General features: G+C 33.4%; 12 protein-coding genes across 19 annotated transcripts in view; 6 read left to right on the top strand and 6 right to left on the bottom strand.

Moving 5' to 3' along the window:
* Positions 1–2,468: 2,468 nt before the first annotated feature.
* Positions 2,469–5,662, bottom strand: Nup107 (nuclear pore complex protein Nup107). Its single transcript, XM_088274724.1, has one exon. It carries the CDS (start codon positions 5,567–5,569, stop codon positions 3,032–3,034), a length of 2,538 nt encoding a protein of 845 aa, XP_088130850.1. The 5' UTR covers positions 5,570–5,662; the 3' UTR covers positions 2,469–3,031.
* A 3,726-nt stretch (positions 5,663–9,388) lies between these two features.
* Positions 9,389–36,647, top strand: Isha (Insulator su(Hw) mRNA adaptor). Of its 3 annotated transcripts, none has more exons than XM_088274720.1 (21): positions 9,389–9,577; positions 9,659–9,949; positions 11,742–11,874; positions 12,984–13,057; positions 13,687–13,900; positions 14,687–14,837; positions 16,287–16,368; positions 16,514–16,591; positions 18,429–18,547; positions 20,964–21,211; positions 22,638–22,846; positions 23,965–24,153; positions 25,702–25,823; positions 26,667–26,782; positions 27,391–27,533; positions 29,363–29,733; positions 30,034–30,261; positions 31,970–32,133; positions 32,522–32,653; positions 34,002–34,055; positions 34,452–36,647. In XM_088274720.1, exons 1-21 carry the CDS (start codon positions 9,542–9,544, stop codon positions 36,350–36,352), a joined length of 5,055 nt encoding a protein of 1,684 aa, XP_088130846.1. In that variant the 5' UTR covers positions 9,389–9,541; the 3' UTR covers positions 36,353–36,647. The 3 variants fall into 3 exon arrangements, with proteins under 3 accessions (XP_088130846.1, XP_088130847.1, XP_088130848.1); XM_088274721.1 differs by having other exon boundaries at positions 9,391–9,577; positions 27,412–27,533; XM_088274722.1 differs by lacking the exon at positions 34,002–34,055 and having other exon boundaries at positions 9,391–9,577.
* A 6,724-nt stretch (positions 36,648–43,371) lies between these two features.
* Positions 43,372–47,911, top strand: Tbcb (tubulin-binding cofactor B). Its single transcript, XM_088274719.1, has 4 exons — positions 43,372–43,590; positions 44,841–45,184; positions 46,194–46,349; positions 46,994–47,911. The coding sequence occupies exons 1-4, from the start codon at positions 43,468–43,470 to the stop codon at positions 47,106–47,108; spliced, it is 738 nt and encodes a 245-aa protein (XP_088130845.1). The 5' UTR covers positions 43,372–43,467; the 3' UTR covers positions 47,109–47,911.
* Positions 47,912–49,323: 1,412 nt separating this feature from the next.
* Tango4 (transport and golgi organization 4) lies at positions 49,324–57,612 on the bottom strand. The gene is made up of 7 exons (XM_088274715.1): positions 57,390–57,612; positions 57,172–57,308; positions 55,695–55,922; positions 54,839–54,925; positions 52,605–52,885; positions 51,223–51,543; positions 49,324–49,609 (listed from the first exon to the last, which is right to left on the bottom strand). Exons 1-7 carry the CDS (start codon positions 57,503–57,505, stop codon positions 49,418–49,420), a joined length of 1,362 nt encoding a protein of 453 aa, XP_088130841.1. The 5' UTR covers positions 57,506–57,612; the 3' UTR covers positions 49,324–49,417.
* A 1,604-nt stretch (positions 57,613–59,216) lies between these two features.
* LOC148300465 (uncharacterized) lies at positions 59,217–64,966 on the bottom strand. 4 transcript variants are annotated; one of them, XM_088274726.1, is made up of 4 exons: positions 64,825–64,966; positions 62,397–62,616; positions 60,905–61,031; positions 59,217–60,624 (listed from the first exon to the last, which is right to left on the bottom strand). In XM_088274726.1, exons 2-4 carry the CDS (start codon positions 62,611–62,613, stop codon positions 59,946–59,948), a joined length of 1,023 nt encoding a protein of 340 aa, XP_088130852.1. In that variant the 5' UTR covers positions 62,614–62,616; positions 64,825–64,966; the 3' UTR covers positions 59,217–59,945. The 4 variants fall into 4 exon arrangements, with proteins under 4 accessions (XP_088130852.1, XP_088130854.1, XP_088130853.1 ...); XM_088274728.1 differs by having other exon boundaries at positions 59,217–60,603; XM_088274727.1 differs by having other exon boundaries at positions 60,926–61,031.
* A 14,241-nt stretch (positions 64,967–79,207) lies between these two features.
* On the top strand, positions 79,208–186,383 carry LOC148300463 (potassium channel subfamily K member 6-like). 2 transcript variants are annotated; one of them, XM_088274738.1, is made up of 6 exons: positions 79,208–79,352; positions 119,569–119,755; positions 171,251–171,391; positions 177,369–177,578; positions 181,049–181,237; positions 181,716–186,383. In XM_088274738.1, exons 2-6 carry the CDS (start codon positions 119,569–119,571, stop codon positions 182,039–182,041), a joined length of 1,053 nt encoding a protein of 350 aa, XP_088130864.1. In that variant the 5' UTR covers positions 79,208–79,352; the 3' UTR covers positions 182,042–186,383. The 2 variants fall into 2 exon arrangements, with proteins under 2 accessions (XP_088130864.1, XP_088130863.1); XM_088274737.1 differs by lacking the exons at positions 79,208–79,352; positions 119,569–119,755 and adding an exon at positions 133,183–134,262.
* On the bottom strand, positions 110,328–114,280 carry LOC148300464 (uncharacterized). Its single transcript, XM_088274739.1, has 4 exons — positions 114,041–114,280; positions 112,795–112,946; positions 111,719–111,922; positions 110,328–110,611 (listed from the first exon to the last, which is right to left on the bottom strand). The coding sequence occupies exons 1-4, from the start codon at positions 114,152–114,154 to the stop codon at positions 110,482–110,484; spliced, it is 600 nt and encodes a 199-aa protein (XP_088130865.1). The 5' UTR covers positions 114,155–114,280; the 3' UTR covers positions 110,328–110,481.
* A 1,840-nt stretch (positions 186,384–188,223) lies between the features above and the next one.
* On the bottom strand, positions 188,224–219,593 carry LOC148300461 (uncharacterized). Of its 2 annotated transcripts, none has more exons than XM_088274735.1 (8): positions 219,457–219,593; positions 217,805–219,089; positions 209,648–209,763; positions 207,456–207,622; positions 205,805–205,975; positions 202,899–203,257; positions 192,061–192,190; positions 188,224–190,741 (listed from the first exon to the last, which is right to left on the bottom strand). In XM_088274735.1, exons 2-8 carry the CDS (start codon positions 219,035–219,037, stop codon positions 190,647–190,649), a joined length of 2,271 nt encoding a protein of 756 aa, XP_088130861.1. In that variant the 5' UTR covers positions 219,038–219,089; positions 219,457–219,593; the 3' UTR covers positions 188,224–190,646. The 2 variants fall into 2 exon arrangements, with proteins under 2 accessions (XP_088130861.1, XP_088130862.1); XM_088274736.1 differs by having other exon boundaries at positions 202,929–203,257.
* LOC148300462 (uncharacterized) lies at positions 215,172–216,852 on the top strand. The gene is made up of 2 exons (XM_088274731.1): positions 215,172–216,563; positions 216,841–216,852. The coding sequence occupies exons 1-2, from the start codon at positions 215,349–215,351 to the stop codon at positions 216,850–216,852; spliced, it is 1,227 nt and encodes a 408-aa protein (XP_088130857.1). The 5' UTR covers positions 215,172–215,348.
* A 1,783-nt stretch (positions 219,594–221,376) lies between the features above and the next one.
* Positions 221,377–224,769, top strand: LOC148300460 (protein PBDC1). The gene is made up of 3 exons (XM_088274740.1): positions 221,377–221,537; positions 221,621–221,725; positions 223,922–224,769. Exons 1-3 carry the CDS (start codon positions 221,535–221,537, stop codon positions 224,306–224,308), a joined length of 495 nt encoding a protein of 164 aa, XP_088130866.1. The 5' UTR covers positions 221,377–221,534; the 3' UTR covers positions 224,309–224,769.
* Positions 224,770–226,625: 1,856 nt separating this feature from the next.
* RpL26 (ribosomal protein L26) lies at positions 226,626–235,235 on the bottom strand. Its single transcript, XM_088274714.1, has 4 exons — positions 235,202–235,235; positions 234,741–234,925; positions 231,713–231,853; positions 226,626–226,837 (listed from the first exon to the last, which is right to left on the bottom strand). The coding sequence occupies exons 2-4, from the start codon at positions 234,906–234,908 to the stop codon at positions 226,688–226,690; spliced, it is 459 nt and encodes a 152-aa protein (XP_088130840.1). The 5' UTR covers positions 234,909–234,925; positions 235,202–235,235; the 3' UTR covers positions 226,626–226,687.
* Positions 235,236–241,654: 6,419 nt separating this feature from the next.
* The window catches only part of mAChR-A (muscarinic Acetylcholine Receptor, A-type), a 102,365-nt gene continuing 97,114 nt past the window's right edge, over positions 241,655–246,905 (top strand). The window contains exon 1 of the mRNA XM_088274718.1: positions 241,655–242,228. The gene's annotated coding sequence lies outside the window, so the exon portion shown is untranslated. The remainder of the gene's footprint in view (positions 242,229–246,905) is intronic.

Genomic DNA, 246,905 nt, shown 5'->3' with positions numbered 1-246,905 from the left:
ATTTAAATAATTAGGCTAACCAGCAATGACAAGCTTGTGCAAGAGGCCCATACCAAGGAGACCACCAGAAAATTTTTGTTCAGCTACACAATCCCAAAGAATGTTCTGAAAATGAATTGAACGAGAGACATCACGTCGCTCTGCGCCAGTGCATCATAGGATATTCTATTCTGGACCTTTTAAGTATTGCATTATGCGTCTACGATATATGGAAGACACAGTAGAATAATAAAATGTGAATGCTTAGATAGTCAGCGGGAGTCTCCCTTAGAGACAGAATAAAGAGTTCACGCATTTGTGGAAGCCTGGGTGTAATAGACATAAATAGGAAGGTAGTGGAAAGACAATTGAGATAGTATGGGCATATAGGACGCAGATGTCGTAAGCCAGGCAATAGAAATGGATATTCCTCGAAAGATATCTATAGGAAGACCAAAGAATTTGTGGATGCTGCAGAAAGATAACATGAATCGAAGGTATAGCCTAGGTGACATCCATGACAGAAGGACCTACAACCTGAGGACGAGGAGAGCTGACCCCAGCAGTCCGCAAGGATGATAAGTTAGGATGTAGCCAGGAAGAAGACAGTAGAATAATAAAATCTCCAACCCCCATCTGCATCCAATGGCGCATAGGACACGCATCAAATCAATGCAAATCTTGATCGTTAACCATGTGAAGGCATGGTGATGAGGCTTCCGCCTCAACACCAGGCCAGGGTGCAACCCATAAAGTTAGACTGATTATATGTTTGGAGTTTTATTATTCTATTATAAAAAGCAGCTTCACAAAGAAATGTTGGTAGATAATCTAAATCTATACGAAAGAGAGTCAGTTCAGTTTCTGAAGTATGGGATACATTGATCCATCTAGCAGTCCATAGGATTCAAAACATTTGTCTCCAAAACTTCATCTCAAAAGCATCAATATATTATTTTTTCAGTGAAATAAACAATTAAATTAAATGAACAATTCTTATGATATTTTCACATGTAGCATTGGGTATCAATACCTCAGAAGCATAAAAATGCATTTGAATTATTGTAGTATAAACCTGATCTCAACAACTACTCTTTTATTTTTATTTACCAGTTTTTATTATTATTATAATACTCACTTAACCTGTAGCATTGGGTATTAAGGCTTCAGAAGCAAAAAAAAAATTGAATTATTGTTTTATAAACCTGATCTCAACAACCATTCATTTATTTTCATTTACCAGTTTTTATTCTTACCTTATCATGAGTTAATGGCGTTTTGTTGGGTGCATGGTAAAATAGTGGCTTTTATAAAAAAAAAACAAATACATCAGATTTTAAAAATGTAACTACTCCAATAAAATATTTTTTTTAAATCTTTTACATAATATATCCCCTCAATCGGTACATAGAACATATTTCTGTACATTTTATGGTAGAGCTGCATTTTATTTAATAAAGTATCCATGGTTTTTGTTCACATTTATTTTATTTACGAGTGACCAGGTTTTGTCATTACCGTCATCAGACTGGCGAAATGTTGATACAGACGTGTCTGTACTGTGTTTTATTATATGTACTTTGTATGCTTGTCGATATTCAGCTTTTGGACTCAAGATATAGGTGCTTAAAATCTTTGATAGCTTGTGATGCAACATTACCAATAATTCTTTTAACCCTTATTCGCACCCAATGGTGCATAGGGCACTGCATCATAGTGACGCAGTGTTATATTGATCATTAATTGCATGTAGGCAAGGTGATCCAGGGTGATATAAAATAAATATGACAGTGAAAAACACCCATATCTATTTTGACCCCCCTGGGAATCAAAACCGGGACCTCCAGCTCTGTAGCCAAAGGCGCTGACAACTGCACTACGGAGGTGGACTAACATTTTTTAAATGCAAAGCTTTGCAAATTTAGATTTTCAATTTAAGAATTTCACAAAAATAATGCTTAATAAACATACATTTATATATTATTTTTTGACATCTCATCAAAGATGAAGAATATGGAAGTCTGGGCATTTACGGGGCTTACGACCGTCATAGGCTGGTTTGAGTGATCACTTTACACACGTGTAACATTCACCAATTCTACCCATTATTGACAACCACACTACTCAAATTCTTGAAAGTTCTATATATATGAACCAATTTAGAAACCTTGTTCATGAATCACTAGAATCTCTAGTGATTCTTTACACGTGTGTAAAGTGATCACTCAAACCAGCCTATGACGGTCGTAAGCCCCGTAAATGCCCAGACTTCCATATTCTTCATCTTTGATGAGATGTCAAAAAATAATATGAAAATAACTCCTGTAATTGGAGATAATCCAGATTTTGTGAACAAGTATTTGGACACACTCAAAATGTTGTAAATACATTTATAATCCACTATATCATGAACTCCATGTCTTTCAAGGATTTAGGCCTAGTGAACAGTTTTAAAAATAACCATTAAAAAATTGGGAGTAAATAAAAGATTTTTTATTTTTTATTTAATTTTATTATAAAAGTAAATTAATTGAAGATTTTTTTAAACATGAACACATGTACAATCTTTATTTAACCTTCACTTAGTGGCTTTACACAATGCTAGCTGGTGATACCACGTTGGTGTCCCGGGAAAACTATTGGGCAAATGCTTGTGCAAAACTATTAAGATGCCAAAGTGACATTATTCAATATGATATGACAATATCCTCAAAACTTCGTGAAAAACAGAGAGACAGGATTGAGAATTATCCTTATTAATATTATTGATATTACAATAATTAAATGACAGTGAGATAATTTAAATTTGAGGATTTATGATGACCTGAAAACCTGGAAAAACCACTGGCGACAAGCGAAGTAAACGAGTCCTACTGGCGCCAAACAAAAGGATTCTGATCAAACATGTGAACGACAACGTGTTAATATTGAAATAGAAAGTTTTGAATCACCCACCTAAGTGTAGGTTTAACACATACAATCATAAGTAGTTTAAGTGATAAGAATCCTTAATTTTATTCGTTGATATATTTTCACAGAGTACAATGGTTTGTTATTCATTGGTTTCAAATGCCCAAGGGTCTCTATTATTCTCTAGCATAAACAAGGAAGAATCACTAAGTTTGTGTAACACCTCACGGAGATTGTGTTTGGAAAATAATTTGTACAGTTGATAGGTCTCGGATGCTATAATTTCGGATAATCTCACAGCTTCCACGTGTCCGTCAATATTTCCGCATTGCAGAATTTTCAATAAGAGTAATACTATTTCAGGAACGCAAAGTTTTCTCAAAGCTAAAAGTTCCTTGTCTCTTTCGGCTTGTTCGCCTTCCTCGTAAATGGTAGGCGGTTCTTCCGAAACAATGTCATCTACCATCCAGCCTCGGGGGAACAAGAGTACATTGTACAAGAGTTGCTTGGTGTGTCGAGCTTGATGGAGACCGGCCGTCATCCATCTCTCCTGCTGCAGGGTGGCCTGCGCTTGCAGTTGCTCGTGATGCACTCGGTCCGTAAAGGAGCACTCCGCGGGCAGCGGACGAGGGCTTCGCGGGCGCCCCCCGACGTGCTGTCTGTACCAACTTGCATATCCATTTATCGCCTCCAAGTAAGCCTTCAAGCACATGTGTTCTCTGAGTGAGTTCGAAGTCGAAGTTAAATTTTGCGAAATAGCGCTAGAGGGAGAAAACTGCAGGAGTCTACTGAGAACCGCCGTCGCGGAATCGACATCTCCTTTGAATATCAGCGTTCGAATAATGGAATTGCTCATCTGTACGGCACTCGCGATCTGAGTGGGATAAAAAGAAAACCACTCAAGACACCCGGCCACACGCTGCACCAGGCGCCGATTGTTTTCCTCCGTTCCTCCGAGTATGGCGGCATCATCGTCGGATATTCCGATGTCTTGATCTTTTAAAACTTTGACCGCATATCGTACGGTCTCCCTGGCCGATGCTTCCACATCGATTCCGGCCCGCTTCCCCGATTCCATTACGCGACGTCGGTCTTCTTCCGCTTCCACAATCCACATGAGTTCGGCGTACTTCTCCACCTGAAACTTCACAGGAAGAGTCGAAGCGTAGTACGCTATCAGCTCGGGAGATACGGAGGTCCCTTCGACTCGCTCGATCAATTTATCCACATAAACCTTGAGAATGTCGTCGCCGATTTCTCCGATACTCTGTTTACCTATGCGACGTAGCGCAAGGATAAGATGTGCCAAGAATCTGATAAACTCGAACCGTGCGTTTCCTGTCCACTCCGCTGTTCTACGTAACATGGAGTCCGTTTGTTCTAATATAATGTGTCTCTGTATTTCTTGGTAGCGCGATTCCAGCTTATCCTTGCAGAGAGAGTTGACGCAGCTCAATATCTGTTGAAGGGACATCTCGGCGGGCTGCTCCAGTTGCTGGAGCAGGTCCTGGTCGTCGGCCGCCAGTGCCGTCGTGGAGTGGTGCTCTCGCAAGTACAGGTCCACCCGCAACTCGAGTTGCGCACGCAAGTGCGCCCAGAGCAGGTCCTCGCGGGAGGAGGAGCAGACGGCCAGCAGCGGCGGCAGGTGGCCGCACAGCACGGCCAGCGCGGCGCGGAAGTAGGCGTTGTCGTCGACCTCCAGCAGCGCCAGGCAGCTCCACTTCCAGAGGTCGCGGCGCGCGTTGCCGGTGGCCGGGAAGGTGCCGTCGGGGCGCGGGGGCTCCGGGTAGTCCAGGAGCACGTGGCCGCGCAGGATGATAGCCCTCCACATCTGTCCGGCGTCTATACAGAGGGATACGGCTTCCTCGAATCTGCCGCATCGCAATTCCTTGAAGATGCTGCGGCACAAGGTTTTGTCATCTTCTTGGTCCAACGGATGGAGACTTCTCTTTTGCCTTCGCGGCGCATCCGGATCCAACTCGGTGACGAAAGTCGAGCCGCCCTCGGAATCGAATAGACTCGTTCCATTTTCCAGGTGATGGAGAGTGTTCTCCCAGTGCATGGTCCCGCCGAGGCGGCGCACGGAGGGGATGGCGGAGTCCTGGTACGCGGCGCAATTCTCCAACCAGTCGACGATGAGCTGCATGGAACGCAGCTCTCTGTCCGTTTGAAAGAGCGCGCCGACGAGTTTTTTCGGCGACAGCAACTCGTACTCTTTCAACTCCGGAGCCTTTCTGCTCTGGATAGAGTCCAAGTACAGACAGTACAGCAATCGCCACGTATCTGTTTCTTCAGTTAGCCACGAGTTTTTAGGGGTAAAACGTTCCCAAGGATTTATTTTTTCTAACGAGTCGCAACAAGTCTGCGCAAATCGACCGATCATTTCCAAAACATCGGCGGAATCGGATGTTTGCATTACTTCGTAGAATTCTTCGCTCAAATCGTCCACTTCTTTCGAAGGTTTAAGTTCGAGACCCGCTAAAGTCGTAACGTTCAATGTGTTTCTAAACATAGTTGTGTCGTTTATAGTTCTAGATTGATTCATTGCAGAAATATCATTCGGTGACATTGTAATTGACATATCGAAGTCGCGGCCAGAATTTTTTGTAAAAATATTCATCCTCGGAGATGCAGGAACACCTTCCACCTGCTTACGCTTCAAAGATGTATTGAAATCCATGATCACTGTCTTCTTTTAATTCTAAATTTGCCCGCGACTTCAAAACTCCATAACCAAATTCAAAACACGCAGACCGGGGTCCGGTAGCATAGAAAAACGGAATTTTTTGACACGACCATAGATACATAGAAACAAACAGGTTAAATCCTACTCCAACTTCGGTTCCAAAGACTACACTACATTAAATCCTACGCGACTTTTTTTTAAATATAGGGGAACCCAAGGCGGATTGGGGTAATAATAATAATAATAATAATCTTGGATGGTTTATATGGTGCCATTTTCATAAAACACCACCTCAGGGGCGCTTATATAGATATGGATATAATTTGAAAATGATAATGAAAAATGTAGAAAATATCAATGAAAAACGTCGTCAATCAGCTGAGTCTGAAGGGGGGAAAGTGGATTCGCCGTATAATTGCCCCTTTTTCTCAGTCTTCTTGGGCTGGAACGTGGCCAAGATGTTGGGCAGGACCCCTTTCTGTGGTAATGCCGGAAGGTAATGCCGGAGAGCAGCTTGTTGTGGTTCCGTCATTGTGGATAGACAACTGCAGATGGCGAGGGTTAATGCTGGTCTTCTTGTTGTCACTGGCGGTATTTCTGGGCATTTCCAAAACCTTGGCAGCCAGGTACTTCCTGACGGTGGCGAGGTATACGGGCGCACAAGCCTCAATATTATTAACGTAGTAGATACGAGCTGGCGTAATTTGGGTATTTAAAATTGTCCCAGTATTCCACAAAATTTAATAATTTTGAGTTTTTTATTGCATTGAGAAGGTCGTAGGGATGCATTTAACACGTGTTTTTTCGAGAGCAACTGCTCTCGAAAACGGTCCATTTCTCGGAAATGGACTGAATGCAACAAGCTAACTTGAGTTGCATTACTGTTTTGCATTATTGGTGCATTTTTCTCAAATATCAGCTAAACTTAAAAATCTTTTTCACTTTTAACTTTTTCCATTTATCACCAATCACAGTATTTCTGTATATGCAAAAAATGCGGACTTTAGATGCAAATATCTGGATATTTAAATCTATGTAGCAGCTTCGGCCGGCGGCTGTACAGCGTCAAGCCAGATGACTAACCGGGGCGGAACGGGAAAAAGCTATCATCTGTTGTGGAGTGGTGGGGTATGAAAGACGATCAGACGACAGTAGCAGGCCACAACTCATTTCATACAGTTGGTGTCAGTGCTGCACTGCACCACGACGCGATATTCCAAACGTACTAAAATTTACACCTTCCGAGGTATATCGTCTCATTTTTATCTTCTATTGTAATGATATTTAGTCATGTATTTCGTCGTGAAGTCTTTCATATAATACAATACCTAACGTGTTACATCATTTACTAAAATCGTTTTATTTGACATCAAATTCAAACATTCATTTTGGGAGAGAACGGGGTGGGGCGTAATAGAAGCACCTCATTGTGCCCCAGAAATTTATTTATTTTTTATCAAGATATATATATGAAACTTTATTACAATTTATTCTGTTTATATTGTTAAAAGATATGATGCGACATTAGGTCAGAAAAACTGACGGATAAAAACGCTCGTCAAAAAATATGGAATAAGCTGTGGAAACTGTTATTACTGGACAAATGGATTATAAAAGGGCATTTGATAATTTTTTTATTGATTTTCTGCCCCCACTGACTACTAATATCGAGTTAGACACTACACTCACTACGTCAACTAAAATCTTGTTCCAAGCACAGCTGATTCTCAATTTTCGCCTGAGAGAAATAACAATCCTACTTCATTTGATAATGTAAAACCGAGTATAACCTTAGTAGAAGTTCACAAAACTCCTGAAAAACACGATGACCAGAATCTAGAACCCATCCAAAATCCCCAAGATTTTACAGTTTCCCAGACTCTTCAAAACGTGACAAATATGGACACTGATGTTGAACCCCTTGGTTGTCTGACACCCTCACATGTCTGACACCATCACAGGCTCTAGACAATCTAAAACTCTTTTCGAATGTGCTGCACCTTAAGATTTGAAACCTTTACCTAAAGATAACACAGTACAGAAAAGATCCGTGGCAAAAAGAGGGAAAGCAGCAATTTTGACAACATCTCCTTACAAGGCTGAATTACAAGAAGCAGAAGAAAAGAGAAAGGGCAAGAAAAAAACTATTTGGAAAATTAAAAAAAAGTTAAATAAAAAGAAAACAACAAAAAGCTAAGAACAATAAAAATTACGACGACAATAGTTCGCAAAATGAAGATGCCAGTTGTCTTTATTGCAATGAACTACATATCGCTCACTCCTTTCAAGAACGTCATAAATCAAAAATCGTCAATTTACAGTTGAGCATGTTTTTGGAATGCCCAGAAAATGTACTATATCCCAGCAAAAGAGGCACATTTTAAACTTAATATTTACCCGCTACAGGGCAGAAAGTGTTGTTTTTGCATTTAGAAGAAAAGGTATTGTTTAATAAATTTTTAAAAATATACTTAATATTTTTCAAATGGAGAAAAAACCTTCAGGTTTTACCTAAAAAGATCTGTTGTACAGTAAAAAGTTCAATAAGTGGCTTGATAATTATTTTTAATACATTGTATTTTATTTTTAAACTTTAAAAACGTTCTCCTGAAAAATCGAGTTTTTTGATTTATGACGTTCTTGAAAGGAGTGAGCGATATGTTCTAAGTCGAATGAAAGCTAGTATTCTTGTTCTTGATTTATGAATTGTTACAGATGGACTCATTTACTATGTGCTGACCTAGACAGTGACAATGATGATTTTGCACCTCATGAATAACTAATTTATAATACGTGTACCCCATTCTACCCCGTACCTGGGGCAGAATGGGAAAATTATACTCATCATTTTTGTTTACTGTTTTAAGTTGCATGTTATAGTTTTTGAAATATTTTTCTTACATAATATTGTCCAAAAATAACTAAATAATGAGAATATAAACAAAATCCAAGTTTTTTTTCAAATTCATTGTTTCACATCAAACATTAGGTACGCTGTTCCGCTCCGGTTTCCCCTACTAGTGTCCATTCGGAGTACAGTATTTTCAAATAGGAGAAATGTTTATATTTTGAATGTATTTTGGCACATTTTATAAAAAAATAAAAATCAATAAAAAAAACTAAAACTTTTGAAAAACCAATTTTATTTTTGTTATTTTCTCCAACCATACCGAGTTATCTTCAGGGATGGAAAACAACAACTTTATGGCTTTTTCTACTTTTCTTTGACAGGTTACATTGTTTTGTCGGTATCTGAAGATGATTAAGTAATGGAACGAGTGCGTTTATAAATGAGACCTTATTGCGAATGAACTTTTATAAATCGAACCTATCAAAACCTTAATCGGAATGTACGATATTTTAAATAAACCTTTTCAGAAATAGTTTTTGCGTGGGTATTTTTTTAAAATATATTTGCGTACAAACATTTCAAAAATCTTAACAAGCATATTAAATGATATTTCAAACGAGAAAGCGAGTGTTTTATGTACAATTTTTAATTATGAATTGCACGAAATTATAGAAATATCAAATACATGGAGCAAACCCACTTTCAAAGAAGGATTGATAACAAAACTTACAATATTGAAAAATGATTATTAAGAAAATGATAAGCCTTGGAGAAATATGAATATGAACATGAACAAAATATGGAAAAACTCATTCTCTCCTCATTTGAGGGAAATTTCGAATGTAACTGCAGTTGTCCGCTGTTGACAACCCTGGAAACAGTGTTCATGCAAAGGAGATTTTATTTGATTGTTTATGATATTGGATATTTTTTGTTTATGGTTTATACATATCTGCACTTCTATGGATTGTCGCCATTTGCAATGCAATTAGCGGGCATGTCGTGTTTCGTGAGATGATTGCAGATGATTGCCAAAGTTAAAACTCTCGTAAAGTGCGTCATGTAGACAAAAGTTATCAAAATTCCATATTTTCTGATAAATTAAATCCTTCACCATGGATATACCGGAGGTTAAAGCGTTCAACTCAGAGGTACGACTTTACGCCGACTTGCAATGTCCACTATTCTGTCGAGTCGTTTGATAATGATTGAGTATATATTTTCTTTTTCAGCTTTCTGGGTTGTACGAGAATAAACCCCCTATATCTAAGGCTAAAATGAGTGCCATCACCAGGGGGGCAGTGAAGGCAATTAAATTCTACAAGCACGTAGTTCACAGTGTCGAGAAGTTCATATTGAAGTGTAAACCCGAGTATAAAATTCCTGGTCTTTACGTTATCGACTCTATAGTTCGCCAGTCTCGACATCAGTTTGGTGCGGAAAAGGACGTATTCGCACCCCGATTCGCTAAGAATATGCAACAGACCTTTATTAATTTGCTGAGATGTCCTCCGGAAGATAAGGTGATAATGTTTTCTTAACCTCAAACTTTGACGGTATCCGATAAAGTTATGTCCCGGCTTTTAGTTTTGTTTCTACTTTTTAAACATAAATTTAATGACACGAGTTACATTTTGAATGATTATTATTGTGCTGCATCGATATACATTATAATGTTTTATATTATTTTCTGACATCTCATCAAAGATGATGAAGAATAAGGAAGTCTGGGCATTTACGGGGCTGACGACCGTCATAGGCTGGTTTAAATGATCACTTTACACACGTGTAACGTTCACCAATTCTACCCATAATTGACAACCATACTACTCAATTTCTTTTGAATTACCTAACGTCCAAGCGACTCTGAAATCTAGCTACGGCTTATGCAACACCGTTTATCATGTCCCTACTCAGGCTTCAACTTTATAAGTTTCATAGCCTATGCCTACTTGTGAGTAGGATTGGATTTACTCTTTTATGTTTAAAGTTACGATAATTTCATGTAATTCATGAGTGAAAATTCTAGGCAAAAACACTCGCAATATACTACTCAAATTCTTGGAAGTTAAATATAAATCCACCAATTTCGAAACGTTGTTCTTGAATCATTAGAACCTCACTAGAGACATCTATTGGTGAGATAAAAAGAAGCTTATTTATTGAGCAGAAACTCTATTATTAGTATGAGAGATCCGAATCCTGGATTATGATCACATACATGAGAAACGCCAGAAAATATCATTTTTATTATTTAAGTATTTATATCTATTTATTTTTATAATTATAGTAATAAAAATACCCATGTTTTATTTTAAACTGTTAAAATCTTACTTTTCTAATTTGTCGCCTTCAATAGTGCGTATTATAAACCAAATTTTAAGAATTTAGAAAATAAATAAAACATTTACCAAGATACTTGATTCGATCCCCTTCCAGTAATTGTTATCAGGATTTTAGCCACAATGGTGAATGTTACAAAGTGATCACTTAAACCAACCAGTTTGTGAACCCTGTAAATGCCCAGGCCTCATATTCCAGTCTCAAAATACTTTTACGTCTCTGTTTAGATAGCTATAAAATAAATGTTAATGACAATAAATTGCTTTGAGTACTGAAGTTTTATGCAGTCGATAACCTCTTCCCCATCACAGTTATAGAACAAATATGCTTTTAATATCTTAACACTTTCATATTATTTTTTGACATCTCATCAAAGATGAAGAAGAATATGGAAGTCTGGGCATTTACGGGGCTTACGACCGTCATAGGCTGGTTTAAGTGATCACTTTACACACGTGTAACATTCACCAATTCTACCCATTATTGACAACCACACTACTCAAATTCTTGGAAGTTCTATATATATATGAACCAATTTAGAAACTTTGTTCTTGAATCACTAGAACTTCACTAGAGACATCTATTGGTGAGATGTAAAGAAGCTTTTTTATTAAGCAGAAACTCTTATATTAGTATGTGAGATCCGAATCCTGGATTATAATCACACACATGAGAAATGCCAGAAAATACCATTTTCATTTTTATTATTAAGCTTATAATTTGACCAGATAATTTATTTACAACATTTTGAGTGTGTCCAAATACTTGTTCACAAAATCTGGATTATCTCCATTTACAGGAGTAATTTTCATATTATTTTATTAATATTTACACTTTCATTGATATTTCTTGTTATAACTCTTATTTACACCCAATAGTGCATAGGACACTGCACCATACTGATGCAGAGTTATCTTGATCATTAATTGCATAAAGCCCCCAGTCCCGTGCTTATCGCCGTTTTCATTCTAGCGCAACATTATCCGGGTGCTAAACCTGTGGCAGAAGAACTATGTATTCAGTCCGGAGGTCATCCAACCATTATTCGACATGGCGAACCCTAACCATCCCATACACCAAGAACTTATGGCTCAGCAGGCTAATGGTGAATATAATATTCTACTTTTTCTGCTTGGTGTACATTGTGGCCTGTTTTCAAGAGGGATGAGGTTCCTGTGATGTCGATTTCCGGCGGTCAATCCATCTCTTTGGTGGTCTGCCCGGGAGTCTTCTACCTAGGGGTTGGAGTCTGGATGGTTCCATTCTCCTCACATACCATTGTCTCCTTCGTTGCCTTCTCCACCTCATGACATCTATCAATGAATATAATATTATTTTTATAAATTAAATGGCTTGTTCTGCCGCCTTCTGTAGTCATAATGTGAAAGCTTTATTTTGGTCATAATAATAATAATTTGGATAATTTGTATAGCGCCATTTTTGTAAAATACTACCTCAAGGGTGCTTATAAAGACATGGATAATAATAATAATAATAGGATGATGATGATGATAATGATATACAAAAAATAAATGGATTAAAACGTCGTCAATCGGTCTCAGGAGCGGGGAAAACATGAGCCGACAAATTAAAACGCCCTTCTCTTGATCCCATGGGCTGGAGAATGGCCAAGGTGTTGGGTAGGACGCCTTCCTGAGCGATGGTCGTCACGCTGGAGGGCAGCTTGTTGAGCTCCTCGTCATTGTGGATGGCCAACATTCCACTTCCAGACTAGCACAGTTCAAACGGGACTTCACTTTTATCCTCTTTTGCCGCCCTTCCGTGGTCCGACATGATGGTTTGCTTTTACATGAATGGAGCACATTCATTGGTCACCAACATACGGCGGGCAACGCCTGGCAAAGATTTTCATCTGGCCCTCAAAACATTACCAATTTCACCAGTTCATTAATAGGTCGCTATATCGTTGCAACATTTGAGACCTATTTCACTAGCTGTAAAAGCAAGTAGAGAAAGAGCACCAACTTCAACGTCATTTTGGAAGAGCTATAGGGTTTCAATAGACAGTCTTGAACATAGCCATAGCACAGTTCTCTATGGAATACTAATCTAGACAATAATTCATTTTTTTCCATCAAAACTTCATACTAGATCTCTTCCCCATTCCACCATAAATGGATATTAGGAAAAATGATGTGTTTTTTATGGTAAATTTAATTGAATCTGTAAAAATATGAGTTAATGTATTTTCAGGTTCCATGAATGCAGATTCTAAGAATTCTCCAGCTGCCCAGCAACACACACCCGACACCTCTCATCAAGACCAGGTAAACATAGATGTCATCTTTTTATTTGCGGTGGCCTTGGCTGGTCACAAGTAGCGTGCTTTGTAAGTATACGCACATGTCGTAACGTGTGTGTGTTTACTCCGCCAGCCGCCAGTAGTGCGCAGATCGTCTTACACGGCGGTCGTGTCGCTATGCTAGCTATTACGGCTATTTGCGATGCTTTTTTCCCCCCTTTTTTTTTTAGATAATTACCAGAGGTAACACTACAAAATTGTTACCGTAGAACGGGGCTACTTGAACTTTGATGTGTTACTTGAGCCCAGTACAAAAAAAATTAAATCTGTATTTGGTCTACAATAATGAACGTATCGACATGATTCATTGTTTCCCAGACAGGTGACACTTATTGTCACGATACTTCGATCGATATCACGATCTAAATTTTTTTTTTGCACTGAGCTCAAGTAACACATCAAAGTTCAAGTAGCTCCGTTCTACGGTACATTTCAGCCTTAACTATGCTCAATAAAAGCAACATTTAGGAATATTTAAATTTTTCCCGTTTTTAAACCACATATGGTGTACAAAAAACATATCACCGGTGCACGCGGAAGTTTTTAGCATCGTAAGGGAAGGGTTTAAGGAGTAAACGAGGTGTTGTTTTGCAGGGCGGCAAGTCGGATGCTGCGATCCTGGCGCAGCTGCGGCAGATGCAGCACATGCTGAGGGACGGGTCGGCCGCGCCGCCCGCGGACAAGGGCTCGGTGAACTTCAACCGGCGCCTGCTCAACATGGACTTCGAGTACGAGAGCGAGGACGAGGGCTGCGGCGGTGCCCAGCTCATGAACATCAGCATGTCGTCCGGCGGGGGCCAACTCCAGGGTGATTATATAGTGGTTTTCAATAGCAATGATGCCATTTTAAACAGTTAACCTAGCCGGCTTGAACAGGGAGATCGAAATCCCCCTAATATGAATTTTAATTCCATAACTTTAGTATTATTCGCTGATAGATTTTTTTTAAGAAGCAGAGGAAGACCGAGGAAAACCTGCCACAATCAGGTATGTCAAATACGTGAAAGCGGTCGGGTCAGAAGTCGTAATAATCTTCTCCGCAGGGGTAGGCAGAGAGAATCAAACGCCACACCACTCTGTCTTTGCAAACATTCTTTGCCTCTTATACATTCATGCATCTCCTCATACATACCCGATGATTATTACGACTCCTTACCCGGCCGCTTTCAAGTATTTGACGTACCTGATTGCGCCAAGTTTTCCTCGGTCTTCCTCTGCTTCTTTTTCCAACTACATTTGCCTCATAAATTTGTTTAACCGTTCTTTCTTCACCCAAATGTTCCACATGTCCAAACCATCTCAACAATTAATTAAAAGTAATTTTTTATTGAATACAAATTTTACGTTTTAGCGTTTTATAAATGCAAAATGTTTGATTCTTAATTTTTTTCTCTTTTGTGTGTATATTAGGTTAAAATCGTTAAAAACAATAAAATTTGTATTAAAAAAGAACTCCACCGACAAGACACCGAAGGTGGCTTGGTGGGTCTCTGCAATAAAAAAAATAAAAATAGTTCTAAATATGTATAAATTATGATTTGAATAAATGTATAGAAATAAAAAAAAATTAAAAAAAACCCGATGTTTTGTTTAGGCGGTGGAGACAGCCCTGGCCCCGTCCAGCAGAGCCTCCCCCCCTCTCAGCCGCCCCTCCCCCTGCCCGCGCAGCTCCCGCAGCCGCCGGCCCAACAGAGCTACCTCATGAACCCCCTGCAGAATGTCAACCCCAACGATGCCCTCGGCAGGTAATTATTGCTCATGTCATTTCCAAAGCTTCAATTGGTATTTAACCAGTTGTTGGGTAATATATCCAAAATAAAACACGGTTTTTGTCGGATTGAATTCTACATTTATTTATGTATATTTTAATATGTGACGCGTTTCGTCTTCTTAGGACATTATCAAACACGTTGAGTGTTTGATAATGTCCTAAGAAGACGAAACGCGTCACATATTAATAATAAAACCCTTATCCGCACCCCAATGGTGCATAGGGCACTGCGTCATATAAACGCAGTGTTATCTTGATAGTTTACACATGAAGAAAAGGTGATCAGCCTTCTGCTTCAGGTACCAGTCCAGGGTAATATTGAATAAATATTACAGTGAAAAAATCACTAATATTTATTCTACCCCCCTTGGGAATCGAACCCGGGACCTCCAGAACGGTAGCCGAGTGTGCTGACCATTACACTACGAAGGCGGACAAAAATATGTATTAAAATATACATAAATAAATGTAGCATTCAATCCAACAAAAACCGTGTTTTATTTTGGATATATTACCCAACAATTCAATATGGAATTCTACCAACTGTCTGCAGTTACAATAAATAATTTAACCAGTTCCCAGTTTGGCCCGAGTGTGATTAGGGCAAGCAGTTTGCATCGTAATGATGAGTCCAAGAAAAATCGTACTCCGACTTCTCGGTTTCGATTTGCTGAGCCGAATACAGTGGAACCTCTCAACGAATAATTTTTTGAGAGGTTCAAGTTACAGAGAAAGTCCCTTTTACATGACATTCACTTATAAGCCGGGACTTCCGTGTCAGTCAAAACATTTTTTTTTCGCTTAGCGAGAGATTGACGTAAGCTTTACAACCTTGTTTTAGCCACTTTTTATTGCTACACTTTATCCAACCGGTTTCGACAAGAACCTTGTCATCATCAGAGTTTATGTACCAAATTCTAAAACATTAAAATACTCATAGTTAATAACCCTTCCTTACCAAAAACTTCCAAGCACTCCATACGCCATACGAAAATATGATTTATAAAATGATTAAAAAAACTCTAAATGTTGTTTTTACATTGTACAGATTGGAATTGAGTTTGCGGTTACTTGTGATGAGTATACCCAAATTAGTACCGTAGAACGGGGCTACTTGAACTTTGATGTGTTACTTGAGCCCAGTACAAAAAAAAATTTTTTCTGTATTTGGTCTACAATAATAAATGTATGGTGACAATAAGTGTCACCTGCAAGGGAAACAATGAATCGTGTCGACATATTCATTATTGTAGACCAAATACAGATCTAAATATTTTTTTTGTACTGGGCTCAAGTAACACATCAAAGTTCAAGTAGCCCCCTTCTATGGTGTTTAATTAGGTTCGAGGTTGATTAAAGAACTGCCTGACAACAATGTGTTAATAGGTCCCGTTGTATGTTAATGTTCCTTTTTTTTTTCCAGTATATTGACAAATCCGGAAATTCTCAGACAACTGCAAAGCTTGCAAGCACAAATGATGGTGGCGAATTTTCCTCAATTGCAGGTAAATATAAATTTCTCCTTTTAAAATTTGTTTAAAAAACATTAATTTTTTATTTTATTTTTTAACCTTTCATTAGGTATATGCATTTTTTTTATTTTCTCAGAGCTGTATTTTTATTTTATTGTTTCATTCTCGCTTTTTTTAGGGTTTGAATAATATTAACATTCAACAAGAAATGAGTTATATAGATATGTCCCAACCACCTCCAACTATGCACAATAAGGTAAATTATTCTTTTTATACTTTTTACTTCTTTAGAAATTGCTTTATTGGGATTGAATTTTTTTTAAACGACTCGGAAAACAAGATGGTTTGCATAGAGAAAATGATGACAACAATATGAAATAATTATGCAGTGGAATTTCGATACGACGAATCTCAAGGGGTTTTGTAATAATTTAGTATATTGAGGTTTTAATGGCTAAAAATTTGTTACTTCGAGTTTCACTCTCTTTTTATTTGTTGACCTCTCTGTAATGAATTCTATGTAATTCAACCTCGTTATAACGATTAATATGCATCGTATGAGAAATAATACAGTAAACACATCGTAATTAAAATATGTATATTCTATTTACTAGTTTTTTTTATTTTTTTAAAACCTTTATCCGCATTCAATGGTGCATAGGGCACTGCGTCATATAAACGCAGTGTTATCTTGATCGTTTACACATGAAGGAAAGGTGATCAGCCCTCCACTTCAGGTACCAGTCCAGGGTAATACTGAATAAATATTACAGTGAAAAAATCACTTTTATTTATTTTACCCCCCTTGGGAATCGAACCCGGGACCTCCAGAACGGTAGCCGAGCGTGCTGACCATTACACTACGGAGGTGGACAATCTCACTAGTTTATACACAGTTTATTTTACATATTGCTACTGTATACATTAGTTACGTACTGAAATCACATATCGCCCACTCCTTTCAAGAACGTCATAAATCAAAAAACTTGATTTTTCAGGAGAACGTTTTTAAAGTTCAATAATATCATACAATGTATTAAAAATAAATATCAACCCACTTATTGAACTTTTTATAGTATAACAGATCTTTTTAGGTAAAACCTGAAGGTTTTTTCTCTATTTGAAAAATATGTAGTATATTTAAAAATATAATTAAACAATACCTTTTCTTAAAAATGCAAAAACAACACTTTCTGCCCTGAAGCGGGAAAATATTAAGTTAAAAATATGTCTCTTTTGCTGGGATATAGTATATTTTCTGAGCATTCCGAAAACATGCACAACTGAAAATTGACGAATTTTGATTTATGACGTTCTTGAAAGGAGTGAGCGATATGCATAAAAATATTTACATATAAGCATTCTTGTTTTGGTTACATGGATGTATGTTAACATGCTCTACTTGTGGAGGTCCTCACCAAAACTTTACATTTCCGTTAAAAATGAATACAGTAAACGGAACAGATTTGCATTTAAAAGATTTTTGTGCAATATTAGGAACGTAACTTTTTGGTGAGGATCTCCACATTTATTTTATTTATTTATTTTTTTTAAACCCTTATCCACACCTAATGGTGCATAGGGCACTGCATCGAATTGACGCAGTGTTATCTTGGTCATTACTTACATGAAGGCAAGGTGATCACTCTTGCGCTTCAGGAACCAGTCCAGGGTAATATTAAATAAATATTGCAGTGTTAAATCGCTAATATTTATTTTCACCTCCCCCCCTGGGAATCGAACCCGGGACCTCCAGCACGGTAGCTAAACACGCTGACCATTACACCACGGAGGCGGACAAATTATGTCATTTAGGACATTTATTATGTAGAGGTATACATTTTTTTATTGAATTCTACGGCTACTTCAAGGAGATGTCAAAAAATTATTATATCGATTAATTCGTTATATTGAGGACCGTTATATCGAGGTTCCACTGTATCTCAGAAAAAAAAGACTGGAACTTGAATCAAACGAATTGACTTTACATTTTGAATGTGAATGAATGTGTAACTTGTGATGCGTGTGTATTGGATAACATCTCCCGTTCTGAAATACTTTTGTTTTTATAATGTTTATTTTTTCAATTGCAGCAGGAAGAAGGCGGTAAACCCTCGAGTCCCCTCATGGACGAGATGAACAATGAATCGGATATAGAATTTGTGGACGATGCGGGTCCGCAGGTCATAGAGATTGATGGAAACGACTCCAGGTGTGTATCGTAAAATAATATCAAATTATCACTGGTCAGTCTACATAAAATTGTTGGGTAATATATCCAATATAAAACACGGTTTTTGTTGGATTGAATTCTACATTTATTTATGTATATGTTAATACGTGACGCGTTTCGTCTTCTTAGGACATTATCAAACACTGACTAAAAATATTTACAAAATGTCCTTGTAACCGGCGTGGGTTACGTGCGATGACTCTCAAAAATGTACACGCCTGGCCTTCACTCGGAATCTACCAACTTGCCACCTTTGAAAGGGGTGACGTTCCAGACGGCCCCGCCGTACAGAGTTGTAAGCTGGATACGGACGGAGGTGACTGGATGTATGAGCCGGGAAGAGCGGGCGCTGGACCGACAAGTCATCCTCAATAGCCCTGATAAGGGCTTTCCGAAACTGGTCCGTGAATCGGTACAATGAGGCGAAACGGTCCAGGCTGGCGGCGCGGCGAGTCGTCCAAGGAGCGGGAGCGGAGAAATGAAACACAGGTTTCAACAGTCACACCAGAACTGATTTATTTCCAAAAAATGCGCCCTCTATATACCCGGCCGTGATCGCGTACCGCCCGACAGTGGGAAAGTACAGCCAATCAGCAGCCGAGGTAGAGAGACAGCCATATCTCTGTCTCTCTCTAAGGGGCACCGGACGGGCTACACTTTTATACCGTACCGGTGCCTTTACAACAGTACAACAATTCGTTATTACATTCAAGACATATTTATTCTATACAATATCCGTAATTATCATATTTATTTTATACAGTATCCGTAATATCTAAGCGCATTTAACATATTTCCTTATCTCTAATACATTTCTTTATACAAGTGGTGCCGAAGCCATAAAAATCTATACAAATTTCTAGAGGCCCTTCTTCGGGCCGCGGCCCGACGGGCGACCGTCTCGCCCGCCGCCGGACGCCTAGAATTCCTTTTCAGGGCCGCCGCACGGGGTGTGCGATCTGTCCGTAACAGTCCTTATATACTAACAACTATATAAGGACATTTTGTAAATATTTTTGGTCAGTGTTTGATAATGTCCTAAGAAGACGAAACGCGTCACGTATTAAAATATACATAAATAAATGTAGAATTCAATCCAACCAAAACCGTGTTTTATTTTGGATATATTACCCAAGAATTCAATATGGAATTCCACCAACTGTCTGCAGTTATAATAAATAAGTCTACATAAATACCTCCCAACTAGCGCTTAGTGAATGCTATTTGAGAGGGTAATAAAATTGCTCTTTTAATTTTGCTAACCCATCCGCATATCAGTTTCCTTTCAAAACATGTATACAAAGACACTAATTGAATGGATCCCCGCAAGTAAGAAAGTTGCCCCGCACGGAGGGGAGGTGATATGGTTTGTCAAACAACGAGGCGCTAATATTTTGCACCTGATAAAACGAGAACAAACATAGAAATAATCTTTAAATGCAGAAAAAGGTACCACGCACTACAGATTGATTTTTGCAGTACAAATCAGTCCGACCAATCATAACGTTCGCGTGTTTGAAGCGTGAAAGGCGTTCAAATTCAACCGAGTTATAAAAATTGACTATCTCATAAAATTATTACTTACACAGAAGGTAAAAAAATACCCTTGCTGTCCTTAACCCATAGCACCACTAATAAAGGTGATATAATTTGTTCATACAACACTATTGAATTTTGACACATTTTTTTTATTACTATTAAATTAACACTAAATTACGCACAAAATAAAAATGGTAAAACATAAAAGCATAATTTTTTTGTTTGTTCGTAAGCTAGATCATTATGACTCATCACCAGGTAGTTTTGAAAGAGTGTGTTCAGTTCAGAGTTGTGAAAGTTATTGTCACTCAGATTTAATGTAAAAAACATCACTTCAAAGACAAACTGGCGAATAGCCCGTGACAAATTGATCTTGGCCGATGACTCGCAGGCTTTGTGTTGCAATGGGTTAAGCGTCAATTGACCGAACGGATAGAAATACCCTTCCCGTTCAGAGTGTGTTAATACTGTGAAGATTGTAAAATAGCTTTTAAAAAACATTTTTTTGGGTTATTATGTCCGCCTCCATAGTGTTATGTCCGCCTCCATAGTGTTATGTCCGCCTCCATAGTGTAATGGTCAGCACGCGAGGTCCCGGGTTCGATTCCCAAGGGGGGGGGGTTCAAATAAATTTAAGTGATTTTTTCACTAATATTTATTCAATATTACCCAGGACTGGTACCTGAAGCGGAGGGCTGATCACCTTTCCTTCATGTGTTAATGATCAAGATAACACTGCGTTTATATGATACAGTGCCCTATGCACCATTGAGGTGCAGATAAGGGGGTGAATGAATGAATATTATGTTAAACTTTTACAAATAAATAGAATTAAAAAAATAATAACAAATTCCAGGAGCCCGTCTCCCAAGAGCTCCCGCCGGCGCCGCTCGCGGTCGCGCGGGCGCCGCAGCAGGTCCCGGTCGCGGCGCGGGTCACGCTCGCGCTCGCGGTCCCGGCGCGCGGGCCGGCGCGCGTCTCGGGAGCGGCCGCGGGAGCGCGAGCGGGACAAGGAGCGGGACAAGGAGCGCGAGAAGGACCGCGAGAAGGACCGCGAGCGCAAGAAGAAGGGCCTGCCGCCCGTCAAGAAGGACAACATCAGCGGTGAGATTGCGTCTCGGATGTACTGAATATACATATCGTAGTCATACAAACAAAACATGCAAACAAAAAAAAACAAAAAACATAAAATCAATGTAAAATTTTCTCTGAACTATCAAACGCAGATTTCTATGTAACCGAAAAGGTCGGATAACACGGAAAATGATTAAATCAACATTTAAAATGTGTTAATTTTATTTGCACATATCGTAGTCATACAGGAGAAAGTGACCAAGTGCATTTTTTACAAAAACGTGATCATTGACTATTTGATATCTTACTAGCTAAATATTGCCCTGAAAAAATCCCAAAGGATTTTAAACTTGGAAGTATAATATATTGACTTGTTAAAAATGACTAACTGCATTGATGTTTATTTTCTTGCCAAGCAAAACTGACTTGAATGGCCCTCCTGAACATTTTACGTTTTATCAGTTGGTCACTTTCTCCTGTACGACTACGATATTAGGACTGAATGCGAGATCTCGTTGTGGCAATCAAATTGTTCTTTTTCAGGGTAGGATAATTTAATTTCACTAATTGATTTGGCAGTCATTTGTGGTAAAATCTATCCGTTTTTAATGAAAGTTTTACTAAGAAAATATTATTACTTATTTACTATTTCTTAAAGTCTATTGTGATACAAATTTCGACGGAATCCCATTACCTTTTAACACTTGGTCCATACCCTTAACTATTGTTTTCTCCCATAATTATTACTGCAGATATTATACCTGATAAGACTAACTATTATTTATTACTTAAATAATTAGAATTGTACATATAGCTTTATAATGACCCTCAGTCCGATTAATCTTCACAGTAGTTTGAGCCATAACAAGATAAATTGTCAATAAAGTTTGTGACAAAAAATTGTCACAAACTTTATTTGTATATCGCTCACTCCTTTCAAGAACGTCATAAATCAAAATACTTGATTTTTCAGGAGAGAGTTTTTAATGTTAAATATTATAATACAATGTATGAAAAATAAATATGAAGCCACTTTTTGAAATTTTTACGGTGCAACAGATCTTTTTAGGTAAAAGCTGAAGGTTTTTTCTCCATTTGAAAAATATTTAGTATATTTGAAAAAACAATTAAATGATACCTTTTCTTCAAAATGCAAAAGCAACACTTTCTGCCCTGTAGCGGGTAAATATAAGTTAAAAATATGCCACTTTTGCTGGGATATAGTACATTTTCTGGGCATTCCGAAAACATGTACAACTGAAAATTGACAATTTTTGATTTATGACGTTCTTGAAAGGAGTGAGCGATATGTTTTCAATAATAAAATACAATTTCGTAGACTCTAAAAATCAGTGTTCGATTGTAATATTTAATGGGTGGAATTTAATATAAAATGGAGTTCTACAAATGAAACGCCAAATTTATAACTAACATTAATATGGCTCTTTCCCTTTAGTCTGCAGCACCACACTGTGGGTGGGGCACCTCTCCAAGCTGGTGCAGGCCGAGGAGCTGTCGGACACCTTCGGCGCCATCGGGGACGTGGTCAGCATCGACCTCGTGCCGCCGCGCGGCTGCGCCTTCATCGTCATGAACCGGCGCCGCGACGCCTCCCGCGCCATCGCCAAGCTCAACAAGCACAAGATGCACAGCAAGGCCATTACCGTATGTAAACTTATTTTTATTCTGTTCGTGTCATGTCAGGTCCCCCTGACGTCGACTATCATTTGATACTGATTGTCCTTGTCTTTTTTTTTTTCGAGTTCAAGGGAACTTGCATCCCTTATGTCACCGCGACCATATTAGGTCTATTACCTCTTTCTGTATTACAGCTCACTGCCAAGACCTACGTGAGTCATGTAACTCACGACCTGTCTTGGTGGTAGGAGTTTCACCTTCTCGGAGTCCAGTAGAGGTCCTCCAGGGATGTGACTTCATTTGCGAGCGAGTGCGTCACAATTGTAGAGAATGTGGATTGTCCTTGTCTTGGGCAGCTCTTAACAGAGTTCTGGTCCCCGTCCAATCTCGTATATTCCGGAGCTAGGAGATCTGTCTTCTACCCACACCTCGTCGACCCTCTATTTTGCCTTTTATGATTATTAAACCCTTTAGACAATATATTATTATAAAACCCTTATCCCCACCTGATGGTGGATAGGGTTCTGCATCATATAAACGCAGTGTTATCTTGATAGCTAACGTTCAATGATAATGACATGAAATACAGGTGATTAGCCCTCCGCTTCAGTCACCAGTACAGGAATCATCATCAGAAGACACCACAGAAAGCTAATCCTTTTTAAAATCAGGCCACAAGGCCTACATCAGGAAGAAGAAGAAGATGAATAATACAAAAGGATATTTATTTCAGGATTATTTTCACAGATGTCAGTACTAAGAAGAATAAGCTTTGTTTCAAGCCAAAATCATTACAATTTCATGTCTGAAGAAGGGTACCGCGCTGTCACAAAGTGTGTACGCACTTTTGGCATTATGGTTAACCCTTCACTGCATAGTGTATCAAATTTGTTACATACCCAAAAGTTAGTGTTAAAACGTCCTTTAAAAATATAGGCAACCATTCTTTGTTGTTACTGATTAGATACATTCATAACTCACGTTTATAGTTCATAATTTAGCCAAAAGACGCGCTATGAATGCCAAAATAATAACTTCACTTGACTCTCGAAGGCGAACTGTCAGTGCAGTCATGCAGTCATGCAAAAAAAAGTCATGCAGTGAAGCGTTAAGTGGTGTTACATGTGGATCCTTCATTTGTTCAGGTTGCCTGGGCGCCCGGGAAAGGCGTCAAGGGGCGCGAGTGGAAGGACTTCTGGGAGGCGGAGGCGGGCGCGTGCTACGTGCCGTGGGCGCGGGTGCCCGGCGGCGCGCAGGGCCAGGCCGTGCTGGACTCCCTTGAGGAGGGCGGCATGCTGGACGAGGAGACGCTGCCCTCGTGGCTGCAGCGGAAGGTAATGCGCGCCAGCGACACTAACAGTTCTTCTTCTGTGGCCTCAATATTGTGCTTGATTTAATCATAATCAATGTTTAACAATTTGAATATACTATAATTCAGCATTAGACTATCGAACTGATGACCTTTGGGATAGAATTAATGTCTCCCACATTCGAGTTTTTAGTAGTCTACATATGTATCTATAGTACAGGCACTCAATCTTGTGGATTGGTCTGCAGCAACAAATAAAACCTTCGCCATTCCGTTATATTATGCGAAACCCTCTTCAGCTCCTCATACGTTGTACAGCCAATGTCCTCGTATAAGTCGCAAAGATATTTGCGGCGTGGGCTTCCTCTGGCATTTTTTCCCTCTATTAGCAGGTGCAGGAAACCCTCCTGTCTCAACATGTGACCGATCCATTTGACGCATCTCTTAGAGTTCTCTAAGAGTTGATTCATTATTGATTAATTGATTCATTATTGATGGTATTATTTTTTGATATTTCATCAAAGATGAAGAAGAATATGGAAGTCTGGGCATTTACGGGGCTGACCACCGTCATAGGCTGGTTTAAGTGATCACTTTACACACGTGTAACATTCACCAATTCTACCCATTATTGACAACCATCAAATTCTTGGAAGTTCTATATATATGAACCAATTTTGAAACACTGTTCTTGAATCACTAGAACTTCACTAGAGATATCTATTGGTGAGATGAAAAGAAGCTTTTTATTGAGCAGAAACTCTTTTACTATAAGCCACGATTCAGACCTCACATACCTCCATATTCTTCATCATCTTTGATGAGATGTCAAAAAATAATATGAAAATAACTCCTATAATTTTAGATAATCTAGATTTTGTGAACAAGTATTTGGACACACTCAAAATGTTGTAAACATTATTGATGAGTTTATGTATTAATTTTAAATCAAACACAGATTTTTTGAGTCTACTAAGTTGTATTTTATTAACAAAAACACATAAAAAATTATACTGTGACAATTGTTTCGCCTTGTTAGGGCATTACCCTAACAAGGCGAAACAATTGTCACAATATAATTTTTTATGTGTTTTTGTTAATAAAATACAACTTAGTAGACTCAAAAAATCTGTGTTTGATTTAAAATTAATACATAAATTAAAATGGAGTTCTACAAATTAAATGCCAAATTAATAAATAATTATTGATGAGACCAAATTTCGAATTTACCCTCGGTCTACCACAAACAAAAACTACAGATAACTACCGTTCTGGGTTCAACGGACCCTTATGTAAAGTATGGTACTTGCTTTACTTGCAATCCTCGTGGTGAGTTATATATTTTATGAAATAGTGGTGTAAAACTTAAATTAAAAATTGAAAAATCTTTAATAAAATATAAGTTTTTACTTCATTGGTTGTAAAACAAGGCCCTTTTCAAATAGACGTTTTTTTCTAATCGACATCCTCATGAAATATTTTTTTCATCTTAGTCCCTTTAACAATAATTACACATGGAGTAACATTACAACCTTTTGTCATGGCTAATGTTGACTGTCCCATACTGTTCTAGCCCGGCGCACTGGATTCCAAGCCCAAACTGCCAACCGAACTCTCCGCCATACCTCCCTCCGTGCTCGCTGCTTCCAATCCTGCCGGAATGATGGTGGTGTCTCCGTTACCACCGCCCCAAAAGTAAGACGACTGTTGAACGTGCAAATAAAGTTGACTGTTGAACGTGCAAATAAAGTTGACTGTTGAACGTGCAAATATCTATTGATGTGATATCGCCCTGGCTTATTTTAACATTATTACCGGATAATATTCAATCAATACTCATAATTCAACTATAGTTAAGCCTAGATTTAACATTTAATTTGTGGATTCGGCGGTCACTTTGTGGTTAAAATCTATCCACTTCTGATTTAAGTTTTACTTGGTTAAAACCACTATCTCTTCAAATCTGATGTGACACAATTTCGATACATTCCGCATCATTTTCGAACATCGTATATTCGAAAATGATATGGAGTGCATCGAAACACGTGTCACAATATATTAAAGAAAAAAGTGGTGTTTACCAAGTAAAACCTAAATTTAAACAAACTAACTAACTAATCATCACGCCGCTTTTCCGTAGGGGCAGGCAGAGAGAATAGAACGCCACACCACTCTGTCTTTGTAAAAATTCTTCGCCTCTTCCACGTTCATGCATCTCCTCATACATACCCGTCAATTGTTTCGACTCCTAACCTGACCGCTTTCAAGTATTTGGCATACCTGATTGTGCCAAGTTTTTCTCGGTCTTCCTCTGCTCCTCTTTCCAATTACATTCGCCTCATAAATTTGTTTTACCGTTCTTTCCTCACTCATTCGTTCTACATGTCCAAACCATCTCAACACACCTTTCTTAATTTTATCGATAATGCTTGTCTCAGCTTTAAAAAATATTACCTAAATTAAAAATTTACATTTAAAATTTAAATAAAAACTAAATAGCCCGCTGTTAATAAAATTAACCATGTATTTTTTTTTCAGTATGGGGGTAGATCCCACCTGTCTCCCTCCAACCCTCGGTCCGCTGGGATTCCCCGCCCACCCCGCCCTGCCTCTGCCGCTGCCCCTCCTGGGATTCAAACCCGCGCCACAAACTGGTAATGCCAAATTTCGCTTTTCACTTTTTCCGCTTGATGTAGGCCTTGTGGCCCGTTTTTAAGAGGGATTAGCCTCCTGCGATGTTGATTCCCAATATATTTATTGATTTGGCGATTAATTTGTAGAATTCTTTTTTAATTTATGCATTAATTTTAAATCAAACACAGATTTTTTGAGTCTGCTAAGTTGTATTTTATTGTTAAACAACACATAAAAATTAATATTGTGACAATTGTTTCGCCTAGTTATGGCATAATCAAACGAATGTCATTCGTTTGATAAGTAACCAAGTGCATTGTTTTACAAAAACGTGATCATTGACTATTTGATATCTTTAATAGCTTAATATTGCCCTGAAAAAATCCCAAAGGATTTTAAACTTGGAAGTATGATATATTGACTTGTTAAAAATTACTAACTGCATTGGTGTTTATTTTCTTGCCAAGCAAAAGTGACTTAAATGGCCCTCCTGAGCATTTTACGTTTTGGTAGTTGGTCATTTTCTCCTGTAAAAACTATTGACTAACAAAAAATGTGTTACTGCCTCTTTGCAATTGAAATGACCATGGACATAATTAATTAATGGATTTATGATGTTTGTACTTAGTGAACGTGTTGAATAACGCAGGTCTCCAGCAAGCCCTGCACTTGCAGGCCGTCCTCGCTCACCACCAGCAGCAGCAGCAGCACATGGCCGCGCAGCTGCTCCTGGCGCCCCCGCCGCGCCTCGGCCCGCCACTCACCATACAGGTAACCGGCTGCATACACACACAGCTTTCCGGCAACATCAACCCATCGCTTGTGGGAATCCCTCAAAAGGGTGTTTTAACCCCTATAGTGCTGAGCTTATTTTCACATATTTTGCATAAATTGCTTAAGGATTTTTGAAAGAAAGTACCTTTTTAATCAACACACTATCTGCGGGAAGGGTAATTTTACCGTTTCACTTGACTGGTGGTGTTGGGCGGGAAGGGTAATTTTACTTTTTCACTCGACTCATCGTAAATTGCGTGTAAGTTGTTATGCATGACTTTTGTGTCATCTTTTGATCTCATATCGATGTATACAGTATGGTTAAATATTATCACCTCTTTACAGAGATGTTTATCTCTATTATGAGCGTGAATCCGCCCGCCCGCAGATAGTATGTTGTGTGCACAGAATCTTAATTATTTTCCTCAACTGTAGATGAATTTTCGTAATTCTTTCTTTTATGTGTAAGGGACATATCAAACTACTCAAATGAAACATATTTTTTACTATAACTGTATTTATTTAATTAATAAAAAAGAAAACAAACGAGAATATTTTAAAAAAAATCATCGACAAAAATGTTTCCCCACACTAACCCCATGGACCTACTTTTTACAGCGCACACAAACTAGCGAAGATCGAGTCACTCAAATAAAAAACTTTTACTTTAAAAAAATACAAAAATCAATGTTTAATTCACAGCAAAATAATTTTAACAGTCATGGTTATTTATAAATGTTATTAACTTATTAAAAACGTTATACATGCGCGCGCTAAGACACGTCCGTACAGGTCGATACCTAAATCAAACTGCGCAATAGTCGGTATCCCGACGCTCCGCACTTTATACACATTAATAGCAGCATTAAATAAAATATATATTGTCCCAGCCGTTAAAACAAGTTTTGCGCAAAAAAAATTAATTTACTGCCCGAAACCATTAAGATTTCCAGGAGTGATCAGGTCTTTAAGAACAGTGTCCGTCGATGGTTGCTTCGCATTGGAAGGGACAAGGTAGAAAGTGAATTAATTAAAGTCCAGGTGTAATTATCTTATTGAAAAACCTTTATACTCTAAATTATTATTGTATCTCCTGTATGTTATGTATATAATCTATTAATAATAAAAAAACAAATATTATTAAAAAATAAAAAATAAATGTAAAAATTGTATTAACATGTTAGTATTCGGCTCAACACGGGCCATGCCTAAAGAGCCTTAATACATATAGTAAATGTATATATGAAATAAATATGTATATTTGAATGTATCTATGTATTATGAAATAAATTTAAAAAAATAATAATAATAATAAATAAATTAATAGAGAGTCCATCCATCGACGGTTCGCACTCTAAGGGTTAATACTGTTGTTAGAGAGCGGGAGACGCTCCTAAGCGTTTTATTTATTTATTTAAACTTCATGTACAGAAAAGAAATAAGTACATTGGCGGGCTTATTGCTAAAAAGCAATATCTTCCAACCAACCAAACACAGACTAGTGATATTGATCAAAACGTTTGATACCATGTATGTATAGCTGTTTGCAATCAAAGGGTAGATAGTACTTGAACATTTAAAGAAACATAAATTACAAATTGACAAAATTGATGATAATAAGGAGGGCAAAGGAAAAAGGGAGTTTAGGGAAGGAGGTAGAGGAAAAAACTAAGGGAGGAGGTTTGATGGACAGTTAGGATTCTAACGATATATAGTAATGTCTCAGACAAATAAATGAACACATTTTGTATGTATGGTTACATAGAAATCTGCATTTGATAGTTCTGAGAAAATTTTACATTGCTTTTATGTTTTTTTTGTTGCAGCAACCGATGCCTATAGTCGAAATCCGCCCCGACGATCCCATGGAGATTGAGAACAACGAAGACCCCCCTCCGTCGCAGATGGAGAACCCCTCCAAATCGGGCACTCCTCTGTCGCGCGAGGACCTGCAGTCGGCCGAGAAGTACAAGAGCATGGTGTCGCTGCCGCCGCCCCCGTTCAGCGTGCCCCCGCCGTGCATGCTGGGCAAGCCGCCGCCGCCGCTCAACACCAAGGTGCCCCCACCCGGCACCTCGCAGCCCCCGCCCGCGCTGGACGCGGCCGCGCAGGACCGGGAGCGAGACCGCCGCGACCGGGACGGCCGCAGGGACCGGGACCGGCGCGATCGGGACCGGGACGGCGGCCGGAGAGAGAGGTAAACCGATGTGAAGGATGCTTTATTCACAATTAAAAGTAGTTTTTTTTTAAGTATACATAGTATACTTCTTCTTATTAAATAAATATTATGGCGGAGACTGACCGGAGCGTTTCGTCGTAACGTAACACGTTACAATGCGAGCATTCAGGCAGTCAGTACACCGAACGAAGCGCTCCATCCATAGTTTCGGATGTTCGCTGATGCTGGCCGCGAGCGATGTTACGACGAAATGCTCCGGTCAGTCTCCACCTTAATGCAATCTTATTTTGTAATGAATTAATTTTGTTTTTTTTACAGTCGGCACGAGCGAGACAGGGACCGTGATAGGGAGCGGATCGACCGACCGGAGCGCAACGACCGGGTCGACCGGGACAGGGAACGGGACAGGGACCGAGACGGGGTCAGGGACGGAGTCCGGGACGGGGTCCGGGACGGGGTCCGGGACGGGGTCCGTGACGGGGTCCGTGACGGAGGCCGGGACAGAGGCCGCGACAGGCCCAACCGGTGGGGCGGGAGAGACCACGGGTAAGCGTACAATATCTCTTTAGTCTCTTCATGAAGGTCTCGGCTAGTGAAAACAACCATAGATGATGTCGAGGAACTAGCACGTAGAAGAAGGTTCAATCGAAGCATTAATGTACTTTGAAATTTGACAAGTGTGGAAGTCCTCGCCAAAATGTTACATTTCCATTATAAATGATTTTATCAAACAATCAATCAATCAAACCCTTATCCGCACCCCAATGGTGCATAGGGCAATGCATTATATAAAGGCAGTGTTATTTTGATCGTTAACACACGAAGGATGAAAGGTGATCAGCCCTCCGCTTCAGGTATCAGTCCAGGGTGACATTGAATAAATATTAAAGTGAAAAAATCACTTATATTTATTTGACCCCCCCCTGTGAATCGAACCTGGGACCTTCAGAACGGTAGCCGAGCGTGCTGACCATTACACTACGGAGGCGGACGATGATTTTAAGTAATCAGGAATTCTAGCTTGTGAAATTGTTACATTTTGGTACGATTTAATCATTTTATATTTGTTTCACACAGGATCAGTCATGTTTTGTCGCAACTTTAATTAAGATTTTGATAGAATATAGTAAACAGAACAGATTTGCATTTAAAGGATTTTTGTGCATTATTGGAAACGTAACTTTTTGGTGAGGACCTCCACAAGTGTATTTGTCAATAATAGGTAGAATGGTGTATAAAGTGATCACCTAAACCTGCCAATGATAGATTGTAAGCCCTGTAAATACCCAGAATTCCATATTCCAGTATGTTCCCGATAGTTACCTAAGACAGCGTCGGCATAGATTGTTTCACATTCCTATAAACAGGACCAACCGGCCGATGGTTATGCCTGTAGGAAGAGCTACCGCTATGTTGAACAATATCACATTGGTTATTGATCCATGCGTCTGAAGGAGTTTTCAGAAGCGGGATTCTTCTACATCTTTAATAAGAGTCTTCTTGCTTTTTTTTTATGTATACGCCTTAAATATTTTGTTTGGAATGTACAGGGTCATTCATTTTTCAATTTCGAAAAAAAATCTAAATAAAACACACAGCGATACATTTTTTATGAAAATTTTATTTCTCTATGAAGTTAGGACTTTGCCATTTAGTGTGAAAAACAATATCATTTAAATGGCACCTCGAAAAGATTCGATGCATGCGATTCTTTTGAAGTAATTTTTAACCACTTTTTTTTGACGTTTCGGCCGGTTTCTCGGCCATAACTTGAGTAATGTTCTAATCTTGGTGGCCAATTGACGTCGCCAAAACGTGGAATTACGCAACCAGGAAACCTTTCATGCAATAAAGCCATAACTGGTTGTGTTGTGTGGCTTGTTAGAACCACACATCGTCCAAGTCATGATCTTCAATTACCGGCCAAAAAAAACGGTTATCATTTGACCATACCGTTCCGAATTGACTGTAACCGTCTGCCCATTGGCATTTTCGAAAAAATACGGGCTTATTCGTTTGTTGTTCGTTGTTCGTTTGTTGAACGATGCATTATCGTAAATGGTAAGCGTTTGACTAATATTATGACACTTCAGATGACAGATGAGTTCGACCGGCGTCAAATGCCAGCATTTTCATCTTAAAACTACAAAATGAATAACCCTGTATATATGAATTTTTAAATAAATTGAAATTGAATTATTTTTCGTCTGTGTTGAGATGTCAAAAATGCAATAAGAATGTGATGATTTGCCAGCGGCGGCAGTCGGGAGCGCTCGGAGGGCCCCGGCGGCGTGCAGGCGGCCGCGGCCTCGGAGCGCAGCCTGCAGGACCGGCTCTGGGAGATGGCCAACGGGCCGGGCCAGCGCCCCCACCGCCCCGAATCGCCCCCCGCCAAGCACCCGCGTAACCACAAGGACGGTGAGTCGTCACCTTCCTCTTCCCCCCGACGTTAGGGATCACTCCAGCAAAAGAACGACTCCCCCATCCCTCTTCTCACAGCCTAGTCGCAAATATATATATATGAAATTAATTCGGGATAGAAGAAATAAACGACACATTTTTATATTAGATACTGTATAAATGTATTATGTTAAAGGCATTACCCGTTCAATAAATAAATACGCAAGAAGTAGGCTGAAGAAAAAAAGGTTAAATGACAGGTCGTAAGCCCTGTAAATACCCATCTTCTCCTTCTAGGTTGAGATTATCAATAGAGAAAGCTGATATTCTGAAGGCGATGTATAGGAATCACACTCAATGAGTTCAGCTACATTCCGGTCTTGATTAATTTGTCCATGTGTCGTAGGCCCAATGCAAGACGGCCTCCTGGGTGAGGCTCCGCCCCCCGGCGCCATGCGCCCCCTCTCCCCCCCTCCGCCGCACGTCGGCCGCTCCAACCTGCTGCCCGCCATGGCGCCTTTCAGGATACAACGTGATGGTAATTTCAAACATTGCAATTTGCCTAGTTTGGGATATAAATATGTACTTGAATGTATTTTGGGGATAATCTGATTTTAGAATGATGTTAACATGTCGCTCACTCCTTTCAAGAACGTCATAAATCAAAATACTTTATTTTTCAGGAGAATGTTTTTAAAGTTTAAATATATAATACAATGTATTAAAAATAAATATCAAGCAACTTACTAAACTTTTTACTTTGCAACAGATCTTTTTAGGTAAAACCTGAAGGTTTTTTCTCCATTTGAAAAATATTTAGCGCATATAAAAAAATTATTAAACAATACCTTTTCTTCAAAATGCAAAAACAACACTTTCTGCCCTGTAGCGGGTAAATATTAAGTTAAAAATATGCCGATTTTGCTGAGATAAAGTACATTTTCTGCGCATTCCTAAAACATGCACAACTGAAAATTGACGATTTTTTATTCATGACGTTCTTGAAAGGAGTGAGCGATGTATACACTGTCCGTCTCCGTAGTGCAATGGTCAGCACGCTCGGCTTCCGTTCTGGAGGTCCCGGGTTCGATTCCCAGGGGGGGGCAAATAAATATAAGTGTTTTTTTTCACACTGATATTTATTCAATATTACCCTGGACTGGTACCTGGAGCAGAGGGCCAGATCACCTTTCTTTCATGTGTTAACGATCAAGATAACACTGTTTATATAATGCAGTGGCCTATGCACCGTTGGTGTGCGTATAAGGGGTTTGAAGAAGAAGAAGTATGCTTAAATCAATCTGGGAAAACATTCGAGTCCAAAAGCATTGAGGAGCATATTACGCCAACATTCAAGCTGAAATCCCACTCAAACCATGGTAATGGAACTTATCTTTGTATAGAGCTTCCATCTCGATGCTACATCGCCTAAGGTCTGGGCATTGCTCACTGCCTGTGCATCTCTTTATGATAAAAAGCGTCACATCGTCATATTGCGAATGTGGACAAGATATAAGACATGCAAACCGTATGTTCTTTCAGTGTCTGCTCACAAAAGAGAAGAACTTTCTAAATAGCTTAACACAGGCAGGAAATCAACTCTCCACCCAAGTATCCACCCTTCTTTCTGAATCTAATTCTAGAATTGAGGTCATAATTTCTGAAATTTCATTTGAACTATTAATTTTTTATATTTTTTATTATTATTATTTTGTTTGTAAATAAAAATAAGACTTGACACTGGCAGAAACATCCTCTCACTGGGTGACTGCCAAATAAATAAATTTAAAAAAAAATTCTAGTAACTTCAATATTTCTTTTGGTGTTGTTCCTTTTGCATATGAGATGGTCCAAACGGGAGCTTAATGACCATTCTGTATTTCCAGAAATGCGAATGAGAGACATGGGACACGATGGACCCGTTGGCCCTATGAGACCCGGTATGAACACATGTTAAAATCTTTTATTTTCTTCTGAAAACGCTGTTTTTTTATTAGCAATTCAAATTACCTTATAAAAGAAGGGTTTCGAATATGCTAGCGATATTTCAATATGATATATATTAAAATTAAATTTTAAAATCTTTAATTTTCTTCTGAAAACGCTGTTTTTTATTAGCATTTTAAATTACCTTGTAAAAGAAGCGTATCTAATATGCTAGCGATATTTCAAATGGTTTTTATTCAAATAAAAATTTAATTTTAAAATCTTTAATTTTATTCTGAAAATGCTGTTTTTTTATTAGCAATTTAAATTACCTTATAAAAGAAGCGTATCTAATATGCTATCCATATTTCAATTTCATAAATATTCAAATAAAAGTTTCAACTTTTCAGGCATATGGATGGACGGCCACGCTCCGCCCTTTGGGCCTCGTTTCGGCGGCGGCGGCCCCGGATTCAATCGGCCCCGGTTCGACGGACCCCCATTCGACGGCCCGCCGTTTGACGGACCCCCGTTCGAGGGGCCCGGGCCTCGATACGAGAGGCCGCCTTTCGAAAGGGAGTTCGACCGTCCCTTCGATAGGCCTTTCGATCGACCGCACTTCGAGGGCCCGGGACGCCCACCGTTCGACAGGCCGGGATTCGACGGCCCTCCGCACTTTGACAGGCCGCCGTTTGATGGCCCGCCTGACGCCTTCTTCGAGAGGGGAGGCCCGAGGGGCCCGCCTCGCAACTCTAGGGGTCCGGAGGGGAGGGGAGGCCCCGAGGCCAGGGGACCTGAAGCCAGGGGCCACGAGGGCAGGGGCCCAGAAAGCAGGAGGTCTCGCGATTCCGAGAGGGCGCCCAGAAGCTCCCGCTGGGCTGGCCGCGAAAGTCCCGAAAAAATACCAGAAGAAATCGAGCAGAGGGAAGCTCAAGCTAACAACTTCGTCGAGAGCAACGAAGGATCTAATAATTTTCCCGATGTACCGCCGGTTGTTGAACCGCTGTGGATAGTTCCGGAAGACAAACGCGAAGGTGGAACGATAGAAAGACATGGAGATGTAGCGGACATACCGGTAGTAATGGCACCAGTAGAGAGACAGTATATCCCGCCTGAAAGTAATCAGCCGGTTGATGTCTTAGCCAGACCGAGTGAGCCCGCAGTTGGTGACTCTCTAAATTGCAATAATTATGTCCAAGAAAGTGAGGTTTTGCTCCCGCCTCGTGTAGAATACTCTGTTGAAACCCCAACTGCGGCGCAGCCGGAGCCCAGTCCAGGCAATGTAGAGTTCCCTCCGGAACCTAGAAATGAAATAGTTTTGCCTCCAAATCATTTTGATACGGAAATTATGCACCAAAATCGTTTCAATACGGAAATTTTGGACCAAAATTGTTTTAATGCGGAAGTTTTGGATCAAAATCGTTTTAACCCGGAAGTTTTGGACCAAAATCGTTTCAATGCGGAAGTTTTGGACCAAAACCGTTTTAATGCGGAAGTTTTGGACCAAAATCGTTTCAATGCAGAAGTTTTGGACCAAAATCATTTAAATGCGGAAGTTTTGGATCAAAGCCGTTTCAATTCGGAAGTTTTGGACCAAAACCGTTTTAATGCGGAAGTTTTGGATCAAAACCGTTACAATGCGGAAGTTTTGGATCAAAATCATTATAATGCTGATGTTTTGGACCAAAATCGTCTTAACACCGAAGTTTTGGACCAAAATCGTTTTAACACTGAAGTTTTGGACCAAAGTCGTATTAATGCGGAAGTTTTGGAACAAAGTCATTTTAATGCGGAAGTTTTGGACCAAAATCATTTTAATGTGGACCCCAGTCGTTTTAATGCGGAAGTTTTGGACCAAAATCGTTTTAATGCAGAAGCTTTGGACCAAAATCATTGCAATGCGGAAGTTTTGGACCAAAATCGTTTTAATCCAGAAGTTTTGGACCAGAATCGATTTGATGCTGAAGTTTTGCGTCAAAACGATTTTGTATCGGAACCTAGGAATGAAATTGAGGCCACGGTATTAGAACCCGCAACAGAAATGATCCAATGGGCAGCGCCACCTAGAGCGGAAGTGGAAGACCATATACCCAGGAGAGAAGAGCTCAACTTTGCGCCCGAAGCCAGAATAGAAGAATGCGTTCCTCAGGCCCCGGGAGCTATAGAAGCGCCGGCCATAGACAAGCCGTTTGATATGTTCGGGTCAGACCCGACGGAGTCCGGGTGCCTGGAGGAGGGCCGCAACACCCCGTGCCGCGACGAGCCGCTGCCCGGGGAGCAGGCGCCCCCGCCGCCGGAAGACGCCCCCTGACCCTTGCCCCCCCCCTCTGCACTGCGCTCCTGCCACCGCTAGTGCTAGGTGTAAACGAATGAATAAACAGACTTTGAGCGCCGCGCCGTGCTAGTGTTGAACACAGGATAATCAAATTCCCAGACGCTCTAGTACAATTTTTTACGCCGACTGGAACATTTTTGAACGTAAACGATTATGAAATTCGTACTTAACACCAAAGATATTAATTGTTAATTTTTTATACATATAATATATATTTTTAGTCAATGAATTCAGTGCCTTGTTGGTAAAAATTATTACATATACAATTGTTGAAAAATAGCTTCTTTTCTTTAATCACTTCTTTATTCAAAAAAATATCGGACTTACTCTTTTCTCTGAGATTTGATAGACATACGCTTACCACCGATCGGTGTTGTCAACGTTTCTCCGATAATAATATTCAAAATGCGCTCTGAACCATCTGTCACTCGACACAATAAATATCAGTTTTCATTCCTAAACACCGAATGGGCCGGAGTCGACGTTGGCAACACCGCAGCCCGGTAAAGCGAGCACCCGTTCATAAAAGGTTAAAGATTTTTCATAAAAGGTACAAAGTATTGGATACGCAAGGTAGGTGAATTGGCGTCCTGTGTTCAACCGCGACTACTTGGTGCATCCGGAGGAACCCCCCCGGGCGCTCAAGTGGAGTGACCCGGGCAAGGTACTGTCCATTTTATATTCGCATCTTAAAACCAATCCCAATTGCGCTGTTTATTCATTCTGTTTCCGGTAGAAGTGTGCAAACTTCACGCTGACTAGGTACGCTCCTACGGTATCCAAGCACCGATCCATCGCCCCGTATCAAGAACGGAACGCAGCCCGTGCGATACTCCCGCACGTCTAAACTCCATGATGATATAATGTAATATTGTAATATAACCTCCGCATTCATGTTAATTGTAACCCATATGAATTTACTGAAATCTCATGTATTGGATTGAGTCATAAAAATAAACGATTTGCCGGTTGAGCCGAATATATTAAAAAGTGCTCTGTTTTAAGTATGTTTTTTTTTAAATACCAACTTTAGCACCATTATAACAAAACCAGATTTCTCACAAAAACCACAAGGTGCCAATGTGTATTTCAATATAATATTCGTAGCGCACTTTATTCCGATATACAAATACAGACACTGTTCGTCTCGAGCTTTCTTCAAAGCAACAACTTTACGTAATCGACACTTTCTTATGTTGTTTAACAATAAGTGACTTACTCTATTGACTGGAAACATCCCTGTTTACCATAGCCGATACTTTTAAATTCTGATCAATATATGTGGAAGTGTATTGTATCGAATCATTCTTTTGACTTTTGGAATGCATTGCATTCCATGAATTATTCAAAATCTCGGTTTAATGACGCATGCAAATAATATACACGCGTGTTATGTACTTTCAACCTCTCCATTTCACCGATACAACACGCAGCATCTTTATTCTAAAAAATATATGAAAATTGTGACTCAACCTAATAATGATCGCCTTAAATACTTACTCTTCAGCTGACCGGAGTATGGAACTTTTGCAAGTCAGTACCTAAAGAAATTTTACTCGACAGTTTTCCTATGTAGCGAGCAATATATCAAATTGAATATCCTATTTTAAAATAATAGTCTTAGTTTTATTCTAATGTTAATCTTTGTAATAGAGAAAATCAATATTTATAAATACATATTTATATTTCTTATTACGGGGTATAATTTGGGAGAAATCTATTTTCTGCTAATGTAGTGAAAATCTTGTGAAATCAATATATTGTGACTAATGAATAAAGTAAGCTAGCGAATGATGTAATGTATAATTAAGTGTATGATAAATTAATTGAAAGCCAACTTTTATATATGTTATATGATTTTCATTCTTCTGATTTCAGGTTTTATCTAAATGTACGCATTGTTAAAATTCTAGGTATTGGGTAAATTTACGTAAGGATTTTAAATTGTACGTTCGTCTTTTAACTTGATGTTTATCCAAGGAAGGAATATTAAGTGCTAATAATTGTAGCGCTTTGGAGTTTTAGTTGGGTGTAGTGGACTAGTGGTCTTCCTAATGTGGGGATGCAGAAAATTCTAGGAAGTATGCCAAATTTATCTTCAAAATAATATATGTCCGCATGCCCGAAATTATTTAAAAATAAAAATAGAAATGGCACTTACTGCAAGAAGTAGGTTCAAAATCATATCGTAGTCATAGAGGAGAAAGTGACCAAGTGCATTTTTTACAAAAACGTGATTATTGACTATTTGATATCTTACTAGCTTAATATTGCCCTGATAAAATCCCAAAGCGATTTTAAACTTGGAAGTACAATATATTGACTTGTTAAAAATGACTAACTGCATTGATGTTTATTTTCTTGGCAAGCAAAAGTGACTTAAATAGCCCTCCTGACATTTTGTGTTCTATTAGTTAGTCACTTTCTCCCGTATGACTACGATATACGATGGTTATTTTTCAAAGAGTGAATGTTCCTCAATTACTTTACAAATTTTGAAGTTCAATTTTTGATTATTTTCATCATGAAGGTATGCGGTCAAAAAAGTTTGAAGATCGCTGGTGTAAACAATGTTTCATATACACTAAGATTATTTTGTTTGGTGTTAACATGTTAAATCGTATTGGTGTAAATATTTTAAGGGGACTCTCAAATGTTGTGTTTGTTATCATTACATTATTGGTTGAAAGGTAAATCTTACCGTTTACAAAACTGTAGCTCTGATATCAGTTTATCATTATAAAAAAGTAGTGACTATTTTCATATTTGTTATTTTTTGTTTCAGATTTTAGAAATATATTCCACGGAGAGCATGAACTGCGCCCTTTTAAGATCACTATTTGGTGCAGTGTGACGCAAACATGCACATAATTTTCATTTGAAAAATCTTCACGGGGTATATTTAAAAAATGTAAATGAAACGAAAATTTTAATTGCCATAAAAGTCTATACTTTCTTAAATGGTAGAGCTACTTCGAGTTTTGACTCCAAACTAACAATGTAATGTTTAAAATTCACTTCTTGAGTATTATTTCTTATCTATAGTGAATGACTACTAAAAAAAAATTGGTAATAAATTGCTTTATGTCTCGTACATATACTACTGAAGCAGGTATACTAAATTATAAATGATAATTTAATAACTATTTATTATTTGATAATTATGGATTACTTAAAATGATTTTTTGAAATAGGTGTAGAGTTTGGGGAATCGGATACATTTTATTATCTTTTGTTCATCGATCATGTTGTTAGATGTACAATTTCAATGTAAACTTGTGATTGCTGTAAGCAAAAAGCTGAAATGTTAAATAGCAATAATTATAATCTTGAATAAGCTCTTGCAATAACTGTTATCATAAATCAGCTGTTGCGATGTATTAATTTAAATTAAATAAGTAATATTAGGCATATAAGAATAATTAGTTTAATGAATGCGCTATAAAGCATTGTTTAAAATAATAGTTTTGTAATCTTTTTTATTTGTTTTTTTTTCTTCTTTAAATGTAACGGTTATTAATTAGGTCCACTTTTATTATAGTTTACCATGTTTTTTTTATTAATATGTTTTTTTCTTCCAGTCGAAGTTTGCACACTTCTACATACTTTTATCATTTGCGTACCATTCGAGCGAATGATAAAATTGTAGATTTTTTCAGAGACAAAGTTTAAAGGACATTCTCTTAACGTAACGACACAATGTATCACCCAAGTGTGGTATTGAAATTTAATTAATTTCTTTGCTCTGTAGATGTAATTAACTTTAATCGCTTCTTTGAATTTCTTGTGAAATATTAGTAAAATGTGTAATAAATCATTGATATGAAATGTTTCGTGTTTTTAATAGCTTTTATTTAGTACGGCCATGGCGTGTCCACCTATCGTCCAAAAATGAGCACAATTTTGACCCACTTCCCTTTGCTGAATCTGAAATTTCGGATTCTTGTTTGTATGTATTTTGGCTTGAAATTTATGAAACTAAAATTGTTGAGGTTGTAGTAGAAAAAAATATCTAAAGAGATCGATTTCAAAATTTTACACACGGAAATTTCAAACTGCAGGATTACCGGAGTAAACATTATTATATTATTTATTAATTTGGCATCAACTTAGTGGTTTAACATGATAATTCAAATATAAAAATAAAACACTTGTATCAAAACAGATTTTGAGTTTGTTAATGTAAATATGACTATTGTTTCAAAAACTACAGATGTTCTCATCCACAGGTGAAAATACAGTTTGAATTTTCACCCGTTGATGAGAACATCTGTAATTCTTATTCATTATTTGTAGGTCATGTTTACAATAATAAAATTAAAAAAGTAGTCATACAAGATTTATTTTTATATTTAAACTAAACTACTTTATTATTTATTGATTTTCTTATATAAGTAGCAGGCGCTGTGGCGTAATTGGGTAGACGCGAAACTGGCGTCGCGGGTTCGATTCTCGCCAATTGCAAAATGAATTCAAGAAAGATTTATTTTCAATTGGTCTGGGTGTTTGTGATGTATTTTTCACATTTACCTTCCCTATCCTTACTATCCTACCTGCAGACAAGCATCTGAAATAGACGCTTTGCGGGTTATTCCTTTAAAAAAATAAAAAATCCATTCCCTATGTGAAGCATATTCAGTCCGCAAACTGCCTCCCTGCTCTTCTATTGGACGCCAGCTCTTGCATCCTAAATCAGGATTGCGTGATGATGGGAACATTTATAAAACAGTCAATCTTGGTGGCGGCTCTCGGGAGGCATGCCAAGTACATGGCCAAGTCAACTGAATTGCCTTTTCTTCGCCATGTAGTGACCATGGGTTGCTGTGTCCTACGCCTTATTTCCTTACACGGCGAATATAAATGATTAAGGAAACACTTGTTTTTATACCATTTGAGTACTCAAGTGATATATAAACAAGTGTTTCCTTAATCACTGTAACATGTCTTACCACAAAGTTAATGCTGAAACAATAAAAGCGAATATAAATGCCTATGAAGAGCCACAAACTCCTTTTTTTTGGATCGTGCGAATGAAGGATACTGTGTGGATGTTCAAAAGTGTTATAGAATAATTAACTTATGATATTATTGTGAAAACAGGATATACGTAGTTTTACTGCCAGTTGTACAGATTTGTAATTAAAAACATCTGCTCTCCTCAACATAATTTGACTATGCCCTCAAGGCAAAAAAGATGTTAAAAAATCTTATTCTTCAAACCCTCATCAGCACCCGATGGTGCATAGGGCACTGCATCACATAAACGCAGCGTAATCTTGCCGTTAACGCATGAAGGAAGGAAGGGAAAAGTCCTCCGCTTCAGGTACCAGTCCAGGGTAATATTGAATGAATATTAGAGTGAAAAAAATCGCAAATATTTTGTTGACCCCCCCCCCCTGGGAATTGAATCCTGGACCTCCAGTATGGTAGCCGAGCGTGCTGACAATTATACTACGGAGGCGTTTGATTCATATTAGTAATGGGAGGTAAATATACATTTTATATATATGGCATTTTATCCGCCTCTGTGGTGTAATGGTTAGCGCGTTTAGTTAGTGTTGGAGGTCCCGGGTTCGATTCCCAGGGGGGGAGTGAAAATAAATATTGAATTTACACTAATATTTATTTAATATTACCCTGGACTGGTCCCTGAAGTGCAGGAATAATCGTCTTTCCTTTATGTAAGTAACGATCAAGATATCACTGGGTCAATACTATTCAATGCACCATTGGATGTGGATAAGGGTTAGACAGAAGATATTATGGAGTTGTACAAAGTAAAATAAATAACAACTCTAAGGGCGTTTGTCCACTACATGGAATTATACAGAATTTTACCGTCCAGCACATCAGATAGCGTTTTAAAATGATGATGGGCTTGTGCTTTTGTCCATCTTTTTTCTGATCGGTGCGTGAACACGTTGCGCATAAATTCGATCACGCTAAACTGTCGTAGTCGCTTTCATTTTTCAAAACCGGACTGCCGGACGGCCAAATTCCGGGTAGTGGACAATCGCCCTAAGCAATGCAAGTGCAGAAAGTATCTGAAAGATCCCTCAAATTATAAAGTTTAGAAAATTGAAATAATACACATGTATCTATTGTACCCATGGATACTATGTTAATTTAGTTACTGGAGGATGAGTATAGACCAGGGAGTATACTTGTTTTTATTTAAAAAGATTCTGCAGCCCTGAAATCTATTTGGTTGTTTGGATTGGCCTGGATGGGATCTGGTTTGGCTAGCCCTGGATGAATTTAGAAGAGTTTTTAAGAAATATTAAAAATAAAAAATTAGCAATTTTTCATTGTTGATAATTTATGCAGAGATAAATTAAACTATAGTTTTTGTGTGCCTATTCATGTTAATATTAAAAATATTAGAGCAAGGAATGCCCGTGGTGGAGTAAATATATATGATAGTTTCATATTTGGCTGAAAAAACTTTTCATAAAGGAGTAAAGGCATAGCGTGTTCAGGTTATTTGTTTAAAAATATGAAACATATTTGTAACTCATGCATTAAGTTAATTTAAAAAATATATATTCTAAACTGATAATCAGAATTTTTATTCGCTCTTGGAAAGGTAATGGAACCGAATCTAATGTATGGTAGCTATTTACAATATTTTGTTCACAAATTTGGATTATCTCCAATTAAAGGCGTTATTTTTCAATTATGGGTAGAATTGGTGAATGATACACGTGTGTAAAGTGATCACTGACGGTCATAAGCCCCGTAAATGCCTAGACTTGCATATTCTTCTTCATCAAAGTTGAGATGTCAAAAATACTATGGTAGCTATTGTGCTGCAGAGACCAAATTTTCAAAATGGATTGCTTCATTTTACGCATCTTGTAAATATGAAAAGGTAGGGCGTTGCTTATATTGTATGGAGTGTTGGCATTACGCCCCGCTTTATTTATGTCGAGTAAGTACTTTTTAATAATAAAATAACACTTTTTTAATACGACTGGCAATGTTAATTTGACATTTCCGCAACCAATTTTCATCACATTTCCTATTATTTAATTGTTATCGTCTTCCTTGAGGTTCGCGTGATTTTCAAATTGTACTACAAGACTTTCAAAATGAGTGAAATAACAATAAAAACGTCTGACTTCGTAAATATCAACATATCCAACTCCAGTAAACCTGATGCAATATGCGCCGAACGGAGGTTTCAAAAAAGCCTCACCATTCTGGAGTTTAAGGTTAAAAAACACATGATTGGCTTTTGAAGAATATTAGTTTGTAGCTAACTTTTCCGCTGATTTTAATGTTTTGAAAATATTCTGCATAGTAATTATTTTGAGGGTACTTTTTGATCAATTCAATTTAATTTGTAAAAAAATTTATTAATTGATTTTTTCAATTAATAATAAAATTGACATGTTTTAAATTATTAAAAACACGTAAACAAGTCGTTGCATTTTTTTATTGTGAATTATAATTTTTATTTTACCGCATGGTAACGTACACTAACTTTCTATACAGTTGTAACCTTAAATACTGCAATTGCATTGAGAGTGATGTATGACAGTATTTGTGCACACTAGAGGAATAGAAATGAGAGTGTCAATTGCAAAATTAAAATGTCCAGCACACAATATTCAGGTAGATGGTAGATGATCGACTGCGATGGTCACGGGTCCGATCGTTTCCAATTGCAAAATAAATTAAAATATTTATTATATTATTAATATTTATTGCATTTACTTTATAGTTAAGTCATTATTCCTGTTTTTTATAAAAATGTTATATCACCGATTTTAGTCTGAGACGGGTACGTCTCGAAACTGTGAAAAAGGAAAATTATTTATTTTCCGTTGGTCCGGGTTATGTTATATAGTAAAATTAATTTTAAATATATTTATTTAATACATTTTTTAAAAATTTTTACACATTAATTTAAATTATTTTCATTTTCATTCAAACCCTTATCCGCACCCCAATGGTGCATAGGGCACTGCATCATATAAACGCAGTATTATCTTGATCATTAACACATGAAGGAAAGGTGATCAGCTTCTGGTACCAGTCCAGGGTAATATTGAATAAATATTAGAATGAAAAAATCACTTACATTTATTTGACCCCTCTCTGGGAATCGAACTCGGGACCTCCAGAATGGTAGCCGAGTGTGCTGATCATTAAGGTGGAGACTGACCGGAGCATTTGGTCGTAACGTAACACGTTACGATGCGAGCATTCAGGCAGTACAGCGAGCTGATCCATAGTTTCGGATGCTCAGTGATGCTCGCCGCGAGCGATGCTACGACGTTATGTTACAACGAAATGCTCCGGTCAGTCTCCACCTTTACACTAAGGAGGCGGACAAAAATATATTAAATTATATAATAAAATAATAACTATATAGTTGTTATTTTACTATCTTAAATGTAGTTCCACCAAGAAAAGTCAGTGCAAAAAATAAATTAAATGTGATTGAAAATCATTGCAGATGAAATTAGAACTAGTGACTGGAGGCTCGTCAAATACGATGAGACTGGAACTGTATGACGCCCAGAATAAGTTGGTATGCGAGCTGTCCAACAACGAAGCCCTTCTGGGCTCCTATCCCATCGACGATGGGATGCGGGTCCATGTCATCGACAAATTCCTGATGCTCTACGAGTTCACGGACACGGCCAACACCGAGAAGTACACCCTGTCTGAAGACGAGTACAACAAGAAGTCCGATACCGTCAGAGCTTTCCTCCAGAGAAACAAACTAGGGAAATATAACGAAGAAGAAATGAAACAGCTGAAGCTTCAACAGCAGGCCGAAGAAATGGAAGAATTAAGGTAAGCTTAATTTGTAATAATTTAAGTTTTATAATAGCCTAAAATAAATTTTAAAACAAGCCTTTCATAATTTAATCAACGATCGAGTTAATTAAACCACTTTGTTGATTCAAAGAAGAATATCTTTTATTTAAGTTTTACTCGGTAAATATCACTATTCCTTAAAATCTATTGTGACACATATTTCGATGCATTCCACTCCATTTTCAAACACTAAATTTCAAAATTGAAAGATAAAGATTTGGTGGAACTGTTTCTTTTTTTTAAATGGCAGTATAAGTGGCATTGTAGAAATAAATGTCACCGGGCTCTAGTTATAAACGCGGCCATACAGGCGCCGTGGTGCAATCGGGTAGACGCTCCACTCCAATTCAAGAAATATTTATTTTCAACTGGTCTGGGCGTTTGTGATGTATTTTTCACATTTACCTTCCCTATCCTTCCTACAGACAAGCCTCTAAATGTAGAGGCTTTGTGGGTTATTCCTTTAAAAAAAATACAAAAAACATGTCGCACACTCCTTTCAACAACGTCATAAATCAAAATACTTTATTTTTCAGATCATTTTTAAAGTTTAAAAATATAATAAAATATATTAAAAATAAATATCAAGTCACTTATTCAAGTTTTCACTGTGTAACAGATCTTTTTAGGTAAAACCTGTTTTTTATCCTTTTGAAAAATATTTTGTATATTTAAAAAAATAATAAAACAATACCTTTTCTTAAAAATGCAAAAAAAAAACACTTTCTGTCCTGTAGCGGGTAAATATTAAGTAAAAAATATGCTGCTTTTGCTGGGATATAGTACTTTTCTGGGCATTTCGAAAACATGCACAACTGAAAATTGACAATTTTTAATAGACGTTGTTGAAAGGAGTGAGCGATGTATGCCCATACTTCTTTGAAGAATGTTTTGTTTGGAAGACTATGTACAGCCGTACTCCGGGACAGGCTAATTTTGAAAATGTACAGTATATATTTTTAGTATATTAAAACGTTTATTTTAGGCTGGCATCATTAATCCCCGTGGAAGCTCGCTGCGAGGTGAGGGTCCCCAACCAGCCGTGCAGGAGGGCCACGGTGATGTACAACGGTCCCCTGGTGAAGGGGGGCACCTGGATAGGGGTCAAGTACGATGAGCCGCTCGGGAAAAATGACGGCCAGTGAGTATCACGCTGCGTAACGATATTATTACACGCCCAGCTCCTGATGTACCTTTGTATGTTCATTCATGCAAAACTCAAACAATGGGTCTTGCTAAATTATTCTTAGAACCATATCAAGTCGAGGAACTTTGGATAGGTACAATGCATGTAATATGAATCACTTATTCATTTACACAATAGATGTGATGCTTTTGATTATATTTTTAATTATACAGTAGTATTATGTTGTAGAAAACAATGTCGAAAAATAAAATTATTAATATGGATATAGAGTCAAGTATTTTCTCGTTTTTGTGTAAATTTTTTTTTTTCGGCAGTTAGTGAGAGGGTGTTTTTGCCAGTATCATGTCTTATTTTTGTTAACAAACAAAACCATATTAACAATTGATAAAAAATTCACAGTTGCACTGTTTGTTTAATTGTTTTAAAGCAAAAAAAAAATAGGATTGTACTATTTATGTTTTGTGAAGGAATCTGGCAACTATCAATATAATTTTCATTGTTTACGTCACTAGTGTGGCGTTCAATCTACAATTTGATTTATACTACATCAAAATCATTTCAAAAAATGTTTTCTCTATAATATTTTATATCGTGTAGTTTGCATAAAGTGTGTTAATATGATCTGGTTTTCTTTCCAGAATTGACGGCAAGCGTTACTTTACATGCCCGCCGAAGTACGGTGGATTTGTGAAGCCGGTCTACATCACGGTCGGTGACTTTCCCGTAGAAAGCTTCCTGGATGACGAGATTTGATTCAACGGGAGGAATTGATATTTCCGTCGCTTTATTATATAATTATTAATGTATTAACTAAGCAATGTTTTCTCATTAATCTGCATTTGTCACTTTCCTGAAACTAAACAGAACGCCCGAGGGACAGTGTCGAGAAGATAGACTGATATATGTTCAAAACATTAGTTGTTATATTATTTACTCAAAATTTGAAAAAGCGACACGAGTAATTTATGACTTTATACTTGCGCTTTCTTTTAAGTTTTATATATTTACTATTTCGGGAGTATCGACAAATTTAACGTATATTCTCGCAACTTTAAAAAAATAACTATTTATTTTTTAAATATATTCCGGTCTGCGCTGTTATTTATTAATATATTTTCTCCTAGAAATACATATCAACTGTTAAGTTGTATAGTCAATGTTAGTATTATGATTGGACGTAATCGCTGGAGATATTTTATTTGCGCGGGTTTTGCAAAGTTTTTCTTTACAAATATTCCACGAAAATAGCTTTACTCAGTCTCAAAGAGCGGACCACATGACAGACCCGAGAGATGTACATATTCCCCCCTCGGCATTAGCAGAAGGCCAGAAGATATATTATATTTTGCAAATGCCAAAAATCATATCACACTGTTGCTATTTTTAATTATTCATTTATTCCAAATGACCTTTTAAAGAAATACGCCTTTCAACTTTACTGGAGGAAAGCTAACAAAATATAATTTACTAATTTTTTTAATGTCTCACACATTCCGGTAAATATTAACTGTAATTAATATGTAAAAATATTAAATAAATAATTTATACTATATATAGATAGTTGTTTTAATTACTAACCTAACCTAACAGCAACATTAGAAAAATCACAGAAAAATATTTTTCTTGAACATGAAAAAGGAATGCCCGCTGCCCTTTGTAGGACAAAGCTTTTATTCCCCAATACATAACAGCTTTGTTGATGCAGGTTTTTTTTCTTGTTAATAACTGTTGCATCATGCTATGTATGTGTTACCTACAGCAAATAATTGAGGGAATTGGCGAAGAAAAGTTACTTCTTGAATTTGGTATCCTACTTATGTTAAAAGTCCTTCCCCTGACAAAGGTTGCTAAGAATATCATTTTAATAAAAAAAGTTTTACAAAATATCTAACCATAAGCAATATGATGATGGGCCTGAGAGTGACACCAGATTTGAGATACTCCACATAAAAGGATTTTTAAGATTTCCTTTGTGTTTGTAAAAATTAAGCAAATAACATTTTTGGAATGTTGGTAGCGATGCCGTTAAAACCAGTGCCAAGAAGTTCTTACCTAGTAACAGTGATTCTTGTGGTTGAAACAACTAATGAAATTACACTTGTTCATTTATATTTGAGGTTTAAAATACTGTTTAATTTAATGTTCAAGAATACACCTGAAATTTTTTAAAGTTGTCTTTTGAAGAAACAAACACTCAGGTGACAATTATTTTAATTTTTAAAAGTTGGTAGCAATACTGTGCTACCAACTTACTAACCAGTGCCTGAAGCTCTTACCAAGCAACAGGGATTCTTGTGGTCGAAATAATTAATGAAATTACGAGTGTTCATTAATATTAGAGGTTTGAAATACTGTCAATTTAATGCTTAAGAAAACAAGCTTTTAATTTCTTCAAGTTGTATTTTGAAACAACAAGCACTCAGGTGACAATTATTTTAATCTTTGAAAGTTGGTAGCAATGCTATGCTACCAACTTACCCACCAGCGCCTGAAGTTCTTACCTAGCAACAGGGATTCTTGTGGTCGAAATAACTAATGAAATTACAAGTGTTCATTAATATTTGAGGTTTGAAATACTGTCAATTTAATGCTTAAGAAAACAAGCTTTTAATTTCTTTAAGTTGTGTTTTGAAACAACAAGCACTCAGGTGACAATTATTTTATTTTTTGAAAGTTGGTAGCAATGCTATGCTACCAACTTACCAACCAGTGCCTGAAGTTCTTACCTAGCAACACGGATTCTTATGATCGAAACAACTAATGACATTACATTTATTCATAATTATTATTTGAGGTTTAAAATAATGTCTATTTAATTTTAAGAACAAGCCTGTAATTTCTTCAAGTTGTCTATTGAAAAAACTATTACTCCGACAATTAATTTAATTTTTAATTGGCAGAAATCGAACCCATGATACCAGATACCCAATAACATCACGGCGTCTGCCTACTATAGTAAAATAAGCTATTTTGTATATAAAAAGTATTTTTATTACTATCAAGTCTTATATTATAATATTTTACAGGGTTTGATGAGACCATATTTTAGTGTCTGATCACGATTAGAACTTTCTCCTCTTGAGGATATCTGGTTTCCAATTGATGGGGTGGCTCTCTTCGGAAGCCGTATCGTCCTCTTTGTATATTTTGATAGTCTTGTCGGCCTCTGTGGTGATGAGTCGCGTGCCGGAGTGATCAAACGTCATGGAGAATATTCCGGCTTCTGAGTCCATGGAGCCAGGTTGAACGGCAGCCTGGTGAAATTAAATAAAGCAATTGAGAAAACAAACAACTTGTATTCTTGCGGTCCTTAAGATGGTGATGGCGTCCTTCTTAGTTACTATACTGTGTGTCGTTGCCGATATTTTGGACAGGATCTGTGTATGATAACTCTAATGGCCAAAGCCAAATAGCCGCAAGTTAAAAACAGTGGTTTTGAGATTAAACAAGTTTATAGATAATGAATATCTCGGTAAAGGAGAGAGATAGAGCAAAATCTGTGATTGTATATGATAAAGGTCAGTTATAAGAATGCTTTGAGCCATGTTACGCCAAACAGCCGCAATTTGAGTTACGGCTAGTTGCCTTTACATAATAGAACAATCCAAAACATTATTTTGATTAATCACGCTGCGTAAGATGATCTGCGCACTACTGGCGCAGTAAACACGCTACAACATGCATATACACAATGCACGCACACGCACCACACTGAGAAACGTGTTGTATTGGTGATTTTATCCCAGATTTTTTCACAAATTATTAATTTCCGTCGCTGCAAATGAATAACTTTATATTATAACACTTTCGTGTAATACATAATTATATTTCTGAGGAATACAAAAATTCTGAACCCGTATCTATTATATTTTATATTGATATTCCCATTTTAAAAGTCAAGTTGTAGTAAATACATATCACCGGGAGGGGAAGGTTAATACAGATATTGTTTATGTTGTATAATAAGACATGTATGATAGATGTTCGAATAGTGAAATAAGGAAGGAATGTAAATCTGAGATAAGCATTATCGATAAAATTAAGAAAGGTGTGTTGAGATGGTTTGGACATATGGAACGAATGAGTGAGGAAAGAACGATAAAACAAATTTATGAGGCGAATGTAGTTGGAAAAAGAAGCAGAGGGAGACCGAGAAAAACTTGGCACGATCAGGTGTGCCAAATACTTGAAAGCAGTCAGGTTAGGAGTCGAAATAATCGGCGTCTATGTATGAGGAGATGCATGAACGTGGAAGAAGCGAAGAATGTTTACAAAGACAGAGTGGTGTAGAGTTTCTCTCTGCCTAACCCTGCAGGGAAGCGGCGTGATGGTTAGTTAGTTAAGAGATAAAAAAAGGTATGGTATAAAAAATAGATTTTGCAGGGAGAAGAAGAAGGAAATAATATATTATTCTGCTATATATAGATTTATAACAGAATATATTTTACTATATACACTACCATAATTCTTACATATTTATCAAAATTGTTTTTTTAACACTAGCACAAATCTGACATTTTTATCAAAATGTGTTTATTAACGACGCCAGCATAATTCTGACATTTTTAGCAAACTGTGTTTTCTAACACTAACATAATTCTGACATATTTAGCAGAATGTGTTTTTTAACACTAGTATAATTCTGACATATTTAGCAGAATGTGTTTTTTAACACTAGTATAATTCTGACATATTTAGCAGAATCTGTTTTTTAACACTAGTATAATTGTGACATATTTGGCAGAATGTGTTTTTTTTAACACTAGCATAAGTCCACAATAAGACATCCCATATGGGTGAAGAAGAAGCCGGAGCCACACGCAATGTAAAGTTAAGTTATTTTCTGTTCTAAGTACGATATACACACCTGCATCCTCTGGAAGTTATATCCTGTAGTCCAATCCCACATGTAGAGGGTCCCGTTGTCCCCGCCGCTGCACAGCACTCCGCTGGGGTTCACAGCCAGACAGTTGACTATGGCGTTGTGGCCGGACAGGTTCTGGATGAACCTGCCCTCGGGGCACTTCCACTGCTTGATGTTGTCCGGAGAGGCGGAGGCGAAGGTGTAGAGCGAGGGGTGGATGGCCAGCGCGCGCACCGACTTCTTGTGGTTGGTGAGGGTGCACACCGACTTGCCGGCGGCCAAGTCCCACAGCCTGATCGTGGAGTCGTGAGATCCAGTTATAACCTGGAATGATTTGATGTTTTAATCAAATACATGTACGCATACATATTGTAGTTATACAGGAGAAAGTGACCAAGTGCATTGTTTTACAAAAATGTGATCATTGACTATTTGATATCTTACTAGCTTAACATTGCCCTGAAAAAACCCCAAAGGATTTTGACTTTTTTTTGGAAACTTGGAAGTATAATATATTGACTAGTTAAAAATGACTAACTGCATTGGTGTTTATTTTGTTGCCAAGCAAAAGTGACTTAAATGGCCCTCCTAAACATTTTACGTTTTGGTAGTTGGTCACTTTCTCCAGTATGACTATGATATACAATGGTAATTTTTCAAAGAATGAATGTTCCTCAATACTATTTAAAAAATAAACATATCGTAGTCAATATTTGACTACGATAAGTTTATTTTTTAATTTATTTATTTAAACTTCATGTACAGATAAGAAATATGTACATAGGCGGGCTTATTGCTAAGAAGCAATATATCTTCGAACCAACAAAAAACAGGCTAGTGATATTGGTCAAAACGTTTGTTATCTTATATAGCTGTTTGCAATCAGAGGGTAGATAGTTCATGAACACACAAAATATAAATATGTGTGAATGAGAAAGAAAAAAAATCATAAATTACAATTAACTGATGTGTTAATTAAGTAACTACTGTACATATATGTATACAGGAAAGACGCAGCACACGGCTGCCACAGAGAGGTCTTCAGACAGCTTTCTTTTCTCAAGTACATTTTTCTATACACATACATACATATAGATACATTGTGCCGGTAGTATCTTGGTTAAAACTACAAGAATTACATTTACTGAATTTTGAGTACTGAGAATCGATATTTCCACTGGTATATTTGCCAACAGCGTAGCCGTCGATATACCAACGTATTTTGACAAAAAATGTATCCCTGTTTTTCACTAAAGATTAGTGTAATTTGTTTATTTGAGAAACACGCACTTTGCGACACAACCACCTAGCTCCACCGAAAGTCTTTTCTTTTCTTTCATCTCCCTTCATTCTATGGGTGACCGATGTCTCCATCCCCCTCTCACCTGCGGGTCGGTGGGCTGGCACACGATGGAGGCCACGGTGTTGGTGTGGCCGGTGAGGGTGTGCACGTTGGCCTTGGTGCGCAGGTCCCAGACGCGCGCGGTGGAGTCGCGCCCGGCCGTGAGCAGCACGTCGATGGTGGGGTGCAGCGCCAGCGCGTACACGGCCGACAGGTGGCCGTGGTAGTGCCGGATGACGCGGTTGTACTCCAGGTCCCAGCACTTCACCTGCCGGTCCTCGCCGCAGCTGAACAGGTACGGGTGACGGGATGACACTTCCAGACCTGGCAACAAATAATTCACTTGTAATATTGCAAGCTGGAAATATATTAATTTAATCAATTTGCTAGACATTTCTATTTTTTTCTGTCCGTCTCCATAGTGTAATGGTCAGCACGCTCGGCTACCATTCTGGAGGTCCGGGGTTCGATTCCCAGGGGGGGTCAAATAAATATAAATTATTTTTTCACTCTTATATTTATTCAATATCACCCTGGACTGGTACCTGAAACGGTGGGCTGATCACCTTTCCTTCATGTGTTAACGATCAAGATAACAACACTGCGTTTATATGCAGTGCCCTATGCACCACTGGGGTGCGGATAAGGGTTTAAAGATGAAGAGACATTTCTACTGTAAACTATTTTTTTTTAAGGAATAACCCGCAAAGTGTTTATTTTAGATGCTTGTCTGTAAAGCAGGATAGTTAGGATAGGGAAGGTAAATGTGAAAAATACATCACAAACACCCGGACCAATTGAAAATAAATCTTGAATTCGTTTTGCAATTTCTTGAATTCATTTTGGCGGGAATCAAACCCGCAATGCCAGTTTTGCAGTCGAGCATCTACCCAACTACGCCACGGCGCCTGTCTTAATACTAGTTACTGTTCCTCTCCAATAAAGAGACTAAGCTCTTGTGCTTGGAGAGAGGACTTATAATCATTGTTTATTGTTTGTACTTATGAATGATATAATTGTGTTTTTCCTTAGTATTATTATTATTTTGTATTTACATATAGAAGGCATTTAATTTAATTTTTAGAATTCTAATATCTTTTTTACATCTGTGAGAAGAATATTGAAATACATATTTAGTTTCCAAATGAAGTTGTGTTGAAATTGCTTTTTTTTAACACCTAAAGATTGATCCCCTCAAAAAAAACACGCCCAGCGGTGGTGGGTCTGATCTGACCCAGTACAGAAATCGCCTTTTAGGCGTTTTTCGTCGGGTTTTTATATTTTATATATTAATCAAAATAGGCTACAAAGCAATATGATAATGTGTCATAAGTTTTGAATGAGAATTTTCAAGTTTTTGATAGTTTTGAAATCAAATTATCCAAGCGCATCATTTTACAGAGGTAATTAAGTGGCATTAAGATCCGGTAGCCTGAAACTTCAGCAGAGACTCTAAAAGTGCTATGTGTGGTCCGTCTTGTTATATGGCTCTCAGACCTGGACCCTAAAGATAAATTGAATAGAAGGGTTTGAAATTGGCTTCATCTCAGAATGCTTCGTATTCCCTGGATGGGTAGTGTCACAAATAAAGAAGTTCTTAGAAGAGCTGGATCAGAGAGAGAACTATTGTACAATATCAAGGTTTGTAAGATCTGATATCTGGGTCACGTATTTCGTGGAGAAAAATACCACCTTCTGCAATTGATTTTGATGGGCAAGATAGAGGGGTGCTGAAAAGCTGGAAGAAATCAAACATTGTGGCTGCGCAACATTCGCAACTGGCCCGAGATAAGAGGGGCGGAGGAGTTGTTCCGAACGGCGCAGGACTGCAAATCCTTTGCCGGAATGATTGCCAACATTGGGGGGACCCGATAGAACATAAGCAGAAAAAGAGAAGTTCCAGGCGTTCATAAAGCGTTCATACCGGAGCATAATGCCCTTTTGCGAATAAAGCAAAAAGCATCACTTTGTTGTTATTTCATTTTCGAAAAACAGAGTTAAGTATAATTTATATTTGAAGCACTAACTTTGTGATTTTCCATTTTATAATTAAAATATAACTTTGTTTTAAAATCACTATAAATATTTTATTATAACTTAATTATAATGTCTACCGGTTTTTGTTTTTAGTATTAATCAGTCTTGATAAAGAAGCGGTTGGCTTCGAAACCGGTAGACATTATACACAATTAAGATATAATAAAATATTTATAGTGATTTTAAAACAAAGTTACATTTTAATTATACATACAGAGTTTAGTGTTTAATGTTGTTTACCTCTTACAGTACTGACGTGTCCAGTCAACGAAACCTTCAGTTTTCCACTGGCAATATCCCAAATTTTAATCAGCCTATCAGCGGCACCTGAAATTTTATAAAACAAGTATATTATGTATTGATTTGGCATAAAGAACATGATGATCAAAATATTTGAAAATAAGAATTGAACACTCGTACAAGACTTTGCGTGCCGGCGTCCTTTAAATTAACCAGCTCTTAAGTAATAAATGTCATAGATTAAAAAAAAAAATGTAATATCTTTCATAAAACACCTTACACTTTCACCAAAATAATGTATAAATCTTCGGAGTACTATCCAAGAAATAGCTCCTAATAAAGTGATTAAAAAAGTTTATTTTATTGATTTTCAAACAGTTTTTTCTTCAGTTTAATCAAATTGTTAATTAATGTTTTACTTAGTAAATACAACTATTTTTTAAAATCTACTGTGACACGTGTTTCAATGCATTCCGCATCATTTTTAAACACCGTATGACGCGGAATGCATCATTTTTAAACACCGTATGATACGGAATACATCGAAACACGTGTCACAGTAGATTTTAAGAAATAGTGGTATTTACTAAGTAAAACATTAATTAAAAATGGATAGATTTTACCACAAAGTGACTGCCAAATCAATTGATGAAATTAATTAAATTGCCCTAGAGGTAGTATTTTATGAAATAGCAGTCTATAAATTATCACAAATATTGAGAAAGAATAACACATATTAAGATTCCGCTAAAATTACCCACTTGCAATTTACACTAATTGCTGTGCAAATAAAAAAATATATAATACTTTTAAATGATGCAAGGAGTAATAAAACATAATTTATTCTTCAACTCACCTGTGGCAAACCATTCATTTCCCGGCTCCACAGTGCAGCACCGGACCCATCCAAGATGCCCAGAAATGACTCGGTACAGCTTCCACGGGGCGTGCCACCTCGGCCGGGGCATCGTGGGTGCTTTCCTCGGGATCAGAGCCGTGGTCGTCGTGGCAGCGCCGGATATGAGAGATCCCACATACGGCATCATGGCACCTTCTGAACCGAGCGCCACCGAATCACCTTGTTCTAAACAATTTAATAACTATTTATTGATTTGGCGTTTAATTAATAAATAAATAATAATAATCTAAAGAAACAAGTAAAGTGGCTTCTCTGTATTTTGTTCATATAAATTTTTATAATTTTGTTTAAATCAATTTACTTTGTTTTGTGTTGTATTGCTTGTATTATCTAGATATATATATATTCTATATAATTTATATTTGAAGCACTAACTTGGTGATTTTCTTTAAACTTTATTTTAAAATCATTATAAATATTTTATTATAACATAATTATAATGTCTACCGGTTTCGAAGCTAACCGCTTCTTTATCAAGGCAGTATTAATTAAGTACAGTCAATATAAAGAAGCCGTTAGCTTTGAAACCGGTAAACATAAAATATTTATAGGGATTTTAAAACAAAGTTACATTTTAATCATGTATATATATTCTCTTATATTTTTTAAATGATGTAAATGAACGTCTTGTCACGGGCTATGCTTAGTGGGGCATTCATCAAAAAAATATAATATTATAATAAAAATTATAGTACAGTATTGTAAAAAAATAATAAATAAATAAAAAGTAACTCTCAATACACCTTTCTTAATTTAGTGAATAATGCTTATCTCAGCCTTGCATTTTTTCCTTATATCACCATTCAAACATCTATCATACAATGTTTCATTGAAATAAAACATTTTATAGTAACGATAATAATAGTTGGTAGCAATATCTACAAGTCCCCACACGCATCAGTTCCTCACTTGCAGTATAAAATCCGTAAACAGGATATTCAAATTCCAAAGTAAAAATAATGGCAGGAACCGGGGTTGCAAGTTTTAAATTTATATTATGCGATCAATACAACTTAATGTTATCACAAATGATAAAGTCATGGATTATTTTTTTAATCTCTCAATAAAAATATGGATAGTTTTATCCTTTATATCTGCCATATTTCTTTAATTATTATGGATTTCCACATGAACAGTTGTACTGTTGAAAAGTACAAATTGACTAGGGGTTTTTATATATTTAGTCTCACCTAACAGTTTTATAGCCTATGCTGTACAGTTCTACCGTCATTGGGTGGAACAAAGATAGCCAAAATCGGAAAACTATCATAAGGACATTTGTGATGCCATAAATTCGCAAATACGCTTACACGCGTCCCTCTGTAAAAATTCGCATAAATCCCTTTGTTCACAGAACTTCATTTGTCAGATCCAGTAGCAGATAAATCTCTCTATTTAGTAGTTTATTACAAACCTGCGTTGGTGCCTGGAGGTGCGGGGTCTGTCGCGGATTCCAGAGCTTCCCTCTGCTTCATTGCTTGAAATTGCTGCACCCTATCGAATACTAAAGAATACGAGTCCCGAGCCTTAATAGCCTTCTTCATTTTTTCCCTGTAACGCGAGATAAATTATCAACAGATAAATATTCACTCGAAATGCATGTTTACGAAAACAGAAGTGAGGTTAACTTACGCTTTTTCGTCGATTGGCGCCAACATATTTTGGTTGGCGAGAAACATGTCATGCGACCTTTTGAGAGATCTAAATACCAACGTATGGACCGAATGCCGCTGGACATCTTCGGTCATTTTATGTTAAAAATATTAAAACAACAATAAAGTTACGACTCGCCGCAACAAACATCAATGTCAATTATTTGATTAGCTTTTAATCCATAGACAAAAATTTATATTTTGAATAGCTCGAAGCCAAAGATTATATTCTATGCTCGAAGCGCTTTGTAGGTATGTAAAAAATCTGTGAAATTGTCTATGGATTCGAAGTAATTTAAAATAATTACTAACGTATAAGTTTTCACCATATAGATTGTGATGACAATTTTATCGGCTATTACGAGTATGTAATTATAAATAAAAATAGTAAAGTACTAGTGCTTTACTATTTTTATTTGTATAAAAATTAAGATCCGTCATCTATGAGTGCATATCAATAATAAAAATATGCCCATACTATCTTATTGGAAACTTAAAAACTTAACTTAATTTACTGTTGGAAAATAAGAGAAAACTTTTCTTTTTAGAATTCCTCACATGAATTACATTTCATTATTACCTTTTTACTACTGCAGTATTTAATTATCTTGTAATTAAGTATCTTGGAGTTGACATCAGTAGCCACGGTGATCTATATGGTGAGACACAGAAACAAATAAACGAGGCTACAGTTATATCTGGATGCCTCAGAAACTCGGCGTGGAGGAACATGAGAATAGAAAGTAAAATGAAAATATATAAAACATGTGTTCGACCAATAGCCACTTATGGGATTAAGGCAAGAGCAGATACTTCCAGAACAAAATCTCGACTTCGAACCTCCGAGATGAAGACTTTCCGATCCATAACCGGAAACACATTGCGAGACCGAGTAAGAAATACCGACATCCGGAGCATGTGTAAGACGGAGGATATCGTGAGGTAGGGACGACAACGAAGGCGATACTGGAAGGAACTTATAAACAGAATGTATAAACAGAACAGAAGACAGACTTCCACGTATCGCCCTTCAAGGTAACCCTGAAGGACGCAGACCCCCAGGCAGATCTCTGAAAAGATGGAAAGACAGCTGGGAGTCAACATCCCAAGAGCGACATACGGAGGCACAAACAGATCCCTAGATTTTTTTGTTATAGAACTTTTTGCTATCTTTGATCAAATTTAGCAATTCGACTACACTCTGCTCACAGATATTTTACCTCTATTTATTTTTTTAAAAATTATTTATACTTTAATTAATTTAATTATTTAAAAAAAGAGTTAAAAAAAAACTGTGAACAGAGTGACATACTAGGGCATTTAAACATACTGTACTTTACGAAGTACAAGATTTTCACTATATAATGAAATTATGAAATAAAGACTTGGTACATCAATTTTTCGATTTTTTAAAATTTATTTATTTACCAATGAATGTCACTTATGCATGTCTTTAATATTTAAGTTTAAATATTTATTTATTCAATACCAATTTAGATTCAAATTATTTAAGTGTAAATAAAATACCCATTTATTGAAAACAACATTAATTTATTAAATATTAAAACATAAAATAGATAGTAAATAATATGTTTTTTGGAAGTATTACAATAAATAATAATTTACAAAACATCTTGTTGAACAAACAATAATTTACAAAACATGGTTATTACTATATATATGTATTATATATTATACTAAATCGTAATAAATTTGAAAGTAAATGCATTGAAAACTATAACTATCAATCTTTGTATATTAAACTTATGCCGATAATATTTACAACACGTAATTGTTTTAAAATTGCTTTTTATTTTGTGTAGGAATGTAATTTAACGAATATTATGCTCATCAATGTAAAATTTCATTGGTTTATCTTCTAAAGCAGGTTAAAAATAAAATATAACTATTTATAAATTATTTGTTGCGACACTATAATAATTGCACTTACATCTATTTTTTAATTAACTAATTTTTAAAATAATGTATAAATTTGCGTACACTGGCGTTGATTACAATTAAAATACTGTTTATTATATATAATAAATACTTTCTACACGAAAATTAATTGTTATGACTTATATTAATGGTGATAATTATGTTACAGTCAATTAATAATGTATACAACCGATAATTTAAGAGTTTTTGTTTAATGAATATTGATTAATTTTACAAGATATTTTCCATCTTTTGCGAACTAAAAATAGGTATTGTAATGACTTTTAATATTAAGTTTAAAGTTATTGAAACTGAAACGCTGCATCGGGTTGTGAGATTAATTCAATTACTCGTATGTGTACAAAAGCTCCAGTTCGTAAGGTTCATGCCAATCTAGACTATGGGCTAACTAGTTAATTCAGTACTTCTTGGATCATTTCAGAAAAAAACAGTTGAATTTTCCCAATTTTCTCTGATAGAATTCATTCCCAGATTTGAATGAAAATTGTGATTTTTGTTTGTGTGTAATGTGATGAAATTGTTGTTATTTGACGTAACGCTTTACCCTGAGATTCTACAATTGAAGAATATTCTCGACTTAAATATTGATATTTCCATTGTAACTATTGCTGTCGCTAACTCTTCTGGAGTGAGATGGTTTCCGTAAAGTGCCCCCGGGACGGTGGGGGTACATGTTCAGAGGGGGTAAGTTGGGATTTTCAATGCGCGTGGGAGAGGAAACCATAGGTCGAGAACCTCCCCTTTTCAGCGTGCTAAAGTTCTCGAGGGGAAGTTGATTTACGATGCAATAAGGATTGACATCCGGCTCTTGGTAGCAGGTCTCCATGTCGTCCATTTGGTAACTCTCGATAAGAGGTGCTGGATCCTCGTAATCGTAATCCATAAATCCGGAATTGTCAAACGTAGATTTGTCGGGGATTTTCTTTTCGTAATGGCTTATCTGCATCGGGTAAAACTTCTCGTGGACAGACGACTTGTAGTTCATGGCTTCCACGGTCTCGTAGTGGTTGTCTTCCGGGTAGAGGTCCGAAGACACGCAGTCTTGAGGGTAGATGTCCGCTATGAAGTGTTGGGTGCCTCTCGGGGTCAGGGCGGCCCACAGGGCTCTGTTGTCGGGGGGCGCGGGTCCCGGAGGGTACAGGGTTCCGTTGGCAGGAGCCGAGGGCCTGGCCTTCGCCTGCAAGGGCCCGGCGAGCTCCGACGTGAGAGGGCCCTGTTTGTTACCGCTGCTCTCGCTGAAATGGAATGTGTATGTCCTGTCAGAAACACACACAAACGAGACGAACATTTAGTCATGCAGTAAAACAAAAGTACAAAAAACAACAATCATTCATAAATATTCAAAAAGTTGGCTTGAAAGACAAAATTTAAAATAAAATAAACAATTTTTTTGATTTTCAATATTTTTAAGCAACAACTGAACTCAAAGTAAAAGGACTCAATACATGTCCCGAGAGTAAACAAAAGAAAAACTTAAATCATGCTTAGAAATAGAAAAGTGCTTGTTTTAGAATGTGCATAGAAAAGAAAACATACATAGGTAGAGAACACACGTACTCTCGACATTTAAGGAGGAAGAGTGCGAGAATCGCACCGAGAAATACCACGAGCACGCAGGACGTGATCAGCACGAGGAACCAAGTGTCATCTGCCGCCGAAGAATCTGGAAGTAACAAAAATTAACTTAGCAGGAGGCGATTATGACCCCACTGGAACAAAATAAAACGGACATTTAAATAAGGACGATGACGATGTTCAATACTTTAGGATCAAAGGCGAATTAAACAAGCACAATGTAATCTCAGGCATGGTGAAAACCATGGAACAAAATCATTTGGGAGGAGATAAAAGGCTTCTTCCTCATCAGCCACAGTGTTGGGATAGGCCCTTTTGTTACTTATTATACATACATAATATTCAATTTATATTCTTTTCCTGGTTTGGTTGATATTGTTTTACTATTTTTTTTAGATCGATCGGGGTTCCTGGTTTTAACTCTAATATTTATCTGATTCACCTATCATCTCTCAGTCTGGATTTGGGTCAGATTCAATTCCATTTTAATCAAAATAGTCTTAATTTGAAACAAAAAAAAATTGGGGTTTTATAAAGAAAACTTGGTTGGATTTTTTTAGTAATTGTATCATGTGTTTGAACATTTCTGATCTCTTGGGTATGATTTTAATAGTGATACAAATCCAGTTCTAAATAACAATGTTTCTTTATAAAATAAAACTGAAACTTTCATTTACGCTACTTCTATTTTTATTACCTCTTTCCAACCGGTTTCGACAAGCACCTTGTAATCTTTAGCGATGAATTTGTACATATGAAGATTACAAGGTTTTTGTCGAAACCAATCGGTAAAAAGTACCAAAAATCAAACTGGCCAAAAACAAAGTTTGCGTTTTATTTCACAAAGATTATACAAACAATACAAATTTGGGAACAAAGAATCATCAAATATATTCAAGACACAATGTTTCTAGTAAAAACACCGCGAGACTTTAAAATTTCGATAATAAACCTTTGAGAATACTGCTGTGTTAATATACGATAAATCGCAACTAGGTTTTCCTTAAACCCTGGTAACATTTGACGTACCTAATTGAATTTTTTGCTTAAAACACCATTAAAAAAAACTATGTTTATCAGCAAGGACTAAAGTTATATTATTTTGAGAAATAAAAAGACTTTGTGTTTTGATCCACTCACATTTTTATTAACCAACTAGTTTCGGCAACATCCTGTTGCCCTCTTCAGGGTTTAATTTACGACTAGTTGGTTAAGAACGACTAGACTTAAGAAAGACTAGACGAAACTAGTTGGTTAACAAAAATGTGAGTGGATCAAAACACAAAGTCTTTTTATTTCTCAAAAAAATATATCAATATGATCTACAAAGTTAACGCTTTCAATATTCAAAACAGGACTAAAGTTAATTAGAAAATAGTTTTTGAGGATCAGAATCCTCGATGGTGAGGATTCTCTCATTCATAGACTTGTAAGTTTCCTGGATGGTTCTCACCGTGATGCGGAAGTTCCACGTACTCCACTCCCGGGAACACGTTGCCCGTGGGCGGGGTGGGCGTGTCGCAGAGCCCCGCAGGGCGGCAGCTCGCGGGAGGCCCGCTGGTGTTGGAGGGCGGCGCCCGCTGCAGGAAGGCCGGCAGGGGGGGCGGCGGCATGCGCAGGATGCTGTCAGGTGGAGGGCCCAGCTCCCAGCAGTCTCCAGAGCACATCATGATCTAAATGAGACAGTCATTACATGAGGTATTCGCAAACACAATTATTGACAATAATCACAATTAACCGTCTTTTTTTATGTAATTAATTAATTATTTAATTTTTATATGCTTTTATACATATTTATGCGCTAAATAAATATAAAAATATGCTTTTACGAGTATATGTTTAAAATCTTTTCCTTCGAAATGTTAGCTTTTTCTTCTTTTATTTTTTTGTAATCATCTAACTAATATTATGTTAGGTTATATTTATTAAGTACCTGTTGATTGGCTGACAATAATAAAAATAATAAAAAACATATGGAATTCAATCACCGGCCGACCACCGGAGAGGTCACACGTCTCTTCACGCCCGATTTAAAAAAAAAATACAATTTTTTTTTTAGAATATGCATATATAGAAAAAATGTTTTTATTATTTTTTTAACTCCTTACTTTTCAGTAACTCTTTTTTTCACAACCATATAATTATTTCTAAGAAAAACTTATTTTTTCAACGCAAAAACGCTGTTTTAAGAAAAAAATCAGTTACGTAAAATGTTACCTGTATTTAGAGAAAATTAACTTAATTAAAATTAAGTTATTGAACAAAAGGAATACTGGGCTCAAACTAAGCTCTACCCGACCACGCGTTGAAATGCAATGAAAAAATATAAATAAATCTATGACAGCACCTGTTAATATGTTAGTTTTGCGTGTGTTTGGTTAAGTTCAACAGATGGCAGTGCCATTCCGATAAAAAAACTGTTAAAAATATCTATCACTGGTTAAAAAAAACACCTGTTACTGGTATATGAAAGCACCCACTTATTTGAATACAAATTGTGTTTTCAAATTTAAAAAAAAAGACTTAAGGAGATTTTACATTTTGAACAAAGGAATACTAAATATTTTTTTTTTCAAATTTGATAAAGAGAGTTCCGTAATCTTTTTTTCGAATTATTGACTTAGCTTTTTAAAAATATAAATGAAGTTTAATTTGAGTAGCTACATTCTTAAACTATTGAATCCATCGTATTAATTTTGACACTACTGTTATTATATTATATGTGTTTACGATTTAATTTTATCTACGATGTATCTAGTTTTGGAAATTATGCATCGCAATATAAAACAGGGTTGCTATCATTTTTTACTTAATTTTTGATGATATGTTACAGCATTTTAATTTTAATTTTAATTATTATTTTTTAATCCGCACTGATTGAATAATGCCTGATTAAGAATGAAATTTATAAGATAATTAACATTTTTAAAGTACGCAGTAATCTTAAGGAATGATATTCTTTGAATGTTCTTACTAATTAAAACATTATTAAATTCTAAAAAAATAACTAGCCGGATCACAATACGATTCTAATTCGATTTGATACAATTATTTTTGTCAAGGAAAAAGTTAAAGGAATAAGTCATGTAGTAAGGTCTTAATTTACTGCTTAAATCACTTAATTATTTCCTATTCTTATTACTATTTATCAAATAAATAAAACATAAATACATAGACATATAAATATACTCGTCTGATAAACCGTTTTATAAATAGATATTCTTTAGGTTCATTAATTATCTTATAAATTGATTCGACAGTCACATTGTAATAATATCTGTTTTAAATTTAAGTTTTACTTATTAAATATATAGCTTAAAATCTGGTGAAAAATAATACAGTCTTTGAAAATGATGCGGAATACTACGGATTTTATTAAATAGTGGTATTAGCCAAGTAAAACTTAAATTAAAAATGATAAATAAATAAAAGCAAAATTCACATTATAATGAAAATATATAAATTATATAGGTACATCAATAGCAAAAGTTGAATCATAAAAAATCGATACGTGATATCCTATTTCCAAACCAAATTCACAATATTTTATTTATTCTACTTAGCATTTTAAATATTATTTTATTTAGAAATTATCAATCATTTTACTTTAAGAGCCAATTTTCAAATATAATTACCATCAATATTAATGAAACGGAGCCATTTTTAATGATTTTACTCGTATATCTAACAAATACAGTAAAAATATTCGAAATCCTGCTTTAATAAGCCCGAAATCGAAATAAATTATTCGTCACAGAATTTTCACGATATATTATTTCATACAAGACTTAGGTGTTATTATTACAAAGGGATGGGAAGAGTAGTACGTTGTTAGTAGAGGAATGAAAGGTTGGTACGTGTGTGAGGAGTGTTTTACTTACGTGAGATTAGGTTATGATTCCAATAAGACGACAAGTTTCTCACTTTTCACTGTAATTCGAGGACACAGCGGATATTTTGACGAATATATTATTTGCTCTGGCACTTGCTCCTATGTCGCTTAGATGAGGAGTATGTATAAGGGTGAACGCTTTTATCCAGGGGATTTCAACATTGTGTTTCATTAAAAATATATAATTTTTTGTTGTTGAAATAAGAACATTTTGTGTGAAATTAGTATGACTGTATTTAGAAATTCTAAAAATCAGTATCACTGCAGCGTTTAAGGCCAAATATACGATAAATCGTAAATTAATTTTCTTTAAACCCTGGTAACATTTAACGTAATTGATTTTCGTTTGTTGAAAACGTAATTTTTTGTATTAAAAAAATTAATTTTTCTTCGAAATACATATATGGATAATTTCAAAGAAAAGAGTTATTGAAAGGCAAGTATTTTTATTAATATTATTTTTTATTAAGCCTCCACTTGTTTACGAGGGATTATAAAAGTAAGGAGTTTTAAAAATTACATTTTTTTTCAATGTACATTCTAAAACAAATTTTAATCCCATTATGCATTCTAAAAAAATGTGTGTGGAGACGTCTGACCTCTCGCGCGGCCGATCGTTAAATAAATTGGATGTTTACGAACACTCCCTCAACACTGTTTTTTTTTTAATTACCTAACGTCCAAGTGGCTATGAAATCTAGCTACGGCTTATGCAACATCGTTTATCATGTCCCTACTCAGGCTTCAACTCTATAAGTTTCATAGCCTATGCCTACTTGTGAGTGGATTTACTCTTTATGTTTAAAGTTACTATAATTTCATGTAATAACATGAGTGAAAATTCTAGGCAAAAACCCCTCAACACTGATTGCAGTCGAGTCATTTTATTCCTTGGTAGACTTGGTAGACAATAATCGACTCTAGATATTACAAACGCACTAATTAATTGACGAGCAGCATCAACTGGCAGATTATTGCGAATGCTAAGATTAAAATATTTTAATTCAATTTAAACATTTAAGCTGTCCTTGGGGTATGGGTTGACAGCCCCTGCGTCTAGTGCGCATGCGCCCCCTATCGATTGCAGAATCGTCATATGCACATGCGCATATTGCATTCATTACAACTACAGGGAGGTCAGAAAACACACATTAATTTATTTTAACATGATACTACGTAAATAAATATACTAGATAAATAAATAATAAAAAATAATAAAAATATTATTATTAGTAATAAAGACGTTTCTGTATCAAAAAAGCAATATACAAGACAAAAACAAGATTTAAAATCTTGTTTTTCATATGAAGTATTATTTTGAATGTGAACGATTTCAATACGATTTTTCATTAAAAAAATTAAGTTAAAAATTACGATGATAGTGGTGTGGTATATTCAATATTTTCAAATGATGTCAAATGAAGTTTGGTAAGGTGTCTAAAATATGAGCGTTTGTCCACTACACGGAATTTTACCGTCCGGTAAGTCAGTTAGCGTTTTAAAACGATGATCGGCTTAGATTGGCTGGTGCTTTTGTCCATCTAAAAAAGTAATATCTTCTAAACAACCAAAAACAGACTAGTGATATTGATCAAAACGTTTGATACCATATATAGCTGTTTGCAATCAGAGAGTAGATAGTACTTGAACATTAAAAAAAACATTAATTGCAAATTCACATTTAAAAAAATATAAATTACAAAAAGTGATAATGGGGTGGGCAAAGGAAAAAGGGAGTTTTGATGGACAGTTAGAATTCTAATTATAAATAGTACGGCTGTCCAAACTTAAAACACAGTAAGGGACATTTTTTTTGGAGTACGTTTTTTTGCATTTTTGGACTAAGTAGGATCTGCTTAGTCCAAAAATGCAAAAAAAACGTAATACAAACAATATGTCCCTTACTGTTTTTGAGTTTGGACAGCCGAGTAATATCTCAGACGTTTATTAGAAGTCATGTTCTACCTATGGTAAATGTTACACGTATACATAGTGATTAGTTAAAACAGCATATCGCTCACTCCTTTCAAAAACGTCATAAATCAAAAAACTTGATTTTTCAGAAGAACGTTTTTAAAGTTTAAAAATATAACACAATGTATTAAAAATAAATATCAAGCCAGTTATTGAACTTTTTAGTGTGTAACATATCTTTTAGGTAAAACCTAAAGGTTTTTTCTCCATTTGAAAAATATTTGCAATAAATGCAAAAACAACATTTTCTGCCCTGTAGCGGGTAAATATTAAGTTAAAAATATGCCTCTTTTGCTGGGGTATAATGCATTTTCTGGGCATTCCGAAAACATGCACAATTGAAAATTGACGATTTTCGATTTATGACGTTCTTGAAAGGAGTGAGCGATATGACAGGTCGAAAGGCATCTAAATACTCAGATATCAATATTCGTCATCATTTATGTTGAGAACAGATGAGATGAGATTAGAAACGTTTTTTTTGCGTTTTTATTAAGCCTGTACCTTTTCAATTCGCGGATCTGCGCAAACTCGAAGGGTCGTCTAACAAAAAGCACACGCACACGTCTGTATAATACATAGATACGCTCTAACCACACACTCCTGCAAGGAAATTCAGCAAACATGTAAAAAAAGTCTGCCCTCCCCATCTCAAGATAAAATTACAAGGGTAATTGATTAAACCTTTCTGTAAAAACCGACGAAAGTGCTGACGATTTTTTTCACGTCTCGAGATAGGGGATTTGAAAAGATAATACAGCAGATTTGACTAGGAAAATAGCGATTGTAAAAAAGTAGGGTTGATTTCAATGTTGGTTTTTTAAGTATGCGTTATGAAACATACTATTTTTGTAAAGTGGTATTTCTACTAAATGCTTATCTGGTCTAGACTAAGTTATGATATCAAATTCTCATATAGGTGATATTTATTGTTTGTTTACTTCGTTTAACAACACGCAAAGGGTTAAATGGATTCATCTCAATTTCCGAAAATGTAATTCAATATTTTGTAATGGCTAGTAACATACATACACATGAATGATTTCACGATCTGAACAGCCGGTATTATCGTAATTGCAACTTAGCGACCATAGAAATAGTGAATTCGCTAACATGGCGGTATTACAGAAAGGTCGCGTCATCTTGAGCCGCCATGATGAATTTTCGGTAGTAGGGATTAAGTTACGATGGTATGGACACGTGGAACGTATGGATAACGAGAGAATGACTTAGGAAATATATGTGAACGGAAGAACAGAACGAGGACGGCCGAAAAATACTTGGCACGTTCAGATCAATCAGAACCTAAAATCTGGTGGTGTCAAAATTCTGCGTAATTGGAGGGCATGTATGATTAGATGTATGGATGTGAAGGAAGCGAGGAGTGTATGTCAGGACAGAAGAGTGTGGCGTTTCATCCTCTCTGCCAACGGCGTGATGGTAGTAGTGGTAGTACAGAGTTTACGGCACTACCGAGGGACCACTAACCGACTCGATCATATCATACTGATAATACAGTTCTCCACTTTACATAATTTAAACACAATGGCGCATTTTATACGTCGGATCGTGATTCCGAGAACATTCAAGGGATCAATATTCAATATCGGCTCGCTAGTATTCAATGTTCTCTTTATACTTACTATGCTAATGTAATAAACTTCAAATTTGAATATACGAGTCTCTCAAATGTGTATGTATACCAGTGAATACAAAACTGTGAGACGCGAACTCCTCGGGGTTCGCGAGGTACCTTAAATAATTACAAATTATAATAGGTGAACTCACAAATCCTGTTAAAATTTGATCTTGTAACGAAAAGTCTACATAAAATGATATTAGGCAGGTAATCCCTCTGGTATCCTACCTTTATCCAGTCAAAAACATAATTTTTCTAATAAACAACTGTCGCTTTGCATCCGTTATACACTAAATTTATGTAAACTCGGTCGAGTTTTATTTTTTTTGAGCGGCTGAACTGCACTGCTTAAGTTTTTAAGAAAATCCATAGAATATGTCTTAGAAAACACGAGTAAATATGTAAAAATCTCTTATTTGTAATTTACCTTGTATTTGTAAGCAGGGTACAAACAGCTAGAATTCATTTATAATCATTTATAATTGAAATTTAATGTCTTGGTGAAGACCTCCACAATTTGTTTACTGAAGTGATATTACACTAAGTAAACGATGAATGATAAGAAGAGTGTCATATTACCATACCATAATAACAATAAAAAACTGTTATAATTATTAACGAGCTTATTCTAAGCTCTTAAAAAGACTTTCAGAGAGGATACCGCAACAAAAGTTTATTTAAAACTCTTCTTCTTCTTTGCTTTTTCTTATAACATTTTATTTTTGGAAAATTTTGTTTTTTTTCGCCCCAGTATTTCATTATTGATTACTTTTTTAGAGAAACAAACATAAACACTTGCTAAAAGTGGTCTTATACAAGTGTTCATGGTAAATAAAACCATAAACACTTGTATTATATAACGTTTTGAATTTGTTGATGTAGACACAACTATTGTTGTCCGCCTCCCTAGTGTAATAATGGTCAGCACGCTCGGCTACCGTTCTGGAGGTCCCCAGGGGGGGTCAAATAAATATAAGTGTTTTTTCACTCTATTTATTCAATATTACCCTGGACTGGTACCTGAAGCGGAGGGCTGATAACCTTTCCTTCGTGTGTTAACGATCAAGATAACACTGTGTTTATATAATGCAGTGCCCTTGTTTGAATTTAATTGAAACAAGACACAACTAGTTTCTTGAACTACAGATGTTCCCATTAACACGTGAAAATACAACCTAAACTTCTGTAGTTCTTGAATTTAGAAGTGTCTACATTGATAAATTCAAAAAAGAACTTTTATAAGTGTTTAATTGTCAGATCCAAACCAACCTGTTACGTTGCGTTTAACGAAATTTACAATAACGATAACTACAAAAATTTAATTTTAGATAAACTGTTGAATAAGTGTACTTTTTCTTTGCTTTCATTCATTGAAGAAACACCACTTTCATAGTTTAATAGTCCTAGATATTTGAATTATAAAACGAAGGTAGCGCAGTAAAAAAAAATTGAGAACCACTGGTGCAGATGATTGAGCGAGTACTGGGGTAATAGCAATACATTTTACCTTTGTTCAAAATATATTAAATGAAAAATTAATTAAGCTTTTCGATGGCAATTGTATCGATTTACATATTGCAAAATGTTCAATAAAATATATTATAGAACTGGAAGAACATCTATGGTAGAGAGTGGCTCTAATCGATATTTATCAGTGAACCCCTACCTAGACTCCATACCAAGGAATATTTTTTTTATTTTTAATTTACTTTGCTTTAATTTACTTTGTTTATTTAAGAAAAACGAACTAAACACAAGTATCTACTTTATTACAGAGGAAACGTTATATTTAAAATGTTTGGCACATTTACCAACTATTTTGTATTATTCAAATGTGTATTTAATTTAAAAAAATCGACAAAAAACCTTCAAAAAGTTGGTATTATAAACACAGAATAATTACAAAAAAATTGAAAAAAAATGTTTCACAAATTATTATATAAAAGGTAGACTTATCCCAAGGTAGACGACTTCCGAGCAGACCTCCGAAGAGATGGATTGACAGCTGGGAATCGACATCGCAAGGGGCTAATCCCTCTTAAAAACAGGCCACAAGGCCTACACCAAGACGAATACTAAGAAAAACTTCCAATATGTCTTTATTACCCTTGACTGGTATCAGGATTATTCACAACGTCTTTATATAATTCTAACGGTAAAGTTATTGCGTTGATTTTATGCAGTGCCCTATACACCGTTGGGTGGGGGTCAGAGTCAGAAGAGAGAAGAATATTTCTTAATATAACCTAAATATAGTATCTACTGGTTCGAAGACCTGTCATACTTAAATTGTGATTTTATTGATGTGTTTTTTTGTATATAATATAGTGAAAGGTAATTTTTTTTTAAATGAAAAGTAATCCATCTTTTGTGGCGGCTACAAAGATACAAATAAAAAAAATGTATGTGTGAAATAAGAACAATCAGTTTCAATCAAGATATAGCCAGTAAACATGACAGTTCCATAATTGGATTTAGTTTTGGAGGCAAAAACGAAAAGGGGTCTATTATCAAGGGGTCCCGTCTCCAAAATTTGAGGGAAAATGTCATATTTTTCTGATAAAATTTCGAAACATTTTCCGTTTGTCTTTCTTGAGAAAAGTTTACGAGATTGCTTTGCTTGTCGGCCTTTTTTACGGCTAGGAAAATATTTTACGCTCATAATTGTAGATCAAACACGTCAACCCTAAGGTTGGTCTAACCTAAGTTAGGGGTGTGAGTAATGGATAACTGTTAGTCTTTGGGTACCCGATTGGGATAGAATAACTTTTTACTATTTTAATGTATTTTCACTTTCATATCTTGAGTCAAATTGTCGAATATAAATATAATAATATGGAAAAAATGAGAGAAGAACTAAACTGGTTATCTATAAAAAGAGATTAAAATTTAATATGCTGATATTTACACATAATTTTTTTAACGATAAATTACCGAAATATTTTAAGGATAAATTCATTTTAAACAAAAATTGTCATGAATATATTACTAGAAATAATGATAAAATAAGACTGCCATTTATAAAAATACAGTCGCAAAATTGATTAATACATAAGGGTTTTTAAATGTATGATGAGATGCCTGAATGTATAAAGAATGAAAAGAGTTTAAAGAATAAATGTTTTTTTAACTGTAAGGAAATGTAAATATGTATATACTTTTTATATATATATATATATATATATATATATATATATATATATATATATATATATATATATATATATATATATATATATATATATATATATATATATATATATATATATATATATATATATATATATATATATATATATATATATATATATATATATATATATATATATATATATATATATATATATATGTAGATGTAGTAAATTAAGTGCAAATAATAGTTTATATTAGTTGAAAAAAAAAAAAAAAAATAGTTAGAAAAACGCAGTACCCAACCAAATTTGTACACTGATTGGCGCGATTAGCTTTACATAATCGAATTCAAAAACCGAATTATGTATATATAGATTTCTCCAAAAAATCGTTATTTAATACGATCATCCATGTCAACTATCGGTGAATTATTTTTATTAAGGCCTTACTCGCCTTATTCATTAAACGTCCGGGTGCGCTGAGAGAATATGCATTTATATATAGATTTTTAGTTTTGTTTTTTAGAATACAGTAAAACCTCGATATAACGGTCTAATTGGGGGGAGGTGATGACCTTTAAAGCTGAAAGTTCGTAATATAAAAACAGATTTAAAATAAATTTAAAACTTTTTTTCAAAACATGAACACTGTATTTAGGTATAAATAAACAATACAAAACACAAACGAAATTCTATTTATTATCTTCGGACACTCGTGAAGTGACGTTGCTGTTTGATATATACGCGCTTGCTTATGCTAATCCTGCCTTGAAAAAGAAATCAAGTTTTGTTTAACCTTTTTAAAGTTTTAAGACATAATTTGTGATAATCATGGCCTCCTAAAATTGTTAACGTGCGGCGACACTTGAATTTAAGCATGTATAATATTATATTATTTATTGATTCGGCATTAACTTTGTGGAATGACATGATTATTTTAATTAAATTAAACACTTGAATAATCCACTGAATTGAGTTTTATTTTGATATTACGACTAGTTTCGAAAACGACAGTTGTTTTCATCTTCTGGTACAAATTAAAACTAACGAATAAAAATATATTTAAATGTATATATAGGTTAATAAATATAGGTAGGGGGGTTAAGGAACAACATTTTTGTAAAAGGAAACATTGATAATAATGGTGATTATTTTGAAACAGTATATTATTAATTATTGTATTATCTGAATTGAAATTTTTATGTATTTATAAATTTTCTGAATTATTCATGACTTGACCTTTATTTGTAACAGAGTATATTAAAGCCCCCTACCTATATTTATTAACCTATATATACACCTAAATATATTTTTATTCGTTAGTTTTAATTTGTACCAGAAGATGAAAACAATTGTCGTTTTCGAAACTAGTCGTAATATCAAAATAAAACTCAATTCAGTGGATTATTCAAGTGTTTAATTTAATTTAAAAAAAAATGTATAATATTAACTGGACGTTTAAATTTATTTTACATTTCACCGAATTTTCTGTCCATTTGTCAAATGTCCCAATTCGTCAAATAGAGGTCCGTTATATTGAGGTTTTACTGTACATATTAAAACCTACCTTTCAACAATTTCTTTTAACCCTTATATTTGTTTCGATGAAAGACTTATTTAAAAAAATACTAAATCCGTGAAATTTAAAAGAAAACACTCACTTACCACATGAGTTATATTTATTTTATTTTAACAGCTAGTTTCGAAAGCTATGCTTCCATCTTCAGGTCCAAATATAAAAATAGTAAAAAACGAGCGTTTCCTTATCAATTTCATCATGTTTTACCACAAATTGAATGCCGAAACAATGAACAAAAACGGTATTTTAAGGAAGAGAAAACAATGAAGTAAAATGATACCTGGGGTTAAGAAAATTACGTTGCGTTTCAACGTATGTTGGGCCTTAAGTTTCAGTGACGGAATATTTAATTTAATTTTCTTTTAAAAGGCTAGCTATTTAAGGACGATATTTGCATTATAATTAATTAATAATTTAATTAATATCGGACATTAAATTGTTATTATCAATCGCGCCTACGCTAAAATGTAATATTAACTTAACTTAAATCTTCGTTTACCTAAGTTAGGTAATCGTTATTAACAATTTAATTAAATGGCTTGTTTACTTCCACTTAACATATTATAATTTCTGAAATTAATTTCGATATTTTTGAGACAAAAGGTGTCCATGTTTAGTTTATGCCAAATTGAATTAAATTCATAACAGAGCATAAAATAACAACCGTAATACTGTTATCTAGTTTTATGGAAATAGATTCACTCTTAAGACTTGAACTAAAAACTAAATTATTTAAAAAAAAGCAAAAACCAATTTTTTTAAATATTAATTGATTATAACATTTTAGGTCATGAGATATCTTGTTCCTATTCTGTTTTTACCTTCAACATACGTTTTTCTCTCCTCTCAGAAAATAAAACATAATATAACTAATTTAAACTCATTTTCATATTCTCCTGTGCGTGTCATATCGCTCACTCCTTTCAACAACGTCATAAATAAAAAATCGACTATTTTCAGTTGTGCATGCTTTCGGAATGCCCAGAAAATGTACTATATCCCAGCAAAAGCGGCATATTTTTAACTTAATGTTTACCCGCTGCAGGGCAGTAAGTGTTGTTTTTGCATTTCGAAGAAAATGGATTGTTTAATTATTTTTTTAAATGTACAAAATATTTTTCAAATGGAGAAACATTCAGGTTTAACAGTACAGTAAAAAGTAACAGTAAAAAGTTCATTAAGTGGCTTGATATTTATTTTTAATTTATTGTATTATATTTTTAAACTTAAAAAACGATCTCCTAAAAAATCAAGTTTTTTTTAATCGAAGAGTGATCTGATATCACTCACTCCTTTCGACGTTGTCGAAAGGAGTGAGTAATATCAGATCCCCCTGACGTCGACGATCACTTAAGATTAAAATTGTCCTTGTCTCGGGCAGCTCTAAATAGGGTCCTGATCCCCGTCCAATCTCATATATTCCGGAGCCAGGAGATCTGGCTTCTGCCCACACCTTGTCGACCCTCTATTTTGCATTCAACACGTTGCTTTTTTTTCAATAATAACATAATTTAAAATTATCCCCTTTCATTAAAAAGAGAAGAATGATACATGTTCGATTTATAATTACAATATAGCTTTGTTTTAATATCACTATAAATATTTTATTATAACTTAATTATAATTTATAATGTCTACCAGTTTCGAAGCTAAACGCTTCTTTATAAAGAGTGATTATTAATCAGTCTATATAATGATAGTATTAACCAGTCTTGATAAAGAAGCGTTCAGCTTCGAAACCGGTAGACATTACAATTAAGTTTCAATAAAATATTTATAGTGATTTTAAAAGAAAGTTACATTGTAATTACAAAATGAAAAATTACAAAATTTTACATTTTTTTTCACTTAGACCATTTGTGTTTTAACAGCCTTCGGTTAGTCTTTAAACCTCTGTGGGGTGAGGGATCTATTTTGGGATTTACGTCTAGAATATAAAGGAGCAGATTTACCCTTAAACCCAATATTGCATGAACCCATCGTTATATCTTGTGATATCCAAGTACGAAATATCCAATTAACCGCTCGTTAACAGTCGGCAGTTATGTGATCACATGTGCAGTGGCGTAGTCAGATTGGCGAGGATTACAGAATGCCTTCCGCAAAATTATAACTACAATTTTACTTGACATAGATGAAGAAGAACATAGAAGTCATCTATTGGTGAGATAAAATAAGCCTTTTATTGAGCAGAAACTCTTTCATTTGTATGTGAGGTCCGAATCCTGGATTATAATCACATACATGAGAAAAGCCAGAAAATATCCTTTTCATTTTATAATTTTAGCTTATAATTTGAGCAGACAATTTATTAACGACGTTTTGAGTGTGTCCAAATACTTGTTTACAAATATGGATAATCTCCAATTATAGGAGCTATTTTTCATATTATTTTTTGACATCTTAACATAGATGAAGAAGAACATGGAAGTCTGGGCATTTACGGGGTTTACGACCGTCATGGGTTGGTTCAAGTGATCACTTTATACACGTGTAACATTCACCAATTCTACCTATGATTGACAACCACACTACTCAAATTTGTGGAACTTCTATATATATATTGTTCAAATTCGAAACGTAGTGCTTGAATTCACTAGAATTTCACTAGAGACATCTATGGTGAGATGAAAAATCACTCCTAATTGGAGATAATCCTGATTTGGACACAGAATGTTGTAAAAAAATTGAGACTACAAAATGTTAGTTTTGAAGTGGAAGTGTTATTGATGGCGTTTCGATAATCGGTGATTGGAAAAGAAGAAAAAAAAATGGAGTTAGCGAGAGAAGGATGAAAATAGACTGAAAAAGTCTACGTAATCGGAGAGCTTGTGTGACTAGATGTATGGATGTGGAGGAAGCTTGGAGTGTATGTCAGGACAGAAGAGTGTGCCATTCAATCTTCTCTGCCTACCCCTGCAAAGAAAAAACGACGTGATGGTAGTAGTGTTTTTTTAAGCTTTCACTCGTTGATGAGTGAGTAGTGTTAGTAGTACAAAATTATATTTATATTAGGTTGGTGTGAGACCCAAAAACAAATTAATAAGGCTGCAGTTATATCCAGATACCTCATAAACTCGGTGTGGAGGAACAAACACATGAGAATAGAAAGTAAACTGAAAATATACAAAACATGTGTTTGACCAATAGCCACTTATGGGATTTAGGCAAGAGCAGATACTTTCAGAACACAACTTCGAACCTCCGAGATGAAGACTCTGCGATCCATAACCGGAAACACATTGCGAGACCGAGTAAGAAATACCGACATCCGGAGCATGTGTAAGACGGAGGATATTGTGAGGTGGGGACGACAACGAAGGCGATACTGAAATGATCATGTAAACAGAATATCAGATGTGATGACTTCCACGTATCGCCCTTCGAAGAATCCCTGAAGGACGCAGACCCCCAGGCAGACCTCTAAAAAGGTGGAAAGACAGCTGGGAGTCAACATCCCAAGAGCTACAAGCGGAGGCATGTGTAAGATGCGAAGCTTGTTTTTAAATACAGATTGGTGTGGTGTTCTATTCTCTCTGCCTACCCTTTCGGGTTAGTCAGGACTGTGAGGGGTGGGATTTTTTATTCGATTATTTTCATTCGATTCATCCAATCGCTAATATTGACATTCAGTTTTACAATGCCTATTGTTTCTTTATTTAAAATCAGATTACGAGCAAAACGAAGAGAATGGGCATTATTTGATCAATTTAAGACACCAGTATACGAACGGTTTTATAAAATAATTGTACATAAAATAAAATAATAAAAGCCTTCCAGAAATAATGTAATTTTTATTTTAAAATACTTAACATTTATGCTCGTTTTTATATATTTTTTAAAGCGATAAACTTGTTTTATAATATGTACATTAATGACTTCTGGAAAAATATATTACGTTAGGTTAAGTTAAGTTTCGACGAATTCCGTCGTTGACGACAACGTCATAAATATATTTAAAAAAAAAACTAGCTTTTTCAGGAGATCGTTTTTAAAGTTTAAGAATATAATGAAATGTATTAACAATAAATATAAAGCCACTTATTGAACTTTTTACTGTGCAACAGATCTTTTTGGTAAAATCTGATGGTTTTTTCTCCATTTGAAAAATATTTAGCACCCATATTTAAAAAAGAAAAATTAACAATTTCCGCAACCTTTTCTGCAAATTGTAAAAACAACACTTTCTGCCCTGTAGCGGGTAAATATTAAGTTAAAAATATGCCGCTTTTGCTGAGATATAGTCCATTTTCTGGGCATTCCGAAAACATGCACAACTGAAAATTGGCGATTTTGATACACTTATGACGTTGTGATTTTCAAACACCGTATGTGTTGAGCCTCACATACGGTGTTTGAAATGATCATGCGGAATGCACCGAAACACGTGTCACATGAGATAGAAAGAAAAAGAAGTATCCACTAAGTAAAACTTAAATTAAAAATGATCTAAAGTGGTCTAAACCTGCCTAAGACATGCTTAAACTTCTTCTTCTCAAAAAATATTTTATCTACAAAATTCACAACGATAAGGATTTAAATTTATTTGATGGATTTAATGCTGCCTTAAGAGGATAAATCGATAGTTCCATTAATTGTTAAATTATCAAATCCATTAACAGAGACAAAAAAGATATTTGCTTTCAATCCTTCGAAATAATTCCGACAAGGAAAATTCTTAATTAAATTTTATTCTCCTCATTTTCATCCATCCAGTCCACTTTTCCGTCTCTTGTTACTCTTAAATTGTACATTTTATTTATTAAAAGCACTAAAAATTAAGGGTAGCTCACTTAAACAAATTTAACGAATATAATGAAGTTTTCATTCACGTAATCCAAGCTACACTAACACACGTAAAAACTTCTACGTCTCTCCACGACATAAATAATAAATGTGTACGCAGCTGTGTAGTGTATGAAAAACAAGGTTGCCAACAAATTTCAAAGATTTTTGTTGTTGTTGATAATTAAGCTAAGCATTAAAGTTCGGATGTTTCATAGTTAGGATTTTTATAATTATATTATTTGTGTTCATTTGAGTTTTAAGCTATTATAAAAGTCTACGTATCTAGTACATGGTATATTAATTAATTTTGACGATAATGAAAAAAAGTTGGCGTTTTTAGATCTTTACAATTAATTATTTTTTTACAGTAACAATCGTTAAATATGAATGTTGCTATATGATATTATATAACAATATACTACAACATATACTTGCATAGTTTTATATGTTTTCTAAAAATATTTAATACGTTGTATTGCGTGAAAAAATTGTCGTGTCGGTTTTTAGGCATTAAAGGTGTCAAAAAGAATGATCTCTTTTGATGTATTAGGTATAATATTTAGGATGAATGTTTATTTCACTCACGGTCGCATTTCCTGTTTAATTTGTGTAAACGTAGATCCGAAAGAATGTATGTAGTAGTTTAAAAATGTAATTGTTGATCTCAATAATAAAGATAGATATTTTCCACATGGCATGAATAACTTCTTCGTTTTTGATAAGTTTTGAAAAGTGTCTGAAACATATCTATACATTTTTGAAACCCTAACTGTACATCATATCATATTTCTTTGAATCCTCTTCCACTTTCTCTTCAACATCTTATCCAATTCTACTTTCTTTACCTTCCTTGCTTTTATGAATTAACGTATCAACAATATACAATATTGTTATTATTTTTACTTTCTTATTTCAACTCCTTATAATTGATGTTTGCTTCATCTCTTTTATTTTGTACACTAAGCACTATCTATCTGTCCACTATTTTCCAAAAGCCATCTAATGTACAAACCTTGATCTGTATTACATTTGAATGAAACAATTATATAAACAGTTAAATAAATAAATAAAATACTTACACGAAGCTTGTCAAATTTTTCTGCTGTTTAAAAATATTTCTTTTTTCCATTTTGCGTACAACCCTGTTTCAGTACTGTCGCTATAGGGCACTGCGCACGCCCGCTCCAGTTGAGGCAGGCATTCTACTTTCATTGATGTTCATCATCTTGCCTACCAAACGCTGGCAGGCGTTAAAGCAGATCACACGCGATCCGCACTTGGTTTATTTGAAAACTTCTGAACCAAACAACTCCAAGTAATTTATCGATTAAAAGTTTGAAAACTAAAATGTAATTAAGTTTTCCCAGTGTTGTAAAGGAAGGTCTGGAAAACTTTGCGGGAATAAGGTGAGTTATTGAATTTTATCTTTATTTAAACACTTAAGTACTTTTGGTATTATTTTTATACCTATTAATAGAGGCTATCATTTATTTACTGTCCATTAGGAGATTGATTTTATAGTTTATGGTCTATGTACTTTACGTTTAAAGCGGCAGTCATGTATTATTACATTATTGGAAAAACATATATAGATCTTTCATGATAATAAAATGAATTTTGTTGTATGTATTTTGACGAATATTTCATATACATTTAGAAAACTTTTAATATGTGAATATTTCCCGCGACTCGTGTTCGCTGTTATATTAAAGTACTCCCGACACGGACAGAAGAAATAGTCAATTTTAAATAGATAATAGAGATTTTGATTTCATCACATCATTGTCTTTATTACTTCTTATTAGTCTTTTATGCCGGTTTTATTATTGTTTATGTATGAATGTATATGTATTTCAAAGGTACAATAGGTGAAACTGTTGTTGTCAAACAGCTATTTTCGATAATAGTTATATTTGTTTTAAAAAGCTAATATTTCTTTTAAGAAACTGTTATCATTAAGGTATTATCTTACTTTACGTATTTTGTTTTATTATTTATACGGATTTTGTTTTACAAAAATTTATTTTTCATTTTATTTTAATTTTGATATTTGTTTTATCTTCTTTGATAATATTTGCAAAGGAGAGTCTACAATTCGCAGACGGCAGAATTTTGGAACGAAGGATAATATTTTTTGAGGAATTGCCTGTCGTTATCCGTGGAATTGGTTTCATTGACTGATTCGCCAGTCATTTTGCGGTAGTACCTATGTATCTACTTTGCTTATTTAAATTTTACTTACTACAAAAACTACAATTTATTAAATAAGACTCATTCGAAATCATTATTAAACCCCGTATTTTTTCATTTACCGCATTCGAAACTTGCCCTAATTCATTCAACAAATTTTTAATATTTCAAGGAATAGTGATATTTACCGAGTAAAATTTTAATAAAAAAATGGAATAGATTTGCGTGAAAAAATCACCATCACCGCGGTTTTAGAACAATCCGAAGTTGTTTTATTTATTTTTAATCTATAAATTTAACAGTTGTTTAATACGTTTTTGATATTCAATAACCGTCAAGTCCAACTCTTAATAAAACGTTATTCGATTGCTCTACTTTTGAATGTGCAACATTATTTTTTTAAACCATAAATTTATTACAAAAAACACTTTTTTTTCAGTTTAAAAAATCAATGTTTTATAAAAAAAAATGCAATTCCGTCCAATTTTACCAGGATTTAAAGGAAAATTAAGTTGAGATTTATCGTATAGTGAGCCTAAAGGTGGGATAATTAATAGCCTGCATACTTTATACATAGCAACCTTATTTTCTTTAAACACGGGTAATATTATACGCACTTGAATTTTTTGATACCTCGGCTGTCCAAACTTAAAACACAGTAAGGGAAATTTTTTTGTAGTACGTTTTTTTTTGCATTGTTGGACTAAGTAGAATCTACTTAGTCCAAAAATGCAAAAAAACGTACTACAAAGAAAATGTCCCATACTGTATTTTCAGTTCGGACAGCCGACCTGTTTCTAATAATAAGCTGCTTAGGCTCACAGGAATAGTATGAAATTGAAGTATTTTTGTGAATAATAAAAACACCTATAGTTCTATTAATAAAATAAATACTAATATATATATATATATATATATATATATATATATATATATATATATATATATATATATATATATATATATATATATATATATATATATATATACATTTAAAACAAATTGCGAAACACGTCCGACCCCTAGTGCAGCCGAATTTGAAGATTGCGAGTTCCCTTTATCGAAATTAAGTAAGAAATCAAGTATTGTGCTTGTTATATAATATAAAGCTAACGATCCAAAAAGGGTGATTTGTTTAATAAAAAATGATGCCACTCTAATATAATTTCATTGTACATATATTAGAGAACCCAAGAGTTATCATTATACTAAACACTGTTTCCAGGCTAGTAATCGAACCTGGGAGTCTGTTTCTTGTCGTAATATAATGAATGCCTCTCTACCAACTGCGATGCGTAATTGAGGAAAATTATAGAGTTATCAAGGAGCAAATGGCTATAATATCATCTGGCAAGCGGCGTCGGCGTCGGCGTCGGAGCGTCGGGCGCGTCGGAGCGCGTCGCCCTCGTAAACTTTTCATAAGGACTCCTAATAACTCGCAAGATGGAGATTATCTCCCCAGTAGATTAGTTGATGCCTGCTATCAAAATATATAGCGACTGTAACACGGTATAAAAAACTAACACATAAGCGTCATACTTTTTGATGACTACGACACGGTATAGAATCAGAATAGATTAAGATACATTTTCCAGTAGATTTAAGAGAGCTTTTGCGCAGAATTTCCACTCACGAATTGTACGAAATTAAGGTAACATCAAACTTAAACATTAAATCCACTCACGAGTAGAAAAACTAACTAACCATCACGCCGCTTCCCCGCAGGGGTAGACAGAGAGAATAGTACGCCACACCACTCGGTCTTTAGAAACATTATTCACATCTCTTCATACATCCTTCATTCAATCCCTTATCCGTACCCATGTGTGCATGGTGCATGGGGCACTGCATTATATAAACCAGTGTTATCTTGATCGTTAACATATGGAAGAAAGGTGATCAACCTTCATATGTACATACATACCCGCCGATCATTTCGACTCCTAACCTGACCGCTTTGAAGTATTTGACATACCGCTCACTCCTTTCAAGAACGTCATAAATCAAAAAACTTGATTTTTCAGGAGAGCGTTTTTAAAGTTTAAAAATATAACACAATGTTTTAAAAATACATATCAAGCCACTTATTAAACTTTTTACTGTGCAACAAACCTTTTTAGGTACCTGACCTAGGTAAACCTGAAGGTTTTTTCTCCACTTGAAAAATGTTTAGTTTATTTAAAAAAAACAATTAAACAATACCTTTTCTTCAAAATGCAAAAACAACACTTTCTGTCCTGTAGCGGGTAAATATTAAGTTAAAAATATGCCTCTTTTGGTGAGATATAGTACATTTTCTGGGCATTCCGAAAACACGCACAGCTGAAAATTGACGATTTTTGATTTATGACGTTCTTGAAAGGAGTGAGCGATACCTGATCGTGCCAAGTTTTTCACGGTCTGCTCCTTTTTTCAACTACGTTCGCCTCATAAATTTATTTTACCGTTCTTACCTCACTCATTCGTTCTACATGTCCAAACCATCTCAACACACCTTTCTTAATTTTATCCATAATGCTTATCTCAGCTTAGCCATTCTTTCCTTATTTCACTATTCGAACAAATCTTTTCTTAATTAATCTCACCAGTAGATATTAGGCTATAAAACGTATAAAATTAAAGTCTGAATAGCGTCATGATAATTAAGTTTATAAATAATGAAAATATTTTTTAAATTTAAATTCTAAAAAAAGTAACTCCAATAGATCGTGGGTACACTGGCAAAAAACGTTAACTTTAAAATCCCCGTTTAGGTAATCCCTGTTATTTAAAGCTTTTAGACTGCTAAAATACCTGCTATTAAACTAAAGGTTAAATTTACTTCTCAAACCACATAAATACGATATTTCAAATTACTTTATTGTGTATTTTTCTAGTTTATAGAAGATTAAAAACATTATAATACTGGATCAATAATTTAAAATTTGATATATTATTTCGAGAAATAAAAATACTTTGTGTTCTGATCCACTCACATTTTTATTAACCAACTAGTTTCGGCAACAACCTGTTGCCCTCTTCAGGGTTACATTTTTCAGGGCAACAGGTTGTTGCCGAAACTAGTTGGTTAATAAAAATGTGAGTGGCTCAAAACACAAAGTATTTTTATTTCTCGAAATAATATATCAATATGATCCACAAAGTTAATGCTTTCAATATTCAAAACAAACAAACAAACAAAAAACAAACAAAAAAATTGATAGTTTGGATTTAACGTTTTTTGCCAGTACACCCACTATATATTATATTCTAAAAAAGAAAAAAAAAAGTGCGTCGAAACACGTGTGGCTCCTTACGTGGCAGGTTGCGTTACGTATTGTATATTTACAAATAAGTCTTAAGCCTACAAAACGAGTAACTCAGTACCTAATGAGTAGTGACATATGGAAGAGTTCCCATAAAATGGCGTTCAAGTAAAGCGATATACCCGGCTATCTCTGGGGATAATTTTATTTTCGTGAAGATAATGTATTTTCCACCCACCCTTCTTAATTTTCTTCTCCCAGGAGAAACTAAAGGTCAGTAATGAAATAAACATTCCAAGAAAAAAGTAAACGAAGTTCGAAATTGACTGAGGTGTGACGTTGAATGTGGAAGAAAAGATTAAGATACTTTTATTAAGTTTTCCTTTGAGAAAAAGTTAATGTAAATGAGAATACTTCTTTTCGTTATTTTATTATTTAATATAAGTTAGCTTCCATAACTTATTTTAATAAAATAAAATAATTCTAGAAATTTTGAATATTTCTTAATTTTTTGTTGTTTTTCCACCTAGTTTATTTAATAATAATTTTCTATGATCGTTTTTTGTTTTAGGTAATTTTCGTATTTTTTGTCATTTCACTTAACTTTCTGGTTGTAAAATTATACTGCCAGTCTCTGTGTACTGCTATTTATATATATATATATATATATATATATATATATATATATATATATATATATATATATATATATATATATATATATATATATATATATATATATATATATATATAAATACTGCATACTACCAGTGAGCACATATGCACTAGAGACTATGGCTATGACAAAGAGAAATGCAGAGAAGCTCAAGCGCACACAGCGATCCATGGAAAGATCCATGCTTGGTTTAGCCTGAGGGATAAAATTATAAATGAATATACCAGGAAAAAAAAAGTAGAGAACAAGTTGTATTATATTAGTAAAACACATAAAAAATTTATTTTGTGACTAAATTTTGTTTTATTTTTTTTAAATGAAAAAAGAAAAATATTTGTGTTTTTATTATTTTCACAAATATTTCAATTTCATACTTTTTCTGTGAGCCTAGGCGGCTCATTATTAGAAATAGGTACCAAATTGTGGTAGAGTGGGTTCGAACCGAGAAACTCTGACTGAGTCCGTGACACTAACCATGGGACCACAACCCTTCTAGTTATGGGATTTTCAAACGAATGTTTTTTCGTTTAAAAATGCCATAACTAGGCGAAACAAAATTTATTTATTTTTTTTATATTTTTTTAACAATAAAATATAACTTATTAGACTAAAAAAATCAGTGTTTGGTTTAACATTTAATATATACTTAAACGTTAAATGTTACCAGGATTTAGAGAAAATAAAGACTTAACGAATACCGGGCCTTAGGGCCTTTCAAACGTATCGTATTTGTGAATTTTGAGGAAAATTGGCTGATTTTTATATCCCTACGCAGTATGATTGAGACCGAACCCCGAGACAAGGCCAACGTTTGAAGCGAATAGTATTACAAAGTAAATTCTTCTCACATATTTCATTTTAAATTTAAATTTTATACGTTTACGAAAGACGGCAAGGAATCGTAATCCGATAAGAACGTAGTATTGCGCGTGTGATTCAATCAATATGCGAAGTTTGGTCTCGCATTTAGAATATCTGAGATGTTCAGGCTTTATTTGATCTGTTCTTTGAAATATAGGAAGAAATATTCCCTAGATATAAAGTATTACCTGTTTTTTGTAAAATTAACCAGCTGCCTGACATATATAAAATAGAACCCATTCGGGGATCCAAAATAAATTATCTGAAAAAGTACTTTATGGAAAGATAAACATGAAGTGTTTGGTCATATTTTCTTATATTGTTTTTACCTTACGTTTTTTATATTTTCTCATTTGTTATATTTTCTCATTTGTTATATTTTCTCATTTGTTATATTTTCTCATTTGTTATATTTTCTCATTTATTATATTTTCTCATTTGTTATATTTTCTCATTTATTATATTTTCTCATTTGTTATATTTTCTCATTTGTTATATTTTCTCATTTGTTATATTTTCTCATTTATTATATTTTCTCATTTGTTATATTTTCTCATTTGTTATATTTCCTCATTTATTATATTTTCTCATTTGTTATATTTTCTCATTTGTTATATTTTCTCATTTGTTATATTTTCTCATTTTTTATATTTTCACATTTGTTATATTTTCTCATTTTTTATATTTTCTCATTTGTTTTTTTTTAAATACGTTCTTACCTTATGTTTTTCTCATTTATTTCTTTTAAATATACTTCTTATGCCTATTTATCAAACATGTTTATGGTTTTTATATTTTGCCATGTTGCATTAGTTTCGATATTTAAAAAAAATCTTATTTGTAACTTTATTATTTGTGTTCCAGTCTTGTTAAACTATATCCCATGTCCCAAAATGAGAAATAGAAATTACTCATCGGGAATATTATATTTATATGACTTATGTATGTTTTGAAAAATAAATAAATAAATAATATTACGTGTCATAGTAGGAATAAAAGGAAATCCATCATAAAGAAAAATATTAATATTTTTTAACGTTAACGTTCAATAATTAAAAGCCCGTAACTAAATTTTCATGAAATCCAGTTAACATTTTCAGTGTGTTCAAAAACATTCTTTAAGAGTTATTTTTATTGACATCGTGTCGGGTTTTAGTCCCGTGGTTAGTGTCGCGGACTCTTAAGTCAGATTTACTCGGTTTGAACCCACTTTACCACAGTTTGACACCTATTTCTAATAATGAGCCGCTTAGGTTCACAGAAATAGTATGAAATTGAAATATTTGTGTTAAAAAAAATACGAATTCAATTCATATTAAAAATATATATATTTACATATCAAGTTGCGGTAAATATTTATTTACTACAACTCGACTTAAAAAATGAGAATATCTATAAAATAAATCATCCGCACCCGAAGGTGCATAGGGCACTGCATCATATAAACGCAGCGTTGTCTTGATCGTTAAAGCGCGAAGGAAAGGCGATCAACCCTCCGTTTCAGGTACCAGTCCAGGGTAATATTGAATAAATATTAGAGCGAAAAATCGCTTATATTTATTTGAACCCTTTCTGGGTTCATTTTTATGAATTTATATCATATATTTCGTATTCAAACGTGTTTTTATATAAAATAGAATAAATATCTCGATATCTAACTCAGAAAACGAATAGTGCCCACTAAATATAAACCTATATATTTTAGTGTAAGGGTATATTTCACAATGCTGGCATCGCAGTGACGTCATTCTCGACTTGAGGGTAGAACGGGAAGGGGTGAGGTTTCACAACAAGCTTATTCAAATTCGAAATAACACGTGCGATTTGTATTTTAAGGGATTTATTTCTAAAAAAGGGTTGTCGCTTTAGTGGTTGTGTATGTTTACAAAAAAAGTCAAATATTATCTCATAACCCCCCGCCCCCTTACACATATATATATATATATATATATATATATATATATATATATATATATATATATATATATATATATATATATATATATATATATATATATATATATATATATATATATATATATATATATATATATATATATATATATATATATATATATATAAATATGTATATACACACAAACACACCCACTGCTTTTACATCAAAAAGTCCCAATTTTAAAGTAATTATATCAAACATGAAGAAACATCATTTCTCTCAAAACTGAAAACGAAACCACAAAACCTGAGATTTTGTTCGATCCAATTCGAGCTTTCTAAGTCAGATAACTATTTCCTTGTAACTTTTATTTTATTTTCGGTGTAAATTAATCCAATAATCAATGTTTATTCAAAATCTCTACTGATTGTCTTCGTTTCAAACTGGGGAGAGGGGGTAATATCGACTTCTGCAAAAATATTTTGGGGTAATGGTTAAAAAAGCTCCCCGACCGCTGCTCTAGGTGGAAATAAATTATTCTATTTTGGTCCATGGTAACACGGGTCGCCTGTAGCTTCGGACATGACGCCATGCGTCCGGTAATTCGGTAATGACATTCAAAGCGATGACATTCATCGCCCATCCGGCGGAATCATGTGACGCAAAAATGTTATATTTTTGGTTTACTGTAATGTTTCACGAAAGGGTTGAAATTATTTCAGGGAGGCTGAAATATTATCGTTTTCAGGGAATTGTTATAAGCGTGTTAGATTTTATTACAAACGCGCGAACTATGCATTGTAAATAACTTTAACTGTGCTTCTAAGCGTTTATTTTTAACGACTTTGGCATTTTATAACCGGTCGTATTGTCAGTAAGTTAAGTTTTTCAACGAATATAAATATTATTATATATTTTTTGACATCGATATAGAAGAAAAATAACAATTTGGAAAAATACATCCCTTTGAAACAATAAAATCATGATTATAATCAATGAATTGGATCGTGAATAGTGAAATGTCATTTCAGTATTTCATATCGTATCAATATTATTTATTTTATTATTTTTTGACATCTCAACATAGATGAAGAAGAATATGAAAGTCTGAACATTTACGGGGCATATATCCGTCATAGGCTTGGTGAAGTGATCACTTTACACGCGTATAACATACACCAACGATTGACATGCACACTGCTCAATTTTTTTGAAACTTCTATATGGAACACACTCAAAAATGTTATAAATAAATCAACCGGTCAAATTATAAGCTAAAAAATGATAATAACGTTTTCAATCGTTTCTCGTGAATATAATCCAGGATTCAGACTTCAGGACACAAACAAATGTAAAGATTCTCTGATTAATAAAAAGCTTACCTCGTCCCATCACAGATGTGTCTCGTGAAGTCTATCGAGTTCAAGAACTGTGTATCGAGTTTAATCCATGTATCAGAAGTTAAAAAAATTGGAGTAGTGTGGTTGTCAACCATGGGTAGAATTGGTTAATGTTACACGTGTGTAAAGTGATCTCTTAACCAAGCCTATGACGGTCGTAATCCCTGTAAATGCCCAGATTTTCAATATTCTTCTTCATCCATGTTGTGATGTCAAAAATAATGTAAAAAATAACTCCTAATTGCAGACAATCCAGATTTGTGAACAAGTATTTGGACTCACTCAAAATGTTGTAAAGTTGAATTTATTTACACGACGCAGTTAACGTTTTATCTTTCTATAGTAATTGGCCACCTGGTGGCGTTTTCATAAAGTGTATATCGACGAATTGTTGCCACGCAATACAAAATGTAAAATAAGTTTAAAATCACAGCATTTAACGCAACAACGAAACACTTGCGTGTTTTTTGTAAATAACAAAAACACAATTATGGTGTGATAATAGTTATCAAAGGCATGCAATATCAAAACATTTCAAGAGTCGGAATTTCCCCATTCAAAAGTCGTCGTAACTGTCGTAATTTATTAATATTCTTTAATTGTTAATTTATCGTTTTTCTGATATGAAATTAAGAAGTTTTCACAAGGACACAACCAAAAATGTTGTGCCTAAAACAAATTTTATTATTTTAAAATTTTTAACCCTCAATGGTGCATAGGGCACTGCATCATATAAACGCAGTGTTATCTTGATCGTTAACATATGAAGGAAAAGTGATCAGCTCCAGCTTCAGGTACCAGTACAGGGTAATACTGAATATATATATTAGAGTAAAAAAAATCACTTATATTTATTTGACCACCCCCTGGGAATCGAACCCGGGACCTCCAGAACGGTAGCCGAACGTGCTGACCATTACACTACAGAGGCACACAATATAATATCTAATAATTCTCTTTACTCGTAAACATATGTAGATTCTTAAGATTTTCCAGAATATTCTGGCATCAATGTTAGCCCTTTTTATCTAACCTAGCATAAACTTACCCAGTGATCGCAAACTTATTAGCTTAAGAGCCAAATATGCTAATTACAACGTTTAAAAAAATTCTCAGATTATCCAAATCTGTTTGCGATTCTAGTACATCTGTATTAAATTACGGCTGCATCCGTAAGAAAATTTGATTTCACACAAAAAAAGGATTTTATTCATTGATAAAAAAAATCTTTTGAAAAAATGGTATCCATAAGAATACTACTTATTTATTTCGAATAAAATGTCCTGGCATCTCCTTTGAAAGTTTGATGAAGTCATTATGGGTAGGTACACTAAAAAATACTTGATTTCACTCATAATACGGATTCAATTAATTGATAATGAATCTTTTGAAAGTAAAGTATCCATAATAATGACACTTATTGCGAACAATGTCCTTGCATCTCTTTTAAAAATTTGATCAAGTAATGTTTTTTCACTGTCATATTTATTCAATATTACCCTGGACTGGTACCTGAAGCGGAGGGCTGATCACCTTTCCTTCATGTGTAATCAATCGAGATAACACTGCGTTTATATGAAGCAGTGCCCTATGCACCATTGGGGTGCGGTAAGGTATTTATTATTATTTATTATTAATGTTTATATGTCGTTCTTTTTTGCTCATTTCCAGGTTTTTGTCACTAAGACGCTTTTAATAAAGTTCATGCTTGAAAAAGATTGTTGGTATGAATACGTAGATTCGAAGAGCTTTTTTGCAGATATTTGTGCTGGAGGCGCACTCAAAAGGTCAAAGAGCCGCATCCGGCTCCCGAGCCACACTTTGCCGACCCATGAACTAACCTAACCTTATATAACCGTAAATAAATAATTGATGGCAAAATGCCCAACTTTTATATACAATAGTATCACGCAAAGGGTGGGATTCGACAGCGGAATATTTAGGAAAGGTAGCATTTCCGAGAGCCATTAAATCTCGAGATGGTTGGAAGGTTCTTCAGTAGCAGGGGTGCCTTACTTGATCGGTGTATTAAAAAGAAATGGAAAATAAGAGATTTACACTGTAATATACAGGATATATATATATATATATATATATATATATATATATATATATATATATATATATATATATATATATATATATATATATATATATATATATATATATATATATATATATATCGCTCACTCCTTTTAACAACGTCATATATCAAAAATCGTCAATTTTCAGTTGTTCAGAATGCCCAGAAAATGTACTATATCCCAGCAAAAGCGGTATATTTTAACTTAATATTTACCCGCTACAGGGCAGAAAGTGTTATTTTTGCATTTTTATGAAAAGGTATTGCTATATTGTTTTTTTAAATATACTGAATATTTTTCAAATGGAGAAAAAACATTCAGGTTTTACCTAAAAAGGTCAGTTGCACAGTAAAAAGTTCAATAAGTGGCTTGATATTTATTTTTAATACATTTTACTATATTTTTAAACCTCAAAAACGATCTCCTGAAAAATCAAGTTTTTTTTTTATTATATATGACGTTGTTGAAAGGAGTGAGCGATAAATGTTAAAACTTAAGACTGCTCAAAGATATTTCAACAGAGACGTAAAAGATATGAAGATGGAAAAAAGTCTAGGAATTCGCAGTTCAAATAAAAGTAACATCGCCTTATCCTTATCCACAATATTTTGATTGTATGCAAATCTTTGTTAATTACGTTTTGCATTTTTCCAAGTTCATAAATAAATAATAAACACAACTAGTTTCAAGAACATCTATAGTTTTCGTAATGAGTTGTGTTTACATTTAAAATCTCAAAATAGTGGTTTCATAAAAGCATTTTTAAATTAAGTAGTATTTATATTATTTTTTGACATCTCATCAAAGATGAAGAAGAATATGGAAGTATGGGCATGTATGGGGCTGACGACCGTCATACACTGGTCCAAGTGATCACACGTGTAACATTCACCAATTGTAATCATTATTCTTTGATGAGATGTCAAAAAATAATATGAAAAATAACTCTTATATTTGGAGATAATCCAGATTTGTAAACATGTATTTGGACACACTCGAAATGTTGTAGTCGTGTTTACATTAATAACCTCAAAAGATTACTTCATAACAAAATTCTTTTGTATGTCGAATAAGTTAGTAATTTAAACGAACTAAATTACAAAAATATTAAGTTTTTATTATTTATTATTCATAAGTACCTATTGTACATGAATAACCGCAAAACTAGTAAATAAAAGTTGGATATTTGAGCTCCCACGCGAAATGGAGGCATCGTAAATATGTCATCACGCGATGTGCTTCAAATAGTTGAAACTAAAAATAGTATATTGCTCTTTAAAGAATGTAGGTTTAGTATAACATAGAAGATATTTATTGATTTGGCGTTTAATTTGTAGAACTCCATTTTCATTTATGTAATAATTGTTTTATCAAACACTGATTTTTTGAGTCTACTTGTAATTTATTGTTAAAAAACATATAAAAAACAATATTGAGACAATTTTTTCGCCTAGTAATGGCACATTCCAACGAATGTGAAGATTAAATGGACTGACGGTCCTTATATAGCTATACAATTCTAGGTACTTTAGTTATAGTTTTAACATGTGCAGTAAAAAGTCTCTTGTAATTAATCGTTGTCTCCCGTAAATGATATATATATATTTAATAATATTGCTAACAATATTATTTTTCGCAAATGAAGGAAATTGCAAAATTGAAATAAATTGGAAATAATACAAATAAAGCGATGAGAATGGTGCTCAAGAAAAATAGATAATAATATAGAAAAAATGAGAGAAGAACTCAACTGGTTATCTATAAAAAAGAGACTAAAATCAAATATGCTGGTCTTTATATATTTTTTTAAACAATAAATTACCCAAATATTTTAAGGATAAAATAGCGTTAAACAAAAGTTTTCATGAGCATTTTACTAGAAATAAGGATAAAATAAGACTGCCATTGTTGAAAAAACCGAGTCACAAAATTGTTTAATGCATAAGGGTTTGAAAATAAATGATGAGATGCCTGAATGTATGAAGAATGAAGAGAGTCTGAAAGAATTTTAAAATAAATGTTTCGTTTAATGTTAGGTGTAAATATATACATATAGGTACAATATAAAAATGTTAAATTTTCAGATAAATTTGTGAACATTTATATTATCCTTTTATCTATTGCATTATTACGCTACTTGACCACCCAGTACGTGAATATGACATAAAATGTCCACGATGTAAGTTCAGTTCAAATGCAGTCACTGGAAAATGTACGGTATGTAATAAAATACGGGAAATTGCATTCTCTCTAGCATTTTATACAATATGTGACGTGGAGAGCATTCATCTTCAGTCTGTACCACTTCTGAGTTGCAAGGTCAACAGAATGCTGCAATATCTGGAAAAAGACCACCCTATTCTACCGCACATTTGTCTCTAGACTCGTCAAGAGTCTAGACCAGCGGTTCTGCACCATTTTAAAGTCTGCGAGCACTTTTGATCATAAGGAAAATTCACGGTACGCCAAAACTAGATTCAAAAATTTATACAAAGATTTTCAACTCACCAATAGATGGCGTTTCTCATGTATGTGATTATAATCCAGGATTCGGACCTCACATACTAATATAAGAGTTTCTGCTCAATACAAAAGTTTCTTTTACAATACAAAACTATTTTTCGACATCTCGCTCACTCCTTTCAACAACGTCATATATAAAAAAAAACTTGATTTTCAGGAGATAGTTTTTGAAGTTTAAAAATATAATGAAATGTATTAAAAATAAATATGAAGCCATTTATTGAACTTTTTACTGTGCAACATATCTTTTTAGGTAAAACCTGAATGTTTTTCTCCATTTGAAAAATATTTAGTGTATTTACAAAAATAATTTAACAAAAGATTTTCTTCAAAATGCTAAAAACAACACTTGCTGCCCTGTAGCGGGTAAATATTAAGTTAAAAATATGCCACTTTTGCCAGGATAAAGTACATTTTCTGGGCATTCCGAAAACACGCACAACTGAAAATTGTCGATGTTTGATAAATGACGTTGCTGAAAGGAGTGAGCGATATTGGTTTTCATAATTTCGCCGAGCACTTGCAACAAGTTCGCGGAGCACCAGTGCTCCGCGGAGCATTGGTTGAGAGCCACTGGTCTCGACGAATCAAATAATATCTTGCTTTAAAATACCCTCCACCCACGTTCCAACCTAAGTGGACGTTTGTTCTTTGCTTGTTAAAACTTAATTCTTTCTGCAAAGTTCGTCTCGAAAAAACCGTTGAAAACTGTATTTTCAATTCTCTACTTTGTACAAAAGATTCATAAGCTTGTTCAATAATGCCCGATATTATTTTTTCCAGTACCTACCGTCATACTTAAGTGGGGATTCATTTGAAGCCAGGCTTTTCTTTTAACGATTCCCAGAAATCGCAAAAAACCTTTTCAAGTACATTTTTTATTGAATTCTTCAATGAAATATGTAGTAACCTCGATTTATATTTTATAAATCGAGGTAACTAAATATTTAAAATGTATTCAATATTAATATTAATTATCAATTTCAGTAATACCAATTGAAGTACCAATCAAATTTAACAAAAAAAAATATCATCGAGATTATCAAACGATTTTTCTTCTCCAAAATGCAACACCAAGCAATTTCAGCAAAACTTAAAATATTTGGCAATCAAACATTTCAATAAACTCCCTAAAGAAATAAAAAGAATAGATGATATAAAAATACTTAAGATAAAAATTAAAGCTCTATACATTAAAATCTTGAAAAAATATACAAAAAAAGACTATTATATATTTTATTATATAACATTAAACCACGAGTGTAAGTCCCTCTCCAAGCACAAGAGCACAGTCTCTTTTATGGAGAGGCACAACGAATCGAAATGTAAAAGTTCTCTATATGTATAAATGATTAAAATGTATTATGTTATAAATAAAAATGTAAATATATTAAATGAATAAAAAAAAGACATTATAAATATGGAAGAAACAGGATATTTTAAATGTAAATTTGGTATTGTTGTAGTTTTAGAGATACTCTTTTCTCTCTCTCTCTCTCCCTCACATTAAATCTCTCGTATTAAAAAAATTATTAAGTTTTTTTTCATCGCGTTTTTAACTACAGCCAATATAAAATTTTAAATTGCTCGCTTCTTTGATAACCCATATCCTTACAATATTTCGGTAATTTATTACTCAATTTCTCACATCTTTTCGCCTTGCCTGGAACCAAAAGCGGGGAAAATAAATCATTTAAATACCCAGCATTATTTATTAAAATTTAGGCAAAGAAAATTTGCGGAGCTGCGTCTCAAATGTGCGTAATATGTACAGCAGAAACAATGGTCGTCATTTATATTTATAAATTATGACAAAATAATAAATGAATTTGTAGTTATTTAAAAAAATGTTATACAGAGTGGCGCGAAAGAACAGCAATTAAAAATCAATGAAAAAACAAGAAAAATGGTCGCCAAAAAAACTATCGAAACCACCCGTTTTCATGATTTCGATTTTTCGTATTCATAAATGATGTTGGGAATTAGTAAAAAAAAACATAGTACAAAAACGGCTCAAAATAAACAACATTATAGGGTTAAGTTAAAAAAAAATTAAAACACGAGTAAAACAATACAAAAACGTAGGCCTATTTTTTTTCAAACAATTTTTTTTTTAAATTTTTAAGTGATATTTCTGAATTGTTTTATTTTTTTATCGAGGACCTTTACATGTTCATAATTACATAAAATTATAAGTTGTAATCCAATTTTGTTCAAAAATTAATTATGATTTAATAATGTATACAGTACTGCACCGGTATTGCTGCTCAAGTACTGTAATATTAGATTGAAATGTAAAAGGCGCGTACAACGTAACGTAGTGTAAAGTATTATGTATGTACTGTATTGCAAATTTCTCGGCTTATCCGAACTTTTCCAAATCCGAACAGGCCACAGTTCCAATAAGTTCGGATTTCAGGGGTTCTACTGAACTGATATTTGTTTAAAAGATATTACAACTTTGTGAATCGTTGCTTATAGCCGATTTTCAGTCGCCATTGTATCAAAACATTGTTTAACCAATCATCCTGACTGCAATGAAAAAGCAAACCGCGAAAAACGTTTAAGAAGCGCTGTTGTAATATATTGATCCCACGTAGAGAAGAATAAATAATGATTTATATATTCATATTATATTATAATAATAATAATATCGTTTGTACGAATATCGGTAAATTTCCAAATATTAAGTCAGCAAATTCAATAACGACCAATTTAGCCGCCAGAATGGAATTTTGACATTTCCATAGATTTCGAGAACAATTGCTATTGTTTTGCGTGTAGTGCCATCTGTCGGCGCCAGTTAAATTTACATCTTTCGAAATGAAAAAAATAACGCCACGAACATTTTGGAAATTGGCCAATGGCGATTATTTTAGTCATTTTGTTTAAATTATAGTTGTTTAAAATTGAGCATTTTTGGAGCAGGATATTTGTAATTTTCACATTTTTACATGTTGATATATCGCTCACTCCTTTCAACAACGTCATATATAAAAAAACATGATTTTTCAGGAGATCGTTTTTAATGTTTAAAAATATAATACAATGTTTAAAAAATATATCAAGCCACTTATTGAACTTTTTAGGTAAAACCTGAATGTTTTTTTTCTCGATTTGTAATATATTTAGTTTATTTAAAAAAATAATTAAACAATACTTTTTCTTCAAAATGCAAAAACAACACTTTCTGCCCTGTAGCCGGTAAATATTAAGTTAAAAATATGCCGCTTTTGCTGGGATATGGTACATTTTCTGGGAATTCCGAAAACATGCATAAATGGAATTTGACGATTTTCGATATACGACGTTGTTGAAAAGAGTGAGCGATATCAACAAATTTTTCGTGCATTATATCAGAAGTTCGTTAAATAGAGTTCTCTCATTTCGAGGTTTCACTGTACAACTTTACTTATAATTTTTTTAATATTGCCATTTTTATATTTTTAGAAGTACCTACCTTCTTTTCAATTGAATTAAAAACTCTTCTAACGGTTTTTAGCAGGTACTAAAAAACTTCAAAAAGACACCCTTATAAAATGTCTCAGTAATCGAATAATATTTTTTTCAGCTCTGATTAAAATTAAATTAGGCACCTCACTTATAGCGATAAAATTAGATAAGTTTGCTTGAAAAAGCAAGAAGAAAAAACATATTTTAACCTTTTCTTGTGGTTTATCGATTTAGCTAATATAAAAAGATATTATCGCTTCACAGGTAACCTTTCAAACGTGATTAACTGATCGAAAAACTTCTCAAATTTGATGGTTTAAGAAAGTTTGAAAATGATTTATTTACTTACTTCTCGAATTTATTTTTTGACGCACTTTTAAGTGGTTTATTTAGCAAAGGTTATTTATTAATTGAATTTATTAATTGTCCGCCTCCGTAGTGTAATGGTCAGCACGCTCGGCTACCGTTCTGGAGGTCCCGGGTTCGATTCCTAGAGGGGTCAAATAAATATAAGTGTTTTTTTCACTGTAATATTTATTCAATATTACCCTGGACTGGTACCCGAAGCGGAGGGCCGATCACCTTTCCTTCATGTGTAAACGATCAAGATAACTCTGCGTTTATATGACGCAGTGCCCTATGCACCATTGGGGTGCGGATAAGGGTTAATTTTTTTTTTTATTATTATTTTTTAATTTAGCAAAGGTTATTTATATTAACAATTAACAAACTTAATGGAAAAAAAACATCTAAAACACATAAACACATCAAATAAAAGCTAACACATACTTCTTTTGGTCAAAGGAACTTAGAATATTATGACAGATAAACAGCTATACATAGAAATCATTACATATACATTTAAGAATGACTCACACAGACTCATAAATCTCACGTATCGACACACATAATGGAAACGTGTATAGAACCACAAGATTTGTGTGTTTGATTACGCATTTTTATCGATTGCTAACTCCGCCACGACATTTGTTGTATCTATAATAACTATATCCATATTTAAGTTAGACGCGAATTCATGAATTATTTAAAAGCAATCATTTCAAGTGTCCAGGGATGCGATTAATTTTGACAGCTGCCATTAACGTATTACGGTAATTTCATTATAACTTCTACCCCCAAAGACCGTTGGGGTTATATTTTTCTACGATGTGTCCAAAAGAAATAGGATTATTTTTTTTAAAAGAAAAAGTTCCCACAAAAATAAGAATTTTCTCTGAACTTCAATTATAAACGCTGTGGTATCTCGAAACATGATATTAATTTATTTATTTATAACTAACAAACCTCCGCAGGGGTAAGCAGCGAGAATAGAACGTCACACCAATCTGTCTTTGCAAGCAATCTTCGCCTCTTACACATTCATGCATCTCGTCATACATACCTGCCGATTATTCAAGTATTTAAAATACTTGATCATGCGTATTAATCATATTAACATTATGGAAGTCTGGGTATTTACAGGGGTTACTACTTGTCATTGGCTGGTTTACATAAGTTTTATGAAGGTCACTGCTAAATAAAACAACAGCAAAAAACTTACTGAACTCAACCATAGGTGGTGCCGAGATCTCGCATGTGGAACAAAGTGTTAAATGAAGGATTTATATATTTATATATATATATATATATATATATATATATATATATATATATATATATATATATATATATATATATATATATATATATTTACACTCTTCTGTCCTGACATACACTCCTCGCCTCCTTCACATCCATACATCTAGTCATACATGCCCATACATTATATTATTATATATAAATATATATATATATATATATATATATATATATATATATATATATATATATATATATATATATATATATATATATATATAAATGTATATATATATATATATATATATATATATATATATATATATATATACAATTTCCAAAATTTGAGCAGTATAGTTGTCAATCAAGAAAGAGAAATCGTTAAACGTACATAAAGTGATCACTTAAACTAGCTTTTAACAGGTCCCAAACCCATTAAATATCTGGGTATATTCTTTTTCATCTATGTCGAGATATCAATATTAAAAAAAAAAAATTTTTTTTGACATCTCAACAAAGATGAAGAAGAATATGGAAGTCTAGGCATTTACTAGTCTTACGACCGTCATAGGCTGGTTTAAGTAATCACTTTACACACGTGTAACATTCACTTATTCTACCCACGATTGACAACCACACTACTCAAATTCTTGAAACGTCTAGATATATTGATCAAACAATTTTTCGACATCTCGCTCACTCCTTTCAAGAACGTCATAAATCAAAAAACTTGATTTTTCAGGAGATCGTTTTTAAAGTTTAAAAATACATATACAATGTATTAAAAATAAATATCAAGCCATTTATTGAACTTTTGACTGTGCAATAGATCTTTTTAGGTAAAACCTGAATGTTTTTTCGCCATTTGAAAAATATTTAGTTTATTTAAAAAATAATTAAACAATACCTTTTCTTCAAAATGCAAAAATAACATTTTGTGCCGTGTGGTGGGTAAATATTAAACTAAAGATATGCCTCTTTTGCTGGGATATAGTACATTTTCTGGGCATTCCAAAAACATGCACAACTGAAAATTGTCAATTTTTGATTTATGACGTTCTTGAAATGAATGAGCGATCTATGTTGAGATGCCAAAAATAAAGTAAAAATTTAAAGATAATCGAGATTCGTGAACAATTATTTGGACACACTCGAAATGTTGTAAAACCTATTTGCTTACCAGGATGAAAATTCGTAGGTAGTTTTATTTATTAATTTGTTTATAGTTTGGGTGAAAATTTAACACAATTATACTTTCTTTGTGCCCTCTCGACCCTCTTCGGGCGACAAAGGGTTGATGGGGGGAGGAAATTACGGACATCCGTTTCGTATTATTACACACCCTACCTGAAAGGGTCAAAGCGGTTTTTGTATTCGACGAAAACTTCCCATCAAATGATAATTCAGGAAACGTTCAAAATATACGAGAAACTAGGGTGGTTAGCAAGTTAGTTTGTTAGTAAGTTTTGATATATTATTTTTTGATATCTCATCAAAGATGAAGAAGAATATGGAAGTCTGGGCATTTACGGGGCTAACGACCGTCATAGGCTGGTTTACGTGATCACTTTACACATGTGTAACATCCACCAATTCTACCCATTATTGACAACCACACTACTCAAATTCTTGGAAGTTCTATAAATGAACCAATTTCGTTGTTCTTGAATTACTAGAACTTCACTAGAGACATCTATTGGTGAGATGAAAAGAAGCTTTTTACTAAGCAGAAACTCATTTATTAGTATGTGTAAAGTGATCACTTAAACCAGTCTATGACGGTCGTCAGTCATGTCAGGGAGCTGGCTAATTTGGTTAATTCACGATTTACTCTATGTTGCATCAGTTTGATACAGTGCCCTATGCACCATTAGGTACGGATAAGTATCAGTCCGACATATACTAATTCGAGGTAAAACTTGAAGAAACTTTTTTTCTAAAGTAAATTTCAATCGCTAAACTTTTTCAATTTGAAATGCTCAATTTTGTCCGAGAGCAGTTTTTCAAAAGGCAATGAGTATGTGTAAGTAGTTGGGAGTTATCTAACATATTGTATTGCTCATAACACAACCCCAAACTACCGTTTGTTGTCGGTCCAACTCAAGGGGTGGGTCTTACACTAATGAGTGTTTGAGTTAGATACGAATTTCCGCACTGTTTTCTAAATATTCCTGAAATCACTGTTTTTCTTTCTTTGTATTTGGGTCCTGAATTATAACAAAGTTATAAAATATCTTGTTTGACATATTAGTTTACTGTCTAGAATATTGTAATGGTTTACCAGAGCAACTTGGAAGAAAAATTAAAAAAAATATATATATATATATATATATATATATGTATATATGTATATATATATATATATATATATATATATATATATATATATATATATATATATATATATATATATATATATATATATATATATATATATATATATATATATATATATATATATATATATATATATATATAACGTGGTAATATTTTCCTTTTGAAAATTAAGTGTAAATAATATGTAAAGTGGGTGTATAATAATAAAATAAACAATGTGTTGCTTTGTAATTAAAGTTTATTCTTAATTTATCTTTATAATAATTTTTATATCTATCTATCTATCTATCTATCTGATTCTGACAGTTAATAATATTATCGGAAGTCTTTTGTTTTATTCTGAGCGACGCATGCGGCATCTGGTGGTAGAACTGTTTTATGAAGGTACTTTTTGTAAGTACTTAATAAAATGTATAGGTAGGTAGGTACCTAGTTATTTTATTACATCTCCCCCCTTGGGGATGAAAATTCATAGTAAAATTTTCACTCGTCCTCCGGATCATCTTCTTGTAGTGAAGGGACTGGTATAAGTTTAGTGATATGATAAAGTTTTTTTTTTTTTCTTTCTTTCTTTTTTTTCCTTCTTTTTTTTCTTTTTTTTTTCTTTCTTGTTTTTTTTTCTTTCTTTCTTTTTTTCCGTTCTTTTTTCTTTCTTTCTTTTTTTTGTATTTTTTTTTTCTTGACCCTTTTAAAGTAGACACAGTTTTTTTCAATCCATTTGTTTTTTTCTTTTGAATTCCTTCATTTTTATTCAGATCTCTTAACGTATCTTCTAATATAACCAAATGTACAACTTTTAATTGTTCATTTGCATTTTCATTCGATTCTAAAACTGGATTCCTGCTTAGACAATCTACTTCTAAATTCTTCTTTCCTGGAGTATATTTTGTTTTATATTTTGTAGTGTTTTTTTCTACTTTATTTTTATTTTCATTCTTCAAGCACTGTTTCTGTGTTATTTGCATGTCTTCATTTTTATTCTGATCTTTTAAAATATCTTCTAATTTAACCAAATTAACAACTTTGAATTGTTCATCTGCATTTTCATTCGATTTTAATACTGGATTCCTGCTTAGACAATCTACTTCTAAATTCTTCTTTCCTGGAGTATATTTTATTTTATCTTTCGTAGAAGTTTTTTCTACTTTATTTTTATTTTCATTTTTCAAGCACTGTTTCTGTGTTATTTGTATGTCTTCATTTTTATTCTGATCTTTTAAAATATCTTCTAATTTAACCAAATTTACAACTTTTAATTGTTCATTTGCATTTTCCTTCGATTCTAATACTGGATTCCTGCTCACACAATCTGCTTCGAAATTCTTCTTTTCTGGAGTATATTTTATTTTATATTTTGTAGAAATTTTTTTCACATGATTTTTATTTTTAATTTTATCACTAGTTCTTAAATTTCCACGTCTTCTTTGATTATCTTCTAATCGTTTTCTTTGATCATCTTCCAATTTTTCTCTCTCACTCCGAACATATTGTAGTAATTGTTTTAATACATCTAATGTTTCATAATCCATTTCCAATTAACAAAATTGTCGTTTTATAACGTGGTAATATTTTCCTTTTGAAAATTAAGTGTAAATAATATGTAAAGTGGGTGTATAATAATAAAATAAACAATGTGTTGCTTTGTAATTAAAGTTTATTCTTAATTTATCTTTATAATAATTTTTATATCTATCTATCTATCTATCTATCTGATTCTGACAGTTAATAATATTATCGGAAGTCTTTTGTTTTATTCTGAGCGACGCATGCGGCATCTGGTGGTAGAACTGTTTTATGTAGGTACTTTTTGTAAGTACTTAATAAAATGTATAGGTAGGTAGGTACCTAGTTATTTTATTACATATATATATATATATATATATATATATATATATATATATATATATATATATATATATATATACATATATATATATATATATATATATATATATATATATATATATATATATATATTTATAATAATTTTTATAATTATAATACATAATTTGGAGTAAGGTCCTTAAAATACCGATACCAAAATTAACCAGCTGCCTGACATTTATAAAATAAAACCAATTCCAGGGATCCAAAATAAATGATCTGAGAAGGTACTTTATGGAAAGATATATATGTAGTGATCAGTCTTATTTTCTTATGTTTTTTATATTTTCTCATTTGTTATATTTTCTCATTTTAATATTTTCTCATTTGTTTATTTTAAATATGCTTGTTACCTTACGTTTTTCTCATTTATTTCTTTTAAATATGCTTCTTACCTTACGTTTTTCTCATTTATTTCTTTTAAATATGCTTCTTACCTTACGTTTTTCTCATTTATTTCTTTTAAATATGCTTCTTACCTTACGTTTTTCTCATTTATTTCTTTTAAATATGCTTCTTACCTTACGTTTTTCTCATTTATTTCTTTTAAATATGCTTCTTACCTTACGTTTTTCTCATTTATTTCTTTTAAATATGCTTCTTATGCCTATTTCTTATACCTGTTTACTGTTTTTATATTTTGCCATGTATTAGTATTAGTTTTGATAAAAGTATAAAAATTAAAAGTGAAAATGAAAATTGGTTTAAAACAAAGTTTTAAACATGTGTCATAATATAATAATTATATGTATTGTAATAAGAATCAGTGGATTTACCAAGTAAAACTTAAATTAAAAATTGATGGATTTTACCACAAAGTGACAGTTAATTGAATCATATTTTAGTAAATACTTTATAGAAAGATATATGTGTAGTGATTAGTCGTATTTTATTTTGTTTTTACTTTATGTTTTTTATATTTTCTAATTTTTTATATTTTGTCATTTGTTTATTTTAAATATGCTTCTTACCTTATGTTTTTCTCATTTATTTCTTTTAAATATGCTTCTTATGTTTCTTTATTGTTTTTATATTTTGCCATGTATTAGTATTAGTTTTGGTTATTTAAAAAAAAGATAGGTTTTATCAGAAAGTGACTGCTGAATCAATTAATGAAATTCACATAAGATATGTATTTGAAAATGATGCGGAATGCGTCGAAACCCGTGGCCCAATAGATTTTAAGCAATAGTGGTATTAACCAAATAAACATTCAATGAAAAAAAACTATGTACTTATATATTTTTTTAAATATTTGTTTAAGACAAATATCGGGATGAATTGATGAATGAAATGTAATTAGAAATCTTTAGAGTAGGCATAATAAAATACAATAACTTGTTTTTTATTATTTTTAATTAACTTGAGTTAATTCAGGTAATGGAAAATGTTTTTCTTTAGATGCGTTTATTTTAAATGGATCACCAGTGTATTATTTCAATTCAATTCAATTTAATTAATGCTGGAAGCTGTCGAATGTGTTTGCATAAAACAAAATGCATGGTACACTCGTTTTCCACTGTATACGAGTACATACATAGTAGTTTATCTAACATTTAATCCAAATAGGGAAAGCGTTTGATGAAAAACAAATATTATTTCATATTTATCCTTCACGCGAGCTTTAAATCGCTAAATCCAATTATACATAAAACTAATTTTATCGTATCAAGTTAAGATAAAAATCATTTTGATACCAAAGAAGATGGAAGTAAGAGTATCCCATGGTTTTCGATCTGACATTTGGCTGGCTTAAGTGGTCTCTTTATCCACTTGTGTAACGTTCACCATTCTGCTTATTATTAAATATCCAAATTTGCCTCAATAAAAAAATGAATATGTGTTGTTTTGACCACATCATGTATGTGTATATGTGTATATATTTATATAATAAACATATCGTAGTCGTACAGGAGAAAGTGACCAACTAACAAAACGTAAAATGTTCAGGAGGGCCATTTAAGTCACTCTTGCTTGGCAAGAAAATAAACATCAATGTAGTTAGTCATTTTTAACAAGTCAATATATTACATATACTTCCAAGTTTAAAATCCTTTGGGACTTTTTTCAGGGCAATATTAAGCTAGTAAGATATCAAATAGTAAATGATCAGATTTTTGTACAAAGTGCACTTGGTCACTTTCTCCTGTATGACTACGATATATTGTATGTACAATGATTAGATGGTCAGCTGGAGTGTCCCAAAATTAAGGGTTCACGCGTTCGTGGAAACCAAGGTGGAACTGACATCAACAGTAAGGTAATTGAGATGCATATAGGACGCAGAGAACCTGATCATATTGTGAACCAGGCAATCGAAATGGATCTTCCTCAAAAGACATCTAGACCAAAATTTCGTGGATGCTGCAGAAAGATAACACGATTCAAAGTCATGGCCTAGGTGACATTGTCCGTGATAGAAAGACTTGAGAACGAGAAGACCTGACCCCAACAGTCTACAAAGACGATAAGTTGGGATAGAGCCAAAAAGTGAACAGTGTCCAATTGTTTTATTTTTATATTAAAACTTTTAAATCTGAATCTGATATAACTACTATTATACTTTTTTACAAAGCTCCTTTGTAACTAAACCCATCAAGAATACACAAATGGGTAAATTTCATGAACCATTGTGTTTCAGTCTTTTGTGCGAACTGAAAACCGCCCCTAAATTTTGTGTGCGAATAAAACAACAACAGTAACAGCTTTTCGCTCTCTCAAATACTCGTATACTTTTTTGCTCGTGAAAAAGTATTCCGCGAGTTCCACATCAGGCCCGCGAACATCCCTACCTTTTATTTTTTCATATTTATAGGGTAGTTTATTATGCCATTTTCGTATTGTACAAACAAACTGATGTGGAAACTTCTTGTGGGAATATTTTCAAAGTGGACTTTTTGACGTTTTTTCGACACCACTGAATCGACGTTTGGGTCAAAATAAAGCTCTTGTGAACTGATAATATTTGCTGAGAATTTCAAACAGCACTTTCTTCGTAAAATGCTAAGTTTAAAACATTTTTTATATATTTAAAAAAATTTAATTACAAGAGTTTTTTTATAAATTTAATTCATTTTCTAGATATTTCTACTTAACAATTTAATGCCTACAGTAATTAATTTTCTGTGTATGCCACTGGTTATATGTATTGGGTAAAAATTGGACGAAAAAATAATTACTGGCACTAGGAAATACTTTTATATGACCATGTAGGGTCATGTAGGGAGTTTTTTAATTTTTTTTTAAAAAGGAATAACCCGCAAAGCCTCTGTTTTAGATGCTTTATGATATCGCTCCCTCCTTTCAATAACGTCATATATCAAAAATCGTCGATTTTCAGTTGTACATATTTTCGGAATGCCCATAAATGTTTTATTTATTGCTTCGGCATTAACTTTGTGGTAAGACATGATACAATGATTAAAGAAAACGCTTCGTTTTTTACCACTTGAGTTTTATAATAGACTACAAAATATAATAAACATTTATATTTTATTGTAGTCTATAATAAAACTCATGTGGTAAAAAACTAATTGTTTTCTTTAATCATTGTCCCATAAATGTTGTATATCCCAGCAAAAGCGACATATTTTTAACTCAATATTTACTTACTTAAGGGCAAAAAGTGTTGTTTTTGCATTTTGAAGAAAATGTGTTGTTTAATTATTTTTTTAAATATACTAAATATTTTTCAAATGGAGAAAACACCTTCAGGTTTTACCTAAAAAGATCTGTTGCTCAGTAAAAAGTTCAATTCGCGGCTTGATATTTATTTTTAATACATTTTACTGTATTCTTAAACTTTAAAAACGATCTCCTGAAAAATAAAGTTTTTTGATACATGACGATGTTGAAAGGAGTGAGCGATATATTAAATGTAATATTATATTTACAGCTCCAGATTGAGCTAAAACATATTTCTTTATATACATATGTACGCTTTTCTTAGTTTTTCCTGATAAAGCCATATCTCACACGATAAAACAAATAACAACCTTTGGCATTATTGACTCCCGATCTTCTTAATGACGCATTTATATAGCCTTCATCCTTCAGCAGTTTCATATAAATTTGGCATCTGCTTTATACAGGGTTGATAAACCAATGGAGAGTAAGATCAATAACATGAATAGATTTTTTTAACAAAACAAATTCTTTAATTTTTTTGTTACCGAAATCACTCCCACTAATATAAGTAAAAAATTTAAATCAAAATTTAAAAAAAATCTAACTTACCTTCTCGCCTCTTCCGCGCAGGGGTAGACAGAGAGAAAGAAACACCGATCTGCGTTTGCAAAAGTCTCTGTTTAATTAAAAGCTTTCCTCAATCCAACATTTTATTTTATTTTTTAAAAAGGAGTAATAATTGTGTTTTATGAGTTACACCAATATTTCTATTTCATACCATATCTGTGAGTCTAAGCGGCTCATTATTAGAAATAGGTATCAAATTGTGTTAGAGAGGGTTCGAACCAAATAACTCTGACTTAGAGTCCGCGACAATAACCATGGGACCACAACCCGACCAGTTGGCTGTTGTGAACCCATATGTACTGTGTCTCGAGATTGTTCAATGTTTCAACGTTTTCAACGAGGAGTTCCAAAAATTTAAGCAGTGTGATTGTCAATCATGGGTAGAATGGTGAATGTTGCACGTGTGTAAAGTGCTCACATACCCAGAAAGGTCATAAGCCTTGTAAATACCCACATTTCCATATTCTTCTTCATCTATGTTGAGCTGTCAAAATGTAATGTTTAGTAGTTAGTGTGTCGAGTTGTGGTCTTGTGGTTAGTGTCGCGGACTCTTAAGAGTTTCTCGGTTCGAACCCACTCTACCAAAATTTTATACCTATTTCTAATAATGACCCGCGTGCTCACAGAAATAGTGTGAAATTGAAATATTTGTATAAATAATAAATACACAAATATTTCTCTATATTTAAAAAAAAACATTATTCGGTGATTCTGTATTCTGAAAGTGATATTTCTAACCGAATGAACTTCTATTGTTTCTATAAAAGCATTGAAACTACAGAGGAAATTTAGTGACTAAGGCTTTAATGAACGCTAATGGATTTTGTATGTAATTTCGGCATCTTTATCCAGAATATTACAATATCGTTGTCGAGAATTCAGAAAATTTGGTTTCGCTTGTGGTGACATTGAAAACTTTGGATCTGATCCTGATATGCCATAGATTAAAAAGTATATATTCATATTTTTTCTTCTTCATATATTCAAAAAAACTATTTTATCGTAATAACTTGTCATTTTATTTCTTGTTTCGGAATAAACTTTGTGGTAAGACATGATACACTTACAGTACAGATAATAAGGTTAGTCTGTAATTAAAATGTAACTTTGTTTAAAAATTTATTTATTGATTTGGCGTTTAATTTGTAGGACTCCATTTTAATTTATGTATTAATACATATTTTTTGAGTCTACTAAGTTGTATTTTATTGACAAAAACACATAAAAAAATAATATTGTGATAATTGCTTCGCCCAGTTATGGCATTTTCAAACGAATATTTATAGTGATTTTAAAACAAAGTTATATTTTAATTATAAAATGGAAAATCACAAAGTTAGTGCTTCAAATATCAATTATAGTTTAGTGGCGAGATGGTAAGAATGAAGAAAATTTTATTTGCACTAGTGACATGAAATTTAGATATTCGTTGATGAATATTCATGACAACACATCAGGAAAAGATCCGTAAGCTTACGCATGTTACAAAACGCGCTAGGGTGGACATGTCGCTCACTCCTTTCAAGAACGTCATAAATCAAAAAACTTGATTTTTCAGGAGAACGTTTTTAGAGTTTAAAAATATAATACAATGTATTAAAAATAAATATCAAGCCACTTATTGAACTTTTCACCGTGCAACAGATCTCTTTAGGTAAAACCTGAAGGTTTTTTCTCTATTTGAAAAATGTTTAGTATATTTAAAAAAATAATTAAACAATACCTTTTCTTCAAAATGCAAAAACAACACTTTCTGCTCTGTAGCGGGTAAACATAGAGTTAAAAATATGCCTCTTTTGCGGGGATATTGTACATTTTCTGGGCATTCTGAAAACATGCACAACTGAAAATTGACGATTTTTGATATATGACGTTGTTGAACAGAGGGAGCGATGTGTAATATTGTGTAAGCCAGTTGGTATTAAAAGTCTTAGCGTATATCTCTGATATATAAAACGAGCTTTGTATAGCATGTTGGGAGAACATTGTTCATTACAAATGACAATATTCCGGTATAGTTAGCGGGATAAGGCTCTACGGCTCTAGAATAGTATGGGGGGATGATTAATGGAAAGACTCGCCCCGAAGGAAGCTGTGATTGATCGTGTTCGTATTCAAGTTCGATAAACCAGTGATCGAAAGAATCCATCCTAGTCATTGAAGATTTTATCATGAATGATGATTCTCACGAGATGTCTCAAATATATATATATATATATATATATATATATATATATATATATATATATATATATATATATATATATATATATATATATATATATATATATATATATATATATATATATATATATATATATATATATATATACATATATATATATATACATATATACAACATTTTGAGTGTGTCTCATGTGTGTGATTATAATCCAGGATATGGACCTCACATACTAATATAAGAGTTTCTGCTTAGTAAAAAGCTTCTTTACATCTCACCAATAGATGTCTCTAGTGAAGTTCTAGTGATCCAAGAACAAGGTTTCTAAATTGGTTCATATATATATAGAACTTTCAAGAATTTGAGTAGTGTGGTTGTCAATAATGGGTAGAATTGGTGAATGTTACACGTGTGTAAAGTAATCACTCAAACCAGCCTATGACGGTTGTCAGCCCCGTAAATGCCCAGACTTTCATATTCTTCATCTTAGATGAGATATCAATGATGTGAGATGAAATAATGTGAAAAATAACTCCTATAATTGGAGGTAATCCAGATTTGTGAACACACTCTGGATTATCTCCTGATTTGTGATTTTGGACACACACAAAATGTTGTAAATAAATTATTTCATCAAATTATAAGCTAAAATAAAAAAATGAAAATGATAATTTCTGACGTTTCGCATATATGTGATAATAATCCAGGATTCGGACCTCACATACTTATAAAATAATTTCTGCTCATTAAAAGATTCTTTCAATCTCACCAATAGATGTCTCCATAGATGACTAACCCCGACTCGTAAAAATGTATCTTTTTGAAGATTATCACATGTTTTACAAGACTTACTTTTCGCGAAAACAGTTTGATGTGTTTGTCGTTTCTTTTAAAGTATTTTTGTAATTTCAATCTTCGTCATGTTACGAATAAGTGTAAGACATAAACGATTATTCAATTCTAAATATCAATGCATAACTTATTGAAAAGAAGAAATTAATCTGAATGGAACTATTTTGCACAACCCTGAAAGAATCCCTTACATACTGTTCCAAATGTATCAGATACTTTTATAAATCATGACGTCAGATCCGACGGATCCGGTATTTCTCGCTAGAGTGCCAAAAGCCGATATATCGGATTTTGTTAGTCAAAGGGTTAAAGATGGTTCATTATAATCCCTCAAGTTTCTGTTCTTGGTGATAGTTTCGATTGGATTTCGTGACCCAATCGAGACTGTTGCTTGGTTTGTGTTACGATGTTATGATTGGTCATAAATTTGGATTATATAAGGGTTGGAATTATTATTACATTGTGAAGGGTTTAGAAACACATTAATTAGATTTGTATAAACTGATTACAAAATTAAACAATGAAATTAGTCCTAAAATAACCTGCTTTCAATATTGATAAGTAAAACACTTTAAATACTTTAATTAACTTCCGGACAACTTAAAATCAATAAAAAAATTATCAAACCTTTAAAACTAAATTCAAAAAACATATAAGACTCACCCCAACCTAAACTCCGTACCTTACTTAACTTTACAACATTTTGAGTGTGTCCAAATACTTGTTCACGAAATCTGGATTATCTCCAGTTACAGGAGTTATTTTCATATTATTTTTGACAAGTTTGACAATTTTTGAAGTTCTGTTTATAAAAAACAGAACTTCAAATATTTAAGATTGTTTCAATGTGTCCAAATATTTTAATAAATTTGTTTTAAAATATTAAAATGCTTTGTAAAAATTAAATGCCTTTTATAAATGTTTATTGAAAAAAAAACCACACACACAAATAATAACTATTTAATTATTAAATATAAATAATCAACATCGATTTTAAGTCCCTCTCCAAGCACAGAGCTAAGTTCCTTTTTTGTAGAGGCACAGCGTAACTATGTAGTATATTATGTTAGCAGAAGTTTATTTCAATGTTTTTTCCTGTCAAATATCTTGGTCCGCAAATTGGACGTTTTTTGAAGATTTTTGGTTTATAAAAAATGTGACCTTTCTGCGGCTCTCCGACCCTGATGCTATTGATTCCGTTCTATGCCTTCGGACACCGTCCACATATCTGTAAAATACCGGAAATATCCTGGATTATAATCACACACATGAGAAACGCCAGAAAATACCATTTTCATTTTTATTATTTAAGCTTATAATTTGACCAGATAATTTATTTACAACATTTTGAGTGTGTCCAAATACTTGTTCACAAAATCTGGATTATCTCCAATTACAGGAGTTATTAATGTATTTTCTGGCGTTTCTCATGTGTGTGATTATAATCCAGGATTTGGACCTCACATACTAATATAAGAGTTTCTGCTTAGTAAAAAGCTTCTTTACCGGAAATATATTTAACATTCCCTATTTTACCGATTATGCTTATCTCAATGTTCAATTCGTCGGGTATATATGAGGAGATGCATGAACGTGGAAGGGGCGAAGAATGTTTGCAAGGACAGAGTGGTGTGGCGCTCTATTCTCTCTGCCTACCCCTGCGGGGAAGCGGCGTGATGGTTAGTTAGTTAGTTAGTTAGTCAATGTTCAATTCCTTCTAAACATTACCGTTCAACAACATCCATCACACATTGTTTTGTTGCACATTCCTTTAAGAGATTGCATTTCTATTTCACTAAGTCTACTTTAATCCTTCTTTTGCCATTTCTTAGCTTCACTTCCACACATAAAAGTATCTATTTCACTCTGCCTGATGACGACAGTCAACAGTCCGACTTCTCCTGAGGAGTTTAACATAGTTTTCTCCCAGCAATTAGCAAATGCTGAGAAGTTCCTGATTAGCGCACACCAGATTATCCCTCCTGTTCCCAACACATTAAAATAAAGCGTTTTTTTTTAATTTAGAAAAAAGACTGATCTAAAAACCATGTTTTTAATAAGCAAGGTAAATAATAAATGCAAAATCAATCTAAAAAAAAGTATCTAATTCAATGAAAAACTCAACACACTAATTCTAACATATTAAAAACCGGACAGAAAATAACTTGACATGAAATTAAAATTCTGTCAACCTGTCCATCTAATTACTGACATCAAAACCTTTATCATACTATCTCGGCTATCCTTTTGATCCATTAATATCACAAGGTTCTAACATCTTCAAAATATAAAGTTAATAAAAAGGACACTGGTGTAATAACAGAAGTGCACTCACTCATAAATGCAGTTTTCTTCGTGGCTGCAAATGATCACGCAAATGAAGTCCGACAAATGGATCATCGGAATAAAGAAGAGCAGGAAGATCAGCGCCTTGTCCATCGGTCTGTCCATCTTCCCGTTTCTGTCCAACACCAGAGTTTGGCTTAGACTAACGATGCTGATCGCCATAGCGTACGTACTAAAGACACCTTCAATCCACCTGAGTAACAAACAAAAAAAAATCATACACCCTAAAACCACCATCCAAAAATGTAAACAAGTCCAAGGGTTATATTATCTGTGGCGTTAAAATCTAGCCTCTTACTCAAGTTAACACAAAGAAGATTGAAGCAATCGTAACCAAAATTCAATGAGTTGAAATAGTTCGAAACAAAAATATTTTAAGATGCATGGAAAAAGAGTGAGGAATTGGAGATACTACAAAGAAATGAAATAACTTTGAAGATGAAGAAGACCATGTAATGAGGGAAGAGAAATACGAAGCAATACGTATTATGGTTCATTGAAAGGCAAAGTCGAAGCGTAGTAAAAAGACGTTTATAGTGGCTTGTATAGCGGTTCCACACAAAGAAAAAAAAGTCATGATGTTTTTTTAAAATTTATAAGAACAATAAGAAAAGCCTGATAGCGAAAGCTTAACTGGCAGTTAATAATAGTCAATAATAATAGAGGGGACGATCGAGGGAATAAACGCCAGAGGACGCCCACGCCGCGAATACCTAAGCGACTCATACGAAGACATGGGCTACTCGACGTATGAGGAGCTGAAGAGGACTTCCGAAAATAGGCGAGAATGGCGAAAGAGATGTCATCTGTTGCTACAGACCAATCCGCAGGATTGAGACCAGAGAGGGAGAGAACTGGCAGTATACAAGGAAGGAGCCGCTATCAAGCTTGCCTCTTCTACATGGCACCAGGTTCCCATAGCCCAAGACGTCCACTGCTTATAATCTGTCGGCAGTTCTCGTCTGATCTTCTGGACGCGGACTTGGCTTGGGAGGATACAAGGGAGCTGGCAGTTTGAGGACTCCAATGGGAGAGAATATGATCAAGAAGTCTGAAGAAGGTTACCTAGTCGCTGGGCTTTCGAAAAAGTGGCCAACGTAGATGAATGAGGAGATGAGGGCGGTAGAACTGGCAGCCATGATGAGAAGGAACTTGCCCAAGGGGTGTAGAGGAGGGTCGCACCAGTAAGTCACTCCAGCGAGACACATGGAGTTTACCTAAGAAAAAATAGAGCTGTATTAAAAAAAAAATACTGATAACACTTTCTTCTCTGGTCTCCTGTGAACACATGATCTCAAACCTAGCCGACGTTTACAACATTTTGAGTGTGTCCAAATACTTGTTCAGAAATCTGGATTATCTCCACTCAGGAGTTATGTTTTTTTATCCTATAAATACCCAGACTTCCATATTCTTCTTCATCCATGTTGTGAGGACTCTCCAATTTATTTAAAAATATATGTTTGGTCTTGAAGATTAAGTAACTGCCTTTAGGATATTTCTAACTAACTATCTCTCTAACCATCATGCCACTTCCCGGCAGGGGTAGGCAGAGAAAATATAACGCCACACCGATCTGTCTTTGCAAACAATATTTGCTTCTGCATTCGTCCATCTCCTCATACATACCCGCCGATTATACCGATTGTATCTTACATTTAGAAAAAAAGATAGAAGTTTTATCTAAAGCTCAGACATCTATTATATAGATATATCATTCGTAGGGTGAATAATCCAGTGTCTGTCTGAATAATAATAATTTGTCTGCCGAATGCCGGCTCATAAGACCGAGTATGCTAAAACTTCCATCTTCATTCATATATAAAAAAAGGTAGATAGTTCATCTCAAGTTTAGACATCTATAATAGTAGTAATAAATTTTAATAAATTGTCTTCAAATCTATTGACCTGCCAACCTATTTATAAGACTTCTTTCTTCTTCGATATAAAAACACAATACATAGTGGTATCTCAAGTTAAGACACCTATAACACCAAATGCCAGTTCGTAAACCCTGGAATGTACAGACTTCCATCTTCTTTCATATAAAAACACATATGTGGTTTATCTCATATATGGTTTACCTATAATATTGATATTTCATCCAGTGTCTGATATAATAAACAATAATAAATTGTCTGCCAAATGCCATGGGATGCTCAGATATTCTTCTTCTTTCATATAAAAACACAATACATGGTGGTATCTTAAGTAAGGATACCTAAAATATTCATATATTATCGGTAGGGTGAATAATTCTGTGTCCCGTGAAAATAAATTGTCTTAAAATCCATTCAAAATATATCCTTACCATTTCAAGGAATTTGAAAATTGCCCTCGTAGTGAACCAGGCAACTATGATCTCTCTCTTCTGACAGTGGTACAAGAACTTGTTGGTCTTCAGGATCCCTCTGGGCCTCTCCATCACGTGTTAGGACACATCTAGAGGCAGACAATGTGGATAAAGGGGGAATTTCCAGCCTCGGACGACATCCACTGAACATTATACCAGTTTGTCTCTATCTGTGATCCATTGTAATACCCCTTGACATTAGAGTTCAGTTCATTTCAGAGTCATGAAGCATTCTGTTTTTGAATATTTTAATATTTTAAATATTTTAAGGTAGGGTACTATTTTTTTTCTTCAAAATATATTACAAACATAAGTCATATATAATATTCCCGATGAGTAATTTATATTTCTCATTTTGGGACATAGGATTAGGGTTTACAAGACTGGAATACAAATAACAAAGTTAAAAAAAGATTTTTTTAAATAACCAAAACTAATACATGGCAAAATATAAAAACAATAAACAGGTATAATAAATAGGCATAAGAAGCATATTTAAAAGAAGTAAATGAGAAAAACATAAGGTAAGAAGCTTATTTAAAGTAAACAAATGAGAAAATATAAAAAAAATGAAAATATAAATAACATAAGGTAAAAACAAAATAAAATATGACTAATCACTACATATATATCTTTCCATAAAGTATTTACTAAAATACGATTTCATTAATTGTCACTTTGTGGTAAAATCCATCAATTTTTAATTTAAGTTTTACTTGGTAAATCCACAAATTCTTATTACAATAAGTATATATAATTATTATATTATGACACATGTTTAAAACTTTGTTGTAAACCAATTTTTATTTTCACTTTTAATTTTTATACTTTTATCCAACGTGATTTTTTTACTATACATAAGAAAATATTTAAACGACAGATTATTATGTGTTTTGGTAGCATTGAACTTTTTCGCTATGCGTGTTAAAAATAAGTTAATACATGTGAAAATTTACATAAACACTACAAATTTACCACAATAAACGTGTTTAATGTGATGTAAACGAAGTTGTGGGTACTGATTTTGAGATTTAAATTTTGTTAATATACAATTTTATTCATTAAATTAATTTTGTTCAAAGGATTACTTTCTTTGGGTTTAAAATTAACACTACCAGCTTCAAGACAGCAGCTTCCTTAAATTGAAAAACCATAATTTACAACACGTTTTACTAATAATGATGTACATTATGTTTTGATATCTCGACAAGAATGAAGAAGGATATGGACACTGTGTTTGGAATCTGAACCGTATATATAATAGTTCCAAGAATTTGGTAGTGTGTTTATCAATCATGGGTAGAGTGAGTGAATGTTAGACGTGTGTAATGTGACCTCAAACCAGCCTATGATGGTCGTAAGCCCTGTATTCTTCATCTATGTTGAGGTGTCAAAAATATCGTAGTCGTACAGGAGAAAGTGACCAACTACCAAAACGTAAAATGTTCAGGAGGGCCATTCAAGTCATTATTGCTTGGCAAGAAAATAAATACTAATGCCGTTAGTAATTTTTAACTAGTCAATATACTATACTTCCAAGAGTAAAATCCTTTGGGATTTTTTCAGGGCAATATTAACCTAGTAAGATGTCAAATAGTCAATGATCACGTTTTTGTAAAACAATGCACTTGGTCACTTTCTCCTGTATGACTACGATATAATATAAAAAAATAACTTCTGACATGACATGTACTACTGAAATCACGAGTGTAAGTCCCTTTCCAAGCACAAGAGCACAGACTCTTTTATGGAGAGGCACAGCGAATCGCAATATAAAAGTTCTCCATATGTATTCAAATGTATTATGTTATAAATAAAAATGAAAATATATTAAATAAATAAATAAAAAATAAAAAAAGATATTTCAGTATTCACGGTTCAATTCATTGATTCAAATCACGACTTTATGGTTTGAAAAGGATGTTTTTTTCCGAATTGAAATGTTTGCTCAAAACTGTAATTTTTACACTTGTTGGCATTCGGATGAACGAGGACGAATGTTATGTTCGTGACGTGGTGAAAAAATCTTACAAATCATTTCAGAAATGTTTCACTGTTTTTATACACTGTTCTCACGCAAAGACCTTGAACCTCCTTGTTACAATAAAAACGTGGGTGTATTCTCTTACCACCTTCGAAAATAATATTTGAATGTACTTATCTTCTAATTGTTGGGTAATATATCCAAAATTAAACACGATTAATGGTTTGTTTCTACTTGATTTGCATATATGATATCGCTCACTCCTTTCAAGAACGTCATAAATCAAAAAACTTGATTTTTCAGGAGAACGATTTTAAAGTTTAAAAATATAACACAATGTATTAAAAATAAATATCAAGCAACTTATTGAACTTTTTACTGTGCAACAGATCTTTTTAGGTAAAACCTGAAGGTTTTTTCTACATTTGAAAAATATTTAATTTATTTAAAAAAAATAATTAAACAATACATTTTCTTTAAAATGCAAAAACAACATTTTCTGCCCTGTAGCGGGTAAATATTAAGTTAAAAATATGCCTCTTTTGCTGGGATATAGTACATTTTCTGGGCATTCCGAAAACATGCACAACTGAAAATTGACGATATTTTTATTTATGACGTTCTTGAAAGGAGTTAGAGATATGTCGTCTTATTAGGACATTATCAAACACTGACTAAAAATATTTATAAAATGTCCTTACATTCTAACAATAATTGCTATAATTAGGTCTAGTGTCTAGTGGTACATATAATGGTGGGTGTTTCAGTGGGTAATGTGGATTTCTATGAATGTTAAGATAAGCAATGTAGTTAAATGTCAATTACGGTATAATGAATACTTAACTTATCTTAACATTAATTGATGTAATTTGTAACTTGTATGTAACAAAATAATCAATTTTAACACTCTCTTTAACATTCATCGTTTATTTTGTATAATACCACTTTAAGAAACACTACTTCGTGACTACCGCTTTCGGAATAATCATTCCATCATAAGGTCAAATGTAGTTTATGAAGTTCTGATTCTGGTATGTTGTTGTCACCAATGTGTCACCAACATAACTACATTCCTTACACATAGTCAATATTTAAACTGATTTATATTATCCACTGACACTTCGTGATGGAATTGCATTTTAATATATTATTATATTAAAACCAATATTTTTAGCTTTTCCACTTTATTTTTATTTGACCAGCGACCGGGTTACCAGTCTGATGATGTCGGTAACGACGGAACCCGGTCGTTGGTCAAATAAAAATAAAGTGGAAAAGCTAAAAATATTGGTTTTAATCTAATAATATACTAATATTTAAACATATCGGTAGGAGAATACTCCTCTTTACAAATCTTCCTGTATAACCACTTCTTTGTTTTCACAAAATAACAACGTAATAACAAGGGGAAAGAGAGATTTTACGTGCGACATTTTCAGATTTTTATGTTTTATTATCAGGAAGTTCTCCACCACTTGAATGAGCTCGCTCTAACCTAATTTAATAGCGAAACAAATGCGAAAGAAGTTTCTTTGCGGTGTCTTTTTTATCAACTTCAAGGACGATAAGATTAATGTTTTTGCCCGACGAAATGAAAGGGAAGATATCGTTTTTCACCTGTTATCCAATAATGTGGAAATTCACAACATTTTGAGTGTATTCAAATACTGGTTTTCTGCACTTATTTAATCGAGTTATTTTTGCACATAGTTGTTTTACATATCGCTCACTCCTTTCAAGAACGTCTTAAATAAAAAATCAACGATTTTCAGTTAGTCATGTTTTCGGAATGCCCGGAAAATGTACTATATCCTAGCAAAAGAGGCATATTTTTAACTCAATATTTACCCGCTACAGGGCAGAACGTGTTGTTTTTGCATTTTGAAGAAAAGGTATTGTTCAATTATTGTTTTAAATATACTGAATATTTTTCAAATGGAGAAAAAACCTTCAGGTTTTACCTAAAAAGATCTGTTGCGTACTAAAAAGTTCAATAACTGGCTTGATATATATTTTTAATACATTGTGTTATATTTTTAAACTTGAAAAACATTCTCCTTAAAAATCAAGTTTTTAGCGGGCTTATTGCCAAAAATTAATATTTTCCGTACAACCAAAAACACTAGCAGTATTGTTTTTTTAAATTTTTTAAATTACTTAACGTTCAATTGACTCTGAAAACTAGCTACGGCTTATGCAACACCGCTTATCATGACCCTACTCAAGCTTCAACTTTTTAAGTTTCATAGCCTATGCCTACTCGTGAGTGGATTTACTCTTTATGTTTAAAGTAACTATAATTTCATGTAATTCATGAGTGAAAATTTTAGGCAAAAACACTCGCTCAGTGATATTGGTTAAAACGTTTGATACCTTATATAAAATTAAAATGAAACATAAATTAGAAATTCCTGTTTTACACAACAGCAACAAGTGAAATTAATTTTATGATTGTGAAGTTGAAATGTCTAGAAAATTTATTTGATATTAAAAAACGAAATAAAATAAATAAATTTATAAAAGGTCATTAAAAATTAATGAAAAGGAATTGTTGAAATTCTATCATTTTGAGATAAACTTTTTTTTAAAAGTTTTCCCCGAAGTTTACACCCCCTAAAAGGTCCTCTAAGGTCAAAAGTTCGGCGTTCTCCCTCAGGACAAACAACCCGACTCAAATTTATTCATATTGTTATGTGAGTTAAACATGAACTAGGTCAACAACAAAAAGGACGATTATTTTTTATCAGCGTGTTGTTATATTTAAAAAAAATAGGCCCCTTTGCACCAAAGATGTGTGAAGAAGAATATATTTAGAAGAAAATAAGAATTTGAGTATTTTTTTTGACATCTCATCAAAGATGAAGAAGATTTTGAAATTCTGGGCATTTACGGGGCTGACAACCGTCATAGGCTGGTTTAAGTGATCACTTTACACAGTGTAACATTCACCAATTCTACCCATTATTGACATCACCACGCCCAAAAAAAATTAATGCCCATTACATGTAAAACCTTTAAAAAATATATACAAAACAAAATAAAAAGACTATCATACCATTAATCAAATAAAACAATTAGCCTTGAGTGTTAGTCCCTCTCCAAGCACAAGAGCTCAGTCTGTTTTTGGAGAGGCACAGCGAAACTAAAATTATAAGTTTGCCATATGTATAAATGTGTGGAAATTGTATTAAATCAAATTGTATTAAAAAATTTAACTATATTCATTAAAATAAAATAAAAAATAAAAAAATGGATCGTACGGAGAATTCTTGTCGAATATCAAGGTTTGTAAGATCTCATATCAGGGTCACATATTCCTTGAAGAGTAAACCACCTTCTACAATTGATTATGATGGAGAAGATAGAGGTACATCGAAGAGCTGGCAGAAAGCAAACATCATGTTTGCTCAACATTCGCGACTGGATAAGAGGGATGGAAGAGTTGTTCGATTGAAGAGGACACAAGCAAAAGTAGAAGTATTATATATCTTTTTTATTTCAGATGTATGGTCCCGTCGGAATGGCAAGGCCATCCCTTCGCGTTGCGCTGCTGGTGGGCTTCTACATTTCCTATCTCCTCCTCGGAGCCTCGGTCTTCTCCGCCATCGAAGGCCCTCAAGAGGAACAACTGGTCATCGACGTGCGTCAAGCCAGGACCAACTTCCTGAAGCTGAACCCCTGCGTCACTGGTAAGCTAGCCCTATTTATTTATTTTAAAAAATATATTTCTATCGTCATATACAATCATTTCACTATACAATAGACGATAAATGATAATTTCACTATATACTATACAAATTGTTAAAGAAACTCATTTATTTTTTCCACTTGAGTTTATTTTATGACGACTAGTTTCGGAAGCTAAGCTTCCATCTTCAGGTCTAAATGTAAACGTCATGTCTCACCACAAAATGAATGCCGAAACAAGAAATAAAATATAAACGTATGTAGATACTATACAATTGATATTTATACTTATCGTCTCCTAAGTTACCTGATTACCAATTTATACTATAAGATAGCATTGATAAGCATGGATCTCTGCTTTTTAAATAATTAAGGCATATTGTAAGTACCACTAAGATGATTTACTATTATAATAAATTTTATAATTAATTTTATCAAAATAATTTAATTTCTCGTTTAATAAATTTAAGTATAAATTAACATGAGTTTACTTTCATATTAGACAGATATTACCCAGAAGCTATTCACAGTGCCCTACAATATAATATAATATATATAAAATAAATATATTCATAATAATACTATATCGCTCACTCCTTTCAAGAACGTCATAAATAAAAAATCGTGAATTTTCAGTGGAGCATATTTTCGGAATGCCCAGAAAATGTACTATATTCCAGAAAAAGGGGCATATTTTTAACTTAATATTTACCCGCTATATGCCAGAAGGTGTTGTTTTTGCATTTTGAAGAAAAGGTATTGTTTAATTATTTTTTGAAATAAACTAAATATTTTTCAAATGGAGAAAAAATCTTCAGGTTTTACCTAAAAAGATCTGTTGCGTAGTAAAAAGTTCAATAAGTGGCTAGATATTTATTTTTTAAAACATTGTATGATATTTTCAAACTTTAAAAACGTTCTCCTGAAAAATCAAGTTTTTTTTTATTTATGACGTTCTTGTAAGGAGTGAGCGATATATATATGAAACAAATCCTACCTTTTCTTCATCCTTCAACTTCCCAAGAACAAAATTCTAAAATTTAGACTTATCTTAACAGAATGCATCGAAACACGTGTCACAGTAGATTTAAGGATAAATTGATATTTACCAAGCAAAATGAAAATATTAAAAATAAGTAGAAAGTGTTTTATATTATTAAGTCTTAAGGAAAAAAAACTGTTCGCTTCGAAATCGGTCGACGTTATAATAAAATATATGGTGATTTGAAAACAGTGTAATTTTTAAAGATATTTACGGATAATAACAAAGTTAATGTTTTAAAATTAATTAGAGAAAACTCAATATCCATTCAATATTATTAAACTACACAATTTTGAGTGTAACCAAATACTTGTTCACAAATCTGGATTATCTCCAATTAGGAGTTTTTTAATTATTTTTTTAATCTCATTTTTTTAAAATATTCTATGAAGTATTCTATGAGTCAGAAGCCCTGTAAATGCCCAGACTTCCATATCTTCTTCATCTATGTTAAGATGTCAAAAAAAGAGTATTATTAAGCAATGTGACATACTTTTGATCCGATAATCTCTGTGACATTAATTTCACAGGTCAAAGAACTTGACACACACCGGCTTGATAGATAGTAATTTTATCTCAAATTACACATAATACTATATATATTCAAATAATGAAATTTAAACAAATATTTCGTTAATTTGTTTAAACTCAATTTCAGATTATGTACTAATTGGAGTCAATATTTGAAATTAAATTTAATGCGTACTTAATTGATCAATATTACACTTCATTAGAGCATTCTCCAAAAGAATAAAAGTCATATTTATTTAATTTTTTGACATCAAAAAATTGAATTATATATATATATATATATATATATATATATATATATATATATATATATATATATATATATATATATATATATATATATATATATATATATATATATATATATATATATATATATATATATATATATATTATATATATATATATATATATATATTTATATATATATATATATATAAATATATATATATATATATATATATATATATATATATATATATATATATATATATATATATATATATATATATATATATATATATATATATATATATATATATATATATATATGGTTTAAGTAATTAGAAGTTCCAATAATTTTAGTAGTGTGTCAATAGTTTTGTCAATCATGGGTAGAATTGTTAAATGTTACATGTGAGTAAAGTGATCACCTAAACCTACCTACGACGGTCATAAGCCCCGTAAATGCCCAGACTTCTAAATTCTTCTTCACCTAAGTTAATATATCAAAAAATAATATGAAAATGTAAGAATATTACATACTTTAGCTAATTTTCGTCATTCAGATAAGATAAATATTCCTGTCTTTGTGTTTACTCCGGTGCGTATTTCTGGTGGGAAAATTAGGGTAGATTTTATTAAGCTCGGGGTTAAAGCTACCCTTGATGGCAAATTATACCTCAGGGAAACCAATGATTGAAGTACGAACGAAGAACTGAACAGCTAACCACAGTAAAGGGAAACCCTTCCAAAGATAGAATACACTAATTGCTACGTAAATTATTTCGCAGTTATTTATTTTTTATTTTATTTGGGAAATTTACAGAATCGAGTGATTCCCATAAAAGAGTTACACAAAATAATACTTGTACTATTCCAATTACAAAAAAAATATGGGTATGATATGAAACCTATTGCTCACTCCTTTCAACATATAAATTTCCAAAATATTTTAAGGATAAAGTTGTCTTAAACAAAAATTGTCATGAATATGCTACTAGACAAAAGGATAAAATAAGACTACCATTATTGAAAAGAGCTGAGTGGCAAAATTGCTTGATGTATAAGGGTTTAAAAATGTATGATGAGATGCCTGAATGTATGAAGAATGAAAAGTGTCTGAAAGAATTTAAAAATAAATGTCTAAGTTACTGTAAGGAAATGTAAATATATAAAGATGATGTAAATGTATATAATAGTTTATATTAGTTTTAATATAAGCTAACTTAAGAAATAAATAGTAACAACGTCATAAATCAAAAGTCTTGATTTTTAAGAAGATCGTTTTTAAAGTTTGAGTATATATTAAAATATAATAAAAATAAATATCAAGCCACTTATTGAACTTTTTACTGTGCAACAGATCTTTTTAGGTAAAACCTGAAGATTTTTTCTCCGTTTGAAACATATTTAGTATATTCAAAAAAAATAATTAATCAATACATTTTCTTCAAAATGCAAAAACTACACTTTCTGCCCTATAGCGGGTAAATATTAAGTTAAAAATATGCCGCTTTTGCTGGGATATAGTACATTTTCTGGAAATTTCGAAAACAGGCATAACTGAAAATTTTCGATTTTTGATATATTACGTTGTTGAAAGGAGTGAGCGATATATCGTCCATTTTTTATAAAAATGAATCTCCTCATACAAACCCGCCGATTATTTCGACTCTGAACCTGACTGCTAACCTGAAGTATTCGACATACCTGATGCCAAAATTTTCTCGGTCTTGTTCTGCTCCTTTTTCCAACTGAATTCGTCTTATAAATTTGTTTTACCGTTCTTTCCTCACTCATTCGTTCCACTTATCCAAACTATCTCAACACGCCTTTCTTAATTTCATCGATAATGCTTATCGTAGCTTTGCGTTCCTTCATTTTTTCACCATTCTAACATATATCATAGATCGTTTTGACGCACATTCTTCTGAGAGATCGCATATTGACTGCATTCCGTCTGCTTTCATCCTTCTTTTGCCAACTCCACGCTTCACTTCCTTATATTAGGGTTGGAACTAGGATTTCGTTGTGTTAAGCTTTCGGGGAAAGGATTTTATTTGCTATAACTGATTTCAGTGCACCATTTTCTCTATTCCCAGCATTCACTCTCCTTTCTACATCTTTATTAATCTTTCCGTCCCTAGAAAACATACTTCTTCTACATACTTAGTGCCAGTTTATATAATTATAAATGGTTTATTACTTTTTGTTATTGTATACAAAATCACATTAAACGTTGTTGGACGAACTTTAAAAGCTGTTCCAATAATTAAAAGTTGACTTTAAGGATATAAAGCTCCCGCTAAAGGATTTAAGTTCAAAGACACATGGGACACAAAGCTTTATAAATGGTGCTTCGTAAATTACAAAGTACTGTGGTAAATAATGTCCTGCGGCTATAAATATAGGTTGATAGTAGAAAGAAGGCACTTAAGGTGTACTTCAAGTGAATTATTTATCCACTTTTTTATTTTTAAACCCCAAAAAAAGGATTTTTACAAAAAAAGGATTTCAAAAATAGGATATGAAAAAAAAGGATATGATCTTAAAAGGATATGTACACTGTCGAGAATATTGATAAAATAAATATCAAATCAGCAGATATTAAACTGGCAGTACATAACAGAGTCCTGCTTCCAACTGTAATGTATGGAAGCATAGAGTTTGAAAACGACGGATGAAAGTAGACTGAAAGCAGTCAAAGTGCAATCTCTCAGATGAATGTGCGGGTATGATAGATGTATTAAATGGATACGATAAATGTGTGAATGGTGATATAAGGAAAGAATGCAAGACTGAGATAAGCATTATCGATAAAATTAAGAAAGGCGTATCCTTCAGATGGTTTGGGCATGTCGAACGGATGAGTGAAGAAAGAAAGGTGAAACAAATTTATGAGGCGTATATAGTTGTAAATAGTAGCAGAGGAAGATCGAGGAAAACGTGAAATCATTTTAAGTATTTAAAATACATTAAAGTGGTTAAGTAAGGAGCTTTGAATAATCAGCGGGTATGTACGAGGAGATGCATGAATGTGGAAGAAATTTTATATGTAGCAAATACATATAAAATTTCACTCGCATATCTAAAAGTATTAAAGCTGGATAATCAATAGCTTGCAACTAAATTTTCTTTAAGCCCAGGTAACATTTAACGTAATTGTTTTTTTTTTAAACACCCTTTTTGTATTGAAAACATAGTTGAAAATATAAGTTTTTCTTCGATGTAAATACATGGTTTTGAAAAGAAGAATTATTGAAAAGTAAGGAGTTAAAAAATGTTTTTTTTTCCAACATGTATTCTATTTAAAAAATCTAATTCCAAAATATATTCTAAAAAAATATGCGTGGAGACGCTTCCGAATCCTCGCGCAACCGATTGCTTACTGTATGGGCTTTCGTGAAAAACGTTTTACCTTTTTAAATGGCCAGTTACCCTAGGATATTTTGGCTTTGTAAACACAGAAAACGGAATGTTACCGTCGGGTGTTAGGCAGTTATTTATACAAGTCGTAATATCTGATATAAATGTATAAATCATAACACGCGACAATTCCCTTCGGACCTATAAATCTTCTAGCGTCTGCTATAATATGGAATTATTATTTTGCCTTTCTTCTGGGCTTATTCAATATTGCCTTAGAAATTTTACATTGTAAGGAAAATTCTACACAAAAAATAACATACATAGACTGATACTTACATCGTGTATACTACTTTTATCTTCTTTTTCTTCTGTGCGTGTCATGTCAGGTCATCACTTGAGAGTAATTGTCCTTGTGTTGGGCAGCTCTAAACAGGGTCCTGATCCCCGTCCAATCTCGTTTATTACGGAGCCAGGAAATCTGTCTTCTGATAACACCTTTTATTTTGCCTTTTGTGATAAAGTGCAAAAGTTCGTACTATCCTCTGGTAATTTTTTTTGTATTTTTTTTCTACTTTATAATAACCGTACTGGAAAAAGCCCATATCTAGCCATTTATTTACAATATTTATTGTGACTGCAGACACTTGGTAGAATTCCATTTTAAAATTTTGGGAAATGTATCCAAAATTAAACAAGGTTTCTTGTATATTACCCAAAAGTTCACTTACAGTATAAATTTATCTGTATTTAAAATCATTTACACTGTTTAAACTACACAGAATTCCCTTTTTTTAAATAATAGAAATAACACGGTGATTTTTTTTTAAACGAACATCTATTTAAAAATGCTAAAAAGTAATTTGTAATTTAACAGATCCTTGAATTTTGCAAGACACGCTTAGTGCATGTCGATTTTCGGACACACTAATACCGCACGTGATTTATATATGTATTGATATAAGTATGCGAGTAGTGCTATGGTGTATAGTGTTTTATGCTGGTGTAGTGATTGTCCTGACGAAGAGATGGGTAAGCTTCGAAATTTTGGTGAGGTTATTTGCAAACAGTCTCGTAAGTAATATTTATCTATTTTGTATATCAAAAAGCATTGTTGACTTTGTAGTATGGTAATTTGACACTCTCATTATCATTCATCGTTCACTTTGTGTTTAGGTATATTATTTATTGATTCGGCATTAACTTTGTGGAATGACATGTTGATTTTTTTTAAATTAAACATTTGAATATACCACTTAATGAGTTTTATTTATAAATATACGACTAGTTTCGAAAACTTACAGATGTCTTCATCTTCTGGTAAAAATTAAAAATTATTTTTTTTTTTTTTTTACCAGAAGATGAAATCGTCTGTCAGTTTTCGAAACTAGTCCTATATATAAATAAAACTCATTAAAGTGATATATTCAAGTGTTTAATTTTTCAAAAATAATCACTTTGTGTTTGTCTACATTTTTACATCTGACCTGACGATGGAATGATTTTTCCGAAGTGGTGTTTTTTAAAGTGGTATTACACAAAGTGAACGATGAATGCTAAGGAGAGTGTAATATTTTTCTTTTGTTTTTTTTACAACAAGTACTTTATTAAATTTAAATAAAAAAGTAAGGATATTCATGTGCATTTTACTGATGAATATGACAATGAATCTGTCTACTTGTCATTCCCATGAATTCCTCTCTCCATTCTACATCTTGAATAATGCCCCAACTGCGTCAGCGTTACGTGCAAGGGCCGCTTGCGTAACTACCGTTTTGCGTCATTCTCGCGATTCACGTACGAATGTTAGAAGAGGGTACCGAAGCGATTTTAACAACAACAAAAAAATTCTCTCCGCTTCCCGCAGGAATAAGAAGAGGGAATGGAATTATGTATTTTATTTCTTTGCAATTATTTTCGCCTCTTCCACATTCATGTATCTTCTCATAAATACCCGCCGATTATATGTACCTATACCTAAGGGCGTGCCTTCCAAATAAGCAGAAAAGCAGTACCTATCCTAACTTACCCGCGTGACTTATTAAAAGGCAACTAGTACCTACCTTACCTTACTAAGTAGTACCTAACTTAACTTACTACCTACCTCTACTGCTTACCCCAATTGACTTATTATCTGTGCACCCCACTGCCTATACCTGACCCAAACGTTTTTTTTTTAAATACATACTTACTTAACAATTAATAGCTGATTTTGTGCCGTGGCGTAGTTGAGTTGACGCTGACTGTAAAACTGGCGTCGCGGATTCGATTCCCGCCAATCACAGAGTAATTATTGGAAAGATTCATTCTCAATGAATCTGAGTGTTGTGATGTATTTTTCACATCTACAAACATTTATAGTGATGTGAGAAATAATGATTTAAATATATTTATATGCAATTGTTTAAATTACTGTAAACTGTAAAATGTTTTACTAAAATGACGCTACATAAATTGGCCATTTTAACAGGTTTAATTACGATTAAAATGAAAAAAATATATTTACACAGTCAAAGTAAATGTACTGATTTAAGTAATCAATTATTCTGAGAAATTAGAGCAGCCTCGAGTTGTTAGCATAATTCTTTTTAAGAAAGCGTACCCCAAAGGTATTTATTCAAAAAAATAAAGTTTGATTTTTAAAATATTACCTCCCTTTTTCTTGATTGTAGAAAGAAACAAAAATAATCCCCGATAAGACTTCTTGAAAACTCTCTCAATCTCTGCAAACTTGAATAATATCTCTACTTAACCCTTGATTAGTCGCGTGGGGTGCTCAAAAGACGATCAAAAGAAAGAGACATTTTTTTTTATTTTTTTTTAAAGAGAAATATTTGTGTTTTTATTATTAACACAAATATTTCAATTTCATACAATTTTTGTGAACCTAAAAGAGGCCCATTATTAGAAATAGGTAACAAATTGTAAAAGGAATGGATCCGAACCGAGAAACTCTGACTAAAGAGTCCGCGACTCTAACCACGGGACCACAACCCGACATTTCTTCTTCTATATATATATATATATATATATATATATATATATATATATATATATATATATATATATATATATATATATATATATATATATATATACATTTTTAGACGTTTTTTCAAAGTGATAAAATACCATGTATTTCCAATACTTTAAAGTGGTCAGGTCAAGATTCGGAATGATCGGCGGGCATGTATGATGAGATGCATGAATGTGGAGGAGGCGAGGAATGTTTGCAAAGATAAAGTGGTGTGTGGCGTTTCATTCGCTCTGCCTCTGATGGTTTGTTAGTTGATTAGTTTTCATATTTAAATCAAACACTGATTTGAGTCTACTAAAATGCTAATTTAATTTTTAAGACAAAAACGAATAATCTGTGACAATTGTTTCGCCTTGTTAGGGCATGCATTATCAATATATATATGAAGATTAAATGGACTGACTCCTTATATAGCTATACAATTCAAGGTACTTAAGAAATAATTAATCTTATCAGACATGTACATACAATAACAATTATGGGATAAACCAATTGTTATGGGTAAGGCCAAGTGTTTAATAGGTAATGGAGAATGTAAATACTTATATTCATTTTCGGGGAAATTTTTAATAAAGGAAACATCTGTCTATTCACATAATATTGTATGCCATGTTAAAATAAGAATTGAATTTAAAATAAGTAAGTAAGTAAGTACGTAAATAAGAATTGAAGTTTAAATAAGAATTGTATTACAAAAAAAAAACATAAATTTTTTGTCTGTTAAATCAAGAAATGAACTAATCGGATGGTTTATTTGTAAAAGCTTCATTAAAAACTTTGTGTACATTTTTTTAGCTCGTACAACTTAATTTTTTGCTTTTTTCCGTTCAACGGCAATTAGCAGTTTTTGCAAAATCGGAAAATTGAAGGACTTTGGCGTTAAGTAAAAAATAATAAATCCACGAAATTATATTTACTATGATCGTACTTCACAATTTTAATTAGTGAGATCCAAAAAGCTCTCAGTTCTGAGAGCTTTTTGAAATCTAATGAGGGAGGTTCCCAGCCTCAATTACATTACCACCCTTCTCATATTGTAAATTGAATTATTTACAGATTTTTTACAATACTGTTTGAGAGGTTGTTGAAACAACAGACCTAGTCATATATACATACATGTACATATGTACACATATATATATATATATATATATATATATATATATATATATATATATATATATATATATATATACATATATATATATATATATATATATATATATATATATATATATATATATATATATATATATACATATATAAATATATATATAAATATATATATATATATATATATATATATATATATATATATATATATATATATATATATATATATATATATATATATATATATATATATATATAAATATATATATATATATACATATATATATATATATATATATATATATATATATATATATATATATATATATATATATATATATATATATATATATATATATATATATATATATATATATATATGTATATATATATATATATATATATATATATATATATATATATATATATATATATATATATATATATATATATATAAATATATATATATATATATATATATATATATATATATATATTTATATACATATATATATATATATTTATATTTTATTTTATTTTTTATAATTTTTTTTTTCCCAGCAATTTTTTTTATTTTGCAGGTAAACAAAAGTTTGATAGATGGCATGGAGATTTTTTAATCATTCATGTGGGACATGGTACAAATGAGGTTGGGAAACACTGGTTTAATCTATCACGCTATACATATTTTCGATTGAAAATGGATCTGAGTATAAAAGTTTATGATGTGATGTGATTTTATTATATTATTTATAAATTCCTTAAGTTTCATATCTTTGTGTATTCAGTAATCTATCGATGGCCGACTGTTGTTGATACTACACTGATATGGCAATCTACTAAGAATCCAGAGATGGTAAACATTTTCGTACTGAGATAACATCCGCCTTCAACAAGGCCCAGTCGAATTATCAAAAATGTATTTTTTACGTCTTAAGGCCAAACTCGCATTAGTAAAACTCAGTTGGGTCCGGTCATGCCAATTTAAAAAAAAAATACATATTGGATTTTTTTGTTTTTTTGATTATGTGTGAAAAAATTGTTCTATATATTTTTTATAAGTCATAGAGTCTCAATAACTCTTTTCTTTTGAAAACCATATATTTATTTCGAAGAAAAACTTATTTTCAATATAAAAACAGGTTTAAAAAAAACAATAATGACAAATGTTACCGAGGTTTACAGAAAATTTAGTTGTTATGTAACGAATACTATGCCTTGAATGATCAATTTATACACGTGCAACATTCACCATTCTACCCATGATTGACAACCACACTACTTAATTGTTTAGAACTACATATATCATTAATCTCATGACACTATATTTGTGAGTTCACTAGAGCCATCTACGTTGGATTAAGAAACTTTTTATTTAGCACAGTCCCTTTTATTTTGGATATATGCAAGATCCTAACAGATTTTTTCGCATACTGGGAAACGGCTGAAAATATGTTTTTTTATGCAGCTTATAATTTGACCAGATTATTTTGAGTATATCCAAATACTTGTTTTTATTTTATTTTTTAACTAAGGATTAAATGTAAAATTTAAACCCAGATTAAATTAAACTTCTGCAAATACCCAGACTTCCAGATTCTTCATCATCTATGTTGAGATGTGAAAAGTGTAAAAAAAAACTCTTTAATGGAGAAACCCAGATTTGGGAACAAGTATTCGGATAAGTTCAAAATGTTTTGAGTGTAATTTTTTTATTCAATGTTGTATTTTCAAATGCTTCCCTGGACTTGTACTTGAAGTACACCTTATCAATTGAATGAAATAAAATATAGCATCTTTTGTTTCATTTATTCAGTAAATAAATTTTTAAAATATGAAACCTCAAGTAAGTAGAGAGATGGTTTTTTTTAAACTTTTTAATATGACGCGATACTTTGATGCAAAGAAAACGAGTTGAAAATATAAAAAGTTCAAATGTTTTTTACTTAAACTAACATATATATCATAAGTTATGATAGTTAGTCGTGTGTAATGAGATAGCTAGTCGTGTGTAATGAAATAATACTCATAAAGTGGTATTATAAAAGTGTTTAATATAAAAAAAAAATATGATTACACATAGTTTCTCGTAAATATTTGTACATGTCCCGTTTTGAAGACAAAAATAAATGGTCACATTATTCATAACACATATACATGTATAAGACTAAAATATAATCTCTAAAATGCTTTTGACAACCGACCCAAAAAAAAGTGGAAATTTCAAGTAATTAATTAAAAAAGGTTGAAGCATTATTAATTTTCGTTATTTCGTTTTAGAAAGCACTCAAAGTATTAGAATACTGAAAATAATATTTACAAGGCTCTCAGTTTTTTGTAAATACCAATTTTATAAAATATTTATAACAATATATATACAGTGGTGGGATTCAGCCGGTTCGTCAGAACCGGTGCTGGAAATTTTTAGAGTTCGCCGAACTGGTTCTTAACCCTTTGTTGTCACACAATATTCCGATTGAGATCACATGATCGGAGCATTCTCAGTTGTTATGTGAATGATCTTTTATGTGCAAAATAAAAAAACAAATAAATGAATAAATGTAAAAACTATATGTTTTATAAGGGGGAGGGGAAAGGGTAGTACCTAAAGGTCGAACCGGTTCTTGAAAATATTAAATCCCATCACTGAATATATACATACGTATGATATATCATCCATAGGGTGAAAATTCTGATGTCTGAATAGTATTAAAATGATAAAATGATGAATGATATAATGACTCATATTAAAAATGTTAAACTAATTGTTACGTAAATTATACATATATAATCAATGGCACAATATAAAATTACTGTACAACTATAAGGTTACTTCCAGTACGTAGAATATTGTGGATGGATCTAATAGTTGAACAACAAACTAAAAGTAAAAAGTATAAAAATCTTCTAGCGCACGACCATGATACCCGCTTCACCCACAACGAAAAGGTAAACAATAAATACGGAAGTAGAACACTTCAGTACATAGTTCCGAGCATTTTTTATTTGTTTCATGAGGGCAAACAAAAATATAGAACAAAGGCAAAATAAAGAAGTGGGTATCAAAATCAAGAGTAGATATTAAATATATATATATATATATATATATATATATATATATATATATATATATATATATATATATATATATATATATATATATATATATATATATATATATACATATATATATAATGATTTTTTATTTGAACGTTTGTTTTTCTTTTATGTATGTATATTTAATGTGTGGAAATAAAAAAAAAATACCTACACCGACAAGACACATAAGGTGGCTTGGTAGAACTCCGCAAAAACCCATTGTATGTATATATTATGGGGTTTTAAAACAAATATAAAGGGAATTTAAAAAAATACTAAAACATATGCGTTTCACAAGGCCCGCGTGTGAGGCCTTGTGGAACACTGCGTAAAGATGGTGACAGAAGCCTCGATGACAGTAACTGGCCAGAAAGTAAGAGATGGTGTTATTTTAAATGAACGAAAATAATGTCCAGGGCTAAAATACCATCATTCGATAGTGAAAAATAGTGTGAATCATAAAAATTGCTTACATTTTCGTACTCTGCTTTATATAGAAAAATCTGGGAATTTCGTAATTTACATAATTAAAAAAAATTGTATAGGTAATTAATAAATGTTTTGAATATTGAAAGCATTAACTTTGTGGATGATATTGATATATTATTTTGACAAATAAAAAACTTTGTTTTTTGATCCACTCACATTTTTATTAACCAACTAGTTTCGGCAACAGCCTGTTGCCCTCTTCAGGGTTTCAGTCATAAATTAAACCCTGAAGAGGGCAACAGGTTGTTGCTGAAACTAGTTGGTTAATAAAAATGTGAGTGGATCAAAAAACAAATTCTTTTTATTTCTCAAAGTAATTTATAAAATTTTACTTGATGTTTATACGATATCAATTTTATTGTTTTCGTCGATGAATTTTTAAACTACTTTTTACACCTTAGAGATCATATGAAAGAAAACAAATTGTGTACATATTAGGATTTTAATTTCCAATGGGTTGGCAACCCCTGCCTTAAAGACAGCTATGGCGACTTACATTCTCATGTAATACGCTCGCTTGCTCGTGAATCAGTATCAAATTAACAACAACCGCGACCGGTCGCAGAGTTGTTGACTGATTTGCCACTCGCTTGAAGTTTTAAAACAACTTTATATATTTTACTATAAAGATGTATCAACATGACGGTTTTGCATAGTAAATCAGCGGATTTGGAGCGTATCTCGGTGGAGTTCGCGACGAGTGATCATTTAAAGTGGTGTTTCAAGTTCAGCTGACGAATAGATCACTATCGGAAGGAATTCATCAAAATATCAACGAATCTTTGATATTACTACGTAATCTAAGATTTTCGAGAGAAAACTGATCACCCAAAGAGCCGAGATGAAAAAATATGACGTCGCTTTTCTGATAAAAAAAATGACGACTTCGTTCTGATTTCAATTGCTAAACGAATTAATACTACGTTTGTGTGTGTTCAAATTGATATTTTTTGATCTGCTTGCTTTGCACTGTTATCGACATGCCGATTAACTAATGACAAATTAATTCTACGTGTAAAATTGCTTGAATCCAGATTAAAGCGATAGCGAATAACAAAGCGATTCGACTTATCAGCTGACAGCGAAGATCTTTCTGATATAAACAATCCGTCAATAAGAAGAGGCGTTTACATTTTGGTGTGCTTAAACAAAAAACAGTCTTGGTTAGAGTAAGAATCGATCTGAAATAAATCAAAGGAAGTTGTAAAGCCGCACTCGTAAGGTTTCTGCGGGTGACAGTTGACGGTTGAAAATGACGGAAGAAATGGCGGGAAATGAAACCATAGACAATAAGTCTTGGCCAAGAACGTACGGCAGCATTAAAGCGCGTTCCGACGATATGATCATTCACAGTCAACAGACCAACTTGAAGTTACTACAGTCCGGCAGCGGGTATACCCCGATGCGGGACAGCGTGGGGGGTGACTGTACGCGCTTTTTAGGCATCAAAAGCTCTTGGCTTTTCATGTTATATGTGGGGTTATACATTTTTTTCTTGGTATCCGGCGGGTTAGTTTTCTCGGCCTTAGAAGCTCCGATTGAAAATCAAGTTAAGCAGAATCTTCTTCGATCAAGAAAAGATTTCCTGCGGAGATATCCTGAAGTCAACGGTAAGATTTTAACAAAGTATTTTTGAATGGATTGAATTTCTATGCTTAAATTATATTCAGAGGTACCCTTTTGGATTAAATACTATGTTTTCATACAAAGTTTTTTTCTCAATATAAATGAAATTTCGTATAAAAATGGCAGGGATTTATGTAGCATATTGCGGTTCAGGTAGGAAGCACCCCGTGGGCATCAGGTGGTGTTTGCGTACGACCCTTAAATCAAATTTATGTGTAAAGTAGCAATGTAGGCTATTAACTACCTGAATTAAAATGTTATTCAAAAAAAATATTAATACTTTGACAACGACTATGACATTTCACTGTACTAATGGTTAGGAATTGAATAAAGTAGAGTTGTATTATATATAATTTTCTTTGAAATGTTTTTGGCCTTTTTTTCATGCCGAATAAAAAATATACTTCGTGTGTTTTTCTATTTGAACGGGGATAAAAATGATATATAATTTGGTTTTTAAAACAGAATAAAATTAAATCTACAAACATTTTTGCTGTCAATTGAAAAATAAAATTTATGTACATACTTTAATATTCAGGTGCGTTGACAGTTGTGGGTATTATCCCCTGGTAATACGCAAAAACATGAACTTATGAAAACTCTCTTTGGTATAAAGGTCATATACTCAATTTACCCCCTCCCCCTCCGTCCGTAGTATTGTGTACAAACTTACATCGCCCTTTCTTTCTATCTTGAGCATCTTTTTCATCTTCGGTAGTTATGGATTGTATACCCACGTTTTCCTCGGTCTTCCTCTGCTCCCTACAATATGCTCGGCATATATTTGCTATACCTCACTCATTTGTTCTACACGTTCGAACAATCTTAATTCACCTTTCTTTAGTTTATCGGTAATGATTGTTTCCTTGATAATTAGCAATATTTCCTTATTACACTATTCAAACATATATCATGCATCGTTCTACTGTACATTCGTCTCAGTAACCGCATTTCAACTGCATCCAATCATGATATAACACTCCATTCAATTCTGATATAATGCTTAGAAACATACATAATATGCATGTGAGTTGAGCAAATATATTGACTTGTTGATATATGGCTCTGTTATCGAATTTCGTACGATAGGAACTCCAATTTATTTGCTCAGTGGTATCTTTTAACATATATTAAAAACAAAAGTGTTTGTTTAGGTAGGTCCAGTTTTAAACTCTGCTCTTTGCAATGAGCCTAAAACAGATAACATGTTTATCATTTTTGAGGTCACCTCAGTAGGAAATGGAATAAATAAAATGAAATTTGTGTGTTCATATTTTTTGGTAAATATGTACATACTTGAGGAAAAACTTCGAATTGACGGCTTCATCCTTATTCGGGACTATTTATTAAGTTATTTCAAGTACCTAACTTAGCAATGTTACAATATGTTTTTTTATGATATAAACGGGGTTAGTTGTCATCATTAAAAAAGGTTTATGTAATTTTGAAGAATTAATCCCCAGTCATTCGAAATCAATGAACATCAATAATACTACAAACGAAATTAAAGACGAAACGTAGTAATAATAATACTGATGTTTGCATTCAGCCAGTCGTAATGACTTAATAATAGGATTCGTTACCGGAAAATTTTAAAGCCATTTTCAAAGAAACCTTTGAGGTAGATATTCGCCATTTTAAGGTACTGAGAAAGATATAATTATTCATATTATTTTTAGAAGTTCTAGTGATTCAAGAACACCGTTTCAAAATTGGTTCAAATATATAGAACTACCAAGAATTTGAGTAGTGCGGTTGTCAATAATGCGTAGAATTGGTGAATGTTACACGTGTGTAAAGTGATCACTTAAACCAGCCTATGACAGTCGTCAGCCCCGTAAATGCCCAGATTTCCATATTCTTCTTCATCTTTGTCCTTTTTTGTTGAAATATCAATATTTTTTTTTAAATCGCCGTGGACTGTACCTGAAGCGCAGTACTGATGTCTTCATGTAATCAACGAACAATATTACACTGCATCGATGCGACGCAGTGCCTTGTGCACCATTGTGTGCGGATGAGGGTTAGAAGAAAAGAAGAATATATGGCGGATCACTCATATATCAGCCATGATTCATGACTTGTAATTTCATATCGTAAAGGATCTTTTTAATTTAATTTTAATATATATAATGCAAATACTATAATACTGACTCTTATGTTACTTATCAATCTACATATCTCCATGCAGAGACCACGTTTTGATTTCATAAACTGATCGAGTATATTTTACAAAACGCTTTACAAATTTATTGATAAGATTTAAATCAGTTCCGATAGCAAACGCATTTCATGTAGGGTTGCCATATTGATGAACCCTTATTAAAATATTTTCAATTCAATTCAATTCAAACCCTTATCCGCATCCCAATAGTGCAAAGGGCACTGCATTGTGTAAACACAGTGTTATTTTGATCGTTAACACATGAAGGAAAGATGATCAGCTTTCCGCTTCAGGTGCTAGTCTACGGTAATATTGAATAAATATTAGAGAGAAAAAATCACTTTTATTTATTTGACCCCCCCTGGGAATCGAACCCGGGACCTCCAGAACGGTAGTCGAGCGTGCTGACCATTACACTACGTAAGCGGAAAATATTTAGTTTTTAATAAATTTTCAGAACCCCAAAATATTTGAATTTTGGTTTATTATTTATAATTTTGTTAACAATCCATCTACATATGATAGAATAACAACCTCATACTGTATATATATTTTTTTCCATATTGTTTTATTTGACCAGTGTCCGGGTTTCGTCGTTACTGAAATCATCAGACTGACTGGTCAAATAAAAATAATTGGAAAAAATACTAAATAAAATTATATTTTACCAAGAGATGGTTTAATGTAGAATAAGGTTTAGGCTGAGATCTCAAACGTACAAATTCAGAACGCGACCGGCTGCACTAGGGGCCAAAGGTGTCTCCGTGTACATTTAAAAAAAATATAAATTGAAAATATATTTCTATAATTTTTTTGATTCCTTACCTTTCAATAATTGTTTTCTTTTTAAAACCCATTAATTTATTTCCAATGATTTTTTTTAAATACAAAAAGGTGTTTTGAGCAAAAACTTCATTTACTTTAAATGTTACCTGGGTTTGAAGAAAATTAAGCTGCGATTTATCGTATATTGGGCCTTAATAATGGAAGGTACCAAAGGGTAGCCAAGTTAAAAACTATATTATTTCGAGAAATAAAAATACTTTGTGTTCTGATCCACCCACATTTTTATTAACCAACTAGTTTCAGCAACAACCTGTTGCCCTCTTCAGGGTTTAATAAATGTAACCCTGAAGAGGGCAACAGGTTGTTGCCGAAACTAGTTGGTTAATAAAAATGTGAGTGGATCAGAACACAAAGTATTTTCATTTCTCGAAATAATATATCAATATGATCCACAAAGTTAATGCTTTCAATATTCAAAACAGTTGAAAACTAATGAAACCACTTACCAAACTTTAAAGTTCACCAATTTCGACCTATAAATGCTTATTTTTGTTATCAGACAATACTTTAACCATTATAATATTTTTGATAAACGATTTTAGCAAATATAAGTTCTAATTTTCACAACAGTAAGTTATAATTTATTGAAGTGCTTTTTACTTTCTGCCTTTCTTCAAAACTCTTCGATTACAAAGTTTGATAGCAACCCGACTGTGTCACGTAAAGGGTTATCGAACTTTATTATTCTACATTTGTGACGCCTACTTTCAAAATCCGCCAGATCCAATTTTATAAGATTTTAAAATAAAAACTCTATCGGAATGCTAATTGTGGGTTTTATTATTTAAAATATTCATAAACTTAACCCTGCTAAACAATGATTAAAAATAGCGTTTTATTTAAAATTTTTCTATATTCATGGAACTTGCCTTCTGACCCATAGCGGCCAATCAGAGGGCGGGGATAGGTCGAAAATTAAGATGACGTCATTATCGATTTGTGTCTCGTGTTTTTTTTTGAATACTGAATAATAAATAATAAAAATGTGAAAATTCCCTATTTCATAATATTTTATGTAATGATAGACAAGATTTTTCAGGAGTTTTCATTTTTCGTTTTTAAAGTTTAAAAATATAATAAAATGTATTGAAACTAAATATCAAGCCACTTATTGAACTTTTTACTATGCTACAGATCTTTTTAGGTAAAACCTGAATGTTTTTTCTCCATTTGAAAAATATTGAGTATAAGTATTTAAAAAACTAGTAAACAATACCTTTTCTTCAAAATGCAACGACACTTTCACCCCTGTAGCGGGTAAATATTAAGTTAAAAAATGCCGCTTTTTCTGGGATATAGTACATTTTCTTGGCATTCCGAAAACATGCACAACTGAAAATTGATGATTTTTGATATATGACGTTGTTGAAAGGAGTGAGCGAAATGTTACCCGTAGAATTTTGCATTTTTTTTAAATCGACTTAATGGATCTGGTGGATTTTGAAAGTAGGCGACACATATACTCGAACAATACAATACTTATTTCTTTTATATGTGAACAAACAAAAGCCGAGTTCCAAATTTCGCAAGAATTGAACTGTAATTGGAGAACTTTCCAGAAATTGTACTTTATTGTAAGTCACCAAAATGAGAGATATTTTTCTTTGATCTTGATATACTCGGGTATTTTGTGAAGGACGAAAATTATTAATTTTTATTATTAATTATAATTTTGAACTTATGAAGTTTTTTCTCAATTTGAAAAATATTTAGCAAATTTAAAAAAATAATTAAACAATACCTTTTCTTCAAAATGCAAAAACAACGCTTTCTGCCCTGTAGCGGGTAAATATTTAGTTTAAAATATGGTGCTTTTGCTGGGATAGAGAACAATTTCTGGGCATTCCGAAAACATGCACAACTGGAAATTGACGATTTTTGATTTATGACGTTCTTGAAAGGAGTGAGCGATATGTCAATATTGTGCGATCCACAAATGGCATTATATCTACAAGTATAGTTTAGTTATCTAGTATTAAGTATATTAAACAAGGATGAACATATATAACTAACTAACTAACTAACCATCACGCCGCTTCCCCGCAGGGGTAGGCAGAGAGAATAGAGCGCCACACCACTCTGTCCTTGCAAACATTCCTCGCCTCTTCCACGTTCATGCATCTCCTCATACATACCCGCCGATTGTTACGACTCCAAACCTGACCACTTTCAAGTATTTGGCATACCTGATCGTGCCATGTTTTTCTCGGTCTTCCTCTGCTTCTTTTCCCACTAACATTCACCTCATAAATTTGTTTTACCGTTCTTTCCTCACTCATTCGTTCTACATGTCCAAACCATCTCAACACACCTTTTTTAATTTAATCGATAATGCTTATCTCAGCTTTGCATTCCTTCCTTATTTCACTATTCGCACATCTATCATTCATCGTTTTGTCGCACATTCTTCTAAGAGATCGCATTTCGACTGCATTCAGTCTACTTTCATCCTTCGTTTGCCAACTTCATGTTTCACTTATACATCAGCCTGAGGTAAATTTAATAAAATATCAGCAGTTTTTAATTCAGAGAATTTATGTTGTGAATCCTAATCCCAACACTGGCTTCCCATTTTGCTGCGGGGCTTTAAAATCAAACGTAAATATAAATGAAAGGAATTCGGGTTTAATCCAATTATTTCAAAGGCCACCAATAGTTTCGGCGGCTCGAGTCCGGAGATTAAATTACAAAGTTCCGGGGCGAAAAGGATCGTAATTGGGCATTTAAAAGGGCGTTATTAAATCACGTGATTATATCTGAGCGAGGATTTGGCTGCTTTTGGGATATAACCCTAGAAAATGGGCCTATATCCTGAATTATTGCTACCGAATGCGGGCGTGACAACCAAACGCACTGCGAATTTAACCTTAGACCACTAAACTATCGTAAAAATTACGACGGCAAAATGGCGATTTCTGTAAAAAATATTGTTCGCATCTTTGCCTTCCTTAAGTACCTTTTTTTCATTACTATAATCCCTTAAAAACAAAGAATATCTTTATATTATCCACTGACACTTCGTGATGGAATTGCATTTTTAATTTATTATTAGATTAAAACCAATATATTTAGCTTTTCCACTTTTTTATTTGACCAGCGACCGGGTTTCGTCGTTACCGACATCATCAGACTGGTCTGATGATGTCGGTAACGACGAAACCCGGTCGCTGGTGAAATAAAAAAGTGGAAAAGCTAAATATATTGGTTTTAATCTAATAATAAATTACAAAGAATATCATTTATTGATTCGTCAGCACGCTCGGCCACCGTTCTGGAGGTCCCGGGTTTGATTCCCAGAGGGGGGTCTAATAAATATAAGTGATTTTTTCACTTTAATATTTATTCAATATTACCCTGGACTGGTACCTGAAGTGGAGGGCTGATCACCTTTCTTTCGTGTGTTAACGATCAAGATAACACTGCGTTTATATGATACAGTGCCCTATGCACCATTGGGGTGTGGATAAGGGTTCGAATAATAAATATAATGCTATGGTAGAGAAGGGTAGTATTGTTTGCATGCTGTGGTAGTGATTGTCCTGACGAAGAGAAGGGTACATCTCGAAATCGGTAGACATAAAAATCTCGGTGAGTGGTTATATACTAATATTACTAATATTTTTTATAAAAAAATAAATAAGTAAGAATACTTATTCGCTTAGCATGTTTTCTTTTAAGAAATTTTAGCTCACACAGAAATACCCGTAAAGGAGCTGAACACACGATCCTTACGGATTAAGGATCTCTCTGCCAAAGGTCAGAATCGTTTTCACGCGATAAAATCAAATTACAATACCCTTTTCAGGCCGCCAAATGTACCGTTTGGGTATTTGAGCAAACTTGAGGTCTACCACCAATTCAATATGCCGTGAACTTTGACAGTGAACGTCGAAAGAAATACCTTTTTTTATATAGTATTATATGAATTCTACATAGCTACACACCTACACAGAGGGTAGAATACCCAATTATTGACACTTAAATACGTATGTTGAACCGAAAATCATATCGTAGTCGTACAGTAGAAAGTGACCAACTAACAAAACGTAAAAAAAAAAAATAATGTTTTACTTAGTAAATCCTACTATTTTTTTTAAATCTACTGTGACACGTGTTTCGATGCATAGATTTATATCAAAAGTAAAAATAAAAAAAAAATCAAAAAGATTTATATCATTTCTCCTTATATCATCGTTGTATCTTTCTTCTCTCTCCTGTAACGAAATGTATGTAATAAACGTGACGCGTCATTAAAATTTCACTCTCAATTCTCGTTCTAATTTCGATTGTCGAATTCACGTTAAAAACATTATTTCATGGATAATTTTTTTCAAACATAGTAAAATGTACGAATATTTTTTTTTTGTAAAATGAAATAACAACTTAAACAAATATATACAATAGTTTTTTCTAAATACATTTTATTTGACCGGTGGTCGGGTTTCGACGTTACCGACATAATCAGACTGGTGTGAGTCTAGACAAAATTGTATGTTATATGCACAACAAGGCAGGGGTTGAAACCCATGTTTTTTTAAAAATAATTTTCCTGACAAAATGAATTTAAATAGAATGAATTTCAATAGTGTATTAAAGTAAAAATGACATTTAAGTTATGGTAAGGGTTTAAAGTATAATTTTATATAATTTTATTTTGGAAATGGATTTTTTGTACGCAAATTTAAATAGCATATGGTCTAATCTGTAACCGTTAGTTGACAATTTCTTCTATTGAACATTACTATGAGGGAGGCTTTTGTTCTCTGAAATATATATATATATATATATATATATATATATATATATATATATATATATATATATATATATATATATATATATATATATATATATATATATATATATATATATATATATATATATATATATATATATATATATATATATATATATATATATATATATATATATATATATATATATATATATATATATATATATATATATATATATATATATATATATATATATATATATATATATATATATATATATATATATTTCCGGCAGTTATTTTTTCTTGTATATTTTTTTGGCAATGCCCATATCTGGTGTACTGCCTACAATCGATGGATGGACCAAGATTAGATGTTATTCACTGTGATATATGGTATTAATGTGTTGTCGAATTTATGAAAGGTGCGGGAAATAAGTGTGTTCAATTTTGACATATTGGTAATATCGTCACGTCCGACGAAACGTTGGGAAAATGATGTTATTTGAAGAGAAAAAGAGAAAATATCAGAAAAATATAAAATTGAAGAAAAAAAAATAGTGTTTTTCCCAAAATATCAAATAAATTGATTAGAGGCATTCTATAATATTTTTATAATCAACCCTTTTCATATTTTGCCACTATTTTTTTCACATGTCTTCTACCCAATAAAGAAAGAGCACAGTACAAAATGAATAGTGTGCTTTTTGAAATGAAGCTTTCTTAGGCGCGTTTGGACAAATTAGCCTGGATCAGACGAAAAAGTGAAACGCTTAAATACACGCTTGTAGTACTCCAGTTTCAATCTCGGATAACTTCGTTTACTGTGAATGTCACTCATATTTTTATAGACATTAGTGTTATTGAAATAGACACATAAATTTTGCACAAATTTGCACAAATCATTTGTTTTAAATCACATTTTTAGACGTATTTTCATAGTGATAATGCTAAATATTTCAAAAACTCGAAAGTGGTCTGGCCAGGAGTCGGAATGATCGGCGGGCATGTGTGATGAGATGCATGAATGTGGAAGAGGCGGGGAATGTATGTAAAGATAGAGTGGTGCGGCGTTATATTCTCATCACCTACCCCTTGAGAGATGCGGCGTGATAGTTAGTTAGTTAGTTATACGTGTACTGTTCTTGGATTCCTTTCGTATGTTAGTTGTTATTTTGATAAATGTGGAATTTTGAACGCAATGCATATGTATACACAATTGTAAATTATCAAATATGAAAAAGTGCCTGTATAGATAATCCCCGGATTTTTTTCTTTGCTTTAATTTCTAGATAGTATGTTCTGTAAACTACTACTACTACTACTACCATCACGTCGTTTCCCTGCAGGGGTAGGCAGAGAGGATGGAACGCCACACTCTTCTGTCCTGACATACACTCTTCGCCTCCTTCACATCCATACATCTAGTCATACATGCCCTCCGATTACGCAGACTTTTGACACCGCCAGATTTTAGGTTCTGATTGATCTGATCGTGCCAAGTCTTTTTCGGTCGTCCTCATTCTGTTTTCCCTCTCACATTCGCCACATATATTTTCTTAGTCATTCTCTCGTTATCCATTCGCTCTACATGTCCATACCACCGTAAAGAACTCTTCCTAATCTGTAAACTAAATGAAGAATAAAGCTGTAGGGAAAGGAACAACTTCATCCTGTGTAATCCTTGTGTGTCTGAAAGCGAAGATAAGACAATACCAATATACCCACGTCAAGAAATAAGGCACTGACCTCTTAAATCTGATTGCTCGTCTTTAAATTGAACACTAAATAAATGAAATCGCCATTTTAAAAGTCAAATATATTCGAGTCACCATGTCTAAAAAATAATAAGTAAAATAGTATTTTTTGACATCTCATCAAAGATGAAGAAGAATATGGAAGTCTGGGCATTTACGAGGCTGACGACCGTCATAGGCTGGTTTAAGTGATCACTTTACACACGTGTAACATTCACCAATTCTACCCATTATTGACAACCACACTACTCAAATTCTTGGAAGTTCTATATAAATGAACCAATTTAGAAACCTTGTTCTTGAATCACTAGAACTTCAGTAGAGACATCTATTGGTGAGATGTTAAGAAGCTTTTTACTAAGCAGAAACTCTTATATTAGTATGTGAGGTCCGAATCCTGGATTATAATCACACAGATGAGAAACGCCAGAAAATACTATTTTCATTTTTATTGTATTGTATTTTCACCTGCTGATGAGAACTTTCGTAAATAGTTCTCGAAACTAGTCGTGTTTACATTGATAAACAATGGTTTTATATAACAGTATTTTATTTTTATGTCATTGTGTTATTAAACACAAAGCCAATGCAAAATGAATAAATAACACGTTTACAGGTGTTTAACAAGAAAGATAAATATTTTTGCTCTTATAAGATACATTAATATTTCCATATCATACTATTTTTGCTCTTATAAGATACATTAATATTTCCATATCATACTATTTTTTCATACGTTATTAAGAAAGGTGTGTTGAGATGATATATCGATTGTGTGAAGAACAGTAAAATATATTTACAAGACGAATATGGTTAGTGATTGAAGCTGAGAAAGACCGAGAAGAAATTGTCATTGTCAAGTACATATTTTAAATACTTGAAAGTGAATAAAGTGGTCAGGAGTCGGGCATGTATGAGAACATGCGTGAATGAAGCGGAAATTCTTGCAGAGACATAGTGGTGTGGTGTTTTATTTTTTCTGCCCACCCCTTCGGGGGAGCGGCGCGATGGTTATCTAGCAAGTAAAAAGTAGCTATGTACACCAGTGGCGTGCCTAGGGTTTACCAGTAAGGCAAACCCATTATTTTTCACATTCGTGAATATATGATGTACCTATAATTTCTTCACCTCATATCATTCCCAGTATAGTAAGCACCCAGAAAGTATTATAAATATAAACAATGTATTGTAATCATTGTAAAAATATGCATACATGTAACTTTTGTAAGGTATAGCCATCACCTTTAAACAAAGAAAATGTTCACTATAATAAAATACCTTCCTCAGAGATCAACCATTACCAATAAGTACCATCACCATATAATAGCATGCATAGTGTTTAATAATCATACGAGCGCACGATAATTTAAAAACAGTCACACATTAATTATATATTTTTAATCATTTGGTCTAGATTTAGTCATTTTTATTTGGAGTTTTTAGGCAAGCCGGGCTTTTGGGCTTCTAGGGAAGTACCGCCACTGATGTACACGTAGGTACCATAAAATTGCTAAATTGTTAAATAATTAATTAAGTTTTTAAACATTTACAATCGGACAGGTACAGAACTATTCGCTCATCCTTCACATTTTCATCAACTCGCTTTGTACATAGGTAGCCTTTGATCCTTCGGATCACAAGGATTAAGATTGACCGTTCCCGAGGGAAGGAAAGGACCTTCACGCGAGAGGAATCCGCAATCAGATTTTCCGCATTTTAGATAAAGATAGGAGGCATAGAACGGACCCTGAAGGTAGAAAGGACGGGGGTAGAGGGATGAAAGCAATTTGAATTTTAAAGAGTACAATATCACAGCGCGAGGAAGGAAATGTAAGTAAATTACAGAACTAAATAACAGGGGCGCTATTTCCTTTAACAAAATTGCGTTTTAAAAAACAAGTTTATAAAAAAGTATTGAGAAAAGTATTGTGTCGTGTTGTGGTCCCGTGGTTAGTGTCGCGGACTCCTAAATCAGAGTTTCTCGGTTCGAACCCACTCTACCACAATTTGATACCTATTCCTAATAATGAGCTGCTTAGGCTCACTGGAATAGTATCTATGATATTGAAATATTTGTGTAAATAATAAAAAAAACAAATATTTTTCTTTTTAATTAAATAAAAATAAAAATTCACAGGTGAGTAGGATGAGGTCAGGTGATTATTATACCAACTAACTAACCATCATGCCACTTACCGCAGGGGTGGGCAGAGAAAATAGAACGTCCTTCCAAACAACTTTCTTCAGTCATGAGTTTTTTCAAAGGAATAACCCGCAAAGCTTCTACTAGTGGCTTGTCTGTAGGTAGAACAGTAAGGATAGGGAAGGTTCATGTGAAAAATACATCACAAACACCCAAACCAAGTGAAAATAAATATTTCTTGAATGTACTTCATTTGGCGGGAATCGAACCCGCGACGCCAGTCAAGCGTCTGCCCAACTACGCCATGGCACTTGTCTGAATTACAATTATTCACACGTAAATATCACTCATTCGATTCGAAAATTAAAATTTCTTAAATTTAATAAATCAAAATTTGTTTATGTGCGTTTAAATTAAAACTTTATGTACTAAAATTTATTAATAATTTAGAATTAAAATGTATTGATAAATTTGAAATGTTCGTTTGTTAAAATGTCAAATCACGTGAAGTGAAGGCAACGAAGAAGACAACGGTATGCGATTGTGAAGAGAATCATCCGGACCTGTCTTTTCGTCAGGACAATCACTACTACACCATGCAAACAATAGTACCCGTCACTACCATAGCCCTATTCACACACTTTAAACTTCACAAAATGTTTATCACATGCGATTTTGGTCGACCCGAAGACCAACATGCACTAGGAGTTGCAGAACAAACATGTATTAAGAATCGGAGTCTGAAATACACTAGGGATTTCGGAAAGCTGAAAACGAATTTTGTGTTTATTTTATTCCCAACTCCATTAATTTATATTGTTTTTTTTTATTAATGTTTTACTTAGTTACCACATATTTCTTAAAATCTACTGTGACACGTGTTTCGATGCATTCCGCATCATTTTCAAACACCGTATGTGAAGCTAATTCTAAATTTTAGAGTTGGGTCCTTGGGACGTTGAAGGTTGAAGAGGGGGTAGTACGGCTGTCCAAATTTAAAACACAGTAAGGGACATTTTTTTTGTAGTAGGTTTTTTTTGCATTTTTGGACTAAGTAGAGTCTATTTAGTCCATAAATGCAAAAAAAACCTACTACAAAAAAATGTCCCTTACTGTGTTTTAAATTTGGACAGCCGAGTAGCTGTTTCTCATTTTTATTTATAAATTTAATTTTTATTTATTATTTTTATTTCTTATCAGTGGGAACATAGACAATATGGGGGAGGCTTTAGTCATCGTCATATTGTTAATTATGGGTTTATTGTTATTTATATTTTTATGAATTTCTATTGTTTCAAAATGTTGTAGTTTATGGCTTTTCGTATTAATTACTTTTAGGATTTCTACGTTATTGTGGTTAAATTGGTGATCATCATCTATTAAATGGTTAGCGAATTCCGAAAAATTATTATTTCTCAAACATAATTCATGTTCCCTGATTCTTGTTTTGAATTTTCTGGAAGTCATACCAATATACGAACTTCCACAGTCGCAGTTTAATTTATGCATTGTCACACTATTGTGTAATATATTTTCAGAATTACTTTGTGTTTTAAAAATTTTAAGTAAAATTATTTTTTGTGTGAAATGCTGGTTTTATATTATTAGGGATTTTTTTGGTTATTTACTTAAGTTAAGTAAAACATTAATTAAAAATGGATAGATTTTACCACAAAGTGACTGCCGAATCAATTAATGAAATTTATATTGTGTTAAAATACTCGTACAACGATAAAAGAAAACTTAATTTATCGTAAGTAATAGTATTATAATTTATCGCGCGACAGATGTCTCGCGCAGTCATCTGTAGCGGAATTTCAGTCACAAGTATTTTTTAAATTCTATAGTATCGTAGGTCGAGAAAGTAAACCTCGTTTGGCTGTCTGCTCGGGGGGTAATTTGTGTGATTTACTAGCAAACCTTTGGCGCACGAGCGGGAAGGGGGGTTCTGGACCCCATCCCTTCGTTTCTTGCTTCTATCATCCGTCAAGTGCTCAGGACTGGCCCGATCCCATTAGAGAGGAGAAAAACACAGATTTATGCGTCCAGCATTTATCAGTGTCTATATGCGCACTGCACACACACAGATTTACCTCCTTCTTTCACCATACCGCTCACTCCTTTCAAGAACTTCATAAATCAAAAATCGTTAATTTTCAGTTGTGCATGTTTTAGGAATGCCCAGAAAATGTACTATATCCCAGCAAAAGAGTCTTCAGCTTTTACCTAAAAAGATCTGTTGCACAGTAAAAAGTTCAATAAGTTGCTTGATATTTATTTTTAATACATTGTATAATATTTTTAAACTTTACAAACGTTCTCCTGAAAAATCAAGTTTTTTTATTCATGACGTTCTTGAAAGGAGTGAGCGATATGTCCTCCACTGCTGGATTTAGGCCTCTTCTATATACTTCAATTTTTTCGGCCAGTTGTTGAATGCAGCCAATTTCTACCCTCCATAGCGTCTATGTCGTCGGACCATCATTTTTTTGGTCTTCCGACCACTCTTTTATTCTCCCAAGGTCTCCATCTTTAAATTTTAGGGGTCCATCTTGTTGGGTCCTGTCTTGCAACATGTCCTGCCAATTGCCAATTGAGTCTTGCTACGCGATCCACGATATCCGCCATTTTGGTTCTGCTAATTTCTTCATTTCTTATTTTATCTCTCAGGCTTAAACCAAGCATGGATCTTTCCATAGATCGCTGTGTGCATTTGAGTTTAACATCTGTATAAAAGTCGATTTAATTTTCCTGAATTTTTACGTATGAGTAGGTATTTACATTTTTTAACAACATTTTGAGTGTGTCCAAACACATGTTTACAAACTAAAGGTTAAACCAGCCTATGATGATCGTTAGCCCCGTAAATGCCCAGACTTCCATATTCTTCTACATAGATGTCAAAAAATAATATATTTGTTTACAGTTATCTCTCAAAATAGACGAAGAAGAATATGGGAGTCTGGATAAATAATCCCTATCAATACCCAGGCATCAATATTTTTCATATTATTTTTTTGACATCTTATTAAAGATGAAGAAGAATATGGATGTCTGGGCATATATGAACAAGTATTCAAAATGTTGTAAATCAATATTTTTCTTCATCTATGTTCAGATATCAATAAAAAAATACTGACATAAATAAAGCCCAAGTTGAGATAGACCAAAAACGTTAGTTTATTTTCATATTTTGATTACTTTTTTCCCATATCCGCTGTTTAATAATGATTAAAGCACACAACTTCTGTTTATTTCCGGTTCTGATCGCAGGGGTAGCTAAAAAGGCTGTACGGGTGGCAGTGTGTGGGGGTGGAGGCTTGACATTGTCCCTAGGGGGTGAGAATGGGGAGGAAGAGTAACGGCCAGCCATGAAGTTATTTGCGGTCCATGAAACATGAATCATTCTTTGCATTGTGTGCTATACACACACGATGATATTCCTATAAACTACGTGCGGTCACAATATACCGATGATATATAACATACAATTATTTTGATATTATCTAGCTAACTAACTGTTGTGGATTTAGGTTGTGGAAGAATGTCAGTAAAAGATTGCTAGTTCCTTGATTTTAATTAATTAATTAATACTTTTTTATAAAGAAAAAGTGAAGTATTTGTGTATCATTTATTTTTTACAAAAATAGTTCAATTTATATTATTCTCAATATTATTTATATTTAAAGCATTTACTTTGTGGTTAATCATTTTTACTGATTTTAATAATATTAGTATATACCCACTCTGCCTCCATAGTGTAATGGTCAGCACGCTCAGCTACCGTTCTGGAGGTCCCGGGTTCGATTCCCAGGGGGGTCGAATAAATATAAGTGATTTTTTCACTGTAATATTTATTGAATATTACCCTGGACTGGTACCTAAAGCGGAGGGCTGATCACCTTTCCTTCGTGTGTAAACGATCAAGATAACACTGTGTTCACATAAAGCAGTGCCCTATGCACCATTGGGGTGCGGATAAGGGTTTTATTATTATTATTATATACCCACTCACCGAGAATTTTATGTCTGCCGGTTTCAAGGCGTACCCGTCTCTTCGTCAGGACAATCACTACCACTGCATGCAAACAATACCACCCATCACCACCATAGTACCATTTACACACTTAAAACTACACAAAATGTTAAAAATGCTTTATGCATGTTGGTCTTCGGGTCGATTAAAAATCGCATGTGTTAAACATTTTTATGATTGTATAATACCACTTAATGAGTTTAAAAGTAAAACTTTTACTTTTCACTTGTAGATGAAAACATCAGTTAGTTTTTGAAACTAGTCGTGTGTAATGAAATAAAACTCATTAAGTGGTATTATACAAGTTTTTAATTAAAAAAACATGTCATTCCACAAAGTTAATGCCGAATCGCTAAATAATATAAAGTTTTCTTCCCCAACTATACGTAACATCCGGTATATTGAAAAAAAACTGAATTAGTCGATTAGTCCTGGAAAAGCCTTAAAGGAATTTCCCCGTAGACTCGGTTTGACGGATTCAATCGTGAGCTTTCGATTTTCCAATCGGAAAAACGTTGGTGCCTAGAATATTTATAGGATTGTAAACGAGAACCTATAAAAATACGTAAACGTATTGAGGTAAGAAGGAAATACTGAAAAAAAGAAGAAAAAAATATGTTTCGTTTTCAGATTAAAATTTCATAAAATGAGTAAAAATACATACGATTGGCGTTCATTTCTTCAATCTATAATTACAACATTTTGAGTACAGTGGAACCTCTCATAACGAGCATAATTCGTTCCAGAATCTTACTCTTTAAGCAAAACATTTTTGTACAGCATTTTTAATGGGTTGGATTACTTATTATTTACTTGTTATTATTTATTAGTATTTACTTGTTCACAAATCTGGATTATCTCCAATTATAAGAGGTTAAAGTGATCATTTAAACCAGCCTATGACGGTCGTCAGCCCCGTAAGTGCCCAGAATTCCGTATTCTTCTTCATCTTTGATGAGATGTGGCGCGGAAGTCCCGGTTCACAAGTGAAAATAAAACAATACGTACCAGTAAGTTCAAGTGAAGAATTTAAGTATTGTGGTTGTCAATCTTGGGTAGAATTGGTGAATGTTACACGTGTATAATGTGATCCCTTAAATCAGCCTATGACGGTCGTAAGCTCCGTAAATGCCCAGATTTCCACTATCTTCTTCATCTATGTTTATTTGTCAAAATTTTTTATTTATGTGTATGATTTTAGTTCTATGATTTTACTTGTATGTTTACATAGGATATGATTTAATACCAGTATAAGGTCACGCGTGTACTCGTATGTTACGTTGGAATTTAGGAGCGTCGTGATTGGAATTTCAAGTATCAAACTATGTAAATAACATGACCTGAATTATATGTTTTTAGTACAAATCTCTCCATATAACATGTTTGCGCACGAATGGATCTTTGTCAGACGGGAGGAATATCTAATTTAACATACTCAACCTATAAAAGATTGAATTAGACTCGTGCAGTATTTATAACAGCCGATTTAATTAATACTTTCATTCATCATTATCATTTAGAAAATTCGCCTTCGAAAAAACGTTATTTTCGTAAGTTGGCAATGAATGACGTCACAGAAACGATGGAGTTATTTTAACGTTGGTGTCATTGCTAAATTATTGGCGGCTCTATTTGTTGATGTCTATGGTCCATATGGATGTCTGGAATATGTCACTTCCTAACTATAAAGCAATAATAATTACGATATTTCAGGCTAATGCATAATTTATTTATTGTAACTGCAGACAGTTGGTAGAATTCCATATTGAATTGTTGGGTAATATATCCAAAATAAAACAAGGTTTTTGTTGGATTGAATTCTACATTTATTTATGTATATCTTAATACGTGACGCGTTTCGTCTTCTTAGGACATTATCAAACACTCATGTTTATATGTCAAAAAAAGTTATTTATGTGTATGATTTTAGTTCTATGATTTTACTTGTAAGTTTACATAGGATATGATTTAATACCAGTATAAGGTCACGCGTGTACTCGTATGTATGAATTCCATATTGAATTGTTGAGTAATATATCCAAAATAACACAAGGTTTTTGTTGGATTGAATTCTACATTTATTTATGTATATCTTAAAACGTGATAACATTCATGTGTTTGATAATGTCCTAAGAAGACGAAACGCGTCACGTATTAAGATAAACATAAATAAATGTAAAATTCAATCCAACAAAAACCTTGTTTTATTTTGGATATATTACCCAACAATTTAATGCATAATTCCCTGTTCTTTATATCGCTCACTCCTTTCAAGAACGTCATAAATCAAAAATCGTTAATTTTCAGTGGTGAATGTTTTTGGAATGACCAGAAAATGTACTGTATCCTAGCAAAAGAGGCATATTTTTAACTTAATATTTACCCGCTACTGGGCAGAAAGTGTTGTTTTTGCATTTTGAAGAAAATGTATTGTGTAATTATTTTTTGAAATATACTATATATTTTTCAAATGGAGAAAAAAACCTTCAGGTTTTACCTAAAAAGATCTGTTGCAGAGTAAAAAGTTCAATAAGTGGCTTGAGATTTATTTTTAATACATTGTGTTATATTTTTAAACTTTAAAAACGTTCTCCTGAAAAATCAAGTTTTTTGATTTATGACGTTCTTGAAAGGAGTGAGCGATATGTTCATCCTTGTTTAGGTAAGTACTTTTCGTTGTGTTATATATAATGTACAAATTAGCTACGGCCGTTAGTAAAGAAAAGAAAAAAAAACTTTTGAAAGTAAGGTATCCATAAAAACACTAGGTACTAATTGCGAATAATGTCCTCCTTTGCATCTCCTTTGCAAGTTTGATAAGTTAGGTTTGTGAGTCGTTTTTTTTAGCACGTTCCAGGTTCTCGCCAATAAGACGATTTCTCATTTTGATTTTTATAATATCCATGCTTGAAAAAGATTGTTCGCATGAATACGTAGAGTCAAAGAGCCTTCCCACGGATATTTGTTCCGGAGCCACACTTTGCCGATCTGTGCATTATACAATATGATTGGGATGAAAATAAACCTTGTTAAGGCAAGCATAATTCTGTCCGATTCAAAGAGGTTAATTAAAAGTTTTTTAACTTGTTTTCAACTCCAAGCGAGGTTGAAAGTTTTGCATTTCAGTATATGCAGTATAAGTATAGCATTATTCACAACTGTGCAAATTGGCTAACGAACTTGCTATGAAAATAATATCATATAAGTATTTTATTTATTGTTTCGGCATTAACTTTGTGGTAAGACATGTTACAATGATTAAAGAAAACACTTCGTTTGCAAATCATATAATAGATACTAATCACTCATTTCACTCTCATAAATTAAAATTATTACACCTTGTTCCATATAAAGGCCAAATTATGAATTATCTTGAAAATTTAGAAATCCAAAAAAACCTGAATTCTAATGATAATTTATTAAATAATATATTGTTTCAAAATTCTTCACCTTTGCTTTCCATTTTTCCTTTGTTTTCAAACCCCGTCCCTTGACTAACCCCTTTCCCTTACTTTCCCCTCTCCTTATTTATAGAACAATTTTATATTTTATATTTTAGTTATTATACAGACCTGAATGATGGAAGTTTAACTTCTGAAACATGTAGTCTATAATAAAACTCAAGTGGTAAAAAACGAAGTGTTTTCTTTAATCATTGTATCATATAAGTATGTAGATATGATGGTTCTAATTTAGTACGGTGCTACTGGATATTTATTTAGTATAAAAATTTAACGAAGTTTACAATGATTAAAGAAAACACTTGTTTTTTACCACTTGAGTTTTATTAAAGACTACATGTTTCAGAATTTAAACTTCCATCATTCAGGTCTGTATAATAATAGTTATTATACAGACCTGAAAAATGGAAGTTTAACTTCTGAAACATGTAGTCTTTAATAAAACTCAAGTGTTAAAAACAAGTGTTTTCTTTAATCATTGTAACATGTCTTACCACAAAGTTAATGCCGAAACAATAAATAAAATATTAACAAAGTTTAATGAAATAAAATGTTATTTTTTGACTTCTCAATATAGATGAAGAAAAATATGAACTTCCGGGTTATAACCCAGATGGGGGGCGTCTGGATAGTAATAGTAAATATACAGGGCTTATGAATCGACATTGGCTGGTTTAAGTGATCACTTATACACCTACAACATTCGCTATTCTACCCATGATTGACAACCACACTATTTAAATTTTTGAAACTCATGTTTATATTACACATTTTTCAACTTCAAACCCTTATTCATACCCGATGGTGCATAGGGCACTGTATCATATAAACGTAGTATCTTTATCGCTAACACATGAAGGAAAGGTGATCAGCTACCAGTCCAGGCTAATATTGATTTAAACTTTATAAAATAAAATAACTTTGTTTTAACCACTTTTTATTTGTTAAAACAAAGTTATTTTATTTTATAAAGTTTATAAAATGTGCCACAAAGTATCTGCGAAAAACATATTGAAGAAATAATATTGATTATTAATATTGATCATTTAATTCAAACGTCGCTTCATGTGTGAGTTAGCAGCAGCATCTGTGGTTGAGATGAGTAAGCTTTTTTATTTATCACAGACTTCTTTGAATATATAAAAGACCCTTACCAAATTATTTTTCATACTGGAAGACACTGAAAACATGATTTTTCAATTTTTTTGACGCTTATAATTTGACCAGTTACAAAGGCGAACTGTACATTCTAAAATGACTCTGAAACACCCTGTAGGCAATGAAAACCCGAATCATGAAGTTGCCAGGTCAATCAATAATTCTAATGAGTGCATTAATTCTTAGCATTACGGTCTTGGGCCCTTTCTTTAGACTCATTTGTGAGGCGAGAAAATTCGGTCCATTCTTACTTTCTGAACAATTCATCTTGATTTATTCATGATCTTTATTAATTAAATAAGAAATGTTTCCCCAAAATGAAAAATGATTTACTTATTAATAGATTTGGCGTTTAATTTGTAGAACTCCATTTTAATTTATATATTAAATGTAAAAATCAAACAGCATGCTAAATTGTATTTTACTGTTAAAAAAACACATAATCAAATTTGTGGCAATTTTTTCACCTTGTTGTGGCATTTTCATTGTGTTACGATTTTCAAACTTGTTATGGCATTTTCACATTCGTTCATTCGTTTGAAAATGCCATAACAAGGTGAAACAATTGTCACAAATTGTTTTTATTTATGATTTTTAAATATAAAATTACAATTTAATAGACTAAAAAATCAGTGTTTCATTTTGACATTTAATATATAAAATTATTGACTTGTTATATAAAATGTTTTGAGCTTGTCCATATCTTTGTTTGAAAATCTGAGCTCTGTCCACTTATGAGTTGTATTTTTTAAAATTGATATCTCAACATAGATGAAAAAAAATGTAAGTCGCGACTAGTCGTTGTAGGCTATCCTCATTGCCACGCGCAACGTGTACAAACAACTGTCGTGTACAGACATTGGCCAGAGTCAAGATATCCAAGTGTAGCTCCTGGCGAATGGACTTGTTTTATTATTTAGCAATGTTCAATGCTTATCTTAGCTTTGCATTCTTTCCTTGCATCGTTTTGCCACACATTCGTTTGAGAGATTGCATTTCGACTGAATTCAGTCTACTTTTATCTTTACTTTGCTTCCTTTTTGATAATAATTTTCAATAATTAATCTTCATTTAATGTAAGTAAACCTGTTAATTTGGATATTAAAAAAAAGAATAACCCGCAAAGCGTCTATTTTAGATGCTTGTCTACAGGTAGGATAGTAAGGATAGGGAAGGTAAATGTGAACAATACTTCACAAACACCCAGACCAATTGAAAAGAAATCCTTCTTGAATTCATTTTGCAATTGGCGGGTATCGAACCCACAATGCCAGTTTCGCAGTCGAGCGTCTATCCAACTACGCCACGGCGCCTGACAATAAATGATATATTTCTAGCTTTGACCTTATTGCTGAATAAATCTCATATTTAATATCTTTAGTAAAACTCACACCAACAATTATCAACTTATCGCGGAATTTAAAGACATTAACTACTGCATTTATGCTCTTCCGGAACTGCACTCAGGTTGTATCTGGTATCGGGGTCAGGGGTCGTCGCTCCCGGAAGTCTGACAATCGATAACACCGGAAGTAAAGCCTCGTCTGCCTGCACTTGCGTCGCTTCCGGCGTGACAGCTTTGCATTAAGAGCAAACTGCCAATGAGCAGTAATTAATACTTGATCGTGTTTTTATTTTCTTTCAAAAATTAATGCAACATGGAACGACGACAACTAGGCAGGCGCCATGGCGTAGTTGGGTAGACCAATACTCACTTCAATTCTTTACATCTCACCAATAGATGTCTCTAGTGAAGTTCTAGTGATTCACGAACAAGGTTTCTAAATTGGTTCATATATATAGAACGTCCAAGAATTTGAGTAGTGTGGCTGTCAATAATGGGTAGAATTGGTGAATGTTACACGTGTGTAAAGTGATCACTTAAACCAGCCTATGACGGTCGTCAGCCCCGTAAATGCCCAGACTTCCATATTCTTCTTCATCTTTGATGAGATGTCAAAAGATAATATGAAAATAACTCCTGTAATTGGAGATAATCCAGATTTTGTGAACAAGTATTTGGACACACTCAAAATGTTGTAAATAATTGTAATTAAAAATTATTAGCTTATCAAAAACGCATCATGCAAGAGTTTACATAGAGATATGTCTTTGATATGAAACGTCTATCTTTTACATTCATATTGCACTACTTTTGGTACTTGACGACATATGCTTTGTCTGAAGTTGATACACACCTACATATCGCTCACTCCTTTCAAGAACGTCATAAATCAAAAAACTAGATTTTTCAGGAGAACGTTATTAAAGTTTAAAAATATAACACAATGTATTAAAAATAAATATCAAGCCACTTATTGACCCTTTTACTGTACAACACATCTTTTTAGGTAAAACCTGAAGGTTTTTTCTCCATTTGAAAAATATTTAATATATTAAAAAAAATAATTAAACAATACCTTTTCTTCAAAATGCTAACACAACATTTTTTGCCCTGTAGCGGGTAAATATTAAGTTAAAAATATGACTCTTTTGCTGGGATATAGTATATTTTCTGGGCATTCTGAAAACATGCACAACTGAAAATTGTTGATTTTTTATTTATGACGTTCTTGAAAGGAGTGAGCGATATGCTTTGTCTGAAGTTGATACCCACCTACATATAATGTAATATTTAAAATCAATCTCCATGCGTGATTCACGAACACATACTGGCACAAGCATTAGGAGATTAATACCTGATTGATCGTTGTGTGTGATGTATTCGTATTTCAGATTCTAAACATAGATTACGTCCAGGTGAGGCCGCGATATGATGGATTGGATATTGTATAATAATACCTAAAATTGTGTCAACAATAAAAGTATACAGCGCATATCGCTCACTCCTTTCAACAACGATATAAAAAAACTTGTTTTTTCAGGTGTAGGTTTTTAAGGTTTAAAAATATAATCAAATCTATTAAAAATAAATATCAAGCCATTTATTGAACTTTTGACTGTGCAACTGTGTTTTTTCTCCGTTTGAAAAATATTTAGTATATTTAAAAAAAAAACATTACCTTTTCTTCAAAATACAACAATAACACTTTCTGCCCTGTAGCCGGTAAATATTGAGTTAAAAACATGCCGCTTTTGCTGGGATATAGTGCATTTTCTGGGTATTCCGATATAAAACATGGCCAGCTGAAATATTACGATTTTTTACATATGTCGTTGTTGAAAGGAGCGAGCGATATCGCTCATTCCTTTCAAGAACGTCATAAATCAAAATACGTCAATTTTTAGTTGTGCATGTTTTTGGAATGCCCAGAAAATGTACTATATCCCAGCAAAAGCGGCATATTTTAAACTTAATATTTACCCGCCACAGGGCAGGAAGTGTTGTTTTTGCATTTTGAAGAAAAGGTATTGTTTAATTATTTTTTTAAATATACTAAATATTTTTCAAATGGAGAAAAAATCATCAGGTTTTACCTAAAAAGATCTTTTGTACAATAAAAATTCAATAAGTGGCTTGGTATTTATTTTTAAAATATTGTATTATATTTTTAAACCTTAAAAACGATCTCCTGAAAAATCTTTTTATTTTATTTATGACGTTGTTGAAAGGAGTGAGCGATATATGTAATGTAACACGGTATTAGGGCATAAAATAAAAGCAAAACGTAATGGAATTGAACAACAGGTTTCTCGATATACTATATAAAAGTGTATACGTAAACAGTTAGGGGTTGAAAACCATGACTTTATATAATGGTTCTGAGACAATGATTAAAATCGAATGAATTTAAGTAGTGTATTACAATAGTAATTTCATACAAGTTATGCTTAGGGTTGATTTTATAATTTTTTTTATAGAAATTGATTTTTGTATGTTGATATTATATATGAGCGAATCGGTTAGTTGACGTCATAATTTTTACATATGTTTCCATTATTTTGATATATTTATGTGAAGAATTATGTCGTTTTAATTATAAATACAACTGCAAATTGTTAATCAGTCCGCCTCCGTAGTGTTATGGTCATCACGCTCGGCTACCGTACTAGAGGTCCCGGGTCAAATAAATACAAGTGATTTTTGTTCAATATCACCCTGGACGGTATCCGAAGCGAAGAGGTGATCACCTTTCCTTCATGTGTTAATTGATGATCAAGATAACACTGCAATTATATATGATGCAGTGCCCTATGCACCATCAGGAGCGGATAAGGGTTTAAAAATATGTAAACCACAGCATGTATATATTTCAATAAATTTACTGTTTTAAAAAAATATACAAAAACATGTGCAGTAATTGCCTCGTAGCGTAACCTAAAATACGATACTGTATTTTACTGCATCGTTATTGGCGCTTGTCAGATGCACGTGACAGCTGTCAGATCGGTGGATTCTTATTGGTTGAAAGTCTCCAATGACGCAGGAAGTGACGTAACAATCCTCTTATCTAATTTTCTTTTTCGATTTAAATTTTGAAAAGAGCACGTTTGAAAAATCAATTAGTAACGTGATCGATTTATAAGGGTTAATTGAGCTGGGAATTTGAGTAACGAATAGTGGTGTAATTTCCGCTAATGTTTGCATTCCTTGTGTTGTACGTACATATACATATGTGTAATACTACCCTGTATAAGTAAAGGGTGGGTGGCTCTGTCTGTCAACACTGCTAATATGGATGTTCGTATTTCCATACATTTAATGTTTATTTTGTATTAAACTAAATAAACTTACTTCCATCTTACAACATTTTGAGTGTGTCCAAATACTTGTTCGCAAATCTGGATTATCTCCAATTACGAGTTTTTTAATATATTTTTATTGACATCTTAACATAGATGAAGAAGAAAATATAATAAAAGTGTGAGCATTTACGAAGCTTACGACCGTCATATAAATGTACGATTTTCCGATCAGATTCTTACATCTCACCATAGACGTCTCTATTTTATTTATTGTAAACTCTACATTTAGACCTGAAGATGGAAGCTTAGCTTCCGAAACAAGTCGTCATAAAATAAACGCAAGTGGTAAAAAAATTCCATTATCCACAAAGTCATTAAAAATACATATAATCTAAATATTGTAGAGCCATTCATAAACGTTTGTCCGCCTCCATAGTGTTATGGTCAGCACGCTCAGCTACCGTTCTGAAGGTCCCGGGCTCGATTCCCAGTTGGGGTTAAATGAATATAAGTGATTTTTTCACTATAATATTTATTCAATACTACCCTGACCTGGTACCCAAAGCGGAGGGCTAATCACCTTTCCTTCATCTGTTAACAATCAAGATAACACTGCGTTTATATGATGCAGTACCCTATGCACCATTAGGGTGCGGATGAGGGTTTAAATGAATGAATTCATTAACGAATAATGGAAGTAGGTAGATCTGAAATATATCGCATCATTCGACCATGTCGTATTTGATTACAAGTCAAAAACAATTTACTTTTATATCTTCTTCTTCTTCTTCTTATTATTATAGGCCTTGCGGCCTGTTTTTAACAGGGATTAGCCTCCTGCGACGTCGATTCCCAGCTATCGGCCCACCTCTTTGGTGGTCTGCCCGGGAGTCGTCTACCATGGGTTTGGCCATACATTGCGATGTGGGGGAGTCTGGATGGTTCCATTCTCCTCACATGCGCATACCATTGTCTTCTTCGTTGCCTTCCCCACCTAACGACATCTTCGATCTCGCATATTTCCCTGATCTTGCCATTTCTCAATCTATACTTTTATATAATTTTATAAATTGATATGTCCTCGTGGGGGCACATTATTGTTATTTGTAATAATGTGTATGATGAAATAAAAATAAATATACGTAGAACGAATGAGTGAGGAAAGAACGGTAAAACAAATTTATGAGGCGAATGTAAGTGGAAAAAACAGCAGAGGAAGACCGATAAAAACATGGCATGATCAGGTATGCCAAATACTTGAAAGTGGTCAGGTTAGGAGTCGTAACAATCGGCAGCTTTGTATGAGGAGATGCATGAACGTGGAAGAGACGAAGAATGTTTGCAAAGACAGAGTGGTGTGGCGTTCTATTCTCTCTGCCTATCCCTGCGGACTGCGGCGTGGAGGTTAGTTAGTTAGTTAGTTTTTATGTTATATATTTCAAATAATAAATAATAATAATAATACCCTTATCCGCACCCCAATGGTGCATAGGGCACTGTGTCTTATAAACGCAGTGTTATCATGATCGTTTTTTACACATGAAGGAAAGGTGATCAGCCCTCCGCTTCAGGTACCAGTCCATGGTAATATTGAATAAATATTACAGTGAAAAAATCACTTATATTTATTTTTACCCCCCTTGGGAATCGAACCCGGGACCTCCAGAACGGTAGCCGAGCGTGCTGACCATTACACTACGGAGGCGGAGGAGGCCATGTTTACCATCCCATAAAAAAGATATGAAAGCCATATTCTAGTTTCCCTGTTTCAGCTCATATATTTCATATAGTCGTGTAAAACTGAGTAGGTAGGTTGTGTCGACGACAAATTGATAACCGAAGGCCATGTATGGTTTAATATTCCGACAGGTTGATATTATAATAACACTTATATGATGTATCGTGATAAAGGACGCTTAGAACAAAAGGTGCCCAAGTCTTAAAATGGTTTAAAAATCAGGATCTTCAAAATAAATTGAAATAGTAAGAACATTTTATAATATGATAAAATAACAACTAAGTATGTAATTTTTTCCACATGAATTTTATTTGACCATCAACTGGGTTTCGTCATGACTGACATCATCAGACTGGTCTGATGATGTCGGTCATGACGAAACCCGGTTGCTGGTCAAATAAAATTCATGTGGAAAAAATTACATACTTAGTTGTTATTTTATTATATAAAATGCAGTTCCACCAAAAAATGTCTTTACCAAACTTAAAACATTTTTTTAATAATAACGAAAATTTATAAATTAAAAAAAGTCCAAAGTTCCATTTATGGTAATAAGAAAAAAAAATTGTTTTTTTTTTAACCTGATAGTCTCGATTGATTTTTTTTCAATTTTTTTTTTTGTTTTTTTTTTTAAACTGGATTTTCTCGTTTATCTTTTTCAAAACCGGATTGTATCGCTGAATTTTTAATTTTTTTTTAATCATTTGAACCAGATTGTTCAGTTCAATTTGTTTTCATATTATATTAGACGTTTTTAGACTTGACTCGCTTTTATTCTAAACTCTCACACATAGCACACAATAAAAACACGATTAAAGGACAGTCGTTAATGTATAGAAAAACGACATAAAAGGTACATTAATTTTCATATTTCGCTATTAAATTTATCTTTGGGATCTATGTATATACTTACTTTATATTCCAAGGTTAGGATATAAATTATTATCATAATATAAAAAAGCACATAAAAAAAAATATTTGTTACATTTCCATTTTGTTTATTCGATCAATTATAATTGCTTTCAGACATTAAAAGTCAAATCCAAACTGTTGGACATTATAAATATCGTATTTCATTAGCTTAGGGAAGCTAATAATCGAAATAAAATTCATACCATAATTTATATTATCCACTGACACTTAGTGATGGAATTGCATTTTTAATATATTATTAGATTAAAACCAATATTTTTAGCTTTTCCACTTTTTTTTATTTGACCAGCGACCGGGTTTCGTCGTTACCGACATCATCAGACTGGTGGGAGGCTATACAAATTGTTATGTTATATATAAAACAAGGCAGGAGTTGATAACCATGATTTGATATAATTTTATTGAGAAATTAATTTAATTTGAGTGAATTTAAGTATTGTATGATATTAAAAATATTTTTTATAAAGGTTTTTTGTATTGAGAGCACGATTTTATATAAAGTTATATTAGATTTGCAATTTAAATTTGAATTCATTCACACGAAAAAAATGCAAATCTAATATAACTTTATATAAAATCGTGCTCTCAATACAAAAAACCTTTATAAAAAATATTTTTAGTATCATACAATACTTAAATTCACTCAAATTAAATTAATTTCTCAATAAAATTATATCAAATCATGGTTATCAACTCGTGCTTTGTTTTATATATAACACAACAATTTGTATAGCCTCCCACCAGTCTGATGATGTCGGTAACGACGAAACCCGGTCGCTGCTCAAATAAAAAAAGTGGAAAAGCTAAAAATATTGGTTTTAATCTAATACCGAGTTTAAATTACTTTTCGCCTTTTAATTTTATTTTTGCGTTTGACATGAGATTCAAAAAGTGCTCTATTATAATTTACATATTATAATTGACGATCAAAATAATATATCTTTATAACGCAGTGCCTCATGCACTATTGGGTACAGAGAATCAGAAGAATAATTGATTGTATCCTCGTATATCTGTTTACATTAGTAAAAATGGACTTGAGGCGTCTTTTCATTAAAACGTACTAAGAATACCTTGTACTACAATGTGCACTGTTTTTTTTGTGTTTTACATACATGTTTGGTCAATTCCATAAAATTTAGCCTCCGCTGAAAACAGATAATAAATAATTCAGGTGCAGGTATATACTGATTAATATTTTAAATCATATATGGGCAACCATCGATCCGCCGTAGAGGTTTATGCAAAAATACAAATTTGCAAGAAAAAACATTTGTTTTTTTTCTTCATTACTGGCTTTATTCTACTAATCAACCACCACGATGCCTTACTTATTGTAACTGCAGACAATTGGTAGAATTCCATTTAAATTGTTGGATAATATATCCAAAATTAAACACGGTTATTGGATTGAATTCTACTTTTATTTACATACATAAAAAATAAATATAAGTAATTTTTTCACTGTAATATTTATTCAATATTACCATGGACTGGTACGTGAAGCGGAGGGCTGATCACCTTTCCTTCATGTGCAAACGATCAAGATAACACTGCGTTTATATGACGCAGTGCCCTATGCACCATTGGGTGCGGATAAGGGTTTTTTATTATTATTATTTACATACATAAAAAAAAATATAAATAAAAAATAAATATAAGTAATTTTTTCACTGTAATATTTATTCAATATTACCATGGACTGGTACCTGAAGCGGAGGGCTGATCACCTTTCCTTCATGTGTAAAACGATCATGATAACACTTCGTTTATAAGACACAGTGCCCTATGCACCATTGGGGTGCGGATAAGGGTTTTATTATATTATTATTATTATTTACGTACATATGATGATATATGACGCGTTTCCTCTTATTAAGACATTATTTTTGGACATCTCATCAAAGATGAAGAAGAATATGGAAGTCTGGCCATGTACGGGGCTGACAACCGTCTAGGCTGGTTTAAGTAATAGGCTGGTTTAAGTGATCACTTTACACACTTTAATGTGTGCGTGAATTAATCAGCTACAGGATAGGATATAAGGGATGAGAATTGGATAAAAGGACTTGATTTCATACGTACTCTTTATTACAAGGTCAAATATTAACGGGATTTCAGCGATTAAGACGGGTTTTCGTAATATTTTTACCCTGTGAGTAATTGTGTCGTTAAAGGATATATTTTCCCATAAAACTTTTGATTACGTCATCACCATCAATATTTTATTTTTTGGAAAAATATTGCCAATAAGTTATATTTATGGAGGAACCTTCGCAGCCCTTCCGAAACGCCATAAAACATAAAATAGCACTTTACACGCATTTTTAATTACATTTTAATTTAACAACATTTTAGGTGTGTCCAAATACTTGTCCGCCTCCGTAGTGTAATGGTCAGCACGCTCGTCTACCGTTCTGGAGGTCCCGGGTTCGATTCCCAAGGGGGGTAAAATAAATATAAGTGATTTTTTCACTGTAATATTTATTCAATATTACTCTGGACTGGTACCTGAAGCGGAGGGCTGATCACCTTTCCTTCATGCGTAAACGATCAAGATAACACTGCGTTTACATGAAGCAGTGCCCTATGCACCATTGGGTGCGGAAAAGGGTTTTATTATTTATTATATAAATACTTACTCACAAATCTGGATTATTTCCAATTACAGGAGTTATTTTTCAAATTATTTTTTTTTACATCTCAACATCGATGAACAAGCATATGGAAGTCTGGACATTTACGGGGCTGACGACCGTCATAGGCTGGTTTAAGTGATCACTTAACACACGTGTAACATTCATCAATTATACCCATGAATAACAAACGCGCTACTCAAATTCTTGGAAGTCCTACATATATATATATATATATGATCTAATTTCTAGTGTTTATTGTACAATGTTTCGAAACCATATAATTATTTCGAAGAAAAACTGTTTTTTCAATGCAAAAACGGTGTTTTGAGAAAACAATCAATTACGTTACATATTACCTGGATTTAGAGCAAATACATTTGCAAATTAACGAATATTGGACCTTAAGATGGCCTTCTCACAAATCTTAAAAAAAAAATAGATCGTCATTTACCTGTGCATAGGACACTGCGTCATATAAACACTTGTTATCTTGATCGTTAACATATGAAGGAAAGGTGATTAGCCCTCCGCTTCACGTACCAGTCCAGGGTAATATTGAATAAAATTAGAGTGAATAATCACTTATATTTATTTGACCCCCATCCCCTGGGATTCGAACCCGATACCTCCAGTACGGTAGCTGAGCGTGCTGACCATTACACTACGGAGGCGGAAAAAAAATACATTAAATATATATATATATATATATATATATATATATATATATATATATATATATATATATATATATATATATATATATATATATATGTATGTAATAAAATACCTAGGTACCTACCTATACATTTTATTAAGTACTTAGTACCTACATAAAACAGTTCTACCACCAGATGTCGCATGCGTCGCACTGAATAAAACAAAAGACATCAGATAGAAAAAATATAATATTGTTAACTGTCAGAATCAGACAGATAGAAAATTATTGTAAAGATTAATTAAGAATAAACTTTTATTGTCGTTTATAACAAAGCAACACATTGTTTATTTTATTATTATACACCCACTTTACATATTATTTACACCTAATTTACAAAAGAAAATTATTACCACGTTATATATATATTGTGAATCTTCACTTGCCAATCCCATTGGTAAAAATAAAGAAACCTATATCTTTTATATTTTATGAGATGAATGAAAAATTGTATATGCCTTTCATCTGGATATTATATCCAGAGGAAAGTATTATACCAAATCCGTATTTTTTCATCAAAATAAGTATCCATTTCAATATGTAAATTTTCCATCAAGTCTCCGAGATTCAATAGGATTTCGAATAAATATAAATCCAATGAATAAGATTCAAGGAATTATATTTATAAAGTTCCGCAAAGAGCTTTCCTAAATCAGAAGAATAGGGGAAAAGTTTGTACCTTGATACAAAATTCGTTTAGCGTTTTCTGTGTTCATTATAGGTAAAAGTTAGCGATGAGCGAAGAGAGATAAATAAGTTTTACTCGAAAAGTTGATAAATAAATTGAAGATAGGCGTGATAATTACTTACAAAGGCAATATTCAGTTATTGTCTCTCGAGACAAGTGCGTTATACCTTATTTGATTATAATTTATATGAAATAGGGATAAAAATGATAAATATACAGAAATGAAAGTTTTTAGTTAAATATGTATTTTTTTAAAACCTTTGCTTTATATCATAAAACATTACAAAAAATATAGTAGGTTTTCTATATATATATATATGTTTTCTATATATATATATATATATATATATATATATATATATATATATATATATATATATATATATATATATATATATATATATATATATATATATATATATATATATATATATATATATATATATATATATATATATATATATATATATATATATATATATATATATAGAAGTTGCAACACAATTTTATACTTATAATTGAATTTTAAACATAATTTATTAGGGACAGTAATTAATAGACTAAAAATAATTTTACTTTAAATTAAAGTAATAATAATTCATCTACGAAAACGTGCCTAAATTAATAAACTCAAGACGTGATCTCATACAAGTGTTTAATTTTTATGTTTTTAGTCATGTTAAAATATTTTATATTTTTGTTGATTTCACGATAAAATAAAATGAATAAAAAAAATATAATTTTCAAAATGAAACGTACATAATTATAATATTTTAACACCATTTTTAAGATGAAATGCATAACATCTGTTTGTTAAAGTACTATCTACCCTCTGATTGCAAACAGCTATAAATGGTATCAAACGTTTTGATCAATATCACTAGCTGTTTTCGGTTGGCTGGAAGATATTGCTTTATAGCAATAAGCCCGCCAATGTACTTATTTCTTTTCTGTACAAAGAGTTTAAATAAATAAACATACATGCAAACCACTACACTTTCCCCCAAGTCGTTTTTATAGAAAATCTAGAATTTCTATCCTCATTGCCATTAGCTTCAAGCTTCAAACGAGATATTACTGACGCTTCCTTTAAAGCTGATACGTTTGGTAAAAAGATCTAATATTAAGGATTATTCGGGCTTTGAACATAATCAGGAGAATATCTCACTTTCCCATTCATTGAAGAAATCGTATTATAATATTAATTAATAATTACAAAGACTTAGGAATTAAATTAAAATTAATTAAATTTTACTTCATGTAATTTATTTTGTATTTGATTGTATCGACCCTTTTCCTACAAAACGTTCGTTAATTTCAGATAGGTCGACAAAGGTCGTTTTGTTTTCGTTAATTTGGTGAAAATACTTTATATGTTACATGGTATATATATATATATATATATATATATATATATATATATATATATATATATATATATATATATATATAATACTTTATATGTTACATGGTATATATATATATATATATATATATATATATATATATACATGATCTTAGTATGTATTTTTTTTGTTTTTTTTTTTATTGAAAAATTCTTTTTTTACAAAAACATATTTAAATAAAACACAATAGTTGGTAAATAAACAATACATTTCAATATATAACGTTTCTACCTCTCTAATAAAGTAGACACTTGTGTTTAGAGAGGGAGTTCGTTTTACATTTTTTTAAAACGAAAGTAAATTAAAATTAAAATTTAGTAAATTTAGTAGTACATGTGTAACCCTGATGATGACAAGGTTCTTGCCGAAACCGGTTGGAGAAAGAATGTATCAATAAAAAAGTGGTTAAAAACAAAGTTGTTTTAATTCATAAAGTTTATAAAATGTGCCAAGTATCTGCGAAAAACATTCAAGAAAATATATGGGTTAGTCTGGAGTCGTTGGCTGACAATTCATTCTACTGCACATTAGTATGGGGAAGTCCTGTGTTCTCTGAAATAAAACATTTCTTTTGGCAGTTATCTCTTATCGACAAGACATTTAAGTGCCTATTGTTTGTGAACCCGGTCACTGGTCAAATAAAATATACACGAAAAAAAACTATATAAGTAAATAGATTATATATATATATATAGAATAAATTTTATTATATAAAATGCAATTCTACTAAGGAATGTCTATAAAATGTCTATATATATTTATATATATATATATATATATATATATATATATATATATATATATATATATATATATATATATATATATATATATATATATATATATATATATATATATATATATATATATATATATATATATATATATATATATATATATATATATATATATATATATATATATATATATATATATTATGCATACACATTGGTTTACACGAATACACTTGCATTTTATCGATTCTTTTACAAATGTATACCAATGCGACAGTAACGCATACTATACTTTATATGGTAAAGTACACAGATCAACAGAATAATGCCACTTCACGGTGGGTGCCACCATGTTCGTATGCTATTGGACATGACTATTCACTTTGCTAACACCATTAACCTTCGGTCTACCGCGAATAAAAACTATCGATAACTATCTTTCTGGGTCCGAGGGATCCTTGTGTAAAGTATGGTACTTTCTCTACTTTTAAACCTCGTGTACTTTATATAGTATATTGTTATCTGCATAATTTGCATGTTTTATTAAGAGTTTCAATAAACCCACCAATAACTTCGGAACGGGTCTATTGGACCTGCTAGGCAGACAAAGGGTTGCTTTTTAAAAAATATCAGAGAGCCAGAAACATTGAATCGTATGTATATTAAAGAAAAACATAACATTTATAGAAAAATCTATGAAACTGGAACTTGTATTTTTGCAATAAGTTTTGAATCCTTTTCACATGTTGAGTCGGCTGTAATCAGTGGCTTGTACAGACAAGGTAGGCAGTAGAGATAGGTAGTAAGGTAAGATGGTTCTACTTACTGGGGTAGGCGGTAGAGGTAGGTAGTAAGGTAAGCTAGGTACTACTTAGTAAGGGAGGTTAGTTATTGGTTATATGGAATGCACGTCTCTGGCTATAATATAACTTTTTACAAAAATATTAGTAATGTTAGTATATAACCACGCATCAAGATCTAGTAGTCTACCGGTTTCGGGACGAAAAAATCGACTATATTATACGCATTTTCTTAATTTCAAAGAGTTGGTTATATTAAAAAACAGCAAACTTCAAAAGTGCAAACAAAACTTAATTCCTTTTTAAAACAGGATTACCGAAAGCAAGCGCGTCAATATCAAACAGCTACGTCACTTCTCGACGAGTATCCGAAGATAATAAATACAATTTTGATTGCTTTTTTTACTGTTTATTTATATCTAAATACGATGCAAACAACCCAATTTAGATTGGCAGTGACAGGGATATTGAAAGCTTTTAAATGTAAATTCACAGTAAATCGGGATACAATTTTGTTTCAAATTCTCTATAAACTTAGCAACTTAGTCCATAAAACAAAGTAAGTAAAACCCTTATCCGCACCCCAATGGTACATAGGGCACTGCGTCATATAAACGCAGTGTTATATTGATTGTTTACACATGAAGGAAAGGTGATCAACCCTCCGAAACAGGTACTAGTCGAGGGCAATATTGAAAAAATATTACAGTGAAAAAATCACTTATACATATTTGACCCCCCCTGGGAATCGAACCCGGGACCTCCAGAACGGTAGCCGAGCGTGCTGACCATTATACTACGGAGGCGGCCATAAAACAAAACAACAACAAAATGCTTTAGAAAAGTAGGTCTGTCAGGAAGCTTAGATACTTCTGTTTATGTATTCGATCTGGAAATGCGATGGTACAGCTTTCAATATATTATATGTATAAATCTAAATACATTGTTCATATTTAAAAAAAGTTTTTTGGTATATATTAAACCTGTTTTTATATAACGGACTTTCAGCTTTGACGAACACCCCCCCCCCCCCCCGGTTATATCGGGATTTTGCTGTGTTTGAAACTATTTCAGCAACTAATTATTTTATTAACTAGATTATTTTATTTTATTGTAAGTTTAAATCTCAATTCTGCCGGGCGTTCTCAGTTATTTTAAGGCAAGAGGATTTAATTAATACATTCAAATTTCTTGATTTAGCGATTGCTAGAAACCTAGAAATAGCGATGAAACGCAAACAAATCATTCTTGTTTGTAATATATAATGTTTGCCATTTACTAAGATAGAAAATTGACATTTTGGATGAAGTCAAATGGCTCATTTCGTCAAAATTTTACCGTCCAAATTAAAAAACACGGGCGTTTTACGGAGTTGAGAAAAGTAATGTTTATTACTCCCCACAATTTGAATAATTACGAGTGACATTTTGGCAGCCATTGTGAAAAATTTTCCATCGTCTACTTCAGCTTTTTTTACATTAACTTAATGTGATACAGTGGTAGATGAGTTCAATGCCTAACTCAAATAAATACAGTTTGAAGAAATATATTTTTATTAATTGTGTTCTTTTGATGACCCTTTTCTATGTCATTTTAAAATTTATTCCCACTTTTTATAAATGTATTCTATTCTTTTATTACAATCCCATATTATGCTCCCTCAAATACAAATAAGCCTCACATGAGGCCATTCTGAATTTTCTAACAAATAAATTTGTATCATGTGTGTGTATATTATTCCACACGATAAATTTTACATGCTTATTTTTATTTTTAAAATATGTAATAAGGATTAAATAATTTTATAATACGTGTATTTAAGCAGTATACGTGTATTAAGCAGAGGAAGACCGAGAAAAACATGGCACGATCAGGTATGCCAAATACTTGAAAGTGGTCAGGTTAGGAGTCGTAACAATCGGCGGGTATGTATGAGGAGATGCATGAACGTGGAAGAGGCGAAGAATGTTTGCAAGGACAGATTGGTGTGGCGCTCTATTCTCTCTGCCTACCCCTGCGGGGAAGCGGCGTGATGGTTAGTTAGTTAGTTAGTGTATTTAAAAAAATAACGAAAAATAATACTCCGTGCGTGAATATACAATATAATAGTTTATACAACACGGTACAAAGCTAATTTTAATAATTTAAAACAGAAAAATAGGTGGAAAACAAGAAAAACCATTTTTTTAATAAGAAAATTAAGGAGACAAAATATAACTAGCAAAATCACCGATCCATATGCATTTCTTCTAGAAATTAATTAAAACACAGGACTTCTCATCGGACAAATGTGTAAGACCTCATCCTGCAAGCAAATTGTATCTGATCGGAAAATGTGCATTAATATTTATTGAAAATGTTTTTTTTTACAGAGGAAGTACTGGAGTCCTTGATCGAAGAAGTAGTTCGCGCTGGAAACCGAGGAGTCTCTGCTTCCAGAAATGCTTCTGGAGAACCCAACTGGAGCTTCGGCCAATCCATATTCTTCTCCAGCACTGTGGTTACCACCATAGGTAAGGAGTTATCTTCTTTACAACATTTTGAGTGCGTCCAAATACTAAGCCCTGTAAAAATACCCAGACTCTTATATTCTTTTTCGTCTATGTTGAGGCGTCAATATAAACAACTCGTAAGTGGACAAAATCCAGATTTGTGAATAAAGATTTGAACAGACTGAAAATATTGCGAAAAATATTCTTCATTCGGCCGCCATTTTGTGATATTTCTCTAGTTTTACTATTCCATTACTGTGAATTACTTGGTACAGTCTGTTCACAGTTATTTTACCTCTAGTTGTTTTTTTTTAATTATTTATTTAGCCGTATAAATACTTTTAAAAAAAAACTAGAGGTTTGTGAACATTTTATAGTTAGTCGCTACTTTCAGGTGAGGGCGTGTTTTAAGTTTATATGGGTAAAGTTGGAGTTCACGGACGTTATTTTTCATATGATTAAAAAACTCCTATAATGGAGATAATCCAGATTTGTGAACAAGTATTTGGACACACTCAAAATGTTGTAAATAAATTATGTGGTCAAATAATAAGCTAAAATAATAATACGACAATGATATTTTCTGGCGTTTCTCATGTAGGTATGTGATTATAATCCAGGATTTGGACCTCAAATACAAATGAAAGAGTTTCTGCTCAATAAAAGCTTCTTTCATCTCACCAATAGATGTCTCTAGTGAACTTCTAGTTATTCAAGTACCATATTTTGAAATTGGATTATATATATATATATATATATATATATATATATATATATATATATATATATATATATATATATATATATATATATATATATATATATATATATATATATATATATATATATATATATATATATATATATATATATATATATATATATATATATATATGTGTGTATATAGAGCTTCCAAGAATTTGAGTAGTGTGGTTGTCAATCATGGGTAGAATTGGTGAATGTTACACGTGTGTAAAGTGATCATTAAACTAATCTATGACTTAAACCAGTCCATGTTCTTCTTCATCTATGTTGAGATGTCGAAAAATAATATTAGTTATCTTCTTCATCATCTTTCTATAGATACTGGGGATCTGATCATATTTTATTTTTTTACATCTCAACATAGATGAAGAAGAATATGGAAGTCTGAGCATTTACGGGGCTTACGACCGTCAAAGGCTAGTTTGAGTGATCACTTTATACACTTGTAACATTCACCAATTCTACCCATTATTGACAACCACACTACTCAAATTCTTGGAACCTGGAGACATAGTGCTTGAATCGCTAGAATTTCACTACAGACATCATCTATGGTGAGATGAAAAAAGTTATCAGTCATGGTAGAATTGGTGAATGTTACACCTGTGTAAAGTGATTACATATTATAGATTGATGAGATGTCAAAAAAATATATATGTAGATCATATATATATATATATTTTACTAGTCAGACTAAAAAATCCTTGGAATCCTTATCGCCTTCGCGTTACAAGTTCCCGCATGAGTTGACAATCTCGTTGCCAGCGAAACTTTGTTCATTTCGCCAGAATGTCGTACGTTCTGTTTGCCTCCATTTCGCGCTTTATTGAAAATGCAAATGGCGGCCGTGCACAAGCGACAGAGTGCACTTTTATAAGAAGAGATGGCCGCCAGCGTCCGTGAGCTCCAACTTTACCCATATAAACTTGAAACACGCCTTCACCGAAGAGTAAAAAGACCGCTGAAAGTAGCGACTAACTACCAAGTAATGCACAGTGATGGAATAGTAAAACTAGAGAAATGTCACAAAATGGCGGCCGAATGAAGAATATTTTTCGCAATATTGTCAGTTTGTTCAAATCTTTATTCACAAATCTGGATTTTGTCCACTTACGAGTTATTTATATTGACTCCTCAACATAGACGAAAAAGAATATAAGAGTCTGGGTATTTACAGGGCTTAGACCCGTCATCAATCTAAAACTTCAGCAAAGAATGGTTAGGTGTTTTTTTTTCTATATTTTTTTTTAAACTATTTAATATGGTTACAAAAGTTTTTTTTTTAATTTTAATTAATTTTCTAGACATTTCTACCATTACAATCTTTAAATTAATAACGCTGTTCTCTCCAATAAAAAGACTAAATTCTGGTGCTTGGAGGGAGACACACGCATAACACGCATAGAAGAAGAAGACCCGTCATAGGATGATTTAAGAAGTGATCACTTTATACATGTGTAGCAATTACCATTCTACCCATGATTGACATACCGCCGGAAATTGTACACATGTATAAAGTGGTCACTTCTTAAACCAGTCTATGACGGGTCTTCTTCTTCTATGCGTTTTACTATTTTGACAAAAGTAGGATGAAAGTAGACTGAATGCAGTTGAAATGCGATATTTCAGACGAATATGCGGCAAAACTATGTATGATAGATGTTCGAATGGTGAAATAAGGAAAGAATGCAAGGTTTAGAAAAGCATTATCGATAAAATTAAGAAAGGTATCTTGAGATATAGATCATGATACATTTTTAATAGATTAAGTATTTGTCCTAAGGATGAAAACCTTTTTTTAAAGAATTAATCCACATGTATGTTTAGAATTCGATATTCTATCACTGGGCGATCCTTTGTAGCAAGCAATACAACTAAGAGTAGGTAAGTACTTAAATCCTGATCGCTTTGAAAGCTCAAGTTTCCCGGTTTACGATGGTTGTTGTAAAAAAGTAATGTATTTCTAAGTGCCCTGGCAAGAACTAGCTCCTCCATTCTACTCAAGGCCTTCAATAGTGTTGCCCGAATTGAAAATTTAAGATCACATCTTTTATACCGAGTACCTACGCGGTAATAAAATGAAGATATCAAATTGCATCCTAGGATGAAATTAAAAAGATAGCTAGTGTTTTTGCTTAGAATTTTCACTGATGAATTACATGGAATTATAGTAACTTTAAACGTATAGAGTAAATCACTCACGAGTAGGCATAGGCTATGAAACTTAAAAAGTTGAAGCCTGAGTACGGTCATGATAAGCGGTGTTGCATAAGCTGTAGCTAGATTTCAGAGTCACTTGGACGTTAGGTAATTCAAAAAAATTAAAAAGATAAGGTAAACTATTTATTTATTGTATTCGTTGTTCATCTTCTTCGTCTTATTTTTGGTAGAGGCCTTGTGGCCTGTTTTAAAGAGGGATTGGCCTCCTGCAATGTTGATTTCCAGTTGTCAATCTATCTCTTTGGTGGTCTGCTCGGGAGTCGTCTACCTTGCGTGCAATGGAATGAGGAAGAGTCTGGATGGTTCCATTATCCTCACATGCGCATACCATTGTCTCCTTCGTTGCCTTCCCCACCTAACGACATCTTCGATCTCTAATATTTATCGTATTCTAGCGTTCCTTATTCTATCTCGTAGAATCATATATTTCTCTTTTTTGTTGTTATATTTTCGTATTATTATCAATCGAGTCTTTCATCCTTCTTTTGCCAACTTCATGATTAACCTCCATACACTAGGATTCCGTTGTGTATTCCCAGTTTAGCTTTCTTTTTTTTAAATTTAATTTTTTTTAAATATTTAGGTTAACAACAGCAACACATGTAAAACAAAACATTAAAAGATATACATTAAACAAGCCAATCATAGTTAACCACAGAAACATAAAGATTAGTACAAAATATTTAGTGTAGATCTGGCAAATAATTTTGTATTTATGAGAGAAAATGTGTGTAAGAGTGTGTGTTTGTGTGTGATGTTGATTCCAGTTGGAGCATACATACATACAATACAGAGAAGCATAGTTTTTAAAGATCCTGAGAGGACAATATGCTCACCATTCGACTTTTCAACACAGATTTTCCGCAATTGAAAATGTCAACTTGGCTAAAACATGAGTTGTACTCACTAGCCATACGAAACATAGGTGAACTTCGCGCATATTTAATTCGAAGGACAGGTACTCTGAATAAAGATTGTGACGTGTGACGGGTACGGTAGCCGGGTACATTATACGTTATTTCGGAAGTCAAAACCGGACTATCGATACGTGCACTTATTATATCTTACTGGAGGATTCCCATATCTAATTACTGTGCTTCGAATTTAATTACTATGTTCACTAACTATGAATATTGCGATGCCTTTAATGTAACATCAATTAGCTTAGATAAGTAGTAATCTGTGAAATCAGTTATCAGTTGAAAATTTAATCCATAGTGAGGTTTTAGAGCAGTGATTCTGAACCTTTTTGAATTCAGGGAGCACTTTTGATCATAAAGAAAATTCGCGGTACACCAAACTAAAGTAACTAATTAAAAAAAACATACAAACATAATTTTCATTAAAAATGAAACTGATTATTTTATTACAGTTGTAGTCCCGTGGTTAGTGTTGCGGACTCTTAAGTCAGAGTTTCTCGGTTCGAACCCCTCTACCGCAATTGGATACCTATTTCTAGTAATGAACCGCTTAGGCTCACAGAAAAAGTATGAAATAGAAATGTTTGTGAAAATAATAAAAAACACAAATATTTCTCTTTTTATAAAAAAATATGTATATAAAAAATTGCATTAATCAAAACAATACATAAATACTCCAATGAAACTTTTTGCGGCGAAAATTATTTCATGTGACACCTGAGCTTATCGGCTTTTACAAATTCCAGCGATATTAGGTCTTATATTTGACATAGCTACTCTCATTTCTTCATCCAAATTGCTAAGCCTTTCGCATTTTTCGTTTTTATATTGGTTAATGTCGAGAAACCTAGCTCACATAAAAATGAGGTTGAAAACTGTAGAAAATTTTTCAGTGCCCTTGTTTTTTCGCCTTGAACAAAAATCCAAAATTTATATAGAGTTATTTCTGAGTATTTTATTTTAAGAGTACGACCTGTTTGTAGACTAATCAATTATTCTTTTTCTTGATATTTGCACCTCAAATAGCCCAGTAAATGAGGCAATATTAAATATTGGTTTTCGTAATTTCGCGGAGCACTTGCAACAAGCTCGCGGAGCACTAGTGCTCCGCGGACCACTGGTTAGGAACCACTGTTTTAGAGAGATGGATGCTAAATATTGTATAAACATATAATATGTAAATTGTTTCTATGGACTATGGATATAGAGGGAGTGAGTTAGAAACATCATAGAAGGATTAATTTGCACACAGATTACTACTCCAAACCAATTAATATTAAGCTTAATAGTAAGCTTCTCTCTAATCTATATAAATAAAAATACATTTATGACATCTCAACATAAATGAAGAAGAATATGAAAGTCTATGGGTTATGACCGGTCATAGACTGGTTAAGTGATCACTTTACACACGTGCAACATTCACCAATTCTACCCATGATCGACAAACACACTACTTCATTTTTTGGGAACTCCTAGATATTTTGATCAATCTCGTGACACAGTACATATGAATTCACAACAGCCATCTATGTCGGATTGAAGAAAGCTTTTATTAAGCAGAGACTCTTTTATCTGTATGCAGGATCTGAACTCCGGATTATATTCATACTGAGAACCGCCTGCAAACATTTTTTTTGTTAATTATTTAGCTTATAATTTGGCCAGTTATTTTATTTGCAACATTTTGAGAGTGTCCAAATACTTGTTCACTAATATGGATTATCTCTACGTAGGAGTTGTTTTTACATTTATGTCATAAAAAAACATTAAAAAAATAAATAAACTGCAGCAACAAAATAACAACAAAAAACTATCCAAAATTCACAAAAAACGACGAAAAAACAAACAAAAAAGTATACTATAAATAAGTATATATAGTGATAAATTAGTATATTAGTATATACAGTATTTATAGTGATTTAAAAACAAAGTAACATTTTAATTGTACAATGGAAAATCACAAAGTTAGTGTTTCAAATATAAATTATATAAAAAAAACTATACAGTTGATTTTCATTATATAAAACAGTGTCACCAAAAAATGTCAGTACAAAACTTAACAGGTTCTTTAAAATTTTGTCTCTGTTTAGGGTATGGCCACGTGACGCCCCTGTCTCGCGCCGGGAAGGTGTTCTGCATGGTGTACGCGGCCTGCGGGATCCCCCTCACGCTGGTGCTGCTGGCCGCCCTCGTGGAGAGGCTGCTGTGGCCGGCGTCAGCCCTGCTCCGGGCGCTCAACCACCGCCTGGGACATCTCTACCAACCCTTCTCCATTAGGCTGCTGCATCTGTTCATCATAGGTGAGATCGACGATCAGACGATACCCAATGAGAAAATGAGTGTGTCCAAATACTCATCTCACCGATAGATGTCTCTAGTCAAGTTCTAGTAATTCAAGAACAATGTTTCAAAATTAGTTCAAATATATAGAACTTCCGTTTATCAAAATATCTTATATTCGAACTATCAAAATACCCAGCGACTGTGACACGGTATAAAAAACTAACAAATAAGCGTCATACTTTTTGCTGACTGCGACACGGTATAGATTCAGAATAGATAAAGATACATTTTTAGTACATTTAAGAGAGCTTTTGCGTGCGAGTGTTTTTTGCCTAGAATTTTCACTCATGAATTACATGAAATTATAGTAACTTTAAACATAAAGAGTATATCCACTCACGAGTAGGCATAGGCTATGAAAGTTGAAGCCTGAGTAGGGGCATTATAAACGGTGTTGCATAAGCCGTAACTAGATTTCAGAGTCACTTGAACGTTAGGTAATTCAAAAAAAATATTGAGTAGTGTGGTTGTCGACAATGGGTAGAATTGGTGAATGTGACACGTGTGTAAAGTAACCATTTAAACCAACCTATGACGGTCATCAGCCCCGTAAATGCCCAGACTTCCATATTCTTCTTTATCATTGATGAGATCTTAAAAAATAATATGGAAAATGATCTCTATATAACGTGGATACTGACATAAAACGTTCACTTTAAAATCCCTTGGTATATACCACTTTTTCTTAAAATCTATTGTGCCACGTGTTTCGATGCATTCCGCATCGTTTTCGCAATTGATTTTCGCATTTTCGCAATAATCTCTAAATACTTCTAAAATAATAACTTTATCCATCTAAAATTATCTTTAAAAACAGCTTAAATAATCTAAATATATATACATCTAATATAATCTCTATATACAGTACTACTAAAATGATATTTTAAAATATTTTTTCATGCAATGTCTTACGTCGTTCATCCCTCTGACGAACGTTAGACTAAAGTACACCTAGTAAAATTGATCGAAATCGGTTGGTCATAAAAAAGGTCGATAGGCGTCTTTAAGCTTTGGCGTCGCGTCGGTTCGTTTAGTGTCGCACAGACTACTAATTACATATACAGACGTTCGACTCCTCCAAAAACCCGAGGCCGAGATGTGACTTGAATTTTCGCACGCAATAAGGGTGCACATTTTTCTTAATTCGTCCTCTAGAGTACGGGTCATCAACCTGATCCGTACCGCCCACTAGAGAGAGATTAAAGGCTCTCGTGGCTGGCCGTGGGCTATCTTTGCTTTTCCCCAAGATCTTTGGAAATTGTTTCACAATTTTTATTTTTCGGCATATTTTTTTTACCTATTTATTGATTTGGCGTTTAATTTGTAGAACTCCATTTTAATTTATGTATTAATTTTAAATCAAACACTGATTTTTTGAGTCTACTAAGTTGTATTTTATTAACAAAAATACATAAAAAATTATATTGTCACAATTGTTTCGCTTTGTTAGGGCGATATCACAATATAGGGTTGTCACAATATAGTATGTTAGGGTTGTCACAATATCATTTTTATGTGTTTTTGTTAATAAAATACAACTTAGTAGACTTAAAAAAATCTGTGTTTGATTTTAAATTAATATAATAATAATAAAACCCTTATCCGCACCCAATGGTGCATAGGGCACTGCGTCATATAAACGCAGTGTTATCTTGATCGTTTACACATGAAGGAAAGGTGATCAGCCCTCCGCTTCAGGTACCAGTCCAGGGTAATATTAAATAAATATAACAGTGAAAAAATCACTTATATTTATTTTACCCCCCTTGGGAATCGAACCCGGGACCTCCAGAACGGTAGCCGAGCGTGCTGACCATTACACTACGGAGGCGGACATATATTTTATTTAAATTAATACATAAACATATATTTTGACCTATTGACTAAACATATTTGAAACTATTTCATCCTTAAAATACTTGGGTAATTTATCGTTAAAAAATATATACTTACTTATATAAAAGAAAAACATATTGTATATTAGCCTCTTTTTTTTATAGGTAACCAGTTGAGTTCTTCTCTCATTTTTTTCTACATTCTTATATCTATTTTTCTTAAGTACTATTCTCATAGCTTTATTGAAATAATCTCTAATTTCATATTATTTTTTGACATCTCATCAAAGATGAAGAAAAATATGGAAGTCTGGGGATTTACGGGGATGACGACCGTCATCGGTTGGTTTAAGTGATCACCTCACACACGTGTAACTTTCACCAATTCTACCCATTATTGACAACCACACAAATTCTTGAAAGTTCTATATATATGAACCAATTTTGAAACATTGTTCTTGAATCACTAAAGACATCTATTGGTGAGATGAAAAGAAGCTTTTTATTGAGCAGAAACTCTTTTATTAGAAAGTATTTGGACACACTCAAAATGTTGTAAATCTCTAATTTATTTCAGTTTCCTTCATTTGTCAAACATAATACTGTTGAGCAGTAATTTATATGTGGAATAATGATTGTTTTGTAAATGAGTAAATATTCCTTAATCTACTCTCCTCGTTCGCCTCCGTAGTGTAATGGTCAGCACGCTCGGCTACCGTTCTGGAGGTCCCGGGTTCGATTCCCAAGGGGGGTAAAATAAATATAAGTGATTTTTTCACTGTCATATTTATTCAATATTACCCTGGACTGGTACCTGAAGCGGAGGGCTGATCACCTTTCCTTCATGTGTAAACCATCAAGATAACACTGCGTTTATATGACGCAGTGCCCTATGCACCATTGGGGTGCGGATAAGGGTTTTATTATTATTATTACTATTCTTATAGCTTTATTTAAATAATCTCTAATTTCATATTATTTTTTGACATCTCAACAAAGATGAAGAAGAATATGGAAGTCTGGGCAGTTATGAGGCTGACAATAATGCTTATAATCCAAATTTTGTGAACAAGTATTTGGACATACTCAAAATATTATAAATCTCTAATTTACTTCAATTTCCTTCATTTGCCAAAAATAATACCGCTGAGCAGTAATCTATATCGTAGTCATACAGGAGAAAGTGACCAAGTGCATTTTTTAACAAAAACGTGATCATTGACTATTTGCTATCTTACTAGTTTAATATTGCCCTGAAAAAATCCCAAAGGATTGAAGTATAATATATTGACTTAGTAAAAATGACTAACTGCATTGATGTTTATTTTCTTGCCAAGCAAAAGTGACTTTAATGGCTCTCCTGAACATTTTACGTTTTGGTAGTTGGTCACTTTCTCCTGTACGACTACGATATGTGGAATAATTATTGTTTTATAAATGAGTTCTGTAGTATTTTTATTTTACATATTCCTTAATCTACTAAGAAAGAATATTTTTTTATAAACATGTTCAAAATTTGCATTTAAGGTTAAAATGACCTCCTCTTGTGATGTGGTAAATCTTATTACAATGTTTTGTGGATGTTGTTTCAGTGTCGATGCTGGTGGTGTTCTTCCTGGTCGTCCCCGCGTCGGTGTTCAGCGTCCTGGAGCCGGAGTGGGACTACCTGGACTCCCTGTACTACTGCTTCATATCCCTCACCACCATCGGCCTGGGAGACTACATCCCTGGAGATACCCCCAACCAGCCCATGCGGCCTCTGTACAAGGTTGCCACCACTGGTGAGACTTGTCGCACAATGTTTTTAAAACATACTTATTCCAACATCCAAACTTTCATATTCTTCTTAACCTTTTAGTTATCAAAATCTGATATATCGGTAGTGTAAAGGCAAAGGGGTATATCTGTCTCAGACCAAATTTTACAGGAGAGCAAAAACAAACATGTGAAATTAAATAACTCATTTTTTTGTATTTTTATATGTACTTATCTTAATAACACTAAATAAGTATTGCAACTTACTTATTGACAGCCGTGTGGCTGTCCAAACTTAAAGCACAGTAAGGGACATTTTTTTTGTAGTACGTTTATTTTGCATTTTTGGACTAAGTAGAATCTACTTAGTCCAAAAATGCAAACGTACTACAAAAAAAATGTCCCTTATTGTGCTTTGAGTTTGGACAGCCGTATAGCTATGAAATATGAACTCCTAAGTGGACAAACGCAGATTTGAAAATATTGTTTTATTTCTGCCCGCAGTTTATCTTCTCGTCGGTCTGACCTTCATGATGCTCACGCTGACCGTGTACTACGACATCCCCCAGCTGAACGTCGGCCTCATCTTCTCCTCCCAGGAGTCGCAGGCCGGCTACGACCCGGAGAAGATGCGCCTCAGCGACGGCAGCATGGTCCACCCGCAGTACACGGTCGGCGCGCTCTCCGTCCCCGGGCAGTACGGACCGCAGCGCGACGACCCCTCGGCCTCCGCGCGCCGCTCCGTCGTGCGGGTCAAGCCGCACCGCGACGACAGCCCCAGCCCCGAGGACACCACCCCCGTGCACGCCCGCGACCTCAGGGTGCCCTAGACATCGGGACGTCTGCCCTAAACATGTCGACATCTGCCCTAAACATGTAGACATCTGCCCTAAACATGTCGACATCTGTCCTAAACATGTCGACATCTGCCCTAAACATGTAAACATCTTGACAACTGCCCTTAAATATGTCGATATCTGCCCTAAACACGATGACAGCTTCCCTAAAAATTTTGAAATTTGCTCTAAATATGTCGACATCTGCCCTAAACATATCGACATCTGCCCTACACATGTAAACATCTTGACAACTGCTTAAACATGTCGACATCTGCCCTAAACATGACTATATCTGCCCTATACATCTACATGCCCTAAATATGTAAACATCTTGACATTTGCTCTAATTATGTCGACATCCATCCTAAAAATGTCGACATTTACCCTAAAACTCTTGACATCTGACCTAAAAATGTCGAAATCTGCCCTAAACATGTCGACATGACCAGACAAGAAATTCACTTATTTTATTATTTTCTACCAATCATTTTAAACATTACCAGAATTATGTATGTATTATTTAACCAGTTATTTTTTTAGAAGAATCTATACCATTTTATCGATGATGGAATTTTGAGTGGGGGTACTTTAAATAAATATAGAAAAGTGTCTTGAGAAATTACCAGCCTACACTCGTTGTCTACACTCGCGACATCAGAGTGCCCTAAGCATCTCGACTTCTGCCCTAAACATCTCAACATCTACCCTAAATATCGACATGATCCACCTTATTTTATAATTTTTTCTCAATCATTTCAGACATTACCAGATTTATTTAATCTTTAAAAAAAATAACTATACTATGTTTTTGATGCTGTCACCCTAAGCGTCAGCTATTTTACAGTAGGAATATCTACCTGCTAATATTATTTTGTTTATTTATTGTAATAAAGATTACTCTCGATGAACAAAATCTCGGATTACATAAACAAAATACTCGTATTAAAATTAATATAAATGTGTGTGGATATTTTAGATGTTTTTAATATTTTAACACTGCCTGAATTTATAGCACAATGACCTTCATAAAAAAACTTAAAATTATTTTGGAATGAATTTTTATAATGGAAATGAATATTGCAATGGTTTATAAAATATCCTAATTGCATCGAATGTAAGAAAGCATAAAAATATTATGATATTGAAGCAATTTGATGGCTCAAAGATTTGGATTGAGCAAATAGATGGAGGATTTTTTATAATTTTATATATTAATTTAGCCTAATATATATGACCGTCCTAAATACAGTAAAAGCTCATTAATTCGATAAAGTTTAATTAAAATACCGCCATAATTCGAAAAATATTTCATTATGCTTGTCCATCAGAGACATGTTTTTTCATACAAAACTTTTGAGAGTTAAAAAAAATTCATTAGTTTGTACATTTTTTTCTGTAATTTGATCACTGAGTTTATCACTGATATAATGATAAGTAAACAAATGTTTTTTTTCGAATTTGTCACTTCGAAATTAAAAATGTTTTCGAATATTGATATGTACTTTAAATTTCAAATTAACGAGTTTTAACTGTATAAAATATGTAATTATATATTTGAAAACCTTGAATATTTCTACAATTTTGCACTTTTTCATTGGATTTTTACATTGATAGAGTGAATTATATCGAATGTACTTTTGATCCTATACTGTACTGGATATAAAATTTTATATTTTATTTTAGCAAATTTGAATCTAATATCTGTAAATGTACCTCAATTTGTTGTCTTCCCTTAAAAAACCACACCTTTAAACAGAATGTTTATACAATTTAGAAAATGTAACCTATGTATTAATGTAATCTTATTGATATAAATCTTATTTACCTACCTAGAGAACAAAAAATATTTAATTATACAAGACGTAGTATGTGTGAGAATAAAACCAAAAAAGGTTATATTTACTTAGTGGACTGTAGGTCTGAAATGACAGTAATAGCAAAATGCACTTGCACATCGCACATCGCTCTAATATCTACCATCATTACAAAAACATATTGTATACTTGTTCTAATTACTTACGAGCTTATTTATAATAAAGACCATAGATTAAACCTTAGAAAGATTTAATCTATGGTCACAGCGAGCTAATAAACTGGCTTTAATGAAATTTGAAATGTCAACTAGAGATGGCGCCCAGATGTGACGTTAATCTCTCTTAATGTGTCCTGCCGGGTCCCCCCGACGTTGAGGATCACTCGGGAATACCTTGTCTGTCCTGGGCAGCAGGAAACAGCTCCTTCAAACCTCTCATCCCGGTCCACTCTGAAATGTTCCGAAGCCAGGAGAACTAATTGCCTTCTTCCAGCCCCTCTGCGACCCTCAATCTTCCATTTTATGACCATGTGACATTAATACTTCAGGAAAATATTATTAGCTGAGCTGGGATTCCATATTCCATTAACGCATTATTGTAGATAACCTTAACCAAACTTCTATTTGGTATATTTAATGAGGTTATTACTTTTTTCCGTAACCTTAACATCCTGACTATATGTATCTACTACTGATCAGAGACTAATAATTATATAATTAGTCTGTACATTATAAAAGGGAAATCGCAAAATTAACAAAACTTTCCAAATAAGAGTATAAATAATTTACACAAGTCTGTAAGTTTTTAATACAACAACCTCCAGTGTTTCATTAAAAAATGAAAACAAAAACTAAAGAACTAACAATACCTCACATAGCATTTTTATTTTATGTACAATATTTTTTTTAATGTATTTAATAATTGAAACATTAAAAAAATATATATTGTGGGTCTCCTATTATTCATTTGAAATAAGATTAAAATTTTGTCACATTAAAAGAATTACATGCCCAATGGTGATATTCATTTGATCGAAAACATAGTTTCATAACCATGTTGGCTTAACCTGATAAAAGTATCTCATTGCTGCTATGACAGAATGAATATCTTCTTCAAATAACCAAGTATACAAGAATAATTTGTAATGGTGATATATATATATATGTTTATTTAAGCAGCACATAGAAAGTGGACCTAGTCTGCTACTCAATCATCAAAATTAGCGATTTAATGTGATGTTGTACCTTACAAGTGTCAATTTCACGTTATAGAAGACCAAAAATATATGTAAACAAAATAAAGAAAAAAAACACTAAATGTGCGTAGAAAATATTAACTCTACTATAATTATAACTACCATTTATTGTAGAGAATCGGTGTCATCAAAAGAAGATTAGAAAACTTATCACATCTAAATACTTATCAATCAATATAAAGAGTAGAACCTCTATTATCCGACTAATAAGGAATGAGGATAGGCCGGACAATCCAAACAATAAATCTACCCATTGTGAATATTTTATTGAATATTATTAATTTAAATATTATTGGAATATAACCTCCTTAGAAATTCAACCATGCATATATCGTTCACTCCTTTCAAAAACGTCGTATATCAAAAAACTTGATTTTTCAGGAGATCGTTTAAAAATATAATAAAATTTATTAAAAATAAAAACCAAGCCACTTATTGACATTTTTACTGTGCAACAGATTTTTTAGGTAAAACCTGAATGCTTTTTCTCCATTTGAAAAATATTTAGTAAATTTAAAAAATAATTAAACAACACCTTTTCTTCAAAATGCAAAAGCAACACTTTTTGCCCTGTAGCGGGTAAATATTAAATTAAAAATATGCCACTTTTGCTGGGATATAGTACATCTTCTGGGCATTTTGAAAACATGCACAACTGAAAATTGTTAATTTTTGATATATGACGTTGTTCAAAGGAGTGAGCGATATAAGATTTATTGACTGAAATCAGATTTTCTGTTAGCTGCCAAATCAAATACACATATAAATTGTCTCAGTAACTCTTTTAGTCACATTTGAGCATTGAAAAGCTGAATAATAGTAAGAATAATAGCACCATTTTCATAAAATACTACCTCAAGGGGGCTTATAATGACGCAGATGGTGATATGATGATAATAATGACCGATAAAAAATAAAACGTCAATCGGTCTGGAAGCATTGAGAACAATATTCTCACTCTACTCTTTGGCAAACTCCTCATTTCTATTTTGGAATCCATCTTTCATCTTTATTTCATTGCTGCAGGTTGGAATTGTACTATATAACTCTACGTTATATAAATCAAACCAGCAAGACCTGGATAACTCTACTATTCCAGAAATTCACTAAAAATGGATTGAAATTATTGGGAAAATTCCAAATTTGGATAATCGGGGTTCTACTGTACTTTCATACATAACGTGAAACTTATCAAAAAATAAATGTCTGATAGTGTAATCACTCAAAAATTTTAAATATCATGTATTTAAAAAAATATAACAGTGTGTGCTAATTTTATTTTGTGATAATGAATAGTTTATGTAAAATTATGTATTTATAAAATATAAATATTTATATATATATAAATATATATATATATATATATATATATATATATATATATATATATATATATATATATATATATATATATATATATATATATATATATATATATATATATATATATATATATATATATATATATATATAATTATGATAATCTATGTAGTGTGATAAAAAAATATATAAATGTATATTTATTTTTTATGAAAGGATGAAACGATGGAAATCTTTGGACAGGGGCCCTAAGTATTTATTATTTTTTTAGTAGAAAAAATGTAAAAGGAATAACTGCAAATAACATAAAAGAAAGATTAAAATTTAGAACTTTGGAGTAGTCTTTTTAAAATGAGGTAATTAATATCAGAAAATATAATCTTCCGTAATATCAAAATATTCTAAAAATTCAAAGAGGCTTACAATATTTAAAAAAAATCTTAAATTTTAAATAACATATCAGACCCATATATAAATAAACTCAGCTGACAAGTATATTTTTTTCAAATGTTCTGTCATATCAGTGTAATTTATTCATAAACTAATTACATATTTCATAATCTATCAGAATTTTTATTTAAATGGCTGTTTAAAATATATGAAGTATATTGTGAATTTATAACTGACAAATCTTTATACTATACAAACTACAAAAAGCATTTTATCCAATTTGTACAAACAAGCCTAAAGAAATGTATGCTGTAAATGAGACTATTAAATACCTATATATAAAAAAAATTGGATTTTATTTAATATTACATATTTAGAACTTTGGTGACCAGTATCAAAATGGTAAGATATCGTGGGTATACCGGCATAAAACGTTTTATTTAAAATCCCTGTTAATTAAAGCTTTTAGCCTGAATAAAATACCCGCTAGTAAACTTTAAGTTGTATTTACTTTTAAAACCACATAAATATGACATTTCAAACTACTTAGTGTATTTTGCCAGTATATAAAAAGTTGAAATCTTTAAATTTTGCATCATTAAGTCAAAATTGCATATGTTCGAGTTAATGTTTTTTGCCAGTATACCCACTTACCTACTTTTTATTCCTTTGCTGGAGATTTACTAAGTACCTAATTTCAAATGAGATTTATTTATAGTTAGTCTATGGATAAAATCCATAGATACATATCACATTTTAGAATATTATGTTTTGAGAAATGAGTTCCATATTTAAATGGAGCATTCAATTCAATGAAAAAGTGAAACCAAAATAATAAAATGGAATATAAATGATGATGGTATTGATGCTCTCTCTTTCTAGCACATTCATCTTTAGGTTGGCAGCACTGACTGGAGCTTAATGACTACCAGTTTTCATCTATATTGTGACAATTTCTATGGATTGTATCGATGGGCTATTATGAGTACATATAAAATGATTTTTAAGAATCTCTTCATGAAAATCGAAAATATCAATAATTTTTCATCTTCATTTTGCTATTTAGTAAGTTGGCAACACATTGCATCATCTTGCATATGCACATGAAATTACCTTTTTTGTTACGATGCATGAGATATTCAGCTTTCAAAGCATATTTTCTTTATATTTTTGTGTCCCCACCCAGTTTGAAAATTTCCTGTTGTTTTTTTTTTGTTTGTAAAGGAGCCTCTACTTCTAGAGGCTTGTCTTCAGGTAGGATATTAAGGGTAGGGAAGGTAAATGTGAAAAACACATCACAAACACCCAGACCAATTGAAAATAAATCTTCAATTTACTGGCCACAGCGCCTGTCAAAAGGAAAAGGGTAATTTGGTGCAATAATAAAATACCGGTAATATTTAATGTATTTTTATTTAGAAACATGGCACGAGATACAATAAAACCGTTTTAATGAACATTTTCAGATAATAATGAAACAAAGATTTAAATTACACTGAACACATGTTACTAAATGCGCAATTCTACAACAATACCTTGAACACAGATAAATTCAGTACACGCAACAACCAGTCTATGTTTAAATAACGTCACTTTTTTGTTCCAACAATATTGTATAAAGTTCAAGTGCATGTTTCTTTATAAAATAACATTTAAATTTTGAAATTAAGAGTAAATAATCGGACTCCTTAAGAGTCTCGGGTGTTCTCCTTCTTCATTGTGTTATCAAATTGTCTTTACAAACTAACCCTTACTGTGTACTTTTCTATCTCTTTAAATTATTAATACATGAATAAGAGACATTTAAATAATATTAAAATAGTATATATTCCAACTCGATGCGTTGGCGGATGATCGTAAGATATCCGCAAAAACAATTTAAAAGAATTTACAAAAACAAACAAAAAATGAACGGATATAATCCAAAGATTCACAACACATTGCGTCATTTAATACCGAGTAGCTAAATATTGGTTAAATAGAATTCTAAAATAAAATACACATTCAGAACAAATAAAATCATAATAATATCCATTATCGAATATATTTAAAAGCGGATAATCAATTTTACAGCGAGTGTTAATTAAAATTTTAGCTAGCTCCGTCCGAGTACAAATGGATGACTATTGTTAAAATTGAGGATACGCAGAATTAAAATTTGAATGAAAAGATATTAGCCCAATATTCGTTCGTTGTATTACCTAAGATAATCCCTTTGTATCATTCCGATTGAGATCGATTTGACACGGCACCCTATGCATTATTTGGTTGCCGAGAGGGCGGAAGATTACCTCGGGTACTTAAACCTTACAGTGACTTAAATCTCTCTTATCGCTACTTCACATAACCAAGGTAAAAGAAATAATATTGTAATAACGGACACTGCCAATGTTAAACGGACAATTTGTTATACAGTCGTCGTAATAAAATTTAAACGAGTACAAGGAAACAAAACACATAGGAGTTTAGTCCGGAGAAACGTACGAACTTCCTCATGGAGCGAGATACAAGAAAGTGAAAACAAGTGTGTAACTAATATTATGTCCTATCTCTATGCCTCTTACATCTAGCAGAAAACGAGACTTCACATTCACATCACTACACCTCGCCAATACTGTTAACTCAAAGAATCACCTTTAATTTAGTTTGAATTTGACGCGAGCTCTTTGCAATAATTGTTCCATATATTATATGTATATGTATAAAGAATAAACTTTCCTTTCCGGGTCTATGTTGAAGGGAGATTTCCATGAAACGACACGTTAGTAGTTTTCTTCATTTTCTTTACTTACGGCTAGACCTTACCCTAAATATGACAATCCTTGTTAACGCCTAATGCACTTATCTTACGTGATAATTTTGTTAAAACTTCATTACTTCGAATGCTTATCCTAGCCCAATTCATTTACATATCTAAAAACAATATTTTACAAGTGAAAAATGAGTTTTGCAGACAGAGATGTTCGAGACGGGAAGGGTATTGAATAATTCCGATATCTAACGTGTACTTCTAAATTAATCAAATTGGTTCTGGCTGCCCGAGCCTTCTAGAGCGTAAGAATAGCCTTCGTAAAATAAACTCTGTTTTCTGAAGAACAAAAAACTCTCATATCCGCGAAATTTTTATACCTAAAATTAATTATCCCAATTTCACACATACACGTATATAATATAAATCATACAAACATTCACGCATTTAACGAAATATGGAAAATTAATATAATTTTTTTCTATAAGTATGAACCTCGTTTTAAATAGTTTTTTTTTTCATATTTTTTTATACGAATAAGGGAATCGCTGAGCGCGTAGAGAATTCCCCTAAAGTCATAACCATTTTGTTTCGTCACCAACTGAGGAAAAATTTATTTAATTAATACTTAATCAAAATTTGTGTATCGACAATTTTAGTTAACTTAAGGCATACACGAACGTCACCAGATACCTGTCTCCGGATTCCGGATTCCCAATCTTCCAAAAGCTGAATCTGTCGAGTGAGATATGTGGAAACCAAAATGTATCGCTTCCTAGCCACGGTAATGAGCTATATCAATGCTATCGTAATAGATTCTAATAATTTGCTCTCAAAAATAAATTCCCCTATAAGAAACCTGTTTTTTATTCTCTTAAATCTACACTTTTTTTTAATGATTTGTACCGAGACCGATCGGACTGTCCCCCGACCGGGATCGGGGGGCGTCCTCGCGATAAAAAATTCACAAAACGAAGGACTCTCGGGTCCTAATGGTTCTTCCATGCGGCTGGTGTTGTGGATGGATGTGCGGGAGGTTGCGTCGACAGTGGCGGAGAACGGGGTCGCTTATTTCTTGGGTGGCTTCCTGGTCGCCCTCGCAGTCTTGCCCGTGGAGGTGGACGGGGTGGAGGCCAACTGGGCGGCCTTGGCGGCGGCTGCAACTGGTTTTTAAAACATACATTTAGTAAGAAATTACCAACAGCAAGAAAACCCCGAAAATTTGCATCATAAACACGTAAGGGAACAATATGAGAGTTTACCAATTATGCCCCTAAATAGTAAATGAAGAAGAATACGCATCCGTAATCTTCCATTCTCCGCCTCCATAGTGTAATGGTCAGCACGCTCGGCTACCGTTCCGGAGGTCCCGGGTTCGATTCCCAGGGGAGGAGGTCAAATAAATATAAGTGATTTTTTTCAATCTATTATTTATTCAATATAACCTTGGACCATTTTTCCTTCATGTGTTATCGATCAAAATAACACTTTTATATGATGCAGTGCCCTACGCACCATTGGGGTGCTGATAAGGGTTTGAAGGAAGAAGAAGATTCTTCCATACATTTACAGGGTTTACGACCTATCATACGATGGTTAAATGATCACTGTCACTCTCTTGCTATGGTAGTGCCACATTTATTAGAGTGAAAGAAGTAACATGTTGCTAGCAGGCGAAAAAATTACATTCTGATACATAAGTACGTAGATCTCCCAGCACTGACTGATTGTGATTTTTATCAAAAACAATATTTTAAAACATTTAACAACTTGAAATAAAAATATTAAATTATTAATTATTTTTAAGATTACAAATAAAAATCGAGTAACTCTTATAATACTCAAGTTATCAAATCAAAATTATGGGGGATTTCAATCCCCCTGTTGGATCCCGCTAGGTTAATGGTAATATTTTTTTATAATTTGTATTTTAAGCAATAGCTTTGCGATTTTGCGTTTTATAATTGAAATAACTATAAATATTTTATTGTAACTTAATTATAATGTCTACCAGTTTCGAAGCTTACTGCTTCTTTTTCAAGACTGATTAACACTAAAACACTATCTACTTAATAAAATTCAAAATATTTTGGCCGCTAGGCAAAGGATCTTGGGTAGATCTCAAGTAGCTTTATTTTTTGTGTTGATTAGCAGTTACAGTCAAAAGGTATCAGGGATGTAGAGTGATTGCAAACATATTTAATAAGGGACTTTTAGAAAAATTGTTTACTTGTGAATTTATTTTAGTTGTAAATTATTATTAATTACTTTTTCAATTTCCAATATTTCTATGTAATCTAATTTAAGTTCTCTGTTGCAGAGAACGAAACTCTGTTTTGAAATAAAACGAAGCGGTTAGTTTCGAAACCGGTCATTATAATTAAGTTATAATAAAATATTTAAAGTGATTTAAAACAAAGTTATGTAATATTTTTTGTAACTATATTAAATAAAAAAATTAAATAACTAAGCTGGTAAATACCTTTAGCTGGCGTCGCCTTGCCGGTCTTCCCCTTGGAAGTGCTGGGCACGGGCGTGGGCACCTTGGCAGGGGTCCTCCTCTTGCCGGGGGTGGCCGTGCCCGCGGGCGCCTTGGCGGGCGTGGTAGCCGTCTAGACAGTCCGCACGATAAGTCATTCAACAATACAGGCGAGAGAGTCAAATCGTCCCACTGCGGCGCCTATCTCGGTAATCGAGCCTCTCATTCAGTCTACCTTCGCATGGCATTGATACTGATAACTGATACTGATTATCGATTACTACGCGGTATGAACGATAATCCTGATTTTATTCAGAGCATTGGTCTGTATGTTCCCGACAGTTACCTAAGACAGTGTCGACATAGATTGTTTCACATTTCTATATACAGGAGCAACCTGCCAATAGTTATGCCTGTAGGAAGAGCTACCGCTATGATGAACAATATCATGCTGGATATTGATCTGTTCCACGTGTCTGAAGGAGTATTCCGAATCGGGATTCTTCTACATCTTTAGCAATAGTATTCTTGCTTATTTTAGATTTTTGTTAATGTATATATATGCCATAAATTTTAGTTTGTAATGCGTATATTAATTATAAATAAATTTAATTAAATTGAATAACCTCTTATGAACCTTGTCGTCCAAAGAAAATCCCCCCAAAGAGTATACAGGTTTTTAATTTCGAATTGGACATTTTAGAAAAACCAAATAGAACTCCTTACAAATCAAATTGGTAATTTTACAAAACAAATTGGACATTATATTGTATTTTATAAAATAGTTAGAATTTTTATTTTTTTTAAATTAATTTCACCAAATGGCTGCTTGTTTTTGCCGTCAACTACTTAAAATGGCTTAAACCCACTAAACATTTTCATGTATACCTTTCCGCACCTTATGGCGCATAGGGCACTGAATTGCATTGGGGTAGTGTTATTTTGATTGTTAATTACATGGAGTTCAGTTCTGCGCTTCAGGTATCAGTCCAGGGTGACATTAAATTATTACTGGAAGTGAAAAATCACTTATTTTTATTTTAAACCTCCTGGGAATCGAACCCGGGATCTCCAGCGCCAACCTTTTAAAATTCACAGTATTGATGAAAAAAAAACATAAAAAACTATTAAGTTTGCAAGCATTCAATCGCCGAGAGGTTAATAATATTTTTTTAAATATAGATTTAATTTTCCCATAGAAAAATAAATTAAAATATTGTAGGCTTTTCAATGATTACTTGCAGATAGAACACAATAGTGGGATGATTTAACTCAATACATACATAGGAATCAATAATGGCTATTAAAAACGCATCTCATAATTATAACTGCATATAGGTGAGCCGTTAGGTAGTGAATGATAAAATTGTAGAATAATGCAGTAACTAAAAAACATAATTTAAAAGTTATTGACATTGATGCAATTAATTTAAAAAAGGACACTTCCAAATATTGTCATCTCTGCTTTCAGATCACCAAGATAAACGACCGATGTACACCTTGCTTTTTAACCTTCTCTTCCCGGTGTTGTGTACCTAGTACACATTGTTTCTAATAAACATAATATCTCTATAAGTATAAATAAATACAAGGCTAAGATTTTAGGTATTCCTCCATAACATATTTACGCATTGATTTAAAAAATAATATTAAAAATAATCAGAATTTATAGGGTACATCGGAGGTATTATATATATATATATATATATATATATATATATATATATATATATATATATATATATATATATATATATATATATATATAAACAGCGCGTGAAGAGTGTGCGGGAACCGCGACACTATATTCGCATCTCACTCTTGCATACACGCACTGTGTAAGCGTGAGAAGCTCAAAGCTCAATGTTCTCTAGCTAGCGGTCAGTTGCTCTTCAGCTCCCGACAAGAGCGGACGTATGCTTGTCTCGTGAGAGTTGTCAGATTATTTTAAATGTTCTCAGCAAATAAATCTAAATTATTATAATTCATTAAGGGGATTAGCTATGAATGTGCGTATTTTTACAATTTAAATCGATAATTTTTTATTGTGTAGTGACTACCCAACAGAGGGATGCGCTTTTTATTTTAACACTGGAAGGGAAAGGTTAAGGTCACAATAAAGTCTGGTGGTGAAGAACGGAGCTATCCGGTGGCCAAATAGCCACTTGATATTGCTAAATTTTGGGACAATACAGTATCTACTCAATGAATTAGGGCCACGCAGAATTTCGCGCAATTTCTCAATTCAAACAGGAATAACTCAGAGAAAACCTTGAATAAAACAACATTGAATTTTATTTACACATGAACACTTTATTACGCTTAAATAATGCATATATTTTCATATAAATATAGTTAGTATTTAGTATTTCCACCTTTGGCAGAAATAACTGCCTCAATTCTTTTTGGCATACTTAAAATGCACTGTTTTATCATGTTTTTTATTTCTTCGTCTTCTGACCAAATTTTTTGAATATTTTCTTTTAGACAGTCTACTGTCCGATTTGGAAATGAGTATACCTTATTTTTTAACATGCTCCATACGTTTTCTATAGGATTAAGGTCCGGAAAATTTCCAGGCCAGGGGAGCAAAGGCAGATTTTTGTTAGACAAAAATTTTATCATTGATTTAGCCCGGTGGCAAGGTGCCCCATCCTGCATGAAGGTGTATGGACCTTCTGTTGGGTCGAGTGTATGGTAGAAGGGCAATAAAATTCGTTCGAGGACCTGCTTATAGGAATTTTGGTTCATTGTTCCTTCCACGAAAAACAACGGCCCAGGTAAATTGTTAATAATACATGACCATATCATTGTTGCAGGGGGGTGTTTGATAACTTTTACCACACAGGCCTCATTGTAACGTTCCATTGGTGTTCTCCTGACGAATCGACGGCTCTCTGTCACGGCTTCTAACCGGCACTCATCACTAAAGATGACCTGAAAAATAATGAAAATTTAAGTTTAATTCAAATATATAAGTTTATTTACTAAAATGATATGTTGAAAATTCAATTTAAATAAATACCTTTTTCCAATCATCTACCGAGTAATTTCGATGTAGCCTGGCCCATTTTAATCGATCCGCTTTCATTCGTTGTGTCAATTTTGGTACTTTTTCAGGGCGCCTGCATTTCAGATTTACTTCGTAAAGACGTCGCCTCAGTGTTGATACCGATATATTTATACCCTCTTCTTCCAATTTTATTTTTAATGTTTTTGCTGATGCACTACGGTTTTCTAAGGCACTTTGAACGATTTTTCGATCAGTCCTCGGTGTTGTTTTTCTAATCCTACGACAGTTCTTTCGCCGATTGCTGGTGGCGGGTGACTGATTTTTTATTGATTTTGAAATTCCGTCCACTGTTTGACGAGAAACGTTTTCTTTTTTTGAAATTTCTCTATTAGATAGTATTTTTAATTTCAGTAGCACTATAACACTAGACTTTTTTCGTCAGAAATGTCTTTACTTTTTCCCATTTTGTCCTTTTCAAAAAAAAAACACTTTTGTTTACAATTTTTTTTTATACTTTATGAACTAAAATTAAAAATTAAGTTTTTTTCACAAGACACGATAACTATATAACCTCTCTGAACAAAACAACAACCAGAACTCAAGAAACTTCACTAATAAATGAGATAGGACTATTTTTTGAACTTTCAACTATCTGTCTACCTGTGCCAATTAGGGACCTTTCTCAGAAAAAGGGTTTGAAATTTTGTAAAGGCTTAAATAATCCAGGTATATTTTACATATTATTGAAGGTAATATACATGATATTAGATGTCAATAGAAAACTTAAAGTATTTATGCAAAATAAATATAATAATCCAAAAGATTTCAGAGTATTCAAAAAAATAATGGGTGGCCCTAATTCATTGAGTAGATACTGTACGTTCATGAAACATTTGAACTAAAATGATCATAATACAATTTAAACATTTCTCCATTATTAACTCAGTGTACTGCACAAGATATGGAAATGAGAAATGTCACGAAATGCGAAAATTACGCAAAATTTTTATCATTCACTTAACTATGGCATGTCCTATATAAATAATAAATAATAAAACCCTTACCGCACCCCAACGGTGCATAGGGCACTGCTTCATAAAAACGCAGTGTTGTCTCGATTGTTTACACATGAAGGAAAGGTGATAGGCCCTCTACTCCAGGTACCAGTCCAGCGTAATATTGAATAAATATTAGAGTGAAAAAATCACTTATATTTATTAAACCCCCCTGGGAATCGAACCCGGGACCTCCAGAATGGTAGCCGAGCATGCTGACCATTACACTACGGAGGCGGACATATAAATAATAAAATAAAGTAAACTGTTAACATAATATATCTAAGGCAAAATACAATTATTCCAAATAAAGTTATAATTGACTATATATTTTTGAAAACATAATCAATTAATTTTAATAAAAAAAATTATCTGAAAATTTCACCACAAATGAAAAAATTATTTTAAGTACTTTTTTTTAAATGTTATAAAAAAGCATTGTGGTTTGTTTATTAAATGACTATAATTTGTGAAAAAGTGAAATGAAGTCGAATTATGAAAGGCGTGAATAATCAATCACAAAAGCGTTTTTGCAATGAGATGATTTTAAAAAATATCGCTTTGTTCCAAAAGTTCATTTTTAAGCTTAAATATATTTTTTTCTTTTTTAAATTAATAACAATATAAATTAGTCTGTGTGATCGATAAAATCCCATGGACTGAATAACTCTAAATTGTTTTATTGTCAAAATTGAACTTTTGGAAAAATTTAACAGCAATACAAACAATCAATTAAATTAATTACGGTTAGTTATCTCAGATGTTAATATGCATTAAATTTACAACCCATATTAATTTTAATTCAAAATTCAGCCCATTTTTAAAATGTATGTCATAATAATTTATGATTTAAATCAGCGGTTCTTTTATCTCTTTAGCCCAGTGATGATTTGCGGGACTCTGCATAAGTAATGCTGTTTGTGGGAAACGCTTAAAAGCGTCTTTTACATGCTGTTGGTAGAGTGGGAGACGCTTACAAAGGTGGAGACTGACCGGAGCATTTCGTCATAACATAACATAGTAACATCGCTCGCGGCGAGCATCCGAAACTATGGATGGTTCTAATAGATTTATATTTATCCACTGACACTTCGTGATGGAATTGCATTTTTAATTTATTATTAGATTAAAACCAATATTTTTAGCTTTTCCACTTTTTTATTTGACCAGCGACCGGGTTTCGTCGTTACCGACACCAGTCTGATGATGTCGGTAACGACGAAACCCGGTCGCTGGTCAAATAAAAAAGTGGAAAAGCTAAAAATATTGGTTTTAATCTAATAATAAATTATGGATGGTTCTATTTGCTCACTTTTGGTAGAGCGCGAGAGATGCCAAAAAACATTGTACAGTCGGAATTGGGTTCACAGTCACTTGTGATTATAATAGGACCCTAATAAGTACACTTATTAGGGTCGGGGTTGATGAAAAAACCGCCGGACAACAAATATTATAACTGCATTAACAAGCATTTTGAAACGAATTTATTTTTAATTATTGAAATTTTTACATTCTACCATCACGGTAAAAAGTAAAACCCAAAAATTCATATTAAAATCATTATGTAATCCCACTCTTCAAATTGTGAAAGGTTGTACCGAGATATTGCATTTATTTTGCTACAATAAAAATATTTCTTGCGGGTTTGTGAAATGAAATGCATACATACATACTTAATACATCTACGCCAACCTTTTGCTGTTTTTCTTTCATTAAAAACTGACTAATTTTCGATTAAATTAAAGCTCATTTTTCAAGTTTAATGATACAAATTTTTCGCGGTTTTAAATCATGAATTATTCACAGCAAAAGGTTGCATTTGGGGGGCCAACAATTTGATAACTATGAAGATTAAATTGTTATATTAGTAAATTAACTGGCAAAAAAAAACAACAAAATAAATCAATATACATTCATTACCTCCATTTTGTTTATAAATTACATAATTCAATCAACTATGATTGATTTATTTAAAAGCTTTCTAAAATAATTCCGGAAAATTCTAAATATTATAATACTTAAGCAGAATAATTTGACATAAGAGAAAAGAAAAAAATAGAAAGAAAAATGTTGAGAAATTTGTCCGAAATCTTTTGGAATTCGTGTGAAAAACTTGGGTTGTTAGAAATAAGAAAAATAAGGAAGAGAAATAAAAAAAAAAAACAATTTCAATTTTTCTTTTCTAACCCTTATCCGCACCCCAATGGTGCATAGGGCACTGCATCATATAAACGCAGTGTTATCTTGATCGTAAACACATGAAGGAAAGGTGATCAGCCCTTCGCTTCAGGTACCAGTCCAGGGTAATATTGAATAAATATTTGAGTGAACAAATCACTTATATTTATTTTACCCCCCTGGGAATCGAACCCGGGACCTCCAGAACGGCAGCCGAGCGTGCTGACCATTACATTACGGAGGCAGACAAGTCGAGTTAAGCTTTCAATTTAGAGTGCCAAAAAAGAGAAAATAAATTACGAAATTCCTTTTAAAAATCATCATTACCTTGTCCACACCTCATGGTACATAGGACACTGTGTTTGATTGACACAGTGTTATTCATATTGTAAATAATGTGAAGACAAGACAATCAATCGTGCATCGACGTCGTCATAATTATGACAATCCATTCGGTAATCGAACCCAGAATCTCACAAACGACCAGACATTCTAGCAACTGCTCAATAATAGAAGAGGGACACAAAATCACATTGGCGGAAATATTACTCATTACAAATATGGAGTACCATTAATTCATAATTCAATTCTTCGAAAAATCTTTATATACTTATTAAAGAAATTTCTAAAGGAATATCATGCAGTGTTATTATAAGTTTCTCAATTATTATTTTCATTATAAGCTAAGCTACAAATTATTTCATGCTTCCTAATCAAACATTAAGTAAAATAACAACATAATGTATTTGTACTTTAAAAAATTCATTCCAGACCAGTTGGGAATCGAACCCCGTGAGACCCCATGCATAGTAGCCAAACTTCTAGACCTTAGATACGTACAAAATATTAATTGGATGTATTACGTATTCACATCCTTCTTAATCGAAAGATTTACTGAGTAAATCATAAAAAATAATGCAATAATTCATTCGGGCCGTTATATGCAATGAATGACGCATAAGGCACTGCATTGAATCAACATAGTGTTAATTAGATAGCTAAGAAGTTATGCAAAGACAAGGGGATCAGTCCGCACTTCAGGTGATAATCCAAAGTAATATTAAATATATTCTTACTTTTTATTTTATTTTATTAAATGTGAATATATCACAAACCACTCAGAGATTTTAGTCTACCGGTTTCAAGATGTACCGGTCTCTTCATCAGGACAATCACTACACCAGCATGCAAACAATACTATATGTCACTACTATTCACACACTTACAACTACTTTGTAAGTGTGTGAATAGTGCTATGGTAGTGAAGTGTAGTATTGTTTGCATGCTGTTGTAGTATTTATCCTGACAAAAAGATGGGTACATCTTGAAATCGGCAGACAAAAACCTCAGTGATTGGTTATATACTAACATAACTAACGTTTTCGTAAAAAAAGTTAAAATGACTAACCACAAGGAATATGCTCCAAATATTAAAAATATGAATTGATATTAAATCAATTCATTTATTTATTGATTTGGCCCTAACAAGGCGAAACAATTGTCACAATATTAATTTTTTATGTGTTTTTGTTGGTAAAATACAACTTAGTAGACTCAAAAAATCTGTGTTTGATTTAAAATTAATACATAAATCAAATCAATTCCCCTGGAAATCGAACCCAGGACCACATGTACAGTAGCCAAATGTGCTAATCACTACAAGGCTGAGGCTGACTATTCAATAATTAGCTAACTTCTTATAATTTGCATAATGCAAATATATTGAGCAACGATACATTTAAAAAAATAGCAATTAATGTGTTGATTGTACATTTTTCAAAATGAAAAATGTTAACGTTACTAGTCAATTTATTTGGTTTAAATAGATTACTGAAACTCCATCCTCTCTGGCTATCCCCACAGGACGTGGCATGGCGATAGAAGCAGTTTGGGAAATGAAACACGTGTGAAAATGATTAAAAGAAGCAAAGCGGCGATTGATGATCATAATGATAATGATTTATGATTTTAAAAAGTGGCGGTGAGCGGTATTTAGGATGACAGGAAAAAGATAAAGCAAAAACTAATCATTAAAAAGGCACTTAGTGACAGATTACTTTGACATAGAGTGAAACCTTGATTTGACATTTTCAATGTTTTTTTTCATAATCAATTAATTTCATAGTACATACATACATAAGGTGCTTGTCCACTACCCGGAATTTTACCGTCCGGCAGTCCGGTTTTGAAAAATGAAAGCGACTACGACAGTTTAGCGTGATCGAATTTACGCGCAACGTGTTCATCGTTGCATCGATCGGAAAAAATATGGACAAAAGCACAAGCCAATCGTCCAACTGACGTGCCGGACGGTAAAATTCCGTGTAGTGGACGTTTGTCTAAATAATTTGTGTATCTAAATGCACTCACTATGGGCGTTTCCCCATGGTGTGTTTCCGCATCACAAATTTTCTTTGCCTTTTTCATCAGCAAATATCATCAAAATTGTATTTCTTCAGCAGATATATAAAATAATATTGCTACCCATTTCCACCTCCAAAGTGAAGTGGTTAGCGCATCGCAATGCATTAGAGGTCCCAGATTCGATTCCCAGAAGGGTCAAAATTAATATGAATAAAAATATATTTTTTATAAATATATTTTATCATTAAATAAGTTTTCTTGAACGTTTTTGGCAGATACTTTGTGGGACATTTTCTAAACATTTATACAATAAAAGTAAAACTTTGTTTTTAACAACTTTACGTTTTAGTTTTATTTTATAAAGTTTTTTTTTTAAATGAGAAAGAAATCGTTTTTTGTTCTATTAAAGGTTTCTTTTAACCGCTATTATTTTTTCTTACTTTCGTAAAATATGTTGAATCAAGATTTCACTCTATATATATGAATATATACGCATGTGCTAAAAATGCCTAAAGCAGATGAATTATTAAGATATTAGTATAAATATTAAGAGTGCATTACTTACGTATAAAAAAAAATACCACACTTTCTTGCTTAAAAAAATTCATTGATTTATCAATTTTGAAAACAACTAACATTGAAGGTAATGAATATACGGATTTAATTTTCAAACAAACTCTTTACCCTCCGAAATTTGATAATGAAAATTCTTTAGAAAGGATGAGAAAGCAAAGCAGTTCTTTTAAGACTAGGCACAAAGATATTTTCAATATCAAAATTCGAATTAAAATCTTCCAAGTCATCAAAAATATCGTAACTTAGATTCGCATTGCAACTTGATATAATGCATTTGAGATTCAGCGATTTCAAAATGCTTGATTTATTGAAATCCCATCGTGTTGGCGTACAGGAGAATAAATTAGAAAAACAGCGCTATAAAATAATACCCTTAGAGATCAGAATTTTTTTAAAATTAAAAACATACAATTGCAGATGTTTTCATTTGTATTTTTATTTATCAAAAGCTAACTGTACTAGCCTACGCGTTATTTACTGGGAAATATGATTAACCCTAGTTAACTAAACTATATTTGTAGATACATAGTAACTAAACATTCGTCAGGCGGACTACGCAATTAAAAATGTGAAAATTATCAAAAGTATTTATTAAAAATAGTAACTGGTTGCATGACACTTAAGTTTGGTTTATTAGGAATGAATGTAAGAGACATTCAACAATAAATCACTATTCCGTAAACAAAGCCTGGCGGGTGCGGGGTGCAGGGAAGTGCACTTGACTTTTTCGGAGAAGGGCGTCGTCTTGTGCACAAATGTTTAGTTATCTAGAGTTAAATTATAAATAAAACACATGTTTTTTACCACTCGAGTATTATATTTTGTTACGACTAGTTTCCGAAGCTACAGATGCTTCCATCTACAGGTTTAAATATAAACTTTATGAGTTTATATTTTAAACCCGCAGATAGAAGCATCCGTAGCTTTCGAAACTAGCCTTAGCAAAATATAGTAATCAAGAGGTAAAAGTTTTATTTATAATTTAATTTTCATATCTTACCAAAATGCCTGAATGCCTAAACAATAAATCAGGAAATATAACTAACTAACTAACCATCACGCTGCTTCTCCGCAGGGGTGAGCAGAGAGAATAGAGCGCCACACCACTCTGTCTTTGCAAACATTCTTCGCCTCTTCCACGTTCATGCATCTCCTCATACATACCCGTCGATTGTAAACACATTTTGATAAAAATGTGTTTAAAAATGTATGAATTTTACTAGTGTTAAAAAATATATTCCGCTATAAGTCTGAATTATTACAGACTTATCGGAGAATAATATATTATTTCCTTCTTCTTCTTCCTGCAAAATCTATTTTTTATACCATACCCTTGTTTTATCATTTAATGTTTTTAATAGTCATTATAATAACATAAATGTGGAATTGTTTAATTGGCTTTTTATTTAACGTAACTATTTTTGTTAATGTAATGTAATGTTTATTATTGATAATGTAACTATTGTTTATTGTATACTTTTTTGAATGTAAAGCTGTACAATTCCCGGACAAATAAAATGAAATAAAATAAATTATGCTAGTGTTTCTCCGGTACGCCAACGACTTGGGATGCGGCACGACTCTTGCAGGCTCCCCAAACGAGCGTCAGAACAAATCAATGAAAACGAAATGAGAGAAGGTGGATTGATACGTACATTCCCATAAATCCGTTGTATCATGCCTACCTTGCTAGTGGGCGGCGCGGCGGCGGCGGCGGGGGAGGGGGCGGGGGCGGGGGAGGGGGCGGTGGGGGCGGAGGCCCGCTTGGCCCGCTTGGCGGCCTTGCCCGCGCTGGCCCTCCCGGCGGGCGCGGGCGAGGGGGCCGGCGCGGGCGCGGCGCGCTTTCTCCGCACGGCCGCCTTGCCCGGGGAGGGGGAGGGCGCGGAGGGGGCGGGCGGGGGCGACGCCTTGGGCGGGGGGCGCTTCCGGGACGGGGTGGACGCGGCCGGGGAGGAGGGGGACTTTGTCTTCTTTTTCTCTAGCTGCGATTCGTCCTTGTACAGCGACAGGTCCACTGGAAGAATGAAAAATCAATATAATTTTAGTTAACCCTAGATTAATAAACTATCCTACGAGTGTCGTAGTTCCTTAACATTCGTAAAAAAATTACGACAAACAAAACAGGAATAAATAAGACATAATTTATGACATAGATGTGGAATTGTTTAATTGGCTTTTTTTTAACGTAACTTTTTGGTAATGTATTGTTTACTATTGTTAATATAACTATTGTTTATTATATCTTTTTTTTATATGTAAGCTGTACAATTCCCGAACAAATAAAATAAAAGACAATAAAAAAAAAAAAGTAATTGTACTAACATTCTTTGGGTTTAAGAAAAGATAATGTAATAATGAAAAAATTAAAGGTATATGTATTAGGAAGGTCCTGTGAAGAAGGGGGCTCAGGAACGGTGCCAACGTTGTTTTTTTTCCAGGTATTATCATTTTGCCATCATAATTTCGATGACAGTTTAGTATTCTACGGTTAAAGAAGAAAAAAGGTTAGTTTATTGTTGTTTTAACTAACTAACTAACTAACCATCACGCCGCTTCGCCGCAGGGGTAGGCAGAGAGAATAGAGCGCCACATCACTCTGTCCTTGCAAACATTCTTCGCCTCTTCCACGTTCATGCATCTCCTCATACATACCCGCCGATTGTTACGACTCCTTACCTGACCACTTTCAAGTATTTGGCATACTTGATCGTGCCATGTTTTTCTCGGTCTTCCTCTGCTTCTTTTCCCACTAACATTCGCCTCATAAATTTGTTTTACCGTTCTTTCCTCACTCATTCGTTCCACATGTCCAAACCATCTCAACACACCTTTCTTAATTTTATGGATAATGCTTATCTCAGCTTTGCATTCCTTCCTTATTTCTTTATTCGCACATCTATCATACATCGTTTTGTCGCACATTCTTCTGAGAGATCGCATTTCGACTGCATTCAGTCTACTTTCATCCTTCTTTTGCCAACTCCATGTTTCACTTCCATACATTAGAGTTGGAACCAGGACTCCGTTGTGCACTGCCAGTTTAGCTTCCGCTGATAGGTTTTTATTTGCTATAACTGATTTCAGTGCACCATTCACTTTGTTCCCATTGTTGTTTTCTTTTGTACAAAGAGGTATTGCTTATTTTTTTCCGAATGCACAAGGGTGCTGAAATTGCAAAAGAATTAGGTAAACCAGGAATTGTTCAAAACTATAGTGAAACTAAAACTGGTAAACGTACCGATACGTTTGACCGAATGTGCTAAACAAGTATTTGAACATGAGCTGAAACAGAAAAACTAGAATATGGCCTTCATATCTTCTTTATGGGATGGTGAACATGGCCTCCTCCGGCTCCGTAGTGTAATGGTCAGCACGCTCGGCTACCGTTCTGGAGGTCCCCGGTTCGATCCCCAGGGGGGTCAAATAAATATAAGTGATTTTTTTCACTGTAATATTTATTCGATATAACTCTGGACTGGTCTGAAGCAGAGGGCTGATCACCTTTCCTTCATGATAACACTGCATTTGTATGATGCAGTGCCCTATGCACCATTGGGTGTGAATAAGGGTTTGAATGAATGAACATGGCCAGCATTACTCCTTTATTTTAACTCCAATTTTCAGTTGTGCATGTTTTCGGAATGCCCAAAAAATGTACTACATCCCAGCAAAAGTGGCATATTTTTAACTTAATATTTACCCGCTACAGGGCAGAAAGTGTTATTTTTGCATTTTGAAGAAAAGGTATTGTTTAATTATTTTTTCAAATATACTAAATATTTTTCAAATGGAGAAAATACATTCAGGTTTTACCTAAAAAGATCTGTTGCACAGTAAAAAGTTCAATAAGTGGCTTGATATTTATTTTTAATACATTGTATTATATTTTTAAACTTTGAAAACGAACTCCTGAAAAATCTAGTTTTTTGATATATGACGTTGTTGAAAGGAGTGAGCGATATGACAACAATGTATTGTGTGTCCAATCTGTGAGGAGCACCGAGCCAATATATGTAAAGAATGTAGTGACAATTAGCGTGTGACTTAATTTTTTACTAGTATTTCATATACAGATTTCAAAAACCATGTTACACTTATTTTCTAATTGTTTTTAGTAAATGTTAACTAAAAATGTGAGCTTTTTTTTTACTGTTGTAAATTTTACGATAGTCCCATTTTAAGGTACTTCTAGACAAGTCCCGTGGTCTAGGGCAGGGGTTCCCAAAGTGTGCGCCGCGGTGCCCTGGTGCGCCGTAGAAAGTAAAGAGGGGTGCCGTGAGTCGATCCTCTATTATTATCCGAAACCACAAATATTCTCGGGTACCTATAGAGCAACAATTTATCTTTTGAGAGCTAGCATCTTTCTACCCAACTACTATTATTGTAGTTACCTACCTATTTCTTTCGACTATAATATATGTATATAAATATATAGTCACATTGTCTATTCCAAATAGCTTACTAAAGTAGGGCACCGTGACAAAATAATAAACTTGTAAGTACGCCGCGGTCTGAAAAAGATCGGGAGCCCCTGGTCTAGGGTAAAATAAAAGGTTCTCACGGCCGTCGGGGTGTTCCTCGGTGACGCTGGTATCGGGGGCGGGCTCCCCCCTCTCGGCAGCGAGGGCGCGCCCGAGGATGCTCTGGGTTCTGGCCAGCTCCGCCGCCCCGAGCTTCAGCCCGGAGTTGCGGGCGCGCTGCAGAGACAGCGTCGTCAGGACGCAGTCCATGTCTGAAATACACCACAAATTATTCAATAAAATTCTTTCTTCTAACCCTTATCCGCACAAAATGGTGCATACGGCACTGCATCGTAGCAACACGGCATCATCACCTTGCCTTCGCACAATTGTCTTGAACGTTAATTGCACAAAGGCAAGGTGATCAGCCCTGCGCTTTTTGTACAGTCCAGGGCGATATGAAAAAAATACGAGAGTGAAAATCACTCGTATTTATTTGACCCGTGACCACCCTGAGAATTGAACCCGAGACCTCCAGCACGGTAGCCAAAACGGCGCTAATCACTATACTACAGAGGTGGAAAATGGAGTATGCTGAACATAAAATTATGCCTGAAACACCCAAAACACATTATTCAATAAAATTGAGTTTGGTCAATACAATATTTAGGTCTTTGACTGAACATTTTGAGTGTGTCCAAATACTTGTTTGCAAATCTGGATTTTCTGCACTTAGGAGTTATTTTTACATTTTGACATCAATATAACATTTAACATCACAATAGCCGAAGAAGAATATCCATATTCTCACACATTGTTTGCGGGAAAAGCTTAAAAGCGTCTTTTACATACTGTTGGTAGAAAGCGGGAGATGCTTTTAAGCATTATTTTTGCTTTCTTTTGCTAGAGCGCTCTATCAAAAGAAAGCAAGTATCTCCCGCTCTCTACCAATAGTGTGTAAAAGACACTTCTCCAAACCATTTCGCGCAAACAATGTGTTAAAACAATGAACCATTTTTTGTATATATCCAATTTAAATTAAAGAGTATGTAAAACATTTTTAATGTGTGTCCAAATACTTATTCACAAAATCTGGATTATCTCCAATTACAGGAGTTATTTTCATATTATTTTTTGACATTTTTTTTCATCAAAGATGTGGAAGAATATGGAAGTCTGGGCATTTACGGGGCTGACGACCGTCATAGTGAAGTTCTAGTGATTCAAGAATAAGGTTTCTAAATTGGTTCATATATATAGAACTTCCAAGAATTTGAGTAGTGTGGTCGTCAATAATGGGTGGAATTGGTGAATGTTACACGTGTGTAAAGTGATCACTTAAACCAGCCTATGACGGTCGTCAGCCCCGTAAATGCCCAGACTTCCATATTCTTCTTCATCTTTGATGAGATGTCAAAAAATAACATAAAGAGTAAAACTAACTAACTAACTAACTAACCATCACGCCGCTTCTCAGCAGGGGTAGGCAGAGAGAATAGAACGCCACACCACTCTGTCTTTGCAAACATTCTTCGCCTCTTCCACGTTCATGCATCTCCTCATACATACCCGCCGATTGTTGCGACTCCTAACCTGACCACTTTCAAGTATTTGGCATACCTGATCGTGCCATGTTTTTCCTTTGCTTCTTTTCCCAGTAACATTCGCCTCATAAATTTGTTTTACCGTTCTTTCCTCACTCATTCGTTCTATCATACATCGTTTTAACATAAAGAGTATGTAATTTATTACCTGTGACATCGTAGAAGTCCGGGTTGTAGATCTCCCCTGAAGGGTCGGCGGCTTTGTCTTGGGATAGCCATCTAATCTTGATCTTTCTGGTTGACCGGTAAACGTTCTGCATCGTCTGACACACGTAGAAACCACCTTCCGTGTTGCGGACAGCCAGGAATTCATTTCTACAAGGAAAAACAAACATTTCACTTTAAATTAGTTCAAATTCACGAGATGTGACTAATGGGCGAGTGTTACTTTTTCTGCTATCCGATGGGGATGCATGTGCGGCAAAACAATGTATGATATTATTTTTTGACATCTCATCAAAGATGAAGAAGAATATGGAAGTCTAGGCATTTACGGGGCTGACGACCGTCATAGGCTGGTTTAAGTGATCACTTTACACACGTGTAACATTCACCAATTCTACCCATTATTGACAACCACACCACTCAAATTCTTGGAAGTTCTATATATATGAACCAATTTAGAAACCTTGTTCTTGAATCACTAGAACTTCACTAGAGATATCTATTGGTGAGATGTAAAGAAGTTTTTTTTTAGAACTTCACTAGAGACATCTATTGGTGATATGTAAAGAAGCTTTTTTTACAGCCCCATAAATGCCCAGACTTCCATATTCTTCTTCATCTTTGATGAGATGTCAAAAAATAATATGAAAATAACTCCTGTAATTGGAGATAATCCAGATTTTGTGAACAAGTATTTGGACACACTCAAAAGGCTGAGATTTAATAAATAAGCAAGTATAATCGATAAAATTAACCCTTAGAACTGGAGTGCCGCCATAGAATTTTTTTTATAAAAAAAATGTTCTTCGTTTTGTCTTTTCCTTATTTTTCTGATCATCCATATTCTTCTTCATCTATGTTGAGATATTAATATAAATAACTGCTAAGTGGACACACCCAAGTTTGTGAATGAAGATTTCTGCCAAGTTAAATTCGACGATCAAGGGGTTAATAATAATACATAATATCAATTTCAGATAATTTATGTAATGCCATTATCGTAAAATACTACCTCAAGGGCGCTTCATTGTGATTGAGTTGAGGAAAACGAATGGATTTTTAGTTTTTTTTCTAAAGATCATCTCACTCTCACTATTTCTAACTACTGGTGGAAGAGCATTCCACGCCATCAGTCTGCAACAACAAAGGCACACTCGCCAAATTTGGTGCGCAGCTTGCGAGCTGGTAAGAATACTTTACCCCTGGCAGTTGTTGTAGCCTATGGAAGCGTGAGATGTCAATCAACATTTGTCTGGAATACACAATTCTTTTAGATACTCTGGAGCCATATTATGTATTGATTTATACATGAATAGACAGAGTTTATACTCAACCTTTTCGGGAAAGCATAACCAGTGCAGTTGGTGAAGTAGTGACTGAATTTATAAATTCAAAAAATGAGTCTAGCTGCAGCGTTTAACACTGATTGCAGTTGAGTCATTTTATTATTTGGTACGCCTGTGTATATGTTACAACAATTTATTCTTCACATTTCGCTCACTCCTTTCAACAACGTCATAAATCAATTGATTTTTCAGGAGATCATTTTTATAGTTTAAAAATATAATGAAATGTATTAAAAATATATATAAAGCCACTTATTGAACTTTTAACTGTGCAACAGATCTTTTAAGGTAAAACCTGAATGTTTTTTCTCCATTTGAAAAATATTTAGTTTATTTAAAAAATAATTTAAACAATACCTTTTCTCCAAAATGCAAAAAAAAAAACTTTCCGCCATGTAGCGGGTAAATATTAAGGCAAAAATATGCCGCTTTTGCTGGGATAAAGTACATTTTCTGGGCATTCCGAAAACATGCACAACTGAAAATTGACGATTTTTGATATCGTAGTCATGCAGGAGAAAGTGACCAAGTGCATTGTTTTACAAAAACGTGATCATTGACTATTTGATATCTTACTAGCTTAATATCGCCCTGAAAAATTCCGAAAGGATTTTAAACTTGGAAGTATAATATATTGATTTGTTAAAAATGACTAACTGCATTGGTGTTTATTTTCTTGACAAGCAAAAGTGACTTAAATGGCCCTCCTGAGCATTTTACGTTTTGGTAGTTGGTCATTTTCTCCTGTACAACTACGATATATGACGTTGAAAGGAGTGAGCGATATAACCAGTATCTATATTAAATGCTTTAAAAAAAACCCTCTTACTTATAGAAAACAATAAGCTTTTCGTCGTTCTGCTTTGTAGGTGTCGTCCTTCCTTGGCTGGCTGACAATTTGGTCAGCATGGCCAACTCCGGGGTGGGAATTTGATATGGCTGCACCTACAATAACAAAAATAAATATTATCACACTAAACACAGATATTATCAAATTTCAGATGCAAATACAACGCTCTGTGGCTAGGCTGATAAGAAACATCATTTGCAAAGACAACAATTATTTATCTGCAAATTGAATTTCACAAAAATAAAAATGATTTTAACCCTAGACCCACAAGACTTGTTTCAATACATTAATTGATTACCCAACACAGATTAAAATAAAATATATATTTTTATTTATTGATTTGGCGTTTAATTTGTAGAACTCCATTATAATTTATGTATTAATTTTAAATCAAACACAGATTTTTTTTTTGAGTCTACTAAGTAGACTCAAAAGAACTTAGTAGACTCAAAAAATCTGTGTTTGATTTAAAATTAATACATAAAATATATTTTTTTAGCTAGAAGAAATAAAAATCCACTTAATGATCTATAAACCTTGTACATAATAAGCATGGTATATATATATATATATATATATATATATATATATATATATATATATATATATATATATATATAATAAATGCAATTCCCAACAAACAAAAAAAAGTACCTTAATATAAGATTATCGTAAAATGTATGGCGATAAGAAACACTCACATTTCACCAAAAGAGTTTAATAAAAACATTTAATGGTAAGTGTAACATGTTTTTTGAGAACTTTATGTAAAATACAAACATAAATATGGGTATAACAAATTAAGATACATACTAGTTGTCACTATCTTTACATGTGTTGCCTCAATGCTCCCCAAAGATTGGATGTCCGTCATAAATTTTAGGACTGTACCGTAATCTAGGCTTAAATATATTCCTGTATACATGACATGATATTGTGATAGATTATGAATATAATAAAGGGTGTCTCAGATTGTTTTTCGTTTATGATACTTAAAAATAAAATATCAAAACTCATAATATAATATTATAACTTTGTATAAAATCGTGCTCTCAATACAAAAAAACCTTTATAAAAAATATTTTTAATATCATACAATACTTAAATTCACTCAAATTAAATTAATTTCTCAATAAAATTATATCAAATCATGGTTATCAACTCCTGCCTTGTTTTATTTATAACATAACAATTTGTATAGCCTCCCACCAGTCTGATGATGTCGGTAACGACGAAACCCGGTCGCTGGTCAAATAAAAATAAAGTGGAAAAGCTAAAAATATTGGTTTTAATCTAATAATATATTAAAAATGCAATTCCATCACGAAGTATCAGTGGATAATATAAATCTATCAACAAAATTCATTCAAATTTCTTAAATTTATGATCCTACTAAACGAGACGAATTCTGCAGGACGATGAAAAATTGTTTTAGGAGTTTCAATAACATATGGTTCACCGATTAATTGAATGTTCGCATCAACAACCACGTGAATAAACAAAATTGCAGATAATCGGCTTCCTACAATTCGCTAGAACTGCATCAGCAACCATTACACTAGCCGAAAGTTGTTGTTTAGGCTGCCACATCAAGGCAAGGAATTGTCTGCCCTTACTTTTTTTGAAAACAACCGTGGTCTTGCTCAGATAGTTAATTCTGATCGATGTTGCCATATCGCTCACTCCTTTCAACAAGATCATATATTGAAAATCGACAAATTTCAGTTGTGCATGTTTTCGGAATGCCCAGAAAATGTACTACATCCCAGCAAAAGCGGCATATTTTTAACTTAATATTTACCCGCTACAGGGCAGAAAGTGTTGTTTTGCATTTTGAAAAAAAGGTATTGTTTAATTATTTTTTAAAATAAACTTCAAATTTTTCAAATGGAGAAAAAACCTTCAGGTTTTACTTAAAAAGATCTGTTGCACAGTAAAAAATTCAAGAAGTGGCTTGATATTTATTTTTAATACATTTCATTATTTTCTTAAACTTTGAAAACGATCTCCTGAGAAATCTTTTTTTTATATATATGACGTTGTTGAAAGGAGTGAGCGATATAACGAGGACTTTTCTGGGTAGCCAGAGAAGGTTTTCTGTAGAGAAATGCATTATCAGATCGGCTACAACCGCAACACATTTTTCCAACAAGATGGAGCCTCGTTAGATGTTACAAATGAGTCTTTAGCTGCTCTTCACGAATTCCCTGAAAGAGTAATAAGTCACCGAGGAGACATCTACTGGCCAATGAGGAGCCCAAATTTAACGCCTGCTAATTTTTCTTATGGGAAAACTTTACAAGTAAAGTTTACAACCGATTGCCACCCAACCTGGATGTCTTGAAGCAAAGAATCAGACGAAATTAACGTTATTCCAAGAGCGACGCTCCAGCAAGTGATTGAAAATTTTAGTGCCAGGCTAAATAAGTGTCAAGAAGTGAATATTTATGTTAAATAAAAATGTAAAACCTACTCTTTAATTTAAAAGTAATTATAATAAGTTTGAACGAATTCTGGTGTTAAGTTTCAAAATCGAAAAACAATCTGAAACACCCTTTAGTGTCCCCCTCCATAATGTAGAGGAAAATATATTTGGCTACCATGCCGGAGGTCCCGGGTTTGATTTCCAAGGAGGTCAAAATATAAGAGTTTTTTTTTTTAAATACAGTCGAACTCGGTTATTACAAGCACGTTTATAGCGAGATCTCGGATATAACGAGGAAACATTCCTTGAAATTTTGGTTTCCGGTTTTCTCCATACATTTTATTCACGGTTATAACGAGCAACTTCTCGGCTAAACCGAGCAAAAAGAGATCGCCTTTTTTTAAATGTTTTAAATATTTGAATGTTTTGAAACATTTTTGACCTTAAGCAATAAAATCCAACCGGGCAATTAGACCATTGCCCGGGATCGGATTACATGATTATTTATGAGGTACTAAATTGGTGTTGTCACTGACAATTAAAAAAAAGCAGCACAGGATTTTCCAATTTTTATAGGAAACTGGTTAGACAGAAAAATATGACATGTCGCTCACTCCTTTCAAGAACGTCATAAATCAAAAAACTTGATTTTACAGGAGAACGTTTTTAACGTTTAAAAACATAACACAATGTATTAAAAATAATTCAAGCCAGTCATTGAACTTTTTTCTGTGCAACAGATCTTTTTAGGTTAAAACCTGAATGTTTTTTCTCCATTTGAAAAATATTTAAAAAAATAATTACACAATACCTTTTCTTCAAAATGCAAAAATAACGTTTTCTGCCCTGTAGCGGGTAAATATTGAGTAAAAATATGCAGCTTTTGCTGGGATATAGTACATTTTCTGGGCATTCCGAAAACATGCACAACTGAAATTTGACGATTTTTGTTTGATCTTGTTGAAAGGAGTGAGCGGTGTGTGTAATGGGTGAATTATATGAATTTTGTTTCAATTGCGATATATTGTGTTATGTGACCATTCCAGATAATATACTTCATGTGATAGTTATGTTTTTAAAAAAATACCTATTCTCGGATATAACGAGGAACGGTTATAACGAGCTAATTCAGTCGATCCCTTCATCCTCGTTATAACCGAGTTCGACTGTATATTTATTTAATATTACCCTAAGGGGTAGGACTTGCCCTCATATACGGTAAATGATTAAATTAACATTTCATCGCTTTGATTACAATTGCTATTATTATTTCTAATGATTAACTAACTAACTAACTAACCATCACGCCGCTTCCCCGCAGGGGTAGGCAGAGAGAATAGAGCGCCACACCACTCTGTCCTTGCAAACATTCTTCGCCTCTTCCGCGTTCATGCATCTCCTCATACATACCCGCCGATTGTTACGACTCCTAACCTGACCACTTTCAAGTATTTGGCATACCTGATCGTGCCATGTTTTTCTCGGTCTTCCTCTGCTTCTTTTCCCACTAACATTCGCCTCATAAATTTGTTTTACCGTTCTTTCCTCACTCATTCGTTCCACATGTCCAAACCATCTCAACACACCTTTCTTAATTTTATCGATAATGCTTATCTCAGCTTTGCATTCCTTCCTTATTTCACTATTCGCACATCTATCATACATCGTTTTGTCGCACATTCTTCTGAGAGATCGCATTTCAACTGCATTCAGTCTACTCGCCTCCAAATTCCAAACCAACGACCCAGTGCTGTAGACTTAACAATCTCCAGCGCTGAAATTGCACCAACGCTCCACTGGAAAATATTGAAAGACCCTCTCGGCAGTGATCACTATCCCATCATTATTGATTTCATGTCCAGTCACAAAAATTGTAATCTGAACCGCTCTCCTGGGGGCTTGCACCGACCGAGATATATCACTGCAAGCGCCAATTGGAAGGACTTCTCGAGATCAGTAGAAAATAAGGTAAAGGAAATGCCAACTCCAACAAGAGAAAGTGCGGTGGAATGTTACGAGACCCTAGCATCGCACATTATCTCTTCTGCTAACACATGTATTCCTTTAAAAACAAAAAGCAACCGAGCAAAACCTCCCCCAGCCCCATGGTGGGATAGAGAATGTACAGAGGCCATCCTGAAAAGAAAAAAACAGGCTGAAATTTACTCAAAAAACATGAGCCTCGAAAATTTCCTAATTTTCAAACAAGTGGAGGGAAAAACAAAACATCTCTTGAGATGTAAGAAGAGACAGGGATGGAAAAAGTTTTGTTGCTCTTTATCCCGAGATACACCTCTTTCGGAGGTTTGGAGCATGATCCGCCGATTTAGATGCTCTTTCAGTCCGCCAATCAGCCGACCTGAGACATCGGTTTGGGTGGAAGAGTTCGCCAACAAACTAGCCCCGTCAACCGCGAATAATTGGAATGAAACCTCTTACACATACAATTTTAGAGAGAGAAGCTGGTTGGACCAAAAATTCAGTCTAGAAGAAATGAAGTCTGTCCTCAGCCGCCTGAGTGACTCATCCCCAGGTATAGACGGTATACTATACAGTTTCATCAAACATAACAGTGACCCTTCCCTCTCCTATATCCTATCTATTATCAATCTTTTCTTTGAATCTGGTAATATCCCCATCTCCTGGAAAACCCAATCAATTATCCCAATCCTAAAACCCAACAAAAACCCCAATTCCGGATCATCCTACCGCCCTATAGCCCTCTCCTCCACACTGTTAAAAGTAGCTGAACATATGGTGAAATATCGTCTGGATTGGTTTGTGGAGAGCTCCAAAACTCTTCCCGAATCTCAATTTGGCTTCAGGAAAAGGAAGAGCACTATTGAAAGCGTTTCTGTCCTGACTTCCGATATAAGGGTGGCATTCTCAAAAAATGAGTTTTTAATAGGAGTGTGTCTAGATATTAGTGGAGCGTATGACAATGTCATAATACACACTCTGGAAAGTAAAATGTTACGTCTAGGCATTCCGCGTAAATTAACTTCATTTGTAGCAAACCTGATTCTTTCTAGGCAAGTGGAGATTCAGGTACGTGGTCAGGCAACGGTAGGAAGAGAGTTGAGCAGGGGCCTCCCTCAGGGGTCCGTCCTGAGCCCAATTCTCTTCAATATCTATACGCATGATATAAGCAATGTAATCCTTAGACCCTCAGCTTTATTGCAATACGCGGATGACTTCTTCCTTTATGTGTCTGGTCGAGACGTTAAGACTTTGGAAACTGTTTTAAATACTAGTATGAGAAACATAAGGAATTGGTTAGTGGAACACGGCCTTGAACTATCAGCGAACAAAAGTAATGCTATAGTTTTTTGCAGACAGCGAAAAATCCCAGCCTTAAAAATTCAGCACGGAGATGATGCAGTCCCAACTGTCACACAAATTAAGTTCTTAGGTGTAATAATGGACTCTCATCTTACATGGAACTCATACACAAATCACATAGTAAACAAGTGCCAAGCCGGATTGAACACGTTGAGAGCAGTCTCAAGGGTGTGGTGGGGAAGCCATCCGTTCACTCAGAGACTGTTCTACACTGCGTATATCCGCAGCCATCTCGACTATGCGTCAGTCATTCTGGAACCCTGTTCGAAAAAAAATCTTCAGAGACTTGACCGGATACAGTCACAGAGCCTGAGATTGATTGTCGGAGCGATGAAGTCCTCTCCAATTAACGCCTTGCAAGTGGAGGCCTCTGATCCCCCCCTCGGAATGAGAAGACAGTACTTGGCAGATAAATTTCTCTTAAAATGTTCAATTAAAAAAGATAATCTCCTTTTTAAAAAAATAGAAAATCTCTCCCAATATGTGAATTTCTCCTCTTTTTGGAGAAACAAAAACCCCCCATCATTAGTTAACAGTTTTAAAATCTACACTACCTTTAAAAATAATATAAACACTCAAGACCTTTTTCCCCTTTATCGCTATCCTTTCAGTGCCCATATATTTTCCCCAAGTGTTTTACTCTCGTTCGGAGTTCAGAGCCACCTCCAACCCAATAGAAATTTCCACCAAATCCGGGCTTCCAAGTGGACAGGTTGGAAAATCATCTTCACTGATGGATCTCGGTCGGACTCGTCGGCCCACACGGGAGCGGCCTTTTATTGCGAATACAATAAATTTCAAAAATTGTTTAAGCTTCACCGGGAAGCATCGATATTTACTGCAGAAAATATCGCTATTAGAGAGGCTGTAAAATATGCATTAAATTCTCAAGAGAACAAGTTCCTAATTCTGTCGGATTCTCTGAGTGTCCTACAGAAATTGAAGTCTCCTCCTTTCCTATACCCCGAAGATGAATGCTGCATCGAGACTCGATTCCTCTTACTACGGGCGGCCTCGTTAAATAAAAAAATTAGTATTGCCTGGATTCCCAGCCACTGTGGCATAGAGGGAAATGAGAAGGTGGATACCCTGGCAAAGGAGGCCGTCCTTAGCGGGGGCCCAGAATATGTGAATGAGCTTAGCATCGATGACCTCCTCGTTATTGTAAAGAAAAGACTTTTTCACTCATGGCAGGAACATTGGGATACCTCTGCCCAAATAAAGGGTAAAAATTTGTATAATATATGTCCTTTGGTAACGGAGAAACCCTGGTTCTCCCGGATAACTCTAAACAAGTTCGAGACAACATCCTTATGCAGAATGCGAATAAGCCACTGCTGTTGCAGTGCTCACTTGTTTAGAATACATGTCCGGGATACTGCCATGTGTGAATGCCGTCTTGAAGAGGAGGATCTAGATCACATGTTCTTTGGGTGCCCGTTGAATGACGGCTACCCGAGCTTCCTTTCAGACCTCTCCAGCATAAACGTCCCATTTCCTACCAACATCTCAACCTTACTAACCTCCCCTAACAAACTTGTTTATAAAATAATTTGTAAATATCTTAAAATTAATTGTATAAATTTGTAAAGGTGTATGATAACTTACTAAAATAACTCACTAAACAAACTAACATAACTAATAAAACTAACCCTACTAACAGGAATACTAACACTTATAAGTCAAATGTAAAAAGTGTAAATAAAGAATAACTCGACACTGGCTATAACACCCAAGAAGGGTGAAAAGCCATCAAAAAAAGAAGAAGAAGAAGAAGTCTACTTTCATCCTATCTTAATAAATTATAAATAATATAATGATTATTTATAATTTATTAAGAGTAGTGCAGTCATAAATACATTGAATGAAGATAACGTTGTCCCTTTAAGCTCGAGTCATTAACTTTAAAAAACAATGACCATTCTCAGATTAAATAAAACATATGAAAATAAAATACGTAATATTAGCAATCTTTCTACACTTTTAAATTTATTTTACTGTTCTTGCACAGAGAATAGAATGCCACACCAATCTGTCTTTGCAAACAATCTTCGCCTCATCCACATTCATGCATCTCCTCGTACATGTCCGCCGATTATTCCAATTCCCGATCTGACCACTTCAAGTATTTGAAATACTCGATCATGCCAATTATTCCTCGAACGTCTTCTGTCTCTATTTCCAGTAACATTCGTTTGAAAAGAAATAACTGGTCCCTGAAGTGCAGGAGTGATCACCCTGCTTTCATGTAAGTAATGATCAAGATAACACTGTATCAATATGATGCAGTGCTCTATGCACCATTGGATGTGGATAAGGGTTAAAAGAAAAAGAAGAAGACGGCAGAATAGACGGATGTTCATATTTACCTTTGTCCTGTTTCTCTTGCTGGCTCGGCTGTCGGGGGTCATGTCGGAGGGCGTGTCCGCGTCGGGGGAGTCCGCCCGCTTCTCTTTCGGGGTGCCGGGGGCTCTCTTGGGAGGGCTGGGACCCTCGTTCCCCTGCAGAGGCATCTTCAGATCCTTTTTCCGCTTCCTGGAGAGGGTCGGCGTCACCGTCGCCAGCTTCAAGGTGGACTTGGGCTTGACTTCGGTCTGTCTGGACTTCTGGGTCGGGGTGGACGGGGAGTCCGCCGGCTTGGGGGTGGTTTCCTTGGGTGTGGGCGGTTCCGGAGTGGGGTTTGTAGGCTTGGGCGGGCTGGGAGCGGCCTCTACAGCCGGGCTCTGGCTTTCTTCTTTCGGCTCACTTTCATTTTTTTCTACTACGCTCGGTTCTACCGCCGCGTCTGGGGTCATCGGTTCCGGCGCCACTTCGACTATTGGAGATTGCTTTTCTTCCGCTACCGGAGTTTCTTTTTCGACTTCCTTAATCGGCGCTTCTTCCGGCTTGTCTTCCGGAATATCTTTGACGAGTGGAATATCATTTTTGACGGGTGGGGAAGTCTCTTGCGGCGGAGGATCCTCGTCCTTACTAGGTTCTACTATTTCTTTAGAGCTATCGGGGATGGCGGGTTCTTTGCGGGATTCGGGTACTGCCACGGCTTCCGCTTCTACCGGAGTCGGCTTGACGGGGTTCGGGGCCTCTGCATCCGCGCCGGGGGGATCCGACGCGGACTTCGGGAGATCCGAACCGTTGTTTTCGGGTACGATTTCAGGAGCCGCTTCCTTCTCGGCTGGGGGGTCGGATTTGAGCGGGGAGTTATTGGAAGGTTGGGGCGCGGGCTCCGGGGGCGCCGCGGCCGAGTTGGAAGCCTCGATCTTGGGGGACTCGGCCGTGCCGTTGGAGTGGGCGGGCTGGGCGGGCTGGGCGGGCTGGTCGGGCGCGCGTGGCAGGGCGAGCGCGAGCGGCTGCGCGGGCGCGCCGTGGCCGGCCTTGAGGTGCGGCAGGAGCGGCAGGTGCGCCAGGGCGGGCTGCGCGTGCTGCGCGTGCTGCGCGTGCTGCGCGTGCGGCGCGTGGTGCGTGAGATGCGCGAGGTGCGCGTGGCCCTGCGAGGTGTGGTTGAGCGCCGGCGCGCCCCCCACGTTGTTCATGCCGGAGTTCTGCGCGGCGCCCGCCTGCCCGCCCGCCCCCTGCGGTAGAGCCGGCTTCAGTGCTGAACTCATTTACGTATTATCCGCTTTAGTGAAGATCCTCGCGATTTAGCGCGCGACAGATCTGAAACGGAACAAAATATCAGATAACGTCACTCCGACAAAATTGCGAACGTAAACAAATGGTGTAATCGGTACGAGCGTTCCGCGTACTTTCCCTCCATAACAAAAAAATAACAATTGCGCAAAGCCAAATGCGGCGATAGTGCCGCGAATTGATCGTTTACTGGCGCTCGCGCGACCTGAACTGACGAAAACCGACGATATTCAGAAGACAGCCGCGCGGAAACACTCGTAAACAAGGTAAACGAAGGGTATATAACCGCGGTATCGCGGCTGTTACCGCGAGCAATAATGCCCTCCTATACGAAACAAACTTTATCGAGTACGGCTAGTACCCGCGAAATAATCGAAGCCGCAAAGTTACTTACGCGAGCATTAAATGAAAAACTTTTCGTTGTACTCAGATTTGCAGAAATACTCCATCATCAGGGTAAAAACAAACCCGATATTCCAATTTTCACTCGACGGCGGACAGGTAAAGAAGTTTAGATGGCGTCTGTGCAATGCGCATGCGTCAGTTTTTAGTCACTGAACTCTGAATATTTTCCTTTTTAGCACATAACGGAAGCTATAACATTTCAAGTACTTACCTGGTCAACGTGAAATTTGTTATTATTATGAAAAAAATAACGCTTCTCAAAATATTGCGAACCTGAGATATTATTTTGAAAATCAATGTGTATTTTCATCTTTTTTATAAAATGATGCTAGTATGAAAATAAATATATAACTTTTCAAGTTATATATTTATTTTTATACTAGCATCGTCATGTCGTCGCTGCAAATAAAAAAGTAACCAAATAACTAAGTCTAAGTTTTTCATGTATAAGTACAGGTTCATTCAATATTGTAAAAGCCAGATAAAAATGTCATTAATCTTTTTTTACCATGTGAAGCATTATACATGTTGACATGATTAATAACTTATTTTTACCCAATACGTAGAGCATTTTCCATTCTGTTATACATACTTGACGAGATTAAAAAATAGGTTAGGATGAAATTATATTTTCATTAATAATAAATGTACATCAATAAACATATGATAATTGTTTATTATAAAAAAAGGCCTCAGAAGTTAGTGAGCCTCTCACTTAGTTTTAACAATATTGCTAAGCACTAATTTGAATATTACAGTAAAACCTCGATATAACGGACTAATTGTGGGGAGGAGGTGTTCGTTGAAGGCGATAGTCCGTTGTATAAAAATAGATAACCTAAATCATTTTTTTTTAAATATGATCACTGCATTTAGATATAAATAAACAATATAAAACAAAATATTTTTTTATTGTTTTCGAACACTTGTCACGAAGTAACGTTGTTTTTTTGTATCGATACGCTTGCTTTCGGTAATCCTGTTTCGAAAAAGGAATCAAGTTTTGTTTGAAGTTTTGAGTCATAATTTGTGATTGTCATGACCACAAAAATAATTACATGCGGCGACAAAGGAAAATGTAACGATTTAAAAAAAAATTGTTACCTTTTCCGGATTTTTGTCTATTACGTCCGTTAAGTTCGTTAAATAGAAGTCCGTTATATCGAGGTTTTACTGTATTGTGAATTGTGATACCTAAAAAAGGTTAATTTTTCAAACGAAAAAAAACAAATGTAGAGTAAAACGTAATGAGTGTCCTTGGTTATTACTTATTTATTATTTTGGTAAATTATCCGTATTATGCTTTGGACACAAAGAAAAAAATTACAGATTTTGTTTTTATTTGTGGTAATATGTATCGAACTGCTGAAACTAAATAATTAGATTTTTTACCTTTTTTTCTTTCAGCTCTATCTTCACCCATATGGTGCATAGGAGAACACATCGTATTGCACAGTGGTAAGTTATTTTTTTTTAATTACGGCAATGTGAAGGAACACATTTGAAGTAAGTGAAAGAAATTAAGGTGCTGAAGGACAGGAATGCTAGTGGAGAAGGAATATAATATAATAATTATTTAAAAGGGAAAAATAGAAAAAAAAGCAATATCTGAGGCCCTTGGAGTTCTATACTCATACTTGTACTAGCTTGTGTAACTTGGAGATTGCTATGTGTACCATGGGAAAAGTCTTTTATTTGATTAAACATTTATTTGTTCCGAGTTCGGACAAGATGCTCGAAAAATCGTTAAAGTATCATTATTTTTTATTTGTTATTACAGCACACAAAGGGTTAAAAGTAACAAAACCAAATCAGTACCTACTCAACTAATATTGATTGATAAATGGATCTGGCAATACTGAAAGTGAAGTTTTCACGGAACGACTTTGCATAATTTGCTGCTGTCTTCATTCCATATTCGTCCCGAGATTCGCTCAGCTGTCATTTCGGAGCACGTGCCGGCGAGCTGGATTGGTGTCTGCAGTCTGACCTTTTGCTAATTTAACTCTACGGGTAGAAATAAACTGTGATTCGAGAAAACGATAGCCATTTAGCAAATTTTATAGCATGGTTAGCATCGGCACTTTTATTTAAAAATTACTTTCTAATATTGTTTTCGCCCACTTTGTCTTATTACTCACGTGTTTTGACAGGACTTCAATGTGCTCTCAAGGCCCGCCGAGGAATTCGGGAATGATGAGACGCTCGAAAATCTGTGGGCTTCGAAAGCGATAGAGCATGGAGACATTTATTTTAACGTAAGTCTGTTTCTACATATTTGTAACTTATTTTGCGCAACACGAGGCGATCGCCATATCTGTACTTATGTCCAATGGCGAATATGAGATCGTTTTGTTTTTATTTTGATGTTTTATATATATAATCGACGTAAAATCTCCCATATAGTGGTATGTTAATTGTCGAGTGTTTAAGGTTATTTATCCCTTTTATCTTCAGTAAATTACGACCTAGTAAAAATATTTTATACGTAATATACAATTTTCATCCAACAATGATACGTAATTTGTTTATGTTACTTTGTTCAAAATTTATGACGGCAGCAATTTCATTCAACACAACTTCGAAGACATTTTACTTGCTAAGATATTAATCCAATGTACAATATACCTCGTAATTATAGTAAATCGAATTCATAATTATCTTGATATACAATAAAACTAACGTTTATAATTATTATTTAATGCCAATTTAGTTTAAAATAATTATTAGGAAATATCTAATTTTTAACCCGATAAATATTTTAAATAAAAAAATAATATATCTTTAACAGAAAACCATGAATACACATGTTTTGTCTTGTATATTCATTTTTCATAATTATATATTTTTTTAATTAACCCTGTTGAACATCAATAAAGTGCATCTATTGTTTAAATTAAAATAAAAATATATCTTAAATATATAAGTATAAAATTTAAAAAATAAATTTAAGTGGTAATTTCAGAATTCCAATAAAAAATAATGATCAGAACTGAAAACAGATTTTTGAAATGAGTCAAAAAGTTTATTCATCAAATTTAGTTATAAAATTACATTTTTATTTTCCCCCCCTTACTCTTTATATTTCGTAAACATATTTGTATTTTTTATACTTGCGACATCTTTCAATGATAGTAGCAACATTATGTTGATTTTTAATCATTTGTTTGATAGAGGAAATTACAATAAAAATATCAATAAATTACAGCAAGAAAAAAAATCTGCAGTCCATAATGTTTTTTTTTTGGCAATGCAGCCAAACTTTAATAAGGCATTTACAAGAGGCCAATTTTTAAGCCATTAAAGAGTAGCCTTTATTGACCTCTTGCAAATATACATTCCATGGCTATGGAATGTCCTCTAGCCAAGTCTATCCATTTAATTAGAATTCTAGCTTTCCGCTTAGTGGAATGCCACAGTGGACTGGCATCACGATTGGCAATATTTTTTTTTCACTTCATAGCAGAAATTATGCATTCTTATATCCTTATATTAATTAAATGATTTTGTGCAGACACGTGAAAAATGTTTTTAGTTGATTTTCTGATGTATAAAAAATTGTATTATGTTTTCTTTCTTCTGTATTTCAATTTGAATATGAATTGTTTGAATGCAAAAATACGATAATTAGTTTATGAAATTATTATGATAAAATGTAGTAATATTTTAGAATTTTTCAAAATTGTCTACTTTATTGTGTAGTGCTTTATTGATTACCATTTATGGATCCCTTAGTTTGAATTCCAAATGGGACATGAAATATATTTTGATGCAAAAACGTATCTATTAATAATTTTTTGTGGTGGTCTTATAGACTTAAAATCACAAGTAAAAATAGTATTAAAATTGTAATATAATAAAACAAAACTTCTGTTAAAATGCGTATCTGCATGATAATTATAAATTCTTATTTTGTAGGACAGTTTTTTCAAATATATTTTGTGACGATTTTCTATGTATAATTAATGTTTATTATAGGTATTTAGGTATTTTACTGCGTTTTAAGTTAGATTAATTAAAAAAAAAATTATAAAGAAACCTAGGTATGGAAAAACTATATACATAGGGCAATTTTTAATTCACTCAAGTGTAGACACATTACTGTAAATTAAGAATTTAAATGTAGTGCATGATGAGATAAATATATTTTTCAGCTTTATTTAAACGTTTTAAAACTCAGGACTTATTTATTTGTTTATTGTATTTTACAAATGAGAAACTTAACACGTAATTTGTGTTTTTATTTATAATTATTCTTCATCGTATTTTATATAAAAGGGTCAATTTATTTTTAATACTCAATTAGAGTCATATTAGAATCACATTTGAATATTGTTTGATACATGATTTATGGCTGCAAATAGAAAATATCTAATATGCGTTTATTCCGTATTTCTTGTTTCTCTGTTTGCAAATGTGTTTTATTTATACTTACAAAAGTTTATAATTTCCAGATCCTCTGCGCTGTAGACCCTAAAATCCTGCGACTGACGCCGAACGATGATATTATTTATTCCCATTTTCGACAAGACTTCCCCGACTTGAATGTGGACACTATCAACGAGGATGAGCTGAAGAGCACCGCGGGGAAGGCGAAATGGAGACCCTTCTGCGAAAAGTTCAAAAACATCGTGGAAGATTACAGCTTCGGTACCTTAATGAGAGCGAACGCGAAGGAAGACTATACCGAGAGGAACACGTTACTCGTTCCCAGAATACAGTTCTACGCGATCGAGATCGCCCGGAACCGGGAAGGAGTCAACGATAGCATCCGTTTAAACTTTAAGCCCACGTTAAGGCCGAAATCCGTAAGCAACTCCGAGGATGATGAGCAAGCGTGACCTCCGCCTAAATCTCAATTTTAAGATTTTAGAATTAAAGTTTTTAGGATATATTATTTAGTTGTTTTTACTGTAACGGTTATAGGTGAAGGAAGAATAACACTTATTTATATATTTTGTTGTAAATTATGTTTAATGAAAGGAATTCTTCTTAGAAAGATTTTTGTTGCTAAATGTTTTATTTATTTGCCTGCAATAATGTTTTAAGTGCTCGACGACGCCAATGATTAGTCCAATTGCGATAAATTGTTTTTTATCTTAATGTTGTACTACATTTTAAATGTGTTCAAAGAATCGTGGATCCTTTAATCATATTTCATATCTGGATTAACAATGTTAATAAGCAACTCATATTGATAATGTAATTACCACAAGACTTCGAGAAATATTAATAAACCTTATCAATGATGTATTTGCATTTTCTTTATAAGATGTAATAAAGAGTTCATGACCGATCTTAATCACGACTGCCTTCTTATAATTCCTGATTGAAATAATGGTGGATTATCCAATGGACCTTACACACAATTGGGTGTGGATAAGGAACAAAAAAAATAATATGATCTTACTTTAGTGTTGTTTACTGGATTCACGAAAAGATCTTAATCACAAATGAAAGGTATTTGGGAAGTTAGAAGAGAGTAATATGTACGTAAGTGCGAATGCGTAGGAGTGTATGAGAGGTGCGGTACATTTTTTCTTTTAGCTTGCATCTCGTATGGTGATTGTAAATTTCAATGTAAACACTTGAGGTAATATTTCACAAAAATAGCCCTATTTACAGTATTCTTCTTCCTGGCTCCATCCCAATTTATCGTATTAGTTGACTCTTTGGGTCAGCTCTCCTCATCCTCAGGTCTTTGGTCCTTCTATCACCTAGGCCATGCCTTCGAATCACGTTACCTTTCTGTAGCATCCATGAATTTTTTAGTCTCTTAAACTGTTTACATTATCCAAAATTATTATTATATTTATCAGTCTTTATACGGAGAATGCTGTATTTACAAAACATAATTGGTTGTCTGGTAAAAACTTTGAAAAGGCACCTAGTGTGGGTTACCATGCATCCTAGTTTGGCCGTGATTAACTCAATTTGTGGTCCTGTCTAGGATTTTATGACTCGCCCCAAATCGGGACAATCCCAGACAAAACGGGAACTAAGCACATTTTTTTTTCATAACTTGGTACACCACAGTACAAAACATGATTAATTTTGACAATGAACTATCATAAGAGATTTAGAAAATATTATTGAGATTTGACCACCCGGGATTAGATTGCTCTAGGTATAAAAAGATGACGACTGTCAGGGGTTCTTCATTACGGGGGGCACAGGCTTGCAGAATAATTTCTGCATTTTGGATGTCATAAAAACATTCTTTTGGATTTGTTTTAAATATCCCAGATCACCGCTTTCCGGTAAATCAAAGGAATATACTGATGGATGCCAGCATTTAATTTTTTCTATTCCTATCTAGGAAAAAGGCAAAGGTCAAAAATTAAAATAGTTTTTTTTTCAGGAAATAATTACGATATGAAATAATCAATAATAATAATAATCGATATGAAAAGAAAAAAGGAACTAGCAGGACCTTCGAATCGCGACTGCTGATCTACCAATTGATTTGAGCAGCCAATTTATCATACCTGATCAAAAGTAATGACTTTACACACTCTATTGTATTTTTGGTCAAACTTTATCAACCATCTTTCATCTAATAAGATACATAAATCTTTACTTAGCCCATAGATGGCAGTAAAACTTTTTACTTATCAAATTATATTGGCAGGTAGGTATCTTTAATATGATAATAGTATCACCACTCCATTTTCTTCTGCATATTCACCTGGAGTATGGCAGTGAGATAATTATTTAACACATTGTTTACTGCATACACAAATTTGTGCATTTCAGAAACTTTAGGTTACAGTGGTGTGCACGCATTTATGCATTTCAGAAACCTTGTTGCGGCGGTGTGCATATTTCGGCTACCTTTAATTTCATATACAAAAAACACATTGTAAATGTCCAATTTTGTCATGTTTGCCTTGCTGTGTGGTGGATAGGTACCAATATAATACAAAAATATTGTCAATTCTTTTGACGCGATCTAATTTCGCCGGCGTCAAATTACATTTCTTTGGCAAATTTCATCATAACCAATGTGTTAAAATATTGTTATCATTTCCTCGATTTGATGTCATTGCAATTCTGCACTTCTCATGCCTCTTCACATTTGCGACCTTAATTAGAATATTTATTTATTTAATTTACATGATAATCTGGATAATGGGTGGGTGAAATGAAAGAGGCGCGGACTTTTTTTGTAAATATATTTTTGAACTTAATTATTACAAATTAGGTGAAGAGCAGTGTGTTTATGAGGCCTCCATGGCGGTGGCTGTCGCGGCAGCAGACTCCTCGGTGTGCTTGCCCTTGTCCTTGCCCTTGGCTGCCAGGCGACCCTTCGCTCTGCGGTCAATGATCTTCTTGCGGTCTTTGTCCATCTTCAGTTTCACTATCACACACTGCAAATAAAAAAAAATACCATTATTGACTGCCAACAAAGACTGTATACAACAAAATACACACATTGTTAATGGTGAAGTTAAAGAAATGTAATTTTACGCGAGCGATATAAGAGTGTATCGAAAAAATGATCAAAAATATTTTTGCGTTATAGTGACACCTGTCCGCTACACAGGTATTATTTATTTATAGGTATTATTTAACCTATAGTGTATTATTCATTGATTCGGCATTAATTTTGTGGAATGACATGTTGATTATTTTTAAAAAATTAAACACTTGAATATATGTTCCACTTAATAAGTTTTTTTTATACATACGACTACAGTAGAATCGCGATATAAGTAATCGCGATATATCGAAAAATGACGTATATCGAAAAAAAAAAACAAATTTATTCCCTAAAACTATTTTTTCATACAAAAATGCATTTATATAACGAAATCCCGTTATTATGTATAACAAAATCACTTTTGTCCCGTACGAAAAAGTGCCAATACATTTAAGTAAATTTATAACAAATAAAAAATGTTATGATAAAAATATTTCAAAGCCGCGCCGCCACGGCGCCGCGCGGAAATGAAAAATGTTAAGATAAAATTAGCCGCGCCGCCGCACCATATGCGGATGGTTTTATGGCGATTTTTAAAAGTAATTCAATACAATATCCCATCAGCTTGAGTAATTAGTAATTAGAGTCAATGAGTCAGTGAAATGATTTACTTTAGCAATAATAATTCTTTAGTTGTGTCGCCTACTTTCAAAATCCGCTAGATCCAGTTTTATAAGATTTTAAAATAAATACTCTATCGGAATGCCAGTTGTGGTTTTTATTGTTCAAAATTTTTAAATACTTGAAAACCCCGCTAAAAAATACTTAAAAACAGCGTTGTATTTCAAATTCCTGAAACTTGCCTTCTGACCCATATCGGTCAATCAGAGAGCGGAGATAGGTCAAAAGTTAAGATGACGTCATTATCGATTTGTGTCTCGTGTTTTTTTTTGAGTACTGAAAAACTTTCCAAAAAATGGGTAAATTCTCTATTTTAAAATATTTTATATAAAGATAGACAAATCTTTGAAACATAAATGTTATCCGGAGAATTTGGATTTTTTTTTGTAAATTCGACTTATATGGATCTGGCGGATTTTGAAAGTAGGCGACGTAGTTATAATCTCTCTTCTTATTTCAATGAAATTATTTCTGTAGGCCATAAAAATTCGCAAGTATATTCTCTCCCATAATCAGTCCACCTGCTTATCTCAATGGTAGACAATAATAATTCTCAAATTACAATCCATCTTTTTATCTCAATGAAATGATTCTGTTGACAATAATAATCCTCAAATTGCATCCGTCTTTTATCTACATCGTAAGGGCATTTGTCCACTACACGGAATAATTTTACCGTCCGTCCGACACGTCAGTTTGCGTTTTAAAACGACGATTTTACGATCGAATTTACGCGCAACGTGTTCACGCACCGATCAAGAGCTCCGATCCGAAGAAAGATGGACAAAAGCACAAGCCAATCCAAGCCAATCGTCATTTTAAAACGCTAACTGACGTGCCGGACAGTAAAATTACACGGAATTTCGGGTAGTGGACAAGCGCCCTAAGTGGGGCGTAGTGTCGGGTAAGACAATCTGCACACTATTGGACTAGCGGAGTAATGTGTTACGACGTACGACATGCACGCATACTTACAAAGCACGCCACACGCGCAAACACAGAAACGTTTGTGTATTTTTACGATTTTATGTTAGGATTTGATTCCCGATTTTTTTACAAATTATTTATTTCCGTCGCTGCAAATGAATGACATTATGAATAACATTTACCAGACCCAACATTACAAAATACTTTTATTTAAACTTTAAATATGGCCAATAAAAGCAACTAGGAATATTAAATATGACGGACAATTTGGACAAATACGAATTTGTTCGTTTTATACGGATTTTGAAGGAATAAAGAGATCAAACGGAATTTGAAGGATTATAACGGAATTTTAATGGATTTTAGGAAATTTTTAGCGACGGCGAAAAAAAATTCATCGTGTAAATTTTGGAAAAAAAAATTTTTTCGCCGTCTCGTAATTTCGCAATTTCGTAATTTCGCAATCTCAATATCGAAAACTACTCTTTGACGTCTGACAACACTGGCCGTCAGTAGCGCGCAAGCCGTTCTCGTTCTCGGCTTTGGCGGCTACTTGTGATATTATTATCATTATATTTGATGTTATTATTCTCATTTTCAGATACATATTCACCAGACCCAACATTAAAAAATTGTTATATTTCAACTTTAAATATGGCCAGTAAAAGCAACTAGGAATATTTACGTTTTTCCTGTTTTAAAATCACATTCTCATATTGTGTACAAAATACATACGAGTATCATCGATTCCCGCGGCACTTTTATCACCGTAAGGTTAATAAGAAAACTAGTGAAAATATGTAGATATTCAGTTCCCTATGGCCCCCTTCCTCCTTTGTTTGCAGAACTTGCGATCTTTTTGAAAAGCCGCGCAACATTTTTTGCAACGGCGCGCAACATATACATACTAAGTATGATTTAAAAAAAATCGTTATATGTGGGAATTCGTTATTACGAATTAATATTTTTTGGTCCCTTGGATTTCGTTATATCGCGATTCTACTGTAGTTTCGAAAACTTACAGATGTTTTCATCTTCTTTAACTTAAGTTTTAATTTGTACCAGAAGATGAAAACATCTAAGTTTTCGAAACTAGTCGTATATTTAAATAAAACTCATTAAAGTGGTATATTCAAGAGTTAAAAAAAAAAAAATTAATCAACCTATGGTGTTAACATGTTCAGAAATCATGTTTGAGGTCTCGGGTTCGATTCCCAAGGGCGTAAAGAAATGAGATCTTTTCACTGTAATATTTATTTAACTTGCAGGAAAGTACAGACTTAAAATACCCAAGAAGTAGAGTGTCATAAATGTGAAAAAATGTATGGAGAAAATCACAAACAAAAATATCAACAAATGTTTCCTCATTATATCCAAGATCTCGCTGTATGAAACTTGTAATAACCGAGTTCGACTGTATATGCAATATTTACTGAATGAACAAGACTCATTATTGTATGGAACGAATTTAGAACTACTTCAATGTGATCAGAGCCAATTTCTTTGACACGGTAGAAGTGAGCAACGCCAACAGAAGTGCTCCGGTGGAGAACCCAGGGGAGACTGCTGCCAGCGAGGCTCTTGAACAACTACTCCATGAATGGTTTGTTTCATCATGTCACATGTACCTTTGGTCGGGTAGACAAACCCTAACTAGGTAAATAAAGAATAGATCAGATCCGGAAAACATTAATGTGATCGTTAAATCATATGGAGGGTGATCTCGAGGAACTCATATTACACAAGCCATTACTAGTACAGGTATGCAACTCGAAACATTTTCCATTTTCTTTCCCATAGAGCTGTAATGTCCTTTATCCTGAACTAGGTAATCCATATCTCATAATATATACTCCACTCCTAAATTTAAATGCCCAGATCACAGGACCTGCCTTCTTATAATTAATGCTCAAGTTAACGCTTCATTAATCCCATGCAGTGTCCTATGCACCATCCGGGTACAGATAGGGGTAAAAAAAGGTATCAGTCTCCATGAATATTATGGAGAAAAAATATTGGATTTTATTTTCGACCACATGTCGCTCACTCCTTTCAAGAACGTCATAAATCAAAAAACTTGATTTTTCAGGAGAACGTTCTTAAAGTTTAAAAATATAATACAATGCTTTAAAAATAAATATCATGCCACTATTGAACTTTTTACTGTGTAACAGATCTTTTTAGGTAAAACCTGAAGGTTTTTTCTTCATTTGAAAAATATTTAGTAAATTTTTAAAAATAATTAAACAATACTTTTTCTTCAAAATGCAAAAACAAAAACATTCCGAAAAAATGCACAACTGGAAATTTACGATTTTTGATTTATGACGTTCTTGAAAGGAGTGAGCGATGTGTTACCAGAGTCTAATTTTTTAAATTGCAGTTTGGGATAGTTTCAGATAATAACCCATGCAAACATAGAGTTATTATGATAGAGTGGTTTAAGCAGTATTATACAGTGAAACAAAGACAGGTTAAAGATCATCATGTGATTTGACAAAAAGTTGCAAAATTGACTCATAAACATTTATAACCTTAGGATTTGAAATCACATACAAATCAATAGTAAGTAATTACGGGTCAATTTGATTTTGATGTATTATGAAATAATAAACTTCATATTGAGTGTGAGAGCTGCCTATGAAAGGGTCAAAATTATATGACTAATCTATGCCGTAAAGCAATACAAGTATATTTACAATGTTTTGATTTTTGTACTGACGATTTTTGGTGGACCTAAATTTTACATAATAAAACAACAAGTGTATAGTTTTTACACATTTATTTTATTTAACCATTGACTGGGTTTCGGCATTACTGACATCATCAGACTGAGACAGACTAGTCTGATGTCGATAGCGATGGAACTTGGTCACAGTCCAAATAAAATAAATGTGGAAAAAACTATATACCGTAAACCCCTCTATAACATTGAGATAAGTAGTATTATCCGAGAGAATATTATAGAGGTTAAATTTATTTTAATTTAATAATGACTCATTTCACTGGTTAAAATGTAAAAAAACAATTTAAAACATTAACCCCTTATAACGTTCCCTCCGATAAAGTGGTACTTATCGCAACATTATAGGTTTTTTTTTTCTACTGTAGTTATTTTATTATGTAAACAATAGACTGCTGCTTGGAAACCACTGACGTACACTATGAGCTTTTGATTAAAGGAAGGACAGATGAACATTAGAAACAAGTCTACCTTGGATGGATGGATGCCCACGTATACGCTGGCACCGTTGGCCTTCTCCCTCTGGATACGCTCGATGTAGATGACGAACTTCTTGCGGTACACTTGCATCACCTTGCCAACCTGCTGACCCTTGTAATGTCCACGCACCACCTAAAAATGCAATACATCATCATTCCCCGGCCTTACATCGTCAGGAAATCTGCCGGAATTACTTGATAAAACTTTATAAAAGAGATAATGAACGAGTGAGAAAGAAATGGAAAAAAATAACAAATTGTAGTTGGAAATAGAAAACAAAATAGGAAATAGATTAAGTATGTCAAATACTTGAAAGTAGCCTGGTCAGGAGTCAGAATAATTGAAGTAATAATAAAGAGGCGAAGAATGTTTGCAAACACAGAGCGGTGTGGCGTTCTATCCTCTAAGGAAACTCCGAGGAAAACTTATTAGCATAATTAAGCACTCTTGCCAGTAGACATTGATTGTATTACTTAACTATCTATATGAATATCTAATCGTAAGAGTGGAAAACTGCTAAACTTTAAATTAGTGTAAATTGTAAGGCGCCCTAAAGGCGGAGACTGACCGGAGCGTTTCGTCATAACGTAACATGTTAGGATGCGAGCATTCAGGCAGTCAGTACACCGAGCCGAGCGCTCCATCCATAGTTTCGGATACTCGGTGATGCTCGCCACGAGCGATGTTACGACGACATGCTCCGGTCCACCTTAAGGCGCCCTAAAGGTGATTTATCATGAAAACGGCATTATATAAAATTGATTATACTTAATATTATTATTATAAGGTTACTTATTTATATTTGTTATTTGTCCGCCTCTGTAGTGTAATGGTCAGCACGCTCGACTACCGTTCTGGAGGTCCCGAGTTCGATTCCCAGGAGAGATCAAATAAATAAAAGTGATATTTATTCAAAATTATTATGGACTGGTACCTGAAGCGGAGGGTTAATCGGCTTTCCTTCGTGTGTTAACGATCAATATAACAATGTGTTTATATGATGCAGTGCCCTATGCACCATTGGAGTGGGTATAAAGTTTGGAGAAGTTTTTATAACTAACAAACCTTCACGCCGCTTTTCCGCAGGGGTAGGCAGAGAGAATAGAACGCCACACCACTCTGTATTTGCAAACATTCTTCGCCTCTTCCACGTTCATGCATCTCCTGATACATACCCGCCGATTATTACGACTCCTAACCTGACCACTTTCAAGTATTTGGCATACTTGATCGTGCCAAGTTTCTCTCGGTCTTCCTCTGCTCCTTTTTCCAATTACATTCACCTCATAAATTTGTTTCAATGTTCTTTCCTCACTCATTCGTTCTACATGTCCAAACCATCTCAACACAGCTTTCATAGTTTTATCGATAATGCTTATCTCAGCTTTGCATTCCTTCCTTATTTCACTATTCGAACATCATGCATCGTTTTGTCACACATTCTTCTGAGAGATCGCATTCAGTCTACTTTAATCCTTCTTTTGCCAACTCCGTGTTTCACGGAAAACATCCTGTTTAGATAAATTTGAAATAACGCAATTGATAATAAATATTTTCCAATCATACTTAACCAATTAAATTTGATTTCAAGTTCACTTTTGAAAATATTTCAATTTGGATTCTACTGTCTTATTTTCTCTTTTGAAATGTTGTCACACTAGTAAGTAACCTTAGTAATTTCACTTCAATGTATGTATAGTTGACCTGACAAGAAAATAGTTATTCCGAAACTGGTCATAATAAAATAAAGTTTTTTGGTACTACACAAAGTGAATGATGAATGAAAGATAATAAAAATCGTTTTGAATAAATTAAAAAAAAAAAAACTTTTCATCTTCTGTTAACGAACGAGAAGGAAATTCTCTTTTTATATTTTTAGATTTTATGATTTCATATGGGTTTAACACAGGATTGGTCACACTTTGTCGCAATTTTAATTAAGATTTCGATAGAATACGGTAAACAGAATAGATTTGCATTTGAAGGATTTTTGTGCAATATTGGAAACATAACTTTTTGGTGAGGACCTCCACATTTGCACATATCGCTCACTCCTTTCAACGACGTCATAAATCAAAAATTGTCAATTTTCAGTTGTGCATGTTTTCGGAATGCCCAAAAAATGTACTATATCCCAGCAAATGTGGCATATTTTTAACTTAATATTTACCCGTTACAGGGCAGAAAGTGTTGTTTTTGCATTTTGAAGAAAAGGTATGGTTTAATTATTTTTTTTAAATAAACTTAATATTTTTCAAATACAGAACAAACATTCAGAATTCATCTAAAAAGATCTGTTGCACAGTAAAAAGTTCAATAAATGGCTTGATATTTATTTTAAATGCATTGTTATATTTTTAAACTTTAAAAACGTTCTCCTGAAAAATCAAGTTATTTGATTTATGATGTTCTTGAAAGGAGTGAGCGATATAAGTAACCTTAGTAATTTCACTTCATAGAATGTAAAGTTGACCTGGCAAGAAAATGGTGATTCCGAAACTGGTCATAATAAAGTAAAGTTTTTTGATACTACACAAAGTGAATGATGAATGAAAGATAATGAAAATCTTTTAGAATAAATAAAAATAAAAAACTTTTAATATTTTGTTAACGAAAAAGGAATTTTTCTTTTTATATTTAAAGACTCTGTCACTGCAAAATAATTCACATCTTAGATATCATTCTCACACCGATATGATCAGATTTCAATTATCTACGACATGTATAAAATTGTTAAAATCAGCCAAATTGAAAAGGTTTTCCAGTTAAAAGTTGTATTAAAATATTGACCTTATTATACAAGTAAATGAACCAAGTTTTGCACTATCAGAGCCAAGTTTTAACCAGTTAATAGGCCGCATTAAACCAAGCCACGCAGCTTAAAGAGAACCTTTAAACCTGCGACTCGGTAAAATTTGTGCCTACAGTCTGTGAATGGTTTATAGGTTCATCATTTAATGCAAATTTTCGTAGCTTCGAGCCTCATTTTGCGCAAGAAAATTATGCATAAATATCTTACCTGAACTTCATCATCTTTGCGAATCGGCATAGCCCTCACATTGTACTTCTGCCTCAACTCCTTGGACAGAGGAGAGGACATAAGCTTCCGTCTGATATGGGAAGGAGCGGTAAAGTGCCGCTTCCTATTTTTCCTCCTTGAGGCAGTCACTAATTTGTTAAACTTCATTTTACAGCTGTTTGGGCCTGCAAATTAGGAGTTAATACATGTAACTTTGCATAAATAAGACATGATACGGTCACAATTAACCTTAAAACACCGAAAACTCCACGAAACATAGTACACATGGAACTGTCAACACTAAAAAATAATAATAGGTTATATGTGTGAAGTGGCCATTGGCGAAAGAAATTTCTCGGAATAAACAACAATTTATGGAACTGAGTAACTAAAATCCACATTTTCGTCAATTTAGCTGTTATAAATAAACGGATGAATAAAGATTAAAATTATCCACCTACCAACAGCCGCACTTCACGAAATCGGAAAGAAAGGACCAGAGACAAAACTCGCCGTATGTCATAGAGCGCGGAATACAAAGTATTCTTAAAAGTACCTACTCTGAAATCCAATGTGGGGTATTTTAGCGGTTTCTCAAACAAATAAATACAAAAGTACATTTTTATTTGTAATTTGTGATTTTTTTAAACGTTATAATATTTATACAATATATAAAAACAATTGCACTGTTATTCTTATATTTTTTATTGTAAAATATGCCGTCGACATATTGAATAAATTTTGCAAATAATTAAATAAATCGAACAAGTTATGACAAAGTATGTACATATTATAAATTCATAATATTTTTATTAACATTAAATTCTTTACTTTAGAACTGATTTTTGGTAGTGTCTGTATTTAAAAAAAATATATTATTTAAAACGGCATATCACATTAGTATTGAACTAAAAAATATACTGCTGTTTAATATGATAATATTCAATATTTTGTCCGCCTCCGTGATGTAATGGTTAGGGTGTTTAGCTACCGTGTTGGAGGTCCCGGGTTTGATTCCCAGAGGGGGGAGGGTGGAATTAAAAATTAGTGATTTTACATTCCAATATTTATTTAATATTACCCTGGACTGGTCCCTAAAGCGCAGGAGTGATCACCTTGTCTTCATGTAAGTAACGATCAAGATAACGCTGCGTCAATACGATGTAGTGCCCTATGCACCATTGGGTGCGAATAATGTTAGAAGAAAAAGAAGAAATTAACTTGCACTGTGGTGAAGTGTCGTACCCACGTAAAGAATCTGGATCGTCAGTAACTACTAATCCCTTTCACTGCCTACACTTGGGCACATCTAGAAAATTTGGTGGTGGTTTGACAAACTTGTATTTATTTAGGTTGTCAGTGACAGGGAGATTGAAAGCTTTTAAGCTTTTTGCAAATTGACAGTAAAATCGGGATACAATTTTATTCCACAATTTCTATAATTTTCGTCATAATCATAAGTCATAAAACAAATAAAAAAATTGCTTTGCAAGAAAGAGTCTGTCAGGAAGTCTAGATGCTTCTGTATCAGATCCGGAAAACTTTCAATTATGTACCTACTTATCTCAGAAAGAAAACATACAGAAAAATAGAAAAAATGGACATTTACACTTATCGCTGATATTTATAATCATTCACTTATGGTACAAAGTAAAAAGATCAATATGTTTTTTCAACTTCAGAAAAAAAGCTTGTAGCATTGTAGTGATCAAATTGAATCAAATTAGAAAGGGTTGAACGCGACGTGGGAGGCTCCGCCTCGCTCGTGATACGAATAAAAACCACTTTATCACCTGATTCCGAGTCAGAGTCAATTTACAGACCCGAAAAACTACACACATACTAGAGAAAAAAGATAACATGACTGAAAATTAAAAAAGTAAAAAAAAAAAAAATCGTGTCATTTACGAGTATGTTACTGTATTTCTATATAGAAATTTTATGAGATGCTGTAGGTACTTCAATTTTTTTTCAGGGCCTTGTATATATTACAATATATTTTAACTCTTATGTATATGTATATGTATGTATGTGTTTATTCTGAAAATTTATGTATGTGTGTATTAACTATTAGCAATTTCATTGATTGATTCGGGAGTGAGTAACTTTGTGGTAATATCTATCCATTTTTGATTCATCTTTTACTTGGTAAATACCTCTATATCTTACAATCTAATGTCACTCGTGTTTCGATTTGTTCCACATCATTTTACGCTTACGGTGTTTGAAAATTATGCAGAATGCATCGAAACACGCGTCACAATAGATTTGATGAAATATTTACCAAATAAACTTACATTAGAAATGTTAGATTGGTCATAATAAATGTGCACATATGTGCAAATGTGAAGGTCCTCACAAAAAGTTATATTTCCAATATTACACAAAAAATCTTTTTAATGCAAATCTCTTCTGTTTCTATCGAAATCTTAATTAAAATTGGGACAAAGCGTGACCAATCCTGTGTTAAACCAATACGAAATCATAAAATCGCACCAAAACGTAACAATTTCACAAGCTAGAATTCCTGATTACTTAAAATAATTTGTAATGGAAATGTAACGTTTCGGTGAGGACCTCCACAAATGTTCATCATGTGTAAATATCTCCACTGTAAACATGAAGCGATATATCATCCCCCGTTGCGTGAGACAAAGAGTGGCCACTTTAGGGCAGTTCCGAGACTCGAAGGCATAAATAATATATGGGAATTTAAGCAAAACAGGGTGGCTGGAGGTGCGGCCGGGCTGGAAGCTGGATCTGGAGTACTGAGTCACGCGTGACATCTCACCAAATATTCATGCGTCAACCTTTCCTCGCAAGATTGACAAGAATCCCGAGATTCCTCGACTAAACTACGCGCTAGTACAGGGATGACGAACCTTTTTGAGCCTGAGTACCATTTAAAAAAATATAATATGTCGCGTGTTACATGCCATGGAAAGAAAAATGCATCAAATGTTTGTGTAACTTCAGATTTTTGTTAAGGCTTTGGCCTTAATACACCGAAAAAAATAATTGAGTATTAAACTTATTAATGGCAAAATAAAAAAAATTAAAAAACTTTGTAAAAAAGTAAAACCTTTAAAATTTCATTATTAGTGAGATTTTTATTGTTGGAATGCTAAGTGCCATTTTTTTTTACATTGTGTTCATAGCTGGTAGCTTTTAATAGAATAAAAGCAGTAGTACTTTCGTCTATAAGTCTATTTCTTATGTCAGATTTTTTTTGTATATTCACTTTTTTTTTCTTCTCTCAATTCGCGTGCCACACGAAATCGTCTCGCGTGCCATAGATTCGGCATCCCTGCACTAGTACATGAAAATAAAAATTGTATTTTATTGAAAACTATTCGTATATGTGATTACTTATATTTTATATATATTTTTTCCTTTAAATATGCTTCTTACTCATCTTTTAACATGTTTATTATTCTATATGCCTATCAACTGAACTTTTTTTGCTTTATATTTTACATTTTGGCCAGTGTTTCATACATCAAAGTATAACCATATAATAAACCAACATTAAATGTTTTTATCAAATAATAGAAATTTTCTTTATCAACTAGTCAAATAGACATTAACAATATTTGTCTTAAACGTTTTAAAAGAAAAATTATTGATGTCTATTTCATTAAGCATTACATTTTACATATCGCATATCGCATATCTTACATAGTCATATTTATATGTCCGCCTCCATAGTTAGACTACCATGCTGGAGGTTCCTGGGTTTATTCCCAAGAGGGTCAAAATAAATATTAGTGATTTTTAGTCTACTATTTATTTAATATCACCCTGGACTGGTACCTAAAGCACAACACTGATCACCTTTCCTTTATGTATTTAACAATCAAGATAACACTGCTACTATACGATGCAGTGCCCCATGCATCATTGGGTGCAGATAAGAGATAAGGTTTATTTATATATCATTTTAAGGGAAATAGGTAGTAACAATAAAATTTCTACTATATGTATATGTTACTTTCTTATAGTTAACCTTAATCCCATGTCCTAAAATATAATATAATCATCGAGAATATTATATGTGTCTTATGTATGTAACATGTTTAAATAAATAAATAAATGTCTTCATATCGTGAGGTTCCTATTGTGACAAGTCTAGATTCCAATGACACTGAAATAAAATCTTTTTCTTCAAATACGATTTTCAATTCCCAAAATAACATAATTAAACACTCTCTTAATCTATTTTATAAAATAAAAGCATTGTTAACTTTGTGGTATGGTACACTGTTTTAAAGTGGTATTACACAAAGTGAACGATGAATGATAAGAAGAGTGTTATACTAGTTATCGCCTGAAAAAATAATTTCCTATTTTACTCATTTATATCAGTTATTTTACTCAAATAATTTGAGTGTGGCAATTTTTGTTGAATGCTTACATGTTTATTTTTATTGCACACGATTCGCTTGTATTGAGAGTAGACACCCCATAAACGATAAAAAGTGAACGATGAATGATCATACTACTTAACGCCTGAATATACCATTTTATATTTTATCACTCATTTCTATCATATTTTATTCAAACAATTCGAGTGTGTGCAAATTTTGATTGAATGCTCGCTTGCTTATTTTTCTTACACACGATTCGCTTGTATTGATACTAGACAATTCATGAACGATGCATTATGTTTCTCAATGATAGAGTTCTCGTCTATCCGAACCGTCGATGTATAATGAATTCGTCCGCATATCTTCGTAAGATCTCGATGTAAACTTATAGCTCAAACTCGAATGCATATTGTGGCGGAGGAAACAGGAATGTGGTATAATATCCACAGCCCTTACAGAGCTGGAAGCGTAGCTCGTATTACAAGGATAATTTTGCTATAAGATAAGAGTACTAACTGAAAACACAAGTCAAGAATCTAATTGAAATTTAAGAATTGTACAATTTCGTGTGCGTCCAAATTATGGTAAAAAATGCTATCCGTATTTTTATTTTTTTTTTATGATAGAGAAATATTTGTGTTTTTGTTGTACTGAAAGATATCCAGAGGAAGACCAAAAAAAATCATGGATGCTGCAAAGAGAAAACATGATTCGAAGACATGGCCTAGTGACATTGTCCATGGAAGGACCTACAGCCTGAGGACGAGGAGAGCTGACCCCAGCAGTCTACAAAGACGATAAATTGGGATGTAGCTAAAAAGAAGAGAATAATTATTTGTGTTATTATTTACAAAAATTCAATTTCATACTATTTCTGTGAGCCTAAGCGGCTCATTATTAGAAATAGGTATCAAATTTAGGTAGAATGGGTCCGAACCGAGAAACTCTGACTTAAGAGTCCGCGACTCTAACCACGGGACCACAACCCGACACAATAAAGATATGATATTAAAGAAATCAAGAAATGTTTTCTCCGCCTTCATAGTTTAGCACATTTGGGTACCGTACTGAAGGTTCCAGGTTCGATTTTCGTGGACGTCAACATAAATATGTGTTTTTTCAATCGAATATTTATTTGATGTTACCCTGGACTGGTGTCATTTTTATTTTTTTAATTGAATATTTATTCCATATCATAATAACACCATATGTGGAGGTCCTCGCCAAAAAGTGACATTTCCAATATTGCTCAAAAAGTCCTTTTAAATGCAAATCTGTTCAGTTTAATGTTTTCTATCGAAATCTTAATAAAAGTTGCGACAAAACGTGACCAATCCTGTGTTTATTCAATATGAAATCATTAAATCGCACCAAAACGCAACACTTTTAAAAGCAAGAATTCCTGATTACTGAAAATCATTTATAATGGAAATGTAACGTTTGGTGAGGATTCCACAATTTTGCTAAGGGTACTGACAGTACTGAGAACAGTATAATGTCGAGTGCGTTCAAATTTTGGTCAGAAATACTGTCCATTTTAAGAAATGTTTTGTCCGCCTTCATAGTTTACCACATTCAGGTACCGTGCTGGAGGTTCCAGGTTCGATTCTCACTAAAGTCAAAATGAATAAAATGTATATTTGAAGCACTAACTTTGTGCTTTTCCATTTTATAATAAAAATGTAACTTTATTTTGAAATCACTAAAGTAGTGATTTTATAACAAAGTTATATTTTTATTATATTGTGTCATATTAACATTTTGTGAATATTACTCTGGACTGGTATAATTTTTTTTTGCGAGCTTAAGGGATCTTGCATCCCTTATGTCACTGCGACCATAAAAGGTCTATTGTGACTTCCCTCTGTATTCCAGCTCACTCCCAAGACCTACGTGTGTCATGTAACTCATTTAACTCACGACCTGTCTTGGTGGTAGAAGCTTCACCTTATCGCAGTCCAGTAGTGGTCCTCCAAGGATGTGACTTCGTTTGCGAGCGAGTGCGTCACAATTATAGAGAATGTGGATTGGCGTTTCGTTATCCTACATACAAAATCTGTATATATATATATATATATATATATATATATATATATATATATATATATATATATATATATATATATATATATATATATATATATATATGTGTATATATACATATATATATATATATATACATATATATATATATATATATATATATATATATATATATATATATATATATATATATATATATATATATAATATATAAACAAATAAACACATTTATAATGGAAATGTTACGTTTTGGTGAGGACCTCAAAATTTAGGGTTTGGATTTTTGTTATTGTTGCAATTCATCGAGGGGTGACCATGATTTTTACGAGCGCCTACATCGTAGAAACTCAGTCGATTTTCACGGGGCTCTCGGTGGGAGCGTGTAATACGGCGTGGACCATCCGTCCGGGGATGCTGCGCGCGGGGCGCATGCGCGGTCCTCGGGCTGCGGCCCACGGCGCAGCCGTGCCCCGCGCCCCCCTTCGTGAATGGGACGCTCCGGCCAGTGAATGGACGTCCCTGCCGCGAACAGCAGCGATCAATCGCCGCGAGCGAACTAAAAAAAAGGCGTTCCTTCATCTATGGACGCGACGTTCCGTTTTCAAAAAAAGCCGCGCGTTCCGAAATACACGCCCTTTTTAATTATTTTTTAATTTAAACAAAGTACCTATCCGGGTTCGTTTTATTTTTGATTTAAAAATCGCGCGCGTTCGGCAAGCAGGTAGGTATGCATAGTACTCACTTACGCGATCGGGACGATCTCTCGTTCGCGCAGTAATTTTAACAGTTTAAATTATTTAAATTTTTATCATCCGCGGCTAGAGACAGTTGACATTGCGTCGTGCGTTTTGATGGATGTTAATTGTTTTTCTTTTTTTAAAGATATGTGATTTATTTAGCGGCGTAATGTCTCGTGCGGTGTAGGTACGATGTGTACAAGAAACTGCGAGTGTATGGAAGATGTTTTAGTATTGAACTTGAGGATTACATCAAAGTCAAAGAGAAATAGTGATTTTCCGCCTCTCTACAATTTATCATGCGAGAAGGAACTTCTAATTTTTGCAGCAATAAATCAATGGTGAGTTTGGTTAATTTTTTGTAAAAAATTTAGATATTTTAGATTAAACGTGACAATGTTTCAAGATAAAAAATTTACAACTCCGTATTTAAAAAGAAAGAAGAAAACAATATTTAAAAAATATAAAGGTAAAAGGCTTATTGATATTGAATTTATAAGACGAATATGGTATTAGAAGCAGACGAAGAGAAAAACTTGGCACGATCAAGTATTTCAAATGCTTAAAAATGGTCAAGTCAGACGTCAGAATCGCCGGGTATGTACGAGGAGATGCACGAATGCTGAATGAGGCGATGGTTGTTTGAAATGACAGAGTGGTGTGGCGTTCTAATCTCTCTGCATACCCCTTAGGAAAAGCGGCGTGATGGTTAGTTAATTAAGTTGGAGTTTAATTTTATATTTATATATATATATATATATATATATATATATATATATATATATATATATATATATATATATATATATATATATATATATATATATACAAACCCTTTATTTTTATTAATATGCTGACTTATGTTGTTGAAGAAATTCATATATATCATAGAAATATAAAAAAAAGAAATGAAAGTATTAAATAATAAACTAAATGCAAAATTTAAGAGAAAAATATTCAGTGCAAGTCCCTCTGCATGCACAAGAGCTAAGTCTCTTTTTTGGAGAGGCATAGCGAACTAGAATAAAACATATATTATTAGATTAAAACCAATATTTTTAGCTTTTCCACTTTTTTTATTTGACCAGCGACCGGGTTTCGTCGTTACCGACATCATCAGACTGGTGATGTATGTACCAGTCTGATGATGTCGGCAACGACGAAACCCGGTCGCTGGTCAAATAAAAAAAGTGGAAAAGCTAAAAATATTGGTTTTAATCTAATAATATATTAAAAATGCAATTCCATCACGAAGTGTCAGTGGATAATAGAATAAAACATTTTACTGGTTGAAATGTGTAGCTAATGAAATAAATCGTAACATTATTTGTAACTGTACTAAAAAATAAACAAATTCAAGGTCTATTTAATATATATGGTTAATTAGTTTGGCGTGTCGGTTAGTAAATTGTTACCAACTATTGTCGTATCATAATTGTTGAGGATCATAAGTAATCCCGCTATTATATAACTGCAAAGTCATTTCAATTTGATATCTCTTACCCTTACATACACGCGTACAATAATCTTACATATACTTGTACGTGAATAATATGAATAACCTTGCATATATAAATTTAAGAGCAATTTTCGATAAAGTGGAAGACTCCTTCTTTACGATGCAGTGCCCTGTGCACGATTGTGTGCGGATAAGTGTAAAAAGGAGAAGAATAAATATGAATATCAATAAAACATGTATTTCAATATTTTAAGTGCTCACAAATTCTTGGTTTGTATTAATTATGCATATACGAGTATAAATGTCAAATAATTGGTTAAAATAAAAGTTTAACCAATTATTTGAAAATAAATTAAATTGAAAATTATGTTTTCAAGCGTCTCCTAGTATGTAAAATAATTCGGAAAGAAACGTACATTTCATAAAGGGCTCTGGTTATTAAAAAAGTTGATAAATTCAACCAAATATGATGCTGATAAGTAATATGTGAAAGAAGGTGTCAATTGAAGCATATAACAGGTCGTAAGCCATGTAAATATTCCACATATATATATATATATATATATATATATATATATATATATATATATATATATATATATATGTAATAAAATAACTAGGTACCTACCTATACATTTTATTAAGTACTTACAAAAAGTACCTACATAAAACAGTTCTACCACCAGATGCCGCATGCGTCGCTCAGAATAAAACAAAAGACTTCCGATAATATTATTAACTGTCAGAATCAGATAGATAGATAGATAGATAGATATAAAAATTATTATAAAGATAAATTAAGAATAAACTTTAATTACAAAGCAACACATTGTTTATTTTATTATTATACACCCACTTTACATATTATTTACACTTAATTTTCAAAAGGAAAATATTACCACGTTATAAAACGACAATTTTGTTAATTGGAAATGGATTATGAAACATTAGATGTATTAAAACAATTACTACAATATGTTCGGAGTGAGAGAGAAAAATTAGAAGATGATCAAAGAAAACGATTAGAAGATAATCAAAGAAGACGTGGAAATTTAAGAACTAGTGATAAAATTAAAAATAAAAATCATGTGAAAAAAATTTCTACAAAATATAAAATAAAATATACACCAGAAAAGAAGAATTTCGAAGCAGATTGTGTGAGCAGGAATCCAGTATTAGAATCGAAGGAAAATGCAAATGAACAATTAAAAGTTGTAAATTTGGTTAAATTAGAAGATATTTTAAAAGATCAGAATAAAAATGAAGACATACAAATAACACAGAAACAGTGCTTGAAAAATGAAAATAAAAATAAAGTAGAAAAAACTTCTACGAAAGATAAAATAAAATATACTCCAGGAAAGAAGAATTTAGAAGTAGATTGTCTAAGCAGGAATCCAGTATTAAAATCGAATGAAAATGCAGATGAACAATTAAAAGTTGTTAATTTGGTTAAATTAGAAGATATTTTAAAAGATCAGAATAAAAATGAAGACATACAAATAACACAGAAACAGTGCTTGAAGAATGAAAATAAAAATAAAGTAGAAAAAAATACTACAAAATATAAAACAAAATATACTCCAGGAAAGAAGAATTTAGAAGTAGATTGTCTAAGCAGGAATCCAGTTTTAGAATCGAATGAAAATGCAGATGAACAATTAAAAGTTGTACATTTGGTTATATTAGAAGATACTTTAAGAGATCTGAATAAAAATGAAGGAATTCAAAAGAAAAAAACAAATGGATTGAAAAAAACTGTGTCTACTTTAAAAGGGTCAAGAAAAAAAAATACAAAAAAAAGAAAGAAAGAAAAAAAAACGAAAAAAAAAAGAAAGAAAAAAAAAACAAGAAAGAAAAAAAAAAAGAAAAAAAAGAAGGAAAAAAAAGAAAGAAAGAAAAAAAAAAAAAATTTATCATATCACTAAACTTATACCAGTCCCTTCACTACAAGAAGATGATCCGGAGGACGAGTGAAAATTTTACTATGAATTTTCATCCCCAAGGGGGGAGATGTAATAAAATAACTAGGTACCTACCTATACATTTTATTAAGTACTTACAAAAAGTACCTACATAAAACAGTTCTACCACCAGATGCCGCATGCGTCGCTCAGAATAAAACAAAAGACTTCCGATAATATTATTAACTGTCAGAATCAGATAGATAGATAGATAGATAGATATAAAAATTATTATAAAGATAAATTAAGAATAAACTTTAATTACAAAGCAACACATTGTTTATTTTATTATTATACACCCACTTTACATATTATTTACACTTAATTTTCAAAAGGAAAATATTACCACGTTATATATATATATATATACATACATATAATAATAATAAAACCCTTATCCGCACCCCAATGGTGCATGGGGCACTGCGTCATATAAACGCAGTGTTATCTTGATCGTTTACACATGAAGGAAAGGTGATCAGCCCTCCGCTTCAGGTACCAGTCCAGGGTAATATTGAATAAATATGACAGTGAAAAAATCACTTATATTTATTTTACCCCCCTTGGGAATCGAACCCAGGGCCTCCAGAACGGTAGCCGAGCGTGCTGACCATTACACTACGGAGGCGGACGAATGTATGTATATATATATATATATATATATATATATATATATATATATATATATATATATATATATATATATATATATATATATATATATATATATATATATATATATATATATATATATATATATATATATATATATATATATATATATATACATATCGTAGTCGTACAAGAGAAAGTGACCAACTACCAAAACGTAAAATGTTCAGGAGGGCCATTTAAGTCACTATTGCTTGGCAAGAAAATTAACACCAATGCAGTTAGTCATTTTTAACTGGTCAATATATTATACTTCCAAGTTTAAAATCCTTTGGGATTTTTTCAGGGCAATATTAAGCTAGTAAGATATCAAATAGTCAATGATAACGTTTTTGTAAAACAATGCACTTGGTCACTTTCCCCATATGACTACGATATATTCTTCTCCATCTTTGTCGAGATATCAAAATTATTTGTCGAACAAAAAATTTTAAAACATCCATTCTTTCATATTCAAATTTTAAAATAAACACAAATACAAACCCCTGATTATGGGATGGTTTGTATTTTAAAATGATGTTACTTTCTCATTGAGATTCCGGCCCTAGGCCGGTCGATCTGAGAGGAAGATGGAGGAAATTAAGTTAGAATGATACCGAACGGATAAGAAGAGATGGAGCCGCAGAGGATAACGAAGTTAAATCAAAGAGAGATCGTTCCCGACAAATGTTTTACATCTCCGTCAACGTGAAAATTCCGTCGTTCAATAAGAAAATTCTATTTGGTTATTTAACTAACTAACTGACTAAACGCTACGTCGCTTTTCCAAAGAGGTAGATAGAGAGAATAGAACACCTACCATCTGTCGGTGTATTTCAAATCTACCCCCTACCACTACCCATTTTTTAATAGCTCTTTAAGTGATCATTTAAACTACCCAATGACAGTTTGTAAGCCCTGTAACTGCTCAGATTTGTTTTCTC

Source organism: Brachycentrus maculatus, unplaced genomic scaffold, assembly GCF_059751285.1.
Source record: "Brachycentrus maculatus isolate JH-2025_06_01 unplaced genomic scaffold, ASM5975128v1 h1tg000711l, whole genome shotgun sequence".
Taxonomy (NCBI): domain Eukaryota; kingdom Metazoa; phylum Arthropoda; class Insecta; order Trichoptera; family Brachycentridae; genus Brachycentrus; species Brachycentrus maculatus.
Note: the sequence above shows the minus strand (reverse complement) of the source record. Positions and strands in the feature narration are given on the sequence as shown.

Excerpts from the sequence above, each read along its gene's own strand:
- LOC148300460 (XM_088274740.1), top strand. Across the intron at positions 221,726-223,921 it reads ATGGAGACATTTATTTTAAC|ATCCTCTGCGCTGTAGACCC; the intron begins GTAAGTCTGTTT and ends TATAATTTCCAG.
- Tango4 (XM_088274715.1), bottom strand. The coding sequence starts at position 57,505 with ATGACCGAAGATGTCCAGCGGCATTCGGTCCATACGTTGGTATTTAGA. Across the intron at positions 52,886-54,838 it reads ACACGTCAGTACTGTAAGAG|GTCTGGAAGTGTCATCCCGT; the intron begins GTAAACAACATT and ends ATTTGTTGCCAG. Across the intron at positions 51,544-52,604 it reads GCCAGCCCACCGACCCGCAG|GTTATAACTGGATCTCACGA; the intron begins GTGAGAGGGGGA and ends AAATCATTCCAG.
- Isha (XM_088274720.1), top strand. The coding sequence starts at position 9,542 with ATGGATATACCGGAGGTTAAAGCGTTCAACTCAGAG. Across the intron at positions 16,592-18,428 it reads CTCCAACTATGCACAATAAG|CAGGAAGAAGGCGGTAAACC; the intron begins GTAAATTATTCT and ends TTTCAATTGCAG. Across the intron at positions 34,056-34,451 it reads CGTTGGCCCTATGAGACCCG|GCATATGGATGGACGGCCAC; the intron begins GTATGAACACAT and ends TCAACTTTTCAG.
- LOC148300462 (XM_088274731.1), top strand. The coding sequence starts at position 215,349 with ATGAGAAACATAAGGAATTGGTTAGTGGAACACGGCCTTGAACTATCA.
- LOC148300461 (XM_088274735.1), bottom strand. The coding sequence starts at position 219,037 with ATGAGTTCAGCACTGAAGCCGGCTCTACCGCAGGGGGCGGGCGGGCAG. Across the intron at positions 209,764-217,804 it reads GCAAGAGAAACAGGACAAAG|GTGCAGCCATATCAAATTCC; the intron begins GTAAATATGAAC and ends TTGTTATTGTAG. Across the intron at positions 207,623-209,647 it reads AAGCTTATTGTTTTCTATAA|AAATGAATTCCTGGCTGTCC; the intron begins GTAAGAGGGTTT and ends TTTTCCTTGTAG.
- LOC148300463 (XM_088274737.1), top strand. The coding sequence starts at position 133,905 with ATGACGGAAGAAATGGCGGGAAATGAAACCATAGACAATAAGTCTTGG. Across the intron at positions 171,392-177,368 it reads CACTGTGGTTACCACCATAG|GGTATGGCCACGTGACGCCC; the intron begins GTAAGGAGTTAT and ends GTCTCTGTTTAG. Across the intron at positions 177,579-181,048 it reads GCTGCATCTGTTCATCATAG|TGTCGATGCTGGTGGTGTTC; the intron begins GTGAGATCGACG and ends ATGTTGTTTCAG.
- LOC148300464 (XM_088274739.1), bottom strand. The coding sequence starts at position 114,154 with ATGGAGAGGCCCAGAGGGATCCTGAAGACCAACAAGTTCTTGTACCAC. Across the intron at positions 112,947-114,040 it reads TTTTCAAATTCCTTGAAATG|GTAAACTCCATGTGTCTCGC; the intron begins GTAAGGATATAT and ends ATTTTTTCTTAG. Across the intron at positions 110,612-111,718 it reads GAAGAAAACTGCATTTATGA|ATATGTGGACGGTGTCCGAA; the intron begins GTGAGTGCACTT and ends GGTATTTTACAG.
- LOC148300465 (XM_088274726.1), bottom strand. The coding sequence starts at position 62,613 with ATGATGTGCTCTGGAGACTGCTGGGAGCTGGGCCCTCCACCTGACAGC. Across the intron at positions 61,032-62,396 it reads CGTGGAACTTCCGCATCACG|ATTCTTCGGCGGCAGATGAC; the intron begins GTGAGAACCATC and ends TGTTACTTCCAG. Across the intron at positions 60,625-60,904 it reads TACGTGTGTTCTCTACCTAT|GACATACACATTCCATTTCA; the intron begins GTATGTTTTCTT and ends TGTTTCTGACAG.
- RpL26 (XM_088274714.1), bottom strand. The coding sequence starts at position 234,908 with ATGAAGTTTAACAAATTAGTGACTGCCTCAAGGAGGAAAAATAGGAAG. Across the intron at positions 231,854-234,740 it reads GCAAAGATGATGAAGTTCAG|GTGGTGCGTGGACATTACAA; the intron begins GTAAGATATTTA and ends TTGCATTTTTAG. Across the intron at positions 226,838-231,712 it reads TGGGCATCCATCCATCCAAG|TGTGTGATAGTGAAACTGAA; the intron begins GTAGACTTGTTT and ends TTTTATTTGCAG.
- Nup107 (XM_088274724.1), bottom strand. The coding sequence starts at position 5,569 with ATGGATTTCAATACATCTTTGAAGCGTAAGCAGGTGGAAGGTGTTCCT.
- Tbcb (XM_088274719.1), top strand. The coding sequence starts at position 43,468 with ATGAGTGAAATAACAATAAAAACGTCTGACTTCGTAAATATCAACATA. Across the intron at positions 43,591-44,840 it reads TCACCATTCTGGAGTTTAAG|ATGAAATTAGAACTAGTGAC; the intron begins GTTAAAAAACAC and ends AAATCATTGCAG. Across the intron at positions 45,185-46,193 it reads GAAGAAATGGAAGAATTAAG|GCTGGCATCATTAATCCCCG; the intron begins GTAAGCTTAATT and ends CGTTTATTTTAG.